This window comes from Podarcis melisellensis, assembly GCF_964234715.1.
Source record: "Podarcis melisellensis genome assembly, chromosome: 17".
NCBI classification, from domain to species: Eukaryota; Metazoa; Chordata; class Lepidosauria; order Squamata; family Lacertidae; genus Podarcis; species Podarcis melisellensis.
In genome coordinates this window covers 15,556,512-15,767,773 of record NC_138534.1, presented here as the reverse complement: position 1 = coordinate 15,767,773, position 211,262 = coordinate 15,556,512, and the positions used below count along the sequence as shown (strand labels likewise).

The 211,262-nt window shown below is 42.0% G+C and overlaps 1 protein-coding gene and 1 pseudogene across 4 annotated transcripts; one reads left to right on the top strand and one right to left on the bottom strand.

The window, feature by feature from the left end:
• Positions 1-16,897: 16,897 nt before the first annotated feature.
• LOC309360649 (PSME3-interacting protein-like) lies at positions 16,898-18,063 on the bottom strand (annotated as a pseudogene). The gene is made up of 2 exons: positions 17,695-18,063; positions 16,898-17,437 (listed from the first exon to the last, which is right to left on the bottom strand). The product of its transcript is annotated as a PSME3-interacting protein-like (transcript).
• Positions 18,064-19,344: 1,281 nt separating this feature from the next.
• On the top strand, positions 19,345-195,162 carry CNTLN (centlein). 3 transcript variants are annotated; one of them, XR_014163921.1, is made up of 27 exons: positions 19,345-19,512; positions 35,927-36,015; positions 47,831-47,915; positions 55,420-55,554; positions 56,185-56,364; positions 61,629-61,762; positions 68,822-68,984; positions 76,400-76,591; positions 85,524-85,697; positions 90,078-90,203; positions 91,613-91,734; positions 96,740-96,865; positions 112,298-112,398; positions 116,347-116,438; positions 121,156-121,697; positions 124,232-124,403; positions 126,297-126,369; positions 128,016-128,233; positions 156,190-156,381; positions 160,782-160,879; positions 162,675-162,801; positions 164,204-164,341; positions 166,516-166,701; positions 180,827-181,021; positions 182,607-182,684; positions 190,803-191,027; positions 194,075-195,162. XR_014163921.1 is itself a non-coding variant. In XM_081893797.1 (26 exons), exons 1-26 carry the CDS (start codon positions 19,393-19,395, stop codon positions 194,174-194,176), a joined length of 3,960 nt encoding a protein of 1,319 aa, XP_081749923.1. In that variant the 5' UTR covers positions 19,345-19,392; the 3' UTR covers positions 194,177-195,162. The 3 variants fall into 3 exon arrangements, 2 of the variants coding, with proteins under 2 accessions (XP_081749923.1, XP_081749924.1); XM_081893797.1 differs by lacking the exon at positions 190,803-191,027; XM_081893798.1 differs by lacking the exons at positions 85,524-85,697; positions 190,803-191,027.
• The last annotated feature ends 16,100 nt before the right edge of the window (positions 195,163-211,262 follow it).

Sequence of the window (211,262 nt, the reverse complement as noted above, 5' to 3'; positions counted from 1 at the left end):
AAAAGTTCTCTGTCCTAAAACCTTTGTAAACTCAGGGATCACTATTCCATTTGCACCCTGTGAAATCTGGGTATCTGCTGGTCAAGCACGTCCAGGGCAGAATGCAAAACAAAGGGTTAAAAGAAAAAAGGATTTAGACTAAAACCTCAGGAAGAACTTTCTGCCAATATACAGTGGTACCTTGGTTTAAGAACAGCTTAGTTTATGAAGAACTTGGATTAAGAACACTGCAAACCCGGAAGTAGGTGTTTTGGTTTGTGAACTTTGCCTTGGAAGCAGAACATGTTCCGCTTCCTGTCAAGTGTGTTCCATTTGTAAAATTGAGTCCCCTGCTGCTATGGGAAAGCACGTCTTGGTTTAAGAACGCTTTGTTTTAAGAACGGACTTCTGGAATGGATTAAGTTCGTAAACCAAGGTACCACTGTTGTTGCGGAATAAAGCAACAAGGCTTGCAGTAAGTTACCTGAACCAGTGGGGGCGATAGACAGAAAAGTAACCATTTCTTCCCCCACTGATTCCTTCTTGTTTAGAGATCACTTCCTCTCAGGCTTTACTTCCTTCCCTTCCCTTTTCCAAGTTAGTTCAAGTACAGTATCAGTATTAGTTAGCATGTGCAGGTGTTATTGACTCCATCTTGGCCACATGGCTTTGTTTGCCATCAGTAATAAACTTCTTGTTTTCTTTATCACTTCAACCAAGAGTACTGCCAGACTATATCTTTCTGTGCACTGCTGCGGCATACCCCTCACCTGTCCAATTTTAAGTGGGACACCCTGGGATTAAAAAAGCCACCCCAGCTTCTGATTGGATCCCGGAAGGTCCTGGCTCATTACAGAGCACATAACCAAAAGATGCTCATTTTTTTTGTCTGGAGTTCTGGCGTGAGCCAGGTGGCCAATTTTGATCAGCAGGACGTTGGGAGGGGTATGCTTTGATATATTTACCAAACACCAACAAATATGAACTCTTTGACACCGGGACAGATGGCCTCAGAAGGTGGTGGACTCGCCTTCATTAGAGGTTGAAAGACCACCTTTTAGGGATGCCATACCAAAAGATTTCCTGCAATGGCAGGAGGTCAGGCTAGAAGACCTTGGAGGTCCTTTTCCAATGAGCAGCTTGGCTTTCCAAAGTGCTGACTTTTGATAATTTCCATGTGTTTTCTGGGGAGTTGCAGATGTTTGCAACTTCTCAAACTTATCCAACACATACACTCCATTTCTAGGAAAAACAAAGGCTTGCTGCAGCTCAGAACTTAATGGTCAAGCTCTGGTCTCAAGGAACCTTGGATAATAAATGACACAAAATCACAAATAACCCACCAATATATTTGCATTCACTAGTATTATGCTCAGGTAGATGTATCAAGGTGTCCTACAGAATAACAGAAAACAGCATTTTTGCCTTCACTGCTGGTAGCTGAAAATTTTCAGGCATATTCTTTTCTGGGAATATATTAAAAATCCAACACTAGTAATAGAATACACAAAATAAATATGCTCCTTGCAAAAGCTATACATGTGGGTGCATTTTGTAACTTCCATTTCCTTTGCTCCTTTGGCTATCCAAACAAAGGCATTCCATGGAGAAGTGGAAGGAAGGCATGCTTGTTACAGCATCATTTTACAGCTGTAGCATAAATAGAGAACAGTCTGAGAGCAGAAATACCATCTTATGGGTATCAATCAAAGCTTAATTTCTGCCAGAGTTTAACCCTGGCATCTGTTTCAGCGTGGGAATGTAACCCTGGTACATTACAAACTAAGAATAGGTAAAAGCAGGGAGTTGTTTTTCCAGCCCGAGCTCAGCTCCAGTACCTCTCAGGTGGGTGCCATTGCCATTATAAGAGAAAAAGAGAAGCATTCATGGTGAGTTCCGGAACCTCTTTTTCTAGAAAAACAGCACAATGGTATTGTGTAGGTTATTGGAGGGAATCCATGAAGGCATGAGGATATGTCCTATTAAGCGATACATTTCGGTATTAGTAATCAACACATTTTCTCATTTCTTTGCAATAAAAATTAGTGCTCAATTTATTGGGGGAAGCAGAGAAGGCACAACTTCTTTCCTTTATGTGCTATGTCCCTTAGCTATAGTTTTCAGAAAGCTCCTTTAAATTTCCGAAATAACAGAACAGGTCATAGAAGCAACTCCAGAACTCGCCCTATTAAATATCTCCCAGGACAACGATACACATGCATACTACAAGGAACTCATAAGTCACTTACTTTCAGCAGCTAGAAATATCATAACTAGACACTGGAAGGACCTATCAGGGTGAACATAGACCACTGGTACCAAAACGAAAAGTTAATCAACTAGAAAAGTTAACCAACAAACTCAGACTAGCACAGGGACATGCTATGGAGGATGCCTTCACCCGAGTGTGGGACCCCTTTATTACATGCGCAGCACAACAGGACAATGACCTATCCCCCCCCAACAGCATAAAATCAATATGGCTAACCTTACCTAACAACGTAGCATGCTTCCCCCACACAAATGAGCCACACCACAATCAACTAAACACAACCAACTAAGCTTGGGAACCCCATACCTCTCGCAATGTCAATAAAAATTAATAAATACGCAAACAAAGAACCTACCTATGTGATGCTGACACAACCCCCAACCTACACTAAGAATAGGCAATACTGTAGAACGAAAGAACAATATCCTCATCTCTCTCCCCCCTTCCCCAACTGCAGGATGTCGATGACAAAAATGTCTCTCACCAAACATAAACAAACTGTGAAAAAGAATATGAATTGAAAGTGGAGACAATAGATGTACCATTTATCTGGGTCAGGTGTGTGTGCAGGAGCCAGGCCCTGTGACTGGTAGGGCTTTGCAGGACTAGGGCCTTCCTAAGTTTGTTCTGAAGAGGCAAGGCGCGGCTGCACAGGTGAGGCCAGTTGGTAACTCACAGCACCTGGTGGCAAGAGCCAGGAAGGGATATAAGGTCAGCATTTCCCTTCGGCTCTTTGCCACAGCAACACATTCCCTTGCCTTCCTGCGTTGGTCCCTTGACTCCTTGCTTCTTGATCCTCAGACCCTTGATTCTTGGCTTCCTTACTCCCAGCTTCCTGACTCCCGTTCCTGCTCCCACCCTACCATCTTGCCCCTGGTCCCGATGTCCCCAGCCGGGACTTTGATTGCCCATGAAAATCTGTTTGCTTTGTTACACAAAAAAACCCTAATATTTACGATCTTTTATTTTTAAAAAAAGAAAGCTCCTTTGTGATGGTGGCGGTGGTTGTGGAGATGATTTGGCTAAAACTGGAAAGAATCAATGGACCCCCAACTGTCCCCCTATGATTTGAGCACCAATCTAAAAATCATGAATTGAGCTGTGTGTATGGTTATGATTGTGTGCTTTGCAGTCTGGTTTAAAGTGAAGACGAGAGCCATGTGGTCTGATCCTCTGCATTTCCTTGGAAATAAGCTGAGCGAGTCTTGTTGGGCTTACTTTCAAAAAAGCATGCATAGGTTTGCAGTCTCACAAAGGAGAATTTGGACTTAACAGCTGCAGAATTATGAACCTCGCCATGCTATTAAAATCACTCCAGATTTGTAGAATGCACTCCCAACCCACTACAAAATAAAACAATGGTACTTGTGTATCTTAAAGTTTGACTACTAACAGAATGAATTTGCACTCTTTCTCATCCAAATGTTATGTATTCTGTCATGTGAATATTAAGTGCAAGAGCTATGTTTAAATAATGTGAAGAGCCTTGAATAAAAGCAACACAGGGCAATCTCTTTAAGGTTTATGTTGACAATCTATCCTTAACTCATACAAATTGTGCGAAACAGATATAATGGCATGAATTATATCACTCTTCAAGTAACATTTCCAAGACTACACTTGAATTTCCTCTGTTCTGACAGTTTACCATCTCTCCATATGTTTAAATATAGATTTAACATTTACTAGAGTTCCTTTTTAGAAAGGGGAAGAATATATTACAGTGTTTTTCTAGGAATATTATTTTCTTGACAGTGGGATCTGCCCACTTTATATATTTAATCTAAGATTTTTCTTTTTACAGACTCTCCAAGTGTCCCTATTTTCCAGGGACAGTCCCAGATTTACTGTCCTGGTTTCTGATTTGATCCCAGAATGTCCTGCTTTTCCTTAGGGCATCTCAATTTTCACTGGAGAAATATTGGAGGGCATGGAGTTATGCAACCCCCGAGCCAAGGAGATAAGTAACTATAAAACCTTTAGAAGACATCTGAAGGCAGCCCTATATAGGGAAGTTTTTTTTAAAAGAAGGTTTAATATTTTTTTTTATATGTTAGAAAACGCCCAGAGTGGCTGGGGCAACCCAGACAGATGGGCAGGGTATAAATGAAATATTATTATTAATATTATTATGAAATAGGACATCCCTATTTTCATCAGAGAAATATTTGTGTGTATGTTATTACTATTCTCTCTAGGATACTCTTTATTTAAAAAAAAATGCATTAAATGTTATCATTATTTTTGTATTGTCTTCTTCTGGAAAAAGCCCTGGAAGTACTTCTCTAGGGCTATAATTCTACGCACCCGTAGTCAAGCAAAAATCTAAAGGGCTTCATGAAACTAGTTTCTGTGTAAGTGTGCTTAAAATATCTCACAAATCTATCCTTCCATTTCTAAGCATTTAGTTCAGGGGTGGGGGACCAGTGCCCTCCCCATGTCATGGACTCCAATTCCCATCAGACCCAGCTAGCATGGCCCATGGATCGGAATGGTGAGACCACAGCAATGTCCGGAGGACTTCAGGCTCTCTACCCCTGGTTTAGCTACACTAAAAAATAAATGTATACTAATGCAATAATAACAGCAAGAGAACATCTAATTGCAGTGGTAAATTCTAGTGAGAGCAGGTAAGCTGTCAGTGACACCCTGCTGAAGGTTAAGGTGGCACATTAATTATAAATAGCACGCCTAATTGTGAATTATCCACTATTTTGACACTCGGCCACGCAGAAAACAAGTTTTGCCATGCATTAAGATATTGCTTGATGTAAATCTGAGGATCCATTTTTCATCATAAGTTTCGTTAACACTGTTGAAGGATTCCACCCAGAGCTCTAGCCATTTGGGTTGCTATCCCGTACATACTAACTTGGGAGTAAGCCTCATTGGAATAAATGGGACTTTCTTCTGAGTAGTCAAATACAAGGTTGTGCTGTCAGATAGCAAAATACCGTAGTAAACGGGTTATTAAAACAGCACTGCATAGGGCTCAGTTTGGTGTTCTCCTTGATGGTCTAATATTCAGGGACTTTTTATTTTTATTTCTTTTTTGCAGGGGCAAGTAGGAGAGCATTTTAACCTGGCAACCTGCATCCTGAACTGGGAATTTTTTAAAAACCACTTTATTCTGCTGAATGTGCAAACTGGTCCATATTTAACAAGACCTGGTCCCCTGCACAAAAAGGGCTACTCCCCAGGCTTCTATATCTCATTGAATCTCAGGTGGTATACAGAAATATAAACCAATAAACACACACACACACACCAACAGTTCAAAATTAGTTAAAACCAGTAGAGCATTAAGAACATCATCAAGCAGTAGAACTGCAAGCAGGTCAAGCAATACTTTAAAATGCCTGGGTGAGTAGAAAATATATTTGCATGGTGCCAAAAAAGACATAGAATTACAGAGTTGCAAGGGACCTCAAGGTTCATTTAGTCCAGTGTTTTTCAACCACTGTTCCATGGCACACTAGTGTGCCGCGAGATGTTGCCTGGTGTGCCGTGGGAAAAATTGAAAAATTCGAAAGATTTAAAAATAAAGTATTTTATAATTTTTCATATTTCTGTTTACTTACTATTTCATAATAAAGTAATTATAAAATACTTTCTTTGTGTTTATTTGATTCCTATTCAAGAGAATTACTTTATATATAGTCAATATAGGCACAGAGTTAATTTTTTTAACATTTTCTAATGGTGGTGTGCCTCGTGATTTTTTTCATGAAATAAGTGTGCCTTTGCCCAAAAAAGGTTGAAAAACACTGATTTAGTCCATCCAACCCTGTGCGATGCAGGAACCTCAGCTAGAGCATCCATGACAGATGGCCTTCCAACCTCTCCTTAAAAACCTCCTGAGGGAGTCTGGTTCCACTCTCTGTACAGCTCTTACTCTCAGAAAGTTTTTTTCCGAATATTCAGTTGGAATATCCTTTCTTGTAACTTGAAGCCATTGGTTTGAATCCAGAGGAGGAGAAAACAAGCTTGCTCCCTCTTCCATGTGACAGCCCTAGAGGTGTCTGAAGATAGCTCTCATATATCTCCTCTCAGTCTCCTCTTTTCCAGGCTAAACATACCCAGCTCCCTCAACCGTTCCTCATAAGGCTAAGGGAAAGCGGGAGATTCGAGGATCAAATCAGAAACCAGGATGGCGTCTGTAAATCCAGGACTGTCCCTGGAAAAGAGGAACACTTGGAGGGTCTGTGGGCATGCAGAAGGCAAGCACATAGCAGCATTCAGAGTTTCAACAGCAGCCTCCTCCATGAACTTGCAATTCTGCTGCATCTCTTCATCCAGAGCACAGAACAACCCCATCACACTCAATGCAGGGATGTGTCTGAACTTCCCGTCCCCAGTTTATTGTTTTGGCCTTCCCTCTACTCAGAGAGAGTAACCTGCATTGAGGCTATGGGGCCAAAGGAACTTGAATTATTGAATGAATCATGACACATTAGCAGTGTTCTTGCAGTGAATTATGAGGAAATTACTTCTCTAGCCTTGGCAAAACACCCTCCCATTACTGTTGGGGTTTCTCTCTTGTTGTCTCTTAGCATTAGACTTTTCATCCTTAACTTACGGTATGTTCCTTGCTATTCTGGAAAAGGAGAACAAGCACATTGCTAGAGAGGCAGATGTTTCAACAAAAATGCTAATCGCTACAACTAAGGGTTGCCCCTAGTCAGCCTCCCAGAATCACTGTGATTAGAATGGCTGTATTCTCCATAGCCTGAGATGCAAACCTTCATATCTATTATTAAGCACAGAGATGGAGAAACCCCATTTATGTTTTGCACACACAAAAACTGTCAGGTGAAGCAGGACTGCGTTCCTGGCCCTGCTCTTAACATCCCACCCCTGAGCTAGCCCTGCTCTCTGACGTCGCTGCTGGACTGGCTCCCATCCAAAACACGCAGACAGAAGCTCTTACTTGTAAGCAAGAAAGAGATCTTTATTCAGCCAAGTAACAGTGTAGGCCCTGCAGCAGACACAGTGCCCAGGAGTCATGATTCAAGAGTTCAGGAGCAGGGCAAGTGCTTCAGAAATGAAGCGAAGTTGCAAAGATGACCCCCACTTTCCCACCAAGCTTGTGCGGATATCAAGATTGCAAGTGGATGCTCTGTCAGGGTGGCTGGGTCTGCTGCCACCTGAGAGAGCAGCATCTGGTTCAAGATGAGAAGGCTGCACCCTCCTGCTCAGTTGCTGCTGTCTTCTGTTTGGCTGATCAAAGTCCCCCACTCCCAGCCCCCCATAGGCTCTCTGCTCCAGGAAGGTCAAAGGGGGGAGATGACATCCCTGGTCCCCCTTCCGAAATGACTGAAGTCCAGACCCTCCAGTGTCCCTATTTTCCAGGGACAGTCCCGGATTTACAGATGCCATCCTGGTTTCTGAGTTTAATCTTGGAATGTCTCACTTTTCCTTAAAAAGGTAAAGGGACCCCTGACCATTAGGTCCAGTCGTGACCAACTCTGGGGTTGCGGCGCTCATATCGCTTTATTGACCAAGGGAGCCGGCGTACAGCTTCTGGGTCATGTGGCCAGCATGACTAAGCCGCTTCTGGTGAACCAGAGCAGTGCATGGAAATGCCGGTTACCTTCCCGCCAGAGCGGTACCCATTTATCTACTTGCACTTTTACATGCTTTCGAACTGCTAGGTTGGCAGGAGCAGGGACCAAGCAATGGGAGCTCACCCCGTCACAGGGATTCGAACCGCCGACCTTCTGATCGGCAAGTCCTAGGCTCTGTAGTTTAACCCACAGCGCCACCCGCGTCCCTTTCGCTTTTCCTTAGGACGCCCCTATTTTCATGTTGGAGGGTATGGTATTCTGCTCATGAAATGCATTTGCAGGCAGAATTGCGGGAGGTCATTTTCCCAGGCTCCTGTTTCCCCTGGCAGGCCCCTGAAAAGCTACTCCAGAGGGTCTGGAGACCCCCCAGAACAGTGTGGGAGGTGATACAGGGACCTGCAGGGGGAAATCTGTGAAAATTGTTTCCTCTATTTCCTTTAGTGGATTGGATTCCCACCTGGGAATGCAAAGATCCTCTCTTGGCAGAAAGGCATCCCTGGATCCATCCCGCTACTACCCTATGTTTGACATTTTAGCAGTATCTCTACCAGATACAGAGATCCATCTGTGGTTGAACTGATATTAATAGTATGACTGTGAAATAAATGGCTTATCTGTTGCAGCCTGAGACTGTAGTATCCTTGACATAATAATATGGGAGCTTTGTAAGTGCAATGAAGCACCTGCAGAGATCTGGACTGAAGCCCATGTTTTTAGGATTAAGGCAAACATCCCCTACCCTGCCCCCTGCCCCATTATGTATCCTGCTCTGTTGTGAGTGTATTCCATTGCTGTCTATGGAAGCCTTGTGTGTGAATTTCTTTGCACGTGTTCCTCTGTGATTGGAGTTTAAGTATTCCTTTTGAAGTGTTAACACCCCAATAAGTTCATATATTACACATACTGTATTTTAGAAGCAGTCCAGTGTGACTTAAACACTTGAATCAACAGTTATACGGCTCGCACTTTGTTAACTCTATCTGAGCTCAGGCACAGTAGGACAGGAAAGTTGGAACATTTCTGCTTTACGCTGTTGCCAATAAAAACTAGCCCTACCTCGCTGGACTGAGTCATGTAAGTCCCACTGTGATGATGGAGTTCGGGCTGCACAGAGAGTTCAGGTTGGGCTGACTGCGCAGTACCACCCTGGAATGCAATGTACAGTATCTCTCTTGTATATTCCCCAGAGGTGGGGAATTTATAGCAAGCACTGCTTTGGGGAACTGTGTTAGCAGCTGAGAAACAGCAATATAAAGTAGCTTCCCTGTAACTCAGAGCTACTAGTAGAACAATGCCAGCAAAACAAAAATAGCATTTTGCTGGCTCATCTAAAGCAGCTTTAAACTGGTCAGATTTAATTAAAAGGGGTCACGTTAAATATACTGGAAGGATTTAAATTTGTGGAAGCAGCACTTAAAAAAAATATAGATAAACCAATTCCAAATCAGCTTGGCAAAGATCTTTGGGGGCACAACCCCTGCTACCTGTAAAACATAATTTTAATTAAGATTGCATTTAAATAAATAACTTGATATACAATGCAGAGAAAAAGATCTACAGGGTCACCTCCCCATAATCCATAAATCTGAGCTGGATAAACTGTGACTATTTTATATGAAGGACAGAGTGGGCAATGCTTTAGATGTGGTATAAGCACTTCTCTTATAATGTGTGAAATGAGACTTGCGAATCTTTTCTATGGTTTCCTGTAAATTTCTCAAAATGGGTGAAATATGCGGGTTATACTTCAAGTGTAATAGTAGTATCAAAGGGGAAGCAAAAGTAACTTGAGGTTCACCTTACTAATGTCATTGTGATGTTTGATTCAGCTTCAGTGAGTGATCCTAAATACAGTAAGTGTATTTCTGTCTCTCTGTTCTCGTGTCAGACGAGCCTTGTTATGATAGTCTTCCTGCGTAGAAAGTTGTTAGTATGAAGTGTGGAAGTGGATCTGGCTGATGGGCCAAATCCTAATCTCCCCCTACACTCCACACAGTGGAGTGCAATCAGTGGACTAGGGGGACTAAGCTAGTCCCCTAAATGTTCCCAGTAAATTAGAGTATTAAAGTACAGTATTAAAGCCTGGTGCCTTCTTCCCAAAGCCTGGGAAGCATCTGCCTGCCCAGCTTAGGGAGGGAGGCATGATTATTCGATGGGTTCGACTTCCGGGTTGACGCGATCGGCTAATGGCGGATTCCCTCCGAGCTCCGGAGGGAATCGGCTCTGCTGAGGACGGGTCTTACCGTGCCGGCGACGCGGGGACCCTCAGAAACCACAGGCGCGGATGCCTGTGGACTTGGTGACTCGGTGGGCACCTTAAGCGCCCTCCTTGACAGTCGAAGAGCCTTTTTAAAGGCTGCGGAGAAGGTACGAGGAGTGGCGTGGTGCTGAGAGTAGACCGCTACCTCAGCGGAGCGAAGCCGCATGCCATTGCCGGAGAGCGTCAACTTTTTTCCCGACAATTGGACTGGAAACAAATACCCCGTAAGTAGAATGAAATTCGGATTCTAGAAGAAATTAATATCCTTAATCTGGAACGAACGGGGGGGGTTGTGCTAAAGGGAAGTCCGCACCCCCCCTTTTATGCAGACAATTGGAAGTAAGGAACGAAAACCTAAGATCGGATTAAAAAATCTTTTTGTGCCTTTTTGGACTGACAAGAGATTCCATTAATTTGTGAGAATAAGTTTTTATCTTTTTGTTTCAAAGCTGTGCTGGAGGGAAGAGGTGTTTTTTGAAAGTTTTTACGACCCCCCCCCCTCCGGGACCCTGGAGTGTCCTGTATCAACTTAGTGCGAAAGAACGGGAGTTTGACAGCTGTCAACTGAGCTGTCAAACGGCTAGATCAAGATAAGAACTGTATCTTTATATCTCCTTGACATAGAGGTGTTACATTCAACTAGAAGGGACTGGAAATAAAGTAACAACAAGTAACAATAAAGTAAAGGACTGTTGGTGGGGAACTTTGAAAAATGGAAATCCCCCTAGGGGAAACCAGTGATATTACAATGGTTGCAGAAGGAAAATTACTAGCAGAAATAGAAAGAACTCTTTTTCTCGTGGGAACTTTACAAGAGCAAGAGATGGTTATGGAAAAGCAGCTTATGACCTTGATCTCTAAAACAAGCAACCCTGCTGATGGAAGTGAGGACTCGACCTTGAAAGATTTTACAACTGAACCAGAAAAAACATCTTTGGAGCTGGTGGAAAAGGAGTCTGGAGGGGAAAAAGTGCAGGAATATGAACTTGTGCAGCCAGGGAACAGAGAACCCTTTTGGATTACAAGTTACAAGAGAAGAAAAGCAAAGGAGAAAGTCCATGGACACCATGGAGTTAAAGTCAAAGGAATAAAGAAACACAGCTGGGACTTCCTCCTCTTTTCTGGCCTTGCTGACTGTGATCTGGGGGAACCTTTGGTAGAACCCTGGCAGCAAACCCGATTGGAATTTGATTGGAGAGAAGGTGAAGAGACTGTGTTTGACATCCCTCGAGACTTGGAGACCTACAAGAAGGACTACCAACAGAACAGGCAGAGAGAGACTCAAAGGGACTTAAAAGCCTCTGACGTGAGAAATCCGGGCTAAGAGTTCTACAAGAGGACAGTGATCTGGGAAGGGACAGATACCAGGGCAGGGAGGAAGGGGGGGGGGGGAAATCTCACTTCATTTTATGATTTTTGGGTTTTATAATTTTAATCTAGATTCTAATATGAAAAAGTGGAAATTTATGGTATAAGAACCTGGATCGATCTTAGAAAATGGATTTAATGTATATAAGAGAAGTAGATAATTAAATTGGGCCTAGCAAAGGGAATTAAGTTTAAGTATAACAAGAATAGGTTTAAGGAGTGAAATAAGAACTTGCTGAATTACACAGGAGAATTGGGATGCATGGGGGGGTGGGGGGAAGTCAGGGAAAGAGGGTTATGAAAGAATCTATTTGTGTTTCTTTTTTTTCTTTTTTCTTTTTTTTCTTTTTTGTTTTGTGTTGTTATAAAATTTTGAAAACTCAATAAAAATTTCAATAATAAAAAAAAGATTATTCGATGGGTTCAAGAGCTCTTCTGCCACCTTCCCAAAGTCCACCCAACTTTGGGAAGTAGACAGGAAGGCTCCAGCATCCTGTTAGAGCCCTGACAGAGGGCTCTAACAGGATGCTGGAGACTTCTGCCCAGCTTAGGGGGGGAAGCATGCTGCTCACATACGTGACATGAGGATGCCATGCATGCAACATCCTCCCCACCCCCAGTCATCCTTGCAAGCTGGAGCCTCTGACTCTGCCAGCCAAATCTGACAGGTGGGCAGGGCTCCCATCACCTGACATCACAATGATGCTAAGTTACACTGTGCTTTGAAGCCCTGACAATTGTTGGAACTTATTGGAACTGCACAGCGGGGCTTGGAGTTGCAAAGAGCCCTACTTTAAAATCATGCCTTTTGGCCCAGTCCAGACACGTTTTTACTTGCCCATATGACGGGCAGGTGGACATGGTTTGGCTAAAACGACCCCATCCTGTATCGTGCATTAGGTTGTATATCTGTATGCCTTGATATAATCTAAGCCAAGAATGGTGAACTGGTATATGTGGTCCCCAAGGCAATTGTGCTTGATCCGTGATTGTCCTACTTTTAATCAAGGTATGGCAGAAATTTATTGCAGCCACAGTTTCACTTATAAGGAATAGAAAAACAGTTCAGTTGTAAGATATAGGGGTACGTCTTAATCTTTGATTTATGTACACAATGTGCAACTGCATATATTTGTATGTTATGCAAATATATCCAGGACAAAACCAAATGTGATGCAGCTGATCCTGATCAGGATTTCCCATAGCCAACAGCAGTTTTGTGGGGATGCGGGATGATTTAGTTTGGGAAAAGAATTCAGATTAAGACACTGTACCCATTGGGGCAATTTCCCCATTATTCAAAGCGGTTGTGGGGATGTGCTAATTAATGAAAGCAAAAAAAGTGGGTGATCATGGATGTCCTACATCACATATGCTTTGGCCCCAAGCATGTGTACAGATGTGGCACCAAATTTATTAAAGAATCTGACTGTGCTTGAGAAGGTCAGTTTGTACACAGCAGCTCTCAAGTGTTTAGAACTTGGCTACCATCCTAATGTTCATACGTTAGGAACACACTACTTTTGTGTGCATGCATCCATGTGGGGGGCTGTGGATCTCTATGGATTGTGTGTTCTGAATTCTGTTAGTCCCCCGAGAAGGGGATAGTGAGGGTGTGATGTGTGGGTGTGCATTCTCAGCTGGCATCCCTAAGGGCAGGGCAGATCTTAGGGGTGTCCTCTGCACAATGCATCAAGCCTGGGTGGCCGTGGACTTTGCTGTCCCTTCCAAGTACACGCCTTAGGTTAAGAAGAGCATTGTTCTTTTGGGTGGCCATGTACTTTTGACTCCTCAGAGAACAGTAATCTAATTTGTTCCACTTCCCGACCAATCCTTTCCCTAGCAGGTAACATTCTCATTTTTTTTTTTTGTGACAGCCTACACATCCTGTGCAGGGTCAAACCTCACCCTCTTTTTAAGCTTGACTGTGTTTAAAATGCAAATAAACAGCACTTCCCAAACTCTGTCCTACTCTCTCCTTTGGATCATTTAAACACAAATACTTTTGCTAGGACAGTCCAGTTGTGATATTTGTTTCCTCCATTTAATTACCTCCAGCTGATGGACTCCCTCCAGGCTTTGTATTAATGACAAGTATGTAGGATGGGGAGGTACCACCAGACTTTGATCTAGAAGTGACTAATAACAACTTATCTTCCTCTTTCCTTCCAGCCCAGCCGCCTTGTGTGGTTTATTGACCATTCCACGACACTTTCATTTGTAACCATTTCTTCCTGCTCTTATGTCTGGAATGTAGGACAATAATCATTGAAGGCTACAGAGACTTGCATTCCCTTCAGAGCTGAATGTTGGAACGAGCCTTGCAGACTAGTTTAAAGATTGTGAAGCCTTGCCAAGGTTGGAGGCTGTAACTTGAAACATCCTTATGCCTTGCCTGTGCAGCTTTACTAAAATGTATTTCAGGTTGCAGCCATTATGAAAACAGCCTCCTATTATCAAGCATAATAGTAGTCTTGTCTAAATTTAACTTCGTTTTCTGAATTCTGGCATACGCCAAGGGCATGCAATTAAATTTCATGAAGGTCCATAAAAATCACAACAGCAGTAGCGGAGGGTGTGTGTCTGGAATCTGGTTGCTTTCTCCTGCACACAAGAGCACTTTCTCTTTTATATCACAGCTGAGTGGGTGGCCTATAAAACATGGAGTGGAGGTCCAGTTATGGACCTCAGACCACAAATGGTTTAAAGTCCACCTCTGCTCTAAACCTTCTCTTTTTCAAAACTACCGAAACAGCTCTTCTTTGTCCTAAAACGTTGTTCCCATACACCTTTATGTCCCTTATGAACGCATTTCGAAGTAACTATAAGGTAGATATTGAGCTAACTTCACACAAATGTTGTCTAGTAGACAGAATGCTGATGCACAAAATCTGTGAAATCTCTATGTAACCATGAACTAGAGGCATGACCTTGGAAAACATGTTCCCTGGCAGGTCATCATCTATCTGTTGCAATGGTATATAATTATTACCTAGCTCAGTTTTTTTTTGGAAGCATTAAGATTACAAGGCAAGATCCTGTGAGTGCCATGCAACCCTACTCAAAAGCCTCAGGGAGTTAAGCAGGGCACGCTGCCGGCACACACACGTAATTCCAATTTGTACCTATCAGGTTCACAAAGCATTGCCCTTCTTATTCAGAAAATGGATCTTGCATCTTTACTAGTTCCTACTCCATTTTGAACGCTAAGAGCAAATGCTGCTTTGGAAAGTGCAAATCATGGCCACCAACTTGGATGGCTTTAAAAGGCATATAAATAATAAAATGATCATCACCACCATTAGTATTATTGAATAGTTCATCCCTAATTTCATCGGATAAATGCTGGAAGGTATGGAGTTATGTCCCCTTCATGGATCACTGCCTTGCTGTGGCAAAGGGGCTTCAATAACTCAGAGAAGCTATGAGCTATGCCGTGCAGGGCCACCCAAGACGGACAGGTCATAGTGGAGAGTATTGGCCAAACGTGTTCCACCTGGAGCAGGACCTGGCAAGCCACTCCAGTATCCCTGCCAAGAAAATTCCATGGACAAAGAGCCCGTCAGGTTGGAAGGCGTCCAACATACTACTGAGGAAGAGCGGAAGACAAGTACAAGTATATTCAGAGCTGATGAAGCGGCTGGGCCAAAGCCAAAAGGTCGCTCAGTTGCAGATATGTCTGGAAGCGAAAGGAAAGCTCAATGCTGTAAAGAAAAATATTGCATAGGAACCTGGAATGTAAGAACCATGAACCTTGGTAAGTTGGATGTGGTCAAAAATGAGATGGCAAGAATAAATATTGACATCCTGGGCATCAGTGAACTAAATGGGCAAATTCAGTTTGGATGACCATCATATCTACTATGGTGAGCAAGAATCCCGTTAAAGAAATGGAGAGGCCCTCATAGTCAACAAAAGAGTGGCGAAAGCTGTACTGGGATACATTCTCAAAAATGATAGAATGATCTTGATACGAATCCAAGGCAGACCTTTTAACAGCACAGTAATCCAAGTATATGCACCAACGACTGGTGCTGAAGAAACTGAAATTGACCAATTCTATGAAGACTTACAACACCTTCTAGAAATGACACCAAAGAAGGAGGTTCTTCTCATTATAGTGGATTGGAATGCTAAAGTAGGGAGTCAAGAAATAAAAGGAACAACCTGCAAGTTTGGCCTTGGAGTTCAAAACGAAGACATCTTGAAGGCAGCCCTGTATAAGAAAGTTTGTTTAATGTTTTATTACGTTTTTTATATATGTTGGAAACCAGCCAGAGTGGCTGGGATAACACAGTCAGATGGGTGAGGTAATAATAGTCTTCTTCTTCTTCTTCTTCTTCTTCTTCTTCTTCTTCTTCTTCTTCTTCTTCTTCTTCTTCTTCTTCCTTCTCCTCCTCTTCCTCTTCCAAATCTTTCGGGGGGGGTCACCCCAAAATCAATAAATCAATTTTTTGTACAGTATATGAAACTGTATAATGTATTATGTAATATAGAGCTTGCAAATTTTCTAATATTTGTACAACCTAATAAATCAAGATTGCCGTTTGTCTTCGTTTCTGAGGCAAGCGTCTTTCTCAATACCAATGTTTGGATTTTTCTAAAACATTCTAAACAGTATAACAACAACAGCAACAGCAGCAGCAACAACAACATATTATTTATACTCCTGGCCATCTGGCTGGGTTTCCCCAACCACGCTTCTTCCAGCAAAATATTAAAATACAATAATTGATCAAATATTAAATTCCTCAAATATTTTAGGAACTTCCAGGTAGCTGTAAAAGTTATGAACAGTTCCCCAAAGTTTTTAAAAGTGAAAATATTTATTTTTTTAGGAGTTCTTTAATCAGATGCAACACTAAAACTTTGTTACAGTGTCGTGGCAATCCACATTACCATCTGCTCGATTTTGCACTCTCCCCACAACAAAACCAATACTTAAAGACTAAAGAGAGAGAGAGATCCAACCCATATGTTAGCACCTGCCAGACAGCAACACCCTAAAAATGCTTCTTTGTAAAACCAACTCGGAACACCCCCAGCAAACAATCTTTTCATTCATTGAATCTTTTTAAAAATACAAGGAATTTCCTGTTCTCATCTGTAAACCTCAGAAGCCTCAAGTATTTTGTTGCTGTTGGTACAATGGATGCTTTTCTAGATTTTATGGATATTGAAGATGTATGTCTTCCCCCAAACATAGCTGTCAACCTCCCCTTTTTTTGCGGGAAATTCCCTTATTCCAGCGCCGTTTCCTGCTGTTTCCCACTGCTATCCCATTAGATATCCCGTAGACTGTCCCCGGGACAGGTGAGGCTGCTGATCCCTTTTTTTCAAATCTGAAAGTTGACAGCTATGCCCCTAATCTGTACTCCCTCCAAACTGAACACAAGTCTTAGAGCGGAGAGAAGGACAGGGGATATGAAGAGAGACACGCACAAAGACTGATTCAGTACATTATTTTGGTATTCTCTGGAAAATAAAAGAGACAGGAGAACAGAAGTTGCGAGTCTAGGGGATGGTTGGGATGGAAACAGAGAAATGACGAGCATCCCTACCCATGCTTCTAAGGGGCTGGGGAGACGTCTACAGTGGAGCATCAAAGAAGTTGCTTCCCCGAAACACGGAGAGACGGTCTTCCCAGTGGAGTTGATGGTCCCTTCGCTGTCTGAGCTGGCTGCTCCCAGAGTAGGCCCCGAGGCCCGGCAGGATCCCAGTGCAGACGGCAGCCAGTGGAGGGCAGAGCCGCTCATGGAGCCGTTGCTCAGAGGAACACAGGGCGGCCTTTCTGGAGTCTTGTCATGGTCAGGATCTGGATCGAGTTTCAGTCTTTTCACACTGTTGGCACCTTCTGAACTCCAACTTTTCACAGCTCCAGCCAACAGCTTTGCCTGTGAGAACTTGCTCTTTTCTGCTGATTTCGCCGGCAGTTTCTTGTCTGCCTCCTTCTTCAGGTCGGCACTGACCCCCACCTTTGACAAAGTGCTTCTGTATTTGTTAAGTTGTGGGTGAACATATCAGACAGCACAGCGATTCTTCAAACGGCTCTTGTTTATTCACAGGCCAGAACAGAACTGGGCTGAAGGGTTCAGCCAACCTGCTTATACAGAGCTCAACTACAAAGCAACAGTAACAACTTTCTGTACACATCCAATCACTGAACGTAACTTCCAATTCCTTATTTGCATATGCGGACCTGAGTGAAAACTATCTACAGTATCCCCCTGCTGGCCCAGGGTGAGTACTTCAGTACATAACAGTACTCATTCAGCTCCTTGAGATCCTCTTCTTGCTGCTGCTTCTCTATTAACGCTTGCTGCCAAGAAACCTCATCAAGAAACTTGGTCTCCTCTTCGTCTAGGCCTCTGACCATGTTTTTTAACCTGAACTGCTCCTCAAACTCCTGCTGCTTTTTGTCCTTCCGCTCCTGGAGCCTTTCGTAGTCTTCACGGTCTTCGGATTTCCGAACGTTCTCCCATTCTTCCTGCCTTCGCTTGCGCCGCTCTTCTATCTCCGCTTCAGACACAAACCTTTTGTCACTCACGAAGTCGGCGCTACCTTCTCCTCCATCCATTGTGGAGCAGCCTCTCTGCCATGGACCCCTCCAGCGGGGCCTTCAAGTGAAAATACTTATGAGTAGTAATGTTACATATAGGGTGACTTTTCATTTCGGGGTGACCTTTGTTCACAGCTGAGAATTAGCCCCCCTTTCAGTGTTTCTAAGCAAAAGTTTTTACACTGGAAATCAGGCTTTTTTTTTTTTTGAAAAAGTCTAAAAGTTATAACCCCAGTGTGTACAGTGGTACCTCAGGTTAAGTACTTAATTCGTTCCGGAGGTCTGTACTTAACCTGAAACCGTACTTAACCTGAAGCACCACTTTAGCTAATGGGGCCTCCTGTTGCTGCCGCGCCACCGGAGCACAATTTTTGTTCTCATCCTGAAGCAAAGTATTTAATCTGAAACACTAATTCTGGGTTAGCAGAGTCTGTAAACTGAAGCGTATGTAAACTGAAGCGTATGTAATCTGAGGTACCACTCTATATGCAGATATACCTTATCCAGCAGGTAAGGCAGTTTTCCAAACTTTTCATATTTTTGACAGACTTTTTAGACACACAGCATTTCGTGACGCAGGAATTCAGGTTTTACAAGCCAACTGGAGGTTATAAACTAACCCCTTATTAGAGATACGGACATAGACATAAATTGTAATATCGAAATGTGTGGGGACACACCTAGTAACACCATTTGGAAAGCTCTGAGGTAAGGAATTGTTCAAGGGGGAGGAAGTTAAAAACAACACGGGTGGGGAAGTTGAAAAAGAACCAAAGGAAAATTTATTACGTTTTGGAGTGTATACGTGAAAGTTTTTGCAATTTAATAGAATATAACTTTTCTCCCCATATCCCTCTCAGTGTAAATTGGGCCTATTTCCAAACAGAACACCAAAAAAATTCTGTCCCAAGTGTCTCTTCAGAGGCAACAGAAGCTGCGAAAGCGCAGAGTGAGGAGACGCACAGGAAAAAGAGCGGGAGTCTGAGGCGCGAAAACTTGCGCATGCGCTGTAGCGACGCAGGGACATTTAAAAAAAAAAAAGAGAAAAAGCATTTCCCCCTTCCGCTCCCCTCCATCCCCGCTCTGCAGCCGTTAAACGGGCGATGCGGGACGCGGCGTGCTTTTTCCTGTGGTTCCTATCGCCGCCCGCCCTCCCTCCCGCTCTGGAGAAACACATTTCGAAAGCAAGCAAAAGCGGGCAGTAGAAGGACGCGAGAGGGAGGCGGGACGGCGACGAGGAGGCGGTGCTTCGGCGGAGCCCTTCGTCTCATTGGTTCGCAGGCGCGCTTTCGATTTTCAGTGGCGCGCGAGGCGAAGGTTCATCTTTGTAGTCTCCCCCCCTCCCAACTGCCGCTCCCCCCCACCAAAGAAGGGTTTTCTCCTCAGCATGGCTTCTTCTTCCAAAGGAGGGAGGAAGAGTCCGGCTCCCGCCGCGTCAGCGGCATCGCGGGTCTTGGCCCTGGAGGAAGAAGTGCGGGGCCTGACGGAGGAGCTGAGCCAGTGCCAGGTGGGTACCGGGGCGGAGGAGGAGGAAGGGGCGCAGGGCCTCGGGGGCCGGGGGAGAGGAGGGCCTCCTTCACTCCTAGACACATAATCCACTCGGCAGGCAGGCAGGTAGGCAGCAGGGGAAAATAGCGCAGCTTTGTGTGGAGTGGGGAGGGGTCCCCAGAGGTCATCCAGTCCAACCCCAGCCCCCCGACCAGGCAGGAGTCTCAGCTAAAGCATCCCTGACAGAAGGACATCCAACCTCTGCTTAAAAACCACCAAGGAAGGAGAGTCACTGAATCATAGCGTTCTGGAGTGGGGAGGGTCCCCCAGAGGTCATCCAGTCCAAACCCACCCTCCGTGCCAGGCAGGAATCTCAGCTAAAGCATCCCTGATAGAATGACATCCAACCTTTGAATTTGTTCATTCCAGACTGGAGTATATATGATAACAACAACAACGACAATAATAATAACAATTTACTATTTATACCCCACCCATCTGTCTGGGTTTCCCCAACCACTCTGGGCGGCTCCCAGCAGAATTAAAAGCACAATAAAACATCAAACATTAAAAAACTTTCCAATATAGGGCTGTCTTCAGGTGTCTTCTAAAAGTCAGATAGTTGTTTATTTGCTTGACATCCGATGGGAGGGCCTTCAACAGGGCAGGCGCCACTATCGAGAAGGCCCTCTGCCTGGTCATAGAATTTATGAGTCCTAGAATTGTAGAGTGGGGAAATCTACCCAGAGGTCATCTAGACCAACCCCCCCCCCCCAATACCAGGCTGGAATCTCAGCTAAAGCATCCCTGACCGACGGCTCTCCAACCTTTGAATTTGTTCGTTCCAGACCGGAGATTATATGATATTAATAACAACAATAATAACAATTTATTATTTATACCCCGCCCATCTGTCTGGGTTTCCCCAACCACTCTGGGCGGCTCCCAACAGAATATTAAACAGAATAAAACATCAAACATTATAAACTTCCCTAAACAGGGCTGTTTTCAGATGTCTTGTAAAAGTCAGATAGTTGTTTATTTTCTTGACATCTGGTGGGAGCGCGCCACTACCCAGAAGGCCCTCTGCCTGGTCCTAGAATTTATGAGTCCTGGGACCCCCAGGGTTTATCTTTGCAGGAATCTTTCACTCCTTGTGGGGCTCGAACCCTGGGCATGCCCCATCAGGCATGCCGTAGGAGCCACACGCTGAAGAGGGATCAGGTGTGCCAGGAGAACAAAAAAGTGAATGCAGAGCAAATACAGTGGAACCTCGGATTACATACTGTCCTCCTTACAAATGCTTCGGGTAACGAGCTCCACTAACCCAGAAGTAGATGCTCCTGGTGGCGAACTTTGCCCCGGGATGCGAGCAGAAGTCATGTGGCAGCAGTGGAAGGCCCCATTAGTGAAAGTGCAACTCAGGTTAAGAACGGTTTTGGGTTAAGAATGAACCTCCGGAGCAAATTAAGTTTGTAACCAGAGGTACCACTGTAGTCCCTGATGACTCAGGCAAGTAAGCCAAGCTACACACTATAAGGAAGGGAAACAAGAAGTAGTTATTGTGACGGCTTCTTTCTTCGTGAGGGCCTTATGATTTTTCATATGGAAGCTGAGAAGCCTGCCATAAGTACGTTTTGGTCTGCAGCTTTGGTTCCACTGCTTGAGAAAATCCAGTACCAAGGCAAATTCCCATGCAGTCTCGTTGACTCCCCTGCATATGAACATTATAAAAGGCTTGTTCACACATTATTCCGAACACAGGTGCTGTGTTCTACACTTGCGCTTGTGTGCAAGTGTCTTCTGACTGATTTGTACACCACCACTGTTGTATACACAGATACTCCACCACTTGGTGAATGTTACATGTGAATGCTGCTAGAGCAACTTGAAAAAGTTAAATATTATTAAATGCACGTATCACAGGTATGGAACCTCATTACAGTCATACCTCGGGATAAATACGCTTCAGGATAAGTATTTTTGGGTTGCGCTCTGCAGCGACCCAGAAGTAATGGAGTGTGTTACTTCTGGGTTTTGCCGCTCGCGCATTCGCAGATGGTCAGAATGACGTCACGCACATGCGTGGAAGCAGCGAAACGCAACCTGCGCAGACACGCAGTCACGTCTTACGTTATTTTCAGGATGCGAACGGGGCTCTGGAACGGATCCCCGTTCACATCCTGAGGTACCACTGTAGTAAGTATTGAGGATGGGACGACAGGTTAGCTTAGGGGGCACATGGCAGACCAGGTGGCACATGTGACTTGCGCCTCCACCTTTTCACCACTGCTCCCTGCACCTGCCATCTCACTCAGCCTAATGTTAGCTCCCTGATACAAATATGTGATACCACTTTCATATTGCAAGCTCTCTGTATGGTTGTTTAAATTCCACATTTTATTTTAGCGGTGTATGTAAAATGCCTTCTGGTATTATGTGTGACATTGCTGCCTATGACAGCCTGGTACTGCAAGTCAGTAATAACTCCTTTGCTGGATGAAGTAGAAATCCTAGCTGGTGAAACATATTCTCAAAGGGCAGCTAGATGCATCTAAGAATCTCAAATGCAGTGTTTGATGATGATCATCCCCTATTTTATTTCATAGGCAGAGGTCACCTTTCTCTGAACATGCAGCTTCTGTTTTAAGCTATCATGACTAATAGCCACTGATGCATCTGTGAATTAAAAAAGCCAATCTTGTGGCTATTGCTTCATTGTGTGTCATTGAATTCCTTACATTATTTATGCATTGCATGTAGTCTTCTTTTGTGTTTGTGTTCCCTGAATCTGCTGTCCAGTTACTGCCCTCTCTTTTTCTCTTCCTTTCTCCCAATTGCCACCAGCATGAGGAAAATTAACTATGTCAGCTCCCAGCCTGATTTGTGGATGTGTCAGGATAATGTTGGGTCTTTGGATCCTCTGAATCTTAGGCTGCCTTGCCTTGTCCTTCCCTAGAAGTCCACTAGTGGCACATCCTCTCTCACAGCACAGTGGCATTTATGCCACTCCCCTCAGCTGGCCTCATAGAATTATAGAGTTGGAAGGGACCCCAAGGCCATCTAGTTCAGCCCCTGCAATGCAGGAATCCTGCCCACAGCTGTCCCTGGTTGGGCTCAAGCCACCAACCTTCTGGTTAACAGCCAGACACACTGACCCATTGTGCCACTGGGGGCTCCTTCATCTAAGTCTTTTTTTGGGTATATTTTCCAATTCTCTGACAGCATTGTGATTCTTGGTTTATTTTCAACCCATATCCTAATAATTCCTAGTACTTTCTTTACTTGCCCCTTTCAGTGAGCTTTCTGCTATGCCTTTAAAGACCTACTTTCTGGGTATGCACAGCCATCAGAATTTATGTGCGTCGCTTTTTGCACTTACTGTTTTTCAGACTTATTTGCCATTTTGTTGGCCAATCCAGCAGTTTGGAGAAATCCTTTTTCAAACTTTCCAGTATCTGTACTACCCTGAATAATTAGTGTCATCAGCAAACCTGGCTACTTTACTGTTCTCCCTTGACTCCAGATCATTTATGAATAAGTTAAATAGCACCAGTCCCAACACAGATCCTATGGGGACCCCCTGTTTTCTACGAATTTATCTGGGACAGATGTTAGGCTGACTGGTCTGTAATTATGTGGATCCCCCCTGGATCCTTTTTAAAAAATTGATGCTGCATTGGCTACCTTCCAGTCCTTTTCTAAGAAGATTTATTTTAGTGATAAGTTGCATATTTTTGTTAAAAGATCAGCAGTTTCACATATGAGCTCTTTAGGAACTCTTGGGTGAATGCCATCCAGCCCTGGTGACTTCTTTTTAACTTGTCATTTAGTTCTAAACCAGCTTCCTTTGTCACCTCCAATTGACACAGTTCATTGGAGTGGTTGTTCAAAAGTAGGAATCTCTTCCAGCATCTTCAGTAAGGACTGATGAAAATAATCCGTTGAGCTCTGACTTGCAGATAAGACCACAAGAGATACAATGCTGCCTCCTTCAAAAAGCTTTCATTAGTAATTTTTGGCATGCTATTTGCCGCGATTCTGGTTTAGAAAAGCTTCTGCATGGTTGTTTGAAGGATATACTTATTCTTCACAGGCAGCTAGATGAGTGGCTATGTGCAAACATGTGATTTACGGTACCTTTCTATAATTTCCCTGTTTCCTTACATCCTGCTATTGTACCTTTGCCTTCTTGTATCTGGTATACTGGAAAGCAACCACAGCTCAGTGATAGAACATATGCTTTGGATGCAGAAGTTCCTACCTTCATGCCCATCATCTCCAGTTAAAGGATCTCAAGAAGCAAGTCCTGTTCCTATAGGGAAGATACACAGCTGCCTGCCAGAATAGACAATACTTGGCTAGACATATCCAACAGTCTTCAGATGTTCAGGATTTACATGCTTCTGATCTACTCAAGTATTTATTCATTTTTAAAATATGTGCCATGTATCTTAAAGCTGCAACCCTATAAAGTGGTACCTTGGTTTATAAACTTAATCCATTCCAGAAGTCCGTTCTTAAACCAAAGTGTTCTTAAACCAATGCGTGCTTTCCCATAGCAGCGGGGGACTCAATTTACAAATGGAATACACTCAACAGGAAGCGGCACATGTTCTGCTTCCAAGGTAAAGTTCACAAACCAAAGCATCTACTTCTGGGTTTGCAGCGTTCTTAATCCAAGTTGTTCTTAAACTAAAGTACCACTGTACACACATGTTTAGGGGCATACTTTTATTAGGCCAACCTGGGACTGGCACTGTGCTCTTGTGGGTGTCATGTGACTTGCATAGGTGTACGGCCCTGAAAATGCATGGCCCTCTTTTGCCTTGGGACGTGTTGGAGGATATGGTGACACCATTTACATAACAAAAACTACCATAGAAATATCAACATTTTCACAAGTAGGAGGTCCATGGCTTGGCTTTTTGAAAAGTGGGAACCATTGGGCTAGTTACTAGTACACTACCAGTAGCCTTCAAAAAAAGTGCATTATGGATTAAATACAAACAAATTGACCCTGGTGTTCAGGCTCTGTACAATGATGAATATTCAGCCATCCCCTGAAACATGCATGTTCTCTTTCTGAAACAGCTGAACATCAAGCCTGAACCCACTGGGAGTGTTATTTGTCTTTGATGCTACATGTTTGCAAATGCAAGCTTTAAAAATATGGAAACTTTGATACAAAATTGATGTCAACAAGGACCACCTCAGCAGTGAGATCATAAACTCTTCAGTGCTCATAATTCTTTAACATTTTTATGAAAAGCTAGTTGAAATTTGAAGTAGCTTATTCTATCTGTACACCATTGTCACTTGCCAGACGGTGGCAAAGCACCTGCAATATTTTTCTTCATTCCTCTTCTCCCAAAGTACAGATACAGTATATACAACACGATTATCGGTTTTGAATAGTTTTCATTTGGTTAGGGCCAGGGTCCTTAGAGTTGAAAGCTACTTTTTTTTACCATGACTGCTCCTCCCATTTCCTTTTTCTTCTCCTTAGTATTTCAGATATTTTCAGTATGTTGCCAAGACCTGTGGAATATTGTCATTTGTCATTTCCGAGCCTATTCAAGGAATTATATGCTTGGAAGGGTGTGGGACAGAAGTGGCTTTCTCCAACACTTGTGAGGAAAGGGTTAGTCCCAAATTATTAGCCTGACTTTCTCATATTGATGGAATGAGTTTTGTTTTAAATTTCACTTTTCCTCCAAGGAGCACAAGTTGGTATACACAGTGTGACAACCACCCCAATTTTATTCTTGAAAAAATTCTGTGAAGTGTTAAGCCAATACAAGCTTATTTTCTGAGTTTCTAATCCTATTGTTATAAGGTTATAAGACATTCCCCTCCCTCTCTTCCTATTGATGCTTTCTCCCCCATCCAGAAAACACCCCAATGCTCTAGAGCAGAATTTGAGTGCTACAAGAGGGGAAAAGGAAAAGGAAGCCCTGTTTGCTTGAGCAGAAGTTTGTTGCGCAATTGAATATCGCCCATCCTTTAGCACAATCTAAGTACGTAGGATTGTTTCACATAGTTCCTAAAGTGATTCTTGTCTTTGATCCTAGGTTTTGCAGCTATAGTGGATTGAGATCTATGAGGCTTATCAGTGGTTCTATCAGTGGCTTATCACCAAAGCTGTGGCTCTCTATAGATCCTAATGCAGATTTTCTGCCTCTTGAATTAGTTGTCAGATAAATGATGTTCCAACACTGCAGTGAGCTACAGAGTGCTTAACAGTTAAATTTTCTCTATTTAGCCACATCAACTCTCAAAAGAATGTGCCAAGTATATATGTTTGGCTAGGCTATCTGTATCCTGGGATTTCACAGAAATTCTACATTGAAAACAGCTTTGAAATTTACAGACAGATGAACACTATGCAAATGCTGAGCATCATTAGGAAGCAAGGAACAATAAAAGATTCCCATCAGTCCGATGGATGTTCTGACCGTTAGAATCCACTCCGTTCCCTGAGCCAGTGATCAAATGCAGAAATCCTGATTTCTCAAGTTTTGCTCACCTAGAAGATAGCTGTGTTAACCCATAGGGATGTATGTAGTTTCGGTATTCTATGTATTTTTTCACTAGGTTTCATTTGTTCATGCTGAGTTCTCTGAAACAGTAACTCATTGAGGGTACAATCCATATCTTTATTCAAAAACTTATAGCCTATCTTAATGGCTAAAGTGAACAAGAAAATAGAAACAAAATGACAACCCCAAAACATATCCCAGTAAGTGCCGTAATCTGAGTCAGCCCAGCTAATAGCTAGCAGACCCAAGACCCAAGATATGGGCAGGCCCTGCCAGTGTGTGGAAGCACTAGGGCAACTTTGGTTAATTTTGACTATTATATTTTTTTGCGGGGGGGGGGACACGACAACCTCAAACCATGGTGTAACATATTTCTCTAAGCTATGGTAGAGACTTAGCATAGTTTTGATCCAGACATGACAATAAAGGTAAAGGTAAATGAACCCCTGACCATTAGGTCCAGTCGTGGCCGACTCTGGGGTTGCGGCGCTCATCTCGCTTTATTGGCCGAGGGAGCCGGTGTACAGCTTCCGGGTCATGTGGCCAGCATGACCAAGCATCACACGGAAACGCCATTTACCTTCCCGCCGGAGCGGTACCTAATTATCTACTTGAACTTTGACGTGCTTTCGAACTGCTAGGTTGGCAGGAGCAGGGACCGAGCAACGGGAGCTCACCCCATCGCGGGGATTCGAACCGCCGACCTTCTGATCGGCAAGTCCTAGGCTCTGTGGTTTAACCCATGGTGCCACCCACGTCTCGACTTGACAATAATCCACTGTTAATTCACAACAGAAGTAAAAGCATCCCACAAGCTTCTTTTGGGCCACTTTTGAGAATAGGATGCTTTCTGGATTAAATGGGCCTATGACCTGATCCAGCAGGGCACTCCTCATGTTCTGGTGTCCTTGCTGCTGTGCCAAAGGCGGAGAGGAGATGGGGAAGTTGAATGTATGTGAGCCTTGTGCAGATAAACTACAACCTATGGCTTAGTGTTTTGTCTAAACCAAATCAAAACACAGGACACTTACCACTTACACAGCGGTTAGGTTCTGGGCCCCCACGCACATAAGTGAAATTGCGTAGAGTTGGGAGCACCCCCTAAACATGTTTTAAATGCCCTCTCTGCCACACTTTCTTCAATCCATATCAAAAATACTGTATCCAAAAATATGTGCAACTAGAATTGGAGCTCTGGGGCCGGCAGGAGGGTGGAAGATGCGGGGGAAAGCAGTTGCTGTTGCTGCTGCTGCACTACCCTGCACATCATCTGTTAGGCAGGGAGGCTGAGCAGCGTAAACAAGCTCCCCTGTGCCTCTGGTCTCTTTGGGGCTTCATCCGCCCTCACCAACGTTCTCTTTGGGCTCCAGGGAGGGTCTTCTCATGAGCTACGAGGACTCTCCAGCTCTCTCACCATTTCCAGGTTTGAAGTATTTCCTGATGCCGTGCATATACACGGTCACAAGTGAGTAGAATGTGCATCAATGGGAGGGTGGCTGCATAAGAATAGCCCGTGGCCCACCCAGTCCAGCAGCAAGTTCTCATGGTGTTCAACCAGGTGCCCACAGGAGGTCTGTAAGCAGGGCCTGAGCTCAACAGCATACTCCCCTTGCTTGATTTCCAGCCACTAGTATTCAGAAGTATAGGCATCATGGTCAGTAGTTATGGATAGCCTTATTCTCCACAAACTATCCCAAGCCTTGTTGAATATAGCTTCTACTCCCTCGCTCGTCTATTTTTCTAACAAAAACCAGTCTGAAAGATGTACATATTTGCTTGTGGGCCTGAGCATTTACTTGAAGCTTCATAGACTATAGCAGTGTTTCCCAACCTTTTTTGGCCAAAGGCACACTTGTTTCATGAAAAAAATCTCGAGGCACACCACCATTAGAAAATGTTTAAAAAATTAACTCTGTGCCTATATTGACTATATATAAAGTAACTCTCTTTAATAGGAATCAAATAAACACAAAGAAAGTATTTTATAATTACTTTATTATGAAATAGTAAGTAAACAGAAATATGAAAAATTATAAAATACTTTATTCAGTGCGCAACCTGGGCCTGTTTGGCTGAACACAAAGCTGATATTCTGGCTGGAATCGAAGAAAGACACACACGTAGCTCTTCGTCAACAGCTCTCAGTCTCTCTCTGTATTTAGTTTTTATAGCAAATGAAGGAAGAGTAAGCAGGCTGGGGTGGGTTAAGTAAGGGCTGAAAGTGCCTAGATGAAGTGGGGGAAGCTAGAGAGGAGGTACATTCTGACGTTTGAGGATAGACTAGGTTCTTTATGTGAATGATAGGTGAGTTATTTGACAGATCGAACTGAGAGCAAGGTGTGGCTTGTGTAGCTGGGGTGGACATGAATGTTTGGGGTGCAAACCCCAGGCCGGCCAGGTCCAAGGGGGGGCAGGGAGAGACGGGCCTGCCTGCCCCTGCCTGCGCTGTGGTGTGTTTTGCCCCGACGGACGGACGGACCGACCTGCCAGCTGTCTCCGCAGTAGCAGCGCGGACTGGAGCTCCGTCATTCTCCCCGCCGGTGCCCGGGGAGGGGAGTGTGGGGCGGCTGCTGTGGAAGCGACGGCGTGCTCCTCCTCCTCCTCCTGCCGGGCTAGAGCCAGCCGGCTAGCGCTCGCCCCTCCTTGCTCGAGCCGACCCCGCCGCCGGGGGCCTTCCCGTCCTCTCAGCGGCGCCGCCTCGCGTCCCTCGTCCGGGGTTGGGAGGGGGCTGGGGGGGAGGAAGGGGGCGAGGGGGAGCAGCCGCCGCCGCTCCTGAGGAGATTCTGAGGCGGTGGCGGGCGACACGTGGCGGAAGAGGAGGGGTCCCGCCAGCCCCGCGTTTCTCTCTCTCTCTCCCTCACGGAAACCTTCCCCTCAGCTTCTGCCGCTTTTTCTCTTCTTTCCCTCTTCCTTTTTTTTTTTTTAAAATGAAAAATCTTTCCTTTCTCTCTTTTCCAGCCCCCCTCCCCTGTTCACGGAATTTCACTGCACTCGGGCGCCGCGGCGCGCAGGCGCACTGCTTGCTCCTCTTTCCGCGCAGGCACCTTCTCTCGCTCTTTCGCCTCCTTTTCTTTCTCTCTCGATGGTCCGCCTACAAAGGAGCGAGGGAGGCGCCCGCCATGTTTGGATTTGCATCCAGCAGGAGATGCCGCCGCCGCCGCCCCGCCTCTCGCCGCCCGACTCACCCGCCTCCCTCCCACGGCACACCAGGCAACGTCTCGCGGCACACTAGTGTGCCGCGGAACACCGGTTGGGAAACACTGGACTATAGAATGGAAGATTTACATGAACTGAAATGTGCTTCTAAGCTCTTTCACAGGTGGCCTGTTTCAATTGTTTTGTGTATTTTTTCAAATGTTCATCAGTTTCTTTCACTCTGTGAGGCAAGTGAGAAGCAAGAGGAGTCAAGCTGTGTTGAGCAAACCTTGCAGCTATGTTGCAGGGGCAATGTGTTTGCCAAATTCCTGGCTAGCTCTCCTGAAGTAAATACTTGAAAGTGTTCTTTATTCTGCAGCATTTGAAAGTGCTTTTTCAAGATCAAGTCCTAAGAGCTCTGTTTGTTTAGTAATCCAGTCAAGCATAGTAGTAGTGCTGTCTTAATTAACATGCTGCGTTTGAATCTTGGATCTAAGAGATTTGCAGCAATATGAACTGGCTGTAATAATATTATTTTTAAAATATTGCTTTAGATGAGCTGTCTTGGACTATTTTTTTTTTTTTAAAAGAAAAGGTGGGTTATAAATTGTTAAAATAAATCAATAAGTTAAGTGACACTGAGATGGTCCCTTAGCCTGGTCCTCACTTTTTTCTGGGATCAGGTCAGGAAAAAGGGCAAAAAAATACAGCCTGATTCAGTTGGCCAGTCCGGATACCAGGACTTTGCAAGTTTTCCATCTTCCCTTGGAGATTTGTTCTGTGCAGCCAAGAATTCCCTGCCTGTTTGCAGTGAATCTTAAAGTGGCTGGATTTCCAGGAGAGTGCAATGTTAGAAACTCAGATATACAAGATAGTTGCCAAATGGCTCCTTAAACCAGGGCTGCAGTTGCAAAAATGGAATGCCTAGTTGCCAGTTTGGGGTCAGATGGCTCGCAAGTCATATTTTTCAGTACAACTTTTTGGTTCCTGAAACTCGTTCTGATTGTGCAGATAAAATATAACCGATAGAATTCTACAGGATGTGCTGCTCGTGTGTGAAAACAGTCAAGATCTAATGATCTCCAGGCATGCACCTCCAGACAGGGTTCGAAATTAGCAGGGTGCCAGGCACATTTTGACCTAAAGATTCTCCATTTGCGTGCACGTAAAAAAGTGGGTGCCATTTTCTGCGCCTGGCGGACACTTGGGTATTCCTGAAATGTATCTGCTTTGAAGCCTCAAAGTATATGTTAAGGAGTTTAACAACAAAGAGTGTTTTGAAAACTGAAGTATGGTACCAATATTTTTATTGCAAACACCAAATTAAACATTTATTAACAATTTTGGTTAAAATGTGGTATCAACAATGTGTCACTTAGGTGAATTGTATATTAATTCATGCTAATCAAAATAATAAATGGAAAGTGTGGCAACCCCCCCCCCCCCAAATGGTGACTAGACAGTCTGTTTTGGTGCCCACAACCCAGGTCCCAGAAGCCATTTGTCTCCTAGCTTTTCTATCCCAGTTTCTAACATTTCCACCAGATGGTAGAAATGTCAGGTCCCATCCTGGCACCCGGGCATCTTGGTTGCAATTGGCCGATATCCAGGTGCAAAATGTGCCTGGCGCCTGCTGAATTTTAAACGCTGGGAGAGTGCTATTGCACTCATGCCCCACATGAGGCATCTGGGTGGTAGTACTGTGAGTACTAGACTAGATAGGCATTTGGTCTGATCCAGCTGTTCTGTTTTTATGGAGTTCTGGGCTTGGCTCATGTGCCTTGGGTGGATTCCAGCTGGTATCCTTATGCTCATGGAAGGATTTGGATACAGCAGACACCTCCACTAACACAAGATGAAGGAAGGCATTTTCTGCCATTCCCCCTGCAGCCCCACCACTGTCTTCCATCCTATTCTGGTGTGTCAGTCAACCTTCAGGGGGTTCCAGGTGTCACGGTCCAGTTCACGGGCGATCGAAGTCCCGGCTCGGGATGTCAGGACCGGGGGCAAGATGGCGGGGTTGGAGCAGAAACAGGAGTCCGGAAGCCAGGAGTCAGGAAGCCAAGAGTCTGAGGGTCAGAGAGCTGGGAGTCAAGAAGCCAAGGAGCAAGGAGTCATGAAGGCAAGGGTCAGAGGAGCAAGGAGTCAAGGTACCAAACACAGCAAGGCAGGAAATGTGCTGTGGCAAAGAGCTGAAGGGAAATGCTGACCTTATATCCCTTCCCAGCTCTTGCCACCAGGTGCTGTGAGTAACCAATCGGCCTCACCTGTGCAGCCGTGCCTTGCCTCTTCATAACAGACTTAGGAAGGCCACAGGCCTGGTCACAGGGCCTGGCTCCTGCACACACACACCTGACACCAGGGAGTGTTAGCAGAGCTGCTGTGGAGGAAGGCTAGGACAGAAATGGAATAAAACAATGAATAACTTGCTGGATGAAAATACCTTCTGTGAGCCTGAGGACACCAGTTGGATTTCATTCCTGCGTATCTTGGAATATCATTGACTGCAACTTGGTCAGGAATTTTAGTTTATTTGGGTATGTCTTGGGCTATGTGCCTGGGACTAACGCTGACTCTGGGACAGAGTGTTGCCTGCATGCCCCTGAAAGAGACTGCTCTTGTTGAAGGTCTCCATGCTGCTCCTGGGAGGCTTTGCTGCTTAGGTTTCTTGCTTAGCAGCTGCAAATTAAAAAAAAATGAAGGGACCTGGATGCTTTGAGCTTAGGAAAACAAGAGGCCTGGAGGGAGCTCATGGCTGAGTGTTTGTGTGTAAGGGTTGCCTCCCGAGATCTTTGGCATCCTCAGTAGAATAAGTGTGGGCATGATATTAATGTAAATAATACTTTCTGCTTCTGAAGTGTCTCTATGTGAATAGAGGTATCAGTATTCTGCTTCTGGCTCAATTAGCACACCGGGAAACCGGATTGATGAGAGAGTATCAGAACAGTTCACATTTTTCTTGTAGGAAAACAGTAGTAGTGTGTGTATGTGTGTTCAGGAATAATGGAAATTGATAGAATAGTGTGCTTCTGAGCTGCATTTAATTTTAGAATGCTTTTCACCATAGCCATGACTCTGTGTGCTTTTCACTTGGTCTAGATCAGTAGCTCCAAAACTTTGAGCCAGGCGGAGGGATTTTTGTGCTGCTGGAAGTAAGTGAATAAATAGCAGCCAACTTCACCAAGGTGAGAACCTGCAGTCCCTCCAGGGGAACCTTCAAAGGGTTGGTGGGGCAAGAGGCAAAAGTGAATCAGTTGATGTGACTCTTTGTACTGTAGGCTACATTCCAGGTGAAACTAAGAGATTTTCTCACACGTTTCCATTTCTTCATTCAGATAGGCAAGATGGATGGGTCAGTCAGCCAGTCAAGTTTATTTCTTATAGCCAAAGGCTGCTGCAATGTATACAGTGAGGATGGATCAGTCTGTTTCACTTATACACCACTTTTCTACAATGAGCTGTGTCCAAAGCGGCTTACAGCAGACATTCAAAACATAAAAATAGAGAACATTTGATGTACAAAAGTACAAAATACAGAACATGCCAGGAAATTCAAAATAACAAAAACCAATAACAATTGCACTGTACTGAATGGAAGCAGGGGCTTTCCAGAGATTGAATATTTGATCACCATTGAATTATGCATGTAAAAGGAAAACAGCAAGTTTTGCCTTCTTTACAAGAGAACTTCATAATACAGGGACACATTCCAGCCAGGTAGAAGGATTCAAGGAGGGAGGTGTTGTGATTTGTGGCCTGTGGAGAAAGCTCATGGTATGTCAATTGAGCCACGAGCTGGAGAGAAAGGGTTCGAAGGCTGCATTTGCCCGCAGACCCAAGATTTCCCATCTCTGTTCTGGCCCCGCTCCTTACAGTGGCTAATTTTGCCACATCTCAGTTTTCCCCGAGAGAGGGAAAAATACCTGAAGTTTTTCCTTCCTGTCTCGTAACAATGGAACTTGGTACCACCCAATGAAGCTAAATGTTGGAAGATTTGGGACAGGCAAAAGAAAGTACTTTTTCACACAGTTCATAGCTAAACTAGGGAATTTGCTCCTGTGAGAAGTAGGAGCCTATTGTGCACAAACCTCTTGTATTTATGCTTCTTGCTTCAGCCAGATTGTTGGTGACCTCCCATTGGAAGTCCAACTCCTTCCCAAGAGAAGTGGCTAGCACAAGTATGGGACATTGCACTGCCTGAATATTTGACACACAAACGGAGAGTCCATAACGGTTCATTAAAGCAGTTATTTTTTATTCAACATGGTATAAGCCTTTTGGTTACACTTATTACTTTTACAGTATTTTGTATGTGTTTATCTATATCTATCTATATCTATCTATATCTATCTATCTATCTATCTATCTATCTATCTATCTATCTATCTATCTATCATCTCTATCATCTATCTATCTATATCTATCTATCTATGTATTAAAAAACAGCAGTGATGGCCACTGACTTGGGTGGCTTTAAAAGAAGATTAGACACATTCATGGAGGATGAGGTTGCTAGCCATGGTGCTTGTGTTCTGCCTCCACTGCCAGAGGCTGGGCAGCACAAGTAGGGAGAGAGCTGCTGCACTTACGTGCTGCTTGTAAGGTCTCTGGGCATCAGGTTGACCACTGCAAGACAGGATGCTGGACTAGATGGGCCTTTGGCCTTATAGCAGGCCTCTTCTCACGTCCTCCTTTGGTGTGATTGGACACAGTAGAATTACCTGTTCTTGCAAGAGGCCCACTCAGTATAGGGACCACCACAGAAACATGTTTTTGGTGCATGCATGTGTGTAGTTCTCTGAAGGCGAGTCATTCCGGTGCTGACACTCAAAATCTTTTCAACTGAAAGAGTACAGTGTTCCAGTTTTAATTTACGAGAAGAATTTGTGTCGGCTATCTGAAGTGTGGAAAATGTGTGTCTAGGGTGAGCATCTCCTGAAATGTTTTCAAGGCCAGGGCTCAAATGCTGAGGGCTGAATAGTCCTACAGTACTAAACTGAAGTCTTAAATAAATGTTGATGTTTTTACCTTTTCATAGCGTATGGGCTTTTCGTGGGGCGGGAGGGAAGGTATATGTCTGAATATTGCATGTAGGGATCTGCTCTGTTCCTATTATGACACGACCGTATTCAATAGTAGCAGGGATCAGAGGCTGGGTTGTTCTGCATTTCCATATGTCTGCTAACATGACGATGATGAGGTATAATTATTTTCACTCTTGACTGAAGCACAATCCCATTGTCTCTCTCTTTCATAACTGTCACTTTTCCAGTGCGAGGCCTGACCTGCAATCATTGCAGATGCTTTGCTGCACTGGGAAGAGCATCTCACTTTCAATATAGTTCCCAAAGCACTCTAAATATTTATGTTTTATACATCTCTCTTTCCAGCCTGCACACACATTCCCAAAGTGAGCAGCTTCTCTTTCTGACACACAGTGGTAGTGTGGGTAATTTTATTTTTAATGAGGAAATTTGAGGGAACCTCCGAATGACATCTGTGTTCTGTCCTGCACAGATAAGTTCTCAGCTGCTCAAGGTACACCTCAGCTGACCTCTCTGTGCCGTTAACATACGCAGAGTAGACAGAACAGTCCTTGGGTACATTGAAGATTGATATATCCCAGGCATTGACAGCTGTAGAGCTGGGCTGCTGTGCCAATTTCAGACGGGAGGTTTTGTCTTGCTTCAGAAAAAAATTAGTTGGCTCTCAAAACCGTTTAGAGAGCCATCTTACCAAGAGGCTAATTGTGCAAGGAATTTTATAAAAAGCCTTTACGATGTTTTATTCTGAACAATTGCCAGCTAATATCACTACTTTTATTAGTCCAAATGCTTCTTATAAAATTAAGAATATTTAATAGCAAACATTTTGGGTATTTTCAGTTAGAACGTAGTTCAGATATTCAAATTTTTCATGCCCTCTATACATATGAAGAAGAGGAAGAAGAATTTGGATTTGATATCCCACTTTATCACTACCCTAAGGAATCTCAAAGTGGCTAACAATGTCCTTCCCTTCCTCCCCCACAACAAACACTCTGTGAGGTGAGTGAGGCTGAGAGACTCCAGAGAAGTGTGACTAGCCCAAGGTTACCCAGCAGCTGCATGTGGAGGAGCAGGGAATTGAACCCGGTTCACCAGATTACAAGTCCACTGCTCTTAACCACTACACTACACTGGCTGGATGTGCCCTGTTGCTTGCCTTTCTGAGTTCCTAGCCATTAGAACTTAGAATTCTTAGGATGTCTGTGATTCTAGGAAATGATATTTATTGTTGGGGATGGAGTAAGCTGAAATGCTGGGCAGGCAAAGTATGGTGGCCCACCACAAAAGCAGACAGACCTTTAGCCTTTGTATTTAAGAGGGAATTTCAGCAGGTGTAGCTTTTCTACATCTGGCTACCTTGTAAGTCTTGTAAATGCCTCTTTTTAAAAAATAAAAATAAAAAAGACTCTTAGGAGATAGACTGGTTAAAAGAAGTGGGATGGGTTCAGCAAATGATGTAGGGAACTGAAATGATGGGGATGAAGAAACTGGAGTAGGGCAGGGGGAGATCGGACAAATCCTTGATTAGAAATGTTCCCATAGGAATCAGTGGAAACCATGGACTTGATATGTGAATGCTCACACAATGAATTATTTCCAGGAACACATTGTGTTTGGTAACCAGGACCTGCATGTAGTAGAGGTTTTGTATGGCTTATAATGTAGTGTCAACATGTTTCACGCTTTCATTTTATGTTTGTATTATTAGGCTGATAAAGAATTTGTGTGGTCTTTATGGAAACGTCTTCAGGTCGCAAACCCAGATCTGACACAAGCAGTCAGTATGGTTGTCGAAAGGTGAGTATGGGTGATTTTTCTCTTTGTGTTGTTTTCTCTTTTAATTATAGTCATGTTCAAGTGTTCGCCTGAACATGCAATGCTTAAGAGTGAGGACAGGGTGCACATGCAAGCGGCAACCAAAACATCCTCGTGTTCATTCATCCTCATGCACATTAACATTGACCTTCCCATGTAGGCTTTTGCGTAGATTTGCTTGAATAGTGGTAAAAACTCTGCACAGTTTGAGACATTGATAAAGCACAGTCCCCCATTGGATGGAGAGTTATAGTCCCGTTTAAATGCTTCAGACTTTTCGTGCTCAACACAGGAAGGTCTGGGCTCATGCACGCAGGGATGCTGTGTCTGACTGCCCTTTATTTTAGATATTGCATGTTCAGGCCTGAACATATCATTCCTTTCTCAGATATGAGAAAGGGTTTGCCCTAGGTAGCTGGCCATACAGAGAGGGCAGAAATGATGTCGTACAATACAGTTGAATAACTCCGTTCTCCATGTATTCAGGAGATCAGTGCTGACTTATTGAAGGTGACAGGCCTAGTTATATTTAGGGCTGCCATTTGGTTAAAGGAATCTTAGTCCATAAATTTCATGAGTGTTAGTTGATTGATTAATTAAATTGAATTTGCATATGATCAACAATACGTCTAAAGACAGAAATCAGTTGTGGGGTGAAGGTAAGATGATGCATGTATCTCTCACAGCAGGCATCATTCTACTATCTCATCTTAGAAGAAGCACTCCTATTGTGTAAGCGAAGGGTGAATACTTTTTGATGACACTTGCCATTTGCAGTGTGTGTGTATGTGTGTGTGTGTGTGTGTGTGTGTGTATCTATCATCTATATCTATCTATCTATCTATCTATCTATCTATCTATCTATCTATCTATCTATCTATCTATCTATCTATCTTCTGCCTGATTAATTTTTCAGTTGATCAGAAGGTTTTGACCTGATTTATCCTAGCCTATCAGCCAGATAAATGTTGTAGCCATAGCATTCATCTCTTGATACTTTGTTTTAGATACGTTATAAAAATTTTAAAGTGACAAAAGTTGGTTTTAAAACGTTGTTGTTGTTGTTATTATTATTATTGAACCATAGAACTCTAGAGCTGAAATGAATCCCAAGTGTCATCTAGTATGATTTTAGTAATTATATATAGAGGGAGAGATTTAATTCTGTTAATAGAAGAATAGACTTTATTTGCGTAGCCGACAGACCATAGCATTAAAGGACAAACACCAACAAAAATACATTACGAATATAATGTTAATTCTGTTAATAATTGTTTTTCCCATCAGGGAACATGGCAGGATATAAATAAATACCACTACTACCACCACCATCATTAAAATGACTTAAGAATGCCACTTTCTGAGATGTTGGAATACTTGCTTGTTAAATATACGGACCTTAATTGTTGAAAACATATAGTCCTTTTTTTTCCTGAGTGAAGAAATAATATGAGAACCAATAAGGTATGAAGAAATAATATGAGAACCAATAAGGTATAGTTGTAAAGTGTGGGACTAGGACTAGGGAAATCTGAGATCAAAATCCCACTGAACTATGAATCTTATGGGGTGAATTTGGGCCAGACATTGGCCTGCTTCACACATCATGCTAAACCAAACCATAGCTTAATTCAAATGTATGGGCTCTGAGAGAAGAGGTTATGGCTGCTTTGCTCATCCCTGGTCTCTCTTCTGCTGCACTACACTGAGCTGAACCACGGTTTGGTTTGCACATTGTCTGAACCAGCATACTGTACTGGTTTAGCTCCCTCTAACGGTCATGAACCTTGTCACTTTTGTTTTCAATTTTGTTCCTAATGATCTCTAGCACCAAATTAGCCCTTTTCACAGTTGCTGCACCTTGGGTAACTGAACTATTTTCTATGACCCTATGATCTCATTGTGCTTGTTCAGACCCCATTATTTAATGTACACATGAAATTAGGAATTTTTTTTGGCCCTATATTAATGTTTCCATACCTGAGATGGTCACCACCAAAAAAAAGGCCTGTCTTTTTTAGGCATTCTTTATTTAGTCTAATTGTTTTTATTTAACCAATTAATATTTCAGTAGACTTATTTGCAACACTTTTAAATATCCATTTTTATGAGACTATGATAATTAAGCTGTGCAGTTGAAAAATCTTTTGGGGAATTATACCTTTGTACTGGTTTGATGTGGAAATATTTTGCAACTGAAGAAAGTAACTTTTTCCTTTTCAGAATTCTTTCATGTTCCCAAATAGGGATTGAACTGCCCTAAAAATTTCAAAATGAAACTGGAACCTCATTGTCTGTAGCGTTGATTCCTGAGATACACAAAATAGATTTCACTTTTCAGCATTCGTTGCAGTTCTTATCTGGTGACTGTAACAACATTCTCTGTTTTAATATTCAGGTACAAACAAAAAATATCTTTACTGTGCAAATGAGAAAAGCCTTTGGGATATGTTAAAGCCTCCAGGTATTTTCAAACAAGCCATTGTAAAAGTATATCCATGTTAGTGTACTTTCCAACTACTTTAAATACTATTGATCTCTGAATTATGTAAAAAAAAAAAAGGTATGCTATTTCTAGTTCATATGCCTTTTGAAACTTTTTTTTGATAAAATTAAGCACAAATAAACACTTAATCAGTAATTTTGAATACCTGTGTTTATCAGGTAAAAACCTGGAAATGCTTCTGTTGCTCTGTAAATGTTTCTAGAAGGAGAAAGCCAACTGTATGGAGTTTTGAAATTAACTTTTAAGCTATTTTGAGTACCTTTTATCAATGTTTTCCCACAAACTCAGCATATTTTAATAAGTGAGAAAGTGGACAGGATAATTGAAGCAGTCCATCTGACCCTATGTTCCCCTGGTACCTGCCCTTCCTGGGCTGGTTAAAGATAGCTAGAGCAGGGTGCCCAGGGTGTTGTGAACATGCCGTTGTGTGATGGGGAGGTGCCAGCTGCCCTTATAGAGGTGGTGGTGTGACCCACCTGGAACCAATGGTTGTAAGAACAGAAGAAGAGCCTGCTGGATCAGGGCAGTGGTCCATCTTGTCCAGCATCCTTTTCTCACAGTGGCTACCCAGATGCCAGTGCGAAAGCACAAGAGCAGGCATAGGCAAACTCTGGCCCTCCAGATGTTTGGGACTACAATCCCCATCATCCCTAGCTAACAGGACCAGTGGTCAGGGATGATGGGAATTGTAGTCCCAAACATCTGGAGGGCCAGAGTTTGCCTATGCCTGCACAAGGTAAAGGGTAAAGGGATCCCTGACCATTAGGTCCAGTCGTGACCGACTAGGGTTGCGACGCTCATCTCGCTTTATTGGCCGAGGGAGCCGGCATACAGCTTCCGGGTCATGTGGCCAGCATGACTAAGCCGCTTCTGGCGAACCAGAGCAGCGCACGGAAACACCGTTTACCTTCCCACTGGAGTGGTACCTATTGATCTACTTGCACTTTGACATGCTTTCGAACTGCTAGGTTGGCAGGAGCAGGGACCGAGCAACGGGAGCTCACCCCGTCGCAGGGATTCGAACCGCCAACCTTCTGATCGGCAAGCCCTAGGCTCTGTGGTTTAATCCACAGCGCCACCTGCATCCCTAACACATGCCTGCACAAGAGCATAGTGCAAAAGGTGGTGACGGAGCGACTTCAAGTGTTCCTGTATGACCCTGATTATCTAGATTCATTTCAGTCTGGGTTTAGGCTTGGTTTGGGGAGTAAACGAGCTTCCATTGCCTGGATGGAATGAGCTGCATTGGGAGAAAGCCAATGGGAATGCAACCGTGTTACTGTTACTCAGTCTCTCAGCAGCTTCTGGATTGGCTGTGTAGGAGGTGTGTAGAAACACTGTACTGCAGTCATCCCATTCCTACTTGCACAGTTGAGTGTAGAGAATAGGATTGGGGGAAGGAGTGCTTGTTGACCCATGGCAACTGTGCTATGGGGTTCCGCAGGGCATTCACTCCAATGCTATTTAACAGCTACATGGAGACACTGGGAGCTGTCACTAGACATTTTGGAGCACACAGCCATGGTTACACTGGTGACCTGCAACTCTACTTCAAATGCAGTGCTGGTCTGAATGCGTATGAATCCTGGGAAGATGGAGGCTGTGTGGTTAGGTGGTTTCTGTGGCCGGATGATATGCCAGGTGCCTATAAGCAATAGTTTTTGACTTGTGTGACAAATCTCCAATCAGAAGCAGATGGAAAGCATGACCCACATATATAGTTTTTGCTAGCAGACCCTGGTCCTACTAGGACTTGGGGTGGGGGTTCTGCTTCCTTTTCATAGAATCTTTGTAGAATGGTAAGGGAGCCTGGGGGCCATCTAGTCTAGTCAAAGCAGGAATCTCAACTAAAGCAGCTGTGATGGATCGCAATCTAACCTCTGCTTTAGAATCTCCAAGGAAGCAGAGGCGACCACCTTCCAAGGGAGTCTGTTCCCCTGTCAAACAACTCTTGCCATCAGAAAATTCTTCCTGATGTTTGTGAAAACAAACAACCCTGACTTTTTAAGATAATATTTTTGTTTCCTGTTAATTATGTTGCTTTGAATGTATACTTTGTATTGTATTTCTTTTGTATGTGGTTTTTCTGGATTGTTTTATTTGATGTTTTAACGTAGGTTGTAGACCACCTGGAGATTTTCTTTTTTAAAAATAGAAAGCGGTATAGAAATAAATTAAAGAAGAAAAAAATTACTTTGAAGACAAGGCCAGAGAATTACCCTGAAAACTTGCACATAAGTTACCACAGTGACAAAGAGTGCAAGGGTCAATGATGTCTGATAAGTTTCCAAACCTTCTATAAAATGACATTGGTCCTGTTGGGAGTGGCCATTTTAATGTCGTATATGAAAAAGGACCTAATAATGAACTTCTGCTGTTTCATAACAGCTGGAGGAGACATGTCTTCCTCTGGCTTGCACATGGATCATTCACTTGGGTGAGCAAATGCCTTAAATCGGAATATTCCCAAGTAACAAATTTCTTTATTCTGGATCAGAATAGAGATTTTGCCATGCAAGGCCAACTCCCCTCTAAAAAAACAAAAACTAAAAAAACTCTTGGGAGCAGAGCAATAATTTAATGAATTTAACTACATATTTTTAAGCCAAATACTAGAGCAAATATTCTTAAAGTTGTGCAGTGACATTGTGCAGTGCTTTGGCTATTCATATCTTGGTTCCCCCCACCCTGCTTTTTAAAAAGTTCCTTTATCCAGACAGCTTGCAGAGATTGCCCTGTGCATCTAATGTGCTTCTGTTTATTAAAGAAATGTGTGAAGCTTTACTCTGTTTCAGTTATAAGTTATAAAATAAATTTTTGTTCCTTCACTTACATATGGGTAAAGATCTAAGCAACCGGAATCTGTTTTAAAACTACTTGGTCTGTTGGGTTTCCAGTCTGTTACGGAATAATGCCAATCTTGTAACTACATGTTTAAATTCATGAGCAGGGCATTTATGTTGGTTTCAAGTGTCAGCTTCCTCTAGGGATTGTGGATTATGTCCTGCATGGACTACAACAGTTGGGCTCAGACTGGTGAAGGTGGAATAAACCATAATATTTTTTCCCCGTTGAGTTGAGGCTGTGTGTTACATTGTCTGTACAGCCTTCTTCAGTGTTCTATTTATAGGGGAAATATAACACCATGGCAGGATTTAAATATCAAGTGATTTATATCTGATCTTCTGGTGGCAATATCAAATGAACTTGTTTGCATTAAATCATTTAGCAATGCTCATTGATTATACTGCCAATAGACAGAGTAATTCAATCAATGCAACTTTGTCATTTATCAGCTTCCTTCCTCAGTTAATCAAGGCATACAGAGCACCGTCATAGACCGCTTAGCATATGGGCACTCATTTAAACTATAAGATTATGCTATAGATGTAGATTGGAGTAAAACAAAATGTAAATGCCTGGTCTTTCTCACTCTAAAATCTTTAATGTAAGCTGATTAATATTTTCTTAAGTGAACATATAGCAGCAAAGGTTTTAAAACAAGGATTTTGTTTTTAGCCAGGTCACGCAATCGCTGACTGGCACGCAGAAAATAATAGTGGGGTGTCGAGGTGTATAACCTTTGCCTCTAAGGTCAAATAATTGTGATTGTCCACAACTGATGAAAGTTTAATACCCTGTTTCATTAAAAATTCTCAGAACATTGAACATAAGTCAACATTCCATGGAGAAGAAAGTATTACGCAGCTTGCATGTGTGCATATCTGCATATCGGAGCACAAAATATTGACATGATAATTGCAGTCAAGCCTGAGTGAACAGTGGCCTATGGGAATTCAGCTGGTGTTGTACCAACTGGATGGCTGCTCAGGACACAGTTTGAAATGCAAGGTGCAAGTTAGCACTTTATTCAGCACAGGCAGGCATCATTTAAAAATCCTTGGGGGAAACCCTGGTGATGTGCAGATGTTAGACCAGTCTGTTCTGAAGTGCTGATATTTTGAGCACTATAAGAAACTTGTGCATTTTATATGATAAGATGCTTTCAAAATTAAGAAAGAAATATGATACTTAAAGTGTTCAGCTTAGTACTTTAAGCCACAACCTCCACAAATGTACAGGAATGCATAAAGAGTCATCTGTGTTCATAGCTATAAAAATCATGATTGATTTTAGTCATTCAGTTTACAAGTACAAGACAATTTCTTTCCTTGAATCAAGCTTCTCTAGTAGACAAAGCAATATGTAGTGAAATAATGCACAGAGCAAAGACATAATCAGTTAAGCAGTTACTTAATTTTAAATTAAGCGATGTTAGAAAAATGTAATTTATATTGATCATATGTTCTTTAAATGTTTTCATTATAAAAATAATTGATATGGAGACTCAGATATTTTAATACTTTGCAAATCAGGCTTTCTAGGTTGTTAAATAAAACAAAAACTGCATGTAAAATTTGGTTTGGCAGTCTCACATTTTCCATTTTTCACACATCTTAGCATGTATTGAGGTTTAGATGCAACCCGATACTTGAGATCTCCTGGCTGAGGGAGCCCCACTATGCTGGCAGAGTCACTGAAGTGGGGTGGAATTATGGATGGAGAGAACACAACCAGTTTCACTGTCTCCCCCACCCTTCCTGTTCAGGAAGCGCTGAAGGCTTTCTTCCAAAGCCCTGTGTCCAGAGAAATGTTGACCCTCCCAGCCTTCATTTCCTGTGGGAGAGAATGAAATATATTGTCACTTCTGCAAGGTAAACTGCACCAGGAGGCACTATCAGCAAGATCCTGCCGTAGCGTAAACTGCTTTTGAAATCCTGGGGAAGTTTCTTGTGTCTGTTTGTGGACGGTGGTGGGAGAAGGATAGTCAAAGCAACACATATGTGTATATGTGAGCTCTGGTATCCTTAAATGGTCTCACAAGTCTCACCTGCACAACCTCCATTCATTTTAATAGCAAGGTTTCCTAGTAACACAGGGTTTTGAGTAGACTCAATGAAATGAATGGGAAGTGCCTTGAACAGTCCAAAGCAGTTGAGGTTGTCAAAGTGGGTTTGTTTGTACATGTGAAAAAAGCAACGAGCAACTAAATAAACTGTGATCTGCACAAAAGGTAAAGCCTTGTTTGGTGTAAGGTTGTTTCCTGTATTCCTAGAGTGGCTCGCATAGGGCCCAGTCCATCACCCATCTAGGCATTGCTCAAGACCACACTCACTTTGCCTAAGCCAAATTGTCTCCCATGCCTTCAGACTCCTTTCTTCAGCATCCTCCTTTGACAAACCCAAACACTGTGTTGGGATTTCAAAATGCAGCTTTTCAGTTCAGAGGAGGCTTCTGGAGAGAAATTACAAACAAACCCTTCTACACTTGTTGGCGCCTCGTTGGGTTGTAGCCACTGTCTTTTATCACTTACACTTTTGCTACAGTAATATGAAATAGCATAGCTTTTGACTTCTCTGTGTTTCACTTTATGTTATGAACAAGTTTAATTGATTTCCACCACAGATCTCTATTTGTCCTCCTGCCCATAATTTCTCTTCAACACCACTGCTTTGCATATTTATTATAGAAAAGATAATATTTTATAAACTTCAGCAGGGCACCTTTGAAAATATTTGCGGTTTTTTAGAAACTGCAGGTTCTATTTTCACACCTCATTCGTAGTTAAATGCTTCCTCGTCGTATCCAATATTTCATTTTTGACAACTCATTAAAAATGGGCCAAATCCCAGAAAATATGGTCCTGTCATGTTGTATAATATATAGCGTGGGCCATATGCAATAGAAAATTGTTAGTTAATGGTTTAGTATAATTTCTCAGATTTTTTGGCTTTCGGTGGCTGGTGAAAACTGACTGTGAAAAATCCATGTGGTTAAATACAGCTCTGTTAAACATTTAAAATAGGCGGTACTCGTGGGAAAAGTGATTGGAGCTTAAAACTTGTACAAATTGACAGCCTCTCTTCACTCCATTTTTCATCCTAAAGAAGTCTGCAAATATTCTTAGCTCACATCATTATTGCTCATCAGTGGTTCTAATTAGCTAAACTGGAGTTTGTCTCGGTCATTGATCATCATCAACTCTTTGACAGTGCCTGAATTATGTTTTTTTCTTATTTGGGCGAACACTTTTTAATGTATTGTAGGCATGTACAGTGTATATTAATTGAATCAACCATATTTTTTTTCCGACTGTGCCATTTACCTTTATAAGCAAGCCTTTCCTCTGCTTCCACCCTTTCCTCCCGTTTATCATACTTAAAATGTAGCAGTGGGTTCCATGATATGCTAGTAGCTTGAAGCATACAGCAATATTACTTAGCGCCTCTTCTGGGACCTTCCCTGTAATGAGTATTGGAAGTTATCCTATACCACCAGGAGGAGCTGGTGATAAAATTCTATACCAGGTTTTTAATTTATGCTGCAGCATCTACTTGCACCCACTGTATGTAAAAATTGGAGCATTTACACAGTATATACAATGATTGCACATTTCTGACTTAGTTTGTACTGCAACCACTCTACTAAAGGCTGCTTACCAAAGGAACTCTCCCCCCCCCCCAAGGTGTTAATTTTCTCCCTTTTCTTTAATGGAATGTAGATACATTCTTGGAATTCTCATTTGTGCCCCTGTTAGACACTGGGAGTGATATCTAATTTGTGGCGTTCTACTTGTACAACAGATTTCAGGCTGTATATACAGTGGACGCTTGGATTGCAAACGTGATCTGTACGGGAGGCACGTTCGCAACCCGAAATCGCGCAACCTGAAGTGTCTGTAACCCGAGGTATGACTGTATGGGGCTTCCCTGCTACCCCCCAGGTTTACAGCTTGCTATGAAAGCGAGAGAGCTCATGTGTGCAAGAGACAAAATAGGGCAGAAATTGGAGCTAGAGGGAATAGGATGGCAGAGACTTTGCAGCAGAAAATTACAATTCTGGGATTATTATTAATTTAAGGCAATGAGGCATTCATCCAGTGCCCATCGCATTTATTATGGCTCCTTTCCCCAAATGTTTAGTCTAGTCATAGCATGCTCTTTAAAAAAGAAAAAAAAGAAAAAGCAGACGGAATACATTAAGAAAACATTCTATTGAAAAATTATTCCTAAAATAAGTATGCCCTTATTTATTATTTATTTCTTAAAATTTATGCACCTCTTGTTTAAAAAGAAGAAACAAAAAGAACTTTCTCATTGAAGTATGTGAAGCTTAAAGGTAAAGGTAAAGGGACCCCTGACCATTAGGTCCAGTTGTGACCGACTCTGGGTTGCTCGCTCATCTCGCTCTATTGGCCGAGGGAGCCGGCGTTTGTCCGCAGACATCTTCCGGGTCATGTGGCCAGCATGACTAAGCCACTTCTGGCGAAATCAGAACAGTGCACGGAAATGCTGTTTACCTTTCTGCCGGAGTGGTACCTATTAATCTACTTGCACTTTGACATGCTTTCAAACTGCTAGGTTGGCAGGAGCAGGGACTGAGCAACGGGAGCTCATCCCATCACGGGGATTCGAACCGCTGACCTTCTGATCGGCAAGTCCTAGGCTCTGTGGTTTAACCCACAGCGCCACCCACGCCACAGAGGTTGTGCTTGGAACAGACTTGTATAAAGCCTTGTATGAAGAACCGTCAAACACTCTTCAGATGCGGATGCTTTTTCTGTGCCTCTTCCAGGGCTGGCCACTTTGTGCATCCTTTCAATTTTTTCCTCCTGGTTTCTCTTTCCTGTGAGGGACAGATTCCGTATCCATGTTTACTACTTTTTGTCTGCTTACAGATTCCAACTGTTGGTGGAGTTTTTGGCGCTCCTTTGATCACCTTTCATTTTTCAACACACTGTTGTCATTTACCCTTCATAATGGCAAAAGTTGCTAAGTCAGGGTTCATTAGATTTACCAGTGCATTCTTTTTTAATTAATACAGTTAATTATCTTACTCTTGCCATGCCCTCTTTCCACTCATTGTAGGTGCTTTATAAATAATGATATTTTATCTTACTGCTATATACTTTGGAAAGCAGTGACATCACCAAGCCAAGAAAAGGTGTAGGATGATATTTCAATCTTTATTGGAATAAAAGATGTGGTTGCTAAAGCTCTCTGGTCCAACTCTACTGAATAATAGGCAAATGTGTGTGGTTTTAGTCTTTCTGTATGGTATATTGAGTATGTATGTGTTGAGTAAACTTGGTGTTTTAGAAGAGCAATGACCACTTTCTTCAGCTTGAAACAGTAGAACCTCACTGGCTAAGTCATTCAGGTTCCAGAATATATATATATATATATATATATATATATATATATATATATATATATATATATATATCTATATCACTGGTGCTTGACTGAGAGTTTGGCTTCTCAGGCTAAAAAACCCAGCATTGTTTGCACATTTTCCCCTCAGCCGGAAGATGACCCTTCCTGCATCCCCAGGGGGGTTGGGCTAGATGTCCCTTTGGGTCCCTTCCTACAGTTCTATGATTCCATCAGTGAACGGAGTAGGTCTCTAAACTATTGCCTCGCAACTGCGAGGTGAGAAATGACAACTGTGAAGGTGGAGATGCTCTTTGTCCAGCTGGCCAGTCTTCATTTGGATTTTTTTTACAATTCCTCCAAACATTACCCACAACTAAATCAAAACTCCTGAGGCACAATTGATTGCAGGATTTGTTTAAGAACTGTATAAACAGGTTGCAGTAACTAAATGAAGAGTAAACCAGCAAACCTGATGAATGCAGCTAAGAAGCTGGCACCATTTGTTTTCTCTTTCTGTTCCCATATTATCATCCTAGTTGAAGTTATGATACACAGGTTGGGATGGTTGCCAATTTGGAACTTGACTGAGGAGAATAAATCATTAGGGAATGAAACATCTCAGCCCTGAATTTACCAATTGTTGACGGTTTTAGCACAATATAACTTTTGCATTTACCAGTGGGAAAATGGCAATGGTCCTCAATTTGTTGCTCTTTTTATATCCCTAAAATGAAACCCAGATTTTATTTGATATCAATAATGAGGAAGCAGGTCAGTGCTCATAAAAAAGGCTTCATTTGCAAGATACTCCATATATCTTTTTTTAAAAGTAAGCATATCTAGTCTTGGTATCATAAATGCTGCTTCATTTAGAATAAAGTTGTCTTAGTTGTTTGCAGATAAAATTTGCTGTCACTTGCCATATGTTCCATGATTAATTCTGCAAGGGCTGTCAGCCTTAGATAATTTAATTTCCCATGCTTTAAAATGACATTCATTATCAGGACATGAAAAATTCAAATGATTAGCAGCAAATTATGACTAATAAGTGTCAATATATTTTTGTTGTTTCTAGAGAAAAGCAGAAAGCTGAACTCAAGGACAGGAAGGTTTTAGAAATTTTGCAAGTTAAAGACGACAAAATACAGACATTGGAACAGGTTAGTGTAATATTTAAACTAACAGGTGAGAATAATGTTGATTCTTCTAATTTGGCTTAATCCCTATTGTTTGAGTTCTGTTTCCTAAAGTGTAAAGAGCTACTAGAGGGCTCTGGAGCTTATCCAGCTCCCTGAACCCTACTGTATTTCCATATTGTTTCCAGTTTCCAACTTTTCATTCCCAGTTTTCAACCTAGAGATGAAGAAAGTGTAGCAGTTGATGAAGTTGGCAAGAGCATTTCACTCTAATTCTTCTTCAAGGCACAGCTCCTGTAAAACTAGCTGTCATTGTTTTTAAAAATATATTTTTATTAAAGATTTTCTTGGTTTACAAAGGTACATATACCTTGTCTCTTTTTTCAGGTTGCATAGTCTTTCTTACAAATCAGTTACATTGGTTGTGAGACATAAGTGTTGAGTACAGTATCAGGTTGGGGAAGAAGAGGGGGAGAGGAGGGGTGGGGTGGTGAGGCTTATATTATTTTGTATAGGGTATATGTGGTTTTGTGTCAGCATCAGTTGGGTAGGTTCTCTTTCTCTGTTTATTACATTTCCTTGGTAGTGAGAGGGATTGGGGGGCAGGATGTGGTTGGTTGTCTGTGGTTGTCTGCAGTGGGGTTTGTTTGCATTTGTGAGGGGGGGGGCTTGTTGGGTCAGGTAAGCCAGATTGATTCATATGGTGTTGGTGGATTCCTGTTGTTGTCTTGTTGGGCTGTGTGTGTGATAATGGGGTGCCATACTTGAGTGAAGGTGTCCTCTTGTATTTGTCCCTGTGCCAGTTTCAGTTTATTGATTAGCATTTATAGTTAGGCCATTTCCCATACATGGTCCATGTTTACGCCTGACAGGTCTCTCCAGTGTCTGGCTAAGAGGCTTCTGACTGCTGGGAGTAGGTGGGTTATAAGCTCTGTATAATGTGAGTGATCATTATGATCGTGGATGATGTTCAGTAGGGCCAGTTCTGGGGTGAGGTCTAATATCTGTTTAGTTACCGTATTTTTCGCTCTATCAGACGCATCAGACCACAAGACGCACCTAGTTTTTGGAGGAGGAAAACAAGAAAAAAAAATTCTGAATCTCAGAAGCCAGAACAGCAAGAGGGATCGCTGCACAGTGAAAGCAGCAATCCCTCTTGCTGTTCTGGCTTCTAGGATAGCTGCGTAGCCTGCATTCACTCCATAAGACGCACACACATTTCCCCTTACTTTTTAGGAGGGAAAAAGTGAGTCTTATAGAGCAAAAATACGGTATTTTGCATATCTCTTGTAGGACTGCTGTCCAGAAGGGTTGGATTTTAGGGCATTCCTACCACATGTGGAGGTATGTGTCTGTGGAGGTACATCCTCTCCAACAACTTGGTGAGGTTCCTGGGCATATCAGCGCCAGTTTCTGTGGTATTAAGTATCACCTGCAGGTAGGCAATGTGTTTATGTATGAGGTGATGCATTTTCTTTTGGTAGGATTTCCCAATCTCTTCACATTTAATGTAATTGCTTTTAAGCTAGACATTTTGCATGTCTATTTTATAGGATGATTCCCTGCCAACCCGTCTGGGTTGTCCTGTGTTTCTCACCTTATGTTGTCTATCAAACCTAGTGTGTTGTGCTGACATATAGTGTGGTGGGTGGGGGAAGAGGGGGTTAAGAGTTAGGGGTGGGCTGAAGATTGAGGGGCAGGTTATAGAGAGTAGCCTATATGTAGTTATATAGGTGTTAGTTTGTTTGTTATATAGTTGTTTGTTAGCTTGGACCGTTTGGCTCCCAGCCGGTTGGTCCTGTGTCTCAGCTGGCATGGATGGCCCTGTCTGAGAACAGGCCATCCCCCCTTTCGCTTGTGATAGGGGTGGGTCAGTGAGACTGTGTCAAGCACCTTTGTGGCACTTGTGTTGGGTGTAATGTTCATTGGTTTGTTGGGGTATTAGGGTTGTGTATGTCGGAGGTGGATTCTTATTTTTGTTTGTGTGCTTATTTTTTGTGTATAGTCATTGGAACGAGGGGTGCATGTGGTTGGGGGGAATGGGTTGTTGGTGTGGGTGGTGAGTTCTAATCATTGGCAGTTGTTTTGGAGCAATATTTTCATTTATTATTTGTATTTGTTCCAGATAAGAGTGATTAGAGCATGTTTATACAGAAGTAAATCTGTTCAATGGGATTTACTTCTGAGAAAGTAGGTATAGAATTGCAGGCTTAGATTCCTCCTTAGGCAATTCCTTAATAAGCCTTAAACACAAACATAATAATTTTCAGATCACAATAGTGAAAGAAGGGGTGGACACATAAAAACCAATATACGTCTTTGAGTAAGTACATTTTTCTCTGTTATAAGCATTCAGCTTTCAGAAAACCTGTCAGTGCTGAGCTCGGCCACTTGGATGCAGCAGAAGATCTACTCAAAAACCATTAAAAGAGTTGCTTATCTTGATTTTTCTGTCTTTATTCTCTACTTACACCATGTTTCTGAAATCATCAAATACTAAGGATATTTCCCCACATGTCTTTCAAGTGACCTTTTCAATTAATGCAGGTTTACGTTAATCAGCTGTGCAGCTAGTTGTTTGTCAACCACATGGGGCAATGTCACTTTTGCCTCATGTGCATCCTGTACAATTGGCTGTTTGAGATGCATTTGACTAATTATCATCCATATACACAGCCTAGGCTTACCCACTTTGAGGCACTGGTTTACCAAAATCCAGTAAGACACTTTGTCTTCTTTTTTATTTTCATTTCACCTCTTTTCTAGGATGCTCAGCAACATGCATGGCTATCCTGGTTTTTACCCTGAGATTATTTCTCAGGTAGATAAGGCTAAGAGAAAAAAGAGGGGGTGAGTGTCTGGCTCATGGTCACTTAGTGAGCTTTATAGCTAAGCAGGGGTCTCAATCTGGGTCTCCCTGATCCAGAACTATTGCTGCTACAGTTGGGTGCAATTGTGTAGGTTGCTGGTGGAAAACTGTGGTTGTACCTGGAGACAACCTGCAGCCACTATAGATAGTGACACTTTGTGCCTTAACATCCTGAACTATAGTTGTCTCTCCAATGACAGAGAGAACAGCAGTTAGTTTGTGGAGAAACAAGACACCCATGATGTTGGTAGCAAGTAGTGCAGAGGTCACCAGTGTTGTGTTCTCCAGATGTTGTTGGACCCCAGCTTTAATCAGCTCTAGCCAGCTTAGCCAACAATAAGAGTTGTAGTTTAACAATATATGGAGGGTACCTTGTCAGCTACTACTGGATTCATGTTCATTAGCTGAAACAACAATTATTATAATAACTGGGTGCTTATTAGGAATTGTTAGGTTAAGCAAGAGAGGATGTTATCAGCTTGGATCTTCTTCTCTTTTAAATGCTTCAGATTAGCTCCTTGCTCCTAACTCTGGATGTGCACTCACTTACTAATTCCCCTGAGCTGATGTTCTTCCTTGAGGTGATAGTCACCCGGTGTAGGGAACTGGAATGCTAACTGCAGCTTTGTAGGAACTGGCTTTCATTAGTTCTGGTAGTTTCTGCATTTCTGGTAGTTTTACTATTTTTCAGATTAATTTCATCTAACTATTGGTTATAATTGTAGCAATTGGTGAGGAAAGATTTGTTCCGAAGGTGTAGTACAGAAGATTGGGTTATATCTAGTAGCATCAGGAATACTACATTGTATATGCATGCTGACCCACAGTTCATGATGAATATTCTGTTACATCTTTTGGGTAGCTAATTAGCATTTGTTATTTGTGAACTGCCATTTGGTCGTCTTGACATGTGGGTTAGCAAAATCATTAAAATCAGTTTCTCATTTTTCAACAGAAAACTGCCCTGAGCCCTTGGGATAGAGTAGGTTATAAATCTCAAAATAAATAAATGGAAACATCTTTTATTTATTTTTTAACTTTAAAATGAACACATTTAGATCTTGAAATACTAATTTTGTGGGCGTTTTTTTTTTTAAAAAGACCTGTAGTTCAATCTCTGTGCTTGCAAAATCATGAGCTTTAGCGTTTGCACAGTTGCGAAGACTATGTGTCGTCATTGCAGGCACACAGATCAGAAAACCAATGGAGGGAATGTAATATGTGGTATGGCGTTAAGTTCTGTGAATTAGTTTCAGGGCTTGTTAATGTTAATTAGTTTAATACAGGTAATCACATACTTGAAACTGGTGCTAATCCACATTGCTTACACTGGAATCATCTAGAAATCAGTGATGTGTGTGTGCTGGAATCTAAGTTGGCGTTTGGGAAAAAAATTATGTTGGCATGCATCAAATTGTGTTTCTCTGGAGAGGCAGATTTTCCATGGCCCTCCCATTGGCTTTCCTCTAGCAGAAAATACTACATATATATGTGCAGATTGTAACCATTGCAGTTTTTGCACCCATTGAGTTTTTGACTGCCTAAAGGTTTGAATTTGGATCTGGCTTTGTTGAGTCCCACACTCTTCCCATACACGGCACTAAATAAAGCCCTACCCATACCTTTGACTCTGACCTCTTCAAAGGTTTTCCCTTTTAGGATTAGTTCAAACCGCACATTTTTAATCTATGCAAAAGACCCTAACCATTGCTAAGCTATTTGTCTCCATCAATAAATGCAATAAGCGAACCATGGAACATATAAACGGCAGCAATGTTTGTGCCCAACAACAATTAAGGGCAGCTTCCAACATGTATAAAAACATAAGAAAGCATCAAACATGAATAGTAGCAATCTGATGCAATATAAAAAAGTCAAAATGACTACACAGTGCCTTTGTGATACAAAGAATTCCTGGTGACACAGAAATTATCATGTCCACATTTTAGGTTTGTCCATGTCTGTTGGTGGCTTTAATACTATCTCAGGTGACAATGTAAATCTTGTTCCTCCTGTGTAGTCCACACAGTAGTCTCGAAATAAAATGTAAAGAAAATATGCTCACTTGTTTTTTCTCGGGAGATGAAAATTAAGGATGAATAAAAGTACAGTAAACCTTTACCTTCTTTTTTTATAGCACTGTTATTTAATTAGCTTTCAGTTTTGATCTGAAGAGACTAAAGCTAATCTTTTTGTCCTAGACCTTGTAATCTTTCAAAACCTTATCAACCAATTATACTCCAGAGGGGTTAAAACAGTACTAGCTGCCTCATTATCTCCACTTGAAAATCTTTGGCTTGCTGTGCAAATCTATATTAAAGCCCCCTTTAATAGGTCCAATTGAAAGAAACATAACTCTAGCTTCGAGCATTAATTAACTTTAATACATTTCGTTCTTAACTTTTACCTAGCCTATTTATTAATTCAATTTTCTATACCTTGATTAAATTAAAATCATATTGTAGAAGAAATTACTGTAATATTAATATTTTTTGAAAGATGGAACCTCAATAAAACGTTACTGGCAAAATGGGAATATTTCATCATGATAAAAAGAGACAGTTGCAAAGTGTCATGCAACTCTTGAGCAATTGTAAGAAATGTAACATGATTTTTGGAAGGCTTGAAAGAGGCCTGTACAATCATCAGTCGAAGTGCTGAGTGGCCAGAATTGGAGTGGGGAACCTTGTCTGGCCCTCCCAATCTGACCGTGCCTCTACTGAAAAGGGTATTTCACTCACAGCTATTCGTCATGATTTCTTTAGAGTCTAGTCCAAGCCTCCAAAGGATAAGGTCCATGGGGGCAAACTGTGACCCTTTCCCATCTGTTGCAGTTTTCTGGGGGGAGTTGGAATGGCTGCTGTTTTCATTGCTTTTTCATGTCTGTGTAGGACCATCTATCTAATCCTACTTGCTTCACTATACAGTCATACCTTGGATCCCGAACGCCCTGGAACTCGGACATTTTGATTGTTCCGGTTTGCAAACGTTATTTTGGAACCTGAGCATCCAACAGGGCTTCTGTGGCTTCTGATTGGCTGCAGGAGCTTCCTGACACCAATTGGTTTACAAACGTTTTGGAAGTCGAACGGACTTCGGGAATGGATTCCGTTCAACTTCCAAGGTACGACTGTATCTGTAGAGCTTTTAATCTCTCTGGATTTAGAAATGTATGGTGGAATTAGCGCCATTTTTTTCATCTTATTGCTGTCAGCTAACAATGTTGCATGGCTCACCTGTGTCTGGTATGCATTGCTTGGAGAGGGGAAATTTTGTGTGCTGTTGTTCCTAAACTTAGTGAGATGGAATAGGGATGGGGGGGGGGAATAGAAAAGGGGTGCAGGGAGAGAAATAGATTAGAAGAAGAAAAAGGGGGTACAAAAAGGATGTGGAGAGAACAAAAGCTTGGAAGGGGGTGATATAGGATAAGAGAAAAAGGGAGGTAGTGTGTGACATGCAGTGTAGTAATCATAGATCACAGAATCATAGAATTGTAGAGTTGGAAGGGACTGAGGACCATTTAGCTCAAATCCCTGCATTGCAGGAATATTTTGCCCCATGTGGGCTCAAACCCACAACGCTGAGATTAAGAGTGTTGTGCTCTACTGACTAAGCTATGCTTAGGGCAAATTCCATGTTCATCTGTGGAGGCTTCCTTCGTGTTTTGGAACCCTGATTTTTCCAGAGATCCACACTAAAAGTGCTCACAGTGACGTTGGAAGTCTGAAGTAATGTGTCCCAAAGATGTGAAATATACTAGCCTACTTGTGCTAGATACATAGGTACTGCTCCGGTGAGAAGGTAAACAGCGTTTCCATGCGCTGCTCCGGTTCGCCAGACGCGGCTTAGTCATGCTGGCCACATGACCCGGAAGCTGTACGCTGGCTCCCTCGGCCAGTAAAGTGAGATGAGCGCCACAACGCCAGAGTTGTTCGCAACTGGACCTAACGGTCAGGGGTCCCTTTACCTTTACCTGTGCTTTAAGACCTGCTGTGGTGCAGGGGTAGGTGGCAGGGCATTCCACAGCTTTGCAATGACCATCTCTCTGAGGTGCTTCATGCTCCAACATTGCTTTCATTTTCAGCAAGTGACTGTGGAATGGGGACAGATAAAGATCTGACCTGCCAGGCCAAAATTGTTCCCCACTCAGTTGGTCAGGAGCTGCCTGGGCAGAAATCTGTATGCTGCTCCTAGTGTGGCCAGCCAAAATTGGTGCAGGTTGGAGTGTTCCGGTGGCAGTACGCTCCTAAGTAACTCCATCAACCCAAGATACCCATCGACTCCCACTGACATTTTTTTAAATAAAAAAAATATTGAGTTGGTCTAGGACATTGCCTGATGAACATCTGTATCCTCTGTTTCTGGCTCCTGGGTATTTAATCTTCAGCAAAACGAAAATCTTCCTCATTTGCACAAATTTATGATGTAATGGATCCTTACATTCAGGCAATAGTTTCAAATCCCTCTCTTTTTGATATGCCAAATAGTAATGTAATAATTGGTTTGGTTACTGATAAAATGTTTGTGTTTGTCACAAAGCTGTGCTGCAGGTACAGGCAGATTAGATAAAACTGCAAATGTTTTGCTGCCTGGAAAATGATATTTTGAAATGTGTTGATTTTCACATCATCATCATTATTATTAAACAATCTTTCTTAGAGAACATGTGGGCAACAAGAGGAGATAAACAACCTGGTACAGAGAAAGCTTGCTGTGGATGAGGAAAACGCAGTCTTGAAGACAGAGCTCTGCATCTTCCAACAGAAATGTAAAGATAAAATCCAGGAACTTAAGGTATATTGACTCGTACATAGTACTAAGATGGCCACAGCTTTGAAGTAGCTCTTTGAGCTGCATCTGTCTTTGTGGCATGGAAAGTGACAAGCTCAGAGGAAATATAGCCTTAGGCCTTAGGCTGTACCTTCCAGTCTTCTCTCACGCGCAAAACTCGGAGAAAGATGCTTTAAAGTGAAGAATCCACGCTTTGTAACTTTTGAATAAATAGTTAATGATGGAAATGGAGCAAAGAAAGTAGGAGTGTGAAGATGTGGCTTCGTGTAATTAGATTCTGATGGGACTGGCATTATTAATTGATAAAGCCGAGGTCTGGGAGGATATGTCTGTGTGGGTCTCAAAAATAGCTGGGGACAGCATCAAAGGCAGCTTGATCAATTAATGGGCTCTTTGCAAATGTGTACTCATCAAAGCTGTCATCCAGCTAAAAAATATGACCCTTCCACCTGCATGAAAGAGGCCAATAAAAGTACACAGGTGACCTTGGCCATCAAATATAGAAGAAGCTGCTGCGAGGGTAAAACTGCACAGTTTATATTTGCTGATTAGTTCTCACTTTTCTCCCCCGCCCCTTCCCCTTTTTCCTTGGTTTTGTTTTTGTTTATCGGCCCTTGTGGTACTGTTGTACAGGACACTAAGGAGTGTGCACTGAGAAAGGAAGAGCAAAGCAGACTGGTTATAAAAAACCTGGAGGAGGAAAATGAGGGATTAAGTACACGCTATGCTGACCTGCTAAATGACCTGGAGAAACTGAGGAAGCGGGAGGCACAATGGAGAATAGAAAAATCTGGCATCGAAGCAAAAATAAAGGTATGAGGAGGAAGAGACTCCTGGATGTGATTTCGGCACCAGCTTCTCACAGGCTTTATGCTACATGTTATTTTCTTTAAATAACAAGTTATATATTCATAAGTACCAATGGGGACTGACATTCATTTACATTCCTTCACTTAAGACCCAAAGCTTTTTAAAAATTGATGTTGCAAAGCAGGAAGCTGACTTCAAATAGCCACCCTAAAATGTAATCATTAAATAATAAAAGATATTTCATTCAAATATAAACATGTAGTTTTTTTAAAAAATAAAATAAATAGAAATTATCCTATCACTCCAAGATTTCTCCCCTCAGTGAGATTGGCAGCCCAGTCCTGTGCATAAAAATGATCTGACCCAAAGGTGAGTCATTTCTGTTCCCAGCAGTCCAGAACAGGTTTACTTGGAAGTATGACCCACTGCAATCAATGGGCCTTACTTCCAGGTAAGTGTGCAAAGGTTTGCAGTGGTCATTTCATTTCTCTAATGTTAATGTCATGAATTACAGCATGTTGTAATTAATTGTTCTTAAACTTTGCAATACATTTCTATCATTCTTTAGAGAGCTCCATGCATGTTGAGTTTTTATATTGTATCATTTTGCTTTCAAAACAAACAACTCTTTGGAGTGATTCTGATAAATATGCTGACTCTTCCATTTTGTTAGGATGTCTCACATATACAGATTTCGGCGTCTGTTTGTGCATATCTATAGCAATATTTGGTGTGATGTATCTAGACTTCTGTGAGATCGAAATTCTTAAGACTAAATGCCACTTACATAGCTATAGCATATTTGTTGCTTTTGCACAAATGAGACACCCACAGATAGATAAGCTATGAATGCTTTATAAATTAGGCACTTTAAACCCTTGAATTTTTCTCATAGAGATTTATTGCTAAGGCATGGTGCGGTTGTTGAGTGAATCTTGCTATTTCTCTGGACATAATCTATATTTCAGACATGTGTCAGTGCATTTTATGAGGCTTGCCCCCTAGAATCCTGGGAATTGTAGTTTGGTGCTGCTGCAGATAATTCTTTAATAGATTCCTAGTCCCAATCTCAGAACTGCATTTCCCAAGGCTCTTTGTGGAGAAAAAATGACTATTGCATGAGGAGTGTGGCTGTGTCGATGGGTGAGTGTCAGTGACCTAGGTTTCACCTCGTACTATTCCTCACATTTCCCTAATTACTCCCTAGCTGTCTCCTGAACCCCTCAATTGCTTCTTCTAATCTCCTTCTCACTCACCTTGCTTCTCCCAAAGTCCCACCTTTTGCACTCTCTCTGCCTCTTCAAACTAGTTCCCTTGTTTTGCTCCCTCCTCATTTCTTCCTGCTCTTATGCTCTTTTGCCTCCTAAATCTTTTTCTTTCTATCACCATTTCTCATGTCTTGTCTCTTCCTTGGCTTTCTTCACTTCATCTTTTCTGTCTGTTTTCCCCTCTTTCAACTCAATCCATTCTGTGCATCCCCTACTTTGTCTCTTTGATAACTTCAGCTTCCCTTTCGTCCTAAAACCAATACCACAAATGCCTTGAAATGTTGCTGTTGCTGCTCCTGTCGCTCCCACCAGCTTCCCCTCTGCCGGCCTCGTCTTTTTAAATACATAGTTTTATTGATTTCCAGTATAGAACAATTACAAAAAAAGAGAGAAAAGGATACAAAAACAAAATCCCAACTTGCCCCCTCCCCTCCCCCAGGACAGATTAATCTAGTTAAATTTTCCAAAGTCTAATCTGTGATTTTGGTAGTTGCAATTCTTCAGTATCATCAGTAAAGCATTTTATAAAAGGAGAAGGAGAGAGTGGTGATGGCTGCTGCTCAAGCTGACCCCAGAACCATGACCTATAGAACACTCTGACACAGATTTTTGTGGGGAACTCAGACCACCCAGTTACCCAGCTTACCAACAGAAAGACACAAGCAAGCGCTGGCCTGATGGCTGCTTGATCCCTGGAGCTCTTAGCAGGAGAAGAAGAGTTTGGATTTGATGTCCCGCTTTATCACTACCTGAAGGAGCGGCTAACATTTTCCTTCCCCTTCCTTCCCCACAACAAACACTGAGGTGAGTGGGGCTGAGAGACTTCAAAGAAGTGTGACTAGCCCAAGGTCACCCAGCAGCTGCATGTGGAGGAGTGGAGACGCGAACCCGGTTCACCAGATTACGAGTCTACCACTCTAATCACTACACCACACTGGCTCTCCCTAACCTAGGGTTAGGGTTAGAAAGCCATCAAGCAACACAGTCTGAATGAACTCTTAACAATCACAAAGAAACCTACCAAACCACCCAGATCGACACCACACAAGATCTAGTCCAAGGTCAACAAGAAGACTAAAATGGCATCGATTAAGGGAAAAACAGAAACCAAAGAGACAAGTTCCCCAGATAGTGAATACGCAACAGTACCAAAACAGAACCTGGAGGAACTTGAATTGAAACTGAAAGAAGCCATTTGAGGCTCTCTCATGGACTATGCAAAACCTGAAAAGAACCCAATGACTCCCTTGGAGCAACAGATCAAAGAACTGAACTCCAAGATGGAAATTCTTATGAGCACCATCTTCAAATATAAGAAGTACAAGTAGTCCATGTCTAGAAGTAAAACACAAATATAAGAGATACACTAGCTGACTTGGAGAACTGCCTCCAGAAGCTTCCCCAGCTTCCCCAAACAAGTGGAGAAGAGAGACCCAGCAGGCTCTGGAGCAATAGAAAACACATTTGCTGCATCATCCATATAACAGCCCTTCAGATATTTGAAGATGGCTATCCTGTCTCCTCTTAATTGTCTCTTCTCCAGACTGAACGTACACAACCCTTGATTCTCAGTACTTAGTTTCTAGATCTCTCGTCAGCTTTCCTCCTTGTGCATAGTCTCTGCTTGTTTCCTCTTATGTGTCCATGACAGTCATTTGGAAACCTGTTGCTTTATATGGGAAAACAATTCCAGGAAGAAACTGTGTAATTTGAAGGAACTTCTACATTAGCATGCTTTGAATGCTATGTTGGATGGATTTTTTCAGAGTTCCTCACCAGTCACATTCCTGATTTTGTGTTTTTGGGACATCTGAAGTTTTATCAGCTCTGCTGATGTTTTCCCCTTGTTAAAATGCTTGACAACCTAGAGATCTAAATCAGAAAGCTTATTTTACTTTAGCAGTCTATTTCCCAGAATGGAATTCTGCAATTTGAACTATTTACGATATTAGAGGGTTTCACAAAATGCCTGACCCCATTGCCTGCTCATTTGTAAAAGAAGATGTATACATTTATCTGTGTATACATGACCAGCTCATTAAAGCAAGCTCCAAGGAGGCAATCAATTCACATTGATCGCATTCTCACACTACTGTAACCTTTTTCATAATAAACGATGAGAAAATCTCTCTACTGTTCTGTGGCCCTGGAATAGGTAAGAGTCATGACCACTAGAAATTATCAACAGACTCCATGCCTTAGTGTTTCCTGTAGCCAGCTGTTCTCTAAACTGTGGAGAACCCAAATCCAATGCCCGTACCTTTTAACTAGTGCAGTTACTAGAAATATGAAAACTCTATAGCCTCATGGCAAGGTTTGTGTATGACGGTGGTCGGCGAACAGTAAGAAATATGCTGCAATCAGGGAGGAAGAAGAGAATTTTCCTTTTTTTCTAGGGGTACTTGGTAGAACCTCTGGCCAGTTGACACTGTCACCATTTAGAGCATCAAGAACCCATGAGTCTGCATCCTTATTCCTGATGCACCTCAGCTTTCCATAAGTCCCACCTGATCCAAGCAAGACATAATTTCTTATTGTGAGTCAAGTTAAGAAGCCCAAACCAGGAGACTTTATACCAGTTCACAACAGTGACTTGTTCTTATGTGATATCCAGCAAACTTAACAAGGCCAATAACATTTCTGAAACCATTGAGAAATAATGTGTGATGATTTCATTAAGCACTTATTCATTAAATACAGTCTACTCTGGGTGCATCCGTACTGATCTTATTTATGTGATCTGATTATGGGTGGTGGTGGAGAGAGTTTATTGCTCCACTTCTAAGTTTTCTCATGGGTAGCTCGTACCTTGTTTTTTAAAAAATAAGTTTTTCCAAAATTTGTCTAGTGACAGGTCTCAGTGGTGTCCAGAGGCACCATTCTTGTTGAACTAATTTAATTTGATATTGTCCCTCACAATCCTGGTATTACTTAAGGCTCCCCTGTTTTCCCCCCTTTTTAAAGTGCCAGATACTGTATTTCCAATGATAATTTTTCAACCTACAGGTTGAATGCAGAGTTACCATGAACTTTCCTCATGGGATGTTCCTACTAGAGGAAGCAAGGGAGGAAGTGATTTTTGCTGATTCCACTTCCCCTCTGCGACCTTTCCACAAACAGAGAGAGTCCTTCTCCTCATGGAAGGAACATTGTGGTTTTAACCTTCTAGCTTTGGAAGTGACTTCTGTAAAAACACATGTGTCTACATGGTCAGGTATCACATTGAAAACGAATAGCTCAGTTGGTAGAGTTGGGTCATGGATTCGAGTTCCACGTCGGGCAAAATATTTCTGCATTGCAGGGGATTGAACTAGATGACCCTTGTGGTCCCTTCCACTTCTGTGATTCTATGAGCTGATGTTATGCTCTGAATTTATGTGTGATGATGTTACTTTTAATTTTTTGAAGTGGGTGCTATAATTGCATCATGAATAGCAGACCTGTATTAAGCAGTTTTGGCTCTGCAGCAAAAAGGCTATGTTTTAATTTCATTTACAACAAAAAGGTACCATCTACAGCAGCTCTTTTTTGGCACCCACATGAAACTTTTGAGCCATGAGTTTGCCATTCTTAGTTTGAGCCGGTAGCTAATTATCTATGAATTAATTGGAGTCACAGAGTTTTCTTGGTAGACAGAACTTAACTCAAAGAGCCAAGCTTCCATGATGTGATGAGGGTTGTTTTACTGCCTACACCATTATTTAATTTAGCTGCAGATACCATTTTAGTTTGCTAAGCTTTTAGCGTGAGTTGAAGTTCCACCACCCTATTGATGTTGAATTGTTTTATCCTGCTGTTGGTTATGGCTGATTTTAGTAATTTGAATTACTTTTTTAAAAAATTCTTTTACGCAGCTTGGAGTTTTCTAAATACAGAAAAGTAGGGTGTTGTTTTCTTAAAAAGGGGCAAAAATCCATACTATTTTTGATCCTGTTGTAATGATGTGCATCCTTTCATTTCTGGTTTAATTTTGTCTATAGCATAATATATGTTTTCCAGAATTTGGAAGCTGATTTAACAGAGGCAAGTGGGCAAATGGAAACCTTACACAGCAAATGCAATGATCTGGCATCTCAGCTGGGTGTTAAGCAGACTGAACTAACACAAAAAGATTTGGATGTGGCCAGAACTAGGTATGTATGCAATGTTTTTATAAAGGGTTTGTGAGCATTCCCATGATAACGAATATGGGGCAACATCAAATGGTTTGCTTTTTGTAGTATGTTTTGTGCATTATGAGAAAAGTTTAGAATGTCTACTGTTTACGCTGACTATCTCAATGCCTTTTGACTTCTGTTATGGACATTATTTAAAAATTGCACATCTCTAATTAGCATTGGGTCAAAGAGTTCTCAGTCTCTGCTGCAAGTCACAAAACATCAATATGATTAGTAACATAAGCAATTAATTTGAGAGGCTAAATGCCCGAAACTGACAAAAGTTTGAAGCCTAACTTTCACTTTTTAATTAGAGTTAAGTCTGACAGGTCAGCAGGAGTCTGCTACTAAAGGTTTAAAATGTTGTGATTTTAGCTTTATCTGAGCGTTTCACATATTAAGTTGGATCATGAGGATTAATACTGCATGTATGAAATATGACTGACACGTAAGGCAAGTCTGAACCAAGAAGCACAAGCAGGGCAAACTTACGTTTCGGCTAATACGACTGTTGCTATGCGGGAGCTTAGATCAGTGTAAATAATTGGAATCTTATGCTGTCCCCAAAGAAATGTCCAAGCACAATTAACAGCAGTAGAAAAATGAGGGAACGTATTAATGATGACAGCCACTCAGAACCCCTAGGAACTGTCTCGCAATCACCAATCACAGTGTTGCTGCAGATGATGTCCCATATTAAGTGTGCATAGATTGTGCAGACAGTGGCCATGTTTTGGATGTGAGCTGGCAGTCAACGGCTAGGCAAATTAGTTTGTGCTTGGGCCACACTCCTTTCTACCTCACAGCAGGGGACCAAACCCAAGACAGCTTTGCTGGACGCACTTCAGAACCCCTTGAAGCTATCCCACCAATGCAGGAACCTTTTGGGTAGTGCTGGTACGACACATATTGCTGCTGCTCCCTGCTCAAGTTGGCATTATCTGTTCAGGCATAATGTCTGGAAAGAGCTTATGTCATCTCCAAATACTGATGTTCTGAACGGCCACTGTGCTTATCTAGCATACATTTAGCTTTCCATAGAAATGCCATGATGCCTCTACTGTTTGCTTCCGCTCTTTACTATAGGTTATTACAACTCCCATCATCTCTGTGCACTGGCTATGGTAGCTGGGACTGATAGAAGTTGTAGTTAAACAACACCTTGAGGGTCACAGGTTGGCCATCCTTGTTTTGCAGTTTTATTTTCTCCCATGGCCTTTCTGTGCCTTTTCTCTCTGTGCATGAATTTAAACATATATGTGCATGCACACAGAAGATAGATTTCAATTATTTGCATGCTACCTTTCATTTCAAATAAATACAAAAGCAGTTTGTAGGACAGTAAAAATGACGTTTAACAATAACAATAAAAAACCAGTGTGTCTGAAGAAGTGTGCAAAAGCTTATACCCAGAACAAACTTAGTTGGTCTCTAAGGTTCCACTGGACAATTTTTAATATATTTCGACTGCGTCAGACCAACATGGCTACCTACTTGAATAAAAACCCAATAATCAGTGGCCTCCTCCAGAGGGAGATCAACTTGTAAGGGAGGTGCCAGATGGTGAAATTCCTTCTCTTCACTCCTGTGAGGTAGACCTCTGCAGGCTGTGGTCTGGTTAAGAGGGATGCTTCCACAGTTCACAGCAATCAGACTGGTCATTGTGGCAGAATGAAGTTCGCTCAAATCACCTGGTTATTTAGGGCTGTATAAGCCTGTACTTTATAAGCCAGTGAGAGCTGGACCATAAAGAAGGCTGATTGCCGAAGAATTGATGCTTTTGAATTATGGTGCTGGAGGAGACTCTTGAGAATCCCATGGATTGCAAGAAGATCAAACCTATCCATTCTTAAGGAAATCAGCCCTGAGTGCTCACTGGAAGGACAGATCCTGAAGCTGAGGCTCCAAGACTTTGGCCACCTCATGAGAAGAGAAGACTCCCTGGAAAAGACCCTGATGTTGGGAAAGATGGAGGGCACAAGGAGAAGGGGGCGACAGACGACAAGATGGTTGGATAGTGTTCTCGAAGCTACCAGCATGAGTTTGACTAAACTGCGGGAGGCAGTGGAAGACAGGAGTGCCTGGCGTGCTCTGGTCCATGGGGTCACGAAGAGTCGGACACGACTAAACAACAACAACAAGCCTGTACTTAAACCTCAAACTTTGCTTAGTATCTGACAGCCAGTGCAGCTCTTTCTGAACAATTTTGCATGCATGCAGTGATGAAGTGGGCACTTGTCTGTGGAAGATTATGCCACGATAGGTCTTCGTTTAATGTGTCACAAACCTCCTCCTTGTTTCTGCGGTAACAGTCTTGTCCTCAGGCTGGCATTGGAATGTTTACCCATTGGGGACATCGTGAGACTCAGAAGCAAAACATGCAAAGGTTTGCACTGTTAACACAGCTGCACCTCTGGAACATTTGCACTTTATATTCTAGGCAGTAATTCGTCTATATGATGTCCATGGCAATAAGTAGCCTTCAAGGAACTTGTGTGGTGGTGACAGAATTGTCCGTCTTTACAGTGCACAAAGCCAAGAAAAAGATAATGCCATTTAGTATGCAAGTAGAAAGTAGTGCTGAAGAAATTAGCATGATAGTCATTGTTTATAACCCTATAAGGCTCTTATTCTGTGCCTACAAATAAACATATGACTATGACTGTGAAAGATCTACAATACTTGTTGTTAGTATACCAGTAAGACAAATCTACAAAATATCAGCAAGGGTTATCCTGAGGATGATAGATGCCATGGGCATGATGTATGTTCATAATTGCCACATCTAGCTTCTGGATTGGAAAGTTGCACTTCAGTTTGAAACCACTAAGATTCATAGGACTTAATATTCAGTTCAGGTGTGAACTGGGTGCTTGGAATGGGAGCCTAAGTGAAACTCTGACATACTTGCTTTGCAAAGAAGCTGCGAAGGATATTGCTTCTCCAATTGTCCAACTTAAAATTATTTTTATTTCTTGCTGTATCTTTTCATTGTCTGTGGTGCATATCTATTATTGGCTCCCTACAGTTCACAATGTGCAGATTCTGAAATCAGCTTCAGGAATGCATGCTCCTTCCTCTACTGCACATTAACTCTCCGCTTCAAGTGCTGGCATTAGCACTGCCCCAGTGTACAGCTAAGTTAACCATGGCTAAATTAAACAGGGTTCTCAAAACCACTTGAAACCCCATTTTCAGTCACCCACATGGATTAGACTGTGCACACCACTTGATCACTAAAGCTTAAGACATTAATCTGTGTTCAGTGATCTTTGCTATTATTCCAATATGTTGCGGGGAGCTTCCTCTGCTAAAATTGTGTTGCGTTGGCTACATCACAAAATGGCAATGCCTACCTTTATTACTTGGCCAGAAAACTAATAGGGGAAGAATGACGTCATTGCTTATAATTACCTCCCCTAGTCTCTGTATTTGCATGATAGGAACTGGGATAAATGTAAATGTATCCCTTTCTTGTTTGTATTATTTGGGCAAAATTACTACTTTATTCAGTCCATACATGTTCAGAAACCTGCAAAATTGAGCTGTGCACCCAGCAGAATTACAGCTGAAGCAGTGAACCACTTACTAGCAACCCTGTCGCTTATGCTCAGGTCCTTTGTTCTGCTTTGTTGTTTAGACATTTACTTGTAGGGCATTAACCTTGAAATGTGCAGATAAATGCTTGGAATTGTGAGCTTTGAGGTCTCTTCCTTTTATAGTCTTCGCGAGGCTCCATTAAAACTGCTAGGTTTTGAAAAGTATCCTGTGATCAACTGCAGCATCCCTGCTGCTTGGCTGCTCTATCTCTTCTTACAATGTAATGACTGTGCTTTCTATGAAAGTTCGCTCGGCAGGAGAAGGCTTTGACTTCAGCAGCTGTGGGAACGAACAGAGCAGCTGCCTGACCTAAAGCTCTTTCATACACACACACACACACACACCCATAGAAAATCCTCACTTCCTCCACCAGTCTGGTGCCCTCCATGGCAAATTTCAGAAGTGGGGAGAAAGGGCAATAATTCCATTTTAAGTATCAGATCTTACTGACATTGGTATCTGCATCAGGGAAATGTTAATTTAATTAAAGTGCATTGTTGTAGCACCTGAGAGCAGATACTTGCTTCAGAAAGAGCAAATTATAATACATGGGTTTTTTTGTGAGAAATGATAATAATCATTTTTAAACAGGGAGATCCTTGAAGTAACTCCACAAAGTTAAATTAGGAGAGGGGATATTGAAAACTTGAGATCAGCATAGAGTCCAGTGGGTTTCATCATCCTTAAATCAATAGCTAACATTAATCTAGCCTCCATTCTATTACCTGCATTTCTTTAGGGGACCCCCAAGGAGATCATAAGCAATGGAAACATTCAGAAGTGCAGGGCAGACCACATTATACCAGTGCCAGGAATCTCAGCACATGATATACTTGTAATTGGTGTTTCAAGCAAGCGACCCCTCACTTTTGGGGAAGTTATAACTGGCATAATACATCCAGTTTGTGCACAAGGTAGTTTCACCGTGCAAGTTGGGCTATGAATATAATCTAGAGCGGACTGCACATAGGCAGATTTTTGCTGTGTTGCTTTCACATCCGCTAGCACCATGGAACTTCCCAGCTGAGTTTGAAACACCCCAAAGTTTAAATGCAAGTTTGAAGAATTAGTTATTTAAAAGAAAGACTATTGTGGCACTTTAAATACTATACTAACAGACTAATTGTGGCATAAGTTTTCATAGCACAAAGTGCTCTTTTCTGGTATTTATAGACCTTCCTATTTGTAGGTTTAGAAGACAGCCTACAATAAAGTTTAATTAAAAATTCATCCAGTAAAATTGAACAGATTAAAAACGTGTTGTAAAGATATATTGCCTAAAAAACTAGCAGTCAATTAAAAGGCATTGGAAAATATAAAAGACCTTTCCCTGTTCATGAAATGTTATCCTGAAGTTAGCCTCCCTGGGAAAGCTGTTCCACAGCAAGGATGAAAAGACCCATCCCAAATAGTCAATATAGAATTGTCACAGGCAGTTTCTCTTGTATTTCCTGGTAATTCAGTCCTACTTTTGCAAGGTACTCAAGAGGGTTGTGGTTGTGCAGCTTCAGATATACTTGGACGAAGAAACAGGTTATCTTCACCCATTTTAGCCTGGCTTTGGTTTTCGTACCAAGACAGCTTTGGTTAATCTGGTTGATCACCTGCTTTGTGAGAAATGGGGGAGTTCAAGTATGCTGGCCTTATGGCTTTTGATACAATCACCCCCCTCCCCCCCATCCAATGGTTGGGGTCACGGGGTTAAGGTGTTTTTGCTGCTACGTACAGGGCCACTTCCAGAGAATAGCATTGGATTACTTCTGCTTGGCCTTCGTAGCAGTTACGCTGTGAGGTCCCACAGGTTTCCTCCTTGTCCCCAGTATCATGTAACATCTAGATATAGAGCTGGGTGAGGTTGCCAGGGAGACTGAGAGTCTGCACCACCAATACATTGATTACTCCCAATTCTGTATCTAAATACCATCCAAACCCGGTACTGGAAGGCATTGACGAGCTGGAAGAGGGCCAAAAAACTGAAACTGCATCCTGACAAAATGGCGGCACTGTTGGTGGGCAGTTCTCATGTCTGAGAATTGGATGTTTGGGCTTTTCTGGAGGGAGTTGTAAAGGAGCAAGTGTGTAGTTCAAGAATGCTCCTAAACCCAATAACTTCACTAGAGACCCAGGTTTGTTTAGCAGCTGTGGTCATTGCTGGATTGAGATTCCCTGGTGGCAGTTTTGCTTGCTCCAAGATCTCCCATTTGGATTACTGTAATACACTCCATATGGGTTACCCTTGAAGGCAGTCCAGAAACTGTAGCTAGTGCCTAACATTGCCGCACAGGTTTTAACAGTTGCACTAGTCGGGAGTCATAATTTCCACTGGTTGCCTTTATGCTACTGAGCATCTAGCATATGTTTCCATTCTTCTAGTAGTAAAAGGCATTATTTTGTCAACTATCTGTTAGCATATTCATTCTCTTGAGTCTTCTGTTTGTTCTGTTACATAATTCATGCCCCTGTCATCTGAATTTCTTTCCTCCTTTGGGGTTAAATGGACACATAACAATGTTTCTGTCTGTTTGTTTCTGTAAACAGCATGCCATTTTAATGGCATTAGGTACCTGATTCATACGGTAAATGTACACAAAATGTTGTTCCTCTGTAATAAAGAGAAGCTAAGATTTTAAATTTTAAAAATCTTAAGATCCTAAATAAATACAAAGAATACTAAAAATAAAAAGCAAGATCAAAATATATAAATCAAACTGAATCACTGTTTTTAGCTATATAGTAGAATGGAAAATCAGAAATTCAAAAGCTAAGCCTTCTTTGAGTGGTATTCAACAAAGTTTTACACAGAATAGACCTGTTAATATTATTCGGTCTAGCATAGTCATGTTTATTGATTTCAGACAAGTAGAAATGTTTGCACTGGCAGAGTGATCTGCTTAGCACTATCTTGAATTCTACCCCCTGTCTTTGGCCTGATATAAGGTGGGTCTTTCAAATTCCTTAAACATCACAAGAAGTTTCACAACACCTCTTTGGACTAGTTCTTAGTGTCCCCTTGTTATGTGTTCCGTTACATAAACTCCTTAGTAGGACATTTTCACTGCAAGCATATTTTATCAGGAATCAAAAAAGGTATGAATAAAAACAGTGAAAGTCACCTTCATGTATCCCTTCTTATGTTTTTGCTTTTAAAAGTATATTGAATAATGAAAGGAGAACTGCAAGTGTTTCTGTGAGAACTTGTTGAAGACCATTTATTTTACCATTCATATTGATGAAATGAATTAAAATGAAAACTGACATTGCAGTTTATATTTCTTTTCTTTTTAGTTCATCACTCTTTCTTATCACTTAATGAATCTGAAACTATAGATGAGAGAGGAAGATTTTCACATAAAAACAGCTAACATAACTGTTTAATTGAGATGATTGCAATATTTCTTTTGCTCAAGTTTCTTGTTTCTTGCTTGCTTTGCACAGGAAGGAGTTGCAGGAGCTGCAGAATCTCTACAAACAAAACACTGAACATGCAGCACAGCAGGCAGAGCTGATCCAGCAGCTTCAGGCTCTCAATATGGATACGCAAAAAGTACTGAGAACTCAGGAAGATGCTCACACAGCTGAAACGATATCATATCAAAAAGTATGTAGGCGCTCCGAAAGTGCGTTTCCTTCTTTACAAGGGCAAAACTTTGCAAAAGTGTCACCTTCACTATAAGTGCAATATGTGGTTGGACTTGTGTGAGTAGTCATTGAAGCTCAGTGGCAAATAGCTTGTTCCATCACTGCCCTTGGCCTCATCACTACCACACTGTTATTGACATTTTTCTCTTTGCAGCTGAGGAAGAGAGGACATATAATTCGACACTCCTGTTTCCAGACGGGGAAAATATAGCACAATCAGTGTGCACCAGTTTGCTGTGTTTCTTTTTCTTATTTTATCTGTTTATTTTAATTAACAAAATGTATATATCACTTACACTATAGAATCATAGAGTTGGGAGGAACCCAAGAGTCATCTAGTCCAACCCCCTGCAATGCAGGAATCTCAGCTAAAGCATCCATTACAGATGACCATCCAACCCCTGCTTAAAAACTTCCAGGGGAGGAGAGTCCACCACCTCTCATGGGAGTCTATTCCACTGCTGTACAGCTCTTACTCTCAGAAAGTTTTTTTCTGAATATTTAGTTGGAATATCCTTTCTTGTAACTTGAAGCCATTGGTTTGAGTCCTACCCTCCAGAGGAGGAGAAAACAAGCATGCTCTCTCCTCCATGTGACAGCCCTTGAGATATTTGAAGATTGCTCTCATATCTCCTCTCAGTCTCTTCTTTTCCAGGCTAAACATACCCAGCTCCTTCAAACGCTTCTCCTAAGGCAGGGGTCGGCAACCCGTGGCTCCGGAGCCGCATGTGGCTCTTTTACACCTTTGCCGCGGCTCCGGGGTGGATACTAGCGAGGGGAGGAGGCGCATTGTGCGCCCCGACACTCCCCACTGTGGCAGGCGCTGTACTGGCTGTGACGTCGCATGGGGGCGGTGCGTGCGTTAGTCACGCACCGTCCTGACGTCACCTTCCCGCCCACCTGCTACATTGTAAGGGGCATGTACGCTGGTCACTGTTTTGAAGGGAAGTGAAGAACACACACATACAAAAAGGTAACTTGTTAATTTAACGTTTATTTCTATGAAGAGGAGTAATTCTGAAGGGACAAGCAAAGAAATAATAAAAAAGTGACAAAAAAGTTATTTTTATAATGACGAGTTTTGCGGCTCCCAGTTTTTTTTTCTTCGGAAACGAGTCCAAGTGGCTCTTTTTGTCTTAAAGGTTGCAGACCCCTGTCCTAAGGCTTAGTTCCCAGGCCCTTGATCATCTTGGTTGCCCTCCTCTGCACACGTTCCAGATTGTCAACATCCTTCTTAAATTGTGGTGCCCAGAATTGGACACAGTATTCTAGTTGTGGTCTGATCAACATAGAACAGAGATTTATAAAAGACAATCTAAAATATTCATTAAGAAAAAAAATAAAATGACCATGTAGAACAACTTACATTAAAAAACCCTAGAATTTTCAAAGCAGTTATACTTAATAAAATTGTGTGTTTAGAATTGCACACCAAAATTACATGCTTGGGTGGGCTTGCTGTGTGTGTGTGGGGGGGGAGGTTTTTGTAGGCCTTGAAAACAATATTGTGAAGGCACATGGTTAATATTAATGGGAAGGGAGTTCCAAGGATTGGGTGCTACCACACTAAAAGGTTCAGTTTCCTGCAGAATGAACACTATGTGGCACTTCATCACATACAAGAAACAGTGTAAAACTGATTAAAATTAGGAACAGAGACAGCAGGTTAGAAGCCAATGAAGGTTTACAAAAACCTAAATATGCCAGCAGCCTGAAAGGTAAAATACCTGTTAAAATCAGCAGTCTTCATATGAAAGGTTATAATCATGCCTCCCCAATGGTATTATTATTTCTTTTGATCTGGATGCTGTACTTCTGTTGATGCAGCTTAGAATTGCATTAGCTTTTTTTTTTTTTGCTGGTGCATGAACACTGTTTGTATTGTGGTCTACTAAGACCCCTAGATCCTTTTCACATGCCCTGCCTCCAAGCCAGGTGTCCTCCAGCCTATATTTGTGGAACTGATTATTCCTGCCTAACTGTCTGCATTTACAGTTGTCCTTATTGGAATTCATTTTGTTAGTTTTGGCCCAGTTCTCCAATCCATCAAGGTCATCTTGAATCCTGATTGTATCTTCTGTGGTATTACCTATCCCTCCCAGTTTAGTGTAAAAAATAATAATAATGACTAGCATCTGCTCTATTCCTTCATCCAAGTAAATTATAAAGATGTTGAACAGCACTCGGCCAAGGCCAAACCTGTGGTACTTCTTACTTTTTTCCTGGATGACGAGGAACCATTGGTGAGCACTCTTTGAGTTTGGTCAGTCAACAGCTACAAATCCACTAATAGTAATATCGTCTAGCCCATACTTTACCACCATCTCTGCAAGACTGTCATGGGGGATTTTGTTGAAAGCCTTACTGAAATCAAGATACGTTACATCCACTGCATTCCCCTGCCAGCCAAGCTGGTAACTCTATCAAAAAAATAAGATTTGTCTGACATGACCTGTTTTTGAGAAACTCTTGCAGGCTCTTAGTTATCACAGCATCCTCTTCTAAGTGCTTACAGACCGATTGTTTAATTATCTGTTTCCATCCTTATAAAATCTGCTCTCTTGATCCACTTGGAAAGTCAAGCCTGTTTTTGTTCTCCCTCTTTCTCTAGGCTTCGGACAAACAAGTGTGATGTCCTTTCAAGCTAATGATGTGACCATGGATTTATATTTGGAGAGCTGATCAAGTTCATTTCGGGTTTATCAAGCTCATTTGAGCAAGCTTTGAAAAACAACACTTGATTGAGTACATCGAAGACACTTTGTTTATCCGTGTTGCTGGTCCCAATTTCTGTAGATAGAGGAAACACAGATGTGGTCTAGGATTTAAACTTAGTTTCCTGTTTGGGAGCAAACAGTGTTACTTTTGGACCATTGAGAAAGCTTTCCTTTATGAGATTTTCAATCAGACCAATTAATAAATAGCTAGGCAGCCAAGACCTCGCTGAAGGGAAGTGCTGCATTTTGAAACAAAACTTTTAAACTGTAAATTTCAGAGTGTGCTGATAAGGTAGTCTGGAGACCGAGAAACTCTTGTTGTCTTATCCTTAGTATTGATTTAAGACTCACCACCTTGAGTCTTAGGTGAGGATAAATCTATTGAGTCTCATTAAAACCAGCATGCTACTGGAGCACTTGGTGTGTCTGGGACCAGTGAAATAGTTGGTATACATTTTTAGAAAATAATTCCTTTTCTTGAGAAGAAGAGCTATAAATACAGTATAAAATAGATGTCAATGAGTTTCCATAAACCCACTAACCTAAAATATTTGGACTGAGGGGAAGTAGTGTTGTGTAGCCCATCTAGATATTAGTGTGGAACTGAATGCCTACATCCAGTTTTTCTAACTTGGGATCATTGGTTAGACTGTGTTCTACAAAAACGCCTGAGAGTTTGGAGATGTTTTCCATTGTAGTTATGTCTGGATATGTATTTATAAGCCTCTCAAGATGTTATATTTAAGAGCATGATACAAGCATGAATGGGCTCATGTGATTAATCTGGTGCAAGACTGTCCAAATTTAAAATATAGGTGGAGAATTAATAATCATACTATGCATTTTTGTCATGCGTTTCAAGAATTCAAGATTACAAAAAATGTCTGAACGCATAAAAACCTTTAGACTGAATATTTCCTATATTTAAAAAAACAAAAAACAAATCCTGGATATATAGATACTAACACATCATAGAAAAGGTTCGGGTAACTCTTTTTGACATGTTAGGTTTGTTTGTTCATGTGTTTGTTCATTCAGGATTTTTTTTTATGTTGGGCATATGGGAATGTTCAAACGTTCAGTTGCTTACTCACAGCCTGATTACAGCCTACTACTGTATTGTTCAGAAGCAGGGAAGGGCTTCACCCTTGGTGTCTCTAGTTCAGGCTGGGAATACCTCCCATCTGAACCCTGGGGACCTGCCGCCAGTTTAGGGTAGACAGTACTGTACAAAGGAAGATGGATCAATCATTTGACATGGTATACGGCAGCTTTCTGTGTTTGTGTATATCACATGAGATTACCAATCATTTGCCTTCACTCCTGAAGCTGCAATCCCACACAAACAACTAGGATTACGGTATGTGCCATTGAACTCATTGGGACTTACATCCAAGTAGGCATATATGCAGAATTGTGCAGCAAGTTTGTCAGAGCAGCTTTGTTTATTTCAATCTTCTTTTGTTCAAGGCAGCTTGCAGTAGCTTTTAAGCCACGGGATCAAGTGTGACCTAATAAACTTGGTCTGTCTGTGCAAATTCCATTATGTCCTAAATGATATGCCAGTGAGTCACATGACCTGAGGTTCTGGGCATATGGGCTATCTGACCACTAACAGAGGTCATTGATCTTGCTATAAGGGACGATATATCATAGGACGTACATGCTGATAGGCTCAATGCCATTTGGAAACGTAGAAGACTTTTCCTCTGTGAATTTGCCTATAGAGTGGCTGACAAGTCCTTATCTAGTTCTTCCAGCCAGCACACTAATGCAAGGGAGACAGTTGTCTTGGAATACTGCACTTTTGATTTGTTAGGGGAATATAAAGTCTGTTATCTGGTTTCAGCTATTTGGAGGATGAAAACTTGTTGGGCCTTTTGCAAATGTAGACATTTGCATTGCTGGGTGGCTGCAAGTTTTGTTTTGTTTTGTTTTGTTTTGTTCTCTTTAATATTTTTATCCAGACAAGTTAGATGGCTTAGAGAAACCTGATCATCTTGGCTGCTATGTAAATAACAATAAGCTACTGTGGTGCAGGAAAGAACTAGGAAATGGTATTCTGTTATACAGTAGCTTCAATTAACAGATATATATATATATATATATATATATATATATATATATATATATATATATATGCAGGTTTTGGTGTCCTCGGGTGTCTTCCCGTGTAAAAGTTGGGGTGTCTAGGCGACGTTTCGACGAGGTCTCACTCGTCATCTTCAGGCTGGTGCTTTCGGCTTCTTGTTACTGGAACAGAGCAGGATCTCAGTGTTTGAGTTCCTATAAATACTGTTGAGGGGGTGTGGTGTATAGCCTCCAATGTTCTGGGCAGAGAGGAAGTTCCCAGGCTAGTGTGCCTTTTCTTCTTTTGTTCCTTAATTACTTGAGGGATATCCTGAGTGATTTCTTGAGTGATATCCTGAGTACCACTTAGGTGGGTCATTAGGTGTGGATTAGTTGCTAAAGTCTTTGTGTCTTGACCTCTTGAACTTTGTGAAGAGTTTTTCTGAGAAGATGGCTGTACTGCACTTAGTTGTGCTCTGGCTTGGCTTCGTGTATAGGGGCGAGCTGTGGTTTTGTGGCTTGTGTCAGCCAGATCTGTGTAGGGATTGCAGGGGGGTGCAGCATCCGGAGGTGCCTCCATGGTTTGGCTACTGGATGGTGTCTGTAATTTATCTGTGGAGAGGGTCTGGGTTTGGGTCTGGTGTGGTTGATTGGTGATGGCGTTCTGTGTGCCTCTGGATCTGGTGTCAGTTTTTGTGGGGAGTTTTTGTGTCGTCACGCTTGTTCATGTTGTGAGGGTGTTTCTCTATCTCCACGTACATTGGACAAACAAACAGACGAATAAATGCACGTATCGCAGAACACAAGAATGCCGTCAAAAAAGAAGAAAAAACTTCCTCTCTTTTCCAACACATGAAAGAAACAGGACACGAAATTAATTTTGCAGATTCCAAATTGCTCTTTAACATGGAACATCACCACAAGAGAATAATCATGGAAGCCATCGAGATAGAGAAACACCCTCACAACATGAACAAGCGTGACGACACATCCCGCTTGCCAGACATCTGGAAATTAGCCCTCCCCACAAAAACTGACACCAGATCCAGAGGCACACAGAACGCCATCACCAATCAACCACACCAGACCCAAACCCAGACCCTCTCCACAGATAAATTACAGACACCATCCAGTAGCCAAACCATGGAGGCACCTCCGGATGCTGCACCCCCCTGCAATCCCTACACAGATCTGGCTGACACAAGCCACAAAACCACAGCTCGCCCCTATACACGAAGCCAAGCCAGAGCACAACTAAGTGCAGTACAGCCATCTTCTCAGAAAAACTCTTCACAAAGTTCAAGAGGTCAAGACACAAAGACTTTAGCAACTAATCCACACCTAATGACCCACCTAAGTGGTACTCAGGATATCACTCAAGAAATCACTCAGGATATCCCTCAAGTAATTAAGGAACAAAAGAAGAAAAGGCACACTAGCCTGGGAACTTCCTCTCTGCCCAGAACATTGGAGGCTATACACCACACCCCCTCAACAGTATTTATAGGAACTCAAACACTGAGATCCTGCTCTGTTCCAGTAACAAGAAGCCGAAAGCACCAGCCTGAAGATGACGAGTGAGACCTCGTCGAAACGTCGCCTAGACACCCCAACTTTTACACGGGAAGACACCCGAGGACACCAAAACCTGCATTCCTGTACCCGTGAAAATCTACGAAAGCATATATATATATATATATATATATATATATATAGCCAAATATTAAATAGAAACTAGAAAAAATCATTTGTATGCACCAAGCCCTAACCATCCATTTTCTATAACCCATGACATGTGAAACTGTAACCATCAAGCTAAAGCTGAGTTCATGTTCTTAGGACCAAAATAGCCCTGGCAGGCAAAAAATGTTTGTTGCATTTGTCTTGTTGCTGTGTCTGTTCCATTCATGAATAAAGTAGATGTGGTCTAATTTCTGTAGGAGATATTTGCAGAGGCAAGTTCCTTTTCTGTCCCTTTCCCTCTCCCTTCCATCCCTGCATTCTAGGAATCTCTGGCTCTTTTCTCCCAGGGCAGTTCTGATACTGGAAGTGTGCCAGAGCATGGCAAGATTAAGTTCAGGTGGATTCAGGTCCTTTCACATACTGTCACCTTTCGTTATTAAAAACTAGACCCACCCCAATTTATATGTCAATGTGATAGAATGGTTGCTTCTGTCATGTTTTGTTTGGCCTATAGCCTTCATTTAGTAGTGTAGAATTTAGATTTCTGGGATAATATTGTTGCGAGCTGTTACATCTAAGATAGTTTTATGCAGAATAGCTTCTGTAGATTTACTTAGTGTAAAATATAGGTAAGTACACTATAGGTAGTACACTACAGTTCCAGTGTCAAGCATTTTCTTTCTATGTGTTGATGAAGGGCATTGGAACTCTGTCTCAAACGAAATCTGGCAGAGTGGGATCAGCATTTACAAGGGTTGAAAATGGTTTTAATTATACTGGTTCTCTGAATTTTGTTGCTAGATTTCACACTCTAGTAGTTGCATATTTATGAACATGTGCTCTTGTTCATGACACTTTTTCTTAAATCTTAAATTTTTCTTAAATTTCTTAAATCTTAAAATAGCTTTACAATGAATTGACCATATGTTTTGAGAAACTCAAAGCAAGTGAGTTGGAGCTCCGGCAAAGTCAAGCTTCTCTTCAGAACCAACTATTTGAAAAAGAACGACATATCAGTCAGCTGGAAGAACAACTTCAACAGGCTCTCAGCTCTCTGTTTTCAAAACCTGAAAGTCCTTCAAAACAGAGAAAAGAGGTGAGAGAAAAATTGTTGGCAAATAGTATTTTTAATTATCCCACTTTCCAAGTGAACAACCTGGTAGATATAACACCATGCACCCATGAAACAATCAAGCATCAACTAAGTTAAGTTTTTCTGCAGCACTTGCATTGTTGTTATTGTTCACACAAAAAATGAGAACACAAAATACATAATGAAACGAAAACAAACCAATAACCTCCCTCCCACAAACACATTTAAAAGGCCATAAAATGTTTGATCAGCCCAATGCCTGGTTATAGAGAAAAGTTTTTGCTTGGCACCTAAAGATATGTAAGGAAGGTGCCAGGTGAGCCTCCCTGGGGAGAGCATTCCACAAAAGGGAGCCACCACAAAAGAGGCCTGTTCTCACGTTGCCACCCTCTGGACCTCTCATGGAGGGGGCACACGAAGAAGGGCCTCAGGTGATGATTGCAGGGTCTGAGTCACTTCATATGGGGAATACCTTGAGATATTGTAGTTCTGAGACATTTAAGGCTTCATGTGTCAAGACCAGCACTTTGAATTGGGACTGGAAACTAATTGGTAGCAAGTACAGTTGGGCCAGGATCAGTGTACAGTGGTACCTCGGGTTAAGTACTTAATTCGTTCCAGAGGTCCGTTCTTAACCTGAAACTGTTCTTAACCTGAAGCACCACTTTAGCTAATGGGGCCTCCTGCTGCTGCCGCACCGCCAGAGCCCGATTTCTGTTCTTATCCTGAAGCAAAGTTCTTAACCTGAAGCACTATTTCTAGGTTAGCGGAGTGTGTAACCTGAAGCGTATGTAACCTAAAGCGTATGTAACCCAAGGTACCACTGTAATATACTCTTGCCCCAGTGAGTAACCTGGCCGTCAAATCCTGCACCAGCTGACGTTTCTGAACTGCCTTCGGAGGCAGCTCGACATATAACATGTTGCAGTAATCTAACCTAGAGGTTACCAGAGCATAGGTGACAGAAGTTAGGCTATCCCTGCCCAAAATGGGGAATAGCTGGGCCACCAGCTGAGTCTCAAGGGACAGCAAAGGATCCAGGGGGTACCCCCAAGTTATGTACCCACTCCTTCCGAGGAAGTGTAACCCCATCAAGAGCAGGCAAGCTCCCCTCTGGAGAACCACCCACTAACAGTGCTTCGATTTTATCTGGATTGAGCTTCAGTTTGTTGGCTCTCATCCAATCCATTACCAAGGTTGCACAGCTGCATAGTTCATACATAGTTCATATAGGCCAGAGAGCTCCACATTCCAATGGAAGACCAACTTTTTTAATCCTGTGGGTGTAACGTTTGGTCAATTAATACCACCAACTGGTTGATTACGCACTCTTCAGTCCGTTCAAGTGTTCTTCCAATTAATTGGGTAGCTGGCTTTTTAAAAATTTGAATGCAAATCAAGAAGAATGGACACTGTTGTTGGAGAGGCATTTCGCTTATTTTCTCATACAGAAGGGAATGCATTTTCTAAGACAGGACATTCCACCTGCTGGTGCTCTGTGATGGTGCAGAACTAGGCATGACCGGCATTTTGCTGTGAAGACAAACAGCAGTTTTCCAGGCTTAATATTGTTCTCCATCAGGGATAACATACCTGTAGCTTTCTAAGCGCTGCTGGATTCCAACTTCCAGTCAGCATGGTCAGTGATGATGGAAGTTGCAGTCTTAACAGCATTGGGTGGTGGTCATCCAGAGTTTCCATTCCTGACCTGCACCATCCTCTCCCTGGTCCAGTTTCCTGCCACCCCCCCACCCTCCGCTTGAGTTGGCCCATGCTTAGCAGCGCTGGCCACAAAATGCAAAGAAACTTGCTGTTTCTCCTGAAATAATCTTGAAATCCTGGATCAGTGGGCATATTCCTGCATTATTATTTTTTTAAGATTGTTATGGGAAATAAATGTAAAAAACAAAAAATGCCTTTCCCTTCTTCAAAGTGGTCAGTTCTTCAGGTGAAATTGTGTGCCTCTTTTAATCAATTGTTTTAAACCCGTAAGATTAATCAACTATGATTCTTGCCCCCCGTCCTTCCTATTTCAACCCCATCCCTTTGGAAAAAACCTAAATATTGAAATTTACTCAGCGGTTTGTGAACACATGGAATGAGTATTATTTATGTATTTATTTCCTTTGAGAAATGCAAATGATAATCCTGCTGATTCAAATAATAGTACTTAGGATAATGTTCTTGAGTAATCCATACACATTTTATCTTCTGCATAAGCACCCCTATAGTAACCCGTGTGTGTGTGTGTGTGTGTGTGAGAGAGAGAGAGAGAGAGAGAGAAAGAGTTATCATTTCTAACTTTCATTTCAGTAATTTCATTCACATTGCTAGCAAAATATTTGCAGAGACAGTATTCAGCTAAATGTGCTGTATACAAGGCTGATATTAAGCATTACTGACCTTTGCCTCTTATTTACGGTTGCAGCCATGTGATGTTTAGAACCATTTTATTTGAATTTAGTAGCTTCCCAACCCAGCAACGTGGTATGTTTGCATAGGTGGAATGCATAGACAGTTCTCTATTGCAAGGTGAGGAACATCCCATGTTCAAATAAATGTGGAGGGTCTCTGGTAACAGGGCTGCTGGGAGCAGTGCATCAGCAACATTATTGTATGTAGAAAGGTGCACAATAGGAAACATAGTTTGAAAAGGTTGCAAGTGTTGGGTTTTACCATCTCTAGGAGCGGTTTAGCATGCAAGCCCCACCCCTGCCCTTTTGACTGAATTCTGTTATCCAGTAAGAAGTTTCAAGCCAGTAGCAAAGTGCCGTATCCGAAGTTTCTGTCTTCAGGACTTGTTGGTGAAGCTTAAATGTTTATATGCTTAATAAGCCAGCAAAGCGAATATCCATTTCCCACTCAAAGCAAAGGCAAGCAGTAAGAATGGGAAAGTGCAGGGCTTTATTATGGAAACAGCAACTCAACTTTAACTACTCTATAGTGGCAGTGTTCATGCCGCTATAATAAAACTTAAGAACGTTTTAGTAATTTTTTCCCCTACAATTATTCAAAATTACATTACCCTTACTGAAAACTGAATGGCTTTTAGTGGATTAATTAAACTGTAGCTGGTTTGCCATCTGGGTGCAGCTTGTTTAGCTGCTTTTCACAGAAAGATTTTTCACGGAATAAAGAGCATTTTTGTTGTTAGAAAGCAGCTGCTAGAGAATACGCTTTAAAATACAAATGATGTGTGCCCTAATAATTTATGTTGCTCTATATTAAAAAAAATGTTGTGGAAAAAGAACTTTTTTAACATCTTATTTTTTTGTCAGTGTTGCTTTGTTGAAGCCATGGAGCCTCTTACAAATCAGCTTTTATAAATATATTCACTTTTCCCCCCATTTGGGTTGCTCATGATATTGTGCTAAGAGTTCAGGGTTTAGGCTAGATGCAGAAGAGGAACTAAAAAGGAAGAGAGAATTAAGTAGATCTGATTTTATGGCTCAAGTGGTTTCATTAAATTAGAGTGCTGTGTGCTCCCGTTCATTAATGAACTTTTGCCATATGCTTTAACTGTTCTGGTCAATAGCTGATAAAGAGAAGCTTGTGTTAAAAAACAAATCTGGATAAAAATATCCCTGTGATGGGCTTTTATCAAAGGAGTTGCTTTGAATTCAGTAACTACTACTGAGGCAATATGGCTCACAATTTGCGACCCAAAGGTAGTCATACATTATTGGAATAGAGCCTACTGCGCTTCACATTACACAGATGTGAAGACCTGATTATAGCTGCTTCATAATTAACAGTGATCCGATTTGTTTTGTGGCATAAATGGTGCATGTGTAGAACATTAGCCATGGCACTCTCATTCAAATTCAACTCGAGGGCTCAGCGGCAGGCGGGTCACGAGCTTCAGGGAGTAGCAGCACAAGCTCCTCCATATGTTCTTGCGGCATCTTACTATGGCTATGAGTGCAAGATAAGTTCCCCAAAGAACCTAATCGTGTTCTGTAATTACAGTGCGGCTTTCTGCTGGCTAGAAATGAGGGAGAAGCTAAAACCCTCATCAGATAATTTGTAAATTACTTTACATGGCGGATGCCTAACTCAGTTGGTTTTCAACTGCTGAAATTATAAATAATTGTAACAGATGTGGCAATATGGCTGGCCTCCAATAAATGAGGCCCTTGATAATTTGGCCGACCCTTTGACAGGCCAATTTAATAAAATGTGAACAAAATCTTCTTGCTAATAATTTATCATCCCTTTTCCCAATAGAATAAATTTAATTACCCTAGCAGTTAACAAGGTCACACCCAGATGCCAAACTCAGCTACAGTTTTGATAATGCAATCAGGAATTGAGAGGTGATGACAGCGTTGTTGTTTTTTTCATTACCTGGCTTCACATAAACACAGGTGGCGTAGCTTTCTTGTCAGTTTTTAATAATTACAGGCTATTATGGAATGCATAGTTAGCAGATTGAAAACCACACTTTGGTGAATTTGTTTGAGTATGATTGAGATTCTAATGTATAGAGATGATAATATATAACAAGCGTCGTTCCTGGTTTACTCCGTTATTGTGCACAATTTGATTTCTGCTGGTGACAGAAGTGTAACCGTTTTGCAAACTTTGGTGTAGCTGGCTTATAAGGCTGTGTTTGTTAGCAACAGTAAGATGGAAGAGCCAAACAACACCTTTTCCTTCCTAATCAAACTAACCCTGCCTTCCCAAGCTAATATACAACCGTATCACACAATTGCATGCTTGTAACCCCAGAGGAAACCTTAAGGTCATCAGGTCTGACTCTGCATATGAGGCAAGATGCTCCATACACAAGCATTACTATATTGGATTAGAAAACACAATCTAGGTGTCAGTGTGCTGAACGCAGAAAGAGCGTGCAAAATATACGTTTCATTGGAGTCTCTGTAAAGTACTGACTGCATTCAACAAAATTGTTTGAAAGTCTTCTCTAGCACTGATAATATGGTCAGTAATATGTAGAACAGTTTAGCGTGAAATTAATGCTGCAGTTTTGATTTCAGTGAGGCATTGGAAAGGACTTAGAATGATAGTCACAGACAAAAGTCCAGATGGCACACAACACATTAACATGGGGCTTTAAGCTACAACAGGAGAAAGGTGTCCAAGTATTGCCGAACTGTCTGGCATGTGGACTCTGGATTATGGCCATATGCAACAATCATACAGAATTCATTACGAAGTTAGAGCTCTGTGAGTCGTCCCCCACCCCTGCTTTCTGTCTGCATTGGGCATTCTTCATCGTGGACATGGAAGATTCCAAGATGTAGATGAAAATTGGCTAAGCTCATCACATCCTGTTGTCTTTAGGCTCAATAAGGCTGAGCTCTGTTGTGTTATGGAATGTTATCATGGTCTATAAAGTTGTGTTGCTGTGGCTTGCCTGATGAGTGCCCCATTTCTCTGAAAATTCTGTATTGCCTTCTAGGAATTGTAGTGTGATCCCCATCCTTGTTGCCTTGTTTTCACTCCACAGTACCAAGAGTGCACCTTGAAAATTCAGCCTCCCCTAAATTCAGAGTTCATTTAAAGGTGAACATACCTAGTTGTATCTTCTGGAAAAACAAGTAGACTGAAGCTAGCCATCCTTTGACATTTGCATTTCCCCCTGAATTTCACAACACAATTATCCAACCTAGTAATAATATGTACAGAAATGCATATACTGGGGTAAAGTATGCATAAAATATTTGGGGAAATTGCTCTGCAAAAATGTGTATATTGGGCAAAATGATACACACAGGTTTGTATATTAGCAGAATATCACATTCGAATCCTGATGAGGATGTGCGTATGTATTTCAAAAAATTGCATGTGGAGACCTGAACTTAAGACTGGAAAATGACAAACCAAGAGAAAACAAAATTGACAGATTCTCTCCCCTCATTCTCTCCCCTCCTAATAACCACATTAAGAGCATGCAAGACTCAAAAGAAGTTAAGAGTAAATAGTTTCTACACATTCCAGCTTTTCAGATCACCTAATCACCAAATCTGATTTATCATTCTGAGATGGAGAAGAATTTTGGGGGGAGGAGGGCAGAATGGTACTCAACTTACATTATAGCTGGGCCTTATATTTTGAACAGCTTGTATGCTATGCCTGGTAATTACAAATTTTGATGCTATTCCTCACTATATAGTGTAGTAAATATTGTTACGATGTTTATAAAAATGGATTTTCCTTCGAACTTGCTAGCTGCACTTGTTACTGCAGTGTTAACTAAGGAAAACAATTAGTGAGATGTTTCCTTTTATCTTAGCACAGTTAGATACAATGCATCTTCTCTATATGTTCAATGCAAACTTGCAATGTGAGCTGCACGCATAACTATATGCATATTTCTTGTTAATGTCATTTCCTTATTAGGTTGATTCACATACAACCTACTATTGGTTCACATGCCCCTGCTTTGCCTCATGCACTCAGATTCATAGATCCAATTAAGAGTCCTTATGGATCAGTGAAAGTATGCATCTTACCCGTGCCAGGCAGGTGCCAACTTTGAAAGTCAAGAGTATATTCAACCAATTCTGGCAAATCACCCACATTAGTCCATCTAGTCTTACAAAATGCAGTGTGAACCCATTTTTTTGTTTCAACTCGAGTGCCAAAATGTCTTGGGCCAGCCCTGCAGGTTAGTAATTTCTTTTGCAGGCTAGTAACTTCATTTTTTCTTTTATATATTAGCATAGTGGTAGCATTTGTTGATTTACAAGGAAGTTCTAATGAAGTAAATATCCACTTTCGCTTGAGCAAGTAATCTAAACCTGAGTTACATAAACCTTAAACCTTGCAATGTCTCATCCAGTAGCTGCTAACCAAGTTGTTTGGACATAGCATGCTAATAAAGAAAAAGTTGAAGGGCAAATTCTGCAGTACATGGAAACATTTGACATTTGTACAGTCCATACCTGTGTGCCGCAGCACAATTCTGTACGCACAAAAATGGTTTATGGATGCAGCCAATAATATCCAGATTAAAATCTGCCACAAATAGAGAACAGATAAAAGTGAACCAGGTCAGAGGAACCCATGACAAAGAATGAGTTTAGAAAAACAACCCCAAGTTAAGCAGAACTAAATTGAGGCTCGCATAATGATTTTTCATATGCTACAGTGGAAGTAAATGCATTGCCAAGCGTCCAACTAGTAGGAACAATTTATTCACCCATTTTCAGTACATGGTAGTCAGATAGGGGCTCCATTCATGGAATCAGAGAACTGGAGAGTTGGAAGGGACCCTGAGGATCATCTAGTCCTCCTACAATGTGGGAATATGCAGCAGTGCTATACAGGGATTGAACCTGCAACCTTGGTATTATCAGCACCACACTCTCAGATGCTGCTTCTTCTGTCTTGGTGCTACACAAATCCATATTGAGTGTAGAGTCTCTTTGTGCAGCCTTTTTTTTTATTTGCCTGGTGAGGGAGTTGGAGGTGGCTTCTGCAAGCCCAAGACTCACTTCCAACCCTTGAAGTGGGCTGGGGTTTTTGAGTCGCTTGATAGTTGCTAAGGGTTTGAAAATCAAAGCCATTTGCTGAGGCATCCACTATTGTCACTTTCTGGTTTGGGAAGATGTGCAGTTTTGTGTTTCACTTTTTGTCACGTTGTAACTGATTGTATTCTCTAGAGTTGCAATTGTCATAGTGGGCTACATGGAGAAGGTTTAGAACTTTTGCTAGCAAACATGTTAGAATTGTGTTACATATTTCATGGCAAATAACCCCAAGGCTCCCATGGTATATCTATAAGTTTGTGCATCAAAACAACACAGATTCCTGTGTTTTGATGATGGTTTGAAACTTCAGCTGATAAAAACTGCTATGCCATCTTTTGGGCCATGGTGAGGGGTGCATTATGAGTGCATTACACCAGTGTTCTAATGCCTTTTTGCTTTTCAATTAAAATGTTGGCAAAGGTAAAGGTAAAGGGACCCCTGACCATTAGGTCGAGTCGTGACCGACTCTGGGGTTGTGGCGCTCATCTTGCTTTATTGGCCGAGGGAGCTGGCGTACAGCTTCTGGGTCATGTGGCCAGCATGACTAAGCCACTTCTGGCAAACCAGAGCAGAGCACGGAAATGCCGTTTACCTTCCCGCCGGAGCGGTGCCAATTTATCTACTTGCACTTTGACGTGCTTTCGAACTGCTAGGTTGGCAGGAGCAGGGAGCTAGCAACGGGAGCTCACCCTGCTGCAGGGATTCAAACCGCTGACCTTCTGATCGGCAAGTCCTAGGCTCTGTGGTTTAACCCACAGCGCCACCCGCGTCCCTTGGCAATGACCTACAGAGGCCTCAATGGCATGGGCCCAAAATAGGAAGTCGTCTTCACCCCATGTTCTTTTGAAGCCTTTAAGAGCTCCTATCAACTGTGTCATCTATGTATTAAGCCAGGACAGAAAAGGCACTAAGAGATGTATTCCCAGTAGTTGCACTGTAACTTTGGACCTCCTTTTCCTTAGGCACTTTCCTGTGATTAAGTGCCTTCCAGAAGCAGTAAAGTGTTTCTTTTACTGACTTTTGATGCCAAAGATAGGATAGGTGAAAGTGTTAGTATAGATCAAGGTGGGATTTTTTAAAAAAAATATTCAGTGTTTTATAATTAGCATATTGTTATCCGTCCTGTTCCCTTGGGATAAGGAAGGCTATGGAATTGAATTAAATAAATTAAATGCCTGTGGGAAATATCCAAATCATTATGAGCACAGTTCATATCATAACAGGTACAATCCAAAAAAATGTTTTAGTGAACTTAGCCCTATGGCCAATTGCACTTGAATATTTTCTTTTATTCCACCCCAGCCCCGGCTATAAAAGGTGGTATTTTGGTGTGCAACTTTTTGATTTAATATGTGAAGCATAGTATGTTGGCAGCAATATTCATATTTTGCTTTTATCCCCAAATATTCCAAAGTACTTGCCCTTCTGTTTTCTAGGAATTCCAGCAGTATTCTTTAAGTGAGCTAGAATATCTCATACTATCACAAAAATCTGAAATAAAGCTTTTGAAAGAAAAATTGAAAAGAGCAAATCATACACTAGCAGATCATAGCCTTTGCAGCAGAGATTTCTTGGATTGCATCAGTGTTAAGGCTGGGAAGAAATACAAGGTAGGAAAGCTTTATTGCCTTGTGTATTTGTGTCAAAATGAGGTTGGCAAAGCTTGACATTTTGCTCTGGGACTCGGATAATACCAGTTTTAATAACTGTCGATGCTACTTATAATTCTGGAAGCTTGATCGAAGAGTGTTTTTATTATCTGCCAAAGACTTGTTAAAATAACTGTTGGGAGTAGGAAGTTTTACCTTATTAAACACTGAATAAAGGATTGTTAATTTAATGAAATTATTTAAAGGTTCAATTCTTTGTAGGATTCTTAAGATGAATATTTATTACTTGATACTGTTTGTGAGGATGCCCATTCTTTTCAGACAGATGAACTTAAGAAATTGAGTTTGAGATTTAAAAGTTTGCAATTAATATAAATGCTGAGTTAGGAGTTCTGTACAACTGGTGTTGTTTTATCTTTAGAATTAATTATTGAATCTGAACTCAGATATTTTCCATTTATTTTACCTATTAGAATTTGTATTTCTCTCTGCTCTTAGATGTTCAGGGCTTGTTACATCATGTCATTTAAAAATAAAAACAAAATGTATTACATCAAAATAATCCCACCTATACCTGTATAACACTAATTTCAAGAGACCCGCCAAAATATGTCTTTTCATTGGTTCTGATTATTCTTAATTGTGAAGCAGCTCCACAGAACACTAGTCTTCACACTTCTTGCATGGATTGTATTGTTAATAAAGTAGTTTTGTGTAGTCATATTAATCACAATCATGAGGAAGGAAGATATTTTTCAGATACAGGGCTTCAATGATTATAGCAGTCTATAGGTCAGAACAGAACAACTATCTTGAATTATACCTGGAAGCTTGCAAGAAGAGCCCTGGTAGATTAGACCAGGCCTATCTTGTTGAGCATCATGTTTTCCATAAGACCATGTTTTCCACAAGACCACAAGTGGGATACAAGCTCAAGAGCCCTTCTGTGATGCTGGTGACATTGGACATAGCATACAGCCATCATGACTACTAATAACTGATAGCCTTACCCACCATGAATTTTTTTACTCCCCTATTAATGCCATAGAAGTTGATGGCCAATACAACAACATCCTGTGGTATTTTGAAACTAGGAAATTTGTAAAGATACAAATATGTGGTTAAACAGGGACTCCATCATTCTGACCCCCGTGAAAGAAGTGGTGCCTTCTACTATCCCAAATTTTTCTAATTTGGAACCATTAGACACAATTAAGGTGGACGTGGGTGGTGCTGTGGGTTAAAGCCTCTGCGCCTAGGGCTTGCCGATCGAAAGGTCGGCGGTTTGAATCTCCGCGGTGGGGTGCGCTCCCGTCTTTCGGTCCCAGCGCCTGCCAACCTAGCAGTTCGAAAGCACCCCCGGGTGCAAGTAGATAAATAGGGACCGCTTACTAGCGGGAAGGTAAACGGTGTTTCCGTGTGCGGCTCTGGCTCGCCAGAGCAGCGATGTCATGCTGGCCACGTGACCCGGAAGTGTCTCCGGACAGCACTGGCCCCTGGCCTCTTAAGTGAGATGGGCGCACAACCCCAAAGTCTGTCAAGACTGGCCCATACGGGCAGGGGTACCTTTACCTTTTATGTCTGAAATACTGTAGAAGGAGGTTCAGTTTAAAAACTGTGGGCGAAGTGAATCAGGCACCATTTCGACGGTGTTTTTTATTTTTAAAGGTAGAACATACAGCTGCAATGGATGTCCTCTTGTCACCCCCTCCCACAAATGCTGTGGACACAGAGTAATTCTGAAACAATTTTGGAGGAAAATGTTCCCCTGCGCTAAGACTCATCTTTTTTTGCAATGACTGCCCTATCCTGCCAGAATGCCCAGGATCTGGGGTAAGCTGCCATTTCCACTTAGGATGCTCAGGGACAACACTGTATCTGAGGCATTCTGGGTAGGAAATAGGTAGCATCGAGGGAGGGGGCAGGAGGCAAGTGCCCCCCAAATAAGGAGCTCCCCCTCACTTGCCACCTCCTGTTACTAGACTCCTGCCATTAACATATACTGATACTTTTAGTTCAGAGATTTTAACATGTGAACTTCCTCACCCAGAAATATACATTGCCTTTTCTGTTCCCACCCCCACCCCCCTGGAATCTTTTTTTGGTGTTGCCGCTGGAGGTAGCATCTGCCACAAGAGGCACCTGACAAGAGGACCTCTGCCATTGCTGCTGCTGCCTGAAAAAACCCGCAAATGGGGCAACAAATTAGGGGGCCATTCTTTGTCCCACACTGTAGTAATGTTTGAAGGGGCCCACTAGCTGTGGTATAACAGAATCTACTTAGTTATGCCATTCTAGCGACCCTTATAAACTATACAGTAGTTCTATTAGCAACCTTCTCCCCACTTCTGACCTGCTCCCGGAAAGCTTCTAGCATGGAACATTTGCACCTCATCGGGGGTTGCACCGACATCGACTCATTTTGTTGCGTCAACCTTTCTATGCTATTGAAGACTTCATAAATGTTCTTCAGAATTCTCTCCATTCCTGTGCTCTTTGGCCTGTGCAACCAGTTCATCTTGACTTACAGATGATGTACAGCAAAATGTGTTTTATAATCTGTTCGGCACCATCAATGTACATGGCACTTTACGGATCTTATTATAATAGCCTTTACAATGCTACAAGCATAAAAGTGTTCTTAAAGCTTTATATAGCGTAGCAATGCATTAGCGGCAAGAAACGCACTCTGCCAGAATAGTCAACCTGATGTCATCTGTTACCTTAAGTACAATTCTACGTAATTCCTACTGAAATGTGGATTGACTCACTGGAGTCAGAGAAAGGGTGGTGAGTTGGTGGTGCAGTTCTGCAACATCCACCTTGAACACTGCAGTTATTTTCCTGGAAGTGGCAAGGAAGATGCAAATGTTTGGAAGATGGAGAGTAGGCATTAGAGTTCAGCCCTGTTCACCAGGTGTCAGAGGGACCAGGGAAGCTGAGAAAACGTGAACAGTGGTCATAGAATATCAGGTTAGGAACAGCAAGAGAAATGCCTCTGCCATCCTAAGCCTTCAGTACAGGCAGATAAAGAAATCAATGTAACTTATTGTTTTGGTCTGTGGGCCAGTTCATACTCAACAGTTCTCGTGCAAGCACTCCTGGAGTGTTGGAGACAATACTAGGGTTGTGGCCTAGCAGTACTCATGTCCACAAGCCACTTGCCTTCACAGTGGCTCAAAAAAATAATAAGGCTGCAATTGCACAAATCCTGGCGATCAGGGATTCCACTTTGGCCCATGAGGCCATTTCCCCCAAACCACGTCCATCTGCTCTTCAGCTGATATCAAGGGAATGTCAGTTGATGGGTGAGAAAACAGAGTTTAAGTCTGCATTGGCTGCACAATCCTGTTCCCAGCAGGAAACAGGATTATGCAGCCAAGTAGCATACCTCCTCCTTCCTCAGATTATCCTTATAGTTGATGGGAAGCATATATTTAAATATGTTTTGCAAAGAGGTGTTCCACTACAGTCCGAGTCCTTATCCGTTTTGTGCAAAAACAAAGAACAGCAGAACCCTATTTCTTTTCCTTTGTGTCATTAAAAAACTGATGAATTTTGAAGGCACTGCAATTGCTCCTTGTTTTACAAAATAAAAGAATTGGAGAAGCTAAAGGAGCATTATATATCTTAGGCTGCTAAACTATTAAGTGCACTATAATGGTATTAAGATACTGCCCAGCCTTTTAACCAAAATTATCTAGGAATTCAGTGAAGTTGATCTGAATCTTTTGTGCCTTTTACATAAAGGCATATGACATGGTGCGAGCAAGAAGGTTGCCCAGTTTAAGTGCTATTTTCACACATCCTTTCTCCAGATTGCCGTAGAAAGCTGCACATAATATAAACACACACTCTTGTCTCTAGTTAGGCATATTATAGTTAATGACCATATGGTCATTATGGTATAAGATCTACTGTCTGTTGTATTTATATTCCTCAAGCATATTGTTCCTTCAACTTCACAGTGTGTTAAACTATTTCAAAGGGGGAAAAATCCTTTCCCTCTTGTTTCTGGTTGTCCTATCAAGTGTAACCTTGGACCCTTATAGAGCAATTAGATCAGCCTCTATCCCCTCCTTTGTAATGAGGTTTCTTGCATTTCTGAGTCTATAACCCTTTAGTCTTCCCTAATGGGACATCATTATTCTGAAAGAAACAATGTAAATGTAAATGAATATTCTCATTAACGAGTCACAGAGAAACCTTTAGTGGTAGCGCTGTGGTAATTCTGCTTGTTATTTCTCTGGTATTCCATGCAGGATTTTTTTCCTTTATAATTCATTATTAGTATTCAAAATTACTTGTTCTTTAATTTTGCATGTCTTTCATAATCCGGTGTTCCAACCAGTTCAACCATGTCCTTGTTTTATTCTCGAGGAACCACCTGTGAAACGTTCAAGGTCTCTGTCCCCAAAGAGCTTTTTGAAAGAGTCGGAGGAATTAAGAAGGCTTAAAATAGCTGAAAGAAAGATTGAAAACTTAGAAAAGACACTGCAGCTAAAGGTGAAAATTATTATTATTATTATTAGAATTAGCTTTCAGTTGGCATAGACAGAGGCAAACAGAAATCACAATGTCATTTTATAAAACCCAGCATACATAGCAATGCATACTGGAAATTGAAATAAACAAGATGTGTTTTTCATGGGCTTAAAGTTTTACCATTTTCACAGTCAGTCCTGTGCAACAAAAAAATTGGGAAAAAATGCAGCTACTTAAATAGAATTTGAATTAAGGATTGTGGGGCTGGATCCCTGCAAATCTATCTGTCCCCCCAGAGAGTTATATCCCCATGTCTGAAATGGCCATAAGAAGAGTCTCCTGGATCAGGCCAGTGGTCCATCTATTCCAGCATCCTGTTCTCACAGTGGCCAACCAGATGCTTGTGGGAGACCATCAAGCAGGCTTTTGGTTTCTAGCAACTGGTATTCAGAAGCTTTGCTGCCTCCAACTGTGGAGGACAGAGCCTAATCACTGAGGCTAGTAGTCTTTGATAGACCACTCCCTTCATGCATTTGTCTAATCTTTTAAAACCATCCAAGTTGGTGGCCATCATTACTTCCTTTGGGGGTTCCATAGTTAAACTATGCACTGGGTAAAAGCACAGCTTCAGGTTTTGGCTACTCTCATCGAAACAAAACCATGGAGCCAAGTGCTAAGAATCAATTATTTTTTGCAACGCACAGTTGATCTGTATTGGCTGTGTTACTAATAGGAAGGAACATGACTTGTTAGTCCCAGGAATACTGTACTCTGCATAGGACAACTTGAATTTTTCTGATGTCTTCTTTATCTCAAAGAGGCCACAGGTGCTTCGAGGATACAGTGAGGTTGTAATGAGTTGCTTCTTGTCAACCAGCTTCTGTAGTAATTAAACTATTGTGTTTGGTCCTAACTATTTTGAATATTTGTAAGAACGTTTGTGAAATAAATCCATTTCTAAGAATCTGTATTCCCAATTATTGTTTACAAAAACAAAAGAAACAAAACTATTCACTGGCTATGTTCTTTTATGTCTTCTAAATCTTCCAACGTCTAGCTCCACTGGATGTCCACGAGTTCTGGTATTTTGAGAGAGGGGGGAAAACTTTATCCATTTTCTCCATGTCATGCCAAGTTTATAATTGTATAAACTTCTGTCATCTCACCCCTTACTCGCCTTTTCTCTAAACTGAAAGTCCCAGACATTGCAACCTTTCTTTGTAGGGGAGTCTCTCCATCCCTTTGATCATTTGGTTGCCCATTTCTTTTTCCAACTCTAAATGCCATGGGTGTTTCTGTCACTGTGTATGAACATTGTGTTGTCGGTTGATCGTAAATAATAATAAAAAACTTAGCTCTGGCAGACTGCCATTTTAAGCGCTTGCATTTTACTCAGTTGTATCTTATCACGTCACCTTGGTATTATGCAGATCCAAGAAAACGATGAGCTGAGGCAAACCCATGAAAAGCGCAAAAAGAGGCTGCAGATGTTACAGACCAACTACAGAGCAGTAAAAAAGCAATTAAAACAATGGGAGGAAAGCTATAGCAAGTAAGTTACACAGCTCATTAAAAACCATTATATGTATTAAATCTGAGTGTAACTTTTGCTGCTTAGGTGTTCTAGAAAAGAAGTAGATTAAAGCAGGGGAAAGATAATTTCCTGATACTGTTGGTCTTTATTGCACAGGCTCATATGAGTAAATGTTACTGTATAAACAAGTGGCATAAACTGGAATTCCATTTAAGTTTAGATCCCATTATAAGTTTCACGAATGAACAGAGCCACTAATTACTTCTGTTGTGACTGGTCACTGTCCTTTCCTTGTACCTGTGTTTTGTGGGCATTTAATTCCATTGTTTATATATCGCTTTTTTCCTCTATCCATGAAGAAAGGAGGAAGAAGGCTGTGCATATGCTTGGGGAGAGGGCATGAGCAAAGGCTCAGACAAGTAATGCCAAACCACCCCTTTGTTTTTGCTGCAATGAACTTAACACAGTATGACTACTTTCTCTAAGTTGTCAAATGGTTTGTTTCACCTCTCCTAAAATCCTTAATTAATGAGTTTACAGTAGGGGATATTCAACTAACTTTACTCAGTGTAGAATATCACCCATTGTTTTAATTGTTTGTTTACATGTAGATTTCATTGTACACTCCAAATAATTCTGCATAGCATGCAATAATCATTATAAACACCTGAAACATTTATTAATATATGCAGTTATACTCCAGTTTTACCGTTAGGTCACATGGTATAAGGTCTATGAGCAATGGGCAAGAACAGCTTAAATTTTAAATTATGGGCAACTTAAGCAGGTCCATAGCTTGGTGACCAGGAGTGCCTATTTACAGCTATGGCCCCTTTGGACAGATATTACATAGCCAATGTTCTCCATGCTCTGATAACTTCCAGATTAGATTATTGCAGCATTCTGCACATAGGGCTACCATTGAAGACAACAGTTCCAAAACACAGCAGTCAGATAACTGGTTGGGGTTCCAGCTCTAATTTGAATAACCCCCGTTTTAAAACAGCTGCACTGATTGCCGGTTCGTTTCTGGCCCCAATTCAAGGTGCTCATGTTAGTAGATATTTGCCATAAATGACTTGGGCCCCAAATTTCTGAAAGTGAGCCTCCTTCCTTACCGACCCTCTTGAGTGTTATGGTCAGTGGGGGGGGGGGGGGTTCTCTTGGTAGCTCCACAATTAATTTGCACAGATTGCATTGTTAATTCAACACCAGAATGTGTTGCTAATTAATCATTTATGCTTATAAGTTATAGGGAAGAAGATGATCAATTCATAAACCCAGATTAAGCAATGGTAGTGAAAATAACAGTAAAACTAATTGAGATTCTGCTACTTCTTTGAATGGGTTTTTAGGAATAACTCTGAATCAAGGCCATGTATTGATTTCTTCAGGGGCCTTTGCTAGTTTTTCTATTCCCCGTAGATAGCTGTTGTGTGCCTGGGTTTATTAAAAGAAATGAAATGACCACCTTTTCTGCTTCCATTATTTCCCTCCCCCTGCCCTAACCAAATGGGGGCTCTAGGTATGTTGAACTGGTACAAAAAACCACACACAACGATATTTTATTTTCTGTTTTAAGATGTGGAGCACTCTGAAACACTTGGGTTCATTTACCAAATTAAATAAAAGCAGTTTTTGTTGAGCCATTTAGCCCAGAATCACAACCACATAGGGATGGTGTTCAATGAACACAGCAAATTAGCATGGATGTTCCTCTCCCTGGAAAAGCCCCAGTTTTCAGTAAGAGGAGTTTTGATATGTTGGTTGAATATTCCTCTTCCACTGGGATAATGAATAAATTTAATGTTATAAACTTGTCATCTGTGCATAGGGTTTGTAGTATCACTGAGCAAAGAACTTTCTGGACAATTAAAAACCCCCTCAAATATTTATTTTAGGACCACAGTTATGCTAGCCCTGATTCAATATCAGGATACCCTTGGATCTACAGGTATAGGGTGGTATACAAATTAAATTATTATTATTATTATTATTAAATAATAATAATAATAATAATAATAATAATAATAATAATAATAATAATACATATTATTATCATGCCTGGTTTCCCACATGCTGCAGGGAATAGCAATTATATTATCTTAAATCAGGAGGCATATGCTCTGAGCAGTACATTACTGGAAAGGCTTTGGATGGCTAAACTGTGAAAAAAAATTGTTTTTGAAATAACATTGTATAGGGACATAGGAAGTGGTCGTATACCAAAGCCAACCATTGGCCCTTGTAGCTCAGTGCTGGCTTCAACGGATAGCTCTGACTTTCCCATTTCGGATAGCTCCTTCCCAGACCCGTTCAGAGATCTGGACTGAACCTGGAACCTTTTGAATGCTAAACATGTGCCATGCAACTGAGCCACAGGTCTCCTCATTATTGTGGAGAGAGGAGGAGAGACTTTTAAGTGGTTGCATTTCTTGAATATTTAAAGGGTTTCTTGATTCCTCATGTATAAGGGGAGGCATAGCTTATAAAGAGGGTTTTTGCAGTCTTAAAAAAAAAAATCAAAATCAAATATAAGCTTCTGGCAAGGGAAAGAGTTGTGTCATTTATCACAATCCTTTAGGTGTCCAAAGCAGATGCACAAACACATTCCACAAAGTAGTATTGACTGCTAGAAATAACATTTTCTGATAAAGAAAATGCTGCTATTTGAAAATGTGAGGCCGTTGGAACCAACACACTTTCCTACGGAATGGTGACTGTACGCAATTATTCTGAAGTAAATTAGTAATCAGGAATGGCTCTGGTTGCATAGAAGGCGAATCCAAAGGATGCCAAGAATCGTTCCATACACACTGGTTTTTGTTCAGGGGAGGTGTGAGGCACTTTCCATACTCATGTCAGTGTTTGGGGCAGCTCCGTGCTTCCCATCCCCTTTATGTGCCTGAAGCTCAGCATTGTTTTGAATGGGAAATTCTTGCAAGGAGCTCCTTGTATGCAGCAGAGCACCCACAGAACATTGGATCAAGCTGAATATTTCTATTTAAAATATAAAAGATGTTTTGTTAACTTGCAAGGTCACTTTGAGAGAAGTGATTCTAAGACATAATTAGACCAGGACTTTGTCAAACCTGATGCAAAAGGGAAGATTACAAACCATCACAACCATACCTTACCTGAGACACAAGAAATCCAACCAGAGTTGCAGGAACAAAGGAATCTCATGTTCCTTGAATTCGCCTTGTGGCTTTTACAGGGACATCAAAGGGCAGCATGTGAGTAAAGCATTGTACTACCCTAGAACTCATTCTCAGAAGTCATTCTGCTTGGCATTATCGCACACAGTAAACTGTCCTTCTGGTGTAAATGAAAATATAGGGCATTGCATGCACTTTTAAAACCTATGCATTGTTCATATATAATTTTAATGGAGAACATTTGTTCTATAAGTTTATTATTTTTAGAAGGCTTTTTATTTTTCTAAAAATTAAATGATTTTAATTTACAATTTATAATGGTTAGAAATAGGTATAATAATAGGAATAATAATCTCATAAAACTAATAATAAATCAATGATACCTTAACAGATGGTATTCAAAATTCAAATATTAATGTATAAATATATGAATAATATAGATGACATAGATATTTTTCAGGAACATGTGCAAATACATCTGAATTGGCTTATAATTTGATTCAGTTGCTTGGTTCTCTTCCTATCACTGTTAATATGACCTCTATTTATGTCCTTTCTTCTGTTACAGTTTTTGCACACTATTGCCTATCAAATGTTTCCCCATACCACTTTGTTATTTCAATTTGGTTTTGCACTTATGACTCACCATAGTCAGCAAGGTTGTTTATGCAAGGCATAAATTAGAGGGGTTTTCTCCTCTTGTCTGCTGATTATTTGTCTTTTTCTGTCCACACTCTGTGGGATCATGCTCAAACCTCCCCAAACACAGCAGAATGGGAATGTAAATTGAACATGCAGTAAGGTCATAAGCAGCATTCTCTTGGGAGGAAAGTGGACAATGTCATATGTCAGTTCTTGCCACAAAGCCTTTCATGTAATGTTTGTGTTGTGGCATGCTTATGAATCACATCTCCAAATTTCTTCCGAAGAAAGGCAGTAGAATCCCAAGCTTAGTTGTAGTGTCTTGTACAACAGCAACATTCTCTTCAAATGCAATTGATTTACTCTCTCCAAACAGAAAACTGGCACTATGTGGATTTACATAGTTTTATGTTAGTAACAACCCTGGGGCAGGGGTAGGTTTGTCTGAAAGGCTTGGATGTATCCAAGGCCACCCAGTGTGTCTCTTGGCTAAGCAGAGCCCTGATCTGAGTTTACCAGAATTCTGTGCTTTGACTATCAGCCAGTTGGATTGTGGAGCACAATGAGTTAAGAAAAGAGGTTTCATGTATGCCTGTGATGTCATGAATCTTTGTGCAGGAAGTTGTAGACTTCATCGCTATGGTGGTTTTGGGACTACAGAGGCCTGACAGTGGGCTTGTAACTGGCACCGCTAATGTCGAAGCACCATTTGCGGGAACCAGCGTCTCCATATGAGGGCTGTGTATGAAAACACCATGGTTTGTGAAGTTCTGATTGTCTGAAAAGGAACTGGCAAGATCATGAAGAAGAGCTTCCTCCTTCTTGTCTTTTTGTGTTGATATATGCTTAGCTACTTCCTTCAGATCGAGTGTTTGTGCTACTTAAGGATCAGTTGACACTGGGTGCTGGGAGAATTGGTGGCTCCTCACCTTTCTCTGAGACCATGTCTGACATCTCTACCTTTCACTTTCTCCCTGCTGACTGTGCAAACGAAGGCGAACGTTGCAGTTTGACACACACCATTTCTGAACTCTAGTGCCACATCAGCAGTTTATCCTTCTGAAATTAGTTAACGGGAATTTCAGTTTCTTGACGTGAAAATTTAGGGGCTATGTTTCAGTAATGCCATTACATGTCAAGTGTTGGGACATTACACTTTTCACGGACATTTAGAATCGTTTATTTTATAGATTTTGTTGTTGTCATTGTTTGTTTAAATACAGGCCTGGAAGTGGTAAAAATGGAGCAGAGCGTTCTCATCCCCGGCAGCTGTGTCAAGAAGATTCTGATGCTGTGTGGAATGAGCTGGCGTATTTCAAAAAGGAACACAAAAAGCTATTGATTGAAAAGTGAGTTTCTTTCTTTTTAAAATACATATACATTGAGAAACATGCTCCTAGTTTGCTAAATATTCTTCTCGTTGGGGTTTGAAGGCTACACGAAGGAATTCCTTTCAAATACCAAAATTAAATCATCTTCGTCTCCTAGAAAGAGAGAGGAAAGCACCATCCTCCTCCCACCCCTCCTTTTAAATCAGTGACAACAAGTTTGCTAGCACTAACAGAAACTGTATTACATGATCTAGGGATTGTGTTAATTAATGTGGCTCTCATCTGTTGGAGGTGTCGCTCTTCATTAGCCTGTATTTTACACACTGCCGTGCTTCATTTTTGGAATGAGGTGGTGAGGGGATAACCTAGCCAGCCATCCTTGTTTGATCTCCTTGATACATACGCAATGCAGAATGCCTCAGCTCTCTTGGTTCCCTGCCCTGTCCTGCTAATCCCAGCTGAGCTCATTATGGTGTAGCCTTGCTGCTACTCTTGGAGCCAGAGCTGTCCAAGCTAATTACTGGTAGCAGCAGAGCTGCCTGTTAAGGGTCTGGAGTGGATCTGCTAACATGGTCCTTCGTAGTGACCTGCGAAAGGCATGAGGGAGTTGCTCTCTTTCTTGCCATGCACAGCCTGTCCTTTGGGTTTAGTACTGATCCCTTCACACAGCTCTTTTAGCTGTGGTAAGTGTAAAACTTGGAGAAGGAATTCTTACTTTAGAAAACATACAGTTTGCCTCTTTGATCTTATAATTCATAGACTATTACACTCACCCTGGTAAAGTAAGAGCATTTCCCTTTCATACTAGAAAAAAGGGAGTTGGTAGGGATTGCATAATTATTCTTTTAATTATGTTTTAAAATGTCTTTTGTCAAGTTGATTTTGTTGTTTAGCATTGAGTGTGTTTAAAACTCTGAACGTTTCCCCCCCTGTTCTTTTGAGACTTCAGCAAATTTGTCAGAAGTGTGCCTGCATTGATAGAACATCTAGAATATTATCTTGGCAGTAAAATGCTGAAGGGCTTACCTTTAAAAGTTCACTGTTGGAACTACAAAAATACTGCTGTATCCATAGCACAAGCTATTTTTGGTTCTGTCTGTGTTGGCCACTTAACAATATATATATGACACTATGATCGCTCGGATAATGATTTTCTGACACATTTACTGGCATCATAGGTTTTTGTATCATCACATACAGATAGTAGCATATGGGATTCTACCATAGAATTTCTGAAAGCTGGAGATCTTCTTTACAATTTTTTTACTGCATCTTACAATGTTTTAGAATTCTGATTCTACGCCATTGTTCCAAGCACTAGATCCTACACTGGCCAGTTGCATTTCAGCATTATTCTGACATCTTAGGAAAACGCTATGGGAAGAAACATAGGCAGTGCTTTTTCCGGAAAGATTGTCATGTTAGTTGGTTGCAGCAAATATAACAGGGGTTTGTATCTAACAATCAAACAATTTCCTGCTCCGAACAACTTCCATGAGTGCAACCAAACTTCCCCATCCTCTCCTCCTCTCCCTTAAAGTTGAACACATTTATTATGTCAAACGCTTTCACAGACATCAGTTGACTTCATCAGATTCAGGGTTATCCTGTCTTATGAGGTTTGCATGGTTGGGAGAAGGAGAAACATAAACACTGAGATCACAAAAGAAACGAAGTGAAATAAAATGCAAAAAAGTACAGATGGTGCTAATTGCATTATCAACAGTGGCCATTTGCAAAAAAATACAATAATACAAAAAAATATTGATGACTCTGTTTTGGGAGGCCAATTAACATAGTGTAGTGTTGTAAAAACCTGTTCCAGTTCAATCCACATTTGAGCTTCCTTGTAACATTGGTCTTCAAGGAAAAAGCAATATTAAATGGACTGGGGTTTGTTAAGGATAGAATACTGGAAGAAATAAATAAAGCTTAAAAGACTTATACAAAGTTCTGATTATGAACTGTTCTGTGATAGATTTGCAAAAAAGGAGCTGCTCATTTTTCAAATGCTTTATCTCCAAAGTCATCGAATCTACCTCTGATTTGTAGCAAATGCTGTTCAGTGACAAGGAAGATCATAAATTGACTGGTCCTACTGGTCTTTTTCTTACGTTTCCTGTGAAGGCTTCAAGTGATAAAGTCATGTTCTTAGAACATCAGTATCACCAGCAGAAAAATTGGGTAAGATGTAAGACGGTACCAGTCTTCTCTGATGTACATATTACATCAGTAATGTTTTTAGTCAATGGCATCTGCTGATAGTTTGTATTTAAAAAGTTGCCTATCTCTGCTAGAGAGTCAGCTGAAGGGGGAGGGGGGAGAACACAATAAAGATCATTTTCTAAAATAAAGATATTGGGAGGTGACAGGCAAATGTTTTCCCCTTTGCTCTAACAACAGGCGCTTACTGGTCTACATTTGCAGTTAGTACAGATGCCCAATTCATTAATTGTAGCACTGTGTCCAATATGTCTCAGTACCAGGCATGGTTATCTAAGTATTCTATGACTAAATGGTCAACTAATGTTCCTTAAAGGCTCCCCACCCCCACAGATTTTATATAGCTTGTCTTGTTAGTTCTTGTATGGAATGTAAAGAATTGATCAGGTACGCTGTTTGTGATAAAGCCCCCTATCGCATGCATCCTGTGATGATTCACATTCCAGGGAAAGAAACTACTATGCAGGACACACTCAGCAGACCTTTAACACAACACATGGCAAAATAGTAATTAATTAAGATAGAGCATTTGTACCCCAGTCTTCAGCTAAATCACCTCCCAAGGGGGCTTACACACAAGCAATTAAAACAAGGCAGTCTCTGCCTGCATGCTTACATTCTAAAAGGCATCACACACATACACAGACACACACAGACACGACAAGGAGGAAAGAGCAGAAAAAGGTACACTCAGGCACCAGTTCTTAAAGTTAAATAGTAGCTCTTAAATTGACCAAGTGGAATGGAAAACAGTTTAGGAGGTGCTGAGCTGATGGAAGGAGCTCTCCTTCTTTCATCTTATTGGTAGTGTTTGGCTGATGACCTGTTCAGATGCATGGACCTCTTTATTTGTTTCATACTGTTGTGAGCTGTTCTGGGAGCAAAAGTTTAGCAATGGGATATAAATATGATCATGTGCAGGAGGACAGGAGATGATTTTTAAAAAGGCATTCTAATGGGGAAGTGGCCAGGAGTTCCACTGTGTGCCTCTGAAACATTTATTCTACCGGGGGTAAAAAGATGAAATTGTCATATTTATTCCTCTCTCCATTTTAGCAAAAGCAATTATTGTAGCAGCCTTTCTTTGATTACTTCAAACTAAGGCTTGTTGTAGGTTAACTGTATAGCACAGAGTGCACTCTCTGCTTTAGATGGGGTAGCGGTTGAAACAGATCCATCAACACAGGGGTACAGCAAACATCAACCTCATCTCAAGAGACAAGGATCTTCCTGTGGCTCTGGATTTAAAGAATCCAATTCCACCTTTTGCCTCCAGAGAAACAGTGGCGTAGCGTGGGTTGTCAGCACCTGGGGCAAGGCAAGTAATTTGCGCCCCCAACCCGTGGATTTGCGCCCCCTAACCCTAACCCCCAGATGTTGCCCCCGGTGCAGCCGCCCCCCCTGCACCCCCCACGCTACGCCACTGCAGAGAAAATCTATTGGATGCTATTTTGTAGATGCAAAGATGGTGGCAAAGATGTTTCCTTCAGTTGCTGACACTTATGCCACAGATACATATTTTAAAAAACACTACGGCAGTTAGCGTAGCCACTAGCTCTTCTGAAAAAGAACTGTGAGCTGCAATAGAAGAAGAAGAAGAAGAAGAAGAAGAAGAAGAAGAAGAAGAAGAAGAAGAAGAAGAAGAAGAAGAAGAAGAATTGTCAATAGCTACTAGGAATTTGGTTACATTCGCAGAGTAGCCATGCACACACGATCATGAGTAAAGTATTTCATCTCCTTTTCTTACCAGGTAGAGGGGATGTCAGTGTATTAATGTAATCTGCATCAAAAGCTTTGTCCTTGATCACTCATGAAAGAAAAGCCCTTAATTTGCTGATCCCACACTTATGACTGCTTCCACACTTCTTTGGGATTATGCTTCTACATGGGACTTGATGCTCTTATTGGGCTAATTGATTGTACCTTCCTTGGCATCCAAACCCACGTCTTTTCTTCCCTAATTTGAGACATAAGTGCAGGTGAACTAAAGTACATTTTATGCTGAATATCTTTACAGCCACTTTTTTTTTTAAAAAAGCACATCTATTCTAAGAACTATACTTTAGATGTTCTTCTCGAGAGTTTTGTATAAATCCTCATGTCTACAACAATTTTAAATGAACTGTACAGTGTACACCGTCTTCAGACCAGTTGCACCACTTTCGTCGGCATCTGTAGTCTCCATCCCTCCTTTATTAACAATTTTAGCAAAGCAAGCAGAAAGAACAGAGAAAGAGGTAGGCAATGTGGGGAAACCCATTAGCTCACATTAAAAAATACAATAAGTATTGATACAGCCATCTTAATTTAAACATATAAATTGATATGTGTCAAATAAATGTCCAGATAGGTATCCACATGAAGCTGACATTTATAAGAAATGTGTTCAAATGTGGCAAAGGCGGTGAGGTCCTCAGACCCTTGCATGGCGGGTATTTACCTTTCCATGCGCAACGTATAACTCTCTTAGCAACTATAAAAGGGTTCATGAAATACCCTTTGGTTGTCCTTCCATTAATCCCCATACTGGAATAATGTAGTTTAAAAGTACATGAAAGATCAAGGATTTCACCAGGACAACATTAATATGGATAACAACTTCAGACCAAAATGAATATATCACTGGACATTCTCACATCATATGCCACAATGAGGCATTATTATTACTATCATTTAACAATATTTATGTACTACTTGATTTTTTTTTACAAGAAATATTAAAATTATCAACAAGAAGTGTTAAAAGCAAGTAATTTTAATTATCGTTTTTTAAAAAAATGTATCGGCAGACTACAGGTTTTTAGCCGGCGAATAAAGTCAAAGTTGTGATTGGCAAATGATCTTTTTGGCCAATGCACAAACGTTATGAATGACTAGAGCTGCCTTTTCTGCCTTTGTCTCATTGCTGCCCAGCTCAGACACTGTGCATTGGTTGATGGTGTGTCTATGTTTGCAGCATGCAACTTGAGTGATTTTATGGCTTTCAGCAGCAGCAGGTGTGCCTGCCTCCTCTGTTGTACACATCTAGCATGAACACAGCTGCAGCAGAATTATAGTTTATGATGCCCTTAAAAGTGTTGATGGTGTGTTTTATTTATAATTTTTATTTATTTATTAGATTTATACCCGTCACCTTCCTATAAAGGACCCCAGAGCTACTGAACAGGGCAATTTATTTGTCTGATACATAGCCTGTTCTGAATCTGGTTTCTTCCAGTATCCTGTTCCTGTACTTACTTTTCTGGAAGTAAGGCTGCAGTCTCAATCCTATTTACCTTGGAGTAAACCCCATTGAGTTCAATATGGCTTACTTTGAGTAGACATGTTTAGCATTGTGATGTACAGTGGTGGGACTTGCTTTGGACTAGCTGTAGGATTGTGTTGCTAAAATCTCTCATCCTATTTTTAAAAAGCAGTTAGGCAGGTCTGGGGCAGATGGGGAAAAAGGTTGCCGTGGGCACAGAAACTGTCACGGGCTAGGTCCCTGTGCCACAATTTATACACTACCTTTATTTATTATATATTTATTTCATAAAATTTATACACTGCTTGGTTGTAAAAAAAAACCCCTAACAATTCAAAAGTGCTTCACAGAAGAAATGAAATGAACAGCTGCCTAAAACATATCAAAAAATTAACAGCAGCGATAAACTAAAAACAGAATAAAACACACACCAACACTGCACATTTGAGTGTGAGGTAGGATGAGTTGAGACTTTTCATCGGAATGAGAAAAGGCCTGGGTGAACTAACTCTTGGTCTCTTGTCTCTAATTGGGTCATTTTTCTTGCAGCTATTCTTCCAAGAGCACATACCAGGGAAATAGCACAAGAATTTAACATTAAGTGGCCATATCAATGCCTTGTTTCCGTAATTAGAATTCTGTCAACATCCTTTCTGTGTTAGCTTGTTGTGGCCTCTCCTCCTCCTCTTACCTTCCAGGCATTTATAGAAGCCCATTTAGTTAAGCAGCGTTTTGAAGAAAGGCTGCTACAGATGAGACTGGAATTTTTATTTGGGGGGGGGGGGAATGTGATGTGGAAAGGGAGCGGCTATTTTATTGGATCTTCTGGCTGGTGATCAATATGAGAGATGTTTGGGAGCCAGAGAAGGAGAACCGCTGCTGCTCTGATTGATTTTGTAATTTTATTGTGCTTTTAGATTTGCCAAAGGTTCTCGAGGGCCTGGAAGGGATGTGTCTCCTATGAAAAAGTTTATGTACAAATGAGGCAATGATTATCTAAATAAGGTGTTTTACAGAGGTTAATAGAGATAGGCCTGTTACATTAAATTATTTTTAATAATGCTGACTGTTATTAAAAATTAAGGTGTTCTGAGCTTCAGTCACTTTCCCTCTATGCAGGTCCTTAAGTGGATTAATACCTACATGCTGCCCAATAACCTCCTTTCTCAAATTGAAATAATGAGGAGGAATGTAATACTCCTCGCATACAATTTGTGGTTGGGAGAACTTATTAATATGATTTATCACTGACTAACTCACTCAAAGGGAGTCAAGGTTTATTTTTATGGCAGAGAGAAGGCAGCGATAAAATGCAAACTCCCTTCTTCCCTTTTGTTTTTCTGTTAGGACTGAACCCAGGCTTAATTCAGAAGCTACCTTTGCAACATGGGAGTTGCTTGAGTAGCATGGTCCCCTCCAACATTGCTCTGGTGATGCAACAGGCGGGCAGTTGGGATGGCAGAATTGCTTTCTATGCTGTCATCTTCCCAAGCCACACAGATATGTTTGAAGGGACTCCCAAGAGCCAATTAACCCTAGGAATGGCAGATTAAAATGTGCTTATTTATTTACTTACAGTATATATAGGCTACTCTTTGTTCAGCATTTTAAATCCAAGAGCTGAGAACAAAGTACCAAAGGTAAACGGTGTGTGTGTGTGTGTGTGTGTGTGTGTGTGTGTGTGGAGGGACAATATGTAAAAACCACAAAATCCTATAAACACTTTCAATAAACAGCAAATTAGTATTCTGTCATCATAAGGTAATGAGGACAATTAAAAGATGCGGTTTAACCAAATAACCAGATAAAACACAACATTTTGTTGCCAGTTTTGGACAAGTCATACTTTGCAGTGGTACCTTGGATCTCAAACGTAATCCATTCCGAGAGTCCATTCGATTCCCGAAACCGTTTGAAAACCAAGGCGCGGCTTCCGATTGGCTGCAGGAGCTTCCTACATTCAAGCGGAAGCTGTGTCAGATGTTCGGCTTCTGAAAAATGTTCGCAAACTGGAACACGTACTTCCGGGTTTGCAGCGTTGTGGGAGCCGATTTGTTCGGCAACTAAGCCGTTCGGGAACCAAGGTTCCACTGTACATTTGAAACAAATGGGACTTGCAACAAAATGTTACTTTGTATGTCAAACGCTAGCAGAAGTGCTCTTATTTAGGGTGCCAGCCGGCTATTCCCTCCCTGTGATACTAATCAGCTATAATAGGCTCAGGCGTGCCAATTCACTCTCACTCTTCAGTGTTTCACTTCCAGCTGACACTCGAGAAATCCTTTAAGGAATCGGAGCACAGAGTGTGGTGGTGCTGGAAGGAGGAGTGCACAAGCTCAGGGTTTACTCGTGTAATAATAATAATAATAATAATAATTTATTATTTGTACCCCGCCCATCTGGTTGGGTTTCCCCAGCCACTCTGGGTGGCTTCCAACAAAGATAAAAGATACACTGAAATGTCACACATTAAAAGCTTCCCTGAACAGGGCTGCCTTCAGATGTCTTCTGAATGTCAGGTAGATGTTTATCGCTTTGACATCTGATGGGAGGGCGTTCCACAGGGCGGGCGCCACTACCAAGAAGGCCCTCTGCCTGGTTCCCTGTAACCTGGCCTCTCGCAGTGAGGGAACCGCCAGAAGGCCCTCGGAGCTGGACCTCAGTGTCCGGGCAGAACGATGGGGGAGGAGACGCTCCTTCAGATATACTGGACCGAGGCCGTTTAGGGCTTTAACGTTCAGCACCAACACTTTGAATTGTGCTCGGAAACGTACTGGGAGCCAATGTAGGTCTTTCAAGACCGGTGTTATATGGTCTCGGCGGCTGCTCCCAGTCACCAGTCTAGCTGCCGCATTCTGGATTAGTTGTAGTTTCCGGGTCACCTTCAAAGGTAGCCCCACGTAGAGCGCATTGCAGTAGTCCAAGCGGGAGATAACCAGAGCATGTACCACTCTGGCGAGACAGTCTGCAGGCAGATAGGGTCTCAGCCTACGTACCAGATGGAGCTGGTACACAGCTGCCCTGGATACAGATTTGACCTGTAATGCCCAACCATAGTTTACTGCTGCTGCGAACTGACCCAGTTCACAACTGTGAACATGCAAATGTTTCTTGGTCATTAATTGGGGGAAAATATATCCAGGAAAGACATTAAGAATTCATACAGATGCACACCCAGGCACCATTTGTTTCTATGATATACCTTATTTGGGCATTTCAACCATCTGGAACTTGATGTGCTTGCAGTGGCTGTTCACCTAACCCTGGTTGGAAGATCCAGAAAATGTTGAACAGCTATCCTTGGCTAGCTGATAGTTATCAAACTGCAATCACTTTCAGATAGTCCAAATTGGCCAAGGAATTCAATAAATCATTCTCTGTAGCACGAACATGACTAAAATGTAAGTAATGCTTGTACTTCTCTCTCTTTTTTTTGCTTTACACTCTTTTGGCAGCCTTATCCCCCAATGTATGTAATGGTTTTTTGCTTTCTCACACAGGCTAGATCAAACACCTGCTCCAAGATTTGCTCTCGCCTCCCAAAGCTGTCAGTTGACACACAAATATACAGACCTTTTGAAAGAGCATATCTTGCCCTTATTGCAAGCAGATGTACCTGAATCTTAACATTGAAGGAGCAAAGGGAAAACTTTTGTCATACTAGTATTTGACTGCTTAAGAAGTCAGATCTGGTTCAAGCTTATTTCAGATCTTGCAACTTTAAAGACTGGCAGGGTGGGGATATTGGCGAAGTAGAATAAGAGAACATTGAGCCATGTTGTTTTCTTCAGCCTTAATTTATGACATCTGTATTGACAGCAGAATTAAAGGGCAGGTTTTTTAGCAGTTTTACAGGGATTCGTTGAGGAAAAAATGGTGTTAGGTTTCCTTTTTCTTAATAACAAAAAACAGCTTTATTTCCCTAGTAACACTCCTATATTCACATAATAGCATTCCTCACAGCAAGTGAAAGAATATTTCTGGTTCATTGGGTCATAATGAAAATCACTTTAGTATGACGATTGTTCTGGTTTATGCAACTAAGTGGTAATGCTATGAGCCACTAGGCTGACACCATAGTATTTAAAGTAATGTGTTGTGGGGTCTTTGCTTTTCCATCAAGGGGCATAAAGAAATTATGTTGCGCCACAGCAAGTCACGTACCAACATGAATCGTGCTATTTATTTGTGAAGAGGCAGCTATTGGCCATGCTCCTCAGTGCTTCCAGCCCCTCATGCTACCTGAAAAATAAATAAATAAAAGCTGCCCATCAGCCTTTCATGTTTTTTCAGTTACTATCAGGTAGCACAAACAGATTATTGATAGGGCTGGGCAATCTATCACTATATCATCCAAAACCAGTTAGAGGTTATATCATGATATCAGTTTCATAATTTTGACCTGGCAATATATCACAAATCATGGTGTGAGGGATGCAAAAATCACCAAGTGGGAAAAAGCGTGAAGCCAACCAATGCCTCTACCAAGCTCCATCCTTATTTCAGACAATATGATATATCAGTATATCATGATGTTTAGCTGGTGATCTATCACGACGTTGAAAGCCAGATATCGCCCAGCCCTAGTTAATGAGTTCCTAGTGAACCAATTGTTATTGGCTGTGCTATGGTGGCTATGTTATACAAAGGACTAATGTTGAAAGGGAGGAGGAACAGGGCCAGTTAGAAGCATTGAACAGGAACCTTCAGCTTTGTATGAGTAGACCAGCAGTGGCATAAATTCTGTCTAGGATTAACAGTAGTCACATTCATCTTTTTAAATGCAGTTTTTATTAAGTATTTTTTCATGCTTTTATCCCGTGTTTGAGAAGCATTGAAAGAACAGGTAGCAGTTTACAGGATAAAGGATCAGTGTTATCAACATCATTTGTACATGGGAAGCATTTATGGCTACCAAGCCCCTCCCCTCAAACAATGTCTAAATGTACAAGATTCTGCAGCAGGTGATTATGGGTAGTCTCCAGACTTGATTACTGCAGTCTGTTTTATGTGGGGATACCTTTGCTCTGCCCTGGAAGCTCCAGCTGATACAGAATGTTGCGGCTCAGTTGCAGACAGGTGCAGGTTTTCGACAGCTCGCTGCAGGATCGGCATTGCCTGCCTGTATGCTGTCAGACCAGGATATGCAATAAGAGTGCAATAAATACAATCAATCAAAACAATATAAAACAAGGTAAAAGGTAAAGGGACCCCTGACCATTAGGTCCAGTCGTGGCCGAGTCTGGGGTTGTGGCGCTCATCTCGCTTTATCGGCCGAGGGAGCCGGCGTACAGCTTCCGGGTCATGTGGCCAGCATGTCTAAGCCGCTTCTGGCGAACGAGAGCAGCGCACAGAAACGCCGTTTGCCTCCCCACCGGAGCGGTACCTATTTATCTACTTGCACTTTGACGTGCTTTCGAACTGCTAGGTGGGCAGGATCAGGAACCGAGCAACGGGAGCTCACCCCGTCGCAGTGATTCGAACCGCCGACCTTCTGATCGGCAAGTCCTAGGCTCTGTGGTTTAACCCACAGCGCCACCCATGTCCCTAATATAAAACTATTTATAATATAAAAAATGCAAAACCACAAAATACCCACTGGTCACGCTGGGTATGTGCTCATGAGCTGCACTGGTGCTCTCTTTGCAGACGCAGCTGCCCAGCATTCCACTTCTGATTTGGAAGGCAAATTAAGTTCCCGCCCCATCTGCTCCGCACTCTCGCCTGCGAGCAAGCCCATCGCAACCCATCACCCACAAGGAGTCTCCTCACCCTCCTCACTCCTCAAGCTAGTACCAGTGAATAAAGCCGTGAACAATGTGGTAGCGTGGTATATTAATGAGCACCTCACCCCCTGTAGGTCACATAGATCCCTGAGATAATCAGAGGCCCAGGTTCTTAAGGTGCCTAATGCCCCCAGAAATTAAATTTCTCTAAGCTTGCTCAGAAGAGAGCATTGAGCGCAGTAGCCCCTGCATTATGGAACACTCTCCCAGTGGAGATGAGGCAGACGCCAGCGTTGTATGGATTTCGACGTGCTGCGAAAGCATTTTTATATTTCAGCCAACCTTTCCAGAATGTTAATTTTATCCAGTCACTTTTAATATTCTGCTGTTTTATTTTATGATGCGAGTTATTTTATATTTTATTTAAATCGCTTAGAAATCTATGAATACGGGTGATTCATAAATACTTTAAATAAATAGTAAAAGATCAGTGACATTCAGAAGCAGAAGCATATATCTATACTTTTGGGGAACTAACTTCTTAATAGTGGAATTATCTACATGTGTATCAGAAGGATATCATACAATAGGAAAAGTAGATTTTTCCATGTTTTTGCAATTCTGACTGGGGGTGTCCTACACTACAGCTGTTTTCCATATTTTGGCAAGCTGGACAAATATGCATGGAATGCCATTTTAATTACAGCACACCCCTTTGGACTTTTCTTCTGCCAAACATTACATAACTATATATTTGAAAATCCATTAAGATTTTTAATGAAAATCAAGGACTCATAGAATTGTAGCATTGTAAGGGACCCCAAGAGTCATCTAGTTCAATCCTTTGCAATGCAGCTAAATCTCAGCTAAAGCACCCATGACAGATCACCAAATCTTTGCTTAAAAACCTCCAAGGAAGGAGAGTCCACCACCTCTCAAGGGAATCTGTTCCACTGTCGAACAGCTCTTGCTGTCAGAAAGTTCTTCCTGGTATTTAGTCAAAATCTACTTTCTTGTAACTTGAATCCATTAGTTTGGGTCCTAGCCTCTGGAGCAGGAGAAAACAAGCTTGCTCCATCCTTCATGGGACAGCCTTGATGCTTTTGAATTATGGTGCTGGAGGAGAGTCCCATGGACTGCAAGAAGATCAAACCGATCCATTCTGAAAGAAATCAGCCCTGAGTGCTCACTGGAAGGACAGGTCCTGAAGCTGAGGCTCCAATACTTTGGCCACCTCATGAGAAGAGAAGACTCCCTGGAAAAGACCCTGATGTTGGGAAAGATGGAGGGCACAAGGAGAAGGGGACGACAGAGGACAAGATGGTTGGACAGTGTTCTCGAAGCTACCAGCATGAGTTTGACCAAACTGCGGGAGGCAGTGGAAGACAGGAGTGCCTGGCGTGATCTGGTCCATGGGGTCACGAAGAGTCAGACATGACTAAACAACTAAACAAAATCATATCTCCTCTCAGTCTTCTCTTTACCAGGCTAAAAATACTCAGTTCCCTCAACTGTACCTCATAAGGCTTGGTTTCCAGACCCTTGATCATCTTGGTCACCCTCCTTTGCACACATTTTCAGCTTGCCAATAATCTTCTTAAATTGTAGTGTGCAGAATTGGACACATTATTCCAGTTATGGTCTGACCAAGGCAGAACAGAGCAGTACTATTACTTCCCTCTTGACTTAAACTTGTAGCCTACTAAAATCCCTTATCATTTGTACTGCTGGCAGTCCCGGTGTCCTCCATCTTATATTTGTGCAGCTGATTTTCCTGCTTAAGTGCAGAACCTTACATTTGTCGCTATAGAGATTCATTTTCTTAGATTTGGCCCTGATTTCCAATCTGTTAATGTCCTATTGAATCCTGATTTTTACAATGTTTTTCAGGCAAAAATGGGTGGCTGCAAAGCTTCAATTATCGTGTTTCGCAGGGCTGAAGATTTTTATTTTGGTGGAAGTCAAACCCTCCTCACTGAAGGGTTGTTTCGCACAAAATGCAGGGGAAAACGAGTTTACCACTAAATGTATTCTTAAATGAGACGTGCAGCCAATTCTAGCTTCCTGTATGATTTTGTTTGAAAGATTGTTTGAAAATTTATGTACTCTCCTTCATCCAAAGGGTCAGCAATTATGTGTAGTAAAATATCTTACAGACGGCTTTTTTTTTTTCAGCCGGAGCCTACAGGAGCTCAGTTCTGGCACCTCTCAGGTGGGCACCATTGCCATTATAAGAGAATTAGAGAGGTGTTCATGGTGAGCTCCGGCACCTCTTTTTCTAGAGAAATAGCACTGCTTACAGCATATAGTGTACATTGATCCTCACAGTTGTCACCTGGTCCAAGAAAATGCAAAATGAAATGAAATAAAATCTATTTCATAAGGATGGATCATAGAGAAGTTGTGAGGAGTGATCTAAAAAGTTTTCTGATGGATCCTACTGGAATTGCTTATGTGCTTCAGGTGCTTTGTGTATAAGATTTTACATAAATGCCTCTGGTTATTGCATGTATCCCCGGTACCTTGCCTAAGGTCATGATAATTGGTTAATCTGTAATCATTATGATGTCTTCATAAAGACAATTATTCTGTTTCCTACTTATTTGTAATTTTTTTAGGCTGAAATTTTGAGTCCCCACCCCACCCCCCAGTTTTCTGTGTCCTGGATTAATTTAGCTAAATGCTGGTTGCTAATATGCTTCAAATGCAAGGGATATAATTAAAACAGTTTTAGTGTAATGCACTGCTGTTTTTCGGGAAAAAGAGGTTTCTAGACTGAAAGGACAGGGCTGCTCCTGCCACACAGTTCTTCTCATATAGAATCACAGAACTGTGATTGAGAGCCAGTGTGGTCTAGTGGTTAAGAGCGGTAGTCTCGTAATCTGGGGAACCGGGTTCGAGTCTCCGCTCCTCCACATGCAGCTGCTGGGTGACCTTGGGCCAGTCACACTTCTGTGAAGTCTCTCAGCCCCACTCACCTCACAGAGTGTTTGTTGTGGGGGAGGAAGGGAAAGGAGAATGTTAGCCGCTTTGAGACTCCTGAAGGGGAGTGAAAGGCGGGATATCAAATCCAAACTCTTCTTCTCTTCTTGTAGAGTTGGAAGGGACCACAGAGATCTTCTAGTCCAACCCCATGAAATGCAGGAATCTTTCACCCAACATGAGGCTCGAACCCACAACCCTGGGATTAAGAGTCTCGTGCTCTACTACCAACTGAGCTATCTGCTGCTGGACAGATGACTTGATGGGACTTTGACTCATCATGTTGTTGTTTAGTCGTGCCCGACTCTTCATGACCCCATGGGCCAGAGCACGCCAGGCACTCCTGTCTTCCACTGCCTCCCGCAGTTTGGTCAAACTCATGCTGGTAGCTTCGAGAACACTGTCCAACCATCTTGTCCTCTGTCGTCCCCTGACTCAAGGGAGGGAGCTATTTTTAGCTGAAACCCTGATTACTTACAATGGAAGCAGAAACCACGCACAGGAAAGAAAAAGAGATCTGCATTTATAAGGGCTGTGCTGTTAACTGGCAAAGCTTGAGAGTACCAGCAAGTCACAGTCATTCCAGTACTGTCTAGTTAATTTTTTCATTTGCTGTGAAATCTGTCAATGGGCAAATACTCAAACTTGAAAGCATAGCATCATAATAGAGAGTATATTGCATTTCAAGAAAATCAAATCAAATACAGACCGTTGCGACAATGCTTTCTGTTTTCAGATCTTTTACAAATTTCTTCTTACATGGCTGTGATTTGATAACTGATTTCCCCAAAAGTTGGCATTGTAACTAAATCTGAGAGTGGATGTATGTACGTGTTTTCAATTAAAGAGACTAGAAATGGAACCATAGGATTTTCTTGCTGATCGTACTGTGCTGGAGCAGGACTGCTCATAACATACTAGTGTTAAAAGTTACCATATTTACTCAAATGTAATGTGCACCTTTTTTGGCCAAATTATGTCGTGGAAATTAGGGTGCACATTAGATTTGACAGTACATTTACATTTGCCAGCAAATACTTCTTTGATTTCAAAGATTTGAAAATTGAGGTACGCATTTGATTCAATGGTACATTAGATCCACGTAAATACAGGTAACACTAGTGCTGATATGTGTTTCCTGAAATTCAGTATAAAAGTTTTCGGTATTTTAAGTGACATGTTTTATTCAGCACGTTTTTGTAGGGTATGTCTCCTTGACTCACTCACCCCACATTCTTTCTGCTGTGCGCTCAGTTCTGGTGTGTGTTTTTCTAGACTGAATTTAGAGGAAGAATTGGATCAGATGAGAGTGTATACATCTAGGGATAAAGCTACAATACAAGAACTGAATATATGCCTGCAACAAGAAAGAGAAGGTAGGTTTATTTCAGCCATAATGTCAAACAAACCATGTGTCGTGCTAATTATAGTTTATAACCCAAACCATAGTTTTAGATCTGTTTCTGTGCTTTTCTTTTCTTTCCTCACAATGCTCAGCTTCATAAGTTCATTCTAGGCCCCATGGTACAGTTGCAGTGGGAAACAGAGTGATGGCTGTATAATTATGATGTGTTAATTCAGACATCACACCAAACTGTATTCTCAAACACTATTAAAATCATGGCCTCTGATGCTGGTTTGCCAGCCAAATGCAAACTGTGGTTTGTCAATTCACAAATTACTTGAAAAGATACTTAAGCTTCTTAACACCCTGGCTGGCGAAACCAGAATTCAAAAACCACAATTGGTGATAACTATAGTTTGGTATGATGTCAGAATTGCCAGGGAGGTCACAAGGCTAAACAGCTGCCCTGAGCTTTTTGGAAGAAATGTAATAAATTTCCCTCAGTTTACTTACACAGAGGTTTGCTGTTGTAAGAATTTTTCAGCTTCTCCCTTTTTAATCATGAGGATCACATACATGGATATAAGAAATGGCCTATCAAACCATATCTATGGCAGTTGTCCCCCTTGCATCTAGCAACTTGTCTGTGTCAGTTATGTCAGTCACTTCAGATATACATTGCTTCAAGTGCTTTCTTTGTTGTGAAGCTCTTCAATAAGTAAGAAATGAGTCACAGTTCTCCTAAAATGGCACTCTACCATAATTAAGTCATAAAGGCATTGGCTCTAATGTGTGCCCTACTGCATTAATTGAATTTAACTTTAAATTGCACTGTTTGCATAGCTGTTAAGGAAATTCGGTTTCCAAACATAAGAACATTAGACAAGTCTGCTGAATCAGGCCAGTGGTCCATCTAGTCCAAGCATCCTGTTCTAACACTGGTTGACCGGGTATCTGTGGGCAGCCTGCAAGCAGGACATGTGTGCGACAGCACTCTCGCCTCCTGCTTTTCCCATGATAACACCAGTCCTGAAAGACCTACATTGGCTCCCAGTACGTTTCCGAGCACAATTCAAAGTGTTGGTGCTGACCTTGAAAGCCCTAAACGGCCTCGGTCCAGTATATCTGAAGGAGCGTCTCCACCCTCATCGTTCTACCCTGGCGCTGAGGTCCAGCGCCGAGGGCCTTCTGGCAGTTCTCTCACTGCGAGAAGCCAAGTTACAGGGAAACAGGCAGAGGGCCTTCTCGGTAGTGGCGCCCGCGCTGTGGAACGCCCTTCTACCAGATGTTAAAGAGAACAACAACTACCAGACTTTTAGACGACATCTGAAGGCAGCCCTGTTTAGAGAAGCTTTTAGTACATTTAGTCAGTGTTGTGTCAGTTAACCTCACAATCGACACCTGAATCTAGAGTGAATTCTGCATACTTTGCTTGGTAGCAATGAACTTTTGTAACTCCTCTCTCTCTCTCTCTCTCTCTCTCTCATTTGTTGCATTGTGAGTTTCCTAAATTCTGGATCACCGGGAAAAAAAAGATATTTAAATCACCTTTGTTTTCAGTGTGTGTAAATCTTATATTCAGTGGTTGTAATTCATATATCTAATCATGTTATAAGGTTTAACGCTGAGTGCTTTGATCAGTTTATTATTAGAAACAAAACAAAAAACTCCCTCAAAAGTAAATGTTGATGTAAAAGCTACAATTGACATTCAAATGAGTGAATATTTAGAAAAAGATGAAAAGCCTCTATGTGTTACCATTGCATGTTACTTAAAGGAAGTAGCAAATGTATGCAGTACCACTGTGCTGAGGGACTAGCCTTGGAACTAACATGGGAGCTGATAGATTAATATCAAGGTAAAGGTACATATTCCCCAGCTGCACAATTTTACTTTTTTCAGCTTCTATTATCTTTAGACTGGTGCTCCATTTATTTTGTGAATACAGAAGTTTTAATTGGCCATGACATGTTCCAAAGACAAAAGAAAGATCTAATTCTCTCTAACAAACTTGTTAGTCACTGTTTATGCCAAGAGGATTGCTAACCTACAGAGAGTAGCAGGCTTTTCTTCTGCTCCTCCTTTGTTTGTGAATTGAAAGTTCTTAAGTGACCTGCCATGTCTGCTTTACTTTTGAATGACGGTTCTAAAGCAAACCTTTAGCCGGTATAGTGGATATTATTCTCCTAGGAGGCACGTCTTGTTTACCCTAAAAATATTTTTGCAACATTTGAGCAGTTTTGCTGCAATCCATTTCCTTTATATAACATTTTTTAAGAAGCTCAGTTCACAGTTAAAAGCACAGCTGTGGCTTAGTATATGCACACAAACATACTTTCTGGGCCCTTGGCTAATGTGCACTTGATGAATTTAATTTAAATATGGGAATGGACAATTGGAAGGGGTGCATCACTGCATATTTTGGGAGAGAAGGACTGGCTGGAGTGAACCATTCAGACACGCAAACCATGATTTCATGCTGCATTCATTAAGTAGCCATCTTGAAATACATCAAGGGCTGTCACATGGAAGAAGGAGCAAGCTTGTTTTCTCCTGCTCTGGAGGGTAGGACTTGAACCAATGGCTTCAAGTTACAGGAAAGGAGATTCCGATTAAACATCAGGAAAAACTTTTTGACAGTAAAAGCCATTTGACAGTGGAAAAGTCTCCCACCGGAGGTGGTGCACTCTCCTTCCTTGGAGGTTTATGAACAGAGGTTGGGTGGCCATTTGTCATGAATTCTTTAGCTGAGATTCCTGCATTGCAGGGGGTTGGACTAGATGATTCTTGGGGTCTCTTCCAACTCTGCAATTCTATGATTTGGTCCTTTGGGCAAGCTAAGAAGAAGAAGAGTTTGGATTTGATCTCCCGCTTTATCACTACCCTAAGGAGTCTCAAATCGGATAACAATCTCCTTTCCCTTCCTCCCCCACAACATACACTCTGTGAGGTGAGTGGGGTTGAGAGACTTCAGAGAAGTGTGACTAGCCCAAGGTCACCCAGCAGCTGCAGGTGGAGGAGCAGGGAATCGAACCTGGTTCACCAGATTACCAGTCCACTGCTCTTAACCACTACACCACACTGGCTAGTTGTGTGAGTGAGTTTCTGCCCATGCGGTCATGAATATATCCAGCACAAAGTGCAGAAAAGGCATTGGAATGATGTGGTGGAAATGGTTGGAACTGGGCCGCAGAATTGGCTTATCAGATGGAGCAGCGGGGCGTGTTTTCAAGGCGGGTTCCAGATTGCCTATTTGAAACACATGTTTTTACTTTTATAAACAGTGGTTAGTATGTGACAAAAAATAGGTTTTGAGTTTTCAACTTTGGGGCTAGAGCGAGGAGGAGGTACAGTCGGGGGATACCATCAAGTGTGTGGATGATCTTCAGAGTGGTGAATAGAATGATGGGTCACCAGTTGGTTGCTGGAGTTTCTAATTGCTATGAATCTCCAGCATTTCAGTGGAATGGCATGTGCGACTTATCCTGTAAAGTACTTGATCTTTCACCTTACAAGAAAGGGAGTTTAAAGTTCCGTCCACCCTAATTCTGTTTCTGTTTGCTTTGTTCGCCAATCACTCTGATCCTCCTGGCAGGGGATAAGACCCAGAGAACAAAACTGCTAGTGACTGTGTAGATAAAAAGACTTGTGAATTTGCCTTTTATGGCACAGAGGGAATAGTCTATAAAAGAATGAAGATGGGAATAAAAGTACAGCATCTTTAACCTGCACATCTATTGTACCTTTGAAAAGCTTGTACTGGGGGGGGGGAACATGGTGATGCTACAAGGATTAATAATTATACAGCATAAGACTTTAAAAAAAGGTCACTCTTTTGAGGCTGACCAAATGGCTTGACAAGAAAATAGACCACATTATTCATAATTGGGAAGCCAATGAGCCCATTTCCTTAAAATGCCTTGGTATTGTTTTACTAGGATATTAGGTGTCAAAATATATTATTTATTTCCTCTTCCAGAGCTGCTCTTTAGACTTGGTGAAGAGGATGGGGTCAAGAACAGTACTCCAAAGAAGAATGTGAAAGAAATACCAGCACAGACATTACTGAAGGTACCCTAATCTGTAAGATATTGAGTCCAGCAAGTTAAATCTCAATTTCAGTGTAAGGGATCATAAGTTAAAAGACAGAACTGATGAATGTAAGCCATGTGTTCTTTTTTTTAATTACCACCCATAATTCAAAATAACCCTAACTGCCAAAATTGTGTCAGAAATCAATGCTTGTGGAAAATATATATGTGTCTCTTGTAGAGGGAACGAAAATTTTTTAAATGTATTTAAAGAGACAGGGAAGATCTAGATGTAAATGGAAGCATTTCTTTGTTTTATGAAGCTTTAGTAAACATTTTGTGTGCCGCAGTTTGCTTTTTTATAGCACAACACGTGAATACTACACCCCAATGGCTTTTTATACTTGCAGAAAGGACAATTTCAAGACTCGGTTGTGTATGCATAAGTGTGTAAGTTCACAGTGCAAAATAGTGATTTTTTTTTAAAAAAAAACCAACAACCCCGATGTAATTGGTTTTATGCTTATATGTGGTACCTCTAAGATGATGCCACTGGTTTGCTGATTCACAAATCATGTATGGGGGCAGAGGCACATTGGTATATTGCGTGAAGGAAACATGTGAAAAATAAATGAATGAAATCATCAAAGACTTCCAAGAGCCCAATGTACCACCCCTGTATATAGGCTTCTTATTGGCCCAGTTTGAATGCTGCAGTAAACCATGGTTTAGTGCTGTGCACACACTGCAGTCATCCTCAAGCTCACACACTCTCCCCTGCTTTTGCACAGCTAGGACAGTGACTTTGTTTCCCTTAAATATGCCTTTTAATTCTGACCAAACTAGGGGTCATGTTTTACATTAACTTTGTAGTTTAAACAAGCCAGCTTTGTAACCCATGGCCGAAGTTGACATATTTCGAAACTGGTGATGGTTTGTGTAAAACACAATCCCTGGGTTGAACACAACCACCACTGAACTGAAACTAAATTTTTCCGAAGTTATTCTCTGACTGCACAAGAGGATTGTAGCATCAACATAGCAGTGTGGTGTATATTACTTGGTTTACCGCCCACAGCGTGAGGGGAGGAGAAAGGGGAATTGTTGGGTGTTGGTTGTTGCTGCTCGTCTAAACTTTCGAATCAACATAATTATGTCAGAGGCTCAAATCTTTTTGCTAAAAACCAAAGCCAAGAATTACAGGCTGTTTGATCTGTGATGATGACATTAGTGTATTTCTTATGAAACATGAAGAAATGACCACAATTGCTCTTATAATATAGTGCTTGCTATTTAACAGTTTAATCTAGAATTTATCTGCACCTTGGTTGCTGCAGATCTTAATCCTTTTTAGATACCTGCCCCAGCAATCTGAAATACCACACCTGGTGTTATATTGAAGTAAATATTTCCAGCCTAAATTAACTGATGAAAGATGTACAGTGACGTAACCAGTTTTCAGCTCATGAAACCGAATTCATGGGGGAGAACTGCATTCTTATGCCTTTAACAGATGCATGGCAGGCAGAAATTAAGCAGGTCAAGCCTTTGCTAGTAGGGCAGTAGAATTATGGGAACAGCTTGACCCACCAACATTCTGTCTTCTTAGTTGTTTGTGACCCATTTGGGGGCCATTCGCCCCATCCACACGTGCACACAAGTTGGATATGACACAAATCATATGCAAATTTTATGCAAACTTATCCCCCCCTCCTTTTTTTGCAAGTGGGCAGAGGGCCTAATTCATATACAATGTACTGGCCCCAGAAAGTCATGTTGGCAGCCCTTGAGGAACAAACTACTTGGATGAGGTGCAAGAAATGGGAAGGCCTGGGATAAAGGGGGTGAAATGTTGCTGTTTCTTCCTGAGCCTCCACATCTCTAAAACTAATATTAAGTAGTTCATTTTGTCAACAGCTGCTCACTTAGGAGGCTGTGCTTTACCATATGTCTGCTCCAAAAATATATTTAAAAGTGTCTTTCTGCTTTTCCATCCCCATTTCTTGAGCTGCTTAAACTGAAGTTTTAACAGTGTGCTTGAACTGAATAGGCGAGACCTTGTGACTTAATATCAGGATAGCTATGTCCATTTATCTTATATTTGTGAATTAGCTTGTAGGAAGTACAGTAATTTACAGCAGATGATGTGATTGCATATACTTCTAACACTTGCCATATGGTCAGGTAATGAAGGCTGTCATCTCGTTATTACTGAATGACAAACATCATGTTAAAATAATAACACAGAACAGGAAATGCTCACATTCATTTATCTTAAGGTAGAGTGAGTAATTGAAATAATTTGAGCGATACAGTAGAGGATGTCACACCAATCACCTGTGTTTCAGAGTAATTTTGTTTGCCAGGTACACTCTAAATTCCATCTCTGTGGATTAAAGGTGTTATCATGAGACCTTAGGGTATAAACCTTGAAGACATTCATTGTTTCCTTTCAACTATTGTAAATGATCTAGTCCTGCACCAAATAAAGAAGAATCTGTTTTACAAAACTAAAAGGCACCAAGCATCTTACATAGGAGGGCTTTATGATGGAGGCTAATTTGACGTAAATTATTATCAGACAGGCTTCAGCTCTGGCACTAACTCCATAGTGTATGTACTACCCAGATATACAGGGTGGTGTTTCATTGCTATTTGCTGCAATTGTAGCTGGCTTATGGTGGGGAATAACTAGAGATGAGAGCTGTAGCAATTCCTTCTGGAACATCATCCAACTATTTTCAGTAATAAATGACAGTACTCCAACTGGACTTAGGCAGAGTGCCACTTCTTTTAGCCTCAAAAGCACTGACAATTGGTCAGAGTAACATCCCTGAGTTCCACTTCAATCTTGATTTTAATTGAAACCAGAATTGTATCAATACACACCACCTATGCAAGTTTAAATGCTCTGACGCTAACAGTATTCACTTGGCTCGTGCACCAAAATGACAAATTTGATGGTGAGGTTTATTCATTCAAGCAATATCCTGGCAGAATCACTAACCATTTTGTCTGTATTTCTGAAAAATAATAATCTAAGATTGAATAGACCAAGGTTGCCCTGCATTGGTCTGCTATGACCATGCAGAAGTATCATTTTCATTACAGTTGTGACTGGGGATTTCCCCCAGCCTCACTCATCTTTACTCCAGATTTCCCCATGTTCACCCAAAAGGTATTTGGGGGGGGGGGGACACCTGTCAATGCATTTCACGGAATGTTCTTACACTCTTCCCTGTGCAGTTAAGATTCCTGATAAGTGACGGGTAGTAACTACTGTCATCGTCAAAACGGCAGGGGTGGAGAACGCAGGGCCACCACACTACTGATGTGAATAACGGCTTGGGGTGGGCAGCTGTTGCCATCCCAACGCGGCAGGCTCAATCCCCAGGGAGCAATACTGGGCTTACTGGGTGACTGTAGTGGTGCAGGCTTGACTCCAGTCTGCACCCAGCCTTTAAAAGTTGGTCACATTGAACTCCAGGGACCACGGTTGGCTGAAGAACATTCAGATAAAGATCTGAATGAAGCTACAGTAGTACCTCAGGTTAAATACTTAATTTGTTCCGGAGGTCCATTCTTAACCTGAAACTGTTCTTAACCTGAAGCACCACTTTAGCTAAAGGGGCCTCCTGCTGCTGCCATGCCACCGCAGTACATTTCTGTTCTCATCCTGAAGCAAAGTTCTTAACCCGAGGTACTATTTCTGGGTTAGCAGAGTCTGTAACCTGAAGCGTATCTAACCTGAAGCGTATGTAACCCAAGGTACCATTGTATTAAGTTTATAAGCATCAAAATAACTGAAATTATAAATATTATTTCTTGTGACAGTGTAGCTCAGTCTGAATTTAATGTGCCGAATTTATTTTAAAGTTTTATAATGTCTGATATCTGGGATAACTTTTGGACACACGGCTCTCAAGGTTGTGTATAAAGCAGACGTGAAAGCAATTTTAAAAAGAAGAAATATAACTAAGAAAACAAAAATTGAATGTTGAGCAATTACACCTCAACAAGGCTAAAGAGGCTATTATTAAAAAAGAAGAAAAATCTCTTTACTGTCATCCAGAAGCTGAGCAATGAAAGGGTTAATCTAATCTCCCTAGGGAGGGAGTTCCATAATCGAGGAGGTGGCCCAGAAAACCCATCCCACGTTCCTGTCTACTGTTAGTCTATATGCAATCCATTGCAGTGTCCAAGCAATATATTGCTTCCAAGGGCCGAGGTCTCTTCAGCCTCCCCAATAAAATATTTGAGGGCACACTTCCCAAGCTGATGGATGTTGCCATTCAAATGGTGTGTGCATGCCACATCTTGTGATTATGCAGGGCGGGCTTACCTGCTCCTCCCATATTTTATTCAAGTTGGCACCCCTGACTGCAATTCCGTTCCCACTTACCTGGGAGTATGCCCCACTGAACTCAATGGGACTTCCATCTGAGCAGACGTGTATAAGATTGTGCTGAAAGTCTCTGACTATATTTAGACTTCTGTGTCACTTTGTTGGGAATGTTAACTTCCTTTTACCATCTGCCCTTTGTATAACAGATGTATTATTGCAGTTCAAATGCATTCATCTGCACTACCTTGGAATTATTTTTCGATTAGGTACTTTAAATAGCTTTTGCCCTTGCATTGGATGCAATTTTGTTTTCATAGAGAGTATATAGGACATTAAGACATAATTGCTAGACTGACTGCTGTCTGAAAGGTTAAAACTGAATTTTTTATTATTTTTTTGCTGTTGTATTTAGGTTTTGGAACTGGAAAGGAGGCTAAAGAGTTTCGAGAGAGAATCAAGGAGATTGAAGGAAATCAACAAAGAGTTAACGAAAGGTAACAGTGATCTGAAAGGATTGCTCAAACAGCAGAACGAAGAAGCAGAGGCCAGTGAGAAGGAGCTGGAGATGCTACTGAAACAAATCAAAGAAGTCCAGCAGGACAAGGCAGACCTGCTGCTACTGATAGATGGGCTAGAGAGAGAGGTTGCCTCTCTGAAGAGGCAATTGGCAGAAGCAAACTCGCTGAGAGATGAAAAGAAGGATCTACTGAGTCAAGTGAGGCAATTGCAGAGTTCGCTGGACAGAGCAAGGACAGTGCCTTCCATGGCCAATGCGGAGGCATCCTGCAGGCAATGTCTGTGTAAGAGTAGAAGTGCCAAAGTTAAGTTGAAAACAGGGAAGAAGAAAGGCTTAGTGGGATATCACCAGTCTCTTCTCAATCAGTCCATCAAGGTTATGAGCGGTGTATTTGAGAACTTCAATAAGGACGGCTGGGAGGATGTGAGTGAAAGCAGGTACGGCTCTCATTAACTTCGCTCTGTAGAGGGGACACTGTGCATATGTAAAGTACTAGCAAATAGAGATTGAATTTTAACTACTGTCGATTTGGTATTCAGAAAAAATACTGTCAGAGCCTTTGAAATATCTTGGGAGGTCTTGTTCTGAGTTTATTGACTGAAATTTGCATGCAAAATTAGCCACAACTGCACGAGTATTTGAGTAGGTGCCAGGAAACCCAAAAGAAGGCGATGCTTGATTTCTTCCAGTGATGCTATTTTCATGCAGTCATGAGGCTTGAAATTGACAGTTTGGCAGGTTGATTTAATTTGCTGGCCCTTTGCATATTCACCACTGACAGCTAAGGATTCCCAGGCAAGCCTTGCGAAGTCGGTTTAGTTATCTTGTGACATGCCGACCCGGGAGTAGAAACATTTTCTCCCCTTAATTTAGTTAGATAAATTTTGAATGACCCATTTCAGCTTGCAACCAGATGTCTACAAGCTGTTTAACGTCCTTTAAATTAAGGATCATCCACACTAATTATTTCATGTATGTTTTATGTGCATTCATTGTACTAACTTTAATTGAATGATGGTTGAAAAATCAGTTCTGTAAAGGTAAGTATAACTGCATAGGTGCTTAGAAACAGTCCTTAGCAAATGCTATTTGAAGCCACTTCAGGATGTTCCCATAGGTTGTAAGAGGCCAATGGGTGCAAAGTTCCTCAGCTTCCCACTTCATTTGATTTCATACATGTAATGTGAGTCATCCAACTTTCAGAACTTGCCATTTGCACATGAGAATAATACCTTGAATATTTCCCAGTATTCCCGAAAGGGGTTAGCTCATGTTCATTTGTGTGGGTTTTGTGTGTGTGGTTTTTTTAAAAAAATCTTATGAATGTTGTAAAATCAAATAAATTTATCACACCCCTTTTCATGTTCAACCTGAATTGTATAGTACATTTGTAAATCTGCAGTTATGGAAAGTTGGTTTTGGACAGTTACTTGTATTCATCAAATGAACCAAATGTGTGCAGAATAAGTCTGCAATAAGAAACATCCATTTTAAAAATGGGTACAACAAAGGATCTTCCAGGTCACGTGATGCTTGTCTTAACCAATAATAATTGAAGATCCTTTGTAACAATTTGCACATTATCTTTATAAGATGTTTAAGAGTTTAGATGTGGGTGGGGAACCCACGGCCCGCCAGAAGTTATTGGACTCTAGTTCCCATCAGCCCCAGCCACCATTGCCAATGCTTAAGGATGATGGGAGTTAGAGTCTAGCAATATATGGAGGACTACAGGTTCCTCATCCATGGTTTCGATCAGACCTTGACTTTAATTTGAAATCTGGATAATATATAAATTTTGTAGCTTTTACATTCCTTCCACGACAGGAGGAGTAGTCATTTTCAACTTCTGCTACTAAAGGTGGCAATATCACAGAAACATAACACTGTTTGGTAGTAAGTAGTTTGGGCCATAATGGAAACATTTGAGGTTTCTTTTTATCTCAAGTATTTGATCATGTGTGTGTGTATGTCTTTGTGTATATAATGTTAAAGGCTTAGGAAGCTGTCATGGATTGAGTTAGGTCATCCGTGTTGTCTTATACCAGTTTCCCCACCCTGCTCTATATGGTTACCATTAGGTTCTTTCTGAATTCTGGGGGAAAGTTCTCCCACAGATTTGGGGACAAGCAAGGCCACATGTGGCCTATGCAGAAATGTCACGCCAATGCCAGTGAAAATATAATGTCTGAACTATGCATAACCCTGTCTAGAGGAGAGAATTAATGGCTTCTCAGAATTTTCCCAATACACATATTTCCTTAAAGAAAAACAGAACAATTATTCTATTCTGGATCTTTAGATACAGTTGCAACATCCAAGGGTCAAGTGATAAGTGGCCCCCAGAGTCCTGGGCAACTAATGCAAGGAATCAGAGCAGTTGTTGGGATTTCTTGCTGCTGTTTCCTTTCTCCATTCCCTTTCCTTAAGCAGGAAGCATCCATTACATTTTAAAAGGAATCAAAATAAAGATGATGAAAATACATTCTTATAGTCAGTACTTCATATAACTTATTTCTCTAAATTTCAGGATATGGGGTGAAGGTTTGGAGGACTAAGGTCCTCTGAGGGCCTTCTGCTGGTTCCCTCTCTGCGAGAAGTGAAGTCACAGGGAGCCAGGCAGAGGGCCTTCTCGGTAGTGGTGCCCTCCTTTTGGAAAACGCTCCCTTCAGATGTCAAGGAAATAAAGAATTACACAACTTTTAGAGGACATCTGAAGGCAGCCCTTTATCAGGAGATTTTTAATGCTTGATGTTTTATGTTTTTTGATATGCTGTAAGCTGCCCAGAAGGGAAACCTAGCCTGATGTGTGGGGTATTATTATTATTGTTATTATTATTATTAATAGCACTTTAGTTTGTGTGTTTGTTTTTTCTAGATCATTATGTGGTTGCTTTATTTTCTGCTTTGTTGGATAATTGGAGATCATTAAACTCCAATGTTCTAATGTTTCCAAATCTGGTCTTCATAGTGACTCTGAAACACCAGTTTCCGAGAATCTGGGGACAATAACTGCAAAAAGAGCACAGCATACTCCACTGACAGACAAAAATGACCAACTGGAACAAAATAAGGTGGAAGATAATTGCATGCCTCCAAACAGTGTGCATTTAGAAGGCCCAAGCAAAATATGCTACAAAAAGGTAAAAATGGACTTGAGCACATTTAACCATGCTGCTCTTCAATGTATGTGACAAATATTTAATGGTGATCAAATGCATTTGTCTTGTACATAGTTGTTCCTCTTAAGATATGTTAACAGAGTGGCAGGGGATCAAACTATGAGGAAGTGGCAACATCACAAGTCTGATAAGGCATGAACAAGCTGGCTAAACAGCCACTCTGTTATCAAATATTGTTAGTGTTGTATGACATTACACTGGTGCAGCAGCTGAAAATCATATCCTAACCATTTACTTACCTCTGCAACAGATCTTTTAATCAGTCACAAGTATAGTAGCCCTGTATGAAACCTGTGCTGTGTGGCAACTATTTCTTTAAAGTCACTCACAGCACGGATCTCTTTGTTTTCACAGTGTCACTGCAAATCCTGTTAGCATCTGTGTAAGCTACCAGGTCTTCCCTTCTTGGCTCATCAGGCAGTGCACCCTTCACACCGTTATTTGTTGTCCAAAGAGAGCTTAGTTTATATGAACCTTGATATACAGCTGTTAAATGCTGTTCTAGTAGGAGCCATGATTGAGCTGAATGAGATTTGCATTGGCATTTCAGATATGTGTTCCACAGAGAACTTTTTGTTTGGTATCTCGCAAAGTTTCTTAGCATAATAAAGTGTGTTTGGGAAGATGCCTTGATCTGCATTAAGGTATATTTTGATGGTCTGTCTGAGTGATTGCCCGTGTGAATTCCCAAAGTTTGTTCTCCTCCACAGAGCAGCCTTCCAGTTATGCAGGGTGACCACTCCTGTATTCTTACTGCTCTCACCTTACTAAGCAGCACATGCACAATCCCAATCTTTATGCATTCAGAGTTCAGTAAATACGGGAAGTGCTTCACTTTCTACATTGTTGATTAGTCTCTTGTTGATTCACAAAGGGAAGGATAATCTGTACCTTTTTAAACAAAAATAGTTTTTATTAATTTTTCATTGTGTTACAAAACAAACAAATAAACAAGTAAAAGTGCATCTAGCACCTCCACTTTCATAGAGTCTATTTCATAGTTTGTTCACATTTGGTATAAGACACTATTGTCATGTTGTGCTGTTGGGGGAAAGAGAGGGGAGAGAGAGAGAGAAGGAGCGAGGGAGGTAGGGGGATAATGATCTTTCGTCCTAGTGCAGGGGTCTGCAACCTTTAAGACAAAAAGAGCCACTTGGACCCATTTCTGAAGAAAAAAAACATGGGAGCCGCAAAACCATTGCGACATTTAAAACAAATATATCTCCGGAGCCGCAATCTGACAGTGGGCGAGAAGGTGACATTGGGACGGTGCGTGACTAACACACGCACCGCCCCCATGCGACGTCACAGCCAGCACAGTGCCCGCCACAGTGGGGAGTGTCGGGGTGCACAATGTGCCTCCTCCCCTCACTAGTATCCACCCCGGAGCCGCGGCAAAGGTGTAAAAGAGCCACATGCGGCTCCAGAGCCGTGGGTTGCAGACCCCTGTCCTAGTGCATAGTGTTTGTGCAGGGTTTTCATGTCAGCGTCACGAGGGTAGGTTATTTGTGTGCATATGTACATAGATAGATAGGCATTGCAAGAGATTAGAGAGTCCAGAATTTGGTTGGTTGCATTCAGTTTGTTACAGTGTGGTTTGATGGTATGGGTTGTTGTTGTGTTTTTTTTGCTAGGGACAGATTATCCATATTGATTTGTATTATGTTGTGGGGGATAGGTAATTGTTTAGTTGTGCTGTATGTGTGATAAAGAGAAGCCACACCAGGGTGAAGGTGTCCTCCTTTGCTGATTTGTAGCTTTTTAAAATACCCAACTATCTCATGTATAGCCACATGCTCTACTATTCGCCACATGCTCTACTATTCTGTACATGTTTCTTTTTGGTGACTCTAGCAAAAGAAAGAAACAGAAGTAGTTCCTTTCCACAGAAAGAAGATCTTGCATTCAGCTCTCATCCCAAGTAAAGGTAAAATTCTTATAAAGTAAAATTTATCATCCTATTATCATTGCACTCTAATATTTGTGTAGAGTGACTTTTAATGTAAACTAAGCCAGTTAAATATCACATATGCATGTATTTTTCTCCTGTCCCTGGTATCTGAAGCCAATTTCTGTAACTTATTTCTGTTCATGAACATTAGCAGGGTTTTGAGCAGTAACAGAACAGTACAGACCACCTTCTGTGGTCCATGCAGTACCAAACCGATGCCCTCTACTTATTTACCAGAAGCCTAAATCACCCTAAATAAAAACAAATTGAGAACACACTGATAACTGGATGAGCAAATTCATGACTGCATTAGTGCTGAATTTTGTACAGTCTTATGACCTAATCCCAAGTATTTGGGAAAAGTATGGGTGGCGCTGTGGGTTAAACCACAGAGCCTAGGACTTGCTGATGAGAAGGTTGGCGGTTCGAATCCTCGTGATGGGGTGAGCTCCCGTTGTTTGGTCCCAGCTCCTGCCAACCTAGCAGTTTGAAAGCACGTCAAAGTGCAAGTAGATAAATAGGTACCGCTCCGGCGGGAAGATAAACGGCGTTTCCGTGTACTGCTCTGGTTCGCCAGAAGGGGCTTAGTCCTGCTGGCCACATGACCCGGAAGCTGTACGCCAGCTCCCTCAGCCAATAAAGCGAGATGAGCGCCGCAACCCCAGAGTCGGCCACGACTGGACCTAATGGTCAGGGGTCCCTTTACCTTTACCTATGGTATTCAGTTGAAGTAAGAAAAGTGTTGGAGATGGTCAAATTCTGGACAAATTCTTAACTGGGAGAGTGCAGTATTCTTCATGTCTGCCTTGTATCCTGAGGTGGGGGCGCACAGCCAGTACTCTCTGGAGTTGCGTTTACAGGTAAAGAAGAATGACTCAGAGTTTAGGACCTCGGAGGGCATTTCCTTCAGCACAGTCTGATCCAAAATCAAACGATAACATCTGGCCTGCTCCGCCTGTTGTCTCTACTATGATAACCAATGTGCTTTCAAATTTGCAAAGAGAGAAATTTGAAGACACACCCTCTTCACTTCTGATACGTTACTTTTAAATAGTCTTCTATCAGTCATGCACACAGCATCTAGCATGCATTTAATGCCCACATAGTAGTATGTAAAGGTAAAGGGACCCCTGACCATTAGGTCCAGTCATCTCGCTTTATTGGCCGTGGGAGTCGGCATACAGCTTCCGGGTCATGTGGCCGGCATGACTAAGCCACTTCTGGCGAACCAGAGCAGCGCACGGAAACACCGTTTACCTTCCCGCCAGAGTGGTACCTATTTATCTACCTGCACTTTGACGTGCTTTCGAACTGCTAGGTTGGCAAGAGCTGGGACCGAGCAACGGGAGCTCACCCCATCACGGGGATTCGAACCGTCGACCTTCTGATCGGCAAGTTCTTGGTTCTGTGGTTTAACCCACAGTGCCACCCGCGTCCCTCAACATAGTAGTACTGTATACTAAATCCTGCATTGTCTCAACTAGAAAAGTGGGCTTGATTAGGACTTGATTCTAAAGAATGTTTAGTTGTGAGGCATTAAAGTGTGACGAGAGGATGACCATTTCATCAAAGGTCAATGGAAACCATCAAATTCATTGTTGATCTCTGTGACCAATATTTAGTAAACAGAGAGAAGAGAAGTATCGTGGGTCAGAAACCTGGCTGTGCCATTTCACTCAGGGGACGGATTACATCCTTACAGCAGCAGTTAGCCATTCTTCAGAATTCGAAAAAGACAGCCATGTCATCTCTCAAAACGTCCAGGGAAACAAATAAAAAATTAACATCCCAGCTGCATCTTGTTGAACAAAGACTTCAGGCCAGCAAGCAAACTATTCAGGTAATGGTGCACTGTAGTCTCGACATGCAAGAAAACCCAAGTTTGGTGGCCAATTAATCATATACATCTGTTTACCTATCTATCTGAATTCAGAGATACCTGTGGGTACATGACACTGGTATTGTGAAATTCACAAAGGTACATTATACTTCTGAATGTGAAGATTCCATTTCGCTATCCGTGCCAAGCATCAAAAAATATGAACACCTACCTGACACTTGTTTGTCTTGTGGTAAAGGAATACAGGTAGTGCTCATATTGGCATATTCCTCCTGAGCGATCTTCTGATGGTAAGTTAATTGAAAGCCATAAATAATGTACCTAATCGCAAAAGACTGTGTTGGACTGGCTTGTGATCAAAGCCTACTTAGGGCTTCTGAGGACAGGTAGAACTGGATTTTGGCAAATGTGTTTTCAGATTTCTTCATCCTTTTTCCTCCCCTAGGTGACCAGAGTTTTTGAAAGGTAACTTTTGAGAAAATATGGCAACTAAACCACATGTAAAAATAGTCACACACATTTTTTCCTTGCTGCCTTTACTAACAAACACACTAGACACAGGTTTCAAGAAAAAGTAATTCTCTCCAAGCCAAAAAAGAGAGAGAGAAAACTGTTGCAGAAAGTTGGGCAAAATATCTATACAAGTTATGTGCCAAATCTCAGCATCCAATTTTAATTTTCTGATTTCAACCAGTTATGCTTAACGTGCTCTATTAGTGCTACCAAAGGAGAAATCACTTTAAGAAGAGGTTTCGGCTACCTTCCAGTGAAAATTAAGGAGGTAAAACATTGCTGTAGTCACTGCAGGAACATATGCATTTTAGAGGTAGCTTTGGGTTTCAAAAGACCAAGTGATAGAAAAAACACATTTTTAGTACTGCCTATGATCAAGAAATTGGCTGGTTAGCTTTCCCAAACAATCCACGAGCTGTAAATCAATGGGCAAACTTTAGTTATAGCTCATGAGTCTAGGTTCTGGTGATACACCAAGCCAAATCTTGGCTTGGATCAGCAAAGAAAGCTGCAAGCTCCTCTCCAAGATTGTGTGCATTGGTGCCAAGCCAAGGTTTGGCTTAGTGTTGATATGAGAACTAGGTCACTGAGTGGTAATGTAGTAACTTAGTGGGCAGCAGGAGATACTGACATGTGCTTTTTATGATGTGATGTTACACTTACAATTCACTCTGGAAATGTTGTAATAGATGTAGATGATCTTTGGCATCTATTGATTACAAAAGTTTGTGGACAACAGCAGATATTTTCTTATGCTATTATCCTTTAATGACATGCTGTCATGCTTACTGCCCACCCACGTAATATTTTAATGGATGTAGATGGTTTTTGGCATCTATAGGCTGCAAAGCAGGACAGGATGGAAGTGAAAATACCAGCCCCTGGAATGATCTGGACGGGTTTAAAATTGTGGATAGTAGTAGCTGTAGGGAAAGTTGCTCTTAGCTCAAAAAACCCCACCCCTGCTTATACATAATAAAAACTTGTTAATGTAACATCGTTTGTATACCTAATTCATGACCCTGGATCAAACGCAGTCCAGTACGTCAGCTTTTGTTAACATAGTATGCATAGACAAGATAACCTTTTGACTGAATGAAACTGAAGAAAAAGGTATGTAAATCAACACAAACAGGTGTTCATTCAGTCAGTACTTTATCATCATCCCCATGGACTCTGGTCGTATAAGATCAGCTCTAGATTTAAGATGTAAATGTTCCAGATGTTCATTTTCGAGACTGATTTTACAGTTCCTGCAACCCGAGGATTGGCTGGCGTCTGTTTCCTGGATGGCTAGATTCATTATCCCTCCCTCCTCCACCCCTCTCTCACACACAGTGCATGTTTGTAACTATCTCATAATATGTATGTTGGATTTAATATTTTCTCTTAGTTACATGAATTATCTGTAGGATTCCAGAGCCCATATTGTGTTATCTTTGCAATGAAAACCTTGCCCCCCATATTTTCCAGCAAAATTACCGCAGGGTGACTGCGCATTTGGGATTTGGTAGACAGTTTCCGAGACTCATCATAAGTACTGAAACAAGACCTTCTGTTTGTGAGTAAAGTAGTTAGGCTTTCCACTCAGTGTGTAGAAATCACAGCTGGAGTTGTTACTTAATGTGGAAGTGATGGGATCTGATCTTTCAGGAGTTCCTTAGAAAAATGTCATGGAAGAATTATTGGCAAAATTCAGGGAAACTCTTTTTAAAAGCTTGTTTTTTCCCTCACACCCCCTGTGTCTAATGGCAGTGCTGGAATTTCCATCACCAGATGTCTTCTCAGATTAAGACATCCTCTGCTGTACGTACTAGGGTAATGACAATTATACATGGGTAAGATATAACATTAGCATAGCAAAAACTCATAGAGGCGCAAGGGAAGCAAGATACAATGCAGAACTGCCATACTGTAATTTAAGTCAGTAATCATTGCCTTTTAAATGTAGCGACCCAATTACAAAGCCCCCCCACGACAAAGTTACCCAGAATTCTTTGCTCCCATTCCCATAGTGCTACAGAAGTGGCTCCGCAGGAGTAATCGGATTGTTTTATGGGTTGCCTTTGACATCTGAAAAGGACTGAGTAGCTGAGCAAACCCTTCTCATCTGAAGAGGCCAGGCTTTTAAAAAAGGGAACAGACTTGCAACCTGCCAGGCAACTGTTTGCAGCTCCTATGGGCAGCAGTACACAAAGGCTGTGAAGCAGCTCCTCTTCCAGATGTGTAACTGTTGTTTCTCCTTCAAGCCTCTGCTTGGGATTGCTGCATTTCATCCTAAAGAATTCCTCCAGTAGCATTTCAAAAACGACTGCAGGCATTTCTTAAGGAGTTCCAGTGATGCTAGTAATTTGTAAAAGAAAATCTTTGTTGTTCAGTGCTTTCCGTGTTTTGCACTGAAAAGCTCCTTAGCATTTCAGACCTCTGTTGGCTTAAGGGAGGTAACTTTTGCTTTAACTTGGTACATCTTTAGAAGAGACTGATTTACTTGTATCATTGTCAAACACTTAAATTGAATTCACAAAAGCAAAAGCCCTGCCATCAATTCCATTCTAGTCATTCCTTTTCTCTGCCCTCTCTCAGCTATATCTCACAGAAAACCCAGTTTCACAACTCAGTCTCATTCACTGCCTCTCCCCTAGCTGGACCCTAAGCCCCTTTTTCGTGTGCCTCCTCCACGAGAGGTCCAGAGGATGGCAACAAGAGAACGGACCTTTTCTGCAGTGGCTCTCCATTTGTGGAATGCTCTTCCCAGTGAGGCTTGCCTGGTCCCTTCATTATACACCTATAGTTGCCAGGCAAAAACGTTCCTCTTTAATCAGTGCCCTTTTAAAATGTGTATGTGGTGGGGGGATTATTGGGTTGTTCTTGTTTTTATTTTTATTATGTGTATTTTATATTGTACTTTTATGTTGAGAGGGTGGCGCTGTGGGTAAAACCTCAGTGCCTAGGACTTGCCGATTGTATAGTCAGCGGTTCGAATCCCTGCGGCGGGGTGAGCTCCCGTCGTTCGGTCCCAGCTCCTGCCCACCTAGCAGTTCGAAAGCACCCCTAAGTGCAAGTAGATAAATAGGTACCTCTTTATAGCGGGAAGGTAAACGGCGTTTCTGTGCGCTGTGCTGGTGCTGGCTCTCCAGAGCAGCTTCGTCACGCTGGCCACGTGACCCGGAAGTGTCTTCGGAGAGCGCTGGCTCCCGGCCTCTTAAGTGAGATGAGCACGCAACCCTAGAGTCGGTCACGACTGGCCCGTACGGGCAGGGGTACCTTTACCTTTTCCACTTTTTATGTTGAGAAATGCCCTGAGACCTGTGGGTATAGAGCAGTATACAAATTTAATAAATAGGAACAATAATAATGTATACCAGTTCCCGACATTCCATAACACCCTACAGCAGTTCTCAACCTCTGGGTCTCCAGTTGCTGTTGGACTACACCTCCCATCATCCCTGAGCTCTGGTCTTGCTAGCTAGGGGTGATGGGAGTTGTAGTTGAACAACATCTGGGGACCCACAGGTTGAGAAAGGCTTCCCTAGTATCTATCGCACAGGGTGATTGAGAAACAGAATCCAGGCAGAAACTATGCAGATTTAGGCTATGGGGCTGCACATATTGAAGCTGATTTCTATACATACAGTTGTCTGCAGTGTGGAATTTCTATTTTTCTGATCGATTTCCATGGGCGCGCAGGGATTCTTGTATCATTCCAGACATTGGGACATGCTGGCTGGGGTTGATGGGAGTTGGAGCCTAACGATATCTGGAAGAGCGCAGGTTTGGTAGAAGCCATCTGAAGCTGTTTGTCCCAAACGCTTTTCTTGTGTTCAGCACTCTCTGCTAATGTGGGTGGCATTGTGTTGGAGAAGCCCTCAACAGCCTCGGCCTTGTATACCTGAAGGAGTGTCTCCACCCCGTCATTCGGCCCGGAAACTGAGGTCCAGCTCCAAGGGCCTTCTGGTGGTTTCCATACAGGGAACCAGGCAGAGGGCTTTCTCCCTGGTGTCACCCTCTGTGTGGAGCGCCCTCCCATGAGACGTCAAGGAGATAAGTAACTATATAACCTTTAGAAGACATCAGAAGGCAGCCCTGTATAGGGAATTTGTTAATGGTTTGTTTGTTTTTGTGTGTGTGTGTGTATGTATGTATATATATATGTGTGTGTGTGTGTGTGTGTGTGTGTGTGTGTGTGTGTATATATGTATGTGTATATATATATATATATATATATATGCTTTCGTAGATATATATATATATATATGCTGGAAGCCGCCCAGAGTGGTTGGGGCGAGCCAGTCAGATGGCCAGGGTATAATAATAAAATTATAATTATAATTATTGGCTAGTGGATGGGTGGTCCCATGGCGACTGGGTTGGGTGACCTTTTTTGGGGTTCCATTTCAGCGGTGTGATACTAATTAGTAACTCTTTTCATTTTGTGACATACATATTTTTTAAAGTACAAGGGCATGATACAGTAGGAGATTTTTCCTTTCCGTAGGTTTGTGTTTCTGCGATCAAACAAAATGCCTTTTATGTTCTACTGATCTCTAAAGCAGGATTGCTATTTAAAAAGTCTTCCATTATTAATGAACTTACATAGGCTGCATGTTGGAAATGCAGCTTATTCATAAATTACAGCAGCTGTTTGGCATGAATCAGACCTGTCTGAGTGCTTATATTCATTGTAATGCAAACTGAATGTTGATAGATGCTAGATGCTAAAAAGGTATAATGTGGCGAGGCAAGTGAATTATCCTCAAAGAGGGAGTGCTGGTATTCAAATATTGGTGCATAGCCTTCCTAGAAAACAAAGACACATCCCTGTGGATTTCCTTGGCATAAAGTAAGGGGCCCGATTCAGTTGATGTTCAGCACTTGAAAGTCCCATTTCCAACAAGCCCGTTAGGTATGTGCTTTATATTCTTTTATTTAAATATTGAGAGTTGAAAACTATACATGGCCCTCTCCTTTTAGCTGCAAACTTAATACAAACTATAGTATATCAGTTTTTTCCTGTACATATGGCGTTCTTTTGCTATAATTGTATCACAAGTTTTCAGTTGTGATTCATTCCAGAGCAAAGAAAATCCCTTATTTTGTTTTTGTTTTGTTTTCTTGGTAGTGGTTTATAACACAGAACTCTTCCTTTAATATATACAGTTTCTGGGTGTCACATAATACTCATAATGCTGATAATATGTAACTTAATAGTTGTACCATTTCTTAATCGCTTTAAGCGTTCCTGCTCAAACTGGTAATATTTATAAGCGTTCCCCCAAGCACCAGTTATTTTTAGCATATTCTATTTATTTTTAAATAGATACCTGAAGAAGTGTGCATGCACACGAAAGCTCATACCAAGAACTAACTTAGTTGGTCTTTAAGGTGCTACTGGAAGGAATTTTTTTATTTTGTTTCAACTATGGCAGACTGTCAGGGAACTGCCATCTAAAGCGCCGGGGGCGCAAAGGCTCACTGAGGTTGAGAGAGGAGTAGCAGCGGAAGAGGGAACCAGTAGAGGGCGAGCAAGAACTCCAAGGGAAAGTGAGTCGGAGGGATGGCTCAGAGACGCTTCCAGCGAAAACAGTGGGGAGGTCTCAGGACCTCCTATAGGGACACCCACACCTCGCCGGAAACTGTCACGGCGAGAGGCCAGACGACGTGTTTCCGTTAAAGAGCTTTTATGTTGGAAACGATTCCGAAAGCAGCCACTTTCGGATTCTACTAGTGATTGACGCAGCCATGCTGGAGGGGCTCCGTCACAGGCAGAGGTTTGAAAACCTGATCAAACTCTGAGGGACTTGCATTTTACGCACAAGCAGCTCATCGTCCCATCACAGCAATCCGAAAGTCTCCGAAAGCCAGCTTGTGCAGGGAGAAGCATCATGAGCAACCCAGCCGGAACCGGAGGAGCAGGAGCAGCTGGAGGGGGTCCAAGCCTGGAAGAAAGGTACAGGGCGTTGGAGATCCAGTTGGCGCTGCAAACGGCGAGGCTTGAGGAGAGGAGGGCTCAGGATGCAGAAAAGGGAAAGGAGAAAACCACCCCGCTCGCCAGAAAGGTGCCAGGATTGGTGCAGAAATTCGGGGGGGATCCCAGGAACTATCATGCCTTTAGAACAGAGATGCAATACGCTCTAAACTTGCAGTTTGATGACTTCCCCGACGAGGAATCGCGAGTGGCTTTTGTGATTGGCCATCTCGAATCCGGGGCGAAAGATTGGGTTAGACCCCTGATGGCAGCGAATAATGAGATCCTAAAGGACACGAGGAAGTTTTTTCGTGCCATGGACCTGATGTTTTCCAGCGATATTGAGCAGGGGGTGGTGCGAAGGCAGTTAATGGCTTGCCAGCAAGGAAGCAGATCTGTCCGTGAGTACTGGACTGAGTTTACTATGCTGATTCATAAATTGGGGTGGGACCTATCGGCGGAGCCCATCCAAATGCTTTTCGAAGAGGGGCTTTCTTCAACCGTCAAAGATGAGCTTTCCCGGGGGCCCAGGGCGGAGTCTATGGATCAGTTAACCAAATCTGCGCTGTGCATAGGAGCGCGCCAGGAGGCGAGGGCTTTGGAAAAGCGGGAAGGGAAAGGAGACCGTTGGAGGGAGTTCCGCATTCCAGACATTCCAGAGCCACCTTTCCCGCCGGCAGAGCCGATGGAAGTTGGAACAGCGCGGGCGCGCGCAGTTTCAAATCCCAGTGAAGGGCGGAAGAAGGAGGGAAGGAGCGCCAAGAGATGTTATCTCTGCCAACAGCCAGGGCACTTTGCCAGAGTCTGCCCACAAAGAAAGGAATGGCAAGGGATGGCAGGAGCTGTTGGGGGAAAGGAAGAGGAAGGCAAGGAGCAAGTAAAAGCCAACGCCTGGCTGCCACCGTCGGGGCACAGCAGCCAGGCCAAAGAGCAGTGAAAGTGCCCACGCCGGAACCTCCCAGACCCGCTTTAGTGATAGAGGTGTTACTAGAACTGCCAAACGGACACCCACTAAAGATCAAGGCGCTTTTGGATTCAGGCAGCTCCTGTAATTTCATGAGTAAGGAGTTTGCAGCTGAGCACCAGATACAGACCATCCCTTTAAGTAACCCCTTGCAGGTGACTACGATTGACGGCAGAGAGCTGTTGGGGGGAGAAGTTAGCCAACAGACTGTCCCGATGATAATGAGGGTGGCAAGGCACACCGAACAGATAGCGTTTAATGTGGCCATCCTGGGAGGAGCGCCCATCATTTTGGGGATGAGCTGGCTGGCGCTACACGATCCGCTAGTGGGCTGGCATCAGAGGGTGGTCTCCTTTGGGTCAGCGCATTGCCTAGAACACTGCAAGGAGGGGAAGGTTTCGGGAGGAGACAGAGTCACCCTAGCCGGGATGGAAGTAATGGACAAAGGGAAGGTGCCCCCGCAATACGCAGATCTGAGCAACGTATTCAGCGAAAGGGAAGCAGACAAACTGCCACCGCATAGACCCTTTGACTGTCAAATCAACCTACTCCCTGGGGCCCAACTCCCAGTAGGCAAGCTGTACGCCATGTCAGACAGGGAGATGCAGGAGCTGAGGGAGTTCATTGACAAAAACCTGAAGCGAGGTTTCATCAGAGAGTCCCGAGCGGTGGGGGGCAGCCCAGTGTTTTTTGTGGACAAAAAGAACACAGACAAACCGAGACTGGTGTGTGACTTTAGGGCCCTCAATGCAGTGTCAGAGCCCCTGGCTTTCCCTATGCCCCGAATTGATGACATTTTGACCAGAGTAAGGAAGGGAAAGATTTTTACAAAGCTGGACCTGCGGGGGGCGTACAATCTGATACGCATAAGGAAGGGAGATGAATGGAAGACCACCATGTTTACCCCTTTGGGAGCCTTTGAATACCTCGTTATGCCCTTCGGTCTACAAGGGGGCTCCGCGTGTTTTCAAGCTTTTATAAACCACGTTCTGGGACCTTTGCTCTACAAGAATTGTGTGGCCTTTTTAGACGACGTGTTGGTGTATTCGGAAGATGAGGAACAGCATGTGAGGGACGTTCGAGAAGTGTTGGGCAGGCTGCAAGCCAACCAGCTGTGGGTGAAACTGGAGAAGTGCCAGTTTCATACCAAGGAGGTGGAATTCCTGGGGTACCGCTTGTCAGACAAGGGATTGGCCATGGATCCAGGCAAGGTCCAAGCGGTACTGGAATGGAAGACACCGAAGACCAAGAAGGACGTGCAAAGATTCTTGGGGTTTGGGAACTTTTATCGGAAGTTCATCAAGAACTTTGCCCACTTGACGGCGCCCATCACCGACTGCCTCAGCAGCAAGAAGAAATTTGTTTGGACGGTAGAGGCGGATCGAGCCTTTGAAGAACTGAAAAGGGCTTTCGCCTCGGAAGAACAACTTCTGCATGTGGATTTACGAAAACCCATGAGAGTGGAAACCGATGCATCCGACCGGGCGGTAGGGGCGGTCCTTCTTCAACCGGGGAGGAGTGCGTCGGAGTGGAGACCGTGTGCCTTCTTCTCGCGGAAGCTGAATAAATCCGAGAGGAATTACACGGTGTATGACAGGGAACTACTTGCCATTCACGAAGCATTCCGGAGGTGGAGACATTTATTAATTGGGGCACAACACAAGGTGCAAGTGTGCACCGACCACAAGAATTTAGAGTATTGGAGAACAGCTCGAGTGCTCAACCAACGACAAGTGAGATGGGCACAGGAATTCTCCAAATTCAACTTTGAAATTTGTTATGTGCCAGGCCCAGAAAACGTCAGGGCGGACGCGCTCTCACGCAAACCAGAGTATTGGGAAGGGGAGGGGGTGATCGAAGAGAGACATGTCATCCCTGAGGACCGCTGGGTGTGTGGGGCGGCGCTGGTGGGGCAACGAGAACTGGTAGAGGAAACGGAAAATGATGAATATGCCCAGGATAAGTTCAGAGGTCTCAGGGGGGAGGGCGAGAGCCCCGGAGGTTTTGAGGAAAGAAATGGGGCATTGTATTACAAAGGGGCACTGTATATACCCGAAGGTGAATTGAGGGGGAGAGTACTCAAGCAGTTGCATGATAGCCCCACGGCGGGACATTTTGGACAACACAAGACCATGTGGTTGGTTACCAGGGAATTTTGGTGGCCTAAGGTGAGGGAAGATGTAAGGGAGTATGTAAGAGGGTGTGACCAATGTCAGCGAGCCAAAGGGGAAAGAAGGGCGCCGGCAGGGTTATTAGAACCATTACCCACACCAGAACGGCCTTGGGAAGCGATATCAATAGATTTTATGACGGATCTGCCAAAGTCCAAGGGGAAAACAGCCATCATGGTAGTAGTAGACCTGTTAACTAAGATGTGCCACTTTGTAGCATGCTCACATGCAGTCACAGCGGAAGAAACAGCGAAGTTGTTTGTAGAACACATCTTTAGGTTGCACGGGGCTCCCTTGAGGGTGATCTCAGATCGCGGCAAACAATTTACTTCCAGGTTCTGGAGGAAGCTCATGAGCTTGCTGCACGTGGAAGTCAATTTTTCAACTGCCCGGCACCCTGAAACCAACGGGCAGGCGGAAAGAGCAAATGGCATTCTTCAACAATATCTGAGGTGTTATGTCAATGACAGAGAGAACGATTGGGTCGAAAAGTTGGCGTTGGCAGAATTTGCCTACAATAATGCGGAGAATGTGTCCACAGGGATGAGTCCCTTTTTGGCTAATTACGGGTGTCACCCCAGGGCATTTCCAGGGGAAGGAGGGGAGAGATGGAGCGTCCCAGCGGCTGAACATTTTGTAGAAGAGATGGAAGCGATCCATCATCAGCTCCAGCTCAACTTAGAAAGGGCTAAGGCACAATATAAGAAGCAGGCAGACAAGAACAGAAGGGAAGGTGAAACCATAAGGGTGGGGGATCAAGTGTGGTTGTCAACCCAAGGGTTGCCGTTCAAAGGGGGTTGTAAGAAATTGAGGCCCAGAAGATTGGGACCCTTTGAGGTCATTCAGCAGGTCAACCCGGTAGCTTTCAAACTCCGATTACCCAACCACATGAAATTGCACCCAGTGTTCCACAGGTCGTTACTGTCACCATACAGGGGGGGACGTGAAGGGGAGTACGTCAGGGGACCAGCCTTGGAAGAGAGGGAACGCCGCAACCATGTAGCGGAAATCCTCGATTCCAGGTGGAAGGGAAATCAGGTGGAGTATTTGGTGGCGTGGGAAGGGGAACCGGAGTCAGAAAACACCTGGGTGAATGCAGAGGAAGTCAATGACGAGGTTTTAACAGAAACGTTCCACCAAAGGTTCCCGAGGAAACCTCAGCCGATAGCAAGGTTTAGGAGGGAGTATTTCGGCACCACCGATGAGGAAGAGGAAATGGAAGGGTTCGCGGAGTCGGAGTTGGAAGAGGGAGTGGACTCCGATGACGAAGATTACCGAGAGAGTAGGAACAGCAACAAGTGGAGGGAAGTGTTCGCGACGTCGGAAGACGAAGGAGGTTCTTTCAGGGGTTTTACCTCCTCACCGCCAGTAGGGGAGGAGACGGGAGGGGGTGAAGGGGGCCCTGGAGGGGAGGTGGATGTCAGGGAACTGCCATCTAAAGCGCCGGGGGCGCAAAGGCTCACTGAGGTTGAGAGAGGAGTAGCAGCGGAAGAGGGAACCAGTAGAGGGCGAGCAAGAACTCCAAGGGAAAGTGAGTCGGAGGGATGGCTCAGAGACGCTTCCAGCGAAAACAGTGGGGAGGTCTCAGGACCTCCTATAGGGACACCCACACCTCGCCGGAAACTGTCACGGCGAGAGGCCAGACGACGTGTTTCCGTTAAAGAGCTTTTATGTTGGAAACGATTCCGAAAGCAGCCACTTTCGGATTCTACTAGTGATTGACGCAGCCATGCTGGAGGGGCTCCGTCACAGGCAGAGGTTTGAAAACCTGATCAAACTCTGAGGGACTTGCATTTTACGCACAAGCAGCTCATCGTCCCATCACACAGACCAACACGGCTACCTATCTGTAACTATTTATTTTTGTATTTAATAATGATTTCTCTCACATGAAAGAATAAAAAAGCAAATGGTGTCTGGAAGTCTGAAAGAGTCAGTGTTCCCCATCTCTGTTTTTTAGAAAGAAAATAGTCCTTCTGGATCCCTGAATTATAGGATTAGAGGGTGCTACTTCTAAATTGTGTTCTAGAACCAGTCATTTGTATTTTTTATTATTCTAATTACTCACTGATAACAGGAGTTAAAACCATCAACATTGCCTATGTCCTAGGTAAACCTTTAGCATGTACAAAAGTCACTTTTTAAAAGCTTTTAATTGCTTCTTCTGTTACATACAACATGTGTGTGTGTGTTCCAGATACAAAAGCAGTTGTCCTGTATAAATATAATTTAACTCATCCAAACTTAAACTCAAACAATCTGAGATGAGAAGCAAATGTCTCCTGGATGGAAACTGTTTGCACGTTCTAGAAAATTTATAAATTCCTTTATATTTGCATACTGGGGTAGGAAACATTTCCTAAGATCTTTTCTCCACTGTTGTGAAGAGGGCTTGTGCCTTTACTTGGTGTGTGAGACTCACAGAAGAGACACAAAGTGGGTTCAAGTTGGCTTTTCCTTTGCAGGGTTCAGTACTCAAGTTCTTTCTGTATCAACTATATTCAGTAGCTAGTGTTGGTGACTGCCAAGAAATTCAGAATATCTCCAACCCATCAAAAAAAATCTGTAGCTCTCTGAAAATGAAGTGCGGTTGGAGTGGTTTGAGGCCATTCCCTGCTTTCTGTGCACAATTTGTGTCAATATATTTGCATTTGATATAGGTTCAGGTATATATTCTGAAATGAATATTTCAAATGTGTGTGTGTGTATGTCATTCTGGATTGTAGCCAGAGTACTGAATACATTTCTGCTGGCTCAAAATTGCATCTACCAAAAATTTTGTGAAATTAGTTTTCAGTTTCTGTTTCACTAATAAGACTGTTAGCTTCATTTTGCATGGAAACATGTAGAAACAAAATTGTAAGGCATTTTTGTTGCTTCTTTTTGTTTCTTGTTGTTTTTTATACCAAAAATGAAGCCCATGCGATTTCCTCATTCCTACAACTAAAGGCAGGGGCGCGGGTGGCGCTGTGGGTAAAACCTCAGCGCCTAGGACTTGCCGATCGCATGGTCGGCGGTTCGAATCCCCGCGGTGGGGTGCGCTCCCGTCGTTCGGTCCCAGCGCCTGCCAACCTAGCAGTTCGAAAGCACCTCCAGGTGCAAGTAGATAAATAGGGATCGCTTACCAGCGGGAAGGTAAACGGCGTTCTGTGTGCTGCGCTGGCTCGCCAGATGCAGCTTGTCACACTGGCCACGTGACCCGGAAGTGTCTGCGGACAGTGCTGGCTCCCGGCCTATAGAGTGAGATGAGCGCACAACCCTAGAGTCTGGCAAGACTGGCCCGAACGGGCAGGGGTACCTTTACCTTTACAACTAAAGGCCAGCAGATTGGGTGTTGGCTCTGCCCACAGATTGATGTAGGGCTCCCAGGATTCAGTTTGCTCCTGCCTTCGTCAAGTGCAGCTAGATGGCCATTTGCCCCCATTCTTAGTTGTCTCCTCACTTGTATTTATTGAAAGCTTTCCAAGAACTCAGATGATGGACTTGCCAACTGGGCTTTCCAAGATTCTGTAACTTGAGAAGCTAAGCCATGCCTAAATACTGTACTCTGATAAAATGTTACACTAGGTGTTTTTTATTTTTACTTTCCTATATGGGGTCTGATATTTTTTCTATGTACAACCATAGCCCAATGAATGTCTTTTAGTGTTTGTGGCCTTCATACTCAACAGGACAGTTTATTTTCTGGACAAAGCACCTCATGCTAGCAGTTAATTTTTCCAAAAGTATTTATGCTAAGAACTGAAAAACAGCTTTTCTTTTCGGCAGCTAGTTTGTGATTTTCCTTTGTACAACTCTGGTGATAACAACTGAAAAGTCCTATTTATATAATTTTTCATTGTCTACGCCCTGAATTGTTTTTACTTTGACTTGGCAGCCTGCATAGCGGACAATCCTAGTAGGATATTTAGTATATATATGTCGGGTTCTCAAGGGCTATGGCTTTTGCCAGATGAAGCACTTTTGATTTTGAAGCTGATGAAACACGGTGCTATTATTGATCTGTACATGACACAGCCTGTCTCTCTGCTGGCAGAGTGTAGCAACATTTATCCAGGAATTTGTGAAATGTCACTTGGATCATGTTCGTAAGGTAAACTGGGCAAAAAACAGGATCCAAGCTGAGAATCTATGTGGAATTGGACGTGACTGTCTTATCCCTATGTCCTATATTCTAGCTCAGGCGAGTGATATTTGTTAACCCAATGGCTGCGGTTTTTATATTATGTTTCAGAGAAGTATGATTATCATTTGAAATACCCTGTCCAATAAAGTCATACTATTTTTCCACTCTGTTTTCAAATGCACTTGGGATCAGAATATTTTAAGTCAGTAAATGTGATCTGAACAACACAAGTCAATAATTTCTGTTCTGTTTGTAGCAAATTGATAGTTCTCATACATCACAGAATAAAAGAATCTGCTTATATTCCCTGTAGGAATTCCCTTGCTAGTCTCAGTTCACCTACAGGTGTGTGGGAGAGAGGGAAAGAGAGAGAGCCTGTCTCATTAAAATCTCAGCATGCACTGTGGTCACAAAATCTATGGCTTTGATCTCATGGTAATACCATCCAAAAAAAATTCCTGCACTGTACATGTTTTCAAAATGTTTTGGTATGCATTTCAAAAATAACTGAATTATTTATTTTAGAATGTACAGAATTTTTTTCCAAGAAACTAAACTGTCAAATCAAATGTGAAACAAGTTTTTGTTAACTAATAAGAAGCAAAGGCTTGGAATAAAAAATTCAAATTCCACATTAGGGCAATACCTTGATGGAGACAACCAAAATGTTACCAATAGGGCGTTAGCTTTTGAGGTTGCTGGAAATATTCATCAGACCAGAAGGTGGTAAATAAATCTAGCTGGGAAGAAGAAGCATGCAGTGGCTGGTCCTCTGTTTTTGAAAATATAAAACCCAGATAATACCTAAGGAACTGTGGTTACAGAAGAGTTTAAAATTGAAAAAGGAACACGACAAGGCTGTCCGATTTCCCCGTTATTATTTATCTCGGTCCTGGAGGTGCTCTTGAACACGATTAGAGGGGACAGGTTGGTGGAAGGGATACAGGTCGGAGCGAAACAATACAAACTTAAAGCGTTTGCAGATGACTTAGTTCTGACATTACAGGAGCCAGAATCTAGTACGAAAAGAGTACTACAACTAATCCAAGATTTTGGTCGGGTGGCGGGATTTAAACTAAATAAGCAAAAAACCAAGGTGTTGGGAAAAAACTTGACAGATATTGAGTCGGAACGGTTTCAGAGAGAGACAGAGTTAACTGTGGTTAAGAAAGTTAAATACCTAGGGGTAAACATAACAGCAAAGAATTTGAGTCTGTTTAAAGATAATTATGAAAAATGTTGGTCTGAAATTAAGAGAGACTTGGATAGCTGGTCAAAATTGAAACTTTCATTGTTAGGTCGAATAGCTGCTATTAAGATGAATGTATTGCCAAAAATGTTATTTTTGTTTCAGACATTGCAGATTGTAGATAAAACGGAGTGCTTCCGGAAGTGGCAGAAAGATATCTCCAAATTTGTCTGGCAGGGCAAAAAGCCCAGAATTAAGTTTAAGATATTAACGGACGCAAAAGAAAGAGGGGGCTTTGCCCTGCCAGACTTAAAGTTGTATTATGAAGCCGCAGCTTTCTGCTGGCTAAAAGACTGGCTACTTCTGGAGGACACGGATGTGCTGGATTTGGAAGGTTTTAACAATGCATTTGGATGGCATGCATATTTATGGTACGACAAGGTTAAGATCAACAAGGTTTTTAAGAACCATATTGTCAGAAAAGCAATATTTAATGTCTGGACAAGATACAAAGACTTATTAGAAAACAAAACACCGAGGTGGCTGTCACCTTTGGAGGCTAAGGCCCGAAAAAGACCCAATATGGAGGCCAATTGGCCAAAATATTGGGAAATACTAGAAAGGGATGGAGACAATTGGAAACTGCAGAGTTTAGAGAAAATGAAAGATAAAGTGCGAGACTGGTTACACTATGCTCAGCTTAAGGAAGTGTTTAAGATTGATAAAAAGTTAGGATTCCAGGTGGAGAAATCGAAACTGGAGACAGAACTGCTAGAACCTAAGACCAAGGTACTTTCAAAAATGTATAACTTGCTGCTGAAATGGAACACACAAGACGAATTGGTTAAATCGGCTATGATAAAGTGGGCCCAGGATATTGGGCACAACATTATGTTTGAGGACTGGGAAAGGTTATGGACCACCGGGCTGAACTTCACAGCATGTAATGCTCTGAAGGAAAATGTAATGAAAATGATATATAGATGGTACATGACCCCAGTGAAATTGGCTAAAATATACCATTCGTCTGATAACAAATGTTGGAAATGTAAGGAAAATGAAGGAACATTCTTTCACCTCTGGTGGACCTGCCCTAAAGTGAAGGCCTTTTGGGAAATGATATACAATGAGTTAAAAAAGGTATTTAAGTATACCTTCACCAAGAAACCAGAGGCCTTCCTTCTGGGCATGGTCGGCCAGAACGTGTTAAAGAAGGACAGAACATTTTTTATGTACGCTACAACGGCGGCAAGGATACTTATTGCTAAGAGCTGGAAAACCCAAGATCTACCAACACTGGAAGAATGGCAGATGCAGCTGATGGACTATATGCAACTGGCTGAGATGACTGGCAGAATCCGCGACCTGGGAGAGGAGAGGGTTGAAGAAGACTGGAAGAAATTTAAGATTTATTTACAAAAGTACTGTAATTTGGTTGAATCCTAACAAGGAAGCCAGAGCAGAAATAACTGTCTACCATTAAATTATAATTTTTTATTTGAGTTTAACCTAAATATTGTAATTAAGAGCATAAACAAGATGATAATTTGCTTGGAAAAATTCGTTTTTAATGATGAAAGTGGAAGCGGGAGACGTGAGGGAGTCCGCAATAGAATGAAAGGATGTTATGAAACCTATTCTGTTTGTTAATCTGTAAAAAATCTTAATAAAATTTTTTATAAAAAAAAAAAAAAAAAATACCTAAGGAACTGTGGTGAGGGATGCTCATCATTGGGCACATATCCTGGCCGTGCTGAGGGATCACCACTGGCTGCCTATCAGCCACTGAGCCAGCCCTAAATCAACTGGACCAGATAGAAAACTATATTTCTTTCAACTGCCTGATAAGGGCAGTGGGATCAGCAAATGGTACCCAGTTAGATTTGCCACAGCTGGATGATGATGATCAGTTTTCAGTAACATGGTGGTAGGCTTCTTTTACTGGTGGCGCCAGTGTTGTGGAGTGCCCTCTGTGCTGTAATATGAGAGGCCCATCACTACTGGCATTCTGTCGGCTGCTGAAAACACACTTCTAAGATCTTCTGATCTTATTGTTTAAACTGCTTTTAAGTGTTTTAAGTGTTTTGTCATTCTTTTTAACTAGCTTATTCATTGTATATTAGGGATGCTCTATATTTGGATTTTATTTATAGTTTTAAACTGTTAAGAAGCCATATAAGCATATGACTGGCATATAAATTAATAGATAATAGCAATAGTTTCTTGGTAAGTGATAAACAGGAATACAGAGAAAACTTCGTATACACAAAGTCAGAGATTAAATGTAGGTGATCAACTATTGTATGCTTCTTTCCATCACTTCTAGGTGTGCAATCTGGAACCTGCATGGCACCTAGTAGCTTCATTGGACTGCCTGATTCCTCCCATGGTTCCTCTTTCACACATAGAATCCTGGGAACAATAGTTTACTCCTCAAAGAACTACAATTCCCAACACCCCAAACAAACTACAGTCCCCAAGATTCTTTGAGGGAAGCCATGGTTCAAACATGCTTCAGCCTAAGCTGTCTCCTCCCCCTGTTTTTTTAAAATTGAAAATTGAAAAACCAATTTACCCTGATGAAGCATTCAGGAAAGCTTCAAGGTGTGCACACTTCTTTGTAACATTTTAGTTGCCTAATGAATATGCCATCCAAATGTGGATTTTGCTAACTAGCATTTGCTCTGGCTTTTATAAAAAATAGACAAACTTTTCAAACAAACTTACCAATAATATTCAAATGACTGAAGCCGCAAATATGTGACCATGTGCCACAACTGATATTAATAAACGAAAACCTGAGTAGTGGGAAATTGGTAGAAAACAATTCCATTTAATATTACTATCGTTACTAATTAAAACTTGCCAAATTTTTAATCCTTACGTTGTTATAACACTTTTCAATAATTTGCAGCGTTTCACCTCTGTCGTCTTAATCACTACAACAACCCTGTACAGTAAGTCAGCCGTATTATCCCTGTATTGAATATTGGACACTGAGTATTCTTCCTTCCCCCTTAGTGAGTTTATGGCTTGGGAAAGATTTGATTGGCTTGCACACAGCCTCCACTCTTGGTCGTTACTTGAGCGCCATTAGTTTGGCCTGTACGGATGTTTTCTAAACTGTATCATAGCACTTCGGTGCATGCAGTGATTTTTATCCATTGCTGAGTGATTTCCTCCCACCATCAAATCCCCTGCCAAGTCCATAAAGAGTACCCTCCCAGCCTGAATGTAGTTCGGCACATGAAGTGTTCATAGAACCATTTAGGCAGGCCCTCTCTTTGATAGGAGATAAAGATTGACAATGTAAGCACTCAGCAGGGAGCAGGCTAAGTTGCTCAGAGAGTTAATTCTGCAGCTCAGAGCCAAATGGCTCATCAGCACTGAGCCAGAGTACAATCTTGAAAAGCCTGGTAACTGAAGGCACAGGTGGAGTTTGACAACAATATTGTGGCCAGGATTGGCAACTATAATTTGCCAGTGGAAGTGTGCCTGGCTTCTCTCCCTATTAGCCCTGGTGAGATTCTGCTTTCTGTCGCAGGCCTTTCCACGTTGCAGGAGACGGGTGAAAAATTTAAATGGCTTCCTCAAGCTGTTGGATAAACCGGAGTCCTTTCAAAGTGAGAACAACAGATGCAGAATTAACAAGAAAATGATTGTGTCCATTTTAATTTTCACTTGCGTTTACAGGTTTGATGGGATTGGTGACCTCAGGAGTAAGGTCTCAAAGCATTTTATTGAACAGTCACAGATTTCAGGATAATGGTAGCAGAAATGTCATCCAGAACATCTTATGTGGCTTGGTATTCTGTTTTATTCTCATCATTTTAGTATGAATGAAAGTCGAAGATATATAGAGCTTTGTACTTTCTCCAGCAGTTAATAGTCACTTACTTTTGTCCAGAGATGTTATTATTATCATGATTTCTCAGTAGTATGTATACGTTTACTTGTGTTAAAAATTATTGAGAAAATTAACAATAGCTCAATCCTAGAACACAACGTTTTTCATTTCAAAAGATCTCAGGCTGAATTCCCAGCATTTCCAGGTAAGTTTAGGAGAGACCACTGTTCTGTAAGCTGCTTTGAGAGGCTTTTTGGCTAAAGGGTACAGGATTCATGCCAGTAAGTAAATACCTATAATTCTGAGCTTTGTGGGCCATTGATAGGAGACAGCTTCCTACATTCCATGCAGTGTAACGTTATTACAGCTGAAGAAGAAGGCAGTGAAATACCTGAGCTGTACGGAAGCAAAAAAAGAAGGGGGGGATATTGTATATTTTTCTATTGTACTCATTGCACAAGAAGAGTTTAGAGAAAATGCTGCTTCCACTCCTAAAAGAGAACTTAATGCTTCAAATGAATTTTCAGCATCCCCTTATTTTTTTATGCATGTAAAAAGTCATTTGGAAGACTATATACTTTGGTTACATTCAATTTAAATAATCAGAAACAATTTTTAAAAAACCTTTAATATTATGTTACTATTATGTTAATATCTGTTTCTCCATATTTTTGTTAGCTATGTGGAAAACAGATGGAAGCATCCAACGCCCATTCCACAATGAGTATATTTGTGTGTTACCTGAAACATATCAATACTGAGCATTGCTGCTGTTAAATTTGTAATGAGCTGTAGGGGCTGTGAAATTCCCTGACTGGCTCTCATATAAGTACTTCATTTACAGCACTTAGATCTGGCAAGATGCTGGATAATAACATAGTAAAGCCAGCCTCTACTTTGAGATGTGCTAACCTAATTTTGCCATTCTGAACCTGCTGTTTTCCTTCCTCCAATATTTGGTGTGAGCAGTAACGGTTGGGCAACTGAACTGTAAAGTTAACATCCAAAGATATCCTCTCGTGTCATGCCTAAGTGGCACATTGGTGCCTACAACAGGATTTTGACCTTATAATGGACAGTGAGCTTAAAGGTATCGCATTTGCCTGTGTTCACATAAGTGTACATATTTGGTTTTGTATAAAAGATACTATAAATTTCACTCAATAAGCCAGAACCAAATGTGTGATTATACATCTACAGGCAGCGACCATTTTAGGCGCGTCTAATTGTCATGCGACCGCCAATGGGTGGGTCCTTTTGGACCTAGAAGAAGGTAGAATGGGAGCTTAATGAGGTAGGCATGATCACGCATGATCACCCAGAATGCAACTCTGCACAATTTGGGGGTTGCCTGTACTTTGATTACAGGAAATGTATGTAGTAGATAAATGCAATAATGTCTATAGCCAGATTTATATGGTTATATAAATTCTAACCAATTATTATTATTATTATTATTATTATTATTATTATTATTATTATTATTATTATTTATACCCTGCCCATCTGCCTGGGTTTCCCCAGCTACTCTGAGCAGCTCCCAACAGAATTAAAAGCACAATAAAACATCAAACATTAAAAACTTCCCTAAACAGGGCTGCCTTCAAATGTCTTCTAAAAGTTGGTTGTTTTATTTCCTTGACATCTGATGGGAGGGCATTCCACAGGGTGGGCACCACTACCGAAAAGGCCCTCTTCAAAAGAGCATAAGAGCCTTGTGCCCCTGGTCACTTGTGCATTCAAGTAAACAGTTCACAGTAGCTATGATGAATTCATTGGTCCAATTCATCTGAAAGAATTCTAGCTCTGTGGGATACTGGTTTAATTTATATTTATCTCTGGTAATCAGCAACTTACAATTAGTTTTATTACATTAATTAGTCTGTTAGTTTATTGATGTTCCTTTCTGCTAACACTCAGAAGCAGTTCATAAGAAGTGTACACACAGTGTTTTGATTTTTAAAACCTCAAGTTTGACCATTCGTGGAACATACACAAATGTAGTAATGCCATACATTAATTTGCTCTGCCATTCCTAAACTTCCCTTCAGTGCCCTACTGTATGAAGCTACAATCAAGAACTTGATTTGGCCCTATTTGAAAAGCAGGGAGAGAGGGGAGACGTTTTGAGAGATAATTTCAGGATTATTTTCTTAATGAATGACTTCTTTAGATGGGTCATCTTCAGTTGGTGGCCTGCTTAACACATTTTTGACGTGTTGCCAAATTGAGACTTTTATTATATATAAGAACATAATAATAACAGGATTTGTCATATGTTTCAGCATTTAATTTCCACACGTGAGGTGAAAGTCTGCAAAATCTTCCTTAAAACGTGTTAGTGTGATCTTTTGAACTGAAACTACAGTGTGAATCCCACTGGCAGGAAAAAATACTTACAAATTTTTTTTTTAAAGGCAAAAAGCAGTATTATCAACAGGAACATACCTCTATTTCTCTGTTGGGATGTAGTTTAAACACTTCATTAGAGATTGGCATTTTCGGTACCTTTAAGCATCTTTAAAAGCTGCTTTGTTAATTGCAAACCATATTTAGTATGACCTCATAATAATGTAGCACACCTCAAGTGTCATGGCTGTCTATGCAGCATGCGCTAGAGCAGTGTTCATTTATACTAGACAACTGAACTTCAAGGGGAGTAAAATCTTGATAGGCAATTAGCAGTAATTAGGAAGATTCAACTCAATGAGATGTCAACATTGGATTGCTTTAAAAAAAGAGTTGAATGTCAGGGACTTGAAAATAAAGTTTTTCTCTCGCTGACATACAGGTATGGCATATGAAATATGAAATGTTAATTTAACTTTTCTGCTTATTATTCATGCACAATATTATTTTGTCATTCAGCTGCTACTCTGACAGAGTGCAAGGGGTGTTAAAACAGTGCTGCTGGAATAAAAGATTAATCTACCACTGGCCAATTAACCAAAGGGTACTTAATGGTCTCTAAAGGCTGATGAAGTCTAGCAACTAGCTAAAGTACTCGTTAAAAAGTCCTCTGCATTACCTTCATTTGCTTGACATTTTGCGAAATACACTGTTATCTTTCAGTAACTATCTGGAAATAGTTTATAAATGTGTAATCTTGGCAGCTCTTACGAAACTGAGCAACTAAGGATATTCTTTCCCTCCCTGCTCTGTCCGTCTTATCTGACAAGGTGGCCATTTCTCATTTCCATTTTTCTCCATGTAGTTATGTGGTAGAAGAAAGACTTCCTTTCTTTCCTTTCCTTGCATGAAAAAAAATATGCACCTTGGAATTCCAAGTTATTAAACTATTATAGCCTCTTATCTGAAGGCAGTAGTGGCCTGATGTCCCACATCTGTTGTTTTTCATAAATATTTTACCTATATGAAGCTCCAAATCTGCAAGAAATAGAAGACCATGGGTATACTTACCTAGTCCCATTTGGTGCTATAATTTTGCAGAGTTCTGTGTAAATTTATAACTGCCGCAACACTTAACCATTCCAGCCTGCCTTGCATCCTTCCTGTCCCCATAAAAACTACTTTCAGTCTCTCAGTTCCTCTATGGCATTCCCTTCATATGCCGCACAGATGATCCGAGCTCCAATGTCAACGAGAGAGGACTGGGTATAAGTGATGCTGGAGGAGTCAGTAGGATAATCTCTGGAGGAAAGTCGAATGACCAGAGAAATTACACTCTCAGCATTGGAATATGCTCAGATGTTGATGGGAATTTCATAACATACACTAAGGTAGCTAAACGTTTTAAAGTGATGCATTGTGCTTTCAGTCGCATAATGCTGGAGGCTACAACTACAGATGGAGCGCTTTGATCAAATAACAACTTAGGTGCAATGACCTCCCCGAACTCTCCCTGTAATACATTGCTTTTAGTGTGTTGGTAAATGTATTATCATTGTAAAGATGAAACATACCTTAGAGCAGGGGTAGGCAGCATGGTGCCCTCTGGATAGCTTATGTGGTTTGGGTGATTTGTTTCATTAGTTTCTATAAGACTAAAGCATAAATTATTATGTTTATTATTTGTATACTGTCCTATTCCCACACATGGTATACAACATAAAATCACAGTATAAAAATGCAAAATACATAATAAAAACAAAAACAAAAAACCACCCAATAATCCCCCCCCCTCCACACCACCTTTTAAAAGGGGATTGGATGTTAACCAGCCAAAGGCCTGGTTAAAGAGGAATGTTTTGCCTTGCTCCTAAAGGTGTATAATGAAGGCGCCCGGCGAGCCTCCCTGGGGAGAGCATTCCACAAACGGGGAGCCGCTGCAAAAAAAACCCCCCTTTCTTGTGTTGCCAGAACTTCTGGACCTCTCGTGGAGGAGGCACATGAAGAAGGGCCTCAAATAATGGAGCTCAGGGTCCGGGTGGGTTCATATGGAGAGAGGCGGTCCTTGGGGTATTGTGGTCCTGAGCCTAAATGGTTGGACAGGACCACATGACACAAGCTCAAATTCTGCTTGTGGGCTTTCCATGGGTATCTGACTGGCCACTGTGACTGCAAGACTAGACAGGCCTTTGCTTTGGCTGATCCAAGCAGAGCTTTTCTTATGTTCTTTTTTTTAAAAAACCTACAATTTTCCATTTCAGACAATTATTTTCATAAGGTGTCAGAATAGGGGTGCATGACGCGGAATGTGGCATTTGGTTAAATTATTTTTCTCCAGCGTTTCTTAGAATATGATATAAACAGCAATGTAATCTACTACACAAAGATATGATTCAAAGCTAAAGCCTTTCTTCTAGGGGCGAAGCCTTTGGTAAAATAGTTTATTTGAGAGCTTAGAGGAAAGGCTGATCTACAAGAAAACCCTACAGGCATACTCGGTTATGCAGAAGCTTTTTACAAAGCATTACTGCATCGAGTCAGTTTTTAAGGCATTTTACTTAATAATATCACTGTCTCCAATTTAAATTCTAGTACCTTAATTATGGTTTTGCTGTTGCTCCTGGACAATATAAAACACACACACAGGTAATTAAAATCCTCTGAGGATCACTATTAAAAATATATATACAGAAAAGAAATTGGATGTTTTTTTGTCTACAGCTGCTATCCTAACCTGCTGCCAGTTACCTAGAGAGTTTTTGGAATAATGCATGCTGTTTACACTAACTTCAGTCAGCTTATCCATACATCTGCTGGCTTTTGCTATTATCTACTGAGTTCATCAGATCAGCAAAGAAGTGTATCTTGATTATCTTGATTAAGCAGAAGCCCTCAGCTACCACCCCCTACTATGTTTTTAATACTAACGTGCCAGTCCTTTCTTTGTCTAATCTAAATTATAACAAGACCTATCATTAAGTGCTAAAAGAGTATTCCCAAGGTATGTACTATATGAAAGGTCTATTTTAATGCTATTACAAGTTTATATAAATAGGGTAGACATGAAGATCATTTTTACTATAAATCGATAGCTATTTATATATCTAGTTCCAATTCTGCTGGAAGGTTCTTTTGTTACCTGTCCAGAGCCCTTGAGATAGGGAAGACTAGATCTAGAGCAGGGTTTCCCAAGCTTGGTTCTCCGGCTGCTTTGGGACTGCAACTCCCCTCACCCCTAGCTAGCAGGACCTATGCTCAAGGATGATGGGAACTGTAGTCCAAAAGCAGCCGGAGACCCCGGTTTGGGAAACCCTGATCTAGAGTAACAGATCTGAACAGACGGCGTCTCAGCTCTGTGATTCTAGAGCTACAACCTGTCCTTTCTCAAAGGCTCAGAGCAGATTACAAAAGCAAACACCATCCATCAGAACATAATAAAATATATTCAAATGCAGTGAAGTTTCCCCAAGCTTTCTTGACTCTTGAGCTGTAAAGGCTAGCTTAGACAAGTAGGTTGTATGCTCTGGAAGGTTTATACCGGGAGAGACTTCCATACTGGAGAACAGCCTATGACACTCCTTCTCTTTGCTCCCCTAGCTTTGGAACTTGGTTGTTGTTGTTTTGTCGTTTAGTCGTGTCCGACTCTTTGTGACCCCATGGACCAGAGCACAACAGGCACTCCGGTCTTCCACTGCCTCCCACAGTTTGGTCAAACTCATGCTGGTAGCTTCGACAACACTGTCCAATCATCTCGTCCTCTGTCGTCCCCTTTTTGTTGTGCCCTCCATCTTTCCCAACATGAGGGTCTTTTCCAGGGAGTCTTCTCTTCTCATGAGGTGGCCAAAGTATTGGAGCCTCAGCTTCACGATCTGTCCTTGGTACATGGACATAATTAATAAGATGTCTTCAGTGGTTCTCAGAGGAGCATGTGGACCTCCCATCAGCTCTAGCCAAAATTATTAGAGATAGCTGGGGTTCTTATCCAAGCACATGTGTAGACCCAAGGTTGAAGAAGCCTTGTTGAGACTCACTTTGATGGATCTGGGCCACTGAATGTCTCAATAAGTAAATTATGGTATTGACGTTTGGATAGGCTTTTGGGGTGACTAGAGTATAGGTTAAGTTTCAATGTTTTTCAGTCTCATTTTAAACAACTGTGGTTTTGTTGCTTAAAGCTTTTAGGGAAAAGTTGGTTTCTTTTACAATTGATAGTTAATGTCTTCATTGCTTTCAATATAATTGTGTGTATGTTACCCTCTCCAACCTGGTGCCCCCAGACTACAGCTCCTGTCGACTCCCGCCAACATGGTGTATGTCATATACACAGGATCATACAAAGTAAAATAGAGTGTGAATTGTTGTTGGCACCCATCTGTCTTGAGAGTGCGCCTCTGGGGGTGAAGTCAAACTGCTGTGTTAGCAGCACCGAAGTGACCTCCCCAGGGCTCAAGCCAGGGCATTGTGTATGGAGGTCCTAGGCTGCCCAAATAAGACCTCCATCTTGGCCTCACTGATGTCGTTCAAAGGAAAGCAGAACAATACGTTTGGCACCAGCTGGGCTGCAGGAGTTGCTGGAAGGAGGCGTACAAAGTGTCATGCAACAGTCTCAGTGACCATTCCAGATTTGTGTAGGGTTTACGCATTTGCCTTTTCTTCTTCTGAAGATATCCCACAAGGCAGAGAGGTTTAGGATCAGGGTTTTCCTTCTCTTAGATGGGCTCCCTTTCCTTTTTGATGAGTGCCATCTGCTACTCACTTCCCTCTACAGCACGTGCTGTTAGACCCACTATGGGTCAATCAACCGGACCCTATCTTTGCATGCAGGGGAAGCCCCTAACTCACTGAGGGTTTGAGACCCATCAGCTACCTTCACCTGGGTTAGCCAGCCTGCTGAAGCCATTCCCGGTGTGTGTGGCTGCTGTCACATGCTGACAACTTCTAGGAGCCACAGGTGAGAGAGCTGAATGAGGGTGGGGACCAAAGGTGAGCAAAGTACCCCAGCTGGCACAACACATCTGACACCAGACATATTATAATTTATCTGTGTGTCTTTCCACCTCACTGAATTAAAAATAAATACCATATAGCTCTGGTTTGTGTTGATCATATATTGTACACACACCTCCACCAACCCCACAGTAAAATTATTCAGCTCAAAAGAAAGCACTGCCCTCTTTTAAATGAGCCCTGTGATTCCCCATCTTCTAGTCTTTCAGGTTCAGTAGTAGAGAACAGGAGATATACACACATACAAATGATTTAAATGATAAAATATGAACATTATCAGGTGTCCTGATGTTTTTAAGGCGAGAGACATGGCAAATTTAGTGAAGACATCAATGAAAAGGAGCAAGAAATGAATACATGAGTCTTAAGGCTTTTGTGGAGAAAATATATGTTGGGCAAACCCACTGCCTCCCAATTTTTCTCTGGGGCGGCTCATTGTCTGTTTTAATAACGCCCCAATATTTCCTTCCAATTCTTTTTTTAATGTTCCCTTTTCCTGTCTACATTCTTTGCTTTTGTGCATGCCTCCTAAGTCCTTTCTTCTATTTCCTGCCTTCTACCTTCAGATTAACATTATAGTGTATCTGTTTCTTATCTCCTTATTTCAGTACAAAATATAAAGTAGCTACAGCTAGCTGTTTTAAATGGTAGCATCTTTTGCAGTGTCTAATTGGGAGTCTTCACAAGGGAAGTTTTTTGCTCCTCTGAGAGATTGCAATACCATTTTGTCTAATTGTTCCTTATGTTAAACTACCATATTATAAGCATCTTTGGAATATTAAAATAGTACTATTGTTGAGCTCTTAAGGAGCCTTCGGCTGTTATGCCATTAAAAGCTTGGTGGCTTTCTGCTGACTACAGACTGGTAAAAGATTATTCCAGCTATTACAGAATAAAACATGTTCCTATATTCCACAGCATAGCAAAATTAAGGTAAATACTGACTACCTTCATTTTACCATTTTAAGACGCACGCTGCAGCACCATTTCACATCGCATAAATGCTCCTGATCCGTTGTCAGTCAAATTCAGTAAGACTGAAATAGTTTATTTGCTTGCTATTCATATGAACTAAATCCCTAACAAGCCTCATCTGCTAATTGGACTTAACATTTATGTTGCTAAATGAGAAACATTTTGGCTGCAGTGTTGGGTGGTAAGACCTACCCAGTGGAATAAACAACTAACATCTGCTATCTTGTCGTGCTCCAGCTTGGCTTTTACCAGTTAAGTACATCAGCCCCAGGGTCAAGGTTATGGAATTTGTGGTTTCCTGGCTCTTGTGTGTACATGAGGAACGGAAGAAGCAACAACATAAAGACCAGCCAAACAGAAGTTCTGCAGTGCATATGGTCTATTTTGCTTTAACCTCCACAAGTCCTACAAACCTAATAAGTCAAAGCACACTGCTCCATAGCATTTGTCAATAGAATATTCATGTGAACTTATTCCAGCGGCCATTACATTCAATCCACATTTCCTACATAAAGTGAAATCTGAGAACATTTCACTGTTTTCACATACACATCACAAGGAATATCAGTGGCAGTGGGGAACGGTATTAACTATTCTTTAAAGCATCGTTTTTCTCTCCCCTTTGATGGGCAAATATCACTAAAGGCAGCCTGTCTCCTTTCTCTCTTCCTCTTTAATATGGTTGTGTCTGTTTTGCAACCAGTGAAATCAGCCAACCCATTTGCAATTTGGACAATGCACGGTGCATATGTTGTGTTTCGTAATGCTAAACTGTAAAATTATACAGCATGTTGGTCTCTATTGCATATTGAACACAACTGTCACTATTATTACTTTCTTTGGAAAACAGACACTGACGTCCAACCTGACTGAGTTGCAGCGAGAAAAATCAGATTTACAAGGGAAGTTGGACCACCTGACCCAGTCTATGAAAGTGAGAGAGGGTCTGTCTCCTGTGACATCTGGCCCTACTGGAATGACACCAGCAACTCCATTAAAGAATGTAGATTTGGAAATGAAGCAGCTGCAGTGTAAACTGAAGGTGACAGTCCACGTTATGAAATTATTATGAAATTTGCACTTTTATGGCCTAAAGAGAGTATCAAGCGCTGAAAGACCAAAAATAAAATGCATCTTGCGGCTTAGGTAAATTTGCTATTAAATGATGGTCACACAACCATAATTAAATAAGAATAACTTAACATTCAGTCAGATGAAATTGAACTGGCTCGCTTCATCTGTTCAAAGATTAGAGAAAATAAATCAGATTCAGGACTATGATTAAATCTGGCTTGTTGAAAGTGTTAGGCTGTGTTTAAGACAAATCATATGATTCCAGTCCTTACAGTATAAGAAGTGAGATTTAAAATTGCTATATTCACTGGATATGTGTGTCCTATGAAGGATAGAAATCACCATTACAGCTGTTTGAGAGGATAGTGACCTCCTTGCATTTTGGGACAGTATGAAAATATAATCTAGAAGAAAGAGGTCCCTGTAGTCATATTCTCTTCAACCCTCTGTTGCTGCCCACTACCAGAAACAACTTCCTTTCTGGAACACCTGTCTGAAAGTCTTTCTAATGTTTCTGGGAAAGCCTCAAGCCTAATTGGAAAATGCTATTGACTTTCAACAGTATTGGTGAACATTTAAAAAACCCAGCATGACTCCACCAATCACATTTATCACAATGATTATTTTGCATTCCTGACTTCTTGGAGGGAGTTAGAATTGCTGTATGGAGGTTAATCTTAATGGAAACATTGGCAATATCAAAAAGTACATAGAGAGCACAGGTTGGAGAAACAGAAAGGAAGAGTACATGCAGACTGAAGGTTTTGTGATATTTGAATGTTGATAGTGACATGGAATAGGCATTGTATTAGCAGCTACAAGATACGATTGTGGAATAGCGGGAATTGGATAGGCTAGGAGTAATCGACATGGTGCCTCTCCCATACTGTTGTTGCACTGCAGCTCTGATAATCTCTGACTGTTTGCTGGCTGGGGCTCATGTGAGCTGGATTCCAATAGGACCTAGACTATCCCCAGTAGCCGTTGGCAGAGCAGACAGGACAAAGTTACGTTCTTGTCTTCCCAGTGCTGAGCAAAAGGCAGGGAGGGAAAGGGGTGGGGAGCCCAGCACCGGATGGCCACAGAAGTACTTCCGTACTATGCACAGGTCTCAGAAAATAACATACTAAAATTCGGATTCAGATAGAGCAAGACGACTCCTCTTGGTAAAAGGAAAAACCCTGGGGTAGGTTGGAGGGGAAAGCCCATGGTTTCATCTTTGTGGACAGACTATTTCAAAGTAGTGAATTTTCGTATGTTATTTTCCTATCTCATGGATGGCGGATAATGAAATATTTAATTGGAGCCAAATTAACCTTCATAGCACTGTGCGATGGCATCCCTGATTTATATAAAAAAAGAAAGCAAGTTTTTTCTTGGTATAAGCCTTCGTGTGCATGCACACTTCTTCAGATACGAAAGCTTATACCAAGAATGAATTTAGTTGGTCTCTAAGATGCTACTGGACAATATATAGAGAGAGAGAGAGAAAGAGAGAGAGAGAGCACATCAGACCAACATGGCTACCTACCTGAATCTAATTCCTGATTTAGTTAAGCAGATTTTAGTGGAACCCTACCTTAGTCTCTCAGTACTTACTCATGAAAACCCTAATCAAGTATCCCAGTGCTTTTCCAAAGTCAACATTGTTTTATTATTTATTGCATTTATATCCTGCCTTTCCTTAAGTTCACTCAAGGCAGCATATATTTTGTCTCCCTTTCAAAAAAAAAAAAATCCTCACCACAGCCCTAGGAGGTAGGCTGGTTTGAGAGATGCTGACTGCTGCCAAATCAACCAGTAAGGTTCATGGCTGAGTTGGGAATTTTCCCAGTCCTAGTCTATCACTCTGATCCCTACACCACATGGCTTCCTATTATAGCCCGTTGTTCATAAGAATGCCTTGCTTTTCAAGCAGTTACAAGGGATACACCTGGAAGCTTGCTGCAGTATGGAAAAACACAACATGGTGATTTGCTACAGCTACCCACATATCAAAGTTTACATATTAACTGTGTGGCTTCTTAATACACCCCTCAGTGTGTCCTGCATTGTCCAACAACTTTAGCAAAGAGAATTTTAAGAAAGCTATTAGCAACGCAATAAACTTATACCATGCATCTGACTTCCTGGGAACCTGTTATAAAACCATCATCGTTTTTGCACGCGTCTCGGTTTTCCCTGCAAGGTTTAGGATAAATAGTCCGAGATTGTACCTTATTCATGTATCTTTTTTTCCCCCTTTTCCAAATTCCAAAGTCTAACCACACAATAAGTGGTTTTTGAGAACCAGGCTTCCTGCATCTTAACACTCCTACCCAATCACTGCTGGAAGAGATTTGCTTCATTTCCTTTCCCCTTCTTTGCAGCGTTGTTTTCCACAGGAAGTGGTGACTTTCCCCCTCGGACACAAGCACTGCTGTGTAGCTCTTTGCAGAGGCCCACGTTCCGCGCAAGTGTCCACTTTCACTTGGCACATGTAAACGCCTCTGACGGCGTGTTGCACTTCACCCTTAATGAAGGTCACGCTGCACAAGTTGGCCTAAGGAACTTCAGTTATTATTCTGCTGCCATCTATCATTTTAACTATTCTCAGGTTAAACTTCATATATTTCAGGTTGGGGTGACATGCCCAATGCAGAACGGCTGGAATCCTAGGCATGCTTTGACCACATGAAAACATTTCACTTCCCCCTCCCCCCCACCTTTTTTTTTTTTTTTTTTGGTAAATGTAATAAATGACTGCAGCTCTGTTCTGAAAAATCTTTTTCCTTACCCAGAGAAAGCTCCTGTTGAAGTGCGCTGTAACGCAAGAATTATGACTTGCATTCTTTTTGTGGCTCAGGAGTATAAACTAGACATTATTTTTCATCCCTTACAGTATGATTGTGTTTATGAACATGCAGAGCCAGCCTTATTTTTTTTTTTTTTAAAAAAGAAAAAAGTAATTAGAGTTTCAACTTCCTGGCATGCTTTACCAAGTTGCGTTTGAATCCTTCGCAAACCTGCTTTTAATTTTTATTTCATTATATGAATGTTAAAACAGGGCCGTTATAGTCCCTGCCATGAGAAAATGTCGGAATTTCAAGGCACTGTGGGTTGCCAGTATTATTGGATTTTAATTAGAGGAACAACTATCATTTTATTTTTAAGCCAGTGAGTAAAAGGGTGTAGCAGTGCAGAAGAGACTGCTCAATATAACTGCAGTTTACCCCATACTCTACCCATCAGAGTCTATACTTCCCTTGAGGGGAAGAATACTATGTGCAAGGCTCCCATTAATGTTAATGGGAGTTAGAAGGCTGCAATGAGCAGGAGACATTCCAGCAGAGTTTGGCTTTACTGCCTATCCCATCCCTTCGCTCACAGTTTTACACCTAATGTGTAAATTCCACAGGCCAGAACAAGGGCTGAACTTGCAAATAGGAATGCACACCTACGGTGAATTCATCTCCCACTTCTGCCCCGAAAAGTGGAGGAGAAGAGAATGCCATTTACTCTGAAATACTCTGAAATGAAAGTTAATTGTTGCAGTTCCATGCCACCAATTTTAGCTGTTGATCACTCTGGAAAATATGGTAGGATTATTTCAAACAGCTGTGAGGTTTTTTTGTGTGACATCCCCTTTCTCCCCAGAATTGCCTAAAATAACTGATTTAAGTCAGTTATTTTGATCATCTGTGTACAGTGAGTTGTGCTGTCTACTTCCGAGTAGTATACATAGATAAGTCAAGGTCTATGGACATCCTTGTTTAGGCTGCTAAAATTCTGACGTGTTGGTGGTGAAAATAGTAACAGTAGAGGAAGTGAACCAGATGCTGGTGTCCTGTGTGACTACTCCTAAGGAGGATATGGGACAACAGACCAAAAATCTGTACGATCAACTCCTGCTCCTACGTAATGTTTCTCATAGGTCTCATGCAAATCTTGAAGATCAAAAGACCGAGAAGAAGCACAGGTCTCTCAGACATATGCCTTTTGTTTCCCAAGCCTATCCTTTGAGGAAACACAGTTGATGGAATATTTCTGTAAGCCGATCGTAAGAGTTTAATATTTTTTCTGCCAAATAAGACGGGACGTATCTACCTCTGGGCTGGCCCTGATAAATAACCATTTAGTGGTTATAAAGTCAGCAGTGTGAAACATTAGCAAAGTGTTTCTAAAGGGCAGAATTTCTAAGCGCAAAAGCTGTAAGAGATATTCTTTTGTGCTGTGATGTACACTAATGATTGTTTAATAGTGATCAAAATAGACTATAAACTATTATACAGTAATTTTTTTGTTTGAAACAAGATCATTATGAGTTATACTTTCGATAATTCTAAATCTACACTATTGAGGCTTTAATAAATATTTTATTCAATCTAGAATGCAAATAATGAAATCACTAAACAGTCATCAACCATTAAATCTTTGAAATATGAAGTCCAGCGAAAAGAAGAACAGATGCGGGAACTACAGGAAAAGTAGGTTCACTTTGCTTCTCCATTGTGTCTGGTTCCCCCCAGTGGCAGAAATGTAATTACTTAACAGAATTTTGGATCAGATAGAGTCATTTTTCTGGAAGTGATATTTTCCATCCAGTTTCTTTTTTTCCTTTATGATGCCTATTTCAAACTATTGCAGCAGTCCATGCTGATGACTTTAAAAGCAAAAGGCAAAAACTGATGAGTTGTTAACTGACTATAATTTCTGTATAGCAAAAAGAGTATCAACAGTCACATTTCAGATTGCAGAGTAGGCTTGCTTATCCCTTGATGTAAATCTAAATGATTGCCTCACCGTAGCTAAAAGCAATCTTTCAAATACAAATGCCTAAGGGCTTAAAGACAAGTCAAGGTTTAGATGCTTAAACAGGATTAAATCTCCAGTTTTACATCTGTAAAAGGTGCAAAAGGGCAGTTAGGCTTATTCATTTTTATGTTTGTTAACTCTGCAACCCTATTCCTGTTTACTCAGAAATACATCCCATTGTATTCAGTAGGGCTGACTCCCAGCTAAGTGTTTATTATAGGATTGCAGTTTTAACTCTGAAAAACATTAACTTTGAAAACCACATCTCATTTATTTTACATACATAACACTGTATTTTAACTATGCTGGTTTATTCCAGAAGTGCATACTATAGATTTGTAGATTGATTATCTAGTCAAATATTAAAGTCACAGAAACACCTCCAAATGAGTAAACCTGTTACCTACTAATGTGTGATCTTGGAAATTAAAAATATTTTATTGACGTGGTTCCTTCACCTTTAAGATGGGAGTATGTTTAAAATACATTCATGGAATGCATATTTCATTGATTAATGCCTTAAGATGCACCTAAAGAACCCAGCACCTCCATTTTTTTAGATTTTAGATAAGACTGTGCCCTACCATTATTTTATATAGTAAATACTGAATGTGCTTTGCTGGAGGTGATGTACTTGATTGCTCCCAGTACACTGTTAGGTGACCATTGAAATGTAAATTCCTTCTATCCTTTTTTATTATGCCATGGTTTTCTTGCTAATTTTATGTGACATGATATCAACAACAATGTATTCTGTATATCCAACATACTGATTTGATTTATTTGGATAAAGTATTGTGTCCATAAGAAAACAGTTTCAAGTAATAAGGCAATAGGCATCCTGTTTGTCTCACATATCACCCAATCAGCAGTTTTTAAAATTCCTTTGCTACAGATTTGCTACGGAAAAGTTTGCATTTCCTTCAGAGATGCTATGTGTGAAAGAAATTCTGTCTTTGAAATCAGCGTATTGATTTTCCACAGATATTACCCACAGACATATTTTAATTCCTTCCTTTTTATTGTTATGAAGCTTTCTACATCCTAAATAAAGGTGTATAATCATGCTGGGCAGTCCACATATTTGCACTTTTAAATTGATACTTTAGTAAATTACATTCTTCCTCTTCTTCACTTTGTCAGCCTACACCAAAATAATGCAATATTCTGTTTTCCCTTTGCTCATAATTGTATGCTCACCTTAGTATGATTAACTGTAGGAAGTGCTGTGTATTTGCATTGCTGGTATAATAATGTTGTGCTTGCAATTCAGAAGTCCACAGAGTTTCAATTTATCTCTTGTATCTTTATATGTGTAGAAAAATGCAATGATTTTCAACTCCTTTGCACTGGCAAAATGTACAAAGATTAGCACTCATCGGAGTCATACATTTTAATTATTCAAAATAAGCACACAGTATTAATGTTTCCTAATTCTGTGGATATTGCATTCCGCCTTATTTGAAGGATTTCTCGAATGGAGAGAGACCTAAGTATGAAAAGAAATTTAATAGAAGATTGGAAGCTGCGCATGAAAGCAAATCAGGAAAAAGAAAAAAGCTTTAATGAAAAACTACAAACTCTTGAAGAAAAGGTATGTCATGTTTTGTGTGTGTTTAATCCCCCTCCTCCAAAATGAGCATCACATACAAAAATCAAAATATTAACACCGTTGGGGAGGTTTTGTTTGTTTTTTAAAATGTGCTGCATTTGTATCCACTTAGAAATGCTATCAGATTTCATTGATTAATTGCAGCAGTTGTGATAATTCCATTCATACATAGAGAGAGCACATTTGTGCTATCTAAACAGTAAAATAATTTAATGTGAGAATGAAAGGTTTGCTGTGTACATATGGCATATAGTGAAGCTGGTTTTTCTTATGCTTGTTAATTTCAAAAAAATGCAGCTCAAATCCCTGATATGTGAAATATATGTGTTTGTTCTATCTAACATCTAGCAGAAAGAAAAGATTACATTTCAATTAGCTTTATAATAACAGTGACATGTTATCCCTTTTGCTGTTATATATTTAATGATTCCATTTTATGCTATTCTGCAAGTTGTTTTCTCCCTAAATATTTAATGCATTTTGCAGATGCTTAAAGGGACGAGAAGTGAAATTGCGCCTTCCTTACTCTATCTGCCCAGCACCCTTTTATTCCCAGCAAACAGGGCTCACATGGAGGAACCCCTGAGGCTTCACACTGTACAACCTCAGAGCAGAAATAGTTTTCGAGGCGAGCCCTACTTTGATTCTCTTTAAAATCAGGTGCTGGCTGCGTTGCTCTGAAAGTAGCCTGCACCGGCAGCCATTAAGCACTTGTCAGTTCCAGAGAGAACTACTCTCTTGCCCTCCATGTCAGAGATAAGATGTCATTAAGAAATCATCAGCCAAAAAAAGGGGGGTTGGGGTTGAGAGGAAATCACACCAGGAAGGTGCAAAATGAATCCTTGATTTTGTTTCTGTTTTAGAAAAATCAATGCTTTGAAGAGCTGTGATATTAAATCTTGCATGTTTTGATTTCGGGGAGAGAAAGTATCTGCATACCATAGATTGCATAGACCTTGAATACATTTCCTTTACAGTTGTTTGAGAAAGGCTGATCCAAACAAAATCTATAGGTGCTGGATACTAACAGAAGGGTTGTGTGGTTAATATTTGTTTCCATCAAAACCTGAAAGCACTAAATCTCCATGTAGCTATACTTTCTGCATGCTTATATCTGTCTACTTGCTAAATGCTATGAATTTTGTAATGACTACGAACTTGCAGCTCTGTAGCCAGTTATGTGTGAATAAGTTCTATTGATTTCCATGGGATACAGTCCCCGCAGGAACAACTGAAAGAGATCTGCCAGCCTTTTCACCTAAACTGGCAAAAGAAATGTTTACAATTAAACATAGTTGTTATTTTGGCAAAAGGTTTTAGGTTTCCCCTTGAAATGATGCAAATGTTTTCCCTAATAACAGTTATTCTCTGGGTGTTACTTCAGGTAAAGTCATTGACGGAAGATTGTTCAAACAAAAAAACGTCGATTGATTCACTAAAGCAAAGGCTTAATGTAGCTACAAAAGAAAAGGCACAATATGAGCAGATGAATCGCAAAGCTAAGGAGGAGCTGGAGAAAAAGGTACATGGTTACAGATTGTTTTGGATTAAACACAGAATATTTAATTTCTACATAACCTTTTCATGTACAGTGTTTACTACCAAAAGGAAAAGAGTGGTGAGGTCAGCAACTCTGCATTTTCACTCTACCCATCGCGGTATCTCTGTGGTTTTTATTCTCTTGGATTTGGAGCCTTTACAAGATACAAATGAAATGGCAAAATGCATATTTGAAGATGAATTAAATGAATCACAGTATGATGTTCTGTGATATTAGCCCAGGTAATGAAATTCAATATGCCCCTGTTTGTAGCACCCTAAAATGGGTTCAGCGGAGCTGCTTTTTTTCTGTGCAATTCAAGAAGCAAGGACTGAAACTTCTGGTTGGGGCAGTCAGGGAATATGTGAACATGCTCCTGTGGTGCACACCATCATTATCCTTAGGTCAGGGATGAGAAACCTGTAGGGTCTGGTGTGGGGGGCACTGCTGCTCTCCGGGCTCCCAAACACAGTGTGAGCACAATCTGGTGCTGTTCAGGGCCACAATGGCAATAGTGGCAGATTGGGCTTCCCAGCACCACACAGTGCCAAGTTCCCCATGCCTCTCCCCCCCCCCCCCGGAGAGCACCAACGACATGCAATGTTTGGAAGCTGGGGGAGAAGTGGACTCATCAGGAATTACAGCTGTCCAACAACATATGAAGGCCCATAGGTTCCCCATCCCTGCTCTACGTAGAAAGCATATCTTTGGCTCTCCATTGGTTTTCTATTCATGTTGTTCTTTTAGTTTAGGTAGAGGCAGAGGTTTTAAGTGTTGTTCCTGTTCCCACCTTAAAGGTAAAGGGACCCCTGACCATTAGGTCCAGTCATGGCCGACTCTGGGGTTGCGGCGCTCATCTCGCTTTACTGGCCGAGGGAGCCGGCGTACAGCTTCCGGGTCATGTGGTCAGCATGACTAAGCTGCTTCTGGCGAACCAGAGCAGCACACGGAAACGCCGTTTACCTTCCCGCCAGAGCGGTACTTATTTATCTACTTGCACTTTGACGTGCTTTCAAACTGCTAGGTTGGCAGGAGCAGGGACCAAGCAACGGGAGGTCACCCTGTCACAGGGATTTGAACCGCCGACCTTCTGATCAGCAAGCCCTGGGCTCTATGGTTTAACCCACAGCAGCACCTGCATTCCCACCTTACTTATTACCTATTACCTAGTTGGGCTGGCCCAAGGCGTTATGGCACCTGTGGCGAACCGCACAATGGCACTCCCTCACCAGGGGAGAACGGGTAAGGGAAGATGCATATCAGGAACGGGGGGTGGGAAATAAAATTCTACATCGGGAGCAAGGATGGGAGGAGCAAAAGGTCGTTGCAGAGGTGGCATTGGGTGGGGCTTAAGAAGTCCACAGACCCAGCCTCCAAGGAGTGGTAGCAGCAGCAGGGGGCAATGAATTCCAGATCTGCTGCCTCTGTGGATCTTGCTGCCTCACCTTGCCTTATGGGTTGGTACCTAGGAAAAGGGGGAAAGAAAGGCCATGAAAAGGGGGAATGAAGGCCATGTATGAACTCAAAGCTTACTCTTGTCTCCTACTAGGCCAAAAACCCTACATTCGTATTATGGGCAGGTCGTACCCTGAGCCCATATTAGGACATCAATGGCTTCATTGAGCCCAAGGCCCTCGGTGGTAGAAAATCCACAACTGTGTGATACAGTCCAAAGGAAACAGCACTTAGGTTTAAGCCACTAAGGTTTAACACCAATACATAGATCCTTTCTCTAGTTTGTTTAATCCCAAACGGCTGAGGAAGAATGGTGAGGACATGGGAGAGGGTAACAGGCTGCTCCATTGGGAGAGAGTAAGGTACAAAATTGTTGTAACCTAAAGCAAATCAAGCAAAGGTACCTTTATAGATAGGTGACACTGGAAGAAGACAGCAATGGACATGGTAAAGGAAGCTGAATACAGTTGTTACCTCATGAAATCAGACAAGAACTAAGAATGCCCCACTCTAAGGGTGATGGAACCAGGTTGTGGTCCCTACAGTGAATCTTCCTAGAAAGGGGACACAATGGACTTTGTGGACTCACTATGTATCCACAAAACTCGCATTCCCTCTCATGGCTTGATTGACTCACTTTAGGGTATTTTGCTCTTGAGTAAAAAGTATACCAATATCATTTTCATGTGGCTTTATTTCAGGAGCTTAAACTCGCCAATCTAGAAGCTAAAATGGCTGAGGCGGAATGTGCCATGACAGAACTCGAAACCACTGCCTCTCAGCAACTTCATGGCTTGGCAAAGCAAAGTGAGCAGGCACTCGAAGTACTGCAGAAAAAATTGATGATGTCCAATGACAAGGTGGAAGAGTTCGTTACCTTTGTGAAGGTTCGGTATTTTAAAAAAATTGTCTTTTGGTTTAGTGACATGCCTTAGGTTCGCTTTCCCCAACCTAGTGCCCTCCAGATGTGCCCTCCAGTGCTTAGGGATGACAGAAGTACTATTCCAACATCTGGAGGGCACTGGGTTGGGGAAGGCTGACCTACATCATACTAATTTAATGCAAATATTCCTGTGGACTCCAGACTTCAGGGTTTTCTTATTGTCCTTCTAGCAGACGGTGAGATGGGCCAATGGTGACATCTCTGCCTCTGCACTTGGGGTATCCACTGTTGCCAGGACAAAGTTTTCTTCTGGCTCAGCATATCCCCAGCATCCAGATCAAGACACCCCCCCCAGCCCCTGGGACCCTCCCTCAGATTGGTTTCCAGACTGCCATCCCACTCCTCTTCCCCCTATATATGTATATATTAAAAAACCACCTCTCCTCATGTGAGCAAAGGTGGACAAAGCTGTTGTTTGAGTGACTCACCTTTGATGAGTGACTGCCCAATTTCTCCTGAGCACAAAGTGATGTCCAGACAGCACAAACAGACAAGAGATCTGTGAACAGGATGTCCACTGAATTTTGTTTTGCTAATTAGCAGCCCTATTAAGGGAGGGGTGTGTATGAAGGTTGGGGGGAGGGCTTGATTTGGAAGGTGCTGTTTAATACTTTTCTCCCAGGCAGTTTCTCCAAGGTAAATTGCCTCCTGCTAAAAAGCGGTTGTTAGCTGTGCAGGGCAGAAAAAGGCATTTGTAGATGCTGCCCCCCCCCCCGCAGAACTAATAGCAACAGAAGTATCTATGAAGGTGGGTCACAGTAAAGTGAGATAAATGTCATAGGGCTTCTTTTGCTTTGACTTAACCTGTTATGAATCTGGAATAGAACATCCTGTTTTCTCTATCAACATTTTAAATTTAATTTAATAGACCTTTCCAAATAAATGCCATCTCCAAAATATCATAGTTATGTATCCTCCCTCTGTTGAATAGAAGATCACTGCCAAGTTGTCAAGAGCAAAGGTAGCTAAAAAGAAATTGCCAGCAGGAGTGAAATTAATAAAGACTAAATGAAATTAACTTGCTTGCTGACAACCTAACAAGCTAATTACTACTTTGGATAGTCAGTAATAAACACAGTCAAGCACACGGCACCTAAAAACAGCTGAGTAGCTTTCAGAGGAAGAAGAGGAAGCACGCTATCTCAAAAGATGTGTCGCTGCATGTATTAAAATGGTCAGGGCACAGTTCTCGTCTGCTAAGCACACCTAGAACTGATGGATTTCATTGGAACTTAAGCACATTTTGCTGTGCTTTGGACTGCGACTGCACAAAATGCAACGGAATGAGCTTATAGTAACAGGACTTTCCTAGATGAGCACAGTTTGTGAGAAGTAGACCAAACAAGATCAGGGGAGCATTGCTCCAAAGTTACCATGTCAGAGAAAACACTAATTTTGAAAGTCAAGGACCTCACCACATGCATATATTGATCCCTTCAAACTGAAAACACAGAAATCAACTCCAAGGTCCTGTTCTACATAATAAAATGGTTAGGGAGCCTCCTTGAAACAGCATCCCCAGGACACCTTTCCCATACTGCATCTTGCCCCTGTGGCATCTTCCCCGTAGTATTTTGTATTATCCACTATGTGTGTTAGGGAATGTACCAGTGCCAGAATATCTGTTACTCCTCAACACTGCTTTCTAGTTTTGCATGCTTCTCACAATCTGTATTTTTGGACATTTCATATCTGTTTACATTTTTAACACGGCACTCATGCATAAACATACCTACCAACTTAGTATAACAATGCATGCAGCACCTGTAGTGCCCGGAAGCTTGCAACCATGATACAGGTGTTTAAACTTTCAGGGGCCACAAGACTCATTGCTTTTCATGTTGCTCTTCTACTTTGTATGGATACCTCCTGAGTGATAGCTCAGTTGGTAGATAATGAGACGCTTAATCTCAGGGCTGTGGGTTCGAACCCCACACTGGGCGAAAGATTCCTGCATTACAGGGGGTTGGACTAGATGATCCCTGTGGTCCCTTCCAACTCATTTGATTCTGTGATCTGCCAGGCCAGTGCCAGCTGCAGGTAGTCATGTGCAGCACTGGTGCAGATCCTCTCTACACTGTTCAGATACTGAGCTCTGCTGCATGTTGCTTTAGCAGTATAGAGAATGTTGTAGCATAGGGTTGCCATATTAAAATGCCAATTGAAATGGGAAAATTTGCGCGGGGGCGGGGAGCTCAACAACTTATGTGTCTGGATTTTTACTTCTTGAAATATGGCAACCCTATTGGAGCATGGAATGCTCTTGTTCAAGGTTCTAGCCTTGCACAACCCTTTTCCCAGGGTTGTTCGATTACAAACAAAGCTTGCATCTCTCTCCCAATCTTGGCACAAAGAATTAATAGCCAGTCAGCATTCCATACCTACCAAGCCTGCTGAATCCTAACTAAGCTGTTTTTGTGCCTTTTCATCCTTTTGTTTCCCCTCGCTTCCTACAGATTTTTAAAATTTTTATTTCTGCAGATGTGTTCCTGCCTTCCATTTGTGTGGTGTCATTTTGCCTACATACAAATCCACCCTCATAGAATGAGTTTTCTATTAGTATATAGGGGTAGACAAAGGGTTGATTGGGATCTACTGGGAGATCTTCAGGTGATTTGAAGTTGATCATCTGGGATTTCTGGCTCCCATTTGTTTAACAATGGCAACATGTCAAATGACTTCCCAACGCCTTAGATTATACTCTTGAAATGCTGTTATATGGTTACACCATTACACGGTTAACCGTTGCAAGGAATCAGTGGCTTCACACATTTCGTCATTTGTGAGGACTGCCTTTTTCTACATATTTGTGACAATCTTAAAACGTACCCAGTTACAAACCTCATAATAAACAAAACCCAGGTCAATATGCATTTGATAGAATAATTTTGTTGAAAACTGTTAATCTATTGTGCCTGGTAGATAAATTGCAAGGAAACAAAGATGTGGTCTGGAAATCAGATATTGATGATGAGCAGAGCAGCCATTATTGACTTGAATTCACCTAGTTGCTAAATATTTATGCAAGGAGAGTCCTCTGAAACCCATTTTTAAGCACAGTGTGTTACCGAAAAATAACAGCTGAGATTCTTCCTCGGGTATCAGTAGCACTATATACTGCACGTAAAAACTACTTCTTAAGCATTTCCCACTAAAACCACACATAGGGAAATTAAGTTAGCACAATGAGGCAGTACCTGTGCCCCTCCCCCTGGCACCACCTCCTTCTTTGAAGTATACTCTGTGCCATCTCTACCCTCTCCCTCTAGGAAACTGCCAATTTTTCTTCTATTCTCGCCCTGCTCTTCCCTTTTCCACTTTGATATGTCTCTCCCTCCTGTATCGGCCCTTATTATGAGACTGCTGTATCTTCAAGTGAATGACAGAGACCCTTTTCACACATTCTGCATTTGAAGTGTACACCAGGCGTACGAACGTACCTTGGCTTTTGACCTTCAGCACTGTAAGGGCTGCATCAGTACAAAACACGGTACCATTTCTCGGTTTGATCGTAATTTGCATTATGTCTTTACTTTGCATTATAGATCTTGCTCACTGTAGACACTGCTGCCCTTTTCTCTGCTACAACACGCTCAGTTCAGCCGCCCGTCACCCCAGTCCTACAGATAAGAGTATGTGTCCCCAGGTTATTGGCCAAGCAGCTGTCCATATTGCTTTCACCTTTTCTCTCTCTTCATTTGAGTGATCTGATCCGTTTGTTCACGGTACTGTCAACCCCCAAAGCCTTCAGCCTTGAGTTACTTTCAGCCATCATATTTATCTACAGGAAACTTGGATTCTTGTCAGCTATGTCTGCACCAGTAGATACGTTTGGGAGATTTTGAACTTGAGGGGGAATACTGGAGAATATGGAATGTGTGAAAGGCTTTCTTTAAAAAAATGAAAACTTGTTTGATAGTTATTTCAATCAAATAACTCCTTTAAGGATGTGGGATGTTTTCATCTACATGTTCATATCAGTTTTGGTATTTATAGCAGAAGTCTAATTTAACATATTTATACTGTATGATTGGTGGAAATAAAGCAGCTTTTGTAACGTTTTACAAGTGGAGGGCTTCGTATTGGTATTTGATATCAGCAGATACTGCAGAAATGCCCCAAATACTCAACCATTTAATTAACAAGCTGAATTTTTCAGACTTTATAGATCTTAATTTAATTATTGCTCTGGGACTACATTCATGCAATCTGAAATATGTCTACTCCGAGTAAGCCCCACTGAGTTCAGTGGGACCTATTTCCAGGGAAAATGTTTAGGATCAGAGCCCTAGAACTATGTGAGTAATATACTGGTTAAATAGGATGTAGCCTGATGATAACTAAGATTTCCTGGCTTCTCTACTGTGACTGGATAGATGTTATAATACAATTTTGGTTGGAAGCACCATTCCTTGTATATTAAGGCTTTTGGTCGCAGGAAACAAGCTTAATGTCAGAGCAGTTTGAAAGCAAAGACTGAACTTTTTGGTCCATTTTAACTCAATCTTACAGTTGTAATTTTAGTTCAGATTAGGAAAAAATTCCGGTATGATGCATTTGCACCATTGTCACCAGGCAGTGGGTTTGCCAGTCTGTGGACATCCATAATATGTGTGATAACAAAATAAATCAGAATAGTTTTTAATTTAAACACTTTCATGTGTTCTAGAACAGCCTTCCGCACACTGCTGTCCATGGTGCTATAGTTCAAACATGTGAAGGTCAATAGGCTGGCTTCTTTAGAAGACTACCACAAGTGGCTCATGGGAGCATTTTCACAACGCCTCTGGAAAATCTTGATGTATATGATTCGCTGACTATTTTCTATTCACCAGGCTTCCGTTTGGTGGCAGGTCAGGCGCCGATGCTTGTATTAAGAAACAGCCACAGTTGATGGTTCTGAGAAGAAATTGGTGATTAAATTAATTCTCCATCAGGATTACTCTTCAGATGGGATTTAGGCAAATTGAATCAGAAGCCTGGATGGTGACAGTGAATATCTATTAGAGTGCAAGGGGAAAATAATAGGCTATCTGGATTTTAATGAATGAAGTGAATATCTGAATTCTCGCTGTTTCGCGTTAGCATATGGTAAGAAATATGTACAGTACACCAGGAGCTATAATGTAGATGCTGGACAGACTCTGTATCGCTCCAGATGAAAAATTGAAAACTTCTGGTGTGCTGGAAATTAGGCTCCATTTATGATTTGGACACAGATAGCACATTTCCTTGGAGGTTTCAATATTACAGTATAAAAACTGTGTCTGGATACCACTGTATTTATAATCTTTGAAAATCTTTCGGCCTATGTTGAAATTTAGAATATATATATATAGAGAGAGAGCGCGCGCGCGAGCGAGCGAGCACAGCCAAATGGCAGTGGGCAGCATCTTTCCAGCAGCTGCTCATATAATTCTGAAAAGGCAAGTGTCTATAGACCTGATTCACATAACTAATATAGAAGCACATTTCGTTTTAAAGAGTTGCTGCAGTATAGCAACGTAGTGTCCTGATCCAGAGCTGGTATAGGGAAACTATTTGTTCTTTCTCTTGAAATGCCTTTTGGGTACAATCCCATAGTTATTTCCATACAGTATATGATAGATGTTCAAGATTGTTTTGGCAAGAGGGCAAGCACATAGAACCTGCATGGTACGTGCAACCAATTCTATTTTGGCAAAAGAAAATATGGAAATCTCTTCAAGGAGATGCTTTCTCCTGCTGATTGTGAAGACAGAGACTGTTCTATACTGTGAAGTTCACCACCATATCTAAATATTGATAACAAAAATGAGAGTTTTTTCTTGCTAAGAAGAAGAAAGCTTCCTAATATTGAGTCAAGCCATTGGTCCATCTAGCTTGGTATTATCAATCTTCAACACCAGCCAGTGTCCAATGATCAGACATGATGTGTCAAGGGGCTGTCAGGAGAATGCAGATCATCCACAGGTCAGGAAAATGTCTGGGCAGGCGGGACATATGATACTGGATCCATAACCTGAAGGGGGATCCCCATAAGTGGTCTTGAGAGGGGCATCACAAGGCACTGGCTCAAACTCAGGGTTTTGAAATTTTCTTATGGGTCAACATGGCTACCTTTAATTTTTGAATCTTTTCTTTTTCTGGCTCTCAGGGATGACAAAACATAATTTGGTCAATGTCAGGGAATTGCCGTCAGTTCAGGGGTGAGAGGGGAAAAGCCGGATGGATTACAGAGAGCCCCCGAAGATCGCAGGAAGCAGCACTTCCTCAGCGGAGGAAGGTAGCCCCGCCTCTAGTGGAGAGGAGATGCAGGGGGTGGAGGAGGAAAGGCGGTGCCAGGACACCTTGCCGGAGCAAAGCAGGGAGGAGGGAGGTCCCCCGTTACCCAAGTCTTCCTTATGCAGAAAGCTTCCGTGCAGAGAGGGGGAGGCGCAGACTGGGCGTCAAGAAACTACTCTGCTGGGGAAGGTTTAAGGACCGCCCACTCTCAGATTCTGCCAGTAAATCAGCAAGACACGGAATACAGGCGCTCTGCATTCTAAAGGTTTTTATCACTAATAAGAAAGCCTTAGAACACACTTCTGAGACATATTGCCTGATTGCTCTCGAGCAACCAACTGATACCTCTAACAGTCAACATTTCCAGAATTACAGATAGGATATATAACATTTTAAAAATGTATCCATGGGCTTTGTGATAAGATTTCTTATTTTACCCAGTGGTATAGTTCAGCAAACTTACGTTACAGGGTGTGTCCAAAATGTGGTGAATTTTGACAATACCAGCTGAATTTTGTGAAATCTTGACGCTAGTTATTTACTTCACGGTTTTTTGGGCATACCCATGCTAATCCTGACAGAAAGATATAGGTAACTACCAGCATTAAGCATTGGATCTCTAGTCCTAGTCATTCAATTCCCCCCTCCACCCTGTGATTACCAACATGTGAGGGGGAGATTAGGGACAGTGGCTCCTCCCACACTTTTCCATTGGTGTCCCTGCAACACACACACACACGCCCCTCTTCTGCAGCCTGCTCTACCCAGGTGAGCTTCCTGCACAGTTAAGAACCCTGAAAGATCAGGGGGGAAACCACAGTTTTAATTCTTGAACTTCTTGCATGTTCTGTTGCTGATTTGGTCATCTTTCTGTTTTTTTGAAATTGTAAATCACCCTGAATATTATTATTATTCAGGAAGATGGCCTAGACATTTTTTTAAAAACCAGTATTTTCATGTTTCTTTCTGAATATTATGCTGCTGAAGCTCTGGAACTGAGTAGTGTAAGGCTTAAGCATGCTTCAGTTCAAAGCACCCAGAACCATTTGCAAAACTGGATTAGGTTTTACCAACTGCACTGGCTCCCGGTGGAGTACAGGGTCAGGTGCTGGTTTGGACCTTTAAAGCCCTATGCGGCCTAGGACCCTTGTACCTACGGGACCACCTCTCTTGGTATGCCCCATGGAGGACCTTAAGGTCCATAAATAGCAACACTTTGGAGGTCCCAGGTCGCAAAGTGGTTAGATTGGTCTCAACTAGGGCCAGGGCCTTTTCAGCACTGGCCCCGACTTGGTGGAACGCTCAGGACCAGGGCCCTGCGGGATTTGACATCTTTCCGCAGGGCCTGCAGGACAGAGCTGTTCCGCCTGGCCTTCGGCTTAGACTCACTCTGACCCCTTATATGGGATTTGGCATATAAATTTCCCTTTGGCTTTTTTGCTGCCCCATGTAGGACTAGCTTGGATAGCTGGCTCTGGTGAATATCTGATGTTTCCTCCATTTATGGTCTTGATTTATGGGCTACTACTAAAATGAGGCTGCATTTTAAGCCGTATTTTAATTAACTTTTTTTTCTATTAGGGTTATTGTAATTTATATTTGGTGTTAGCCGCCCTGAGCCCGGCCCTGGCCGGGGAGGGTGGGGTATAAATAACTTTTTAAAATTATTTATTTGTTTGTTTGTTTGTTTATTTTCATATATTTTTGTTGAGTCTTTAGTTTTATGTCTTACTAAGATTGCAAAACCTTTGTCATTCAACTGTAACCTGGCGGGGGATAGTATACTAGCTATACAGATACTCCGCTGCTTGCAGTACCAACAGTTTTAGTGCTGTTCTCCAAGCACTGAACAAGACTAGCGGTTCTTAATTTCTTATTTGCCAGTAGATCAAAGCTCAGACTGACAAAGCTGAACAAAAATGTTAGCGGACTTTAGCTAATGCTCAAAATGTATTTTCTGAGAGAATATCAAATAAGGTCAGTAAAAGTGTGACCTTTATTTCTAGGTCTTGGAGGACATTTAAGATTCCTGGGAGCTGAAATGCTTTAAGGAAAGTTTCATGGGTACTGACTACAGTAGAAATATGCTCAAAATCTAAATGTAGAGGTTTTGAGTTAGATTCTAGAGTTTGAGAGGTACTGCTTTGTTTACCAGTGAAATGCATAACTGTAGCTTCCTGGTACTTACACCAGGCCTGACCAAACCAAAGGCTCCACATTGCCTGCCAACCAGAGGGTTCTTTTCCTCTAACCTTCTCTTCTGGATTTAAGAAGAACTACACAGCCTCAGGCTAAGGTCCCAGCCTCAGTTTGAGTTCAAATTTCAAGCCCTGGTGTCCCTTTGGGATCCTCATTACAGGTTTTTTTTTTGGGGGGGGGGGAATAGAAATTGAAATATGCAGGCTATACCCTTAACATGCCCCTATATCCACAAAATGATATCCTCTCATTTATCAATGCATGCATGAGCAAAAAAATAAATCAAAGATGTTTCATCCAGGCCTACAAGTGTCTCAGAGACAAGAGACTATGTTAAAATAAATGAAGAGATTTCCATTAGTTTTCCATGAATTTATCACAACACTGCCTTGCTCTTTTCGTTTGCTGATCTTCGTTTTCTGCTGTCTTTTGTCTTCTTCAGCCCATAGTGAACTGCTGACAAACTGCAAAAATATCAAAGAAATAAGCTGTTCTCAAGACGTAGTAGGAAAATTACCATAGGAGTAGTCTTTTGTAACTATTGATTTCAGATTACCCAAATCTCAGATTGTGAAATGAGTAAAGGGAAATAAGAAATGGATTTTCAGAATTAGAGAAATCTCTTTAGATATGTTTCAAATAGGTTTACAACTCCTCCCTGAAGAACATGTTTTGAATAAACCAAAGGCTTGAAATTAGAGTGCTTTACTCAGCACACCAGTAACCATGCTTCATAATACTGTAATCAATTTTATATGTGGTTCCATGCTTTGTACAAGGGAGGCATTCATTCAGTTTTTCTGTACACATACATTATTAGGGAAGAAAATGTACTGAGCAAAAAAGCCCGTTAGTCTTTGTTCTAAACTCCATAGTTCAAATCAATGGTGGTTTGGCAACTGGGTCCTTCCCTGGGGCTCACACTCCTTCCCTCTTTCCCTTGTGTTTGGGTTTCCTCTTCCACTTCCTGATTTTTGCTACCCATATTTTGCTGCCACATCTGAGCTGGCAAATTGCAAGTTTGTAAACTCGTTTCAAAATCATTATTTGAAGACATTGTGCTAATTCTACTTTGCCAATGTAGATGTCATGGCAAGCTATGACTGGCGAAAACATAAGACATGGAAATGGGAGGTAATGAGTCAATGGACGCTCCCAATCACCAAACTCTGATTTGGCACCCAAGTGGAGAACGTCATTGATTAATCCTTGTTTGTTTCATACACCTAAGGTCAATCCTAAGGTCAGTGAGCAAATAGCACCATCCTAACTTTGTATAGCTTACAAGTTTTGTGTACCACTCATATTCTACATGTCACATCTTTATCTTATCTTTATCTTTATCTTATTCTGAATCTTATCTTAATCTGCATGGTCAGTCATTTTAGCGGCTAACAGTATAGCCAGTGATTCTTTGTGGCTCTTTTATGAAACCACTGGGAAATGAAGCCAAATGGATGGGTGCCTATGAGGTTTTTCCCCTAAAATGTCCAGTTTGGTTCTTTTCAATAATAATAAAAAATGTCTGTAGAATGACCACCTACTACGTGTGGCAGGAAATAAAAATTAGTGTAGTTCTCTTGAGTTTTCCAGCTTCAGGCTGAGTTCCCATCTTCTCTCCCTCTATCCCAAGAGTGACATTTAGAGTGAGTGTCACCCCCTCCCTTATTATAGACCGCAAACAATTATTATCATCTTACTTTTGGCTGGCTCACAGCATCCATAAATAAAGTGATTACTGTTATAAACAGTGCTAAGTGTATGCATGTCAAAAAGCTCTTGCTATTATTTATTTTTATTTTATTTTTTGCAACTAGTGCTCTGTTGAAATTGGACCATCCAGCAGAGAACAACCAGTCTGAAAATGTACTAGGAAACTTGCCTCAAAGGGCACCTTCCATTTGGCTCTTGAAAGCAATAGAGAGCACAACTGCTGATGGCCAGAGTGGCAATACAGATGTTTTCAGTGGTATTCCCCTTAATGTTACTCAGAGTAGACCCACTGAAATTAACAAGCATGGCTAATTTGCATCAGTTAATGCCAATGGGTTTACTCTGAGCAATACGTAATGGAACACCATCCTTTATGACACATTAAACATGAATGCATGCAGGAACAAAGATTTGGAACTTGGTTACTCTCTGAAATATGAAATGGTGCATTTCAGTGGTGCTCCATCCTGTGGGTTCTGTTAGTAGTCCCCCTCATAAGCCTGTTTTTCTGTCATGTGTAGCAATGCAGACACTCAACGAACGTGTGATGTGACAAGCACATGCCAGCACGTAGTGCATGCGATGTCGCATGTCCGCCTTGCGGCAGTCGTTCCTCTTCCTCCTACTCTCCACAGCCAGTGAAGCACCCTTTTCTGTGGAGAGGGGCTCACACTTGGAGGCAGAGAGGCTCTGTTTCAGCGTCTAAGCCCCTAACCCAGAAACGGTGCCTCACTGGCTAGTTGTGCAGGGCAGAGCTGAACAGCTTCTCTCTCTGAGGCAGTGCCACTGCCACCTGCTGGCTTTGCTCCTTGACTTTGTGGGTGCCCAACCCTCACAATTATACTATTGTGGGTGCCCAAGCACCCACGGCCCCCTGCAGTTGGCCTGTGCTTGGAACTATGCTCCAGAAGGCCACCAAGCTGTTCCTGTGCTCATTGATTGTCATCAGCTTTACCTAGGATGGAGGTTGGAGACTGACACATTTATTTAAAAAAGAAAAAGAAATCACAGATAGCAAATGTAGCCTGCTATCTTGCACAGTTATTTATATATTTATTTCAAGAAAGTGTATACCCCTCCATATCAGCCACATTCTCAGAGCTGTTTACAATTGAATTAGTGGGAAACTGCTGGATGTTCACTGAATTATTGAGTGTGGTGACTCCCCTTTCTCTATTCTACCATATTCTTCCACCTTTCTGCTTAAATCTTTTTCATAAACCACTTACTCGTTCTTTAATCAGACTTTGGCTCTCATTTGCTGCCAGTGCTAAGCCATTGCTTTCAGCTGACAGATAATACTTTTGTTTTGATCATGTCTGAATGCCAGCTGTTTAAGGCCGACTGAATATTTCAGGTGTGATCTCTCTAAAGCTGCGCAGAAATTCACCGTTATTTATGTAGTTCTCTCCCTTTTCCATCAAACCAGTATGAGCTAGTGCTGCTGGTGAAACTGTTTGATCATTCCCTTACATACTCAGCATTGAACTTATTAGCTACTTAAGAAGGATTGGGTTGGTGAGTTTTCACAGGGGGAATTCTATCTTCTGTAGTACTCTAGTGGGAAAATAGATCACGAGCCTCTAAAACATATGTGCGCCTCCATTGTAAAAACTTCAAGCTCTTTGCCATTTAATTATTTGCTACCAAAATTAAAAACATATTCAAAACTGCAATGCTTCCCTTGTGGCACTGATGGTCGGGGAACACTAGGGATAGTTTTACAGTTACCATGAGAATCCAGCACAGGGGAAAACAAAAACATCAGTGGAGTACGAGTTATTAAAGTCCTGCCTGCTGATTAGCCATTTGGGCTGCAATCCAGTATTCAGTTAGAGGTGCTTAAGAACAATTGAAATCAATGTGCTGGATTGCAGCATTGCCCTCCAGTGCTATAGATCTAGCAACAGAAGCAACATTATGCATCTCTTTATCCCTGGAGGCAAATCCTCTCTCTAGTTTCTTACTTTCAGTGTTGGAGATTGGAAGTTTGCAGTTCAGCCTTGATGGTGTTGATGGGCCCAGAAGGCCCATAGCATGTAGTGAATTGTAATGGGACCATACCTTTGCCCCTCATTCTATCCCAGACAGTGCTACACAAAGAATAAATAGTGTCCTTATTTCCTAGGGACAGTCCTGGATTTATGGAAGCCGCTCTGGTTTCTGATTTGATCCCGGAAAGTCCCACTTTTCCTTAGTACGTCCCTATTTTCATCGGAGAAATGTTGGAGGATATGGAGTTATGCGGCCCCCAAGCCAAGGCGATAAGTAACTACTGGTATACATCCTTAAGAATACATCTGAAGGCACTCATGTATAGGGAAGGATTTTTTAAATGCTTAATGTTTTATTATGCTTTTATATATGTTGGAAGCTGCCTAGAGTGGCTGGGGCAATCCAGTCAGATTGGTGGGGTATAAGAAGAAGAAGAAAAAGAAGAAGTAGTCCCTATTTTCATCAGAGAAGGGTTGGAGGGTATGAAATAACATATTACTCTCACCAGGAAGCCAATCTACTCTGGACTGGTTTTGAGGGTTTGTTTCTTGTATTGGGCCTGTCTCAGCTTATGAAGGACCCAATTCATGTGACAAGACACAACCTTGACCTGGTCTTTGTTACAAACCAAGGATCTGTTGGTCACTGGTTTGTTGGTCAGTGGATTGTAATAAGCCTATTGTCAGGATGGACCATTCCCTCGTGGGATTTGGAATGTCACTGGCAAGGGGGTTGCATCCCTGGAGTCTTAATGAAATCCAGTGGACTCCTGATTGCTCAGCTGGACTTCCTTGATGACATGCTGCTGAAGACCTGGACTCCCTGTGAAATGGTGGTATTGGAGATGGAAAGGAATAGATACTGGAATCTGCCATGCCTGTACCAGAAGGCAGTCTAATACAGATAGATCCTGGAGATGTAATGCTGAAAAGCGCTTGTTGAGGCATATGATGTGGCTGTATCCAGTGTGCTATATATTTTTTGGTCTGAAGCTGTCCATATGTTTGTGGCTTCCATGTCCCTTTTTCATCTTGCCTTGTTTTTCGTATTGGAGTGGTAAAATTTAATGATGACTAAGGACTATGATCAGTGATCATCTTGTATTGTTACATGTGTTCTTCCCTTTTTGTCGCCTGAATTTTTAACTTTATTTCAAAATAAATTCCATGTTGTTGCTGTTGTTGTTTGTTTACTCATGAACAACTGTATGAATCTTATCACTAATAGAAGCTTGCTCCAATGAGGCAACATCTGGCATTTGGTGTGCATGTTTATGATGCATTATCTTTTCTTAGGTGCTATTGCAGGTTTTAGGCTGCAAATCTATTTAAATGGGAGTAAATCCTAACTAACTCAATTGAACTCATCCTATTGAATGAGTAGGTATGCACCGTTAACCCCGTTGTGGAACCAAAATTTAACATCTAGAGCAAAACACGGCTCTAATATTCAGGCAAATTCAAAAGAAGATAACAGCTGTGGCAGCTTTTGGGGACTGTAGGCCGGGTTTAGTTATTTTTAACTTAATTACCTCATGTCGTTTCTCATGTTGAGGTTCTTTTAAAACAATAAATGGGGTGGTTTATTTGTAGAACTGTCTTGTTCAGCACATCAAACTTTGTCCAAAGTCAATCCAGAATTCTGCTCTGTTCTATTCTAGGGATGTTATTAACATACATATGCCAAACAAATGGGGTGTTTCTCGATTACACACACGTGTGCTTGTGCAGTTACACACCTATATGTCATGTGCAGCCTACTTTCTTTTGATTGTGACTTCTACCCCAACTGCAGCCATACCTTAAAGCATTTGTGATGTGCCAATATGAAGACCAAAGGCGTTGAAAGGTGATCTGGAAATGTACTGATCATTTATTTCTTTATTTCACTTTCCTTAGAGTTTGGCCACAGAGTTGCAGTCTAGTGTGAAAGAGATGAGAACGCGAATCAGATGTAGTAAAAAAATGCAAGAAAACAAGAAATGCAACAGCGTTTCCAAAGCATCTGTTCACCGAGCCCAGCACGTGGCAGCATCTATCCTTAATATTTCAAAGACTGATTTAGACAATTTACTTGATGTTGAGGATGATGAGGTAAGCGACCAATAACACCTGGTTTTGCTAAAAGGAAGCCTCCACTTTTACTGGTGTGGATTGGCATAGCTCTGTTTTAACTTAGTGGGCTGCAGCAGTGTCACTTAGACTCTATAAATTTATTCTCTTCTTCCTCCTCTTCTGATTTCTTACTCAACCTTCACCATAAGGTTCCACCAATGCAATAACAAGATTAGACTGGGTGTGTGTCATGGATGCTTTAGCTAAGATTATATGATTCTATGTATGTATTGGGTTATTGCTTGTTAGTATGGTTTATTCTTTATCCTTTTCTTGTCCCTAAGATGTCCCACAAGGCAGCGGGTACAGATTTTTCATTGGGGTTTCTTCTGGAAGCCTTTCTCATGAATGAACATACCGGAGGTTGAGGACCAGAGTTTTCCAGGTTGAAAAGCCCCATCTGCCCCTCATTTCTCTCCACAGAACATGCGGAAACTGCCTTCTTGATCATTGGACCCACTATTGTTTTCATCTGTCTTTGCATGCATGGGATAGCCAATTTGCTTCCACTAATGGATTGTAGCCTCAATTTGGGCCCTTCTGCATGTTTTCTTGATCACTGTGCTCTGGGCCATCCCTATTTTTTTCTTGCCTGCTACCGCTCAGAAATGAGTGACAATTTAAATGCAACATGTTTCATACCCTCCAATTCCAAGTAAACTATCCCCCCAGTAGTAAGTATGGCACTCCAGACACAGAATTGATCTGAGCCTCCTTGGACAGATGTGAGTCCAAAATGACTCCCAAGGCTGCATACCTGGTCCTTTAGGGGCACAGTCATTCCATTCAGGACCAGGGAGCCCCCCCCACACTACCTGTCCATGTCCCCCAGAAACAGTACTTCAGTATTTTGGGGATGTAGGCTAAATCTATTGGGAAGGGCAAACCGCTCATGAATAAATGGGCAAGGTTTAAAAGAACTTATTCCACAGATCCTTGGGGAGTTTGGAGTTGTCCCTCAAATGCATCCCCCATGCTAAGCTCCAAAGCCACATTTTTTGTGATAGAAGTTCTGTAACCACTGGCTCATCAGCTGTGGAGGTCCACCATTTGTGCCTTGAGAAGCCACAGACCTGACATCCAAGTTAACAACACGGTGGAGCTATACTGAGGGTTGGGACTGCATTGAAAAAAGCCCTGCTCGATATTGCCTGGGACAGAAAAGTCTTCTTTCTCTACTTCTTATATCCCTTTAAATGTTGCTGCTAGTAGACAGGGTGATCTGGCTGACAAAGGGTGGCAGGCCCCAACTTCTGCACCTGGAAAAGAGGAATTGTTGTGCACCAGTGTAGTGTAGTGGTTAAGAGTGGTAGACTCGTAATCTAGTGAACTGGGTTTGCTTCCCCGCTCCTCCACCTGCAGCTGCTGGGTGACCTTGGGCTAGTCACACTTCTCTGAAGTCTCTCAGCCCCACTCACCTCACAGAGTGTTTGTTGTGGAGGAGGAAGGGAAAGGAGAATGTTTGCCGCTTTGAGACTCCTTAGGGTAGTGATAAAGTGGGATAGCAAATCCAAACTCTTCTTCTTCATCTTCAGTATTTATTTATTTTGGTGTGTGTTTTTAGGAAACACAACAGATGAAAATGGAATATGAAAGCGACAAAGAATGGATGGGCTACTTACAGAAGCTTCTTGAAGGACAGGTGCTTGGTTTTTGCTTTTTCATCAAGTATAACCTTGGCTATAATTTGTTTATTCCATGGCATGCAGTTTCTTATCTACTGGAAAGATGCTGTTTTTACACAATATTGTCCAGAAAATATGTGCTACACTTGCTGACTTCCTCAGCTATGGGGGAGAACACTCTTGTTATCACCCACCTTTGACAGCTAAGATGGGGAGAGTTCAGTTCCCAGTGTGAAGAAGGCCAAAGAGTCTCATTTACCTCCTCCTTGTATTTATGGGGATCCTTCCCATTGAAAAAGGAGAACTTCTTCAAAGGCTTTTTGCATGGAAGATCTGGAGTGATTTCCCAATTCCTGGTGGGAGAGGAGCCTGTTATCTGAGTAAGAAACAGAGTGCTTCTCTTCTGAGGAAATGGCTGGCTGGTCCAAAGCTCTGCTTCTCACTCGCCTATCGGGAGCCCTTCCTACAGAGAAATAATTGATAATAATGGTGCCAGGTGGAGGTCCCTATTTGGATTTCCTATTTTCCAATGGGAAGCTACATTGGCCAAGCCAAAAGCGGTGATCAGTGCACATCTCACCTGGCCTCCTGTGATGTCACCTTGCTCCCCACTCCTAGTGGCACCTGCAAGGTGAGAAGCCACTTGCTCAATACGGCAAAGGAAGACAGGCGGAGGGCCTGGAAGAAAATGTCAACCCTAGCTAAACTCAGCCCCAAGTGAACCATTCCTGCTTACGTTTTGGGGAAAGAAGGGAAGTTGAATACCTTAGGCAGAGTTCACCTAAGTCTGAGAGGTTCAAGTACAGATTTAATTAAAGCGCATTTCAGTATCTTTTTACAAAAAAAATAAAATTGAAAATTTTCAAGGGTGTTTCCTAAACATCCTTTTCTCTTAAGCTTTTGAGACTTCGCATGAGATGGAGGAAAGGTTAACACCATATTTGTTTGAGCTAATGATACATATGGAAAATAGAATATCTAGGGAGACAAGCCTACATCTCGGCAAACATATTAATTAAATTATTGAGTCTATCTATATCCATGGTGGAGAGAAAAGGATCTGTTCCCTCATACGTCTTAGGAAAAAGAGTTTTTTTTTATCATGTGCCTTTAAAGTTAGTAGTTGATATGGACACCTGAGGAGTTCATGGGTTTCTGTGACCTTTTACTATGGACCTGTTTCCAGTCAATTCATGTTTTCCTCACAGCCAGACAGCTGTTTATTACCGTGTCTTCCCGCATTCTCTACAATATTTTCTACTGAGACCTCAAGCAGCTTGTTAGTGGGAAGTAAATATTGATTTGGCATCCTGTCAATGCAGAAAGAATGAAAAAATTTCCACCAGAGGCCCCTCAAACATTTTCCTATCGACATTTTCTGGGCAGAGTGGAAGGCTGCATAGAGGATGACAAGGCTGAGACTAGTTGAAATCCCTGAGGGGTCCATTGAGACTGCCGCTGTGACCTGTGTGATACTTTTTCTTCTCTTTCAAGTCTTTTTTTTAATACACACACAAGTCTGCTGGGATGCTCCCCTCTTGTAAGTGATCAAGGGCAGCTTATTGGCAGGTGAGAGCCCTGCTTTTCTAGTCATAGCCAGCTTTTGTTTCAAGATGGCTGACAACATAAACTGGGTTTTGAAACTTCTTTCCTGTGTAGTATTTTTATCCTCCCAGTTCTGCTAATGTGTCTCCGTAATCCAGGGAGAAACTGTCCTACGAAGAGAAGAGTCTATTTATGACAGATGTGCCACAGTATTTATTGCACAAATGTCGTAAAATGCACATGCAATTTCTCTTCAGAAAGTGAAAAGGGGGGTGTTTAAACCACTTGGGGAGATTTGTGGAAATAGCTTTCAATCTGTGCACCCAGTTAAAAGCAGCAAACATTTTCACCATAAATGAGACCAAAACTTAAAATCCAGTGTTACAGTGATGGCTGATATTTATTTATTGACTGGCTGATATTTAATTTATTATCAAAAGGTGAAAGGAGCGCCAATACTTTCATTGCCCAAAAATCCCAGAAATGCAAATATCCAGTAAATAGGAAGTGTTTTATGGGGTTGGTGCCTATGTAATTCTGGTGATACATTAACTGTGGTTAAGAGACTGGGAGCTGATGACACAATTGAGAACTCACTCTCTACTTCCCCTTTTGCTCATTGCTCCCTTTCTTCCTTCGTGGCACAAATTCTGCCATCCTTCCTCTGACCACCTTAGCCCTGGCTAAGTGTTACTGTCACTGATGTTTGCCATTATCAACGCTAAGCAGGCTTCTGTCATAGGCAGTTTCTGAAACTGGCTTCAACCTGTAGTTAAGCAGGGACTCTGGTTAACAGTAATGCTGACGTAACACAATATCTGGGGAAGACAGAAGAGGGAAGGTGGTAGTATCAAAAACTCTCAACCATAGTTAAAAGGTCTCCAGAACTACGCCTCTGCCAGTCTATACGATAGAAAGATCAAATACAAAAAAACTGTTTTCTGTATCCTCCTTTTGAACTTCTCACCTGGCCATTAGTGCATAACTTAGGCAAAGTTTTAGGTTGCTGGCTGGAATCCACGTATTTTGGAAAGGCAGGATCTTTCCTGAATCCAGTGGGACTTCATGTCATTTATAGCACAATGCTATTTCTTTGGAAGCAAGCCCCATTGAGTTCAGAGCTTACTCCCACGTAAGTGTGTTGAGAATTGCAGCCTTTGGGGATGATTCAGATCATACTTCTGCTCATTTTTCACCACCACCAAGTGGGAAGCAAATGGAACTCAGTTGCTGAAGAAAGGAAGCGGTTTCCAACTCCAGCAACGGGCTCCAAAAGTTGACTGTGGATTTACAATAGTCCTTGTTCTAACATTCTGCCATGGCTTCCCAGCATGTGTAGAAATACCAAAACGAACATACGTTTGTTCCTTAAGCATGCCAGTGGACATGTGATGAGCACAGTTGTCCTGCATGGAAGCATTGACGATGGAAGAAAATGGAAGGCAGCCCTCAGTCACAACAAAACTTCACAAGCCTAAGCCAGATAGTTGCCTTTTTGGCATATACCTGGGAAAGAGAGGGTAGTATCATATGTTGCAGGTGCACATGGAAGATATTGAATACCCCTTCTCTCAGCAGACCAGTACCGCAGGCACCCATCCAGTTTTGTGGAACACGAAGGGCAGCACGTCCTGCAGACAAGGCCAGGCTGACATGAAAACTGCCCGTTCTGTGGAGGCCAATAAGCTTGGAAAAGTTAGCACCCTCTTGTGTCATTTGCGTTTCCCATCCAAGATGTTTACGTCCGTTTTGTGATCTGCTGGGCCACCTCCCCCCCCCCCACTTCCTCGCCACCCCCTCGCAGAATGTCTTGCAGCAAAGTACATGAGATCACTTAATACCGAAGTTTGATATAGTGTCTTCTTGTGCCATTGAGCCTGGCCTCTAGAACATAATTGCCCAACAGTATTGATTTAATTGCCTAGGTTTATTTGTGGACTCCTAATTATTGACTGGAGGTAAATTTAATGGAGAAACCTTTATGAACACAGGGAAACTGCTGCTGTTGCTGTTATACATAAATGAACAGCATCACATCCCTTTGGATCATTTTTCAAGCTAATTTTATTCCACTGTGACAGTATGATAACATTTAAAATGTCATAGACGTTTTATTTTTATTGCTGACATGCACCGTTTTAGTACTACATTAGAATTTGGGAGGGAGCAGTTTCATGGTGAGCACTGGTTGTTCTTTATTGTCATTTAAAGATTCCCCCAGAGAGGAGTCGTAAACCGGGGCACACCTCGTAGATGTTGCATCTCCACCTGTGTTTCCTGTATTGCTGATACCTAGAGGGGACGGGATCTTTTCTGCCTAAGGAAATCATCAATAATGTTGCTGATTAACAAATATAATATCTCTGGGCAGTTGCTGAACAAATATATCTGCATAAAGTGACCTCCCCACCCACCCCCAGCCCATATGAGTGAGATTACAGTTAGAGTGGAGAGAAAGCTTCCAGCGAGCTCTTGTTTCACCTAATGGGCTATTAGAGTCTTTTTACGGAGCAATCCTATCCTCGCATTACCCGTGTTGGGGGTGCAGGGGCGACATATGCTAGTGGAATGGCTACCATGTTTCGCCCGGGAGAAGAGAAGAAGCATGGACCTTCGTATGAGGTTGAAGAAACGCAACCGGAACATACGACAGTGGAATAAACACAGCAGAGGCACCCACAACGTCCCCGGAAATATTGCCATAAGCCTTCAATCAGGGATTCTGCCAGCATCAGCACATGACATCCATGCATTGGGACACACACATGCCTCTTATCCCCATGCGCACTGAATGCCAGATAACTTCGCAGCATCCTCAGCCCCAGTGGCTTAGCCAACAACAGCACTTCTACTGCCATTCCCTTGGCTGGCTCCACATTTCACTGGCATATCTGGAGTGTCGCGGCAATGGTGCTTCTTGCTTTCCACCAGTGTAGCAGGGCTTCCACAGAATCCTATAGCCTCCTACTGGACCTTCAGTAAGGGCTGCGCCTTTCGTCACCAAAGTATCTATGGTTCACTTACAATGCCTTTGGTCTTCCTGATGTTGGTGAACTGCAAACCCCATCATCCTTGCCATTGGTCCTGCTCACCGGTGCTGATGGGAGTTGGCCTTCATCAACCTCTGGCTGGAGAAAAGTTCTGCATCCCTGGTTTAATGGCTTTCTGCCCTGCTCTTCTGTTGAAAAGTCTCCAAGATCGGCTTACCTACAGTCAAAAGAAGCCTGCCAAAAAGGCTTATGAACTGAAGGATATGACGCAAAAGGAAAATAGGAAGAGGGGGAAAAGCAAACGGGAACCAATTCTTAAAGTTACATCGTTTTTATAATTTCAAGCTGGAATGGAAACACATATCCATGTAGTTCAGAAAGCCTTGGGGAAGGAAAGAAAAAATGAATGGGTCCCTCCAATGCATAACATTTCTTAAAGCTCATGGAATGGAGAGTAATCAATGACCTCCCATGGCACAGATGCACACAGAGTTTATGGAGAAAGACTTGGTTAGGAGATCTATTACGTGGCATACCTACGTGTATACAATATCCAATGTACATTTCTCCAGCTATCCATAATCAAAGTAACCCTTTATATAGTCGCACTTCTATCCTTTAAAAAGTAAAAATATGTGTTTCTAAATCCTTGTTCTCGAAGAGACACTTTGGGGGCAGCAGGGTGTGTGTGTGTGTGTGTGTGTGTGTGTGTGTAATATAGCACTGTGTGCTGAGGATGAGAACCTAATGAAAGAACCCGGCTTCTATTTAAACCATTGATATTTGCAAGGCTGACTTGTAAATAAATATTTGGGTTTGGCAATATAATGCCTGGCTGAGATGCAGGAGCCAGGACACAGCAGCCAAATCACAGATGGTCCACTGCTTAAGCCCTTTCCCCTTGCTTCAGCGCTGCAGAACTTACCTTGCAGCAGAAGCTAAAGGTCACCTGTTAAAGGGCTGACCAAAATTCTTGCTTTCCCTAAAATGCCGTCACTCTAATTAAGAGGCTCTTTGTGTGTGTTAAGAGGACCAAATGTCAACCCTTGCTTCTGCCAAGTCAGGGGCAGGGTGGAGGCAAAGTGAGGCAGGGCAGATCTGCGGCAAGAATTTTTTTGGGGGGGTGTTTCTACAATCAAGTAGTATATACATTTTACAAAAATACATACATATCAGTAATACCCATAGTCACCCTGTTGCTTTGCACAAACATGGTGGCACTCCCTGTGTGACTCTTTCCTTTCTGTTCGCTGTTCCCCCCTGCCTTGCAGGCAGAAGGATAACAAATGGGAAATCCATAGCATAGTGCAGTGTCTTATCAGACACCAAACATTGCTGGATCTTTAAGGACCACTTCATATGAATCTTCCGTTTTTCTTTCTTTGCTTACTGTAATCTATGACCGTTGGAAATGGGTCATATGAGTCTTTTTATCATGTACCAAACCTGTCATTTTTCTTACTACCACCAATGCTTAATTTAAGCAAAACAAAACACAGATTGGGAGGGCCCAGTTAAATTAAAAATTGCCCCCTACTTGTACCTTAGTTGTAGCTGCCCTTTGAGCTGTTTCACGGGACTTCCCTGTCCCTGGAGACATTTGCTAGCAGAGTTACTTCTCTGATGTCTGCCTCCTCTCTCACGAGGCCTTGCTCTCTTGAAACCCTCAGAGAGCAAAGCTTCTAGTATCCTTACATTAAAGGCAGCTGAAATCTATACAATAGGCGGCTTGTGAAGAATCGGCATCACCCAGCACACAACGCAACCGCTGTTCCCTTCATAGCGATCATAAACTTTGGTAAAACTGTTTTCTGTTGCTTGGGGTTGTCTTTTCAATAAGGTAATATGAGCTCTGCAGTGATGTGGCTTATGAAAAGCAACTGAACGTTGCAGCACACAAAATTAGCTGAATAAACAGGTTGCAGTGTGAGGCACAAGGTATCCCAGTGTGAGGCACAAGGTATCCCAGTGTGAGGCACAAGGTATCCCACCTCGACGGACCCTGTCAGGCCATGCAACTGTATAGGAAAGGGATATTTCCTTTCAGGTTAAGAACTTAATTTGTTCTGGAGGTCCATTCTTAACCTGAAACTGTTCTTAACCTGAGGTACCACTTTAGCTAATGGGGCCCACCGTTGCCGCCACACGATTTTTGTTCTCACCCTGAAGCAAAGTTCTTAACCTGAGGTACTATTTCTGGGTTAGCGGAGTCTATAACCAGAAGCATCTATAACCTGAAGCGTCTGTAACCTGAGGTACCACTGTACTGACTTAAAATTTTAATTCAAACGGGAAACTCTGAAAACTATTCTTTGCCAAAGCTAGCGGACTCTATATCAACCTGTCCTGCATCAAATTAATCTGTCAAACATCTTAAAGTGGGCAAACCGCAGGGGAGGTGGGGGCAGCAAAGGACCAGAGTGAGAGGCCTAATCTTTACATTCTGTTACCTCAACCAAAGAAGTGTGTGTTTGCTTATGGTAGGTGGAGAGGGTGAATATACAGTCGTACCTTGGATTCTGAACGCCTTGTGAGTCGAACGTTTTGACTCCTGAACGCTGTAAACCCAGGAGTGTTCATGTTTGTGAACGTTCTTTGGAACCCAAATGTCGGACGGTGCTTCCACGGCTTCCGATTGGCTGCAGGAACATTGGCTGCATCTTATCAAATTTGTCACTCCCTGCCACAGGAATACACATTTTTATTCCTTCATTGTAAATGCCCTGTGTAGAGACCAGGCCTAAGTCATAAAATATATGAACTCTGGGCCCACCAACATTCAGCCTGGTCCTTCCATTCAAACAGCTGTTTAAGAGCCATATCTCTTTGATTTATGCAACCTGAATTGGTGGCTCTTGCCTTCTGTGCCCCATATCTTAGATGGCAAGCTTGCAGGCAGGATAATCTGTAACTCTTGTCAATTAAAAAAATCATATATGCAGGTAGGGTGATGTTTGGAGGCTGCTAGGCCACTGACTGATTGGGGTTCCACCAGAAGCACTGTGGGGGACCCCTAATATTCGTCAACCCCAGCTGTCAATCAACTTGCACCTGAGCTGGTTGGTCATTGGATACATGCCCAGTGCCCACACCAAACACGTTTGACCCTAATCAATAACGTTATGGCCTGGTTTTTATTCATGGCCTGCTTCCCCTACACTATGCATACGAAGCAGGCATGCCAACTCTAGGGGGCCAAAGGCACCTTGGCCCCCTCAATATTTGTTTGAAGGGGCCAGGCCCCCACAATCTCCAGGTGCCCCCGTGTATGTTGTGCGTGTGTGATGTGACATGCACAATGCAGGTTCATTGGCTGGCTCCTCCAGCCTCCTGAGCCCTTCCCAAGGCATGCGGGTCATACACATGATGTCACACATACTGGAAACCCCGCCCCCCCAATCTTGGGGGCAATCTGGTGCCTCTGATACTGAGCTAAAAGGGCTTGTACTATGACTCAGTATAATGTAGCTTCCTATGAGAGAGAGTAAACATTTGGGCCCCATTGATAGGATTCTGTAGGGTGAGCTCTTTTTGTTCAGGAATTATGAACACACAGAGGAAATCTGTATATTTACTAACCCATTAATAAAAATCTGGCAGGCCTCCACTGAAGATGAAGCCTGCAAAGATGCAGTGCGGAATGTATGTCTATAAAGAGAGCCAGATAAGAACATGGACACATTCCCAGAAGCTGATAAATGTGCAAGACATCTGCAACATTTCAAGCTCTCTTATCCTTGATTGCATTGAATGATTAAGATAGAAACACCTCCTTAAAAATCATTTTACAGTGACAAAGGAGCCTTAGAATGTAGTGAACAGCAGGTAAAATATAGAATGATATGAGCCCAAGACAGTGGTGAAGTAATCCATTCATCTAAAGGGGCGTGTTATTAGGAAAAAATAAAGATGCCTCAAAAGCAGATGTGGTCTGGGTGGTGACAGACAGGTCTGAGAAACTTTGAAGAATGGAAAGGATGGCGGTTACCCTATACATAACTACATGAAGAGGGGGAAAGCATAATGTAGGGAAATGATATTTACATGTCACATGTGAACTGCATTCCATGATTCCCACTGGCTCAGTATTCTTTGGCACAAGAAACCTTAACACCAGTGTATAAACTGCACACATGTTGATGTGTTTTTCTCTGTATTTATTTTTCTCATCTGTGATGGTTTGAGTTAGTCATTTGCTTATGTCGCCACATACAACTTTTTCTTGTTCTTAATTCATCTATGAATACTTAACTGGAGAAGAAAACTTCTTTAAAAAACAAACAAACTCGCATATCCTTATTTCTGATATTGGTCCATTTGGATGTGTGGCCTGCAGCGAAGGAAAGGTCTTAAACCCCCCATTGTGGGAATACCTCTGCATCTGTAGGGATTTCTAAGCAAACGCCTTTGCCAACCTAGCCTATTTTGTTGAGGTTAGCAATCTTCAGGTACCATGGGTTGGTTCCACAGGTGCAAGCAGAAGCCCTCATCTGCAAATGAAAAGACTTCCTCTGACTTAGCACAAAACCTTTGTGAAAAAGAAGTGAAATTCAGTGGAGTACTTCTGTTAGCACAAGACATTGTGAAATATTTTCCGCAGTGTCAGGGGCTCAGGAGCAGAGGCACAGGAGAGGGAGGAAATGGAGAGCGAGGGGGAGGAATCCGAGGGGAGCGTAGGCGATGACAGTGGTCCGAGGGATTCCCTGAGTCTCTCCAGCGAATCGGAAGATTCACAGAAGGGGGCGCCTATGGCCAGGGCAAGGGGGGTGCCAAGGGGGACACCCCAGAAAGAAGGGGCCAGAGGGGACTCAGAGAGCAGCAGTTGGAAATCAGGACCAGCTTCCCCACCAGAGCGCAGTGGGGGGGAGGAGTCCCAGGTATCGGGACCAGGGTGTTCACCACCAGTGAGAGGAGATGAGTCAGGATTGACCACGCCTCCATCGGAGAGCGCGGAAACGGTCAAGAGGAAGGTTGCCCACTGGGCGCGCGCGCCAAGTTCAAATGTACAGGCGAGCGGCACAGCGGGTAGCCCGGATAGGGAACCAGGTCCTAAAGCCCGCCGAAAGGAGGGACAAGAGTCAGGGGGGTCAGCGTCAGAGGAGTCCAGGAAGGAGGAGACCCCGGGGGGCAGACGGACCCAGAGGAGGAAAGAACAACGGAAGAGGTGGAGTAAGGCCAGGGTCTTAAACTGGTGTATAGGGGGCGGAGACTCAGACGGAGCTTCGCCGGTCTAGGTTCTAGACGTAGAGCTGCACGCTGCAGCTTGTAAATGGAAACTGAACTTCAATAAAGACTTTTGTACATTACAACCGGCTAGCGTTGGTCCTCTGTGAGCTGGACCTGGAGGCAGCTCTGACACGCAGCACCTGCTGGTACAAAGTGTTGCACAAGGACTTGCAAAACATCTCAAGAAGATGCTTGTGCTAAGTCTGTGTTGAGTGAAGTCTTCTGCTAGTGCTTCTGTTTGTTGAACAGTACTAACTGCTGAGTGTTATTGTCGACCAAACCCAACCTTCTCAACAGAATAACTTAATATGCTTGATAGTCCATCTGTCATTACATGCTGCATCTACCTTGACCTAGGCTCATGCTTGAGCATTTCAAATCCAGCCCCTGGTGTCACTTTTGCCATATTTACTAGTTACCGTTTCTAGCTCTTACCAGAAACTTGGCCCACTTTGTTGAGGTTCATAGCCTTTGGGGCCAGAAAAGGTTGGATCCTCAGAAGTCCTTCTGCAACTGAAAGGCTTTTTTCCAGACTTAGCACAAGATTTCACACCTGTTGCGTGGCCTGCTGGGGAAATCACTTTCTTCCTTCTCAACATCATAGTGAGCTCACAGAATTGGTATAGATTTAGATGCTCACAAGCAACCCATTCACATGGTGAAAAACATTTCCTTTCCGCTGTGGACTGTTGCTCTAAGACAACAATGTCTAAAGACCTTTTTGGGGGCCTAATCCGGCCTGCCAGTCTGTTTAATCTGGCCCCTGTGGCAGTTTATCTCCTGGGGCAAAATCCTAAAAATACCTCAACAACTTCAACCTTAAACAAAGCTCAACAACTTTGGAGTAAAACCCTAAAAAAAGCTCAACAACTTCAATCCTAAAAACAACTTTGGCCCTTTGGTTTGGCCCTCACGGCCCTTCATCAGATCTGGCCCTCTTTGAAAAAAGTTTGGACACCACTGCTCTAAGGACACAAAGACTGCTGACTTGCCATGTGACGAAGGCTTTCTTAAGAATTACAGCCATCCTGTGAATAATGTCATTTTTCTAACTTTGACCGTAAAGTATAAATAAAGTCAGTGCAAGCTTGTCCTGCACCCACCCCGAAGTTTCCTTTATGCTTACGTTTCCCAATAGAATCCTGATCTGTGAAGGGATTTTTTCCCCCTGCATTTAGTCCCCAAAGTTTCACTGGATGCCTCTGAAAGCATTTGCCTCCGGCCCGAGGAGCTGTATTGATAGCTCCCTCTCTCCCTCTCCTGAGAGCAGTCAGCATGCAGTGCTGCGTCTACTTATAAGTGCCCCAGAGATGACTGTAACCTCATATTGATCAGCTGATTGAAGATAAATGACAGAGCTGCTGGTATTGCAGATTACATCATTAACATGGTCAGTAAACCATGAATTGTTCAATAAGGCGTTTATCTTTTTTCATTTTATTCTGCTCTTTTATCATTTTTATGATAAGGAACAGTTACACACACTAATCAGGAGGATCCGTTTTAGGAGAGAACGGACGTGGGCAAGTGTGCCAGTGTCAGAACTAAGTGAAATCTAATGGCTTCAGAACACTTAGTAAATGTTTTTTAGCTGAAGAAAAATATAGGCTTCGCTGATCATTTTTCTTACTCTGCTTCTCTTTCAGTTTCCTTTTGCTTCGTATTTAATGGATGCAGTGCTGGAAAAACTAAATGAGCAGAAAAAACTGGCGGAAGAATACAGTTCTCTTGTGAAACAAATGACCTAGGTGTTGCTGAACAGAATCTTGAAAGAGAGAAAGGGGACTCTTCCCCCTACTGTTTTTGGTTTTGCACTTTGACCCCACTCCCGATTTGGGCTCATACTAACGACCAGTTCACAATCTGTCGCAGCAGGTGCATTTGCTGCATTCACAAAAAAGTACAGCAAATATGAAAAAGGAAAGATACCCACCAATGTAGACATAGCAAACGTACCTCTTCTCATTAAGTGTGAAGCAGCCATTGGCAACCTTGCCGTCAATGAGTCTTCTAAGTAAACAGGCGTAAGATTTGGCTGTAGATCTCCCTTCTTGTTTGCTAGCCACCTTCTACGCAAACACATTTCTAAGCATTAGCTGCAGAGCCATTTGACACTGCTTATGCTCCCAAGTCCAATGGAAATAGTGTAAGCATTTTGCAGAGAGATTGCCTTCAAGCAATTAAAATTAAAATTTATTTTGCCAGTAGAAAGGCTGGATAAAGCAAGATGCAGTTGCAGAGGTCGTCTTAAGAGCAGTTCCCAGCAAACATGCCTGGAGTTGTAGTCCAAAAAAGGTAGAGGCTGCATCACACGACCGGCATTGCCAAGCACAATCCATTAGGAACTTGAGCAGGTTCTTTTCTTGCACAGCTCCTGATCATTTGAATGGTGTGTGCACAGGAAACTCCCTAGGCAACTGTGCCATACATTCAGAAAAGCAGGAGTACAAATTTTAATATAATTCATTAAAACTGAAGTGAGTGTCCTTTGAAAACCCTCGATTATGACTAACCTAATAGACAGCTTCTAAATTCTCTTTTTATGTGAAACAACAACAAAAAGAATACAAGGCATGGTTAATGAAGCATTTTTAGGGACCATTCAGCAAACATGTGCTTCCTATTGTTTGTTCATTTTGTTTTTTTACTGTGAAAGAGTGCATTAAGTGTGTGATGTATTTAATTGTATTTAAGAAACATTTTGTTTGAATAAATGATTTTGAGTTGAACTTTTTATCTAGGAAATCCCTGAAAAATTATGTTTCTCTTCGTTTCTCCGTCCTTCTGTCTCTCTCACACACATAGCTGTAGTAACGTTTTGTAATAATAGAACTATCAGTAATAGGCTTGAAAATAGAGGTGCATAGATGAGCACGTATTAACCTTACACCTTTAGGACAAGGATAGCAAATGTGTGACCCTCCATATGGTTTGAGCTACAACTTCTAGCTCCCTGACCACTGGCCATTCTGGCTGGGACATCTCACCACATTGGCGGCCCCTGATTTAGGGGATTACAACTGTGGACAGGTGCTTAAAAGGGTCTCTTAGTTATGTGGGAGCTGTTTCCCATGGAATCAGGAGAGCACATGGCATGAAATAAATTCCATGTTTGAGACCCATGCCATCAATAGCACACCCATGGCTGGGTCAAGAAAAAATGCCTCCCACACAACTACAATAATATTTAAAGACCCCTTCGATTATTTCCTAAAGAAGATGATCCCTTTAGAACAAAGGTACATTCTTAGAGCACAGACAAAATATTCAGCTACTGGTAAATTGCTTCTGTGTGAACAAGATTCTGAAGACTGCTTGACAACTTGTTCTAGTCTTCCATATAAAGTATTTTCTTTTAAAATGCCTTTGAAGATATGCTCAAGGAAATGAAACAGTGGTGTGCCTTATTGGTTGGTTGGTCAACGGAAGTTCCAGGTTTAACACTTGGTGTTTTCTTCAAGGAGTTTGGCACGGAAGAATGGGGCCACCCATTCAATTATTTAATTAGAAGAACATCAGAACACTTATAAACAGCTGCATACGCGATTCTATTTCTACAGATGAATTTTATTGTCTGGTTTAAAAAGAGAGACTGAATTTTGTAACCATAAATGCTGTTCAGCACTGCATAATTTTTTTGGATCTTATTTGTTGTGGCGTAGAAAATTGAGCAGACGTATGCTTTGAGTGCTTAAGCTTATCTGAAGTTAACCCTGTAAGCCACAAAGCCTGAACTGATGTGAAATACCTGCACACCCTTCAGACGGTTTAATGTGTTATCACATCTGCTATTTAATTAAGTTTATTCAGTAAAAAGAGTATAAGAATAGCATGATGGGAAATTCTCTGATCATACCTGTGATGGGATAATGAGCTGCTTGTGCGTAAAAGCTTGATCCCTCTGGGGTTTGGCTGGTCAACCAAACCCAGGCACTAACGGAGCCCCCAAAGCATGACTCCGTCAGTCGCTGGTAGAATCTGACAGTGGGCGCCTACGGAATTTACTCCAACATAAAAGCTGTTTGACGGACATGCGCCTTCGTGACTCTCTGCGTGACAGTTTCCGGCGAAGGGTGGGAGTTGCTAACGGGGGTCTTGTTACCTCTGCACTATTCTCACTAGAAGTATCCCAGAGCCTCCCCTCCGATTCCCCTTCCGCTGGAACTCCTGCTCTCCCCCTGCTGGTTCCTGCTTCTGCTGTAGAGTCTCTCCTATTCTCCTGGAGCCTTTCCCCCACCTCTCTCTCCGATGGCAGTTCCCTGACAATACCCAATCACAACTTTCCCATAAAGCTAGAACTAGTACAAACATCTGTCTACACTTGCTTGTAAAAATAAATCAACATTTCCTCACCCCAACCCACCACTTTTCACATTTCCGGTTGTCTCCAATATTTTTGTTGAGCGGCTGAAATAACTTTGGAGCAAGCTGCATTTTTTACAGGTACTTTGTGCATTGCCTCTCATTATTTCCACACCTGAATGATGGCCTCACCTAGAATGCAGACCAAACCTCTGATTTACTTTCCTCCCCTTCCTCCTCATTGCTTATAAATTTTTCCCAATTGATCCTGTTTTCGGATTGATTCTAGGCTCCTCCACAAAGTGCGGGAAAATATTGTCTTTGGATTATTATAAATTCTGGGCCAAAAAAGTTTGCTTCCCTCCTGACATACTTTGAAAAAGTATGGAGAGAAAAAGGAGACCCATCGAGAGATGCAAGATGAACAGCTGTAAACCCCCCCCCCCCACCCCAACCTCTTCTATAAAGGAGGACTGTAAATCTGCTGTTGGGTCTAAGAGTTGAGCTGCATGTTCAGTAAAATCTTGTTACCCTGAAGTGGGAGATTGCATATCTGAATCCTGCGCATAGATTCCAGCTGGCACACTGGAAACAAATAATTGGCCTAGGTTTTTCCACGAGCTGGTAAGCAGTCTGAAACGGGCACGCCACATAATTTAGCTGAACATGTAGACCAGCCGTTAGAAGGATTACAATCATAGATCTAAAACTCTACAACGGTGCCACCCCAACTTTTCCTTACCCCGTGAACTACTTGAAAATTGCTAAGGGTCTTGGTGAGCCATTTAATGGTTTTTCTGCCAGTTGTAGAAACTGCAATGCACTATAAAGGTAAAGGGACCCCTGACCATTAGGTCGAGTCGTGGCCGACTCTGGGGTTGCGGTGCTCATCTCGCTTTATTGTCCGAGGGAGCCGACGTACAGCTTCCGGGTCATGTGACCAGCATGACTAAGCCGCTTCTGGAGAACCAGAGCAGCACACGGAAATGCCGTTTACTTTCCCGCTGGAGCAGTACCTATTTATCTACTTGCACTTTGACGTGCTTTCAAACTGCTAGGTTGGCAGGAGCAGGGATTGAGCAACGGGAGCTCACCCCGTCGCGGGGATTCGAACCGCCGACCTTCTGGTCGGCAAGTCCTAAGCTCTGTGGTTTAACCCACAGCGCTACCCACGTCCCACGCAATGCACTGTATTTGGCGTTATTTGATTTTCAGCTATTTAATGAACATACCATAAGGCATCTGAATGAAGCTCACAGACAAACAGTGGTCCACCATTGCTCTAAAAGGCTCCTGGAAGCTTATATTATGGTCTGTTGCATTAGAGTATGCCTGAATACATACATTAAAACTAGGGCTGGGTGACATATCGTCCAAAATGGGTTTGAAGTCCTTATCGTGATATCACTTTCATAATTCTTGACCTGGCAATATATCACAAATCGAGTATGTGCCATGCAAAAATCACGTGGAAAAAACCAGGAAAGTCAGCCAATGCCTCTTCGTAGATCCATCCTTATTCAGACATTGTGATGTATCAGTATATCGCAATGTTGAAAACCAGATATCGCCCAGCCCTAATAATAGTTTAAAATGAATTGGAATCCCAGGGATCATAGGAAAGATCATTAAATTACAGTAGCAGCACAAGAATTGGAGCAAATGCCTTTGACTACACACGACAACAAAGCTTACAGCTTGAAGAAATTGTCAGGTGGAGTGGCTAAACAGCTGAAACCCTGGATGAGGAATCTGTGACCCCCTCAAATATTGTTGAATTATCAGCCTCAGCTGGCATGTCCAAGGGGGAGGATCCAACAATTTGGAGGAGTGCAAGTTTACCATCCTTGGCTTAAATTCCCCACCTTTGTTGGATTTAAGCACGACCAGTTCATTCGTTTCATTTTTTTACAGGAAAATGCAACTTCAAGGTAGGGTTGCCAGCTTTTAACTTCCTATCCTCAAACAGAATATCCTTTGCCCAGAGCATCTCTGACAGCTTCTGAACTTCTCTTAAAAATCCAATAGTGAAGATTCTACAACTTTCTTTAGCCTCAGCCTTGTACTGATTAATGAATTAGTTTTGTCAGTGGGTATGGACTAAAGAGGCATAATTAATACTATACAGTATAAACTGTTCTTTCACAAATCCTGGCTTATTGATAATGCCAATTATCCAAGTGCTGTGTGTATCCTTAGATATTCTCTCTCTCTCTCTCTCTGGAGTCTTATGTTTTGCATTAGCTTTGTGCAAATTTCATTTTAGTGAAATGAAAAAAAAAAAGGTTCCAGCCAAAGGAAGAAGTAATGAGAATCCATTTATAAACCAATCTAATTTGTTTATAAACAAAACAAATTAATGCCCTTTGTGAATGTTATGTTCCTGCATCACCAATTCATTTAGCAGCACTGAATGTTTCTAAATTGTCAGGTTGCGCTAAATTGTATCTGGCTATTAATTCTGAGACTTTTGAAAATGAGATGAGTAATAAAGCTTAGTTTGTAGTAAATAGTATCAATGTCGTTTTCTTTTTTAAAATTAATAATAATTCTTTGAGCAGTTATTCCTTATTACTCATTGGCAAGTAGCCATTGCTCTAACAAGAAGGCATTGTAGCCAATTTTAGTCATTCTCAGAGTAGACCTATTTAAATTAATGGATGTGACTAACTTGGATCCATTCATTTCAGCTGAGTCTACTCTGAGGAAAACCGAGTTGCAGTACAACAACAGTACAACCTGTTGTTCCTTGTAATAGTGTGTTTATTATAAGAACAGCCACCTCTGGCTCAATCAGTCAACCAAGCTTCCACAAATGTACTTGTGATGGAAACTGCCCCTTGACCCTCTGCCAGTGACTCCTGCTCTGGTCAAGAAGTCCAGCAGCATAGAGATCTCTACCTCCAAGTTCATCAAGAACTGAAAGGTCTCCCATGTCAAGCCAAGTTTTAGGGCAAGGAGAAGCTTTTTCCTGGTTGATATCTCAGCACAATAAAGGAGACTTCTTCTGCCCATCCCTGAGTCCTGTCACAGACCCTCGCAAGTGTCTCTATTTTCCAGGAACAGTACTGGTCCTGGATTTACAGAAGCCATCCCAGTTTCTGATTTGATCCCAGAATGTCCTTTTCCTTAGGACATCCCTATTTTCATCGGAGAAATGTTGGCGGGTATAGAGTTTTGCAAACCCCGAGCAAAGGAGATAAGTAACTCTACAACCTTTAGAAGAAATCTGAAGGCAGCCCTGTATAGGGAAGTTTTTCTTTAAAATGTTTCATGTTTTATTATGTTTTTATACCCGTTGGAAGCCACCCAGAGTAGCTGGGGCAACCTGGTCAGGTGGGCAGGGTATAAATAATAAAATTATCATCATCATTATTATGGAATAGGACATCCCTATTTTCATTGGAGAAATGTTGGAGGGTATGCTGTCCCACATGCAACAAGCAAGGGGGAGGACTGGAGGTCTCTCATATTGCGTGGAGCCATCAATGAAGAAGCTGAGATGTTTGAGAGTAACAGCTACTGCCTGTTAAAAAACACAGTCAAGTCCCTTTGTTCTTGTTCAATACCATTTGAATTCTTCACAGACAAGTTTTCCACTATAAACATCAAGTGTGAGGAACCTTTGGGCTCCCAGCTGTTGCTGAACTACACTTCATTCTACCTGGACACTGAGGTCCAGCGCCAAGGGCCTTCTGGCAGTTCCCTCACTGTGAGAAGCAAAGCTACAGGGAATCAGGCAGAGGGCCTTCTCGGTGGTGGCACCCATCTCCTGCCAGATGTCAAGGAGCTTCACAATCTTCCAATATACCTGAAGGAGAGTCTCCACCCCCATCATTCAGTCCGGACATTGAGTTCCAGCTCCGGGGGCCTTCTGGTGGTTCCCTCACTGTGAGAAACAAAGCTACAGAGAACCAGGCAGAGGGCCTTCTCGGTAGTGGCTCCCTCCCCGTGGAACGCCCTCCCGCCATATGTCAAAGAGAACAACAACTACTAGACTTTTAGAAGACATCTGAAGGCAGCCCTGTTTAGGGAAGTTTTTAATGTGTGGCATTTTAATGTATTTTTAATCTTTGTTGGAAGCTGCCTAGAGTGGCTGGTACAAATAATAAATAATAATAATTATTATTATTCTCATCACCCCTGCGCCGAGGCAGATAGGAGTTGCAGTTTGTCAACAGCAGGAGGACCAAAGGTTCTTCAGACCTCATTTAGAGTCATATGTATTTTCCGCTGTTAAGGGAAAGGTGTGGAGCAGGAAGCGATGATTAAATTCTTATGAGGTCTGCTTCTGAGTAGACACCTACAAAATGGGACTTTGAAGAAGTGATTGGTGCAGTCACCAACCACTGCAGCCCCTCCTTCTGAACGGGGTGGAAATGTATGAATAACATTGTTTGCATATGTTACATATGTCGTTCTTCCTGAATTTAGAGATAGGTATTCCGACCTGTTTATGGCCTAGCTGGTTCAGGTTGCTGCTAGCTGCTTCTTTGTGACAATTAAATGACCAAATAAAATTTCTAGAGCCTAGCAGATTCTTAAGGGTTTAATTTTTTTGCGTGTCATTATTTTGCATTATTTATTAATTTTGCATACCGCCCTATACCCACAGGTCTCGGGGCGGTTACAACATAAAATCGCAATATAAAAAACAAAACAAAATACATAATAAAAAAGGAAACAACCCAAGAAATACAGCACATTTTTAAATGGCATTGGATAGTACAGGGTTTTAAATGCACATTTTATGTACACCTCCGCAAACATGACCAAGGAAACTGGAGAATAATTCAAAGAAAATGTCCTCTTACTTTATATAGACAATGGGGGCTTCCTGGCTGAATCTATTCTTCCATTAAGTGCTCCTGATGCGCCACCTAGTGGAAGGAAAGTTCCCACCTGCCTTAAATAAACTTTACACGAAACAACTTTTAGTACTTCCTGTGAGCTTTTTCAGTAAAACAGTTTTAATGTGGAAAAATGTTTTTTGAGTTGTCGTTATCGTCTCCCCACACACACACCGCAATGCCTGGTTGTATCACACAAACACATCATGTTTCTTTCTTTCTTTTAAAACAAACCAATGTTCAATAGGCAGAGGGAATGGAAGTAAAAATAAATGGAAAATTAAAATATTTCCCCTCCTCAATATGTACAAAATGAAGAATTGTCCAGTAACAGTGAATAATTCTGCCTTGAACAGTACGCAGCGGTTTAGATTGCAATCTGCCCATATTGATCACTTATTTGTTCAGTGTGATCCTGTCTCCATTTAGTGAATTGACTGGCATTCCCTGCTTAACTTTGAGGGAGCTACTTATGCCTTGCAACTAGGTTATTTGCCATGACATACCTGTAGCTGCTTACCTTTCCAGTTTACCTTTTCAGACCTAATCCTTAATTTTTTAAAGAGTTCTTTTCTATAGCTACGTTTGCCAGCACGACAAGTTATTGCTTCTCTTTATGTCATCCATGTTGCTTTTGTAATTTTGTTAAAGAATAAAAGGATACTTTATTGGATGCCTAGAGCCAGGTTTGGGGGCAAGTACTCTTTGTTGAGAAAGCCACAGCAGAGATTTAAAGTCACAAAACATGCAGCAAAGTTATGCATGGAAATATAGGCTGTTAGACCTTTAAATATCCCATTCTAAGTCACTTCCAAAGCTTCCTTAGCATAGAAAGAGACCGCACATTTGGGAAGTTAATAACAGTTTACTTACAAACTCTTCAAAGTTCAAATTCATGTGCTTTTCCATACAGCAGCAAGAAAAGACAGGCAATATAGCTTAGTTTCAAAAAGTGGTACAGTGTTTCTAAAGTTGTATGCAAACACAAAGATGGCTTGCTAAATCCATGTGGTCTAAGCTTGGTGTAGACTTTCTTACTGGTAGCGTTCACATAGTGGAAAGAGAGAGAATAAAGAGTTTGGTCAACCTTCCTCCCAAGGTAAGGGTGTGTGACCTAACTAAGCCGAGCGGGGCAGTTTATGGTTTTAACCCCTTCATGCATTAATTAGATTTAAGCATGTTGGTTATATGAGGCTGGATATATCCCACAACCCTCAGGTGTTCAGCTTCAAAAGCCCAGACGGGTCCCATATACAGTCGGAGAGCTTTGCACTTTCAGTATGAAGGTCCAAAGGGAGATTCCAAGTGAGTTCATCTGAATGTGTGTCAAAAGCCTTCCTGCAACCCAGAACCCTGCTCAGTTGGGTTTCATAATTACAGAAAGATTCTGTGTGCATTCAGCTGAACTTTCTTGGACTCTACATTTCAGAACATGCTGAAGCTACAAAGGTCAGCATTAGAGTTAGGGAATCACAAGAGGGATAAATGCAGGGCTGGCACATGTTCCTCTGACCTCTCAGTATTGCGTCCTTGGGTGTTCTTTTGAACTCCTAAATAGAGTGTTCATGTTTTAAGAATCCTAACACTGAGTGAGGCATTATATTGGTATCCCACCTGATCGTACTTGTGTTAATAGCAAAAACAAACTGGAGAAATCAAGGACAGAGGTGGAAAGATTAAAGCTGTAATCCTTTGCCAAATTACCTGGGAGTAACTCTGATTGACTAGGGATGCAGGTGGTGCTGTGGGTTAAACCACAGAGCCTAGGACTTGCCGATCAGAAGGTTGGCGGTTCGAATCCCCGTGATGGGGTGAGCTCCCGTTGCTCAGTCCCTGCTCCTGCCAACCTAGCAGTTCGAAAGCACGTCAAAGTGCAAGTAGATAAATAGGTACCACTCTGGCGGGAAGGTAAACAGTGTTTCCGTGCACTGCTCTGGTTCACCAGAAGCGGCTTAGTCATGCTGGCCACATGACCCGGAAGCTGTACACCAGCTCCCTCGGCCAGTAAAGTGAGATGAGCGCTGCAACCCCAGAGTTGGCCACGACTGGTCCAAATTGTCAGGGGACTCTTTACCTTTAACTCTTATTGAACACAGTGGGACTTCTGAGTGGGCTTGCATAAGATGGCATTGGAAATGTCCTTCAGTTTCACTAAACTTGTTTAAAGCAGGCAAAGAGTCACAAGTTGGCCCAGTCCAAAGATGGTGTTTTCCAAGCTGTACACACATCTCTGTGCACTTGTCATCTTTCTCAAACGTGACTTGAGATCACGTTTACACATGCAAAGTCATTTCTCCATTCAAGTGAAGGAGAAGACGCTTACAGAGAAATCATCTGACTCGTGTTGTGTTGTCCAAACTTGGGCCTCCAGCTGTTTTGGGACTACAACTCCCATTATCCCTAGCTAGCAAGACCAGTGGTCAGGAATGGTGGAAATTGTAGTCCAAAACAGCTGGAGACTTAAGTTTGAGAAACACTGGACTAGAGTAAGAGCAGCAACTGTATACAGTCATACCTTGGTTCTCAAATGCCTTGTGACTTGAGTGTTTTGGCTCCCAAACGCCGCAAACCCGGAAGTGAGTGTTTCAGTTTGTGAACGTTTTTTTGGAAGCCAAATATCCAACACGGCTTCCGATTGAGTGCAGGAAACTCCTGCAGCCAATCAGAAGCCACGCCTTGGTTTTTGACTGCTTTCGGAAGTCAAATGGACTTCCGGAACGGATTCGGTTTGAGAACCAAGGCATGACTGTACATCTTAAACTGCTTGAGATGATCTTTGACTTTCAGTACCATTTGGTATCAACAGGTTGTGTGTGTGTGACTAGATGAAACCTCATTACCTAGTCTAAACCAGAAACAAATAAATTCAGTGACTATATGAAATGACTTCCATAGTTCTAGTTACAGGTAGATAGCCGTATTGGTCTGCATAGTCGAAACAAAATTAAAAATTTCCTTCCAGTAGCACCTTAGAGACCAACTAAGTTTGTTATTGGTATGAGCTTTTGTGTGCATGCTTACTTCTTCAGATACCGTATCCATGTTCATTGGTTAATAATAATAACAATAACAACAATAAATTTTATTTATACCCTGCCCTCCGCTGCCAGAGCATTCAATTCGTTACAGCGATTTTTTTTTATATAAAAGTGATAAATGCAAACACATCCTCAATATTCCCACTAGATGGTAAACTTTAACTGAAAATGTATTATGTTGGCAGGGAAAATGAGTCCATCACATGTCTATTATCTCTCTCTGCATATGTTTATGTTTTGACCCACAGTTCTAATGGAACTCTATTGGTTGTGTAGAAGATGCGATTTTACACACACTGCTTGACTTGCTAGTGGGAATGAAGCGTCATCAGCTGAACTTCTGTCTTCAAATGAAGCAGTACAGGTAACGGAGACCTCTTCTCCTTCCCATCCAGTAAGACGAGGCAGGTAGAGCCTGCTATTACTGAAGGACCACGGCAACTTTCTGTCTGAAATCTGGTAGGCTTCAGAAGGGGTGACCATGCCTGCGATTTGCATCCAATTCTAGCGGGGGGGGGGGGAGTTTAAAGGTTTCCTGCATGAAAGCTCCTGGATGAATCTGCCTGAAATATGGAAAACTTGTTTTATTCTAGTGCAGGCATAGGCAAACTCAGCCCTACAGATGTTTTTGGACTACAACTCCCATCATCCCTAGCTAACAGGACCAGTTGTCAGGGATGATGGGAGTTGTAGTCCCCAAAACATCTGGAGGGCCGAGTTTGCCTATGCCAGTTCTAGAGGGACTCATTTCTCTGCAAATTTCATCCATCTATGTGGGGGGAAAGGTTATGGCCATTTCTAGATTCCCCATTATAATCTATTTGGGAGGGTAGAGGCAGAGCCTCAGATTTAACAGATGCTACAGATAAAAGACAAATTTTGTGGTCGCTGCATACCCAAAATTTAAATTTCCTCTGCCCACCCTAGCATTACATTAATTTTGTATTTCTTTTGGCCACCATCAACAAAATATGAAGTTGAGGGAGCATCAGGTCCCCAGGTTTTGGCACCCTTGGCCTAAATACCTTTCCTAGGAGATAACTTGGTAATTATTTGCCAACACTTGACCAATATATTATCAGTAAAGGTAAAGGGACCCCTGACCGTTAGGTCCAGTCACGAATGACTCTGGGGTTGTGGCACTCACCTCGCTTTACTGGTCAAGGGAGCTGGCGTTTGTCTGCAGACAGCTTCCGGGTCATGTGGCCAGCATGACTAAGTCACTTCTGGCGAACCAGAGCAGCATACGGAAACAACATTTACCCTCCCGCCGGAGCAGTACCTGTTTATCTACTTGCACTTTGGCGTGCTTTTAAACTGCTAGGTTGGCAGGAGTGGGGATTCGAACCGCCGACCTTCTGATCGGCAAGTCCTAGACTCAGTGCCACCCACCAAATGCCAAAATTAATTAGAGCAGGCTTTTTGTAATGTTGGCTAATTCTCTTTAGTTACTGCTTCTCTTCTTTCTGTTTTTGGTTTCACTGCAGTTTTCAGTAATGTTTGGAGGTTGTAAATTATGATGGTGATGATAATTATAAATCTATATCCTGCCCTTCCTCCCAAAGGAAACTAGGCCAGTATGCTGATTGGGGTTTTGAAATTTGGGGTCTGTCAGCTGCCCTGCAAATTGCAAAACTGAAGGACAGGATGGCAAGCATTTCAAATAAAATAACTTTTATTTTACCCTGTAACAGTGAGTTACAGGAGCAAACATTATTTAGCATTTGAAAGAATAGTTATATCAAACTTCTTGATCATTTGGAAATCACTGAGTCACCACCATCTTTTCTAATAAAAGTTAAGTTTTCCAATCGAACACATGATGGTGCTAAAGTACAAGAAATGAATTTTCCATTCATTTTGGAATTATCAGTCCCATCCAAGCACTTATAGAGAGTGACGTCTGTACTTTTGGAGCTTTTCTTCCTTAAAATTACAGCGAAGCGAGCTGAGCTGCCTTGATGTTTGTGGGCGCAGGATAGGAAAGAATGGATTTTAAAGTTAGTTCCAAATCACTGTCATGGCCTGGCTGGGTCAGGATGATGCAGAGAGCACATTGTCCGAGGACCCGGGGAGGGCTCCAGTGGGATGTGGGGAGTTGGGGACCTCTGCTGGGATTGGAGCAGCTTATTGCTGGGGATGGAGGGGGCAGGGGTGCCAGTCTGAATAAAATATTGGGGGGACAGTTAAGCTCTGCCCCACAGAACTGATCGCATGACATGACACACACACACACCATTTGAATGGCATTGCCCATCAACTTTGGGGGGCAGCCCCCTCAAATATTTTATTGGGGGGGGGACCGAAGGGACCTTGACCACTACCAGTTGGCTTCTGCAAGAGATTGGGTAGAGGAGGAATGTTGGAGACCGCCTCTCCCGCCGGAACTGTACCTATTTATCTACTTGCACTTTGACGTGCTTTGAAACTGCTAGGTTGGCAGGAGCAGGGGCCGAGCAACGGGAGCTCACCCCGTCACATGGATTCGAACCGCAGACCTTCTGATCAGCAAGCCCAAGAGGCTCAGTGGTTTAGACCACAGCACCACCCGCCAAATGCCAAAATGAATTAATCCAGGTTTTTTGTAATGTTGGCTAACTCTCTTTAGTTACTGCTTCTCTCCTTTCTTCTTCAGAGAAGAAGAAGACAGTTCAGATTTACAAGAAGGGAGGGAGGTCACAGCTCATAGGCAGATGAGAGAGAAAGCTGGGAAATAATGGGAGAGGAGGAGGAGGAAGAGGAAGCACCAGGGGGCGACAGCTGACGGACACAGTGTTTTTAGAAAGCATTCAAGACCTCCCCTCCCAGAACTTGGCGAGCCTTGAAAGTAGGAGAGCAAAGAGCTCAAATGCAGAGGGCACTTTTCAGCACCCATAGCGATGCTATAAGAGAGGAAGGGGGTGGAGACTCAGTCAGGGTAACGCCATTATTCCAAGAGGCTGCATTTCCAAGCCTCTCTCTCTGTGAATATTTAATAAAAAGCAGTTGGTAAGAAATTTTGATTGCCGTATCCGTTCCTGGCAACCTGCCATGAGGGTTGAATCCTCTGCCGCCTGACAGCTTCTATGGAGCAGGGAGTGTCTTAACCTGCTCTCTGGTCTCACCTGTCCTTGAAGGCTGTAACATCGCTGTGATGGCCTGGGAATTGGATTCAGAGGCTGAACCTGAGGAATCCCAGCCTGCACAGGAGTCCCCGCCTCCAGAACCAGCTGAGCCGGGGCTGGGGCTTGAACTTGAAGGGCACTCACCTGTGCTGGATCCTCAGGAGCAGACACCAGCTGAATCTGCTCTGGCTCCGGAGGTGATGGAAGACCCATTGCCTGCAGGTGCTCCACTCTCAGCCCCGTCAGGGGAAGCTGAGGTTGCCTCTGGGTCCGGTAACCCTCCAGCCTCTCCTTAGCTGCAGAGGCTCAGAGCAGAGAGGCGGAGGGAACTAAGTTCTCGCCGGAGTGCTCGCTGGAGTGCTCGCCTCCAGGCCAGGAGAGGCAAGCCACCTGTAGACCGGGGCTGCCCTATGCCTCAGTGCAGATAAAAGCCAGCCAGCCCAGTCCCAGGTTGCGGGAGCAACATTGTTGGTAACCTGTTCCTGCTGGGACCCTATCCTGCTCTTTTACCAGAGTTCCTGACCACACCTGACTCCTTGCCTTGGACTCTGCTTCAGCCTTGACAGACAGCCTCCATACCACACCCTCGACCTCGGACTGGACCACATTGCATGGTAACCCTCCGGGACCAGCACAATCTTTGTGTCATGGGATGCTGGGATTAGCACTGCCTTTCCAGACAGGGTGTTTCTACAGTGCCAGCAACCTCTCAGGAGGCAGAGACACCTCCTCCAGCACCTGGGTGCAGGAGGAGCCCGAAAAGAAAAGAACAGAAGGTTCCACCTACTGGGCATAAAAAGAGATTGCAGAAACACTTAGAGCTCTAAGTTCTTCACACCACACTCCTATATATAGGAGGGGTGTGACAGCCTCCAGCCCCTCATTACAATAGCTTTGTAAATGAATGTTCCTCCTATCTGTCCTAAACTTAATTTCCCCCTTTTATATCTATTTTCGTTCACTGGCATTTCAATGGGTCATCTGACCTTCACCTGCCTTTGCTGACATCTGTGAGGCCTGGTGGCCAGGCTGCCTCAGGTCTCTGTTGCTAGGTGAGAAAGCAGTTCGCAGGAGGTCCGTCCGTTCCACCTAAGGAACAATTTGCCAGCCTGTGATCTGGCATCCCATCAAAATGTAGGAGCAGATGGTCTGCTTGCCTCATATCGGTGGCTAAACCAAGGCTGACAGAACATTTCAAACTGCATTAGTGAGCCTAGTGAGATAAGACAGCAAACAGCTAAATCAGCCGGGATCCAAAAAGTCAATTTCCCCAGCAATGTTGCTTACTGTATCTGGATAATAATCAGACGCTGGTCCCTCCTTGAAACAGTATGATGCCCCCTGGACCCTGAGACGCAGGCGAAGCAAAAAAATAATAATAATCAAACATGCTTCTTGGACATTTCTCCTCACAACAGAAAAGGCCGGAAGGTATATTAGTTACTGCTTCAGAGCCGAGAAGAATAAAAGGTGATTTCTCTCTCCAGATGAGCCCCCCAAAGACCTTCTGCACTTGTATTCATACAATAAACCTCAGGGCGAAAAATAAACCCATAGAACCACGAGGGAAAACACTCTGGAAGTCAGTTATCTTTGAATAGGCCTTGTCAAATAAATCGAGTTTCACTTGAGCCATTGGCCGGTGGCCAGACTGGAGTCTGTTGAATAGAATAGAATAGAATAGAATAGAATAGAATAGAATAGAATAATTCCTATGGAGCATAGGAATCATATATATCCCAGAATGGATTACAGCCCAAGGTGGTTGTTTTTTTTTTTTAAAAAAAAACCATTCTAACAATAAAATTATATTTCCAAGTAATAAAAACAGTTAAGAAAGCAGCAGCATAAGGCAGCAAGAACAATCACCTCAAAAGCTGAAGCAACAGCAGATCAAATGAAAAAGGAAAGCTGAACACAGAAAGCTGAGGTCAGAAGAAAGCAGAGCAGGGCTTCCTTAGCATGTTTGGTCGTAAGTGAAATGGGGAGCTAGAAAAAGTAAATCTATTTCATTCAGACTCCAAATCTTTCTTAACTGAATCACTAAAGAGCAATAGAGCTATTTATGCACAGCACGCTGGTAACACTTTAGCCCAAATCTCCGTAGGACTTCGTCTAGCGGTTTCATCAGTGGTAAAGAGCATTGGGGAGAAGATACAACCTCTTGCACCCAGGAGCTAAAATCCGTGCATTAGTTTCTTATCCCCATCTTCTAGAATCTGTAGCGACCCCAAAGGACCTCAGCAGGGTTCTTCCTAAACCCACCCTTGAAAGAGGACCCAGAAGGAAACTATAGGACTCAGCTACATTACTAAAAAAAACCAACACTTTGATTGATTATAAACACGCAACACCAGATGGCGCCGGAGAGCAAAAAAAAATTCTATGCGGTTTTTTACGTAGTGTTTTTTTCTTTTGTTATAACGATTTGATTTCTGACTTATTTATAGCACTTACTCCCCTCCCCTGTGTGTAGATCCATCCCATGTTGATGGTACTGAAAGATGCTGAGAGGTTCAGAATCGCATCCCTCCCCATCTGTCTCCTGGTATGAGCTGTTTACGAAGGCTTCTCTCCCAAATTAGCTGCATCCAAGATGATTAGCTTCGTTCAAGTAAATGCAGAGCTGGGTGACACACTCCAAGCATTTTACCTAAGATTGGAATATTCGAACCTGAACAATATTTTTTGGATTTCAGATATGGTTTCTTACAGAGAGGACATGCTACTGCCCCACTGCGGACAAGTTACACAGCTGTCCCACATTTACAACCTCAGAGGTCCAGACTGTTTAATGCTCTCCTTATTGTCTTAATCATACAGGAGGGGAGATGTGCATAGCTGGCCTTACTTCCTGAAGAATCCTGGCACTTCCTCCAGGCAAAACAAACTGAAAGCTATGCACAGAAATCGGCTCATTCCAACATTTCCACCTCTTACCTAACTCCCCAGCAATGCCAGTGTGCATTGCTGTTCCCCCTGCAAATACAGTCATGCCACGTTGGGCAATTCCTGCAGCTGCAGGAGGAGGCGCATGGCTGTGTGCGCACGCATGCAAGGAGGGCTGCAATTAATGTGCTGAGAGCAGCTGCACAGCATGCATGCAGAGTGCGGAATTGACTAGAGGCAGAAGCAAAGATCTGGAAGCCTGAAATCATTACGAAACAAATTAGTTTCATAATAAGATATATCAATCTTCGAGAGGAAATTGAATGCGGAGTGTGCTTAAAATAATTAGAAAGGAACAGATTTGCAAGTGACTAGTGATTAGGAGGCTAGAACTGTGTTTTCATGTATAATGGATTATTTTTGGTTTTGTAAATATATCTGAGCAGGACTGATATTCAACGACCCACAGCTTTTGACAGCGCTTTTTTAAAGGAGCACTTTTTTTTATTTGCTGCAGCATCCTGTGAAATACTGTTCTTGTTTCTTTTGCTTAGTTTTGGTTCTTATGCTTTTCAGAGAAAGCAGGTGGTGAAGAAAATCATCCCAGCAACAGGTATCAACTCCCAGGGACTGTGCAGAGGAGTCTGCAGC

What these genes read in the sequence shown, in the direction of transcription:
- CNTLN (XM_081893797.1), top strand. Translation starts at nt 19,393, where the DNA reads ATGGCTTCTTCTTCCAAAGGAGGGAGGAAGAGTCCGGCTCCCGCCGCG. An exon ending in ATAAAATCCAGGAACTTAAG is followed by an intron (nt 55,555 to 56,184) that starts GTATATTGACTC and finishes ACTGTTGTACAG; the next exon opens with GACACTAAGGAGTGTGCACT. An exon ending in TTGGATGTGGCCAGAACTAG is followed by an intron (nt 61,763 to 68,821) that starts GTATGTATGCAA and finishes TGCTTTGCACAG; the next exon opens with GAAGGAGTTGCAGGAGCTGC.